The sequence below is a fragment of the Cryptomeria japonica genome, chromosome 4 (genome assembly GCF_030272615.1).
Source record: "Cryptomeria japonica chromosome 4, Sugi_1.0, whole genome shotgun sequence".
Taxonomy (NCBI): Eukaryota; Viridiplantae; Streptophyta; class Pinopsida; order Cupressales; family Cupressaceae; genus Cryptomeria; species Cryptomeria japonica.
This window is the reverse complement of record NC_081408.1, coordinates 60,668,758-60,957,115: the sequence shown is the minus strand read 5'-3', so window position 1 is coordinate 60,957,115 and position 288,358 is coordinate 60,668,758. Positions and strand designations below refer to the sequence as shown.

General features: G+C 36.9%; 1 protein-coding gene across 2 annotated transcripts; it reads right to left on the bottom strand.

Annotated features, from left to right (window-relative positions):
• Nucleotides 1–87,325: 87,325 nt before the first annotated feature.
• LOC131040565 (pheophytinase, chloroplastic) lies at nucleotides 87,326–189,931 on the bottom strand. Of its 2 annotated transcripts, none has more exons than XM_057973509.2 (7): nucleotides 189,779–189,931; nucleotides 189,181–189,291; nucleotides 161,394–161,532; nucleotides 147,586–147,756; nucleotides 89,035–89,278; nucleotides 88,786–88,877; nucleotides 87,326–87,821 (listed from the first exon to the last, which is right to left on the bottom strand). In XM_057973509.2, the coding sequence occupies exons 3-7, from the start codon at nucleotides 161,528–161,530 to the stop codon at nucleotides 87,548–87,550; spliced, it is 918 nt and encodes a 305-aa protein (XP_057829492.2). In that variant the 5' UTR covers nucleotides 161,531–161,532; nucleotides 189,181–189,291; nucleotides 189,779–189,931; the 3' UTR covers nucleotides 87,326–87,547. The 2 variants fall into 2 exon arrangements, with proteins under 2 accessions (XP_057829492.2, XP_057829491.2); XM_057973508.2 differs by having other exon boundaries at nucleotides 189,601–189,890.
• Nucleotides 189,932–288,358: the final 98,427 nt, after the last annotated feature.

Genomic DNA, 288,358 nt, shown 5'->3' with positions numbered 1-288,358 from the left:
ATCAATGTTCTAAATGCAACAAAGTTGGTCATAACTCTGAAAATTGTAGAATGAATGTAAGATGTTATATTTGTGGAAGATTTGGACACTTATCTAATCAATACAGAACACATACCGGCATAGGATATGGGAAAGCTATTCAAAAAAATAATGTGACTTGTTATGCTTGTAACAAAATTGGACATATTGCAAAATTTTGTAGAAGCAAGTCCCCACCGGCAAATAACAAAGGTCCTAGTTTGAAAGGTAAAGAAAAGGTTGAAGAGGTAAAGAAAGAATTCTCAAAACAATGAATCAGAAATTCAGATCAGAATGTTGAAGGGAATACCCCTCCACTGGTATAACAGAGTATCACTCCACCGGCAGGAGACTCTTCATCTAACTAAAGCAGTTAATCAAAGCATTCTTCCTAAATGCAGATTGAGGTATTTATAATCATGGCATCTTCATCCACTCCTGAATTTATTGAAAACCCTACTGTTGTTGAAGTAATTAAGCGCCCTAGACCCGTTTTCAAACTAGTTCTTGAAATAGTGAAGAAAGATGATAGCATAGGTGCATTTTCTCAAATTCCTAAGGGAGTAGTATATGTTGAAGACCCTAGGATGTATATACATTGTCATATAGAGGAATTAGGTGATGATGAGATCAAAAACATGTATAGCACTATGATTTGTGATGAATTTGGAAATATCAAGTCGGAACATAAGATAGTGAAAACCCTAGGTTTTACTGAAATCCTTAGTGTCTCAGATTTTCCCAAGGATATTATAAGGATTGTGCTAAGCAAAGTTCATGGTGAATTCTTCTGGTTGGATACAATTCATAAAATCACAAAGGAAGTCGTTAAGGCAGTAACAGGGTTACCTTCCACCGGTAGCAGACCTGACAAAGTCTCAAATGACACAGTGATGGATTTAACCAGTGCAACATTCGAGAAAAGGTCTCTAAGGGTAAACGATGTAAAGGACATAAATGTGAGATTTATCAGTATGATCTTAGGTTATAAAGGTACACATGCAAATAGGTTGAACTATGTTTCTAGCCTATGTATTAAGAGTGTTTATGACATGGTTAATGATAATGCAAGAATAGATGTATGTGAATGGCTCAATGATGAATTGATAGACAATCTGGGGAAAATTAAAGGAGATAAGAAAGGAACATTCAGATTTGGAAATTTACTTGTTTGTCTAATGTTGTACATAACTAAACAAGTACACGGTATTGGTGCAAGAAATTTTCATTTTGACATTCCGATAGGAAAACAACTATTGGATCTATTGAACAACATGGGAGAAAACTGAGAGAAAAACTTAAATGAATAATTTCAAGCATTAAAGGCTTGAATGAAAACTAGAATAAGACTGTCACAAGCTATTGTGGATAATTATCAGAAAGAATTAAAAAGGATGAAATCTGGATGGAGGCAGTTGTCCCTAGAACTATCTAGGTAACTGAAATGGGCTATGAGATAGATGACAATATTATTGAAACTTATGCAAAAGCCCTCCTTGAAGCACCAAAGGAACCTACTAAGAAAGTTTTTGGAAATGCTGAAACAATCGAAAGTGGAATTCAGTCCAGGAAAAGGGTTAAGAAATTTGAAGCAACAGTAAGGGAAGGAACCCGACAGGCTAAATCAATTAAAGAAGATGTTTTGAAGTAAACTAGTATAAGTGAAAGTGAGTTAGAAACACTTCAACCTGAAACTCATCTTTCACTAGTTGGAACTTCTTCTGAGAGTGATATGCCAGCAGTATTTAAAAGGGTAGAAAGGAAAAGAAAACCATCAACAATACCCTCACCTACACCCAAGAGAACCAGACAAAAACAATAGGCAGTTAGGCCTCCGGTAAAGAAAATGACTCCAAAGAAAAAGAAGCCAAAATAGAATATTGCTCCACTGGATAAACTCTTGAGCGAAATCACTAAGGATGGTAAGTTGAAGAACATCAGCAAAATATACAACACACTATCTACAGATGACAAGGAAAGCATAGAGAACAGTGTAATTTTACACTTAGATGTTTATAAGAAATTTTTGATGAAAGTTGTTGATGAAATACCAAATGATCTATATAGGAGATTAGAAGCTAGAAGGTTAGTAATCATTGAGATGGACAAGAAAATTAAAACTAAAAAATTACTTGCAGTACATCCAGTCAACTCACCTGATGAAATAGATAAACTAACTAGTGAAGCAAACCAGACAGTATTCTCCACTGCTCACCGACATGTAGCACTAATGGCAGGTAGAGTAAACGAAGTCTCTAAGGAAACAACAGATGCATGGGATATATTCTTTGTGGAAAAGGTAAAACAGGAAGAATTACTTAGACCAAAGACTATTAAAGTATATCAAAAGGACAGGGATAAGGGGAATGGTAAGGTAGGTGGTCCTCCAAGCCTTAAAATAATTGATAATGTACCCCCACCTCCTTTAGATACTCCACTGGTAGATACTACTGATAGTCAACCAGCTATTGAGAGTATAGAGACTCCATTAGAGGATACAAATCATGAGTCTAAAGTTTTGTACATTGTAAATATTGCTACTCAAGAAGTAAATGTTGTGGTTGATAGAGAAACCTCTGAGGACAAGAGGACAGATGTGACTACTGAGTCACCAGCTACAGAAGTTGAGATAAGCATTAAAAAACCTACACAGACAGAGAAACTGACAAAGGATAACATTGAGAAATTGGTAGATACAATTGAAAAACCATCAAGAGAACCGGCAAAGGAAAGTACAAAGGTACAAACTAAGAATACATTTGAAAAACCGGCAGTTGAAATCTCAGAGAAACCTTCTGAGACACAAATAGAGAAACCGGAATAGGTACAGGTTGAGACACAGGTTCTAATAGAAACAGTGCCACCAGCCAAAACTGAAAAGCCTAAACCTTTGTTTATAGAAATGCAAACACATACTGACCTACCAAAGGTCAAATCAAGTAAGGTAATTACCACAACCGGTATCATGGCTATTGTGAAGGCAGTTGGACAAACACCTGGTACTTCTATGGCAGAATTCAAACCTACAAATGTAATAGAGGTAGTGCAATGCACAAGCCTATAAGGCTATTGATGATACAATTCCCATTCTTAAATTGATAGCACCAAAGTGTATTGTAGATAACAAAGATTCTTTAGGTCAACTAGACACATTGTCTAAGTTCATTACCAGCAACATATTGATTATTGATCAAATAAATGAGGATACATTTAAGGAAAGAATGATTAAATAAAAAGAGAAATTCTTTGAGGAAATTGTGAAGAAGAATAAGGAGAAAATGGAAACATTATTACCGGAACTTGGAGAAATAATTTTTGACTTCAAGAAACTGTATAGAGATTCCTGTAAAACAAATATTTTAACAAAAGATCTAGACAAGGAAATCAATAAAGCACAAGATAAGATTAACAATATTGCTGACAATCTGATAGGTACATCGGATTCATTTTTGGAGATAGAGAAGAAGAATGCAGAGCAAGAAGAGAAAATCAAGTAGTTAGAGAAGGACAAAGAAAGAATAAAGGATAAAGCAAAGGACTTGAAATGTAGACTTGGTCCCAAACTAGATTACCTCATTTCTTTGAGAAAAGAAATTTCTGAGGCTCTGGTTCCTGGACTTAAGACACCAGAAGAGAAAATGCACATACTCACCAGTACAGTGCAGAGAACTCAAGAGGCACTAAAAGATAGCAAATCATTCAACAATGGTTTAAATTTGATTTCGATAGATATAATTCAGATTGTAACCCACCGGTTACAAGAATCCAGGAAGGACTCCACTAATAGTGAATGGCAACCTTTGTCATTGATGTCAAAGGGGGAGTAGTGTGATGAGAAAAATGGTTAGAAGGAAGTAGAGATTATCTGCTCAAGGGGAGCATGCATCTGGTACAATTTCTGGTACAGTTTTTGGCAAGATTTTTGGACTTCAATTTTTGGATACATTCTTGAATTTTTCTCATGAGTGTTGCCATCAATGCCAAAGGGGGAGATTGTTGGCAAATGCACACTCCAATGAGATATTGTAGGTAATTGAAGGTATTGTCATTGATGGCAACCTTACAATCATGTGATACCAGCAGGCAGACACTGGCACTGGCACCGATAGACTACACCGGCATACCAAACACCGACACTGAAAAGGAAGATTACCGGCACCCTGGCCGACAATAATTTTGTATTAATGTATTTTGTAATTAATTGTAAAATATTTTGTAAGTCGACATGGCGGATTGTAATATGACTCATATATGTATGAGATCATTGTAGATCACTTTATATATGTTAGGGTATGATGCGAAAGATAGAAGGTAGGAGACCTATTATGCGAATTATTGGATAAGGGTTTATGTATGTAGCAGAGCTTAAACTGGTACTAAATCTGGCATAGCAGATGCTAATCTAAAGTAGTACAAGACATTAGATTAGTATAATCCATTTTTGTAAGTCAGTATGACTTCTTTTGTAATTGAGCAGTGAGCTCTAGGCACTTGACCTTCCTGCATGTGTAGGCCCCTATTGTAGTAGTAATATTCTCTTATTGGTCGGTAAGTGAATATTGTGGGTCACAAATCCCACCGAGGTTTTTCCCACATCGGGTTTCTTCATTAAAACATTATGTTATGGTGTGTTTTTCATGTTGTGGTTGTTATTCTTATTTGCTGCATTATTTGTGGTTTACCGGTACACAGTTTTAATATGCTTTTCATGTTATAAGTTAAGAAAATATTATTATCGGTCAGATACTGATTCACCCCCCTCTCAGTATCTTTGGGAATCCTAACACTACTATTGTAAAAAAAACATAGCTTAGAAGGTATCCTATGAAGAAATTAGATGTTTGGTTGTTCGAGGACTTCAACATGCCCGGGCATATTCTTAATTACTCTAACCTTGTTGTTGTAGCAAAATATTCAGTTGATTGAATATCGTGGTAGATTGCTCAATAAGAATTTATGAAAAGTTCATTAATTTGACCATGAGGTAATATTTAGCACAGTAAGGATTATAGTTGATCCACAAGGTTCATTAGATTGATTCTACAAAAGGGTAGAGTGATTTTGGAAATATTGTATATATCCTTGGTAGAATTTTGTATATAGATGGCCATGAGTTGATTTGTACCTATTTAGAGGCCAAATTTTGTATATAGATGGCCATGAGATAATTTGCATGTATATAGAGGCCAAATTTTGTGTATAGATGGCCATGGGTTGCTTTGTATGTATTGAGAGGCCATAGTTTGTATATAGACGATGGCCATGAGCTGATTTGTATGTAATTAGAGGCAAAATTTTGTGTATAGATGGTCATGAATTGATTTGTATACATATTAAGAGGCCAAATTTTATATATAGATGAAAACTGTGAGCCGATTTGAATGTACATAAGGCCAAATTTTGTGTCTAGATGACCATGTGTTGATTTGTATATATTCAAAGGCCAAATTTTGCATATAGACAACCATGAGCTGATTTGTACCTATTTAAGGGCCAAATTTTGTATATAGATAGTCATGAGCTTATTTGTACCTATTTAGGGACCAAATTTTGTATATAAACAACCAAATGATTACAAATGCATAAATGAAATTTTGTGATAAATTTTGTATATATGATTCTACTTGAAATTCGTGCATTATACTTTTGTTAATATGTAATGCATGATTTGTTATTTTCTCAATGTGTAATTCATGCATTGTTATTTTGCAAATGTGTAAATCATGCATTATTCTTTTGTCGGTGTGCAAAGAGGGTGTGTCGCGATGGTAGGGTGTTGAACGTTCAAACAACATGAGGACTCAACCGAGACCATTCCTAGCATAAAAACCCCACCTAGACATGCTTGCATTTATGATTCATGGATACAACAAATGGAACAAGATTTACACTATCTTGCAACTTGGCATTGTCTATGACTGATGATATTTGCAACAATATAAAAATTGATGCCCTAGGAAAATGGCTTTGTCTCTTCAAAATTTGAGAGGTTATTGTAGAGGGTCCTAACCTAACCTTATGGGTTTAAATGGATCATTCGTATGTGCTCTAGATTATAATAAACAACCCATCAAAGTTTGACAATTTTTTGAACTTAGGGAACTCAAGAGATGGCATTGTGGTGGTAGGGCGTTGAATGTTCATGCAATGTGAGGACTCAATCAGGACCATTCCTAGAATAAAAAAATCCCACCCAGACATGCTTGCATCTATGGTTCATGGATACAACAAACAAAACAAGATTTACCTTATCTTGCAACTTTGCATTGTGCATGACTGACGATATTTGCAACAACATAAAAATCGATGCCCCTAATAAAATGGCATTGTCTCTCCAAAATATGAGATAGGTTATTATAAAGGGTCCTAGCATGACCTTGTGTGTTCAAATGGATCATTTGTGCATGCCCTGGATGCTAAGAAATAGGTCATCAAAGTTAAATAATATATTGAACTTAGGGCACTCAAGAGATGGTGTTGCGACGATAGGGCATTGAATGTTTGGGCAACATGGGGACTCGACCAGGACCATACATAACATAAAAATGCCCACCCAAACATGCTCACATTGATAGTTAGTGGATATGAAAAATAGAATGAGATTTACACCATCTTGCAACTTTTCATTGCACACGACTGACGACATTTGCAACAATAGAAAAATTGCTTCCCTAAGAAAATGGTTGTCTCTTCAAAATTTGAGATAGGTTATTGTAGAGGGTCCTAACGTGACCCTTTTTTTCAAACAAATCACTCATACATGCCTCTAGTTTTGAGAAACAACCCATCAAAGTTCGACAATTTTTTGAACTTAAGGCACTCAAGAGATGGTGTCACGACGGTAGGCTGTTGAACGTCCGGGTGATGTGGGGATTCAACTAGGATCATGCCTAGCATAAAAATGCCCACTCAGACAAACTTGTGCTGACGATTCATGGATACGAAAAATAGAACAAGATTTACACTATCTTCCAACTTTGCATTGCCACTATTGACAACTTTTGTCAACTATTGACAATTTTTCACAACTATTCACAAATATTGATAGCTTTTGACAACTATTGACACTATCAATTGTTAGACAGTTTAGATAACCAGAAGACAACTAAGAGGGGGAGGTGAAATAGTTGTCTCAAATTACAAGAACCATTAGCAATTTAAACTTTAATATTAGAACCCAAAACATTAATACCGGAATAGCACATAAACCAATTAAGCATAAACAATAATCACAAAATAAAATCCATCCACACAACACCAAGATTTGTACATGGAAAACTCGATAAAGGGAAAAACCATGGTTGGAAGCCTACCCACAGTCAGATAACACTTTTTTAGTAACTATATGAATTACAATTGAGGGGCATGCACTTGCAGGAAGTCCGATAGCCTAGAGCACACTACTCATCACAAAAAGGAGCCTCACTGACTACATATAAGTCCAAACTACAATCCGGAGAAGTGTTGAACTGCAAAAGATAACATCTCCTATGCCTGAGTACAATTTCAATTAAGCTCAATACCGGAGGGCTAAATCCTCTTACATAAACCCAATTCGATCTCCAATGATCGATCAACTCCTCTGCCTGAATGATATTACATGATTCGCACATTACATTCCTTGACCATGACGTCTTACATATAACCATGATGATCTACAATGAGATCTTACATCTATATATACAAACCCTCGACTATGAACAATCAAGTCGGCCACCCGTTAATAAGCCAATTACATAATTACAAACTATGTTGGCCTTAGACCAAACAAGTAATATTTGTGTGTGTGAAAACTAGACCTATATCTGTATTTGGAATACACAACACTTCAATTAAGTCATTAGATGCATGGTTAGTACATCAATAATCAATGAATAATAAACCATTACAAAGTGACTCATTGCCTTCTAGTAGATGCGAGTTTAGATTGCTCTCAGATTGCTAAGCTATCCAGTGAATAGACAAAACCTAAACGAAGGATTTTTAATCTATATGAGAATGAATTCAAGCTAGATGAATGCAAGATTTATCTAGATATGCATGATTTAAGCTAGATATGTATGATTTAAGCTAGATATGCATGATTAATCTAACATGATTTAAGCAATATTAAGCTAGATGATTTAAACAATATGAAATAACTAATATGCAATATCTCAATGCAAATTCTCAATGAACCTAGAGCAAAAACAACATAATAACAATATATTCTCAAGGATCTTTGAATGAGAGATGAGAGCTTGAATTTAAAGAAAATTTAGAAAGAAACCAAAGGCTGAGATCAAATGATGATAAGCAGTCAAGATCTTCCAAGAGGAAGCACAATCCAAGTGAATTGATGTGATTGGATGCTTTTCTCAGTTTTAAAGGAAATTGAACTAAAATTGAGATAAAATCAGAAAAAACTAATTTATTCTCCATTTCATTCAATTTTGATATTTAATTGTTTTAATTGCTTTCTTTGAGATTATCTATCAATTTTTAATTTGTTTTTCAAGATTGTCTCCAATTGATTTATTTTCTCAATTTTTAATTCTCTTTTTTGTCAATTAATTCCTCTTTTGATTTGTTTCCTTTTTTTGAAGATTTGTGCTCATAATTTCCAATTCCTCTTTTTTGATGATTTAATGGCAAATTGATTTATTTAATTAAATGTGCTAGGATATTTAATAAAATAAATAAGATAATTGTTTAAAATGATTTACTTGGAATGATCAATTAATTAAATAAATATTTCATTAATATTGAGTTATTGATTTGCCATGTGACATTCGATGATTAAAGAATTAATTAATGTGCTCAAGATTGATTTAATTGTCTTTGCTTAGGACCTTGGTGACGTTGTTGAGATTAGGGGCTCATGGTTTAGATGACCATTTTTAGGGTATTGCATTTGCCCCTCTTTGAATTAATGTGCGAGCAACGCATTGGTTCAAAGAAAATTTGATGTCTAGGAGATACCAGTTCTGAACTTGATTGATCACGAACCTGATGAAAAGTGAGGTGTTAAGCTTGATTCGAACTTGGAACAAGGAACTTGATAGAGAGAAAAGATACCGAACTTGAACTTGATTGATCAAGAAGCGGATCTTATTGATCTAGAACTTGATTGAACTAGACACAGTGAGTGAAGATAAAAAACAATCTTGAACTTGATTGATCAAGATACGATGAGCAAAGATAAACTGTCCAGCTTGATTCGATGCGATGAAACTGAACACTTGTTTAGATTGAGTGTGATCGAAGATACTCTTTAAACCCTTGATTGAGTTTAAACGAATAATCAGCTTGATGAAAAGTGATGAAACTGATTAACATTAAGAGATTGATTCAGATAAAAGACAAATATCAGCTTGATTTGAAGTGATGAAACTGATATGCCCCAAGAGATTGATTTTATTTAGATGATCGAGAAATCTCAACTTGATATAAAGTGATGAAGTTAAGATGCCCCTAGTGATACGAATTTGATTGATTTTCTTTAGTTAAAAAAAATTTTTGCTCGACTTTCGATGAAGATTTGAAATTTTTCTTGACTTTGAAGATGTGAGGTCATAAGGTCATGAGTATGCCCCCTCGAGAGCGAAATCGAAAGATAGCGAGGGTACATTATTATAGGCAATTTTAAGCGATGATAAGTTGTTTTGAGCACAAATTGATTCAGAGGAATTTTTGAAAATTTTGCTTTGACTGATAAGAAATTGAGCGCAAAGCTGGTTTGTAGAAATTAAATTGAGATTCAGAATTAATTCATGAGAAATTGAGTGCAAAGTTGAAGAAAGAATGAGCTTTTGATGAAAAAGGCGCTAAGTGGTCCAAATTGTGAAATTGACTAGCAAAATGATCTCGAATTTTGATTTCAATCCTGAAATGGAGTCAGAACGGGTGAATTAGCTAAGGGTACAATTCTCACATCCATCGAAGCAAGTTGAAAAATTAGGGTTTTGGCTATATAAGGGGTAAAAGTGTCATTTTCAATTCATTTTAACCCTCCAAGTTTGAAAATTCAAAAAGCCTTCTGCGAAGAAAATGGTGGTCCCTACTCGTGAGCATTGATGAGAGCACCAGAGATGACATAATCAACCTCGACACTATGAGCCAACGGTAAGTGATCAATCTTAAGCCTCTTTATGTTCTCAATTTTGAATTTTTTTGTTCATTTTTCAAGTTTTAGCATGTTTGTAGTCGACTCTTCTCATTTTGTCGTGCGAGACAGGATCCTGTCTCATTCGACAAACTGTGGAAGTTTGTTTTGTCATTTGAGTTCATTAGTATTGTCATTCTGATCCCACCCTTATTTCATATGACAACCTTCATAAAAGACCATTTTGTTGTCCTAAGTTGAATCTTTTGTTGTATAAAAGTCTTTTGTCTTACGAAGCCTAATCCTGACTCATACGAGTTGTTTCCCTTCTGTGTTTTGTTGTTTGGAAAACAGTGAGCATTTTTTAATGTCTAAACTTGAAATTTTGATTTTGCAATTGGCGTAGTTGAATTTGCATGATGTTTTGCTTCTCTTGTAGGCTTATTCGGAATGTTTTCTGATGCTTTGTTGATTGATTTTTCGCAGGTTCGATTGCCTCATATGCTCTTCAGATGTGTTTATCTGCCTACCATGACATTAGTGTTGTAGCTATTAGAGGTTGATCAGGCTCATATTGATTTGTGCAGCTTGACACATCTTCTTGGGTTACCAGACATCCATGTGAATCACGGAATGCTCATAGCATTGGTTGAGCGATTCCATTCAGAGCATAATACCTTCCATTTTCCAGTTGGGGAGATGACTATCACTCCCGAGGATGTATATAAGATCATTTGTATCCCTTTTGCTAGGGATAAGGTGGATTACGATGTAGCACAGCTACCTGGATTACAGGCAGTCAGGCATGTCTTCAGGGATCCTGATATTTTGACACGTTCCATCAATTGGGACATCATGATGAGCAGATACAATGAGGAGTTTCCTCTAGCTTGTGTTCTAGCAGGGTTTATCAATTGTTTTCTGATGTTGGATAGAGGACAATAGGGATTCCAGTGTAGATGGGGTAGGATGCTGGAGAGATTGATGGAGACCCCTTAGAGGCTTGGTTGGGGTTCTTTCTTATTAGCCCACATGTATCATGAGATAGTTTATAGGGAGGGCAAGAGTATGGCTGCTGGTGTGTTGATCTTACAGGTTTGGGCTTGGGAGAACCTTCCCATTTGTTGGCCTATTGTAGATGATAGTAGAGAGCCTGGGCAGTCAATTATATATAGGTATGCTGGTTATGTTACACAGCCCCATCTGAGCAAGACTGATATTTTTGGTAGCAGTAGTTAGATGACCTTATAGTCGTGATATGGACACCTTACAAGGGCCTAGAGCCATGGGATGATTGGCGGCTGGTATGCAGGGATCTTTTTGTTACACACCCACTTATTGGCAAATCGCAGACTGTAGTGGAGCGATTTGTAGTATCATGGGTCATGAGGTAATATGGCAGGCCTCAGGGGGTGTCACAGGAGTTCACAGCGTATGCCCGATATGCTGATGAGAAGAGGCAGGTATGGTCACCAAGGTTATCCTATGCCTTGAGTATGCAGGAGGTGACAGGTTTACAGTGGCTGAGATGGGACTACCTAGATGATGTTGTGGATGTGGGGGTATTTCCCCCATACAGGGATTGGTTCTAGCACCATCCATTCCCTAGATTCATAGATCCAGCTGAGGAGGTTCCTCGTATTGAGGAGATTGAGGATGATGCCCCCACATAGGGACAAGGACAGAGACAGGGACAGGGATAGGGATAGAGAGTCGAGGCTCTAACGTGGGCAGGTGGCGATCCTAGTGCTAGTAGCAGTAGGGTTCTAGCTGGGGTTGGACAACAGAAGGGTGAGGGCAGATCCCTCAGGAGTATAGGCATAAGATTGGGCAGAGCTAAGGAGGAGAGAGTAGCACCAAGATAGGTTCGGCCGTGAAGGGAGGAGTAGGGTGGATTTGGAGGTGGAGGTGGGAGTGGAGAGCCTGTGAGAGAGCAAGGGACTAACGCGGGGTGGTCGATGAGAGTACGTCTTGTGGAGCTGCAGTCACAGTTGATAGTGGCTCAGACTCAGCTGGCGGAGTGAGACCAAAGGTTAGCAGAGCTTAGGGCTGAGCGCAATCGTCAGATTGCAGAGACGAGAGTAGAGAGGAGAGAAGAGATAGATGCTTTGCATCAGGAGGTCCTTCACCAGACAAGTAGGGCGGCTTATTATATTGCAGCATACAGTGTAGCAGTTCCAGTTGAACAATAGGTTGTCCCCTACTCACAATACATGGCATGGTCAGAAGGAGCTCGGGCACCTCATCAGGATCCCAGTCAGTAGCCTCCACCTCCTCCACCAGGTGATGAGGGAGAGGCTGAGAGCTAGAGATTATTTTTGTAGCTCTGATATTTTTTTATAGACATACCCATTTGTTGTAGCCTATACGATTCTTGCCCTGATGAGAGTTTGTATATGTCAGTTGACATCATTTTGTACTTTGAGATTTTATACGATATATACATATACGAGATAGATTTGAATTCATTGTACTTGTGTTGATTCAATTATGAGATATTTTCTATATGCTTTAATCTATATGTATACATTTCCAATTTAGCATGAATGTATGTAATGCAAATGATCATGGATATCTATTTTTCTTTCATTTATATGCAAATAAATGAATGTGAATGAGTAATGAGTAATGCAAATTTTTCATTTTTCTATGCAATAAGATGAATGCAAATAAGTGATAATGAAATGTATGAATCTATATAAGATGCTTATGTATGCAGCTAACATCTCAAAACACAAGTACTCGATCGGAGAAATGATGAAAAGAGACCACTTAGCTAAGAAATGATGATGCTTCCAACTCTCATGCAAAAGATAAAGAAATCATTGTTACCATACCGAAATCACTCTTAAATTTATAAAATGTAGAATGAAATGCAAAATGATATGCAAAATGAGATGCAATCCTAAACCTAGTCACTGGATTTTGAAAAGCTTAATTGTCATCATTGAGTGTTTTACAACCACAACAGGCAGATTAGAGTTCCTTGTTTTGTGCAATATTAATTATCTTGTCCGCAATGACATTTTTTTCATTCATATCCTTGGACAGATTATGCATGGACCCAAATTGCACAATAAAGAAATTCCCTCAAAACAGACAAAGAAATTATGGGAACCTCCCTGTAGCATTCAAATAAGCAGAGTCGAGGTATGTGTGGCGATTTCACCTGAATATGAAGGCACTTATCACAGACACCTAGCTAATTAGATGTTTTCAGATCATCAAAATCATTCCTACAAGTAGAAAACAATGAAGATATTATGCCCCCAATCCTTGCTCCTCTTAGTCAAGATAGACTTCCTCAAGTTACTCAGAGTGAATAATAAGCGAAAGCTAATATAAAACACGACACACAAATAAAATTTTCATGCATAGCTCAAACTGTTCAGTGATTGTTTTCGGTTATGTTGTTTTGCTTGTTTACTCAGTGATAAAACTCTTCAGTAGTTAGGAGACAGGTGACTGACTTGGAGTGGACAACTGGGTATCACTGACAAAATGATGACTTGGTTGATACTGCTTAGGACATGTAATGTTCTCTTGTCAATTACCTAAGACTAGGACATTGATTGGTTTCAAGCCATGAGGGTTCCAATGAACCAGGATGTCACAAAAGTGACTGAAATATATGTACAAGCGAAATTAGAGACGCATGAAAGTAAGAATGTCAACGTTATGTTGATAGATGGAGTGCTTGAGTACAAGAGGTGCCTGTTTACCAGGTTTTCACCTGCTTGGCAGAGATTCATTTTATTTATTTTTTACCGAGGTGCCTATTTACTAGGTTTTCACCAAGGCATTTTCTCTCCTTTTCCCTTTTTTTTCTTTTTGGATTTCTCCGGGACTTTTTCTAATTTTTAGGATTTTTTCATGACTTTTTTTTATTTTTAGGATTTCTTCAGGACTTTTTAGCTGTACAGGCTGTTGGAGTAGAGAATATTTAGATGAAGAATTTCTTCAGATGGATGGTGTTGATTGGTTCATGGAGTTGTTCTCCTTCCGATGTTGAAAGTTGATAGGCACCAGAGCCAAAAGCTGTAGTAACGATATAGGGACCCAGCCAAATGGGTTCAAACTTCCCTTTGTTGTCTCAAAACTGTTGATTTTTAGGATTTTCTCTTAGAACTAGGTCACCAACCTGAAATTCTCTTTTTTGAACCTTCTTGTTATATCCTCTCGACATTCTCTTTTGATACACTCTAAGATGATCAAACACCACTTGCTGACACTCATCCAACAATTCGAGCTCTTGCAATCTAGATATTCTATAGTCTTCATCAATAACAAGACCTTGCAAAGAAACTCTTAGAGATGGTATTTCCACCTCAATAGGTAATATTGTTTCAGACCCATACACCAAAGAAAAAGGTGTAGCCCCAGTAGGTGTTCTGATACTTGTTCTATAAGCCCACAAGTAGGATTGAGCTGCAGATGCCAATCCTTCCCAGATTTGTTCACTATTCTGTGCAAGATAGTCAATAGGTTTTTGTTAGATGCCTCGGCTTGTCCATTACCTTAAGGGTAATATAATAATGACTAGTGTTGTTTTATTTTGAATTTCTCACAGAGTTCGTTTAGATCTTTGTTCTTGAACTGTCATCCATTGTCAGTTATAATGGGTGAAGGTATACCATACCTGCAGATGATATAATTAAGAATAAATAGAGCTACTTGTTTGTCGGTTGCTTTGATGAGAGGAACTGCTTCACCCACTTAGTGAAGTACTCTATGGTAGTGATAATAAATTTGTGTATGTTAGATGATGCAGGATATATTTAACCAATTAGATCAAACGCCCATTGTTGAAAGGGCCAGTGTGTTACAAAGGGTATGAGATCCCTTGCTGGAGCATGGATAAGGTGCCCATGCAGTTGGCACTTTTCACAGGTTTTAGCAAATTTTATAGCTTCTTTCTCCATGTCTAGCCAGTAGTAGCCAGCCCTTAGTAGTTTTCGTGCTAAAGTTAGACCATTCGAATGGGATCCATAAATACCTTCATGAACCTTGGATAATGCACATTGGGACTCCTCAATTTCTAGACATCTAAGCAAAGTATTATCTAAACCTCACCTAAATAGGTCGTTAGCAATGATGACATAATGTGACACATTTCGGATTAGATTCCTTTTTTTCATTTCAAGAAAGATTAGCAAGGACAGCTTGGTCACACAGGTAAGAGTAAATGTGGCTATAACGAGATGAGTCATGTCCAATAATAGAATAGACCATCTGGGACTTGGGAGAATCATAGGAAGGATAATGTAACTCTCCCACCAGGAATTCAAAGAAAAAATTAGATTCCTGTAGTTGTGATATAGATGCCAAAGTGGCCATTGCATCCGCTGCTCTATTTGTTGTTTTGGGGATCTATTGAAATGATACAAAGGTAAATTATTTCTTGAGATCATCCACCATTCTCTTATAAGGAATCAGTTTCTCATCTCTTGTCTGATATAGATCATTGATTTGGTTGATGATGAGTTGAGAATCTCCATAGATGTGTAATTCAACAATCTTCTACTCGATGACCAGCTTGAACCCATTTACCAAAGCTTCATATTCGGCAATGTTGTTTGTGCAAGGGAAGAGAATCTTGTAAGCTTTTGGAATTGAATATTTTTGAGGAGTAATAAAAAGTATTTTGACACCAGAACCATGTTGAGTGAAAGACCCATCAAAGAACATCTTCCATGATTGTTCAGTAAGGTGCATGATTGATTCATCTGGGAATTCTATATACAGAGGTTGATTGTCTTCAAGTGGAGCATCAGCAAGTTGGTCTGCAATAACCTATCCTTTGATGGCTTTACGTTCCACATATTCAATATCAAATTCTGTAAGAACCATGACCCATTTGGCCAATCTCCCTGTAAGAATTTCTTTACTGAGAAGATATTTGAGCAGATAAATCTTGGCTACCAGCTTAATAGAGTGTGCTAACATATAGTGCCTTAATTTTTGTGATGCAAAGACCAATGCCAAGCATGCTTTCTCTATTATAGTGTAGTTTATTTCATACGACACCAATATTATGTTGATGTAATAGATAGCTCGTTCCTTTTTATTGTCATCATATTGTGCCAGAAGTTCCCCCAGTGAAGTATATGTAGTTGATATGTATAGAATCAATGGCTTACCTTGAATGGGTGGCATTAATATGGGTGGATTAGAAATATATTCTTTGATTTGTTGTAAATGTTGTTCACAATCTTTATCCCAATTGTATTGAATTCTTTTCCTTAATACCTTTGTGAATGGTTGAGCTTTATCTGCTAGCTGAGATATAAAACACCTTATCGATTCCAGATGGCCCTGTAAACTTCACATTTGACTGATATTCTTGGGTGGGCACATTTCCATTATAGCTTGGACCTTTTTAGGGTCAACCTCAATTCCTTTTTTTGAAATTATGTTACCAAGCAACTTTCCTGATGTTACTCCAAATGCACACTTTTTAGGATTTAACCAGAGCTTGAATCTTTCTATTCTATCTAGTATGAGGCCTAGTTCTTGAATATGCATAGATCTCTTCATGGTTTTTACTAGGGTGTCATCAACATAATCTTCCATGTTTTTATGCATCATATCATGGAAGATAGTGGTTACCGCTCTTTGGTAAGTTGCTCCTATGTTCTTTAACCCAAACGACATAACATTCCAGCAGAAGGTTCCCCATGCACATGTGAAAGCTGTCTTTTCTTGATCTTCAGGTGCTATCTTGATCTGATTGTAACCAAAAAATCCATCCATTAATGAATACATCTCATATCCAATAGTCATATCTACTATCATGTTAATGTTGGGTAATGGAAAATCATCTTTTGGACATGCTTTGTTAAGATCCCTGAAGTTTGTGCAAACTCTAATAGATTTTTCTGCCTTTGATATAGGTACTATGTTTGATATCCATTCGGCATAGTCTATAGCTCTGATAAATCCAGCTTTTAGCAATTTATCTAGTTTAGCTTTGACTAGCAGTGCCACATGAGGATGCATCTTATGGAGTTTTTGCTTGACTAGTTTAACTCCTGGTGTAATAGAGAGATGATGCATGATGAGATCAGGATCTAGTCCTGGCATATCTGAGTATGTCCAAGCAAAGTTGATCTTCTTTTTCTAAAAAAAGGTTGATGAAATGAATGATGTGTGGTGTCTCTTGACTCCCAATGTTCACTGGTTGAGTTGGCTCTATCAATATGGAAGATCTCTCCTAGAAGTGACTTGGCATTATATCAATTATCTCACCTTCAGGTGCCTCAGAGAGGTTTTCACCTTTAGGTACGTCCTTTATTTTCTCTTTTTTAGATTTTGATACCACCACAATGTGGTTTTCGCCATCAGGTCTTTTATTTTTATTTTTCTTATTTTTGTGACTAAGATACTTGATATTTGTTTCATTCTTGTTTTCACTTTGTTCACTGGTGGAAGAGTTCATGGGTTCAACTGCATTGAGATAATAGGCTAATGTATAGTCATTGGCAAAAGTAGGTACATTTAAGGGTTGGTTATAAAGAGTACAATCAATCAGTTCAGGATGTATTAAGGATAAGGTTGGAACAGGCTTAAGGGAGTTCACGGTACTATCATCATGGCTTTGGACCAACTAGTCGAGTTCCAGAAGACTACCTTGCGTATGTGTCTCAAGACCAGGAAGAGTTACAACATGGTTATCGAAATTCATGTTAGTATTTATTGGACCTAACCCAACCAACCTACTTCTAGCATCATCACATACTTCAGACTAGACTACATACCATGGTGTGAAAGCAACAGGGTCAGCGGACAACATCTCAACATTCATGACAAAGTAGTCATAATGCGTTGTTGAATAATTGTTGTTATAAATAGAGCTCATGTCTGAGTTATCTGAGTCATAAGATGAAGTTTCTAACTTGTCTTCAAGTGGCTTAGTAAAAGTATATATAGTATCAATACCCACATCTTTGATGCTGCAAGTTCCTTCGTGATTTGGTTCATTGAGTACTTGTATTTGACACACTTGTGGACATAACCTTGATGGTTCTATTAATCCATGTCGTCTGTTCCATTCAAATTCTTCTGGACTGATGACTGGTTCTATTTTTGTAGCTTCTAATTCTTCTTTTGTAGTTTTGTACCTAATTTGTCTTATCTCATTAGAAGGAGAGTTGGTAGGTGAAGAAATTGCTTGTGTCCATTCTTCCTCCAACTGTTGTTCATAGTCTTCTTGTCTTTTTAGTCTGATTTCTTCCATTTCCCTTTGCATTCTTAGGCATATCAACTCTTGTGTGTCATCTGTGATATCACTGGATTCTTCAAGGGTTTCTATAGTAGATGTGTCTAAGAGATGGTTAGGACCCCATTCATACTCATTTGAATCAGTTTCTAGATCATCTACTTGTTGTCTACCAGTATATGTGACCAGAATGTTCAATGGTGTAAATAATTCTCTGATTCTATATACTTCATCTCTCATATCCTTTGGGACTTCTACTTCCTGTGGTATTATAGCTGATATAATTGGAACTTGATTACCATCTGTTTCCTCTCTCTGGGTGGGAAATTCCTTTTGTTCATCATCACACTCATCTTGAGTTTGTTGAGTATTAATTTCTTATGTTGTTAATGGTACTACCTTTTTATTCCACTTAAGTTGATGATGGGACATGTGCTTCTGATCTAATGTCTTTCTTGGATCATATCCCAGTCTAGCTTTATCATTGGCAGACTTGGTTTGTAACTGAATAGGTTCAACAATATCTTCTTGATGTTTGCCTAGAGGACTGATACCTAAATATCCCATGCATTGAAGCATCTTATAGCCTAGACCATATTATGTTGGGGAAATCTCACAATGTCGTATTTCTTTGTTTGCACCATCTTCTTTGAAAAGAAATTTGAGAACATCATCCTCTTCTATTTCACCTGCAAGAGAAGCAGAGGACTGTATAAAGATACCATCATAAATGACTTTTGGAGTTGAAGTTTGTGGCTTCATAACCTTTGATGGTTTTCCCGACTGTCTTGGTGATGGAGGAAGAGACATTAGTGAGAGTATAGGCTCTATTTTGTAGCCATCTATGCCATTGCTTATGATTTTCAATTTCTTTTCTAAATCTTTCAGCAAAGATTTTGAACTTTCAGTTGTAGAGGCTGATCTATTATGAGGAACAAAAGCATCAACACTCTGCATTAATGCATTGCAGGTATAGCTTGTATCGGTAGGAATACTGACTTCAACTCCATTATAAAGAAATTTTAGGCATTGATGATACGTAGATGGTATTTCTTTCATTTCATGAATCCATGGCCTGCCTAGTAAGATGTTGTATGAAAGATGAAGATCCAGGACTTGAAAAATGACATCTCTTTCTATAGGTCCTACCCTGATCAGTAATCGTACCAGACCCTTAGAGGTTGTTTCTTCTTCATCATAAGCCTTGATTGTTATTTTCTTTGTTGGATCAATAACGTTTGCAGAAAATCCCAGCTATGTCAGTAGATTGTAGGTACAAATATTCAACCTAGCACCTCCATCTATCAAAACACATTTAACTTGGTGTTTATGGATCATGGCTTCAATGTGTAATGGCTGGTTATGTGGGTGACTCAGTGAGTTATCATCTTCTTCAGAGAAAGTGAGATAATAAGGTGAAGTCAGGTGACCCACCATAGATTGAAACCGATCTATGTATAAATCTTTAGGGACACTAGTGGTAAGTAGAGCCTTGTCCAGGACCTCTCTATGAGTAGAAGAGATCTTAAGCAGTTCCAAAATGGAGATTTGAGCATTGGTTCTCTTCAATTGTTTGACAATACGATAATCAAGAGAAGATGATAAAGCCAGTTGTTTTGATTTGGTCGTGATTGTATCTGTTTGTCTATTTGGTAGATTTGATGTTGTTTGATCAAAAGTTGAGGAACTAGCTCCTTGGAGAGTAATCTTCCTTTGAGCGCGAGTCACAACATTAGCAGTTTGTGCTTGATTTTGTTTATCCTAGATTATGATCACATTACAATATTTAGGTTGAGAAGATTCAATCATGTTGATCACATTATCATTGTTAGTGTAGGTATAATTGACTCTAGCTCCTCCCTTGGGTTTTGAGGAATCTCCTTGTTCATAAGTTGGTAAGGGATCTTTAAAGCCTTATGATCAGCATTAGTCATGTGATTTCCAACAATGATCTTGTCTATGTCAATGAGATCTTGGATTTCATGTCAGAGTTTCATGCAGTTGTTTATGTTATGTCCCTTGTTCCGATGGTAGTCACAGTATTCATTTTCTCTCCACCATTTGGGTCTAATTTCTAGGTCATATGGTCTAGAATTATCTGGCAATGTTATCAGATTATTTTCCAATAAAGTTTTAAAAGTTGATTCATATGATTCATCTAGAGGAGTAAAATCACGCTTAGGTTTTGAGAGCCAAGGCTTTTCTTTAAACCATTCTCTTTCTTTCTTTGGAGGATTTTCTGCCATAGTTTCAGCTGCCTTGACTGCTTGCATGCCACTGGCTAGGTTAAATATTGTATTGTGGATTTTCTTTTTTCTTGGACAGTATCTACCCCTCCATCACTAACAACGTTCTTCTTGTTATCTTTGCCGTATTTCTAGTATTTTCTCTTTTCTTTAGAACTAGAACCTTGCGATGTTTCTTTCCAAAGCGATATATCTCCTTTTTTATAAGCACATCTTCCATTCTGAGGGCGTTATCAACCATTTTGTTGAATGAAGGGTGTACTTGCATCTAGACACTGTATTTTAATTCAGGGATTAGGTTGTTGGCTAAGATATCCATTTTCTCAAGATCTGGGATAGTCCATGAATATCTAGAGAACATCTTTCTCCATCGTTGGAGAAAAGTGAGAAAGGGTTCTCTTGTCTTTTGTTTGGTATTGCAAAGCTCTATCATGGTGACTGGGTGACAAATGTTGTAGGAATATTTGTATTAATTCTTCAAAAAAAATTATTCCCATGGGTAGACTTGAGAACCATTCCATAGCTTGCCCCCCTAAACTTCTTAGGAAAAGGCGCATGAGATACGTTTGGTCGTGCATGAACTCCATACATAAAGCACAAAATTCTCTAATATGATCTTCGGGGTCTGTATTCCCATCATATTTGTCAAACTTAGGCATTTCTACTCTTGAGGGAAATGTAGGTATGTAGAGGTTTTTGTCAAATGGGAATGGGCATATTGTGTCCAAAGAATATTGTTTTGGTGTTTTATCTTTGTTTTTCAGTTTTGTGACCTCAGTTTGTAATACTTGCATTTGTTTGTTTATCCTTCCCAATGGTGTATCTTCCTCTTTAGTGACAAGGGCCTCCACATTATAACCAATAGAAAGTTTTGCGCCTTGCTTTGCTAATTATAGGAAATAGTCTTCTTTTCCCCTAGCCATGATGACCTTCATCATTTTTTGGAACTCTTTATCATTCTGACATTTATATATTTCAAACTCAGGAGGCACAGGGAGTTCAAACTCATTTGATGAGGACTCATTGTCAATGGCATGATTTCTGAAGTTGTCATGAGTGTCTCATTTACTAGCTTGTCTTTCTTGCCTTTCTCCAGACATGGTGGGAGATAGGGGTTGACCAAAGATTGGTAGATCGTAAATTGGTATTTGTGACAAGGACGGTTTATTTGGAAAGAGGTTTTCTACAAAGAATGGATTATCATTTGATGAAAAGGGTGTTTCTTTTTCTCTGTCTGTTTTACTGTGAGGGTTTCTAGTTTGAACAAGCATTTGCAACCGACAGGACCGAGAGCTAGATGTGTTGCAGAAGTCAAGATCAAATTGTAGCTTGTAGTTTGTTTAATGTAGTGATTGAGAGAAGTTACTAAGATTTGGCCTGGTTTCAGGAATGATCTATCCTATGTAAGACTTTATCTAAGTTAACTTAGGTTTGATAAGATGTTGTTTGAACTAGTTGAGAGATGAACGACAAAATCGTGCAACGCAATAGCAGGGGTACACTATCAAGGTTGTTTATGCTCAAGAGGATGATAACCAATTTTAGGCTCGCTATAGATTGTTTTAGGCAGGTTTGACTATTCTGGACTAGCAAAATCAGAGACTCATCTGATAGGATTTCTAAGACCATACAACAATATAACAGCTTTAGGAAAATAACAATTTTGTTTTGTATGAGTTGTTGCCTAGTATCGTATGACAAATGGGCATGTCCCGAACTACAAAGGATTCAGTGCAACTCTGTTTCGTACGACACAAGATTTAACTGAGGAAGAAAGACTTCTGGTTTCGTATGACAGAGGATTGAGCTCAGATGACAAATTAGAAGACTCATACAACACAGGATATGGTGCAGGAGGATAAATGATCAGGTTCGTATGACTGTTAACAGGATAGAGACAAAAATTCTGAGTTTTTCAATAGCTGAGTATGAAGACTAAGTATGACCAATTCTGAGATGGACTAATTTTTGACCAGGATAGACTAGTTTTGGACAAAATTTTGACATAGGGTAGACTAGTTCTGACACGAACAAAGTTTATCACTGAGTTGTTTGATTTGTTTTCTCCAGTTTTAGTATTCTAGTTTTAGTTTGAGGGATGAAAACACAGAAAACATGCAATATGAATAGTAATTCCAATCACAGCATGCAAAACCTATGGAAGTTGGCTTAGATAAGAAAACCTTTGCTTGTTGAATTAGGTACACACCCGATAGTTAATCAGAATACGGCCGTTGAGTCTCATGCAATAGATTCTCAACACTGTATTAGCCGACTCCAAACGCTAATGGGGGCACGATATGGCAAGTGTCTTGGGAGAGTTCTATCTCTCTTGCACAAAGATTATCAACCTTTTGGAGGTGAATCAGGTAGCTTCTAATTTTAATTGGATCTAGTAAGGGGTCCATTCTCCATTCGAGGTATAAACTCAATTAAGAGGTCTCCCAACCTTGAAAACCAAGGTTCAATATACCCAAAGGTACTAGGGAGAGTTATTTTCGAGCACTACTATTGACTTGATTTTCATCAAATCATGTTTATTTTATAGTGGGTTAGAGTACTTGGTGTTTAGCCGTCCCCACTTAGGTCGTTCCCCTCACATCGACGGTAACAGCTTTAAGAGTTTTTAAGCTCCTCGGGAGGGCAGGCCTACTAAAGATGTACAAATCTCAAACAAAGAAAATGCCTCAAGGGTCTAGATTTCTGATTGTCTAAAAAGATAAGAGCATACTCTCCTACCTCTCGGAATTTACTTAAAACACAAAATACAGATTTGTTCTTTAACCAAATAGCAAGTTAGGTGCCTAAAAATTAATTTAAAGAATACATGATGTTTGGTTGATTCTTCTTAGGCAACCTACAAAAACAACGTATCAGTAGTCATGTTGTTTTTATTCTTTGATAGGCGTATGTGTGATTGATAAAGTCTTTGACAAGCGTTCTGCAAGAAATTGTTAGGTTGTGAAAATATCAGGCAGACAGAAGATGATTCGGGGTTAGCGTCAATATCATCAAAATTTAATTCAAGAAAAACCCTAAAAAGTGAACCTTGCTTTAACCCAATAGAATACAGAATCGTACAACAATTATCATAGAATGAAATGACAAAAGGATTTTATCGTACGAGTCAAAACTGAGCATAGGACAATAGAAGATAAAATCAGATAATCAAAACAGTATGTTGTACGACACCATTTTCTGATTTGTACAACAAATAATAGGCTTCAATATAATGGCGTACGACAAATAACAAGCTTCAATATAATTTTCTACGATGCAGTGATACTACTTGTACAATATTTCGCAAAGATTGTACGGACGAAACCTGCAGGATAAAAAAATCATTTTGAGGCCGAAAAATTAGTTTTATGCCCCACAGTGGGCGCCAAAAATGTGTGTGAAAAGTGGACCTATATCTGTATTTGGAATACACAACACTTCAATTAAGTCATTAGATGCATGGTTAGTACATCAACAATCAATGAATAATAAACCATTACAAAGCGACCCATTGCCTTCTAGTAGATGAGAGATTAGATTGCTCTCAGATTGCTAAGCTATCCAGTGACTAGACGACACCTAAACGAAGGATTTTTAATCTATATGAACATGAATTCAGGCTAGATGAATGCAAGATTTATCTAGAGATGCATGATTTAAGATAGACATGCATGATTAATCTAACATGATTTAAGCAATATTAAGCTAGATGATTTAAACAATATGAAATAACTAATATGCAATATCTCAATGCAAATTCTCAATGAACCTAGAGCAAAAACAACATAATAACAATATATTCTCTAGGATCTTTGAATGAGAGATGAGAGCCTGAATTTATAGAAAATTCAGAAAGAAACCAAAGGCTGAGATCAAGTGATGATGAGCGGTCAAGATTTTCCAAGAGGAAGCGCAATCCAAGTGAATTGATGTGATTGGATGCTTTTCTCAGTTTTAAAGGAAGTTGAACTAAAATTAAGATAAAATTAGAAAAAATTGATTTATTCTCCATTTCATTCAATTTTGATATTTAATTGTTTTAATTGCTTTCTTTGAGATTATCTATCAATTTTTAATTTGTTTTTCAAGATTATCTCCAATTGATTTCTTTTCTCAATTTTTAATTCTCTTTTTTATCAATTAATTCCTCTTTTGATTTGTTTCCTTTTTTGAATATTTGTGCTCATAATTTCCAATTCCTCTTTTTTGATGATTTAATGGCAAATTGATTTATTTAATTAAATATGCTAGGATATTTAATAAAGTAAATAAGATAATTGTTTAAAATGATTTACTTGGAATGATCAATTAATTAAATCAATATTTAATTAATATCGAGTTATTGATTTGTCATGTGACATTTGATGATTAAATAATTAATTAATGTGCTGAAGATTCACTAGTACATTCGAAGCTGATTTTCGACGGTCGATTCTTGGATTTGCGACTAATTTTCATCAGAGTGCCAACAAAATTAGTTGTTGAAAACTTAGCGTCGGATTGGTCGACAATGCCATGCCCATCAGTAATACGACAATCCCATGGAGTCTGCCGACAGTCAAAAAAGTCATCGGAATCAGTAGATTTCATCGCAAAGCTGACAACGATTTGGAACTTTGCATCAACGGTGATGTTGTTTGTCCGACGCTTGTGTCGTCAGTCCATTCAGAGACATCGATGACCATCTGACTACGAAGTGTCATCACACATACAACATCCTCGTTGGATTTTTGTGTGGTTTGAGTCGGAAGTGCGACGACTCCAGACCATTTCACTGACGAGAACGTTGTATGTCTGATGATTACATCATCAGTCGAAAGCTTGGTATTTGTCGTAATTCCGACGATGATAATTTTTATCAAAAAAAATTATTATTATGCAATCATTGATATGTACAGCGAATGATATTCTATCCCCACCACCTACCAGTAGGGGTATAGGTTTGAGGCTAATATGAGGCACATGGTTTCAAGCTAATATGATCAGGTGCACCATGGTTGAGATGGTCCAAATCCCTAGTCTCACTCTATGACTAAGCTCATGCCATATCTAAATCAAAGACATCTCAAATACATCGTCGGTGAAAAGCTGCAAAATGCCATTTTCATACATAAGCAAGACATACACAATTGGGCACAATCACCAAGAGAATGGTAAAAAGTGTGTTTGAGATCATTGTCCTAATTGTGGTGTGGTCACGAAGAGATCACCATAAATTTTTCAACCTCTTCATGACCACACCACAATTAGGACAATGATCTCAAACACACTTTATTCTCTTGGTGATTGTGCCCAATTGTGTATGTCTTGCTTATGTATGAAAATGGCATTTTGTAGCTTTCCACTGATGATATATTTGAGATGTGTTTGATTAAGATATGGCATGAGCTTAGTCGTAGAGTGAGACTACGGTGTTGGACCATCTCAACCATGGTGTGCCTGCATATGTATATAGTTTTGTGTATTCATTAAAGATTTTCATTTAATTTTGAGCATTTTGGTTAACAAATCAGGGGTGCACTTTACATTCTTGTTGTTATCCAATTCACTTACTTTAGCTTTCTTTCTTTCTTCAGATTTGGGGTCTAGAACTCCTCCCTAAGCAGAGATTGTTGGTTTTGTCTCCCCTACTTTGGTTGGAGAGTTTCTTGCTATCTCTGGTAGTTTTCCCTCAAAGTTCAGCTTCTCTATTGGTCGGATTGCTATTTTCCCTACATTCTTCTCCAATTGCTCTTTCTCTTGTTTCCAAGATTTTTCCTTTGCCTTCTACTCAATGGCCCTTAGTTGTGCCTTCATGCCCTCTTAATGTCTTCACTGGGTTCATGTTTCCACAAAGACATTTCATCCCCCAAAATTGTTTGTTTTTTAAATGGGGACACCTTCAGAATACAGGGGCTTGTATGGGACGTCCCCCTACCGCCCCAGTGCAATCCAATGCCATCATCTTTGAGACATCTCTAGGACATCCTTGAGATGTTTGAGGGACTCCGAAGAGCCTCCTGACCATCCCAACAGCTTATAAGTGATTTAAAAAAAATAAGAACTTTTTTTTAAACTCCATGCCCAAGGTCAAACTGTCACAGCCTATGGGCCCCACCCAAACCCAACCAACTTTATAAAACTGCTTCCTAATTTTGTTTCAACTCACAAAAACAATGAGCAAGAAGCTGACAACTATGAATGTGAGAGTGAGAGTTGCAGGTGCTAGGTGAAAAAGTGAGAGTGTAGAGCAAGAGGGTTAAGGAGAAGTAAGAAGAGAAGTGATGCCAAGTTGCCAATTTGTAATGGTCTACCCTTGTTTTGAAACCAATTTATTTTGCACCTTTTCAACTATGCTTCTTGACAAACAGTTTACTTGAATGCTCTACTGCTAATTTTCAGTTTGTCTTTCTTGATTTTGTGAATGCCAATGTTTGTTTGCTAATACTTTTGAGATGGAATTTTGGCAAACAACATGCATGCACTGAAAGGGTTTCAATTTGGAATTGATAGTGCAGATATCACTTTATAATAATCAAGATTTGCATTCACTGAAATGATTTTAATCAACTAAAGAGAAATATTCATGACTTACAAGTAATAAAAAAACTTAGAAGGATGAGGCATATTCATCACTTACAAGTAATAAAAAAACTTACAAGGATGAGGCATATTCATAACTTTTGCAGTCCCACCTTGGATATCAACACTAGAAGCAACTCATATTGTTCGTGTACAGACAAGAAAATATGGGAGTTCATTATACCCAACAACTTATGGTGTTGTTATTCGTGTTGGCCCTGTTGAACCCTGCAATTAAGATTCAATATACATTATTCAATAAGATTAACTGTGCAACATAATGAAATATTGAAAAGTGTGTTATCTTGTTGAGCTTCGCTTGGTTTCGAGAATAGTTTAATATTCTCTACTTAACAGGGCCAACCACGTGAAGGTGGAATCTCATTTGGCTCCTCCCCCCCCCCCCCCCCGCAACATCACTCTAAATTCCTCGTTAACATCTTATAACATTCATTCATTCTTTCTTTCTACCATTAATAAAATATAGCATTCATTCATTAATATCACATAACATTCATTAACATTAATTAACACGCAACATTTATCAATATTAATTAACACATATCATCCATAACCATTAATTAGCACATAATTACATTCACTAACACATAAAAATCAGTCATTATCAAATAAGTTAGATTACAATCATTTCTTTCTTTGTTTTTTCTTTGAAGCTATGAAAAGACTAAGTGGAACATCGGTTTCTTCATCATTTCCCCCCTCTACAGATGTTCCGCCAACTGCTCGTAATCTCAAGGTATGCCTAGTCCTATACTAAGGATGAGGACATTGAAGCAAAGGGGGGTCCTCTGCAATAACAAAGAAATGGGTTAAATTCAAAAAAAAATTATTATTGTTGCAAGTATTTCATTAATTTAGAGAACATAATTGTTGTGCTCTTTACCTGATGGGGCCACATCATTTTGTGTAGCCTCAACCTCAACATACTGAACACCCTCTAGATCATCTGGAGTTGAAATACTAAAGGTTACATTAATGTTGAACACCAATTGCAATTATATTTATTTAAAGCAATAACAGTGGTCCTCTTTACCTGAGTGGGGAACATCACGTTCTTGATGTTGTGTACCCAGATCATGCTCCACTTGCTCACCACTGACTACATGCTCTAAAATATTAACAAAAAAGGTTACATTAATTACTACTCTAATTACAAATTAAGATGTTTAATTGTATTAATAGCTAAATAAATAAATTTTAATAGCAAATGAATACCTCCACTACTGGGATGCACATCCGGACCTTCATATGCAAGTGGTGTTTCATGATTAGTAGGCTGCATTCCAATGACATGCACATTGTTATCATTGCTTGCTTATTTAAAACAAATATAGTCACTTTATGTTGGAACTCAACATCAATTAGATTATTGGTAAAGTATTCAATTTGAAACAACTTCCATTTAGCATATTTACCTATGTGACGGATGCACTCGAATGTTGTGTATGCCCACTCAATTCTCATAGCCGATCAGCCATGGTTGAATAGCCTTGCTGGTAGGTAATTCTCTTGTCATCTTCTATGGGTGCTCTATTGAATTCAGAGCCCTGTATTTTTGCTTGGTACCATGAATTTTGCTTGCATTGTTTGATAAAAAAAAAAATGTTTGCAATTTATTAATATTTTGATGCAATATTTCATTTACATGAGATACTTACAATTCGTGCAACAAGTTTCATGTAGCCACCAAAGTCGAGTTTGTGTTGCCCATGCTTTTCTTGCCTTGCCTTGGTTGCCTTTAACGTGTCACTCAGTCTATAAAAAGTTTGAAATATGTTAGATTATATAAATATAAAGAGTAATTAATTAGTACATAATTACATTCTTAATAGTATCCCGTACCTTCTTCTAGCGTCTAGTGGTGTATTTCCTTTTTTCCTTTCAATTCTCTCCTTGGCATCCAAAATCAAGTCCTTCCACTCCCTCTCTGGAATCATGAGGGGACACTCATACTTTAGGTTCCTCTCCAAATGGGTCCTGTATTGGTCCATCGCATACTTTAGATATGTGCCATCTTTTTCAAGGAGCTTGGTTTTGTCAAAGGTGTCATTTCCAAACCACTCAACCATTTGGTTTGTCAATTCATCTTTTAACCTTTTTTCTTGGTCATTCCACCTTTTAAAGCAAAAACAAACCTGTTAGATTCAGAAATGAATTGAAGCTACATTTAATACACTTCAAGAAATGGATCAAAGAAAAACTATTCTAGCAATGATATGAAATCAAAAGTGGATTAGGGTTAGTTCACATATGATGTACCACCTTTTATGTATGGTGGCCCCAAATATCTGCAATGCAATGTCACTAAGATGTTTATAGAAAATATCATTGCCTGCAAAAAATTCATGGGATCATTAGTCCAAAACGAGTGATCATAAAGTAAATTACAATTAGAGTATGTATAATAATAATTTTAAAGTACCTGGAACCTTTTGTATCTTTAAGGGAATCATTTCTTCGACGCTCACCACCAATAAGGCCTGCAACGTTCCCATACTAGCAATACGAGAAGATCCAGGAAATGATGGTATGTTATCAATAGTAGTCGCCTCTGGCACATCCTCATGTGCATCTCCTCCTGCAAAAAATGAATCCACTATGAAATGGCATTAGAATTCAAGAAAGAATGCTTGAAGGGAAATAAACACATGACAGAAGATAGAGCAAAAGAGGGATCTACCAACAGTGGGTGGGCCAATATGATGTGCACTAGAGGATGTCTGCATGCTACATGTTTTTGACATTGCAGTCGGTAATACAGGTGAGGGTAACCTCTGATGAGGCAGTAGCGACATTTGTACAGTAACATTGACAGCACCTAAAGAATAATACATTAAATATATCAAACATTAAATATATGAAAAGTGCAAGAATTGTAAACAAGGATGAACCTTTATTTTGAAAATTGATAGTATCAAGTATGATGTGTTTTGGGTACTTGGAGTGATAAGCCAAGCAAGTGATAATACAAGAAAATTGTCATCACCTGAAGATCCTGCAACACCCTGATCGTGGGAACGAATTTGATGAGGGTGGATAAATTGTTGTAAAAACAATACGTACATATTTTAGTTAATGACATAAAAGAGAATAAAATATAAACCATTATTGAACTTTTGTTATAATTAAAGCTTTCATTACTTCTTACTTGCAAGTTTTCTACTATCCAAAGCAATAATTCTACCCTCTCTCATATCTCATCAGTGATAGGATGCACGACTTCCAAAGCAACAATCTCTTTTCTAATTTTTATAAGAGGCATTTTAAAGAATTTCATAAGGTGTGTGGGATCTTTAGGGTCATCATCGCTTAACCCTAATGATTCCACATCCCTAGAAAGGTGCTCAGGTACTACAACTCCCTTTCCCTTTCCCTGAACATCTGTTTGTGTCAAGAATATCATTAACAATTACAAAATTAGTATAAATCACTAAAAAAAGAACATAATAATGTAACAGTTTGCTTCTATCTAATTTGTATAATTACAATGAGGTTTGCCTGCTCGGTAGAAGTGTTGCAAGCTACATCCCTGTCTGTGACATGTGATGGATCCATGTCAGCCTGTGACAAAGAAAAAATATAAAAAATGTTAGCGAAATTAAACCAATAGACTTAGCAAAAAAACTTCATAATAAAATGGTATATTGGATTCATTAATTGGAGGTTGGTTAATTTAAATGGCATATAGTACGTACCACCCCCATGATATTAACTGTGTTTTTATCTATATGATTCAAACTGTAATCGATTAGAAGCTCTTCGCCTGCACTTATTGATTTTATCACACATAAAAATACATGATTTTCCTCGCGCACCTCAAATATGCAATTGGGTTGTTTATTACTTGACCCAGGTCACATACTATTTATAAAACCTACAATATTCCCTATTGCTTTTGGCTGACCATCAATGTATATAACCACTCATTTACTTTGGTCATTATCTTTATGTTGTATATAATTTGCTGACAGTGCATACCTACACATACTTTTTTTATATTTAACAATCTGCATCAAATGATTGTAATTGTAAAAAGGTCCAACAAACTCCATCAATTCAGAAACTCTATTATAACAGATCTTTATGTCGTCCAAGGAAAATAAGCCTAAACCATATAACGATGAAGGTGTTATGTGATATATCCTATTGTTAACACAAAAATCGGTGTTTATTGGAGGAAATTCCTTGGGCACCCATTTTTCCTGTAGATGTCTATACCTCAGTGGCACCTCAATGTCGCCTTTGGTCTCATCATCATAAGAACATGACCCCCTTTGAGCAAGGAAAAATTTCATGTGTTTATTGAATTTTCTTCTAATCTTTTGACCTCTTGTTGATCTCCCTATTGTAGACCTACTACACGTGTCACTTTCATATTCTATTACTGCATTTTCCTCACTCAACGAAGACAGATCTGACAAATACCTATTTAGGGGTACCTTTACTCCATGAAATGAGAGAGTTAATTGGTAATGAGAGAGAAATTTTGCAAATGAGGGTAATGTTGATGAAGAAGTCAGCCCTAAAGTTGATTTTGGGATGAAAATTGGAATAAGTCCAACCGAGATCTCAAGTGTTGATAACTGTATTAGACTTGCTGCTAATGTTGAGGTTTGAAAAACTGAGGAAGTTTGTTTTCCAAGTAATTTTAAAAAAATAAACTGTTTCTATAGGGTGTATTGATTAGTTATACTTGTCCATCCATGAGACTGTGCAGGATCCTCATCGAAGGGGTTCAAGGTCCTGTACAATGTAATTCAATTATCTTATGTTAGCTAAAAATTGCATAGTACACAACATGAACAACATGAACTTTGTAGACAAAAAGAGTATCAAATAATAAAAAGATGTTGTCATCAAAATCATTGTAAATTTTTTAATTCCTTACCTTTACTTTATGTAGACTATGCAGGATCCTCAACTAAATGGTTGATGATGTCTGTAGTCAACGACCTGTTCCCACCAAGGGTGACAACATCACACAGGGACTATACCTGAAATCAACACCATCAATTAAGAATCATAAGCATTACTACATTTGTAAGTTGATAAACAATAAATACATATGTATCATAAGCATCAGAAGCATCACATGATGTGTCATCATATATATAATTGAGCATCACAATTAGCATCACATATCATGTGTCACCATAAACATGTAATCCAACACATATGTATCATAAATCACCATCCATCACATAGGTAATAAACAATGCACATTCTATAAATAAACACAAAGTTCAAAAAATGTCACATGCATCATCATACACATGTGATCCATCACATATGTATTTTAAATCAACATCCATCACATAGCTAATAAACAATCCAATTTCCATAAATAAACATAGTTTAAAAAATGTCACATAAATAGTCACTCTCCCTATCTCCATCTCCATATTAAAAGGTGCATCATGCATTAATTATGTAATGGCATTAGAATTCAAAACATAATGAATTAATTATGTAAAAAAAATTCTATCAAGAATTCAATATTAAATAGATAATATACTAATCGCATACCTCATACATTTCATTCTTCATCATCGTGAACATCAAGGTCATCATCGCCAACATCATCATCATCATCATCATCATCATCATCAACAACAACAACAACAACAACAACATCTTTGCCATCATCATCACCATCATCACCATCACCATCACCATCATCACCATCACCATCACCACCATCACCATCACCATCACCATCACCATCACCATCATCACCATCATCATCTTCTTCTTCTTCTTCTTGTTCTTCTTCATCATCATTTAGAAACTGTCGATCGTGATCATCATCCACTTCATCTTCTACTTCTTTGGTATCTTCTTCTTCGATATCTTCTTCTTCCATCACATTATACTTTATTGGCCTTCCTCTTGGATCATGTCTAACAACAAATGACCAACCCGGTTTATGTGGAACCTCTGAGTAAAATACTTACTCACATTGGCTTGGAAGAACATAGGGCTCAACCCCAAATGGTTCAAATGACCTTGTATTTAGCATTATAAAACCATAATCATGTTCAATAACAATTCTATCAAGATCATTTTTATTCAATTGTAGCCTGTACCATTTGACGATGAACAAAACTAATTTGAAGGAATTAAAGTCACACTCAAGTATATCATCCAAAATGCCATAGTATTGATTTTGAGACTGTTGAGGATGTATGTCATTTCTCGATGAAATATTTGTCACCTCAAAGACTGCAGTGATGCCAGAATCACAAGTTTTCTTCGTGCCATCCAACTTTTTATGCAAAATTTATGACCATTGCAACACATAGCGTTCTGGTGTTTGACCTATGATATGTCAAACATGTAAAATTTATTGCATTGTGAGTTGATAAACATATGGGTGATTAATAAATTTATACGTACCTGTTTATCTCTTAAACCATATACTAAATCAATTTCCCTTTGCGTAACATTGGAAACTCCATTACGATGTGCTTCTTTAACCAATGAAGCCACACCTTCCCATGTTAACGTGCGTCCAGATTGTTGACAACGTTCAATCCATACCATCATCCAATCAAGATTTTTTGCAATATACAAATGTAGTGCTTCCCACTCTCGCCCAACTGTACAAAAAATAAATAGATATTTTACAATCAATTTATTTTGAAGATTAAGAATTAATTAACTACAATAACATCTTATAATTACCTCTCACTTTCCTCAATCTACCTTTCCCCATCAAGTACTCCCCTTCAAATTTGTTAATGGTGTTGGGATCCCAAATGCGATCCACGTGGATCTTTGCTGCAAACTTAGGAAGATATTCAGAAATGTACACCATAGTCTGGTATACCATATATCCCTCCACCATAGAACCCTCAGGATGTGCTCTTTGTCGAACCAAAGCCTTCAAAAATTTCAAGTCTCTCTCAACCATCCACATTGACCTAGTGTGTATGGGTCCACACAATTCAATCTCCTCAACTTGGTGTATGAGGTAGTGTTCTTGTGCATTGAAAAAAGTTGGAGGTAGACACTTTTGCATTTCACATATTAAATGAGGAATTTTTCTCTTCCAATAATTTATATCATCTTTATGGATTTCTTTACATGACAACCACCTACAAGGTATTCAAGACGCAAAAAAATATATTACATAACAAGTAAAATAAATCGCAAATATAATATATATACAATGAACTGAACAAATATCACTACTTACCTCATATATTTTCCAAGATCATATATGACTTGCAAGACATTATTGTCGAAGACGTCTGGGAGAGAGAGGTAGAACGCATTGCAACAATTATAAAATTATCTTTTCATTTTTTTGTAACATAATGAAAAGTGCACGTATGTGCAGTACTTAAATACATACTAAAAACACAAGAACATGAATTACCTTAATGAAGGTATGCCAATCATGTGTTTTCATCCCTAGCCCAAATTCACTTTTCTTTGATATGAGATTGTTTATGTTCACAGCAAATCCTATGGGAAATCAAATTTTTCATATGACTTCTTTTATAGCATTGCTTTCTTGGTCTGTTAATAACCAAGGAAGCTCACTTATATTAATTTGGTCTCCATGGCTATTTGATTGAATGACATTTATCATTGCATGATTGGAATCCTGAATGTCACTACATATTTTCACATTTTTTTCTTTGTCACGCCTTCCATCCAATATTTTCCATACTGTCTTTGTTATATTTTTTCCAATATGCATACTATCAAACAAATGAACAATTTGTAACTGTTCGTAGTAGGGCAACCTCCTAAATTGTCGGGGATAACTTTTTAGTCCCTTAGGAAGGTGGTCATTTATGCCTTCACAACCTTCATGATCATCAATCATATCATCAGTAAACAAAACAAAATAGAAAAGATGTTTTATGACAAACCAATACATGGAATGGCATTACCTTGATGATTAATTCTATTATATTCCAACTTCCATAGGTGAGGTTTCATTCTTCATGGCTTTGATGTATTCTCTTCTTTCCCATTGAAAATATGTTTTTCAGTATTTCGATACTTATGATTTTTGTGGAGAAAGTGCCTATACTCATCAAACACCTGCTTTCCTAAACTTTTTGCATGACGAGATTTCATCTTTGGACCACAAACAGGACATGCAAATTTTCCCTTTGTTTGAAGACCTACAAGATAATGTATAATTGGATTAAATATGATAATTTTTTGAATTATAATGTTCATGCACAACTTAAACACTATAACATACCACAAAAATGTGTTAGCCCCGGGGCATCGTGTATTGTCCATAGAAGCATCGCACGGAATTGAAATTGTCTTTTTCCTGTTGGTCTAGAGACGTCACACATAGTGACACCATTCCATAACTCCAACAACTCATTGATAAGAGGCTCGATATATACATTCATATCTTTAACTTGGTACTTACCTAATCGAATGAACAAAAACATTACATAATTATTATGACCATTTTACTGCAATATTTATAATTAAATTTAGACAACTATATTTAAATGATAAAATACCTGGAACAATCATTGCCAACATTATATGCTCCCTCTTTATTGACATCCATGGAGGAATGTTATTGTTGATAACAAAAATAGGCCACATTGAGTAAACAGATCTCATCTCTCCAAATGGATTGACACTATCCGCTGCCAATGAAAGCCTGAGATTACGAGGTTCTTCTTTAAAGTGTGGCCACTTTTCCTCTATGTCCATAAATGTTGAACCATCCGTAGGCATTCGAATAATGTCATCTCGACTTCTATTGTGTGCATGGTAATCCATAAATTGTGCCAAGCTAGTGCACTTGAATAATCGTTGCATACATGGAATAATGGGAATATAGCGAAGAACCTTGCGAGGAACCCTTTTTGTTATTTGATCTATTCGATATCTACTTGTAGACACCTAAAAATGGTCAACGCTTGCAAGGTCATACTTTAACATTTGCGCATTGCCTCATTTTAGGTTTTTGTGTCATGTTAACATTTTCTCCTATGTCACGCACTTGGTCTTTATCATTTGCGAGCATTGAGTCCTTCTTCTACATTCTTCATCTGTCTCGCTTTCGAATTTGGTCTTGTCGACAACAATATTTAGTCATGATTTTGGTCGATCTTTGTCCTTGTCAATCTTGTCATATTGCGATCGATTCGTCATTGATCCTTGTCCTTTTTAATCATGTCAATTTGGTCAATTTGTCATTGATTTTTGTCAACCAATCTCAATCAAATCATTTATCAACACTAGTCATTTATCAATTCAAAATCATGATCGAATCGATATCAACTATCCTTTGTCAAGACCTAATTGTCATCCTTGCATTTCTAATTCATCTTCCAAGGTTTTATGATTTGTTCATTTAATCTTGTTTGGCATTTTCCCTCTAGGTTAAATAATTTATTTATTTATCCTAAGTCTTCTTGTCACAATTAAATATTTATTTAATTGGCTAACTTATTCCTCTTTTTGTGAATTAATTAATAAATGACAAATTATTAATTAATTTACCTAATTTTCTAATTTCCATTATTTCTAATTTTCTAAATTTCTAATTTCCTATTTTCATTATTTTCTAATTCTTAATTTCCACCTATTTTTAATTTCCACCTAATTAACTTGTCTCTAGTTCTCCCTATTTTTGTGCTTCATGTGTCATACTCTTGACATAGCAAGATGTCATAAGGTTCTAGTTCTCTAAGCTTTGCATTGGTAATATGTCATAATTTATGACATAGAAGGTGTCATAACCTTCTTATTTTCACTCATTTTTCCCATTTTGAAATCAATTGCCAAAATATCAATTTCATGCTAAATTTGATCCTATCTCCAATTTATCTATAAATTGGATGATCTTCATCAATCAAGGCTAATAATTAATAATTAATAATTAAGAATTTGCTAATCAGATTATCGAATTTATGCTTCTAGTAATCTTGATCAATAATCAATATCCATCTTGCTTTCAATTGTGTGTGTGCACTTGTAGGTGAGATCCACAATCCAACCATTTGAAGAGGAAAGAAGAACAATGGAGCCGCATGAAGGAGTGTTCAAGTCATGTTTATGGTTTGCATAATCTATTGTTTTTTAATGTTTTTATTTCATGTCTCTATTGAATGTTGTTTAGGATAGATTCATTGCATTCTAGCCTTTCGTGATTAGACAATGATTGATGAATATGTTTCTCTTGTTTGTGATGATTTCCTATTTCCTATGCTACACTACTAATATGACATTCAGGGAATTCAGTTCAAAATTCATGTTGTTTGTGATATATAATATGATCATTGGGACAAGCATCTATTGCTTGATACTCCATTCCAATAGCTTTAATAACGGCAAATAATTCTCGGTATGAGCGAGGTAGAATATTTGATGGTGGTAACAAAAACTCACCTATCAATCTACAACAAAAAAATATAATTTGTTATAATAAAGAATATTAATGGTACAACATGATTCATAGTTTATTATGACATATATGACATACCTTAACATATGTGACATTGTTATGTTGGATAAACCATTCATAATCTTCAAGTTCACCAACAACAATACAGCGGAGAGAAGAGTTGCCTGCGAGCCTTCATAAAGGGCCTCAGATGCCTTCTCAAGTAGAGGGACATCATGAAAAACATCAAGGTCATCTTCATCATCATGATCAATTGTGCGAGTACTAAATGAGTCATGGATCAATGTATTTGTACCATCATCTTCAATTGTGTTTTCTGAATCATGATCATCATCTTCCATGGGATCATTATCTTCAGCTTCAATATTCACACCTCCATGTTCGTCCACTTCAAAAACCATATTCTCAAGGTTGTGTTGATCCATACCATGTGCTCTGGGGTGCTCGACTTGTATAAAATTGATAAACATAAATAAACCGTGATCATGATATCATCATCACGTGATTTATTATGTACATAAACTGTCAAAATGATATAATGAAAAACTTACCAATGGATGATAATCATGTCCACCTTCAATGTGACCATGCAACCTACAATGTTTCTTTGTTGTTTTGATTAGAATTCTTCGAGTCTTTAACCCCTTACAAATTTTGCATGGACAATAACATTTTCCATCACCTTTTCTTTACAAGTTAGACCATAATCTAGCAATTGTCTCCTTATTTTGTTGTTCATTGATATTGTCTGACATGGTCTTTCTTCACAGGCAAAAAAATTGGGCTATAGAACTAGTTATATAGAAGTTGAAATGTTAGTTATGAAATCACGTTTCAGTATAATATACCAAATCAAATTACTTGAAAATAGAAATTATCATTGAACAAAGCATCTTATTGAATTTAGATTTCTAGTTTGCTTATGGTACATCACACAACATGGAAAACAAGAAATACTCAATAAATAACAAGATTCATTGATCTAGTATTATCACAATCTACACTTGGCCTTCAATATTTTCTCCTCCTAACATTGTTTATCCATTACCTGTCAAGTACAGAACTCTAAAACCCGTGGCTATTAAAATGCATAAGACAACATTATAGCATCTTATAATCATCTGTTATAAAACCAAAGCACTTGGGAGTGATTCTTTTGTTTGTCACAGTCTAGGAAAATGGTGTCTACTGGAGCCTTGAATAACTGACTAGAAAGATTTTTAATTCCTTTTCTTTTTCCTTCTGATTTTTGCACTGTCACTTCCATCCTCCGAGTCAGATGCCCTCGCCCTTTTCTTTCTTCTTGTTTTTTCATACTCATTGTCATGCTTTGAATTATTTTTCTTTCTTGGTGACTCCTTACTGCTCTCACTGTCAGTTTCACTCTCAGAATCTGAGTCTGATGTATCAGAATCTGATGAACCTACTGAACTAGAAGAATCGTCATTAGAGGTAGATTCATCTGACTTGGGAATAGACTTTTGCTTCTGCCTTACAAGCCTTGGAATATTCTTCAAATACTCACGTAAACTCTCAGTGATACCACCAAGACCAATAGAAGTAAAGAAATTGATAGGAAACCATGAATTTTTTGGATTGTCCTTTGGAAAAATTGAATCAAAAGACTCCTACATTGTTGGATCGTTCAACCTTTCATTAAGCAACAATATACCAAGCTGCTCTGCCAGCTCCTGGAAGAGAATCTTTATGAAAATACGGGAAGAGGAAGTAGTATCTTCCTTTGTTAGACATATATAAGCAAGATAATGCCATGGAAGAGCATCTGTGCCAAGTAAGTGGGCAAAAAACTTTGCAACATTATGTAGTTTATTTGTTTCCAGTCTGTGTATCATAGAATATTGTTGTACAAAACACTCATCAAAAAATTCCTCATAAATTTTATTGATCATACAGAATCTTTACCCAAGAAGACCATAATAACAAAGGTATGTTCTCTCTTGACTGCAGCATTCTAACAGCATGATGCACAATTCCATCTCTTGACCAGGTTCAAGATTGATCTTTAGTAGCTTATGATCAGCTTCCTCAAAATCAACACTTGGCATGATTGTCAAATAAATTATATGTCTTAAATTGACTAAGTTTGTCTCTATCTCATCCTGTATTCTCAGTGCTTCCTCACCTTCCTCTTCATCATCATCATCATCACCTGAATCATTCTCCCCTTCCACTTCATCTGAAGAAGCATCTCCAAGGATATCTTTCTTCAGTTTTTCATAGGTTGCCTCATGCTCTAAGAAATCAAGAGCTAGCTTGAAAACATCCAAACCAACTTCTTGATCAAGTTCATCTTCTAGGAAAACTTCATGTGTTAACTAATCTTCTTGCTCTACAAGGTCCAATTCTGGACGCATAGCTAGATGACCCTCAAAATAGCTTTGCGAATTGCAAAAAGGCCTTTAATTAAAAATTGTACTCGTTTGTCAATTTCCCCCTCATGGACAATACCTCTAAATCTTTCAAAAATCCCATATAGACCTTTGGGTGAAAGGTCTTGCAACAAAGAACCACATTCTTTTACGAACCCAATAGCAACCTCTACACTGTCATCTGTGGGGTTCTCTAGTAAAAGGGTGAGAAGTTCCAAGGCAATGATCTCATGTGCAACTTGTTGATTCACTAAATGAGCTATGAATTTGGTTGTTGCTATCAACATGTTCTTGACATTGCGTTTGTATGCCCTCTTAAGCTACAAAATAATTCTTCGCAAAAGCAGATTACCAACTTCAGGAAATTTTGTATTTACCACAGCAACCAACGCAGAAAAAATATATGTAAATCCAGGGGATGCCATTTGGGATTTCATACAAGACCTACAAAATAGACCCCTCCCATGGATGAGATTCTCCACAAATAACTCTGGAATGATGTTCTTGATGTTAGATGCATTTACCTTGTTTACTAACCCATTGATACTCTTCCGAAGGGCATCCCATGTCATGCGCTGGTATTCCGCACTGCTCTTGTCTTCCACATCTTTCATCATTTGAGCCACCTTAAATGGGGGAATGTAAACACCCCCACTTCTTCCAACACCCTTCTCAGCTCCTCTTACAGCACCTTCACCATTCCCATTCTGAGATGGAGTAGACAACAACACCAAAAGTTTTCACTTCCATTGCCTCTCTATCCCTCTTGTTTCCAAAAGCCCCTTTACCACTTAATTCATGCTTATTTATGTACATAAACCCATCAAGAAGCATAAGTTTTTACATATAAGCTCGCCCAAATATTTTACAGTTATTTTTTATCAAGATTCCCTCAGGAGCTGGCAGATCCTACTTCCATACTTTAATTTTGTTTTCTCAAAGGACAATCCTAAAAATCCATGCATTACAAACAACTTTTTACACCTTTGTTGGTTGTGGTGGCGTCACAGAGAGTTTACATCAATAAATGAATAACATGCCAATGCTTTTAATGTAGCAGTAGAAGTCTATCTCTTATTCAATATCTCTAGTGAAACCCCCATGGTCTTTTGTTGGAGTAGAATTTGTTATATTCTAGAAAGGGTCTTGTCCTTTGTTGATGGGATATTCATCTACCTCAAGAAATAACTATTCTTTTCTCCAACAAGAAGTGGAACTAAATGAAGATCTAGCACCATGAAATGAATCCTCAAAAGGATTACTATAGTTAGTTTTGGTAGATAATGATCTGGGTAAAATAGTAATGTGGCTTTAGGAAACATTATGTACAAGCTTAGCATACTCTAACAACTTTGGTGTGACATGCTACATCCAATTAAGTCTTCATCAGTATCTCTATTGTGTTTATGGATTGGGATTCAATGTACTCTTTTTATACATAGATTTTACTTTCAACTGAGGAGTTTTGTATGTACTTACTTGTCTTTCGATTATATCCCTATTTCAAGAATTTCTTCTATCAACAAATCATTTGTTGTAAGTTGTACAAGTGGAAGTTTGAACATGCCTTCCATACTAGCCTTGTTGATACGTTCAACACCATCTTGTGCAACAAATCTTTAGAACTCCACTATTTCATTGAAGAGTGAGTAGTAGGGACAATCTAGGACACTTACAGAGGTTTTGCAAGAGAGATAAATAGACCTAAATATTATGGCTTAATAATGATCAATGGTAAACAGATAAGATACTCTCAATATCAAAATGACTTTCTCAATTGTCTTTACTAGAAATGGATAGATCTGCTAATAATTGCTTTATGATTTTATGTCAACTTTAGACTCAATCCAAGAAGAGCTAGAACTAATATGCGATATCTAGATTTATGATCTCTATAATATAACAATCCCATAATTATGTTTCCACGCATCTATACCACAACACAAACATCATGCTAGTGTTCAGCCATAGCAATTGATATCCTAATTATAAAATGTGAAATATGTACATAACTATGAATAAAGATTAAGAAAAACAAAGAAAGATGCTTATTGCAAACATAAATGACTAATGGACAAGAATTGAATTCATTGTAGATAGTTTTGAATATCAAATTCACTTATTTGTGTGCATTTAGTAACTCATGTACTTGTGGCCAACAATTTATCTCTTTCATAAAGTAAACACTTATCAATAACATTAAATGGCTGAGTAATTATGTTTTAGTTGAAATTGAAAATAAAATATTTTATTTCAGGATAGCTCACACTATTCACTATCATGTTTTAGACTCTCGATTTTGTTAGTAGTGGTTTGATGTCTTTGGAGCTGATCATTGCATTTCTTTAGTTATGTTTGCTAGTGTACTCCCAGCCTATGCCAAAATGGGAGCTTTGGAACAGGGTATGGACATCCATCAAAGCATAATGGATAGAGGAATTTTGTTAGGTGTTGTACTTGCAAATGCCCTGCTTTACATGAATGCAAAATGTGGAAACATGGAAAAGGTTCGTGAATTGTTTGATACAATGTCTCAAAGAGATGTGATCTCATGTGAACAATCAACACGCATGTATATGCGAGGAAGGGATTGCTACTACAAAATTGAACGCTCACTCCTCAATCACAGTTCTATGGTCTTACAAGATTGACCAATTTGCATTAAAAACTAGGACAATTAACCACCACATGTATATTTTTTGCAACATGAAATTAAAATCTAGGGCAATTTGAATCTACCTCCTACGCGAGATTGCAAGCAATGCCACAAATGCCTTCAATGCAAGTTTGATGTTCTTGGGGGTTGAAGTCGCCACGAACGCCTACATGGGATTGCAATGCACAAATGAATTCCCATCTTCTTCTATTTTAAGTAATGGTCGTTGTCGTCGGAATTACGATGAACTCGAGCACTTTTTTGAAAAAAAGAAAATTCTCATTGCTAATGCCTTATTTGTTGAAACCAAATGGCAAATTTTTGTCGAAATTACGATGAATTTGGGCATTTTTTCAAAAAAAAATCAAATTTGGCCACAATATACCTTCTCCGTCGGAAACCTTAGTCAGAAATCTAGTCCAAATGTATTAGTGATTGATTTAATTGCCTTTGGTTAGGACCTTGGTGACGTTGTCGAGATTAGGGGCTCATGGTTTAGATGACCATTTTTAGGGTATTACAATATTAACACATAAGACATCCTAGAAATACATCAATAGGTCCTATCCACACGTTACATTAAAGTAGGTCCATAACCTAGATCAACTGGGACCAAGTATAGTGTAGACACCTAAAAATGTCTCATTGATCATGTACTAATTATTCCTCTAATTGATTAAATAACCTTTATTATTTAATTAATTTAATTAATCTATTTCTTCTAATTTCATATTTCCTCATCATCTTATTAATTATTATATTTTCCTATTCTTTAATCATTTTAATCATTTTCTAATATTAATTAAATAATTATTATTTAATTAATTCTGATTAATTCCCCAATTTAAATAATCTTTATTATTTAAATAAATTGCTAATTATTCAATTTCTATCTCTGATCATCTAATCATTCAACCCTCTTCTAAATATTAATTGAATATTTATTATTTAATTAATTATGATTTAATCCTTTAATTTAAATAATCTTTATTATTTAATTAAAATCCATTTCTAAATAATTAAATAGTTTCTTTAAATTATTTCATTAGTTAATTAATTCTTCAATTCCAAATCCCCAAATTCTAATTTCATTTAATTTCATATTCTTCTAATTTCTTCCAAATTCAATTACATGTGCATGATTTCAAAAACCAAATTGAAAATCAAAGTCAAGTTCTAAATATATTCAAATACTAAATTCAATTAATAAATTCAATTATTTGAATAATATCTGATGCAAAGATTAAATTAATAATCTAAATCTAAATGCAAGCACATGCTAAATCAATTAATTAATTAAATCATTTATCTCTTCAACTTCTATTTCTATCTTTCAGTTAGCTTTTTCTAAATTAAGCTCTCTATGTCATCCTCTTTATTTCCTCCAAGCATTCTTTTTCTTCCCTCAATCATCTTTTTCTCAATCATTTAACTCAATTAATCTATTCAATCTATTGAGTTTCACTCCTATAATCAGCAGTTCAACTATCAATTTTTATTTGAGCTCACCTGAGTTTGTTAGGATTCCCACAGATACTGAGAGGGGGGGTGAATCAGTATCTAATCGGTGAATAGTATTTCTTAAGTTAAAACATGCAGAACATAAAATAGCAGTATACCGGTATGCAAGAATTAGTGCAATAAACAAAATCAGAAACATCCACATGAAAAGAACACCATAACACAAGATGTTTAACGAGGAAACCCGGTGTGGGAAAAACCTCAATGGGATTTGTGACCCACAATATTCACTTACTGGCCAATAAGAGAATATTACTTACAATAAGGGCCTGCACATGCAAGAAGGCCAACTGCCTAGAGCTCACTGCTCTACAATAGCATCTCCAATGCCAAATTCAGTACCGGTTCTAACTCTGTTCTTTACATATACCCTTGACCTATAATTCGCACATTAGGTTTGCCTAATAATTTTCTTTATGCTCTCTTACTTACACACTTAAATGTCTACAATGATCTCCTTTATATACAAGAGTCATTTTACAATTTGCCAAGTCGGCTTACAATAATAATCAAAATATTACATATCAAAAATCCTGTCGGCCTCTATGCCAGTATACATCTTTTCTTCTATGTCAGTGTCGGTGTAGAGTGATCTTGTTGATGCTAGTGCACTGTCTTGCTTGTGTAATGCTTTGTCGGTATGATGTCTTGCCAGTGCCATAGGATTGCAAGGTTGCCATCAATGACAAAACCTTCAATCATACACAATGTTTCATTGGAGTGTCCATATGCCAACAGAGTTCACACCTCTTGATCAATCTATTCCACCTTTCAATCAATCTCATCCAATTTTCTATAAATTGAGCATCCAATCTCCATTTTCAACAATCACGAACTTTGAATCTTTGTGTCACTTGTAGGTTACCAGCGCAATATTTGAGAGCCATCATACCATGAAGAGGAGAAGAGCAATGGAAGCTCTACACAGTCACGGAATAGGGAGTTTTTATTGATTTCATTTATAATTCCTATTTTGCTTGGTTGTGTTATTTCATTGTATTCTTTGTTAAATTCTGATTAGGATAGGGATTCATGATTTCCCTTGTTTCTAATTGATTACTTTGTTAATAGAAGATGAATTTTGCATCCCACATTTTGGTGAACCCGATGTGAACTAACAGTAATTTAACCTTTTCTGTGTTCTGTGTTATTTTTGCAAATTGTGCAGATTTTTCATTTTTTTCAGGTTGCATGAATTTCGAGAAAAGATTTTCCATCATGCAATCGAGCTTACATCATCACACAATTGCATAGATAGGATCGCGCATTCAAGCCTTCAGGGTCACGCATTCGTTCAGACAGGGTCACGCAATCACCCTGTCTAGATCACGCAATCGCCCTTTTGGGATCATGCATTCGCAGGAAGCTTTGCTATTTAATTTTTTCTTTCATCTATTATCTGTTCTATTTAATTCTGTCTTAAAATTGGTCAATCTAGGATCAAATTGCTTTTTATTTCATAATTTGATTAACACTATTTATGGCAAGAAAAGTTCAGTTCAAGATTTTAGGTGCAAGAAGGATGAAATAGCAAAGGGGAGAAGCCAAATGATATCAAAAAGTTCTTCAGTGCTACGCAATCGGCTAGATACCATCACGCATTCAATCTGTTAGATTTACGCATTCAGTTTGTAAGTATCATGCAATCGCTCAGGTAGTATTATGCAATCACAGCTGTCAAGTTTTGAGTTTCTATTTTTTGTTGGTTTAATTTTACTACTAATCTTTTGTTTGCAGCTTGTGGTGGATTCGTAGAGAGGATTAGATTAGTAATTTTCCATGCACACTTCACACTTCAATTTTTAGTGCTTAAAATCAACAACAGTTAAAATTGACATGCATGGATAATCTCACACTTTGTTGTAGGTGCTTAAAATGAACATGGGCTAAAATTTACATGCATGCATCTTACACTTGGTTTTTGGTGCTAAAAAATCAACAAATGGCTCAAATGGACATGTATGCCTTCATACTTGGATTTGGTGTTTAAAATTGACATGCACATGTGTATCTAACACCTAAATTTGGGCTATAAAATGAACATGAATCAAGCTACATTAGATTAAATCATTTTTTTCATTTTCTTAAGGGAAAAGAACTTTTCATTGTCTCTGGGGTGGACCTACTGTTGCACTAACTGACTTTCTACCTGCCATCGAGCTCTTGGAAGAAAGAAGGAAGGTGACAATGACATCCAAATTTTCTTTTGTTCTACGTAGTGAGGGATATCTTTGACTGGGGATTTCATCACCCCACATAGGTACTTTGAATTGGGATGTGTTGGGGATATCATCTCTCCCAACGTACTCTTGAGCGGGTTTTTCGAGCCACTATATAAATATATTGGTCAGGCAGCTAGAGTGTTGAGTGAATTTGACGTATGTGGGGGCCTTCCCTACACTGATAAGCTCAACTAAAGCCTTAAGTGGCTTGCTCTGAGAATCCATCGTTGGATCGGGACCCCTCAAAACCTAATACTAAGAACCAATTTAGTTGCCAAAAATCCTACATTCAATGGTTCTGGGAGTGTGGATCATACCCCATAGATACCCTTCATGTACCTTACACTATGATACAGGAATCCCTTGGCTAAAAGATCCTCAGATCTTTAGGGTAAGAGAGACTGGCATGCCTGAGAAGTGTGTGTCGTGGAGTGGAGCCAATGCTGCCAAACTTTCTATCTGTTCATTTTGTCTCGGTATTTCGTAAGGGCCTCACTGAATGGTGTCCACTATCTAGCCTAAGATTGTATTTCGTGATTTTTTATGTATCATTGTGCTAGACCAGTATTGAGTCAATCCCTTGCGCTATTTCAGGCCCTATCCCACATATCTTCAAATTTTCCAAGATTGTATGAAAATTAAGTCAGTCAGCTATACATACCTACCAGCAATTGTTCTCAAATTTGGAAAACTATAAAACATTGTCCTACACATGAAGTTACAAAAAACAAAGTCCATTTTGAAACCAATTCTCAAAATTCCTTACATACTTGTGACCCTAGGTAGTCTTTTACATAATATTTTGCATAGTCCTAAATTACATCCTCATTATCGTCCTACATCTTTGGCATTGTCCCACTTACGTCCTCATTATCATCCTACATCTTTTGCATAGTCCCACTTACGTCCTTATTATCATCCTACATCATTATCGTCCTAAGTCTTTTTTGCATTATCATCCATATTAGTTACATTATCATATACGTCTTCATCTAGACCTCATATATGCCTAAGTCCATTGTCAGTTATAGGTTCATAGCATGTGCATTCATCGGTCTCCCAGGTGATGGTTTTCTCCCCTTTGAGCAACCTAATCTAGTTCCAAATGGCGGTCAACGAGAAATAATTAATAGTCTAGCTAACTTAGCTTGGGATTTAAGAAGAAGTGCACCTCAATATATAGGAGTCATACACGAGATAAACATTGAGTCTAGGATTTCCTGTATAATTGATAGAGAGATTGGGGCTGAATAACTTCATCAACAAATGGAAAGACTTGCATTAGAGAAATCTAGAAATGCTAAAAAGGTCTCACATCAAAATCCTTAATAGAGTCTAGTATAGTCTTGCATACCTCATATTTACATCTACAGTCTAGTGTTAGGCCATCATCTTGCATAGAACCACCTTCATATAGGCAATTTTAGATGCTCGTCACAAGGTCGCAGAAAGCGAAAGGAATAATGGACCTAAACAACACATAGTCTATAAACCCTACTTGGAACATGGACATGTCAACAGGTCAACACTCAAGTACATAGGCAATGTCCACCATAAATGAATTACAACGGCATTTGACAAAGGAAGAAATTAAGTCTGCACAGCAATACCCACATGTCCTCTTGATCCTAGATGCACTTATACATAGTGATAGGGACAAGTATCTTTCATTGTTAATACAAAATGGGGAAAAACTACCTAAGGATTTTGATGTCACAAAGATTTTACCACCAGGAAAAACTTTAGGTCAAGATAATAGCCAAACACCACCTTTGACACAAATACAAGCAATGACCTCCAGTTTTCCTCAAAACATACCTATCTAAACAAATGTCAACAGAATTGCAAACTTTCAAACAAGTATGTCATCCCCAGCGATTAATGCTAGTATACCATCACAGAGCATACCGATAATATCAAGTGTCTCCACACCTATTCAAACACAAGCAACAAGTGCAACCCAACCTCCAGTTTCCTATTCTATGGGATCCACATATAGTCAACAAAATACAAATCTAGGTATTGCCAATACAACAAATACAACTCAACCAAACATGGGTTCGCATATCAGCTATTTCACAGTACCTAGTGGAACGCACAACACACAAGGTTATAATCTTGGTACCTTCCAACTATTGGTATTTTGGTATGGTTTTGTCATTGATGTCAACACCTACTAAATACACCTACATTGGAGATCCAGCAACATTCATCGGCAATCAGTAAACTGTTCAAATAGTCACCGGTATATGGTTAACCGATAGGATATAATGTTCACCGGTACCTGCATTGACATGGAAGACACCTGGTAATGTCGAAGACATCATGTGGACACCTTTCTTTGAAGTAATAATCATTCACATATTCTTATTTGCATATTTGCTTTTACCGGCAAATAGGTCCAGGTTATCTAGGGTTACACCGGCAGGTTTATCTTTTCCAGATCAGCATGGCATGCTATGGAGATGATTTATTATTGTTGTAAATGCATTAAGCCGACATGTTCAATCAGCTATTGCATCGGATATTATATTATTTGTAAATGTTTTATTGTAATATCTTGTAGAGCCGACCTACTAAAATTGGTCTTAGGGTATGGTATAAATGTAAGATCTTATTTGTAAGATCAAGTGTGGAATGCAAAAAAGGATTTAAGGAAGGATATATACGAAATCAAGCAGAGATACACATGAAGACATCATTTGAAGGTGAAGTTAGTTTTTTGTAGAAGCATATCAGCATTACATCGGTACTGAATCTAGCATATGAAGATGCTATTTTGTGCAGTACATTCTCATTGGATTTAACCATCCAACTGTAGTCAGTGTGACTCCCATTTGTGTTTGAGCAGTGAGCTCTAGGCTGTTGGCCTTTCTACATGTGCAGACCCCTTTTTGTACACTTACTATCTATAGTAGTAACATTTGATTGTGGGTAAGGTTTCCCACCGTGGTTTTTCCCCTTACTGGGTTTCCACGTACAAATATTTGTGTCATGTGTTGTGGATGACTTTATGTTTATGTTCCATGCATTAATTCTTACCGGTATAGCAATTTTCTGTTAACACTGTCTACCAGCATACTTAACTGTCTTACCGGTGCTAAGCATTGAGTTGGTTAATAAGATTTTGGTTTGAATTTATTAGACAACTGATTCACCCCCCCCCCCTCTCAGTTGTCCCTGAGACCTACAATTGGTATCAGAGCCTCGTCCTCCTTTTGCAGAAGTTTAACAACTTGAGGAGATCCAATGTCTACTAATTATTTTAGAAAGGATAGTCCTAAACTTGATGGAACCAACTATGGAATATGGAAAGTCAGAATGGAGACACATCTGAATTGCATTGGTAAAGACATCTAGGAGGTTACTAAGAATGGTTATACTGCTGTTGTAGCTGGTCAGCCTGCTCCTATTACTTTAGCTAAAGATGAAGAAAATGATTGCAAAGCAAGAGAAGAACTTTTGAGCACATTATCAGATCAACAAATCATGGGGTTATCAGATAGATCTACTGCAAAAGCTATTTGGGTTCATTTGGAAACATTGAATGAAGGGGATTCCACAATCAAAATTATAAAACTTGAAAGCTTCTGAGTCAGGTATGAACATCTAAAAATGGAAGAAGATGAAAGAATTTCTGCTTTTATGGAAAGAGTAAATGAAATTGTTTTAGGTATCAAATGTTGTGGAGGAACCTTGAGTGAAGATGAGATTGTTTCAAAAATCTTAAGAGGTTTACCACCGGCATATAAAATGAAGGTTACTGCTATTAATGAGTTGAGAACAATGCCTAATACATCAATAACTAGGGATACATTGATTGGAAAAATTTCATCTTTTGAAATTGAGGAATTTGGTCCTATTGCTACTATAAAAACTGATCTGGCCTTCAAAGTATCAACATCATCTGCTCCATCTTTTGATAAATCAGACTGGAGAGCCTTTTATGCAAGAGAACTTGAAGAAACCAGGAAGGAGAATGAAGAGCTTGAAGAACTTGAAGCACTATTTGCAAGAAAAATGCCAAAAGGTCCAATTGGAAGTAAGTATGAAGGTAAAGCACCCTTTAAATGTTTTAACTACAATAAGATTGGTCATATGGCTTCAAGCTGCCTTGATAGACATGCTAGACTAAGAGAAGAAGCTAGAAGGACATACAAACCTAATCCTGAATATCAGAGATACAGATTTAAGATAAATAAAGATAAATCTTGTTACATTGCTAATGAAGGTGTGACTGATGATTCTGATGAAGATTCAGCAGACAACGGATGGGTCTTTGTTGCTATAACAGAAGATCAACCAGTATCTATTGCTCAACCGGTAGAACAAGCCCTAGAAGCTAAAGTGGAATCAAAGGATGAATGGATTATTGACTCAGGATGCTCACATCACATGACTAGAGACAAAGGTAAATTCTTGAACTTTCAAGAATACAATGGAGGTTTAGTAAGATTCAGAGATGACAAAGCCTGTTCAATCAAAGGTAAGGGTTCAATATCTCTTGATGGTAAACATAACACTGACAATGTTTACTATGTTGAAGGATTAAAACATAATCTTTTAAGTGTTGGTCAATTAGTTGAGAAAGGTTTTCAGTTACAATTTAAAAATGGAAAATGCAAAATCATGAATAGAACTGGTTTGGAAATTGCAACCGGTAATCAGACTAGAGGTAATATCTTTCATTTGAATAGTAGTGAAAAGGCATGCTTAATTGCTCATATAGATGAAAGTTGGTTATGGCATAAAAGACTATGTCATGTAAATTTTGATTGCATGGTAAAAATCAGTACTTCTAAGGCAGTGAGAGATCTACCTAAAATTGTGAAACCTCAAAATACAATTTGCAAGGAATGTCAATTTGGAAAACAAGTTAGAGCTAGTTTCAAAAGTATTCCAGAAAAATCCAATAATGCTCTTGATTTAACTCACACTGATTTATGTGGTCCGGGTAGAACTAAAAGCTTACAAGGTGATAGATATTTTATGCTAATTATTGATGATTATTCTAGAATGTGTTGGGTTACTTTTCTCAGAGAAAAATCAGAAGCACTTGGGAAGTTCAAACTATTCTAAGCAATGGTTGAAAATGGAACCAATAAGAAAATTAAATGTTTAAGATCAGATCAAGGAGGAGAATTCACATCTAGAGATTTTAATACCTTCTGTGAAGTAAATGGAATCAAAAGACAATTATCAGCACCTCGAACACCACACCAGAATGGAGTTGTTGAAAGGAAAAATAGAACTATTTTGGATGCAGCAAGAAGTATGTTATCAGAAGCAAATCTACCACATGTGTACTGGAGAGAGGCAGTAAGCACTGCTGTCTATACATTCAACAAAGTTCACATCAAAGGTGAAACTGGTAAGACCCCTCATGAACTATGGTTTGGTAATACTCCTACTCTTAAGTATTTCAGAATTTTTGGAAGTAAATGTTATATTAGAAGAGATGAGTATATTGGCAAGTTTGATCCTAGAAGTGATGAAGGAATATTTCTTGGTTATTCATCTAAGAGTAAAGCTTATAGATGTTTTAATAAAAGACTACAAAAAATTGTTGAGAGTACAAATGTAAAGATTGATGAACAATTCAGAGGAACTTCAAGGTATATAGACTCTAAATCAGTAACATAAATTGTGACAAATGAACCAACAGCAAATCCACCGATACAGAATGATGATCTAGTTACTCTGGTATTATCAGAGGATACCACAGTAATTGAACAACAACAACATACTAAGACACCCCGGTATGTAAGACTGAATCATTCTGAAGATCAGATAATTGGAAGCAAATTTAAAGGAGTCATGACAAGAGGAAGATTGGCAAATGAAGAGGTATGTCTTATTTCTCAAATTGAACCATTATCTATCAATGAGGCATGTGAAGATAAATTCTGGATTAAAGTTATGGAAGAAGAATTAGGACAAATTGAGAAAAATAATACTTGGACATTAGTCCCCCGGCCTGAAAATAAAAATGTAATTGGAACCAAATGGGTATTTAGAAACAAACTCAATGAAGATGGTAAGGTTGTCAGGAATAAAGCAAGACTAGTGTGTAAGGGATATTCTCAGAAAGAGGGAGTTGATTACAATGAAACCTTTGCACCAGTAGCCAAAATTGAGGCAATTAGATTATTCTTGGCCTTTGCAGCTCACAAGGATTACAAAGTTTATCAAATGGATATTAAATGTGCATTTTTGAATGGAGATCTTGAAGAAGAAGTTTATATTGAACAACCTGATGGATTTTCTTTAACAGATAACAATGATATGGTTTGCAGTTTAAGAAAACCTCTGTATGGACTAAAACAAGCTCCAAGAGCCTGGTATGCAAGATTGGATAAGTATCTTTTAAAAATTGGTTTTACTAAAGGAAATGCAGATAGCAATTTATACTACAAAGTAACTAATGATGACATCTTGATTATGGAAGTATTTGTTGATGATATAATCTTTGGAGGAGAAGATGGTTTATGCAAAGAATTTTCTCTTAAAATGCAGCATGAATTTGAAATGTCTATGATTGGAGAAATAAAATTCTTTTTAGGATTGTAGATTTTACAGACTAATAAAGGCATTTTTTGAGTCAATCTAAGTACTTGAAAGAACTACTTAAGAAATTTGGGATGGAAAACTCTAAACCGGTAAGCACACCTATGACTACAAATGACAAATTATCTCAAAGGGATGAATCTACACCTGTCAATCCAACTAGATACAAATCTATGATAGGAGGTTTACTATATTTGACACAAACCAGACCTGATATTATGAATGCAGTATGTATAGTTTCTAGATTTCAGAGTAATCCTAGGGAAAATCATGAATCGGCAATAAAAAGGATTTTCTGATACTTACAAGGCACAACAAATCTTGGATTATGGTATCCTAAAAATGAAAATTTTGATCTATATGCATACACAGATGCAAATTGGGCAGAAGATGTGGATGATAGAAAAAGCACCACTGGAGGAGCATTCTTTCTTGGAAAGATATTAGTCTCTTAGTTAAGTAAGAAACAGAGTTGTCCATCTTTATCAACGGCAGAATCAGAATATGTTGCAGCAACAACAAACTGTACACAGGTACTTTGGCTTAAGCAAATGTTGAAAGACATAAAGGTAAAATGCAAGGAACCTATTACTATATATTGTGATAACACTGCAGCAATTGATATATCTAAGAATCCAGTATTACATTCTAAAACAAAACATGTTTCTATCAAACTAAATTTTCTAAGGGAAAAAGTTGAAGAAAAGGAAATAAAACTGGTTTATGTGAATACTAAAGAATAGCTTGCAGATATTTTTACAAAACCTTTGCCTAAGGAAACCTTTGAGTATCTCAGAGATCAGCTTGGAGTCTTACCTCCACCGGTAGAGACTTAGACAATTAATGATTGTCATCAACCGGCAGAATTAAATGGACAAATCTTTTATTCCGGTATTTGATGAGGAAGCTACTTCTCAGGGGGAGTAGTTGGTATTTTGTATGAATTTGACTTTTTGTGACTTTGGCATTTGATGTCAAAGGGGGAGAGATATATGGAAAAACAATAAGGAAAGATATATTGAAAAATGCATTATCTTTTTGAGGAAAGATTGGTATGAGAGTTTGGTATAATTACTCCTAGGGGAAGAATTGGTTTCTGTACTTGGCATTTTTGTTTTGGCACTTTGATGGTTTTTCCATCTTATGTTGCCATCAATGACAAAGGGGGAGATTGTTGGTATTTTGGTATGGTTTTGTCATTGATGTCAACACCTACTAAATACACCTACTTTGGAGATCCAGCAACATTCATCGGCAATCAGTAAACTGTTCAAACAGTCATCGGTATATGGTTAACTGGCAGGATATAATGTTCACCGGTACCTGCATTGACATGGAAGACACCTGGTAATGTCGAAGACATCATGTGTGCACCTTTCTTTGAAGTAATAATCATTCACATATTCTTATTTGTATATTTGCTTTTACCGACAAATAGGTCCAGGTTATCTAGGGTTACACCGGTAGGTTTATCTTTTCCAGATCAGCATGGCACACTATGGAGATGATTTATTAATGTTGTAAATGCATTAAGCCGACATGTTCAATCGATTATTGCATCAGATATTATATTATTTGTAAACGTTTTATTGTAATATCTTGTAGAGTCGACCTACTAAAATTGGTCTTAGGGTATGGTATAAATGTAAGAACTTATTTGTAAGATCAAGTGTGGAATGAGAAAAAGGATTTAAGGAAGGATATATGCAAAATCAAGCAGAGATACACACGAAGACATTATTTGAAGGTGAAGTTAGGTTTTTGTAGAAGCATATTAGCATTACACCGATACTAAATCCAGCATATGAAGATGCTATTTTGTGCAGTACATTCTCATTGGATTTAACCATCCAACTGTAGTCAGTGTGACTCCCATTTGTGTTTGAGCAGTGAGCTCTAGGCTGTTGGCCTTTTTGCATGTGCAGACCCCTTTTTGTACACTTACTATCTACAGTAGTAACATCTGATTGTGGGTAAGGTTTCCCACCGTGGTTTTTCCCCTTACAGGGTTTCCACATACAAATATTTGTGTCATGTGTTGTGGATGAATTTATGTTTATGTTTCATGCATTAATTCTTACCAGTATAGCAATTTTCTATTAACACTATCTACCGGCATACTTAACTGTCTTACCGGTGCTAAGCATTGAGTTGGTTAATAAGATTTTGGTTTGAATTTATTAGACAACTGATTCACCCCCCCAACTCTCAGTTGTCCCCGAGACCTACACCAACAACCTCCTAGTTATGCAACCACGAATCCTTTTGTGGGACATACACAAACACAAGGTATACCTTTGACACAAACAGATATTCTGACACAACAAATATAGAATTTGCAACAGCAAATGATGACAATGCAAACTAGTAATGATAAAAAAAGATACACAATGTAGGACCTACGTCCTTATCCATTCGATCACACTTTATACATGCCACCTTTCCCACAACATTTTGAAACGCCCAAATTTGATAGATATCGAGGGAAGGGTGATCCTAGAGATCATATTAGATAATTTTTTATGGCATGTATAGAAGTTGCCTCAGAAGATACTTATCTAATGAGACTATTTCCTAAAAGTCTGGGAGGTCCGGCTTTAGAGTGGTTTTCACATTTACCACCAGCCATCACATCATGGGGAGAATTAGTTGAACAATTTATAGCAAATTTCTCGCACAACATTGACACCCCGATTACTTTGATGGACTTATGTGCCGCTAAACAATATGAGAATGAAACATTTGCATCCTCCATACAATGATGGAGGGCTCTCTATAGGAGGTGCAAGACAGTTATCCCAGAAATAGAGAAAGTGGATATATTTACAGAAAATTTGATTCCTAAGATTAAATATCCAATACAAATGCAATGTCTAACCAGATTCAAACAAATCATAGAAAAGGCTCTCAATTATGAGAAGGGATTAGTAGAACAAGGTCTTATTAAGTATGGCAACACCAACAACAATGACAAATCTAAGTTTTGGTCGAAAAACAAAAATGTGACCAATGATGGTATTGTAGACGTCAGAACGATAAACAGAACTCAACCTGTTTTATCTTTGGGAACGAGTCAGTCAACAAATCAACATACATGGAATAACACAACATCAGTAAATGTAAATGCTATGCAAAACACGAACACAAGATACCCCAGGGTAAACGCTCCAAGAAGAAATTACACACCTTTACGAGAACCAATTGAGTCAGCACTTAAAACGTTAATACAAACAAACATGATCACTTTACCTGAAGTAAGAGTGTATGAACTAGGTCCTTTCAAACCCACATGGTGGAATGATAATGATTTCTGCAATTATCATAGGACTAAAGGTCACAAAATGGCAAGTTGCTACAAATTGAAAAACTTGGTCCAAGATATGATAGACCAAGGGGACATCACAATTGATACCGATAAGACCTCAGTAAACACAAATCATACAATTTTTAAGGATCCTTTTGTTAAGCATGACAAGGGAAAAGCTACCACATTAGGTACCCAAGACAATACGGCTAACTACACAAAGGTCTCATACGACTACACTATTCATGCAATTAGCTCAGGAGATACAACAGACAATGATTCACAAGAAACACCTAATCAAGAGGACTTATATCAAGATACTCATAAAGATGATAACCAAATTTGCATGATATCTGAAGCACCAAAGTATTATGATGATACAAATCTTTGTCTCAGAGACTGGGGACATGATCAACCATCTCACTCAGGTTGGTTTGAAGATGAACTCATTGGACATATTATGGATGTCAAACATACACATCAAGACTATGAAGAGGGATTTAACATAAATCTTGATAAAACAACCTACGATACAAATGATACAATTGCTACAATCACAATTACTCCCAGAGACAGAGACTATGCAGTGGTTACTTGCAGGTCAAAAGTAACTTTACAAGGGATACCACAAAATCAACCACCACCAGTAGGCACTTACAATGTAGTTGAGCAACTTAAGAAAACTCTGGCATTGATATCATTATTCTAACTATTGCATATTTCACCCAATCATAGAGCTATACTAGACAAAGCACTTCAAGATTCAGTAGTGGATAGAGATATAGATGAAAATGCCTTCTAGTCTATGGTAGGAAATCTGACACAAGGCACACATATTGCATTCATAGAACAAGATATTCCTAGTGATAAATTGCTTCATAATGACCCACTACATCTGGAAGCTTATATTCATAAGAAAAGAATTAGAAGAGTACTCATAGATGGGGGAGCCGGTCTCAACATTTGTACTTTAAAGTAGGTCAAAGCATTGGGATATTCTGAACTTCACATTGATTCTTCCAAAAGGATAAATATCAAGGCTTACGATGACAAAGAACGTTCATCTAAAGGCACTGTAACATTACCTGTACAAGTAGGACCAATAAACAACAAAGGTCACTTTTCAAGTCTTGGATAGAGAATTGGGATATAACATGTTATTGGGCTGCCCATGGATCCACACCATGCAAGTAGTATCATTAACATTTCATCAATGTGTCAAATTCCCATACAATGGTATTGAAATCGCTATAAAGGGTGATCCAAATCTGTTCCAACATTGCAATTATATGAAAGACAGTGTGGATAATCAGATACCTATCAATCAGGCCGCACCTCTCACTACATAGCTGGAAGCATTAAAGATCACATAAACAAAAAAAGATATTGTTGGCATTTTTGTTGTTTATGTTGTGATTGTCATTGATGGACACACACTTGTATTGAGATCCCCTTTATATGTATGAGCTTGTACTCAACCGGTATTTGTTCCAACCGGTATGTTGTATACTAATCTTTAGACTAGTGGTGATTTTGCAGAATGTGTTTCCCGGTCCGAAGCAGCATGTCGACCCCAAGCGGTTCGTAGATCACAAGCGATGCGAGGGAGCAAAGCAGCACAACACATTCTTACCAGTCTTCATTTTTGACAAATCGGCAACCAGTATTTTGTATGAACCGGTAATACTCTGTAATGAGTTACCAACTGGCATTTGTGATGAGTTACCAATCCACCGATTATTTGACGGTGCCGACACATTGACAGTGCTTTTTGTGTCGTGTTACTGAGTATGTCTAGATTCATTTAACCTAGGAAATTGTAATGTAATCCTATTGGACCGACATGAAATCAGATTCCTTTAAAAGGACATCATGTCTAGGGTTTTAAGTTGTTGAAAGGGTTAATGTTAAGCTAGGGTTTAAGGTAGGAGTCAAGAACGATCTTATCTGAGAAGATCAAGTTGTAACTGTGAGAGAGAGAGAGAAGACTGAAGTAATGCTAGAATGCATTAGCTGTGAGCAATACTGGATTTAACCAAGCAGTTTGTGCTATTAGATAGATCAAACACTTGTTGATTACTCACATCTTTGACAAGTCTATAGCCCTTAACCAGGTAGGCCTCAAAGCCTTTGTAAAATCCTCTAACAAGGTGGTTCACACATGTGAATCTAAAATCCTCTAACAAGGTAGTCTTCAATCGGACTTATCTGCTAACAGAGATTGAGATTCCTAACAGGATCTGTTCTAGTGAAGAACATTGTAAGACCTTAACCGGTCTAACCTTAACCAGTCTGGTTTCTATTCTACAAATAGTGACTTGTGAGTTCCATCTCACTGTGGTTTTTCCCAGTTGGGTTTCCACGTCAAATATCTTGTGTTATGGTTGTATTTCTTTTGTGGGTAAATTATTTATTCGCATTTTGGTTTGCATGTGTGGTAACCAGTTTGACTGTTAGACTGCTTTATTGGTTTATCTTTAGACTGTGTAAGTGTTTTAGTGCAGAGATTTTTGGCATACTAATTCACCCCCCCCCCTCTTAGTATTCATCAATTGGTATCAGAGCCTACCTTTCTATAAGTTTAACCACTTGGAAAGAGATATGGGGGAATACACCCTGAGGGAACTTACTCAATGGCTCACTAAGTCTGAGCAAGCCTATGATGATCTTATGGTCAAATACAAGGCAACTCAAGAAAAAAGGAGAGAACATGCAGAGAGGCTAATGGAACTATCTGAAAGTAGTTCTGAAGATGAAGCTAACATGGAAGCCATGATTGCTGAAGTGAATAAGCTGAATGATTCAAACTCCAATCTGAGAAAGGAGTTGGAAGGACTGACTATTCGATTTAGTCAAGAGCTTGAGAATTGGAGAAAAGCTGAAGATCTGGTAAAGGAAAGAGATCATGAGATCTCCAAGTTGAAACAAGAGATTAGTGCACTGACTGCTCACCTTCATGAGAGCAGTATGGAAAAAGAAGACATGCAAGGAGAACTGAACATTGCCATCTCTGAAAATGCAAGTCTAATGGAGACAAACACTGCTATTTCCAAAGAACTCTTTGAGTCGAAGGAAATACTTGCTAAGTTTGGCAAAAGTACTATCAAGCTAGAGAAAAAGCTTGAGTCATATAGACTAGCAAAGAATACCAATGGTCTTGATTTTTCTAGACATGAGGAAGGAGAATCCTCAGGAACAAATGCTGAAGCATCAAAGAAGCAACCGACACTCAAAGGAAAAGGTAAGAAAAAATTCAAACCTGTTTGCTTTAACTATCTTAAAGAAGGACACATTGCCAATGTATGTAGGAGCAAAGCCTACAATAATTTTCCTTATTTTATCAACAATGTACCTAGATCAAAAAAGTTCAATGGTCATTGTTATGCATGCAACAAGTTTGGGCATAGAGCATTTGAATGTAGGTTTGTAATGAATAACACTGGAAGATATCCTCAGAGGACCCAAGGAACTAGTCCTAAATCTTTTATGAACTGAAACCACAACCGGTTTAATATCTTCAATCATCAGTTAAGAAGCGGAGGCTATCAAGCGACAACCGGATGGAGAGAAAGTTGTATCATCTGTCATGGTCATGGTCACACTGCTACAACATGTAGAAGGAAGAATGGAAACATGTACAATGGACCTTGGAGAGCACCTGGACTTGTTTGCTATCACTGCAACAAACCGGGTCACATTGCAAGATTCTGCAGAAGCAGAAAAAGTATATCTAATGATATACCGGACACTCAGGAAGGAGAAATCAATGTTGAAAAAGTTCAAGGGGACATGAAGAAAACATGGAGGAAGAAACCAATAATGTCAGAAGAGGAACCGGTTTCTGCACCTAGTGTGGAAATATCAAAATCGGCAAACTAAGCCTTAAAGGCTTAGGGGGAGCAAACGGCGAAATGCTTAAGAACCCGAGGTTGACATCGGTAAAAGACCTTAATCGGTATGCAATACCTGTTGCTTGGTAGAAGACCGGAAATGGTCAAAAGGCAAATTAGGGTTTACGCCCTAATAGAGGAGCATTAATGATGGTAGGTGAGAGACATGTATAAATGCATTTTTCAAATCATTTCTCACTATCTGTTTTCGAGCAAAGAAAATTTTTCAAGTGCAGAGCCAAGAAAAGTTTTCAAGTGCAGAGCGAAGAAAAGCCGATTTGAGCTTAGATTTCAAGAAATTGGATAACCTTGAAAGAGATTCAAATCTAGTTTGCAAGTGGTAGTGGAGAACACAAAGTGGTGATTTGGCATCCAACGGAGAGTGAAGTGAAGTAGAATCAGGAAGCCCTAAATTTGCATCTAAAAGGTATTTTTCGTGTTCTTGAAATACTCTTCAATGGCTTCTACATCACATACCAATTCAAGTACATCAATTGAGTCGGAAAGTTTTATTCAAAGGAAGTCTAAATATAATGCTTTCTCACAAGTTCCGGCTAGAGTCATAGTCAAAGAAGGAATTTCTGATTATATTGATTGCAAAATAGAAGACCTAGGGTCCTTAGCCATTCACACTTAGTTAGGTCTATTTTGCGGCAAGGACAAAAAGATCAAATCAGAATTTAGTGTCATAGAGAAGAAGAAATTCCACAACGCAGTATATTTTCTAGAAGATTTCACGGAGGATCATATCAGAATTATTTTGAGAAGAGTCCACGATGACAAGATGTACCTGGAGAGGATGCATGATATCACGCCTCAGGCAATTCATGCAGTCACCAGTTTTTGCAACACAGGGGAAGTGCCAGCCCTGAGAAAAGTGAGAAAAACATAAATGACCAAGCTCACCAGTTCAACAAGTGATTCACGGGGTATGACAGTCAATCCTATCAAGGATGATCTAGTGAAATACGCCTGCACAGTGATAGGATACAAAATGTTTTTAGCTAGCAAAATTAATTATGTATCTGTTGTAGCAGTAAATGCCGCTTACCGAATGATAAAAGAGGATGCATCTTTCGACTTATGCACCGGTATGTAGAGGCAACTCTTGTTAAATCTTAAGGCAATCAAACAAGACAACTCACTGAGATTTAAGTTTGGACAACTACTGGTAGGATTGTTCTTTTATTTCCAAGGCTACTTTCTGGGTGTAGGAGATGTCCAGTGGTCCCCTGACCAACCAGTAACCAAGCAGATAAAGGAAAGTGTACAAGCCATTGGAACCGGCTACCCTTAGGTATTGAACAAATATTTTGATGAGTTCAGAAGAAAGATGAGTCAGAGGGTAAGAATCTCAGGTGACATAGTGAAGAAATACAGAGATGACATCTGTTTCACTATTCAGGTGGACAAATGTTTAATGGAGGCTGTTGAGCCTAGAATGGAGGAAGTGGATCCTATGGGCTATGAAGTTATGTTTGACATGCTGGAAGGGTATGCCTCAACCCTTATTGCCTCACCTCTTGATCCAAAGGCTAAGAGGACCGGAACCTACTTGGAGAGGATTGCACTCATTGAAGAACCATCGGTGAAGAAGGGAAAAGAACTGGCAGCTAAGAAAGCTAAGGCAGTGCCTGCAGCATTGGCACCGGTTACCACTGCAACTCTAAGAGTGACCAAGCGGTCACCGGCAAAGAAGAAACCGGAGGTAACACCGGCAAAAGTCTTCGAAAGAAAGAGGAAGACTTAGGCAAATGAACTGGACTCCAAAGAAACTGAGTCTGATGAATAGCCAAAGAAGGCAAGATAGACAAAGAAGATGAAGAAGAATGAACCGGCAACATCCACACCGGTAATATAGACATCTCCTCATACAAACCTTTGACACATTGTCAAAGAACAGTAAAAAATATTAGGAGAAAGTTACTTCATGATTTAATGGATTATTATGATGAATTTAATAGTGAGGAAAAAGATGAAGTACTACAGGAAATCATTCTTTATTTATGTAAAAATGATCGATCACCATCAGAGATTAAATCTGAGACACTGGATTCATTATTTAAAGCATTAGATAATAAATGGCGCATTGCCATTGAAAAGGAATAGGAGATTAGGGAGAAAGTCTTTGCACAGTACTTCCCCGAACTCTCAGATTTAGAATTATTTGATGCCCTAGATCAAAATAAAGGTCTCTTCTTCACAAGGAGAAGAAGACTCTGGTTGTTGGAGGGGAGAGTTGATGATGTTGAAAAAGATACACATCAGCATATGGCTCATGCTATCAGCTCTCACAAAGCATGAATGGCTAACCTCCAAGTGGAAAAGGAACCGGTTATTTCCAAACCGGATGAGGTTTTTGATGAGGAAGGTAACCTGGTGGAAGAACCAATCGACACTATCGATGTCGATGCCCTAGATATAGAAGATGTCACTCAGGACATACCTTCTGAGGGAACTAGACAGGGGCAACAAGACGATCAGGGTGGTGAACAAGCTGAGGATACATAGCAAGTGGAAAAGGAACAGGAAGAGAAAAAGAAGAGGGATGAAGATGAGAAACAGAAGAAAGAAAAAGAGAGAAGAGAAAGAGAAGGAAGAGAAGGAGAGGAAAAAGAAGGAAGAAGTAGACAAGACAATCGAAGCAATGAAGAGCACACAAATGGAGACTCCTAAGGCAACCGGTAGCCAAGCCAAACCGGCTGCTATCTCGAGTCCTATTGACCTCTAATCTGAAAGTGGGTCTGAGCTTATGTAGAGCATCAAGGTTGCCCAAGAGTGCCTTGAAGGCATTCGCAAGAAAAGGGAACAAGATATTATTCAGGCGGTTGTAGACACACTTACCGGTTTAATCCCCGGTACCAATCTTCCTGACACTGAATCATCACTAGCACAACTCAAACTTCTGTGTACTGTAGTGGATGATCAAGTATAGAGTCTAGAAGAAGAAGCAGAGGCCAATGTAAAGAAAGAGCACCAAAAGGCTCTTAATGTTGCTCTAGTGAAGAAGTTGAATGAGCTTAGGACTGAACTGCTGAAAGATCAGAAGAACATAAGGAATGCCTTGGATGAGGGAAACTTGCTACTCAGCAAAATCTATCAACCACATCTGTTTTGTGATGATGTACTTTCCAAGAAGCAATAGCTTCAAACGGACTTACAGTCCTACTTGGGCACATTCAAGACTCCTTATAATTCCTTTGCATCATATGGGCAAACCGTTCACCGGTTCCAGATCCAGTCAGCCAAGATGGAGCAAGAGATCAGCACATGGTCTAGGGATATGCAGGAGCTTCAACTGGTATTACTTCCATGATTGCAAATTCTTCATAAGTGTTATCTGAACCTGGATGCCTTGACAGTCACACAGGAACTAAGCACAATAGATGCCATGGAGGAATAGGTATCCCAGATGCAGACAGAGAAGGAAGTGGCAACCTCCCTACTTGAGTCCTGGTCCCTATCCATGAAACAATTTTTGCATGACTATAAATCAGTTTTTGACAAGTATTATTTATTATTGTTATAAACTTTATATATATATATATGGAAACAGGGTTCTTCAACGGTACTTTGTCATTGTTGGCAAAGGGGGAGAAGTATATCTAGTTTTTGGTTTTAAAATTTTGGTCTTCTGACACAGGGGGAGAAGTATCTATTTTGAAATTTTGATATATGCTATATGCTCTGTTGAATATGCTCTATATGCAAAATTTCTATACACTATGTTGATTAAGGGATAGTGTATATGCTTAGGGGGACCAATTTTGTTAATGGTAGGTTTTTGTTGTAAAACACTTAGATGTCAAAATTTTACTTTCCTAAGTGTTGCCATCAATGCCAAAGGGGGAGATTGTTGGCATTTTTTGTTGTTTATGTTATGATTGTCATTGATGGACACACACTTGTATTGAGATCCCTTTTATATGTATGAGCTTGTGCTCAACCGGTATTTGTTCCAACCGGTATGTTGTATACTAGTCTTTAGACTAGTGGTGATTTTGCAGAATGTGTTTCCCGGTCTGAAGCGGCATGTCGACCCCAAGCGGTTCGTAGATCACAAGCGATGCAAGGGAGCAAAGCAGCACAACACATTCTTACCAGTCTTCATTTTTGACAAACCAGCAACCAGTATTTTGTATGAACCAGTACTACTCTGTAATGAGTTACCAACCGACATTTGTGATGAGTTACCAATCCACCGATTATTTGACGGTGCCGACACATTGACAGTGCTTTTTGTGTCGTGTTATTGAGTATGTCTAGATTCATTGAACCTAGGAAATTGTAATGTAATCCTATTGGACCGACATGAAATTAGATTCCTTTAAAAGGACATCATGTCTAGGGTTTTAAGTTGTTGAAAGGGTTAATGTTGAGCTAGGGTTTAAGGTGGGAGTCGAGAATGATCTTATCTGAGAAGATCAAGTTGTAACTGTGAGAGAGAGAGAGAGAGAAGACTGAAGTAATGCTGGAATGCATTAGCTATGAGCAATACTGGATTTAACCAAGCAGTTTGTGCTATTAGATAGATCAAACACTTATTGATTACTCACATCTTTGACAAGTTTGTAGCCCTTAATCGGGTAGGCCTCAAAGCCTTTGTAAAATCCTCTAACAAGGTGGTTCACACATGTGAATCTAAAATCCTCTAACAAGATAGTCTTTAATTAGACTTATCCTAATAGAGATTGAGATTCCTAATAGGATCTATTCTGGTGAAGAACATTGTAAGACCTTAACCGGTCTGACCTTAACTAGTCTAGTTTCTATTCTGCAGATAGTGACTTGTGAGTTCCATCTCACCGTGGTTTTTTCCAGTTGGGTTTCCATGTCAAATATCTTGTGTTATGGTTGTATTTCTTTTGTGGGTGAATGCTTTATTCACATTTTGGTTTGCATGTGTGGTAACTAGTTTGACTGTTAGACTGCTTTATCGATTTATCTTTAGACTATGTAAGTGTTTTAGTGTAAGTGTTTTAGATATGGGTTGTGGAGGATACTCTATTGCAAATACTTTAAGTGGGAAACATTTGTCTCTTTCTCCTAAGTCCTTTGGGAAACCTCACACTATAGTGCAAAAGTGAGACAAAGGAAAAGAAATTGTCAAATACATGGATTCATGCTCTTTCATTAGATGGGGTGACTTACAAGAAGAATCCCTGAACGAAGATGTTAACCATTGGATACATAGAGAAGAAGATCATATCATAATACCTAGAATACACACAGATAAGTATGGCAATGGATTCAAAATACTCCAAAGATATCGATATGATGGTACCACAAGCCTGGGGTTACAAAAACAAGGAAGACTAGAACCTGTTGTTCCTAATGATAATCCAGGGAATCAAGGATTGGGATACGAGCATGTACAACATATTACTAAAGCAAGACAGCGTACTCTTGATATACTAAATCAACCAAGAAAAACAACAGATTACATATCACACAGGAATTTGTCCACACAAGCACTTCCATCTTCATCTCAAATGAGTAATCAGGTACCTACATCACCAAGTGCAGAATTAGATGGGGAAGACATGAGACAACTCTTGCAAGAACCTACCACTGAGTTACAAAATGATGTAGTTATTGACACAATAGTATAGGCTAATGTGGCAACAGATGTAGGATTACCCCCACCACCTGAATCCCACCCATGGTTATTGTCACTACTTCTACCACAAGAAGCAACTTAGGGTCAACCTAATGAAACAGATGAAGAAAGATTGCAAAGGCTTATACCAGGCTTAAGAAGGGTCACTAATGTGCAAAGAAGACCAGTCAATCTATAACAGAATCAGGGATAAGAACAAGAAGAAATAAGTGATGATAACTCATATGATGAAACATATATTGAAAGTGAGATAGACTCTCATGATTACGAATTCTTATCACTCCATGATTCTAGCCCACCAGAAAGTGTAATATTAAGGAATAAAATAAGGCTTATACAGGATGAAGATACACAAAGCCAGTCAAACAATCAAGTCTTCATGTTATCCGAGTCTACTAAAGAAGGGAGTAATGAATTATGCCTAGTACATTCACACTTGATTGATTGGGGGCAAGAAGGAAAACCAACACTGGATTGGTTTGAAAATGACGAAGCAATTTCAAAATTTCTAGGAGTCAAAGAGGGATTTCCGCAAGGTGATCATAAAGCAGGGTTTGCTATAGACCTAAATAGAATGGCATACTTTGGAGAAGAAAGTACTTCTCCAACAGAAGATAAGGATCAAACTACCCATAATGACAAAAGTGACTTGGGTAATCTTCCTATGGAAAGAGAAAGTTTAGCATTACTTACAGAGGAAACAGAAGAAGTAAACATAGCATAAGGGGAGGTTGTACATAACATCCATCTAGCAAAATCACTAAGCAAAGAAGAAAAAGATAGATTCATTCATTTTTTCAAGCAACGACCTATCAACTTTTCTTGGTCCTATTCAGACATGTCGAGCTTAGACTCTGAATTAGTGTTGCATCACTTACCATTGATACTAGGAGTTAAACCTTACAAGCAAAAATTGAGAAAAATGCATCCAAGTATCACATTACTGGTTAAAATAGAACTACAAAAGTTGCTAGATGTAGGTTTTATTAGACCTATTGACTACGTGGAATGGATATCCAATTTGGTACCTGTGACTAAGCCCACGGGAGGCATAAGAATCTATACTGATTTTTGAGATCTAAATAAAGCTTGTCCTAAGGATGACTTCCCGCTACCCAATATTGACATGATAGTTCACCTAACAGCTGGAAATAAGATGCTATCCTTAATGGATGGTTTTTCAGGATACAACCAGATTAAATTTGCACTAGAAGATCAAGATAAAATGGCCTTTACATGCCCATGGGGAACGTACTGCTGGAATGTGATGCCATTTGGTCTTAAATATGCCGGAGCAACATACCAAAGAGCCATGACAACGTTGTTTCATGACATGATCCATAACATAATGGAAGATTACGTGGATGACATATTGGCTAAATCACAAACCAGAGAAAGTCACCTTGTAGTTCTTACATAGATATTTGATCGGTTGGAATAGTATAATGTCATATTAAACCCGAAGAAATGTGTGTTTGGTGTAACAATAGGTAAATTGTTAGGGTTTATAGTATCAAATAGAGGAATTGAAATAGACCCTGCCAAGGTCAAGGCAATCATTGATATGAAACCTCCGTCAACACTTAAACAGCTCAGAGGGTTACAAGAAAGATTGCAATCCATAAGGAGATTCATAGCACAGTTGGCAGATAAGTGTCATCCATTCCAGCATTTACTCCTAAATGGACAGAACAATGTCAGGAAGCTTTCTAAGCTCTGAAAGATTATCTTTTGAACACACGAGTGTTAATATCTCCTACTTTAGGACAACCTCTATTGTTATACATATCAGCAACAAACTCAGCTCTAGGAGCTCTATTGGCACAGCATGACAAAAATGGAAAAGAAAGAGCCATTTACTATATAAGTAGGACTCTAGATGGCTATGAGCTTAATTATACCCCCATAGAGTGAGCATGCTTAGCACTAATCTTTGCATCACAAAAGCTCAAACATTACATGTTGAGTCATAAGGTACAGCTCATTGCATGCTTTGACCCACTCAAGTATCTATTGAGTAGAGCAACATTGACCGGGCGATTGGCTAAGTGGGTTATGATCTTGAGCGAGTTTGATATAGAATACATAGACATAAAATCCATCAAAGGAAAAATCATAGCAGATCAATTAGCAAAGGCTCCTATACAAGACAGTCATCTGTTGCTGATAGACTTTCTAGATGAATCTGTGTTTACATTAACTACCTCTGTAATGTGGAAATTATACTTTGATGGGTCATATACAAATCATGGATCTAGAGCAGGCATTCTCTTCATTACTCCTCAAGGGGATGTTATACCTAAGTCATTTAGGATCAATTTCCCATGCACCAACAATATGGCTGAATATGAAGCTCTCCTCATAGGGCTTTGTACAGCTGTACAATGGAAAATACAAGAGTTACAGGTCTATGGTGATTCATAGTTGATTGTAAACCAGGTCAATGATGATTACAACATGAAGGATGACAAACTCATGCCTTATAAGAAGTTGGTCAAAGATTACAAGGAGCACTTCAGCAAAATTACCTTTGAACAAATCCCAAGAATACAAAACAGGGAAGCAGATGCAATGTCAACCATAGGATCTCTTCTAAATATGCCTGCTAATGAAACTCAAATTGAGTTTATCATAGAACAGTTAATGCTACCTGCACATGAGACTCCCTTATCAGACTATGTATGTGCAATTGTGGGTCCAGAATCACCTTGGTACAATGAAATATATACATATTTACACACCCAATACATGTCACCGGATCTGTCTAGAAATCAAAAGAAGACCTTTATTCGTCAGGCATCTAGATACACCATTATAGCTAATACTTTGTATAGAAAGGGTTTCGATGGAACTCTTCTCCGATGTCTGGATGAGAATGAAGAACACCTTTCTTTAAAAGAAGTCCATGATGGAATCTGTGGGGCTCACCAAAGTGGTCCACCATTGTCAAAGAAATTGCTGAGAATGGGGTATTACTGGCCAACAATGGAAAAAGATGCTTACAAGTATGTACAGAAGTGTAAACAATGCCAAATGCATGGAGACCTTATTCATACACTAGCATAAGATCTTCAACCCATCGCATCATTGTGGCCATTTTCACAATGGGGATTAGATCTAGTGGGTAAAATCAACCCTACTTCTTCTAATAGGAACAAGTTTATCTTGACAGCCACTGAATACTTTACTAAGTGGGTTGAGGCGATTCCTTTAACATACACCACTAGAAAACAGCTAGCAAAATTCATGCTCAACTACATTATATGTAGATATAGAATTCCAATGTGCTTTGTTATAGATAATGAGTGTCCACTTAAAAACCAGGAAGTGAAAAAGTTGTGTGACAAATTCCACATACAACAGAGATTTGCCACGCCATATTATCCACAAAGTAATGGGAAAGCAGAGGCTACAAATAAAACAATATTGAAAATTCTTAAGAAAGTAGTCTCTGACACAGGACAGGACTGGCATCTCCAATTAAATCTCGCTCTTTAGGCTTACATAATAAGAGTACACACACCTACAAGAGCAACACCACATTCCTTGGTCTATGGGACAAAAGTGATACTCCCTTTTAAAATAGAAATACCATCTCTAAGAGTCTCCTTACAGAACATCATATCAGAGGAAGACTACAGGGTAGCAAGGTTACAAGAACTCGAAACCCTTGATGAAAAAAGACAAACAACATTTAACCATCTACAAGGATATCAAAATAGACTGAGATGAAGTTATAATAAATGGGTCCACCCACGAAATTTTCAAGTGGGAGATCTAGTACTTAAAGAGAATAAAAGGAACCTAGCAAAATGAGAAAGGCCAGGGAAATTCGAACCTAACTGGCTAGGTCCTTTCATTATAACAAGGGTCATAGGAAATGAAGCCTATAATTTGGCTACCATGGAGGGAGATCCAATCTCTGACCCTATGAACAACATGCACCTTAAGCGATATTATACCTAAGTGTTGTTTAGTTTAGGTTTTATTTTCCGCATTGCATATCATATCATTTAAAACACAGCATTACATGTAGTTTCTTTTTTAGATGCATCGCATTCTTAAACTTCCCACATTTTCATATAGAAGCATCAATCAAACAAGGCAAATGTTCAAGTTTATCATCTGTTTGCATCTAAGGAAAACAAGGGTCATCTTCTTTCTTAGATATTCATACATGAAGTCTTTGAGGTTATAAGGTCATTCATTCTCAACATTACCCTGTGACGATGCTTTACTTATGGGTGGGTAGCAATTTCCCTATTTGAGACTTTTTAGCCCACAATATATCAATTGCTATATCTCACACATTAAGAAGATCTCTAATTCATTCTAGACACCTAGTTGATCATATGACTAGTGAAAAATCTAAAATTCTACTTTAGCGCCACAGTAATTGTCACACCCAAGTAGGTTTCATTACTTACAAGTCAAGGCAAGAAAAGAAAAGAAAAAAGAGAAAAAGAGCTATGCCAAATATCCATCTAAAGGCAAATAGAGTAATGATATATAACTGAAATATCATGTATACAAATGCAATAAAAATCTTGACTATGGCAACATGCAAGTAACTCCATCAGGGCTATGAATGCCTACTGGCAATGCAGCAATATTTGAGAAATTATAGTCTATAACCTCGTCAAAGCTTTCAAGGCTTACTGGCAGCGAGGCTCTATTTAGGATGCTTTTGAAGTTAGAAAATTCATGTAGCTAGTCATATAGGATGCTAAGGATCTTTAGTAAACATAAGAGCGGGAATTAATGCATTTGCACACACATGGGCAAAAGAAGATCAAAGTTTCAAGAACCAATGGGGAAGTTTTCCGCGTCTCCATTTGTAAATCCTAGTCACTAAGTGTGTTGAGATGAATGTTCTGAAGGACCTTAGAGATTGATTGACCACTTATCTATGAAATGTTTTGCACCTCCATTTCAATTGGTGTATTCAAATGCAAAAACAAACATAGTCAACCTTGTTCGAATAGGAAATGCATCTTCATCCTACACATTGTATTCACATAGGTCATGTCAAATATTCATTTGTCTCCACATACATTCTACAGATCATCATATCATACAGGTCTGCACACTAGGGGCATAACTGAAAAAATCCTAAAAATCAGATAAAGTCCTGAAAAAATCCAAAAAATTGTATAAAGTCCTGAAAAAATCCAAAAAATCATATAAAGTCCTGAAAAAATGTCCAAAAACATTGAAAAACTCAAAATCCAAAAAACATTGAAAAACTCAAAATCCACAAAAATCGAAAACCACAAAATCCAAAAACATGGAAAAATATAAAATACCAAAAACATTCAAATACAATCCTGAAAAGATCAACCAAAAACATTCAAATATGATCCTGAAAAAAAAAATATCAACCAAAAACATCCAAATATCGATCTACAAAATCCTGAAAAATCTCTTGGAAAAGACCTAAAAATTGAAAATCGATCAATCAAAAAAACTTGAAATAAAATGTCTTGTGAGAAACAAATACCCTAGCAGATATCCAGCAAATACTTCACACGAAGTTAACAAAGGATATGACTATCCAGTCAAACATCTGCAATCAACTTATCAAACTATCTTATCAATCGTATCATATCCATATCAATGTGATCATTATCTTGTCTTAAATAGAAGAGGATACACTCGAAATTAGACAGGTCAGTCTTAAATGGGGTCCGCAACTTTCTGAGATCAGACATTATCAACCATCACATCAAATAACTGAGAACGAAGGCACAAGGTTAGTATAGCTGTTGAATTTTATCTAGGTCAGTCTTTATCTTTTTATCATTTGGCGACAGATATTTTTCTTATGCTACTCAAGGATGTCCACAAGTGACTAGAGGATCTATGATGGGCATTATCTTTTTCTTTGTTTGTTGTTTGTGGTGTAAACCGATGAAATTCTAGGGAAATTGCTCTAGTGGGTGTCTGTGATAAGAGCCTTCACATCAAGGTGAAATCGCCACACATACCTCAACCCCTAACGCAATTCCCGGAATGGAGGGTTCACTCCTTGTCTACTATGTGTTTGTTTCTTTAATGAGATATCTTTACATCTTGATTCCTTATACCCTGATGTGCTAAAACTTCATTGTTCAATAATAAGGCTCAGTGTTGAATATATATTGACACAATAAAATATGTGACACAGGTTCGTGATTCATTCAAATTCATTCTTATTCTCATCTCAATTGCTTATTGATAGTTTGTTTATTTCTCATCTTCTGTCTAAATCGCATTCTTTCTAACATTCATTCTATCATCAATTTTTCTCTCTATCAATCTGACTAACATTTCATTATAGAGTTCATTTGCATTTCATCATTATAGAGTTCATTTGCATTTCATCATTATAGAGTTCATTTGAATTCATCATTATAGAGTTCATTAACATTCATTATAGCATTCATTATAGAGTCATTTGCATTCATTTACATCATTACTACATACATGTACTACCATTGCATTTAGAATCATATAGAATTAAAATGGATATGCATCATAAAACTCATAACATCATATAAAACATACATAGATCATTACCAAAACCCGCATGGCATATATATATATATATATATATATATATATATATATAATAATGTGTGTGAATACAATAAATAAGCCCGAAGGTTCAGATAACATGATCAACCAACACTGCCTCTGTCAGTAGGTGGATCCTGTCCACTAGATCCTACCCCAGGATGTCGAGGTGGTCCCATAACACCACCACTGCTAGTCCATTGTGAAGTAGATCTACTCGATCTCCTCCCCATGTATGCACTAAAGCTAGGCTCTCTCTGACCCTCAGGGACGGCTCTCTCATATGCCTGCCGATAATAAATAGACTCATGCGTAGCAATGAAATACCTATTTGCCTGGTCATGTGCATCTGTACCTTCTCTAAAAACATGATCGAAGGCATCCATAGTAATCTGGCATCTTTGCACTGCCTCATCTCTCTCCCTCTGGAGATGATCTCTCTCAGCCTCAAGTGCACCATAATCTGCATAATACATCTCTCGCTCGATATCTTGTCTGGTGACCTCGTCCTCCAAACTCTGAACCCGCGCTCTAAGAGTCTCCATCTCATCATCAACTTGTCCTCTCCCATCCTCAACACCAGGCACATCCTCCAGCTCTTTCATATCCTCATCATCATCTCCATCCTCGTTGCTCGATGAATCAGAAGAATCATCGCCGTCCTCACTACTAATAGACTCGGTGTCCCCACCAATGTCTACATCCTCATCTCCATCATCTCCCCCATCTCCTCCCTCATCTCCACCACCTCCTCCCTCATCTCCACCATCTCCTCCCTCAGCTCCACCCTCTCCTCCTCCTCCGGCTCTCTCCCCTTCGTCTATCCTCAATCGCTATCTAGGATGGCGAATCTGTTGTGTTGTAATCAGAATAGCAGGATCAGTCAAAGGCACTGGCCCGTGCCTAGCAAACCACGCATCGTACTCCACTATCATCCCAGGATCCACTCCACCTCTACCCCAACCCCAGAGTAATGGCTGCAGAGAATTGAACTCAGCAGAAGCAACATGTGGCTATATGCACACACCCCAATCAAATACCTCTCGTGATACACGAGCAAAATAGGCAATAACCACAGGTGTCACATGTACCTCACCAAACTGTTTGAGAACCTACCCTCGAAGATACATCTCAATAATCCATTGGGTCTCAAAGGTCCTCCCAATAAGATATCTCTATTGTCGGCAGAAAGACAAATGCACTACATCAGGCCAACCGGGGCAATCTAAGTAAGGTCTCCAAATAAAATGCCGCAATATGTCAAACTGATGTCTCCAGTACAAGGTGTTCCCCGAACCCCTGTGTCTGATACCTGTTGTATACCTGAAGGCCTAAGGCTCACCAGGCTGCAAGTCTACATGAATGATAGGCCTAGAAATAGAAATGTGCTCCCATGCCCATGTCTGAAGCAAAGTAACACTACAACTGATAGAACGGTATCCCAGATAGACTATACCACGCATCTGATAGTATAATATGGCTAGAAGACAAGGACCCCAGGCATATAGTCGACAATGCACAATCATATCATGGAGCACTCTGCCCCATCCAACTGGAAACCCATGACCTCTTCTGTCAGGTATCAGTAAACCACGGACAACACTGCATAATACAATAGTCAAGTCATCATAGTCTAATCGGGCCCAAGGGATGTCATAACGGCCACTGATCTGAAAATCCTAAATCTCACAATTGAAAAGTGCACATAGTCTAGCAATGCCATCATCATGGTCATATATAACTCTCTCACCATGAATGGGAATATGTAGTATATGTCATACATCCTCTAGCGTAATGGATGCCTCACCAGTCGGAAGATGAAAAGAACAGGTCTCGAAATGCCACCGCTCTATCAAAGTTGTAATCATGGCCCTGTTGGTCGTAACCTCTGGCAAATGTAAAACATGGTATAGACCAAGTTGTCGGATATGCTCAATCTCCTCATCCGGTAAGTCAGCTCGAAGATCAAGTCCACTAGGTCTGCTCTATCAGCAGTATAACACTTCAATGTTCTCTTGCAACGAGAAAATGATCCAAATATCAGATATCGAATCCCAAAAAACTTAAATATTTTCAAACGCATGACAAAAAATTACATATATAACGAATGCATGATAGTTATGACTTATGCAGTACAAATAAGACTCTTGTGTAATGATTTAAGCTAATGTGTAATGAAATGGGCGCATGTGTAATGATTAACACTTATGTGTAATGATATACATGAATGTGGCATGATAACACTAATGTGTAACACTTAGGACGCATGCGTAGCATTTAAAGCATTTGCGATACACTTAACACTAATGCGTGAAATTCGACAAGCGATTGCGTAACAGATAGCAAAAATTGATCATGGAAATTTGTTTGAAAAACAGACGTAAAACAGGCATATATCGGGAAAAATTTGGAAAAATACCATGCCGCCAGTCCCAGGAGGTCTCTGATATGAACGTACTCGACCAGATAGGTGCAATTGAGCTCTATAACCAGCCATGATGATCAAATACTTAGAAAAAAGCACACAAATTGCAGAGAAAACCAAGGAATTACTAAAGTGCAAATGAGCAAATGAAAACCTAAAAATCTCTATTTATAGCTCAAAATTAGGGTTTTCTGACACCTTGACGCCCGTGGTCCCCGCTAGCTTCAAACACCTCATAGCCTACTCAAACGATCTCGAAATCACACAAAATTTTACGCCCTTGCTCATTTGACTGATATCGAAAACATGGTCTCAATTTTGGAATTTTCTGACCACCTTCTCCAAGAGGGCATATTTACACTATACAACAATACCAAGGCATACTGGGGCAAAAATTTTCTTTTTCTTTGAAACATTGTCGTTTCAACTTTGTCTCAAAGAGGGGCAAATGTAGACACCTAAAAATGTCTCATTGATCATGTACTAATTATTCATCTAATTGATTAAATAATCTTTATTATTTAATTAATTTAATTAATCTATTTCTTCTAATTTCATATTTCCTCATCATCTTATTAATTATTCTATTTTCCTATTCTTTAATCATTTTAATCATTTTCTAATATTAATTAAATAATTATTATTTAATTAATTCTGATTAATTCCCCAATTTAAATAATCTTTATTATTTAAATAAATTGCTAATTATTTAATTTTTATCTCTGATCACCTAGTCATTCAACCCTCTTCTAAATATTAATTAAATATTTATTATTTAATTAATTGTGATTTAATCCTTTAATTTAAATAATCTTTATTATTTAATTAAATTCCATTTCTAAATAATTAAATAGTTTCTTTAAATTATTTAATTAGTTAATTAATTCTTCAATTCCAAATCCCCAAATTCTAATTTCATATTCTTCTAATTTCTTCCAAATTCAATTACATGTGCATGATTTCAAAAACCAAATTGAAAATCAAAGTCAAGTTCTAAATATATTCAAATACTAAATTGAATTAATAAATTCAATTATTTGAATAATATCTCATGCAAAGATTAAATTAATAATCTAAATCTAAATGCAAGCACATGCTAAATTAATTAATTAAATCATTTATCTCTTCAACTTCTATTTCCATCTTTCAATTAGCTTTTTCTAAATTAAGTTCTCTGTCATCCTCTTTATTTCCTCCAATCATTATTTTTCTTCCCTCAGTCAGCTTTTTCTCAATCAGTTAATTCAATTAATCCATTCAATCTATTGAGTTTCACTCCTACAATTAGCAGTTCAACTATCAATTTTCATTTGAGCTCACCTGAGTTCACACCTCTTGACCAATCTATTCCACCTTTCAATCAATCTCATCCAATTTTCTATAAATTGAGCATCCAATCTCCATTTTCAACAATCACGAACTTTGAATCTTTGTGTCACTTGCAGGTTACCAGCGCAATATCTGAGAGCCATCATACCACGAAGAGGAGAAGAGCAATGCAAGTTCTATGCAGTCACAGAATAGGGAGTTTTTATTATTTCATTTATAATTCCTATTTTGCTTGGTTGTGTTATTTCATTGTATTGTTTGTTAAATTTTGATTAGGATAGGGATTCATGATTTCTCTTGTTTCTAATTGATTACTTTGTTAATAGAAGATGAATTTTGCATCCCACATATAGTTCCACATGCTTCAACAATGATCTCCAACCACCAAGTCTTGAACATGATCATCGACAACATCCTGAAACTCCATCAAAAGCTCTTTTGGTGAAACCCTCGCCAGAACCAGAAACCAATCTTCTAAGCAAGAAAGATAGTATCCAATCTCCAGACCAAAACCAACTTATCAAATATGAGTATAAGTATCATGAACAAGCCAATTCCATCACCAGATTATACCGAAGCCTACCAGATCATGTCGGATCCAAGTTGACCAAAAACTGCTCATCCTACCGAGACTAGAAGGGTGTCGGTAAAGCATCCAAACAGCTAGTGTTGCCATCAATGACAAAACATCAATGCAACACATAATCAATTCCACAAAATGGCCAACAATCTCCCCCTTTGGCATTGATGGGAACACCAGATGTGAAAAACATCTAAGTACCAAGAAATGTCAAACAAGTCTCCCCCTGTGGAAGACAATCAACAAACTCCCACATATAGCTCTGAGTATCACTCTCCATTTCTTTCACTTCTTTTTCCTTTTTCTTTTTCACATCAGTACCACTCCCCCTTTGACATCAATGCTAGAAATCTATCAAAAATATCAAAGCAAAAAGATAAACCTCTGAATCTCAAAGCTGACTACACCCCCTGAGCAGTAGCATCCCACATCAATGTCGGAATGAATAGTATCTTTGATAGTGCATGTCAGACTGATGCCAAACTGCATCAATCAAGTCTCTACCAGAGGGGCAAAAACTCCCAATCTATCTCTCAGGTATTCAAATGATTTCTTGGACAAAGGTTTAGTGAAAATATCTGCAATCTTCTCTTTAGTGTTCACATAAACTAGTCTAACTTTATTTGCTTCCACCTTCTCCTTCAAAAATTTGTACTTGATAGATATGTGCTTTGTTTTACAATGAAATACCGGAATCTTTGATATATCAATAACAACAGAGTTATCACAGTGAATAACTACCAGTGCATCACAATCCACTTTTATATCCTTCAACATTTGTTTCATCCATAAAACTTGTGTACAGTTAGCAGCAGCAGCAACATACTCAGATTCAACAAGTAGATAGAGAAGTACATGATTGTTTCTTAATGATCCATGAAACCAACTTCTTTCCAAGAAAGAAAGCTCCACCGGAAGTACTTTTTCGATCATCAACATCTCCAACCCAATAAGCATCTGTATATGCACATAAAGTAAAGTTATCATCCTTAGGGTACCACAAGCCATATTCTGATGTACCTTGCAAATATCTAAAATCCTTTTTCACCACCATCTCATGATTTTCTCTAAGATCACTCTAAAATCTTTAAACAATACAAATAGAATTCATAATGTCAAGCCTTGTCTGAGTCAAATAAAGCAAACCTCCAATCATAGATTTGTATCTTGTAGGATTTATTGGTGCAGAAATATCTTTTCTTATCAATTTCTCACTTGTAACCATAGGAGTACTTATCGGTTTAGAATCTCCCATACCAAATTTCTTCAACAATTCCTTAGCATATTTAGTTTGACAGATAAAAATGTCTTTGTCAGTCTAAGTAATCTGCAAACCTAAGAAAAAATTCATCTTACCAATCATAGATATCTCAAATTCTTTCTCCATATTCTTAGAAAATTCTATGCATAAATTATCTTCATCTCCAAAGATAATGTCATCAACAAATACTTCAACAATCGGTATATCATCATCAGTGGTTTTATAATATAAATTACTATCAACACTACCCTTAGTAAAACCAAGCTTCAAAAGATATTTATCCAACCTTGCATACCAAGATCTAGGTGCTTGTTTCAATCCATATAAAGCTTTCCTTAACCTACAAACCATATCTATATCATCTGATAGTAAAAAACCATTAGGTTGCTCAATATAAACTTCCTCATCAAGATCCCCATTCAAAAATGCACATTTAATATCCATCTGATAAACCTTATAGTTTTTATAAGCAACATAGGCAAGAAATAATCTTACAGCTTCAATCCTAGCTACGGGTGCAAAAGTCTCTCCATAATCAATTCCTTCCTTCTAAGAATATCCTTTACAAACCAATCTAGCCTTATCCCTTATAACTTGACCATCTTCATTCAATTTATTTCTAAGAACCCATTTAGTTCCAATAACATTTTTATTTTTAGGCAGGGACCAAAGTCCATGTGTTATTTTTCTCAATCTGATCTAACTCTTCTTCCATAGCTTTCAACCAATGTTCATCTTTACATGTCTCAATTACTGATACCAGTTCAACTTGTGAAATTAAACATACCTCATTAGTTGTCAGTCTCCTTTTTGTCATCACTCCATTTCTCTTATCCCCAATGATTTGATCTTCAGAATGATTCAATCCCACATACCTAGGAGTCTTCTGACTTTTTGTTCCTCTTCCCTGTTCTTCAGTTACTGTAGAATTCTCTGATGTTGCCAGAGTAACTGGTTCAACTCTCTGTTCTGGTAAAGGTGCTACCGGTTCAGATATAATCATTTCCACTGTTGGTTCCTTCTCATAAACTCTGATTTGACTTTTGTTCAGCTCATCTACTTTGACATTAGAACTCTCCACAATTATCTGCAATCTCTTGTTATAACATCTATATGCTTTGCTTTCATTAGAGTAACCAATAAATATGCCTTCATCACATCTAGAATCAATTTTCCCAATAATATCATCTCTCCTGATATAAAATTTACTATCAAGAATTCGGAAATACTTAACTGTAGGTGTATTGCCAAACCATAATTCATAAGGTGTCTTACCGGTTTCTCCTTTAATATGTACTCTATTGAATGTATAAACCATCGTACTCACTGCTTCTCTCTAGTAGATATGAGGTAGATTATCTTCCATCATCATTGTTTTAGCAGCATCCAAGATAGTTATATTCTTCCTTTCCACAACTCCATTCTGCTGAGGTGTCTGGGGAGTAGAAAATTGTCTTCTTATACCATGCTTGTCACAAAAGTTATTAAACTCACTGGATGTGAATTCTCCACCATGATCTGATCTCAAATATTCAATCTTCAATCCTATCTTAGTTTCCACTTTAGCCTTAAAGATTTTAAACTTTTCAAATGCTTCAAATTTTTCTCTCAAAAAAGTAACCCACATCATTCTAGAATAATCATCAATGATTAGCATGAAATATTTATCACCATAAAAACTTTTAACTCTAGCAGGGCCACACAAATCAGTATGAATAAGATCAAGAACGTCATTTGATTTATCTTGTATACTCATAAAAAAGGTTCTGACATGTTTACCCATTTGATATTCTTTACATACTGGATTATAGGGCTTCATAATCTTAGATCCCTAATAGTCTTAGTTGAACTGATCTTCACAATGCAATCAAAATTCACATGACACAACCTTTTATGCCATAGCCAACTCTCATTAATCTGTGTAATCAAACATGTCTTCTCACTAGAATTTAAATGAAATATATTACTTTTTGTCTGTGTACCTGTTGTAATCTCCAAGCCAGATCTATTAATGATTTTGCATTTTCCATCCTTGAACTGTAATTGAAAACCCTTATCTACCAATTGTCCTAAACCTTCAACATAATAAAAATTGTCAGTATTGTTCTTACCATCCAATGATATAGTTCCTTTTCCTTTGATCAGACATGCCTTGTCATCTCCAAATCTAACTAGACCACCATCAAATTCTTGCAAAGACAAAAAATTTCCTTTATCTCCAGTTATATGATGTGAACAACCTTTGTCGATTACCCATTCATCTTTGTCTTCAATTTTAGCAAAAAGTGCCTTCTCCTCAACTACATTCTCTTCCAGTGTCGGATCATCTTCCTTGATAGCCAGGAACACCCATTCCTTCCCATTGCCAAATCCAATAGCAGAGTCTTCTGCCGGTTCATCATTTGAATCAGTGATACCTTCCTCATCCGCTATGTAGTATGATTTGTCTATGTTTTTCTTGTATTTATACTTGTTCTGATATCCAAGGTTAGGCCTAAGTGATCTTTTAACTCTTTCTTTAAATCTTGAATTCCTTTCAGGACATCTAGATGCAAAGTGACCAATCTTATTACATGCAAAACATGTAAAAGGTGTCTTTCCTTCATACTCACTTCCTACCAGTCCTTTAGGTACTCTTCTAGCAAATAGTGCTTCAAGTTGCTCAAACTCATCATCTGATCTTTTTATATCTTCTAACTCCTTTGCATATAAAGCTTTCCATTCTTGCTTACTAGTTGTAGATGTAGATGCATGAAAAGTAGGTTCAGTCTTCATAGCTCCAGAAGGTCTAAATGCATCAAGCTCAAAAGAAGATAGTTTCCCAACCAAAGTATCTCTATTGAAAGATGTGTTAGCCATTGTTCTCAACTCATTAATAGGAGCAGCCTTCATTTTATAAGCCGGTGGTAGGGCTCTCAGGACTTTAGAAACAATTTCATATTCACTCAGAGTTCCACCACAACATTGAATTCCCATAACAATCTCATTTACCCTTTCCATGAATGCAATAATCCTTTCATCTTCTTCCATCTTTAGGTTTTCATAGCTCACCTGGTAACCATCAAGTTTAGCAATCTTCACTGTAGGGTCACCTTCATTAAGAGTCTCCAACTTATCTCATATAGCTTTTCCAGATGAATTGTCAATTAATCCCATTATTTGTTGATCAGAAAGTGCACACAAAAGGGCTTCTCTTTCTCTACAATCATTCTCAAGCTCCTTGTCCAGGTTTGCCAGAGGAGGATTGCCAGATCCTGAATTATAGGGTGTGACACCATTTTGTGTGATCTCCCAAATTTCCTTGCCATCTAAATCTTCATACTGTGTAATTTGTTCCATCAAACCTCAGAATATACCTTCAAAAGATAGCTCCACAAGAAATGGATGAACTTGAATTGTTAGTTGCCATAGGATCTTCCTCGAGTAGTTAAGCTTTCTGCAGAGAGGACCAAAGCTCTAATACCAATTGTTAGACAGTTCAGATAACCAGAAGACAACTGAGAGGGGGGGTGAATCAGTTGTTTCAGATTACAGGAACCATTAGCAATTCAAACTTTAATACTGGAACCCAAAACATTAATACCAGAATAGCAGATAAACCAATTAAGCATAAACAATAATCACAGAATAAAAGTCATCCACACAACACCAAGATTTGTACGTGGAAAACCCGGTAAAGGGAAAAACCACAGCGGGAAGCCTACCCATAGTCAGATAATACTTTTGCAGTAAGTATGTGAATTACAATTGAGGGGCCTGCACTTGCAGGAAGGCCCACAACCTATAACACACTGCTCATCACAAAAAAGGAGCCTCAGTGGCTACATATAAGTCTAGACTACAATCCAAAGAAGTGTTGAACTGCAAAAGATAGCATCTCTTCTGCCTGAGTACAACTCTGGTTAAGCTCAATACCGGAGGACTAAATCCTCTTACATAAACCCAATTCGATCTCTAATGATCGATCAACTCCTCTACCTGAATGATATTACATTATTCGCACATTACATTCCTTGACCATGACCTCTTATATATAACCATGATGATATACAATGAGATCTTACATCTATATATACAAACCCTCGACTATAAACAATCAGGTCGGCCACCCGACAATAAACCAATTACATAATTACAAACCATGTTGTCCTTAGACCAAACAAGTAATATCAACACATAAGACATCCCAGAAATACATCAATAGGTCCTATCCACACGTTACATTAAAGTCGGTCCATAACCTAGATCAATCGGAACCAAGTATAGGTCCACACGATTCAACAATGATCTCCAACCTCCAAGTCTCGAACCTGATCATCAACAACATCCTGAAACTCCATCAGAAGCTACTCCAACACCACTTATGCAATTCATCAAAGATCTCCATCAAAAGCTCTGTCGGTGAAACCCTCGCCGGAACCAAAAACCAATCTTCTAACCAAGCAGGATAGTATCCAATGTCCAGACCAAAACCAACTAATCAAATATGATTATAAGTGTCATGAACAAGCCAATTTCATCACCAGATTATATCGGAGCCTACCGGATCATGTCGGATCCAAGTTGACTAGAAATTGCTCATCCTACCAGGACCAAAAGAGTGCTAGTAAAGCATCCAAATAGCTAGTGTTGGCATCAATGACAAAACATCAATGCAACACATAATCAATTCCACCAAATGGCCAACATTGACAACTGTTTTTGATAGCTATTGACATCTTTTGATTTTAATAATCATAAAATTTGGTGAAGTTGCCCAAGGCAACTAAATTTAACTCTTGAAATTTAGATAATACCAATTGTCATTTATAAGTTCCATTGAATTTCAATATCATTAATTCATAACATGCTAAATTGTTCATAACTCAACCATTCATTATTGAATGTACATTGTTCATAAGTTGTTCAAAACATAACCATTCTTATTGAAATTAATATACATTGTTCATAAATTAACAATTCTTAAAATGTTAATAAATTGTTCAAAGTATGAAGATATGCTCACAACGAACAAATTAGATCGATATCATATTTTATATATATATATACAATAAAAGTTTTACCAAATTGTGGCATATGTGCCAAATCAACAAAATATACAAAAATGGCATACGTGCCAACTCAATAAAATGTACAAAAAATGGCATATGTGCCAAATCAATACAAGTTTTACAAAACTATGACATACATGTCATCTCAAGATCGATATACAATGGCCACAACTAATAGTATAAATCCTATAGCTGTAGTGAATCATCAAAATCGAGCCTCTTTAAAGTACTGCATGACTCTATAGATGCCTGTAAAACAACAATTCAAAAAAGTTAGATTACTTATGTCAATAATAATTTATAGTTGTCAAATTAACATCAAAATAACTATAGTGTACTATTATTTCTCTGCAATTGAATTGTTGATTACCTCATGTTATGGTTTTTTTGCTAAAACTCGTTCTACAAAATGATGGTCCCCTTTGACCCCTTAGATGAACATAGTCCTACCAAATCAATGAGGTAGAGGATCCATGTTATGCTCATATCATGAAGGGGGCTACACCAGTTAAAATACAATTGATACAAATAAATATAAACTATAAATATATCTACTTCTATTTAAACGAATATTTATAATATAGAATAAATGTGTACCAGAGGCTCTGATGGTTTTCTTGTTGTCCTAGGAGGGGTCAACATTGATGAAATAGGCATCAATGTTCCCTGTATGTAAAATGATAAGATTGCAATACAATGAATGCACATGTGCATATAATCATGAAATTTAAAAACTTACATCTCTTCTTCCAATGCATCATTAGGTGCATCCATCATTGTTGTAAACGATCCTAGCCATCATTGTACATGTATAAGACAAAAGATGTTAGACTCGATCAATCTAGATGAATGTGTATAATCATAATAATTTGAAAAAAAAAAATCTAAATCATGCTACAATAACTTGTATAAACACTTAAAACAATTGTCTCTTGACTAAAGTTGTGCTCAATTGCCTTTATTCGATTAGGTGTCCTTGGAAATGACCTTTGCAAAGGAGAAATCTCAGCCACATGTGACGTACCCTAAAAGAGTAACATAATTAATATACACAAGACCATATAATGTTAGCACAAAGTTAACTAATTAAAATTTGAATGAGATGCATATTCAATCAAAACTATAAACAAGATGTGTGCAAAGGAGAATATCGTATAGCTCTTTAGGCCAAAAGAAATGACCATAGCAGTGGCATCATGAACCTGTGAAAGCTAGTCCATTGTCAACACCTATCAAACCTGACATAAAGATACATTAGAAAGTTAATATACATTATAAAACATGAATTTGAGTTCAAGGTATTATTCTATTTTGACATGAATTGTAAAGATTTTACCTCTAATGAAGATACAGATGCAAGAGTTCTGGTAGTTCAGGTGGATGACGTACCCAAAGTTGCTACATCCTAAAATGTTTAATGCTTGCATTAGTTTAATTTGAACTATAATTAAAAATCTATTTACATTTTGAAATTTAAAGTATTTAATAAACAAAACATTATAAATTCAAATCAACATACCTGCCTAACAAAGACCTACTGCATTGGGTCATATGTGAGGACCACATCATCTAATCCACCAACCTCACAACTAGCCCCTGAACATGTGCACCGATGGTAACTCGAACCATATGCACATGCAATGTCATCTACCCTGTAGCATACCTCGTAGTAGGTGATGCACTGGTGATTGTTGGGCATGCTATCAGTAGGTGGTATAGCTGCAACACCATCGCGTGCTACTACACCATCATTTGGGCCAAGATGGTGTGATAATTGTGTCCCATGTTGGATGATGGTGTCAGTCAGTGAGGCAACTGCTTAAAGAATCTTCATCTCCATAGACTCCTTCAGGGCTACATGACGATCGCGTGCACCAAGGGTTTCGAAGCATGTGGAACCCGATTTTAGGCATTTTGTACCCATCAAGCCCTTGGTCTATCTTGGGCAAAGCCTCCACCTCTACCCTTGTACTCTCTTATGTCAAAATAATTAGGGATCTGATTTAGGCTGAACTCGCATTATAATTTCCTCAAAAAATGTAAAGGCACCTCAAAGTTATTTCAAGGAGGTTGGTCAAAGACCATCCACCACTTATCCCAAAATTGTGTTTTCATGGCATTGTGATTGCACTAATGTATAGGAAATTTCTTTGAATTAAGAGGTAGGAGGACTCGGAGATCAATGAAAAGAGCACATATTTGTGATTTGCTTATTTGTTTATTTTGTACAACATCATATGAGAGACCTTGTGCATAAAAGTTTTGACATGAGTTTCTATATGCATCCCATTTGGTGACTTGTTTTGAAACTTTGTCAACTCTATCCATCATTGTTTCTAGGGCTTGGGTAGAGTCTACATGGTGTTGGTATTCTAATACTTTCAATCTAGCCACTAGGTTGAAAATGGTTACCCTATTTTGTGCTAGTCGGCCTAGTAAATCCTCTTGTGTGATTTGGGAAGGGGTTATTGGGGGATTAGAAGGATTACAGGGCATATTTTATTGACTGGGAATGTTTCCTTGAGGGGGGTTGTTTCATTGAGCATCTGATATCAAATTTACAAAATAAAATAAAATAAATCAAAAACTAAAAAACTATAGCGAAATTCAAGATAGAGAACAATAAAAATGCATAAACTATAAACTAACATCTCCGATGGCGTGGCAAAATTTTTGTCTTATGGGGCAAAAATCACAATTGTGTTCTTTGCACTATACTTGGTCGTCGTCAGTTTTTTGTGTAGGCCGCAAGTAAAGTGGACGTAATCAAGTCTTAAAAAAAATTACAATAAAAAAACGCATACATGTTTTTTATACTAAAAACACTACATGCACATTACTAATCTTATTAGTAACACCTACGTGGTATTTTTCATATTAAAAACCCATACGCATTATGACTTGAATTTTCCTAAACATAATATTTATTTTTTTTCAAATAGCCTATATGCATTACGTCCATGTTTTTAATTTTTTTATGGTCCCTGATTTTTTGTTCACCACCTTGATGCACTTACCCTCATCTCTTATTAAAGGATTATAGCTTCTAAACAATGAAGACCACCTAATGATGTGAAGAGGTAAATGAAGACCAAAACAACTTTTGTTTCAATAGACCAAATGGATGGTTGGTAACGAGGCAATTAAACAGGTTGTTATGGATTGGTAACTCAAATAGCTTGATTGTTCTACAATTGTAAAGTCAAAGACCTATTAGAAACTTTCTAGATTTTATTCGCAAGAACGAGTATCAAAAGAACAGTAAAAGGTCACAAATGCATAGAAATGAAGCTTAAATGTGTAGCATCGGAAGTCAAATGTGCGGACAGAAAGCTCAAATGAATACAGTGCAAATTCGTAGTAAGACTCAAGTTGCTAAAATCTGGATGTTTTCGTCAAAATCTAAATTTGTTTGTGATAAATATGGCAAGAAAACACATCAAACAATAGAAAACAAATGTCTAGCTGTTTTTGACTCTTTAAACTCTAAAATGGTAATATCAAAGGGGCCCAAACTATTGGATAAACCGGTTTCACATAACATAGAAAAACACTCGTAAGACAAGAACAGCCTAGTACTCAGGTAGGTTGTTATTTAACCACACCCAAGCAATGAAAATACAACCAAGAAGTGGATAGATAGAGATCTGGGCCTACAAAAGATTCCACTTCTCTCTCCTAGGGAGGCGTTCAAGCCAAAGCCCCAAGATTCCTATCTCACCAATAACTTGTGAGTATGCAAGAAAATTTCGCGGGCATTAAAAAATATTAATTTGTAATCATTTGTAGGCACATTTGTGCAAGTTGGAGTGAACATTAATCAAATTTAAAGTTTTTCTGTTGAATTTAGAAGTTGGTATGCACCATCAATGTTTGTATGATCTTGAAAGTTAATTTGGGTTTAGCAGCACAAGCTCTGCCCCTTGACCCCCCAAATGAATCACAATAGGTTATGTGCAAGAGGCACCACATTTAGAGTCTACGAGGGGCACCACTCTAGGGCTCTGCCCCCAAACCCTGTGAGGGTGCTGCTCCTCCACCTCAATGGATGCACTGCCCCATGAGCCTGTTGCTACCCTCAAACCCCTACTTTGGTTTTAAACTTTTAAAAAACAAAAAACAAAATTTGTATTGTGCCCATAATTTTTGCAGATGAAAGCTGTAAACTATTAATACACATGTAATTTATAATTATATAATACCATCTCATGAAGTGAACTTTTTTTTTTGTCTATGAATAGAGGAAAAACTAGTTCTGAAATTAATAAATTCAGCTTTACTTTTATACGTGTTAAGATTATTTTACTACTTTGTGTGTTCGTTAATGTTCAGAAATTTTGCCAAATTTGAGTTCTTGAACTGTGGGTGTTACAATTGTCACCAACCAGCCTTCATAAGGGTTGGCAATTCTACAAGTAGAAGAGATCTTTAATTTAGCACGGTACTCCAACACATAATGAGGCCAACCTAAATGAGTCATAAAATATCAGTTAAATATGTTAAAGCAGAAGGAATGTCAACAAAAAAACTGCCACTAAAATGGAAAACATTATAAAATATTTCAAAAAAGCTGGTTGATTTACGGCTAAACACAATAGGTGGTATGCTCTAATATGACAACAAGAAAAACTATATTGTTTTAGTTGAAGCTTGAGAGCTCAACGGCAATGCCCAATTTAGCAAGGCTTCATTTACAAGTTCTGGAACCTCATCATGTGGGCAATGTCCTGCCTGCAAATGTATGATTGAAGAATTGGGATATATCTCCTTGATCTTGTTGGCTTTACTTGGACCCACCCAAGGATCCAAATCTCCCCAAAGCAAAAGAAGTGGGCAAGAAAGTTTCTCAAAAATACTGTTCAGTGTAACTCTTGATGGATTAAACATAAATTGTGTCATCAACCTGCAAAACAAAGTAAAACTAAATACTGTCAGGTGGAATACTATGAAAAAAAATAAAGAGAACGATAGGATATCAAAGAAATTCAATGTTTTGTTTCATTATTTTTATCACTCAACATTCTGCATCCAATTCCAGAAATGTGGTGGTATTTTGTCTTGAGAAATAATGATTGACAAATAAAATTATTTAAAGTACTAGTGGCTGACATAAAGAAATTTAGAGAAATGGTCCATGGATTTAAGAGAGTTAATTGTCGACTAGTATCTATAATTAAAAAGAAAGCGTTGATTGGACATATCTATAATCTGAATGGCCTGCTTAAATGGAGTCCTTGTGAGCATTGGCATTGCTTGTTCAGGACTCTGTAGTATGAAAAATTTAATGATTATTTCAATTTGGAACTATGTTAATTTTAGAGATTTCGAAATAATATTTAGGAATCATACACTACACTAGTCTAAGTTGTCCCATAGATGGAACTTGTTAGGCCAATGTTGGATGATTCCTAGACAGGTTATATTTTTCAACTTCTAAAGACCCAAGTCTATTCAGATAGAATATCAGTTCTTAAGAAATGCAAAGCACAACACTTTAAGAAGGAAAATAGATAATCAAGAACTGATTTACTTCAAACTATTCTAGAATTGAATGGGGATGAAAAAGATATAATGAAACAACAAATAACAAGTTCATTTGGTTTCACATTAGATGAAACCCCATCTAGGTAAAATACAATTGGAACTTTGATATCCATTCCTATGGAGCACATTAGTCACTGACCAAACAGAGTGCAGCAATTGACAAGAAAATCCAAATCACAATATCAAAAAGAGTAGACCTAACAAAAGGAAAGATCAAAAGTGAAACTGTAACTATCAATTCTGTGTAATTGGTATGGATCTGTTAATTCTAAATATCATTTCAACAGATAAAAAGGGTGCACGAAAGGAACTCTAGTTCAAACCTGTAATAAACTTCTCCTGCATTGGGATCATCCGCAGGTCTTATAATAGATTCAACAAGATAATCATCTACATTGGTTGAATTTGGATATACCTGCAAAGTAAAAGCAATATCCTTTTAGTTTATTGCAACTGAAAGTTATCTTCATGCAATCTCTGAATCACCCCAAGAGCAAATTGATTTGGGAGAAAAGTGACAAGGAAAATGAATCAAACATAACAAAAGATACCTTCCAAAATGAAATGCTTACACTTTTCAAGATAGACATAATACGAGATGGTTGTTTTGCTTGCCAAAATGCAAAGCTAAGTACAGCACGCTGAAACAAATTTTTCAAAGGATTAATTATAATTCTTTGGATAGCTGTTTCTTCCTTATCATTCTTAGCCTGATCTTCAGGATTGCCAAACTGGCCTGCACTATTTAAAATTGCAACTGCAGAAACATATTCTGAGCAATCTGCTGCTGTTATCAATGCAGTAAATCCCCCTAGACTGCATCCAATATGTTATACAACAATTTAATATCATATGCAAAATTTCAAGGAACGAAGGGTAATGCCAAGCATATGCCAGGACTAGTTTTGTATTTTTGTAATTCCATTTGAAAAATCATAAAATATATATACTAGTCCATGAACTGACACGACCGAAGAAATAACAGTTCAGTTAAACTCAAAACTACCTTTCCTGTCTAATAAAAAAAATAGAGACGAATAATAGCAATCCAGTCAAAGATTCAAATATTCTTATCTGCAAATTAAGATATACTAGAATAGGAAACAATTCCAAAAGCATAACCACAAAGCTTTGACAAAACATCTTAAAAGTAGAAAAGAAAGAATCAAGAGCAAAGCCCATGTTTTCAATCATTCTAATACCCGTGCTTTGTCACATTAGTAAGATCACTCTTTTTCCAAGTCTTCACCGCTTTGCACCTTATATGCTATGCTCAGGTGCAAAATTGATTGCTTCAGAAAAATTCAATTAAGACTTCCAAGATGATAAAATTTTAAATAATAATATCGCAATAGCTGAAAACAATTTATAGCTCAATTGGGAATTCGAGGATATTATCCAACAACACTCCAAACATCATGTACAAATCAATTGAAAACAAAGAAACTAGACTGTTCAGACATATTGCCCCAAAAGAAAAATTGGAAAACAAATATATTAAGAAAGCTATAACCAGATCATCATGATTACTCAAGGAAGATGGCATCTGAAGACAGCATTGTTGTTTTCTAGTTTTAACTTTTCCATATATCTAGTAGAAATACACCTTGACATTACCTCATTCTATGGATGTGTTCAACTTCAAATAGTGGAGTGATGCATATTGCCAGGGATTGAGGTCTGTCTGATGAATATATTACTCTTCATAATTTTCTATAAAGGTACTAAGAGGGCAAGATGCATTCATATTTATAAACCATAAAGAACTTGTCTTCCAGATATTTGGAAAACAAAACATTGGTATACAGAGTTATACAGAAGTTCTCATTATGCCATGATAATTTTTATAAATATAGCAGGAAGAGGATGCTTACATGACACACAAGACTTTTGGCAGGTTTTGGAAGGGACACAAAAGCCAGAAAGAATGTTAACAGTTTCTTCCAGCAACTATCTTCATCCTTAATGGATACCTACTAACTTAGCAGTATCTTCACCTCCAGTGAAACCAATGTCAAACTACCTACTGCCTATAAAAAGATATCTTCTGTCAACAAAGAAATGACCTTGATTCTTTTAGTGACCTTCATTTGCATGAATATAATAAACAGGTCAGTACTTGAGCAGTTTTCTTCTAATTTTGTGAAACCAAATTTGGAAGACACAAATGAAACAAGACCAATGACTGAAAACATCTCTAAGAAGGCTGCTAAGAATCCGAACTAATTCAGATCTACATAGTGTTGGAGTTGAGAAAATACAACACCACAGGAGCCCAAATGATCTCTGCAAGCTGAAAAACCTATTACAAGGAGAAGCAAGGAAGCAAATCACAAAAGAAAGAAATACACAGAAAATATGCTCAAAAAGAGAGAGCTCAATATTCACAAAATGTAATGTAATAATCCTCCTTCTTGTTACAAAGAAACGAAAGAACTTAACCTTTAATAGGTCAAGAAACCCTAAAAGGGAAAACCTAGGTTTGCACATAATAATTAATAAAAGAATTAATTATTATGCACATAAAGTTAGCTTAAATGTAAAAGAGATAAAGGGAACTTAAATAATTAAACAAATATTGTTTAATTAATCAAGTAAATACCCGAATACTCTTAACACCCCCCCTTAAGCTAGACTTAGGGAGAAGCTAAAACCTAGAACAGCTACTGAAAGCAGGAAAGATGGGTCCCGGCAACAAGACCTAAACAGGTACCCAAATACAATGAAATCTCTATGAACTGGAGAAATAGAGAAAACCACATGGGAACAAAACTCTACTCTAAAAAGAGATGTAAAAGAACACCACTGAAGCATGAAGAACCTGCAAACTTTGTCAAAGAATAACTGCTAAGCTAAAGAACCTCCATTGAAATAGAACATGACCAGGTAGAGAAGACTATGATCTGTATGAGTGCCCTCAAATGACACTACTCGAATCAGAAGGCAAACAAGGCAAACAGCTGAAATCGAAGATACAGATGGCATGAAAACACCAAAGCCTGAAGAGCTGATCAATCGAACCACGGAAGCATTAGAACCATCAAGACAAATCTCCCCATAATGCTGAAGAGGGACAGGAACACTGAAAAGAACTACCAAGAAGAACTGCATGACGAAAAACCAGGAACATCAAAGGCGTAGAGACAGTACATGGTGTCGTGGAAGGAACACTCACTTGACACACAGCATGAGGCGAATGTCGTGGAAGGAACACTCACTGGACAAAGGCAGATGGCAAACAAGGCAAACATCAACCCCCTCATGGCACTTTATAAGTAGTGCATGTACAACAAGGCACAAGATATGCAAGAGCTAAGCGGCGGCCGACGGGGCGGTTGGTTTCAGCTGCGAGTTCCGGCGGCGATTCCGTGGAGGGTGCTGCAATGCGGAGGAGGCCGTAGGGAGGCGGAGCCGGCGGCCGGGGTTTGCAACGGCGGTGGGCCGGGGGCCGCAGGGAGGCTGCGGTGCGGAGGAGGCCGCAGGGAGGCGGAGCCGGCAGGTGGGGTTTGCAACGGCGGAGGGCGACGGGCCGGGGGCCGCAAGGGGCTGGAAGGGCGCCAGCGGTAGAAGGACAGCGGGGCCCGTGCCGGTGCTGACAACAGCAGCTGTACAGGGCCTGCAGCATGGCAGGGGCCCCACGGTACCCTGCGTACCGTGGGGAGCCCCCAAAAAATAACCTTGCCAAAACAATTTTTTTTTGTAAAAAACCCTTGTTTTTTTTCGCCTTTTTTTCTTTTTAATTTTTTTTGAAGATTTTTTTTTAAAAAAAATCAAAATCCGGCCTGCATGTCGTAAAAAGGCAAAAATATTTTTTTTTTTGAAATTCTTTTCTCGAACTGCATGTCAGGGTTGTACGGCTTGGATCTGGAGAAAAAATACTCCCAAAGGCTCATGAACCAAAACAGGTCAAATTTTATATGACCATAGGGGTTTTCAGGCCTTCTGAGCACGATGGTGAGGTCCTTTTAGGCCCAAAGTGCTCAGAAAAAATGTCAATCCCTAAGTACATAAAAAAAATTTTGAAACCCCAAATCTGCTTCTAATGCAAAAATTCTCAAAACAAGAACAGGTAGCTGCAAATCTGAAGCTCTGATACCATGTTGGAGTTGAGAAAATACAACACCACGGGAGCCCAAATGATCTTTGCAAGCTGAAAAACCTGTTATAAGGAGAAGCAAGGAAGCAAATCACAGAAGAAAGAAATACACAGAAAATATGCTCAAAAAAAGAGAGCTCAATATTCACAAAATGTAATGTAATTATCCTCTTTCTTGTTACAAAGAAAAGAAAGAACTTAACCTTTAATAGGTCAAGAAACCCTAAAAGGGAAAACCTAGGTATGCACATAATAATTAATAAAAGAATTAATTATTATGCACTTAAAGTTAGCTTAAGTGTAAAAGAGATAAAGGGAACTTAAATAATTAAACAAATATTGTTTAATTAATCAAGTAAATACCCGAATACTCTAACACATAGATCTGTCTTGTTGTTATCTTGGTTTAACTTTACAATGAGGGAGATGATCTCCATATATCATTATATAGATATGGAGAGTTGTTAACAAATAGTATTTGGACTCTATGTCCACGTATTATAACTACAACAATGGTGGCTCTCCATTGTATCTATGACAACTGTTCTATTGGAATACTGGCTAGCTACCAAGAAACCACTAGGTTAATAAACATTAAATATTCCAACATCCCCCTTTAATATTTACTTGAGCTAGGATAATCACTCTTAAAATTCTCTCACATAGGTCTTGGTAACTAAGCTTGGTCGGGAACTACCCATTTACAAAAATTTACATTTGCCACTATGGATCTTACAACCACATTATTTATGCTTGTAATTTTGGGCCTTAAAGCCACATATATCTACCACGTTAGGTCTCATGATAACCCATTCAAGATAACCATATACAAGTGTCCCTATGGTGGCCACCCTATCTAAGCAATTTGCATGAATAACTAGCCTCCACAACCACTGATTACATTAGATAATGGTACTTGTTACTGGTCCACTCTGTTTTCTTCAATAAGACTAAGGATCATGTGTTTCCGGCTTGTTAGACAACTATTTACATCATTACACCTGCTTTTGTGACTTGCTTCCAAGAGCTCTTCTTTGATAGCTTCCATCCATTTGGAAAAAACATTCTATTACCATTTACATCACTAAACCTGCCTTTGCAACAATCTTTCCTACAGGTCCAGCATGCATTATAAAAACCACGTTTTAATCTTTAATAAATATGTCCTAGCCACACTTATAAACAAGGCGTCTATGAAGTTAAAAACAAATAGGACCATACATTTATGATTGTGACTGAACATTAAAGATGAACTACGGATATGATCCATAGCACATCTTTCCTTCGATTTTCCTGTCTTTCTCATGCTTTGACTTCATGATTTCACTCAAAATTCAAACCAAATATTACTTTCCAACCCTATGCACAATACAAGAAGGTGGTATAAATTTTTTAACATGACTACAATCAATAAAACGTTTTTCTACTATGACAAACAACTTATCTAAAAGTCATCTTCCTGATCCAATATTGGTTTCTTCATCCGTCACTTTTAACTTTTAAGTGCACAAAGATGAAATCCATTGAAATATAACTTCCCTATTCTTATTTCAATGCTGCATTCTGAGCTTGCACATTCTGCTGAAATTATTCACATACTAAGGCAGAATCTTTCCAACTTACAACAGTCATCCCCTCAACAGAAAACTTAGGCAATAGCAAGCACCTCACTGAAGGATAATTGAAAAAATGCAGCGGTGGCCTTGGATTTGAATTTGAATTCTTTTGCAGTGATTATTCCCAAACTTCCCTGCAGATGCTGCTCTGCAACTCTCTTTCAGAATCTCACCTTCAGGTTGTGGGTCAATGCTCTGATTACAAATCACTAGAACCTTGTACCTTACCTAAAGGGCAGTCGACCTTGAAAGACCCCTTCTTTTTCAGGAGAGACTGATGATTCTTTTTCTCACTGCCATCACCAACACCATCAACCTTGTGCTTTGCAATCAAGCATCTGACACACACAGTCTTTCACAAGCTCTGGAACCATGTAACTTTTTTGTAAAACCAAGTTTTGGAAGACACAAATGAACAAAACTAAAAGTAGAAAACACCACCTTGACGTAAAAGTTAAATGCACGGCTGATATCTAATTTTAAAATTTCCTAACTTTGGTATGGAGTCTGGACTAGTGCAGCACAACGGGGCATTAGATTTAAGTATAACAGTTAACAGATATTCAAAATTTATAAGGGGTACTATACTTCACATAAATTTAGAGATAACACCAGAATTCCTACTCTAAAATTCTTTTTTTATATAATCAATAGTAACTATAATAGTCAAGAGAAAGGGCAAGTCTTGGCCAACACCTCAAAAGGGGAGATATGGGCTATGCAAGCAGAACTCTGCAAGCTGACGGTGGATTTCCAAAAAGTTTGTTTATTTTTTACACAGTCAGCCGCCCTCCCTTATGACTGATCCTATAATTCTGTGGCCATGCCTTGAATGCCCCCTCATTCCAAATACTGTAAGATTTTTGTCAAGATCAGTGTATGGGAATGAGGAATATGATAGTGTCCATACATTAGGGAACGCTTGAAGTCACCAATGGCTACATGATGCTCTTGCCAGAGAATGGGCTCCTCATGAGGGCTACATAAAGGATGGAGGTTTTAAAAGGAATAAATTTTAATGGTCTGATGAGTCAATAAGGCCCAATGTTGCCGATACCTTACCCCTATGTTTGGAAATTGTATCTATTATGACTGATCCTATAATTCTGTGGCCGTGCCTTGAATGCCCCCTCATTCCAAATACTGTAAGATTTTTGTCAAGATCAGTGTATGGGAATGAGGAATATGATAGTGTCCATACATTAGGGAACACTTGAAATCACCAATGGCTACATGATGCTCTTGCTAGAGAATGGGCTCCTCATGAGGGCTACATAAAGGATGGAGGTTTTAAAAGGAATAAATTTTAATGGTCTGATGAGTCAATAATGCCCACTGTTGCCAATACCTTACCCCTATGTTTGGAAATTGTATCTATAATTGTGCATGTGACCATTGGCAGACTGCTCCCCCAGGAAGTGTAATAGCATGTTCAGTTGTGTTGGCTTTTCCATAATACTCTAGTGTTCTATGTTTTTTTAATCTCTTGGCCATCTGGTGTCTTTTGGATATATATGGGTTTCTGATGTTCTAGCTCTACAGTTGTTCTTCTGGTGTATAGACAGTTTGTTCTTTGTTTCACTGCTGCACCCATGTTTTGGGTTGTGTTGTGACCATTTCACACATCGCCCCATTAGAATGGGGACCCCCTCTTTTTTGCTTTTGTTTTGCTTGTTCTTCTCTCTGCTTTTAGGGTTTTGAGTGAGTGAGTGGTTTGTCTGGGCTAGGGCTAAGCCTTAGGGGTTTCTTTTGATGTTATTCAAGATGAGTCCAGTCAAATTTTGAAAGTTGTTAAGCGTCCTCCCGAGAATTGAGATTGTTGAAATAAGGTAAGCCTATCAGGGGAGTCAAATAGGTCTCAGGTTAAGTCTAGATTGAAGGTCTTTACGGTAAGGTCCAGTTGTTTCCTGGTCTAAGTCAGTTAAACACAGTTAGTGAAGAAAGTGAGTCTAGTGGGCTAAGTTGAATAAGCGAGGAAATAGATCAAGACCCTGATCATGCCAATTTCGCTCCTGACCTTCTCTGAGGACTCAGGGCGAAAAATCCTTGTAGACTGGACTTCCTTCACAATTTTGGCTAAGTGTTGGGATGTTTTAAGAGGATTTTGGTGTGTTCTTGCTTGGGGAAGTTTTGATGAAATTTTTTGAAAGCAAAATGATGCCTGAAATAGAGAAATCGCTCCTGACCTGTGCTGAAGGTCCAGGGCGAACTTCATCCTAAAACACAAATTTTTGTTTTGAGAAGGCTTGCTAACTGGTTCCTGGCCTTGAGAATGACCTAACTTTGCTTTGTGAAGTGATTGGAGACTTAAATTTTGAATAGTTTAGCCAGAAAGGGTGAAATCGCTCCTGACCCTTGCTAAGGGTCCAGGGCGAAAATGTTATTTAAGGCATATTTGTCACTGACTTTTCTAATTTGTTTTGTGCAGGGTCTCCAGGAGGGATGATTGGACGTGACTTGATGCTTTTGAAGATTTGAAGGCATGGAAAATGATGAATTTTGAAGGCTAAGGGAAAATTCGCTCCTGACCCTTGCTAAGGGCCTAGGGTGAAATTTTGATTTCCCTCATCTTATAGTGAAAAAGGACCAAGTGTTGGACATGAGTGGAAAATCAATGACTTTCTCCATCCACCTGAAGGAGTTTTAACTTGAGATGATGAAGGATCTTGTTGGAATCATCAAAATCGCTCCTGACCCTCTCTGAAGGTCCAGGGCGAAAAAACTTATTAGAGTCATTCCTGACCTTGTTTGGTCAAATTGAGATATCAAAGGCAGGGTGGAGGATGAAATGAGTGTGATAAAGTGTCCAGACTTGATTGAAGATGACGAATTGAAGGAGTTCTGCCCAAGGGGAGTAAAGTCGCTCCTGACCCTCTCTGAAGGACCAGAGCGAAATTCTTTATATGCACATTTTTAGACCTTTCTTGGACAGGAACTTTTATTCATAGCGTGAAACAAGATGAAATCTTCCCTAGCAAAGACATTTCATGGTGAAAAGTGAAGCATTTTGGTCTAGAGGGCAAAATTCACTCCTGACCCTCTCTGAAGGTCTAGGGCGAAATTTCCAAGAATGCCCATTTTCCTTGCATTTCGAGATGATATTTTTGTTCTCAAGACTCAGTAGGGAGTGAAGTATGATGTTCTACGCCTTAAGAGTAATTTGAAGTTGGAATGATCAAGAATTTGTGCAAAAAGACTCAAAATCGCCCCTGACCCTTACTGAAGGTCTAGGGCAAAATTTGCAAAACCAACAACTTCCCTTCAAGATCGCGCTAAGGCAAGGTTGTGCTAAGGTGGAAAGGTCCTCCAAAACGTGATGAACAAGGATTTACCTCCAAAACTTGATGATCCTAGCCTAAATTGCAAAAGTCGCTCCTGACCTTCACTGGAGGCCCAAAGTGAAAATCTTTGAAGCCCCTATTTTGCATTGCAAAAGCAAATCAAACATGCATGGAATGGATGAAGGAGATCATTGCTTACCCTTATAAGGATGATTGACATTAGAAAGATGAAGGATTAAGAGCAAAAGAGAAAATCTCTCCTGACCCTCTCTGAGGGTCCAGGGCAAAAAAGTCCTAATAGCACTTTCCTCCTAGAGATCAAATGAAATCAAACTCAAAACCACAGTTAAAAATGCCATATAAATGCCTAGATGAAGTTTTGGACGAAAAAGGGAGGTATGCAAGGACTAGATTGAAAAATCGCTCCTGACCTTCACTGAAGGTCCAGGGCGAAGTTGGTGATATCTTTCATTTTTACATTATTGAGCGTTGATATTCCTTAAAATGATCGCCAAAATTACTAATTTTGAGGCATTTGGAAAATTAAACTTAAATTTGCATTAAATTAAAAGCATTTTGGCATTTAATAAATTAATTTTAAGCCTTAAAAAATCAAACTTCTATCTTGGAGGCATTTAAAATTAATTTTTTATTAAATTAAAATTAAATATGGAGCGCTTAAGGTCTTGTTTTTATTTATTTTACCAAGTCGGCCCCTCCTTTTTGGAATTTTATTTATTTTTTTAACCTCTTTTTGCCAAGTCGGCCTAGAGGGAGCAAAGGGGTGAGCGCTCTATATATTGGAGGTGTTTTTTTTTATCATTCAAATCATTCAATCATTGCTTCAAGTGCGAATTTGGAAGACTAATTGAAGGTGCGAAATCTGGTTTTCTTGGAGCGATTTTCTTTCAAGTGTTGAAGGCTAGAGGGGAGTGGAATTGATTCTTTTGAAGGCTAAAGGAGGCGCATTTTATTCAAGGGAGAACTTTGATCTACATTTTGCCTAGCGAAATTCACCTATTTTTGCATCATTTCTTAGAGTTTAATACTCAAAAGGGAGGTATGGCGAAATCATTTTGACACCATTGTTGAAGATTTGAATTTTGAACTTTTGTTTTGAAAATTCTAAGTTTGGCATAGTTAATTAGGAAATGATAACTCAAAGATTTATCATGAAGTTTCCTAATTAAAATCTTAAATCTTGTTTTCTACTCTATATTTCTACACTTCAAGATATATTACTAATTGTGAAATGTTATGTAGGTGTCAAGATGGCGACTCCAAAGGCAGGAGCATCTACTAGTCGCCCGGCTCTCATGAAGGAAGATCAGAAGAATGAAGAATTGGAGACCAGAATCGTGTCCAAATGGAGCAATATCGGGGATACCAACTTGGGAAACTTCAATATGAAGAAGTTTCGAGAGGTCCCCTACATTGGTAAGCCATCACCTGTCGCAAAGAGAATAATTGAAAGTGGCATCATCAAGGCGGCTGGTTTCCCTCCAGCAGTCCAGTGTCATGAACTGATGATCGAGTGTGCCCGCCATTATGACTCACAATCGAGATCGATCGTATCCAAGGAAGGAAACACTTTGGCTTACCTTTTAGAGGAGGCTATAAGTGAGGCTCTCCATCTTCTAGAGCATAAAGATATGATTTACAAAAGTTTAGAAAGAGCCAAGTCAATGTATGAAGATGATCCCGACACTTGCTTGAATCTCATCAGTAAGAATTGGTTGCTCAAAAGTCATCCTCGCCTGAGCAAGATTCCCAACACACCACATAGGATCGACTTCTAGGAGGAGTACAGAGATTTGATAACTTTTCTTAATCGAGTTACATGGGCTCCTCAAGCCTTCTACTTCGAAAAGTGGATGTTCTTCTTCATCCAAGTGGTAGTCCAAGGAAAAGGAACAATTCATTGGGCTAGAATTATTAGCCATTGTCTGGATGTGCAGTTGAGAAGACTAAGACCTACTAAATCATTCCACATGAGCTCATATGTCATATATGCCGTGATCAGGAGTTTCGAATATGCAGGGCTACCTCACAGAGGAGTGATTGGAAGAGGACCCGGAGAAGTGAGAGTTTGTGACTCTTATGTTCATTTGCATCATCCTCCTAGAGGTGACTACAAGTTAGTCAATGACACCTTCACGATGAACATCACTAGGATATTGCAGGGTGGGATTCATAATCGACTATCTCTGGATGCACAAGAGCTTGTGAAGAAGTATGGTGCATGGTTTATCCAGTTTCAAAAGTTTACATATATTAGAATTCATGGGTGTCCTTCACCTCCCTACATGTTGCCGAGGCATCCGACAGATAGGATAGTGCTACTTGAGGTGACCAGACAGTTGGCAGCTTATGCAAAGGCATTCAGACACAAGCATGGAAATGGAGTTCCCATGCCCATCATATTGGAGAATTCAGTTGAGGTATGTCCTAATACTCAAACCTCGGAGGATGCAGAGAAGGAACTGGCTTTATATTCATTCACGTTCTTTGCCTCGAGGGAGAATTTCGATCCTCATGGTTATATGGAGGAGACAGTTGGCAAGAAGTACAAACACGAGTTTCAGGTAGAGGACTTTTGGATGAATCTCTCAAGTGATTTAGAAACGAAAAGAAAGATGCATTCTAGATTACCTTTAGATTTCATCAGGAAATGCAAAGTTTACAGAGTAACCGATCAAGCTCAAGACAGTGGCAAACATCTCCAGTCATCCTATGACAAAGAAGATAAGAGAGTGAAGATAGATTGGAGCGAGCCTGAGATTTCGGACTTGAGAGCTTTGATGGCTCCAGTTTTGTCATGTACTCGCAGATGGGTGGATGTACAACATCAGAAGTTAAGAGAACAGAACATACCAATGACTTTTACTTTGGAGGAAAGACCAGAAGAAGGAGGAGCGAGCGCAAGTGAAGGCAATTCTCATCCTAGAGGCACAAAGAGGAAAGAAAGACCTGAGAAAAGAGAACCTTCCAAGAAGAAGCAAGAGGCCAATCAAGATCGCCCATCAGGCACATCTTCTCGACATGGAAAGAGGGTGAGTCAAGCTGAAGGTCAAGAGAAGATGGTACCTGAGATTGACGAATCTATGGAATCCATGGTACAGAATGATAAACTAGAGAAGGGACAAGCACCTCAGCATTCATCAAGTCAACCGCTACAAGTTGATGAGCTACAGGAGGATCAGGAAAATGATGATGAGGCGACATCCCCTCTCCGAGAAGATGAACCATTGCCTAAGGAAATACAAGTTAGAGAGACAAGATCCGCCATTCCGGATTGTTTAAAAGAGAAATTGACAAAGGTGATTGTGATTGAGGATGAAGAGGATGTGATTGACTTAGAGAGTCTTATAGGAAATTCTCAAGAGGTAACGGAGAAGAAGAAGGCCACCAAGATGTCTAAGGTGATCACAGATGAGATAGGATCTAGGAAATTGCAGATAGCTACACCAGTAGTGGACAAGTATGAAGGTGAAATCCTTGCAGATGAGTATGATGTAGAAACATTTGAGCTTGGTCCCCTCACTACTGAACAGGCACTGGATGAGGCAACCGATTCATTTGAAGCACTTAAAGACAAGCTTAAAGAAGAAATGGAAAAGAATAGAAAGCTTGAGAAAGAAGTCGGTACTTGGAGAGGCTACTTTAGTCATCTCAATCAGCCCTTGGGATGTCAGGATCCGGCAGTATCTCCTGTGCAAGCACTTCCCCTCGAATCAGTTGGCGAGGTAGAAAGAGTCAAGAGCTTGGTTCAGCTTATGAGCTCTTGGATTGACAAATCCCACACAGTAGCTGTCGAATTTTCAACAAGAATGATGAAGACAATCCACCGAGCTATCGAGGTCCTTGAGATCGTCCACAACCTAATGATAACTGTAGCCACTTTCACTCACACTAGAGATGTTATCATTCCTGTTCTGCAAGTAATCAGGCAAACACCAAGGAAGATCCTAGCACAAGAAAAGATAATGGATGGAGGAGCTCATAATTTACTTCAGTGGTCAACTCTACTCCAGATGAAAGAGGTTCTTTTCGAGGACATCAGCACCAAATGCAATCAAGTTGAAGGTGTCATCCATCCAATTCAGGATAAGGTGTTTGAAGTGTTATGTACCATTCTTGGCAGGAGGATCGAAGTTGAGACGGATGTGGACCTCCAAGAGTTGGAAGAGAGAGTCAAGGTCATCTTTTGCAAAGATGAGAATGTCATCACAGATGAGCAACGGGATCTAATGTTCACTACTATGCTCCTGATTGAGAGATTCAAAGAACTCGAACCTGGATGGGAAACGGCTCTTCTCAATGCCTTTGATCAGGTTATCCACTTGGAGGAGCGAATGAGGAATCTTCCCGAGATACCTATTGCTGAGATTGAAGGAATTGTGTCCAGATTCGTTGCATATGCTAGGAAAGAGCATTGTAAAGGAAACAAGGTTCTAGAAGAACGGTTGTTATAGAATGATGTGGCATCTTAATTATCATTGGTCTATGTTTCCTCAATTTTTGTGCCAATTAAATATTTGGCTATGCATTTAATAATGTTCATCTAAAAGGGGAACTTTTTGTAACAAACCTTAATTAGGGTTTAGGTGTCAGAATCTCAGCCGATGATCTTCTTTTGATCTGGGCCGTTCATTGTAATTGAGGATGCTATATATACCTGTTGTGACCATTTCACACATCACCCCATTGCAAATGGGGACCCTTGCTTTTTTGCTTTTTAGGGTTTCTTTTTTTTTGGTTTTTTAGGGTTTTGTTAGTTAGCCTTTGCATTTTGAGTGTCGCCCAGGGGATCACATGGATAAGCAAGTCCGGCCTGAGTGATGTCTTGATCCTGAAATTTTGGCTAAGTCTGAATGTCCTGATCCTGAAATTTGACTAAGTCTGGAAACTGAAAAACCTCCAAAAATTAGATTTTGCTATATAACTCCTGGAGGTCTGAAACCACTCTCAAACATCCTGAAAGTATATATGGAATATAACTTAAAGTATAAGTGATAGAGAGTTATATTCCATAAAAATTATCCTGATAGAGAGTTCAAAAAGTCAAAAAGCGCTCCTGTCCTTCACTGAGTGTCCAGAGCGAAAAGCGCTCCTGTCCCTCTCCAGGGGTCCAAGGCGAAGCGCTCCTGTCCCTCACCAAGGGACCAGGGCGAAAGGGCTTATTTGAGTCATTCCTGGCCTTGTTTGGTCAAATTGAAACATCAAAGGCATGGTGAAGGACAAAATGAGCATGATAGAGCATCCAGACTTGATCAAAGACAATGAAATGATGGAGTTTTTGTCTAGAAAGGTAAAAGTGCTCCTGTCCCTCACCAAGGGACCAGAGCGATTTTCTTTATATACACATTTTTAGACCTTTCTTAGACTTGAACTCTTATTCATGGCGTGTAACAAGATGATATCTTCTTTAGCCAAGACATTTCATGGTCAAAAGTGAAGCATTTTGGCCTAGAAGACAATTCGCTCTTGTTCCTCACTGAAGGACCGGAGCTTGAATTTCAAATTTGCACTGTTCTTGTAGGATCAAGACAATTTTATGATTTGAAGAGACCAAGGAAAACATGATTTATCCATTGAATATAATTTGGAAGGTTAACAAAGGACGGATAAGCTTGGATTTGCAAAATCGCTCCTGTCCCTCTCCAAGGGACCAGGGCGAAAAACCTAATATCCAGTCCTTCTCGCCAAGTTTGGACAAATCTAAGCCAAGGCACAAGTTTGGAATGATACTTAAAATGCTTCGGGGTCGAATGGAGTTGCAAGGACCACAAATTTCGATGACAATTGGCAAAAGCGCTCCTATCCCTCTCCAAGGGACCAGGGCGATTTTTACAAAATCTACAAATCTCCTTCCAAGATCACGCCAAGGCAAGGTTGTGCAAGATGAGAAATGTCTTTTAAAAAATGGTGAACAAGGAATTGCCTCCAAAAAAATTGACAATCCTAGGCTCAAATGAAAAAGGCGCTCCTGTCCTTCAGAAAAAAATTGACAATCCTAGGCTCAAATGAAAAAGGCGCTCCTGTCCTTCAGTGGAGGACCAGGGCGAAAATCTTGGGAGAGCCTATTTTGCCTCGCAAAAACGAGTTGAACATGCACTGAAGGGACAAAAGGGATCATTGCTAGCCCCACAACGTGAATTGGCAATTAAAAAATGAAGGATTGAGGACAAAAGTGAAAAGGCGCTCCCGTCCCTCTCCAAGGGACCAGAGCGAAGTTAATGGCATTCATTATTTTTTACCTTATTTCAGCGTTAATATCCTCCAAATCGCATTAGAGGCCAAATTGCTAACTTTGGAATATTTGAAAAAATTAATTAAATTGGCATTTAATAAATTAATTTTGGGCCTCAAAAAATTGAATTTCTATTATAAAGGCATTTAAAATTAATTTATTTTTTTGTGAAATTAAAAATTAAAGGTGGAGCGCACAAGGCATTATTTTGTCTTTATTTATCAAGTCGGCCTTCTTCTTAGTATTTTTTTTATATTTTATTTTAAGGCTTATTTGCCAAGTCGGCCTATGGCGAGGTGAAGTGGTGAGTGCCCTATATAATAAGGGTGTTTTGAGCAATTTTAATCATCATTCATTCATTACTTCAAGTGCGATTTGAGGAGCAAGGAAGGAGGTGCAAAATCTAGCTGGAGTGGAGCGAATTTCTACTAAGTGTGGAGACTAAGGAGGGCGAAATTCATATTGAAGGCTATTGGAGAGGCGAATTTCTTGCTAGATTGGAGGATAATTTCCAGATTTTTGAAGACATTTGAAGGCGAATTTCCAGATCTTGAAGAAGCTAGTGGAAGGTGGAGTTCTTTTCCAAGCTAGAGGAGGCGTAATTCATCCAAGGGAGGACTATAATCTAAGCTTGTCCATCAAAATCCGGTTTTCTTCCTTCTTTTGCCAAGGTTTTGTAAGTTAAACAATCAAAGAGGAGGTATGAAGAATCATTTTTGAAGTTCTTATTCAAGACTTATTGTGATCCCATTGCAAATTTGTAAAATCTAAGTCTTGAAGATCCAAATCCCATTCATTATTAATTTGAAAATGTGTAATTCTTGATTTATCATGACTTTTTTTCAAATTAGTATCTTATGTTTTACCTTTGAAAGGTCTTAAATTTCATGCTTTAAGGTTTGATGCTCAAAAGTCTAACTTTAATATTTTGTGTAGGCATCAAATGGAGATCACGGAGTTGGAAAATCAAGCCAGATCAAGGACGGTCTCCTCTAAGAAGATCAAGCAAGGACAAGGGCGACCTCCTCCAGTCAAGCATCGACAAGGACGACCTTCTTTGGACTAACGTCATCAAGGACGACTTCTCCAATCCAGCATTCCAAGGCGAGGTACATCAATCGTCCTGCACATCAAAGAAAAGGAGTTAGAGCAAGGGTTCGTTGAAGAAGCATATAATTTCAAAAGAGTTAATTAAAGCTAGCTTCTCAGCAACATCAAATTAGCATCAACCAAGTGTCAGGCAAGGTGGCATCCTAGTCATCACTTCTCCAATTAGATTGGTCCACCTCAGCATGTCCAGATTCAATGTACCTAACTCATGGGAGGTGGCACAAACTTCTATGTACCTACCCCGGCTATTCATTGGTGGAATTTTCCAGAGAGGACATGTGTCCAAGCAATACAATTTTATCATTGGTCAAGCATTAAATGTTATGTAATGGTTGTAACAAACCCTAATTAGGGTTTTCATTGTTGAATCTTGGCCATTGATCTCAAATCGATCTAAGCCATCGAATTGTATTGAGGGCACTATATAAGCCCTGGCATTTCATTTGTAAAGGTAATAGAATAGGAAGGAGTTGAAAGCAGTTAGAAGACAGATAGAGAGTAGTTAGAAGGTGATTAGCTAGTTGATAGAATAGCAATTAGAGTAGAGTAGAGAGAGAAGGCAAAGATTGTTGCCAAGATGTTGTTGTAAAAGACTTGTAACTTCATTGAAGAAATGGTGAAATTTATGGGTCGATTCGACAATTTGCATGGTCTCTATACTTCTCATATTTGATTTCATGTTATTAGATGAGTGGAAGAAATGTGCTTGATTGATGGTGAAATTCGTATATCCATACTACTAGCAGTTCGTTGATTGCAGACTTGCCTTGCGTAGTCAACTGGAATCGTTCAGCCTAAGCTTAACTTCAATTGTCGCTTCTTCATTGATATGCATCAGCTTGATGGTGTCTATGCCTGCAGTGATGATTTGAACATCATAAAGCTTTCCTTCGAAGATCGCACTAGCCTTGTGGAGATGGTCTTGCGATGTCAAAACAAGACTTAGTTAGAATTTCATCAAAGATCATTCATTGCTCCTACATTCTTAGTATTAGAATTAGATCCTTTCCTCGCCCTCGACTTTTTCCTTTTTTTCAAGTCAAAGCTAGTAAGAGCCTATGGTCCAGCAATATTCAAAGTAGATCAAACGTTCAATCATCAAATGTAAGTCCCCTTGTGATTCCAGCAAATCACATCATACCACAGAGAGCTTATCCACACGTAGAGATCCTACAACGAAGAACCTTGGAGTCATCCTGATTGATCCTTTTTCACGATATCTTCAGCAATCAGAGACTTTATTCAAGAGAGGATAAGGTACCCTTGGGTATTTTATTCTGTGTTTGATAGTGTACACAATACACGTCAACAATACCCTCACTCATTTTCATTTTGTCATTAGAAATTAGATATTAAGGAGATACATAATAGTTAGAGCTTTGGAGAGAAGAAAGTTATTTTGTAGCAAGATTGAGTAGTGAAGAAAGAATTTCGAACAATTGTTGTCTATTTTGGCTTTAAGATCAATAAAATATTGAAGTTATGGTGTTTTATTGCAATTCTTGTGGCTATCTTCATGGTTGTTTACTTTCTTGAATCATTCTCAGTCAAAGTAGTATTTAAGTTTGAAGGACTGAGTGTTGTGCTTGATCTTTGGTGAGATTCACGTTCCAAACCACTAGCTTCTTGCTGATTGTAAGGATGCCTTGCGTGGTCAACTGGAGATATTTAGATTGCTTGAACCTTCAGTCATTATTGAACTATTGACATGTATCTTTATGGTAGTATCTATAATTCTTGATGATTTGAAAATCACTAATCACCTTAGAAGATCGCATCAATTCCAGTAGAGTTGTAATTCCTTGGCAATACTGAAATTGGTAGAATCTTACCAAGTCTAGCCTACATTGAGTCATTCTTAGGATTAGATTAGAATTCATCTCTTGAAAACCCTACCTTTTGATCTTTTTTGAGAATTTGTTAGTGTTAGGAAATTCCTGTTCCTACAGTTAAGTAAAGAGTAATGCGGACCAACTTTTAAAGTGCGTAAGACCCCTTGAAGAAACAGCATTCACAACGACCACTAGTGCTTATCCACACGTAGAGACCCTACAGCAAAGAACCTTGAAGTCACCCTGATTGATCCTTTTTGCGATATCTTCAGCATTCAGAGGCTTTACTCAAGAGAGGATAAGGTACCCTTGGGTATTTTATTCTGTGTTTGATAGTGTACAAAATACACATCAACAAAATTGGCGCTAGAAGAAGGGCTACATACTTGAACCACACAAAAGTTGGATCATCAAGAGGAACAGAAACTGTCCAAAAAATGTTCTTTAACATGGTCATGTATCACAATGGTGTTGCCACATGAAGGATTGAATGAGGTAGTGCAACCTAATTTGGAGATAGGCAACACTCAAGAAGATATTGTTTCCGGATTGAATCACCTAGCGTGGAACATAAAGAGAAGCGAAGCTGAGTATAACAGAGTGAGAATCATCTTGGAGCAAGAAGAAGATAGAGCTAAAGAACACCAAAGAGCCGCCGCTAGAGAACTTCGCAATCAAAGGAACCTGCAGTAATCTCCGCAAGACAGATCTTCACACTGGATCGTATTGGTTCTTTCTCGCCCGAGAAACATCAAAGAATATTGAGATCGACACCAGGCGCCAAAAATCTAAATGAACTTCAGTTCACTTCAAGGTCGAAGCAAGTCAAAAGAGAAGATACTCCAAAGGAATTTGGACCAAGATTAGGAGACGTTCCTGAGTCATCACAAGCTCCATCTCTTCAAGAACAAGTACAAGCGGCAATTCAAGCAAGTATCGAGGCGATTTCCCAACCAGCAAGCTAGGCTAGTTCATCATGTCTCTTGTCAAGCTTTCAAACTTCGGGAAGCACGATGGCTCACAATGCTCCTCCTCCTCCTCCTCCTGCTCATGTGCTTAACGACGCTACTTGGATGATCAACAACCCATCACCATTGGAATTTGCAATCTATCACGACATGCCAAAGAATCCAAAGAATTTCTATCCCAAGTTCAATGTCAGTGATTTCAATCGTACAGCAGAGGATCATATCAAGATGTTCGAAGATCTTCGTAACAGGCGAGTCAAATATGGAGATGTAGCATGTAGGCTTTTTCCCTACTCATTGGGAGAAGAGGCATACTTCTGGTTCATTCACTTACCTACTGGGTCGATCAGGACCTGGGATGCAATGAAGGATGCATTTATTGCAAAGTTTGGTATACCAACCATGCCAGCCGAGTTGTATAGACAATTTGTTGAAATCCGAAGGAGAGAACATGATCCAATCACCTCTTCCAACAACAGGTTCCACCGCGCATACACGATGTTATGACATCCCTACCTCATCGCTGACCCAAGGGAAATCTATTATGGAGCCCTAGATCATCTTACCGTCATGTTCGTGAGGACACATCCTATCCCGAATGATCTAAACGCAGCATATGCAAAGGCTATTGAGGTCAGTAAGCACATGGGACAGAATATTACTGGGCCGCTACTACATATGGGACCTGCTGCAGCACCGAATCAAATACAAGTAGTTAGTATGGCATTAACCAACCAGACTCCAGTTATGAATCCTATTCCACAAGCAACATATCCTAGCGTATAGCCGACAAACCAGTTGGTGCTTTATCCTGGAGTTGCACTTTCACAAGCCCCACCAGCACAACCTATGTACCTGCAAAACGCAACAAACTCCTCAAGAACACAGGAAGAAAAGGATGAAATGAAAGAGTTGATTGAACAAGTCAAGAAACTGTCAACCGAAGTAACTCATCTAAGGAATCAGAATAATCAACTTCAAAGCATGCAAAGGGTCAACCATGGCCAACATACAAACAATCAAAATTTCCAAGGAAATAATAATCAAGGTTTCAGGAACAATTATTAGGGAAATAACAACCAGGGCTTTCAAAGGAGACCATGGAATACTGCTCCTAATAATGGAAACGTGGTGACGCCGTTAGACAACCCATCAAGTTCACAGAATCAAGAGAATCATCCTACCAGTAAAGTGTTTCTAGCAAAGGCGGCCTTGTCCAGCTGGTTTAGACTCCACAATATGAACTAGCATTCTGAGTTGCAGTGTCCTGAATTCAAAATTGCAGCCGACATATTCCAGCAGGAGATGCACAGCAACGATCCACCTGACAATCCGCCCACGACAGGATATGAAATGGTCCCAACTACGCGGTATGATCAAGCCATGATTGTGGAGAGCTATAAACACTCAACAGAGGGAGAAAGTAACCAAACTCAAAATAGGAAATTTCCACCAGAATCTGCTAATGGACCAATGGTACCTTCGGGTTCTCAGTTTCCACCTGCATCAGCAAATGAACCTATTGAAGACTCGGAGTATTATTTCCCGCCTTTGAATAATAGAGTCCTAGTTGAGGGGATAAAAGAGGTATTTCACCAGTCCTCAGGAGGTGTGAACCAGAGAGTCTATCATAGAAATCAGAGAAATCAGGAAACCCTGACTACATCGATTCCTCCAAACAATTTCTCTACTCCTCCAGATCCACAGGCTAGTAATAATCCAGAGTATCCACAGCGTACGCAAGAATATAGGCAAAAGAATGTTGCACCTCCCATGGGCAATGAAATGAAGAGATTGGCCATGTTGGTGTTGGAAGAACTCAAGAAGGTCAAAATTAGCCTATCGCTCTACGAGCTACTAAAGGTCTCAGAGATTAAAGATGCAGTGATTAATAGTCTAAATGAGTCAAACACAGTAAGGTCGAATGTTCAGAATCCGTCCAAAGAAGCGGCCAACAAAGCTCAAGCTACTATCAATGTAATTCAAGAGGAAGCTGATAACAAAGAGCAATCTAAACAAGACGAATGTATGGTCCAGACCATAGCCTTCCCAACCAAAAAGGAAGATATGTTAGAAGGCAAGGTATTACTCAAAAGAGGCGAGGCTAAGAAAACTCAGCCCGCCATCAAAGAAAGCCTCACCACTAGTCAGATTCTTCCAGAGAAGGGAGTTGCCATTAAGAAAGATGTGGTCAAGAAAGGAAAGTCTCTGAACAAGACGGACGATTCAAAAGAGGAAACATCAGTAAAGAATAACAATCTGAAGGTCAACAAAGTGAAGAATCAAGAACATAATGGGGATTCCTCGGTCCTTTCCCAAGGAAAAGATGAACCGGCCCCGTTCCTGCTGTCAGTCAGAATTTTTGGGAAATTACTACACAATTGCCTCTATGATTCAGGAGCTTCTAGTAATGTGATGCCCCTGGCTGTCTGTCAGAGACTAGGTATAATTCCCGCTCCTACCAGAAGAAAAGTCACTCAGTTAGACAAGACAGAAGTTCTAGTCATGGGAGAATTGAACAATATCCACATGCAATTGGCTGCGGACCCAAGGGTTCAAAATTTTATAGACATATCGGTCGTAGATATCCCTGACTCATATGGGATGCTTCTAAGTAGAGATTGGTCACGAAAGTTGAATGGGTATGTGTCAACAGACTTCGCACATATTTGGTTACCCTGGAGGAGTCCCAAACCAAATCAAAATTGACAGCACTCCAAGATTGAGACTTATGATAACTGAGTATGGGGAAGATAATGAAGTCCTGTTCTTAGAATCGGATTTAGGGACATACAAACCTAAAGTGGAAGAGGTCTTGATGATACAAAACCTGCAAGACAAGGACGGTCAACAAGAAGTGATGGGATCTACAGAAATTGTCGTGGAAAGTGATCAAGGATCCGACCAAGAAGATGATGGAATGTTTGAGAATTTCAGAAAATTCGTCCATAGAAACGTACAACAAAGTATGCAACTTGGTAACTTGGCATCCGTCCAAGATCTACTCCTCCCCAACTGGTGTAGGATACATAATGCCGTCCATTCAGAACTATCCTGTGCTTTGTGCCAGACTGCGTTAGAACAAGTATACAAGAGGGTCCCACAGACATTGATTGTAGAAGAAATGGAGCACTCAGAAGTTGAAAGCTCCACAGAAGATGAAACTCTATCCGACACATCAACCGAAAGCCAGGAGGACCAAGAGACGGAACACCAAGGAAATGCAATATGGACATTAAGGTAAGAGAAGCTAATTTGCTCGAATAGTATGAAAAATGGATTTATCCTGTCTGGATAAATTTCATATTCTTGACGATTTCGCAGTATAGTAATCGAGACATTTTCATTCTCCAAAACGTCCTATAATCTTTAACCGATTTTGTGCTTCGATATAATTGCTTGGAGCAAGCGCTATAGCTTGTTTCCAATACTCAGCAGCTTGATCAAACCAAGCTTCCGCAATTTCAGGATCTCCCTGTTGAATGGCCTGTTCTCCTCGGTCGGGATAGATCAACTTCTAAAAGTTTTCTTCCCTTAGAACCGTACTTGAGAGTTTCCTACCTCATACGGCTCAATCAACTATTCTTTAGTCCTTTACCCAAACTTCCAAAATAGAAGAAATACGTTCAAGTTAACCGAAAGAACAGAATGGGTCAATGACATGAGTTCTAAGTCCAAACAAGGATCTGGAGCAGGCTACGAATTAATTAGCCTGACAGGAGAAACTTACCTTGCCGCTCATAGGTTACAATTTCCTTGCACCAACAATGTAGCCGAATATGAATCCTTGATTCATGGGTTATTGCTGGCTATCAGAAAGAAAGCAAAAATATTGCAAGTATATGGAGATTCAGAAATAGCTATAAGGCAAATTAGAAGGCAGTATGTCTGCCATGACAAAAGACTGACCAGATACCGAAATCGAGTTTGGGACCTTATTGAGAGTTTTGAGGCCTTCAACATCAAATCTATATACAGGCATCAGAATCAAGTGGCTAATTCCCTTGCACAGGCCGCTAGCTCTTTGATACCATTAGCGATGGAAGGATTGAAGAAGTTCACAGTAGACCTAACCTCAGTACCTTCAGTCCCGGATAACATCACCAATTTTCAAGTTTTTGAAGATGACAAGCACATACTAGATTTCTTAACCAACACAGATGTCTTCTTAGCTCAAATCATTGATGAAGAAGAAGTGGAGGGAGCAGAATTGGATGCTGAAGGAGTTTTGAATTTGAAGACAAACACTATTCCAAAAGGTATGGTGGAGTTAGAAAGAATATTTGATCCCGACAAATTGAAAGAGATGAAAAACCACAGTATGGAAGGAAACATGTGCGACACAATCAACGTAGGTGATGACATACAAGTTAAGAATGTGTTCATTGGAAAGGCCTGCACCGCACCGGAAAGAAACGGAATCTTGAAAAATATAAGAGATTTCCCAGAAGTTATCGCTTGGAGCTATGAAGATCTCAAAACTTATGACACTGCAATTATCACTCACACAATCCCTTTGAAGCCAGGAAGCAAACCGTTTAGGCAAAGACAAAGGCCGGTCAACCCTTTGCTGGAACCCCTAATATATCAAGAAGTTAAGAAGCTGCTCTCGGCCAAAATCATCTTTCCAGTAAGACATTCGACTTGGGTCGCCAACTTGGTTCCTGTCAGGAAAAAGAATGGAGAGATCAGATTGTGTGTTGATTTCAGAAATCTTAACCGAGCTTCAGAAAAGGACAATTATCCACTACCATCGCTGGATGAAGTATTGCAGATTGTCAACGGGTCGTAGATGATGTCTTTTCTGGATGGATACTCAGGTTACAATCAAGTATTGGTTGAGCCTGAAGATCGACTCAAGACGGCTTTCACTACCAAGTGGGGTACGTTTGCATACAAAAGAATGCCTTTTGGACTTATCAATGTTGGGGCCACATTCCAGAGAGCCATGGATATTGCCTTCAGGGACTTAATTGGAAAATGCATCATCATATACATGGACGATATCACAGTTTTCTCCAGAAAAAGAGAAGATCATGTGGATGACTTAAGAAGAGTCTTCCAAAGGTGCAAAAGATATGGTGTTTCTCTCAACCCAAAGAAATGCATATTTGGGGTAACAGAAGGAAAGCTTTTAGGACATGTCATTTCAGAAAGAGGATAAGGTACCCTTGGGTATTTTATTCTATGTTTGATAGTGTACAAAATACACGTCAACAGGTTGTTAATGCAATTTTAGTAATATGTATATATATATGTGGTTGGGTTGAGGTCTTGTATATAGAACTCCAAAACTTTTAATTTTTAAATCAATGGTAATTACAATATTCGAAATTCATAACACCCTTCTTCCATATTGCTCTTTTGGTGCTAAATTTTAATTTTCTCTCACTTGTTTTCTATTGCACTTTATAAGTTTATTCTGTTACATTATCTTCTATTCTATTCTCTTTGCTTTTATCCACTCTATATTATATTATCTATTATGTATATATTACATTTTATCCTCATCTCATACTTTTCATACTCATCTACTCATATTTATCTGCCATCTTACAGTTCCACAGCATACCAATGTTAGAACTAGGTGTTGTACACCTTGCAAGTTCTAATGTTTTGTATTAATTTAATTATTTGCAATGTCGGGCCCTCATGGAATAGAGTGCCACACATGGGGTGAATCTCAAGATTCACTATTCTTTGCCACTTAGCATTTGTTATTTGTCATTTGCAAGAGTATCTATGTCATATAAGATGTGTAAAATAAACTACGAGGCATCTAAGAGCATGTAAGGGAATCGTAAGAGGTTGGTTACATAGTGGGCATGGAAAGCATCCTTGACTAGCTAGTAATAGTCCTATGTAAGAGGGTTGGAAGAGGTAATTAGTACTCTTATGGGAGCACTTGGGAGTTATATATGCCTCCCTTGGCCATAGGGCTCAAATATGACATGGGAGGAGTTACTTATTATTTCTAGAGGCTTCACACATGTGGATGGAATACATGGGTCCAATTTGGATAAATTGAACAAAGGTTTGGCTCATGGTTTGAGCCCATGATTTTAAAAAACAATTTGTTGTTTCCATGAGCTCCTTGGCCTATATATTGTGAGCTTAGGATGGAGACTATATGGTAATTTTGATTGTACGTTTATGTTGATGGATTGACTCCAAAGATTGAAGATCTCCATTAAAGTATAGAGACTCTGTGAATTTATTCTAACCATCTTATGGAAGATTAATACATTGAGTGTGCTCTTTTGGTGCTAAATTTTTCCCTTTCGAGGGTTTTCTTTGGGTAAATATTGGCTCTTATCTTTTTTGTTGAAATTTCTCTAAATTTGTTTCTGGTTGCATAGTTTTAACTTTTTATCTTTTATTTAATGTGGATCTATTTTAGTTTCTTCTCTTGTAGACATTTTTGTTCCCCATCCTCACTTCCTTTTATGCCATAAGCCATAGGAGGTACTGTTGTGACCTAATCACACATCACCCCATCCCAGATAGGGACCCCCTACCTTTTAGGCCATTTTTGGTTGTTTGGTCTTTGTTTTTGTGGGTTTTGGTGGCGGTCTCGTTAGTCTCTCTGCTTTGCAAGTGTTCGAGGGTCATTTTGATTCAGTCTACTTTTTGTTTGAGCGAATTTGGTAAAGTCTAGGGCCTGTTTTGTTTTTTTTAGGGTTTTTGTCGTTTGTCCTAGATTTTAGGGGTTTTTGTTAGGGTTTTGAAGAAACTAAACATACAACTGGAATCAGGACCCTTCAAGGAACCTCCCAGTAAAATTTAAGCCAAAAAAGAGCAACTTTCTATTTTTAGAAAGTTCCTATTTTTATGGATTTTACTGAGTCCTGGAATGTCGTCATTTTGCCAAAAATCAAACTTACTATTTTTAGTAAGTTTCTATTTATAGTAAGTCATTCCTATGTCCTGTCTAGAGATCTAATGCTGACATTTTAAAGGTTTCTATTTTTTGAAAGTTTGTTCTGACAAGACCATTCGGGAAAGGTGACAAAGGTCAGGCATTCGCGACTACTTCTAATTCCATAAATTTAAAAAGAAGATAGGGAAGGTCAAAAAATGGTTAAGTGTTGGAAGCCCATTCCTGAAATGGAAAGCTCGAGAAATTTGTCTTTGTCCGGGAAATCACCCCAAATTCATATATGGTGGCTTCATCCGGAAGAAACTCAAAAGATCCATCCAAGTTCGGAAGAAGCATGAAATTGTGAATTCCTTGCCTTCGGTGAAAATCCTCCCCAAGCCAAGATCAGGCGCCAAAATGAAGCATGCAGGGAAAGATTGAAAAATGAAAGAATCCATGCCAAGGGTGAAATAGTGCCATGAAATGGAGTTGGACGCTGAAATCAAGTTGCCTTGGAATTCACAAAAACTCTTGAATTCCTCCTCTAAGGAAAATTTACACCCTAGATCAAGGATACGCGCCAAAATGGCATGAGCATGGAAAATAGGACAAGTGATGAAATCCTTGACCAAGGCAAAATCCCACCCAAATCCTCACGAGGGCGCCAAAATGTAAGTCTCATGGAGGATGCAACATTCAATGAAATTCCTCCTTCAGTGCAAGTTAGCACCCAAGATGAAAGGAAGGCGCTAGGAGTGAAGTGTCATGGAAAATGGACAAAATTGTGAATTCCTCCCCCTAGGTGATATGGCGCTTGGACACTACGAAGGGCGCCAGATTGAGGAGTTCTTGGAATGCGTAGGGAAGTTAGTGAATCCTTGACCAAGTCCAAATACTGCCTGGAAGCAAAGGACGGGGCCAAACCCAGGGAGCCAAGGAAGAACTCCAAAATGAGAAATTCCTCTTGTAGTGCAAGTTAGCGCCTGTTGACGTGTATTTTGTACACAATCATACACAGAATAAAATACCCAAAGGCATCTTATCCTCTCTTGAATAAAGTCTCTAACTGCTGAAGATATCGCAAGAAGGATCAGTTAGGATGACTCCAATGTTCTTTTTAGTAGGGTCTCTACGTGTGGATAAGCACCAGTGGTCGTTGTGATTGCTATGTCATCAAGGGGCCTTACGTTTCCGAAGAATTTCCTAAACTAAACAAGTTCTCAAAAAATATCAAAAGAGTAGGGTTTGCAAGAGATCTAGTCTAGTCTAACCCTAAGAATGACTCAATGTGGACGAGACTTGGTGAGATTCTACCAACTTCAATATTGCCATAAATTAACAACTTAATTGAAATTGATGCGATCTTCTAAGGTAACAAATGATTTTTCAATTCACCAAAGATCAAAGACACTACCACAAAGGCACATATCCAAGATACAACAACGATTGAAGGTTTAAGCGATTCAAGTTTATCCAGTTGACCACGCAAGGCGTTCCTACAATCAGCAAGAAGCTAGTGGTTTGGAAAGTGAATCCTACCAAAGATCAAGTCCAACACTTTGTCCTTCAAACTAAAACACTACTTTGATTGAGAATGATTCAAGAAAATGAACAACCATGAAGATAACCACAAGAATTGCAATAAAATACCATAACTTCAATATTTTATTGATCTCAAAGCCATCATGTACAACAATTGTTTGAAATTCCTTCCTCAAAGCTCAATCTTGCTACAAAAATAACTTGCTTCTAATCTCTTATCTCTCTAATTCTCTAATACATCATTCATACAAAATGAAAGAAGTGAGGGTATAAATAGCATCCTCAATTACAATGAACGGTCCAGATCGGAAGAAGATCAATGGCCAAGATTATGACACCTAAACCCTAATTAGGGTTTATTACAAATAGCCCCCTTTTTACTGAACAATATTAAATGCATAGCTAAATATTAAATTTGGCACAAAAATCTAGGAGACATAGACCAATGACAATTAAGGTGCCATGTCATCTATAACAACCTCTCATCTAGAATCTTATTCCCTTTCCAATGCTCCTTTTTAGCATATGCAATGAATCTGGAGACGATTCCTTCGATCTCAACAATTGGAATCTCGGGAAGATTCCTCATTCTTTCTTCCAAGTGGATGACTTGATCAAATGCCTTGAGAAGAGCAGCGTCCCATTCAGGTTCAAGTTCTTTGGTCCTCTCAATCAGGAGCATGGTAGCAAACATCTGGTCCCGTTGCTCATCTGTGATAACATTCGAATCTTTGCAAAAGATGACCTTAACTCTTTCCTCCAATTCCTGCAAATCCACATCTGTCTCAACTTCGATCCTCCTGCCAAGAATGGTACGTAGTACCTCAAACACTCTGTCCTGGATCGGGTGGATAACCTCCTCAACATGATTGCATCTAGTACTGATGTCCTCGAAGAGAACTTCCTTCATCTGGAGTAAGGTTGACCACTGAAGTAAACTATGAGGTCATCCATCCATTATCCTTTCCTGCACTAGGACCTTCCTTGACGTTTGTCTGATTACTTGCAAGACAGGAATGATAACATTTTTAGTATGAGCAAAGGCAGCTACCGTTATCATCAAGTTGTGGATGATCTCAAGAACCTGGATAGCCCTGTGAATAGTCTGCATCATCCTTGTTGCAAATTCCATGGCAACTGTATGAGATTTGTCAATCCAAGAGCTCATAAGCTGGACCAAACTCCTGACTCTCTCTGCCTCACCAATTGATTGAAGGGGAAGTGCCTGTACAGGTGATCTTGCTGGATCCTGACGTCCCAAAGGTTGATTGAGATGGCTGAAATATGCCCTCCATGCACCAACCTCTCTCTCAAGCTTTCTATTTTTCTCCATTTCTTCCCTAAGCTTGTCTTTCAATGCCTCAAATGAATCAGTGGCATCATCTAGTGTCTGCTCGGCTGTAAGTGGACCAAGTTCAAATGTCTCTACATCATATTCTTCTGCAAGGATCTCACCTTCATACTTGTCCACGGCCGGTGTAGCTATCTGCAATTTTCTGGATCCAGTCTCATCTCTGATCATCTTGGACATCTTAGTAGCCTTCCTCTTCTCTGTCACTTCCTGAGAATGTCCAACAAGGCTCTCCAAATCAATCACATTGTCCTCGTCCTCGATCACAATTACCTTCGTTAGTCTTTCCTTTAACCAATCTAGGATGGCAGATCTTGTTTCTTTAACCTGTATCTCCTTAGGCAATTCTTCTTCTCTGGGAGGAGATGTTACTTCGTTATCTTCTTTATCTTCATGCAACTCATTATCTTGGAGAGATCCACCTGGTGACCTTCGAGGTGCCTGTCCTTCTTTATCGTTCTGTACCATTGATTCCATAGACTCCTCTATCTCAAATGTCCTTTTCTCCTATCGAGAAGATGTGCCGGATGAACGATCTCAATTGGCCTCTTGCTTCTTCTTGGAGGATTCTCTTTTCTCAGGTCTCTCTTTCCTCTTCGAGCCTCTCGGATGGAGATTGCCTTCACTTGCGCTTCGAAGGTTGCCTTCGCTTGCATTTCTAGGATTAGGATTACCCTCACTTACACTTGCCCCACCTTCAGCTGGTCTCTCCTCCAAGGTGAAAGTCATAGCTATGCCTTGCTCTCTCAACTTCTGATGCTGCACATCAACCCATCTGCGAGTACAAGACAAGACTGGAGCCATCAAAGCATTTAGATCCACAACCTCGGGCTCATTCCAATCTAACCTCACTGATTTGCTTTCTCAATCATAGGATGATTGGAGATGTCTGCCACTGTCCTGAGCTTGGTCGGCCACTCTGTAAATCTTGCATTTCCTGATGAAATCCAAAGGCAATCTAGAATGCATCTTTCTTTTCACTTCAAGATCATCTAAGAGATTCATCATAAAATCTTCTATCTGAAACTCATGCTTATATTTTCTACCGACTGTCTCCTCTATATATCCATGTGGATCAAAGCTCTCTCTCAAGGCAAAGAATGAAAATGAATACAAAGCTAACTCCTTCTCGCGTCATCCATGGCTAGAGCATTAGGACATACCTCAACTGAATTGCCTAATATGATAGGTACAGGAACTCCATTCCCATGTCTGTGTCTGAATGCCTTCGCATAAGCTGCCAACTGTCTAGTTAACTCAAGTAACACAATTCTGTCTATCGGATATCTCGGCAACATGTATGGAGGTGAAGGACATCCATGGACTCTGATATAAGTAAATTTCGCAAATTGGATGAACCAAGCACCGTACCTCTTTACTAGCTCTTGTGCATCCTGTGATAGCCTATTGTGAATCCCGCCTTGCAACGTCCTTGTGATGTTCATCGTGAAGGTATCATTAACTAACTTGTAGTTACTTCCTGGCGGATGATGCAAGTGAACGTAGGAATCACAAACTCTTACCTCGCCGGGTCCTCTTCCAATCACTCCTCTGTGAGGTAGTCCTGCGTACTCAAAACTCCTGATCAAGGCATCTATGACGTATGAACTCATGTAGAAGGACTTGGTAGCCTTCAGTCTCCTTAACTGTACATCCAAGCAATGGCTAATCATTCTAGCCCAATGAATTGTTCCTTTTCCCTGAACTATCACTTGGATGAAGTAGAACATCCATTTCTCGAAATAGAAGGCTTGAGGAGCTCCTGTGACTCGGTTGAGCATTGTTATCAAATCTCTGTACTCCTCCTGGAAATCGATCCTATGTGGTGTGTTCGGGATCTTGCTCAGGCGAGGACGACTCTTGAGTAACCAGTTCTTGTTGATGATGCTTAAGCAAGCATCTGGATCATCTTCGTACATGGACCTGGCTCCTTCTATGCTTTTGTAGACCATATCTCTGTGCTCTGGAAGATGGAAAGCCTCACTTATAGCTTCCTCTGAAAGGTAAGCCAAAGTGTTTCCCTCCTTGGACACGATCGTTCTGGACTGCAGATCATAATGACGAGCACACTCGATCATCAACTCATGGCACTGGACTGCTGGAGGGAAGTCGGCCGCCTTAATGATGCCACTTTCAATTATCCTCCTGGCGACAGGTGATGGCTTGCTAATGTAAGGGACCTCTCGAAACTTCTTCGTACTGAAGTTGCCCAAGTTGGTATCTCCAATGTTGCTCCACTTAGACACGATCTTGGTCTCCAGTTCTTTGTTCTTTTGATCTTCCTTCATAAGAGCTGGACGACTGGTGGATGCTCCCGCCTTCGGGGTCGCCATTGTAACACCTACACAACATTTCATAATAAGTAATAGATTTTGCAATGTATAACTATAGATTAAAGATTAAATTTAGGAAACTTCATGATAAGTCTTTGAGTTATCATTTCCTAAATACGATCGAGCTACTGAAATTTCAAAATTTCAAAATTCAAAATTCAAGGCTATGACGATCAAAATTCAAAATTCAAGACAAAGGAAGACTTCGCCATACCTTACTTGAGAACTAACTCTAAAATGCAAAATTAGGAAATTCGCCTAGGCAAAAATCGAAGTTTGATGTATCAATGTGATCCTCCTCTAGCAAAGGCGCCTCCCTTGTCAACTCCACCACCCTTGGGGTCTTCAACGGGTTGATGGCAAATTCGCTCCACCACAAACCAAGTTCGCACTACCTTTGATGAAATTTCGCACCTTCTTGATGAAATTCGCACTTCTTCCTTGTCTTCTCCAAATCGCATGCAAAGGAATGTTTAAATGATGATTTGAAAATGCAATAATTCACCTCCTTATATAAGCGCTTACCCTCTTAATCTCCCCTAGGCCGACTTTGGAAAATAAAGCAATTAAAAACAAATTTTAATAAAAATAGGGGCCGACTTTATAAAATATAAAAAATAAAATCCAAGCGCTCACCCTTTTTATTTAATTAATTAATTAATTAATTTAAATGCCTTCGTAAATAATTATTTCGATTTTTTAAAAGGCAAAATTAATTATTTAAATGTTTCATGCGCAATTTTTAAATGCTAACTTAATTGAATATTTCAAATTTTATCGATTTTTAGCATTTAATATAATTTGAAAATTATGTTAGCACCAAAATTTGGGAGATGTAAAGAGGTACAAACCACATCGCCCTGGTCCCTGGGAGAGGGACAGGAGCGATTTAGCATTTTGCTCTTGAATTTCTCGTTTTTGACGTTCAAAATCACTTCCTCTACGTTGAAACTGGCATCTTCATTGGGAATCCTGAACTTGATTGATTCAATGTTGTAAATGAATGCCCTTTAGATCATTTTCGCCCTGGTCCCTGGCTGAGGGATAGAAGCGAACTTTGCATTTACCCCTTGGCCTTTATCTTCTAAGTTGCCAAATTGATTCGTGAGGTAGGCAATGATCTCCTTGTTTGTTTCACACACGCCAAACTTCTTCTTTGTAAAGCAAATTTGTCCTTCAAGTGGTTTTCGCCCTGGTCCTTGACTGGAGGACAGGAGCGAACTTTAGTTTCTAGCTCAAATTTGTGATCTTTTAACATTCACTTCTTGTTTATCACCTTTCAAATGACATTTTCAACTTTGTATAACTTTGCTTTGATGTGATCTAGGAAAGAAAATGATTGATTTTATGAATATCACCCTGGTCCTTGACTAAAGGACAGGAGCGAATTTGCCTCTTTGCTCAAGTTGATCACTTTTTGACGTTTGGTTCCTTGCATATCATCTTCTCAAAGACATTTTCGACCCTGTGCGACCTTGTGCGACCTTGCCTTGACGTGGTTTTTGAAAGAAATGACCAATTTAGTGAATATCGCCCTGGTCCTTGACTGAAGGACAGGGGCGAACTTTGGTCTATAGTGCAAATCCTCCATCATATTGATATCAATTTGTCTTCAAGGCGTAAAATGACGTCCTTTATTCCTTCTTGAACACTTGAAACGAACGTGGCCTTCAAAATTTAAGCATACTTAAAGATTTCGCTCTGGTCCCTAGGAGAGGGACAGGAGCGAACTTAGGTAATTTCATCACATTTGGCAGTCTTTGCAACTTCATTCTTCGTCGAGGCGTTCCAAACATCATTGCCTCCTTGTACCTTGACTTGGAGTGACTTAAACTTGGAGGGAAATGTTAGATAACCTTGATTTCGCCCTGGTCCCTGGCTGAGGGACAGGAGCGCCTAGGACAACATGGGCTTCACTTGGCGTTTTTGTAATCTTCAAATTATCTTCAATGGGTTCGTTACGCCTCCTTTGCTTGCCTCAAACTTAAAACTTACTTGATCTTTGCCCAAAACTTGCCTTATAAGAAAAATCGCTCTGGTCCCTGGGAGAGGGACGGGAGCTATCACTAAAATTCGCCCTGGTCCCTGGGAGAGGGACAGGAGCGATTTTGCTTCTATGGTCAATTTCCCTTATGATGGCAGTTTCAAGTTATATTCAACTGATAAACTGTATTTCCTTTGTTCTTCTCAAATCGCGAAATCATTCAAATCTTGCAAGGGCAAGGCAATTTTGGATTTTAAGCTCCGGTCCTTCAGTGAGGGACAGGAGCGATTTTTGTTCCTGGCACATTTCCTTGTTTGCGAATTTCTTCAAATTATATTCAATGGAAAGAACATGCCTCCCTTTATCTCTTCCAATCCAAAATTCGTCTTGATCCTGCAAGGACAGTAAAATTTTGAGAAACAAGCTCCGGTCCTTCAGTGAGGGACAGGAGCGATTTTTGTCCTTGAGGGCAAATGTTCATCTTTTCTTCGCAAACGACTAAGTCTGGACACTCCGTCATGTTGATTTCACCTTCCATCACGTCCTTGATGCTTTAGTTTGATCAAAATGAGGTCAAAATGGCCTAGGCAAGACATTTCGCCCTGGTCCCTGACTGAGGGACAGGAGCGATTTGGCCTCAAACTCCAAAAATTTGCCATTTTCAAATCTCAAAATCTTCAAAGCTTCCAATTTACGTTCAACTGCATCTCCGGGCGACCCTGCACAAGACAAATGAAACAAATTAACAACCAAGATGCAGAAAATATCATTTTCGCCCTGGTCCCTGGCTAAGGGACAGGAGCGAACTTGCTTCCCTAGGCCAAAATATCATGATTTTAAGGCTTTAACCACTTGACAAGGCAAAAATAAGACTTTTCCAATGCCCGGAATCGATTATTAAAATTTTCAAAATTTGGTCAAAATTCACTCGGACAAAATTTCTTAATTCCCTCATTAACACTTAGGCAAAATTTGGACTTGCCTTCAAAATTTCCGACTGAACCTAGACAGACTCACTTGACCTCCTGACAAATTCACCTTATTCAAAATTGCAACACACGCGAGGATGCTAAAAAATCATTCAAAATGGACTGGACTCTGCCCTGAAAACACTAAAATGGAAACCCTAAGGCTTGACACTAGTCCAGACGACTAACTCACTAACCCAAAACCCTAAAAAAGCAGAGAGAAGGACGAGCAAAACGAGCAAAAAGAGGGGGTCCCCATTTTAATGGGGCGATGTGTGAAATGGTCACAACGGCGCCCAAGATGAAAGTAGGGCGCTAAAAGTGAAGTATCATGGAGAAGGGAGAAAGTTGTGAATTCCCTCTCCTAGGTATCAGGGCGCCAAAACCACCCTGCCATGGAATTCATGAAAAGTCAATTTATCCTTGCCTTGGTCAAAATAGCGCCTAAGGCATGAAGAAGGCGCCAAGCTTAGGTAGTTATGGAAAATCAAAAATGTGAAAAGCATGAAATTTCCTTCCCAACTAGAATGCACACCTATGCACAAAGATGTGCTCCTAAATGATTAAGGCATGGAAAATGATCAAATTCCAAGACATGGTGAATTCCATGCTTAAGCTTGAAATTTGAAAAATTTGTCTAAGGCATGAAAGTCAAAAGGTCAAGGATGAATGAAGAGTAAAAATCCCCTCGGGAAAATTTCCCTAAAAAATAGGGGATGTTGAAAAGGGCATGAAATTTCCTTCAGAAGCATAAAGCAACAAGTTAGAATGAAAATCAAACGAATCTTAAAGAATCTTTCAATTTCCTTCCGAAATTTGAAAGAGTGGGAGTTAATGAGTTGGCGAAGGGAATCTTCCAAGTATGATGCATAACTTAGTGCATTAAATGAAACTTCTAAATTTGAACTCACTCACAAGGGAAGTTTCTTTTGCATGGCGTAGTGATTGGGAAAGTATGACGCAATCATAAATTCAATTGCTAAATTGATGCCTCCTAACTTAGCAATATGATTTGAAGGTTTCTATATAAGCATGGAGAGCCATTTCATTTCTCACGTGTAGGATTCAAGAAAGAAGAATTGGAGAAGTGAAGAGAGGTCATGCTTAGTCTTTGTTTTCATCATTTCCAAGGTGCTTTTCAGTATGGCGGAATCAAGCAAGGCAGCTACCCTCTCTAGGCAGGCATTGATCAAGGCAGAGACGAAAGGTTTCCTTCCTCGTTCCCAGATGAATTCCAAATGGGAAGAAATCAGCGATACAAATTTGGGCACATTCAATCTGGCTGCATTCAAGATCAGAATGTTCGGGACAGCAAGGCATAGTCCATCACCAACAGCTATCAAAATGGTCAAGAGCGGAATTGTTGCAGCAGCTGGTTTTCCTTCCGCTATTCAATCTCCAGACTTGATTCTGGAGTGTGCAAAACATTATAATTTGGAGCGGAAGACAATTTCAACGTCAAATGGCAAGTTGCTGGCAACATTGACTCCGAAGTCAATTGGTGAGGCTTTCAGAATTCCTTCATACTATTCCATGACATATAGGACCAACAGCAGAGCTAAGGCAGTATATAACACAGGTCCTGCCAGGTGTACTGACTTGATTAATAAACAGTGGTTGCTGAAGCCTAGAATGCATGCCTCTAAGATGCCAAAGACTCTCACTATCTTTGAGTTCAAGCAGGAGTAAGTGGAGTCGTGGACCTAATAAAGATGCTAAGTAGAGTAATGGGGTGTTCACATTCTATGAACTTTGAAACATGGATGTTCTTCTACAAAGGTGAGATCATGAATGCAAATGGGCTAGTTGACTAGGCCAGATTGATTAGTCATTACTTGCACGAACAGCTAAAAAACTTAAAAGAAAAAAGGTCTTAGTCCTTCTTCATGAGCTCCCATCTAATCTATATGCTTGCGCGAAAGGGAGGATTTGATCGTCTGCCAGCAAGTGGAATCATGGATTGCGGACCAGCACAGCTGAAAGTACACGAGTGTTATCCCCAACTGCATCTTCACAATGTTAGTTCTTACAGGTTGGCAAATGACACCTTCACTGTGTACTTGACACGGCTTATGCAGAAGAAGTTGCACGTAAGGGTGTCGCCACGAGCAAGTGCCTTGGTCCAGGAGTATGGTGCTACATTCTTACAATTCCCTAAATTCACCTACATATGGTGCTACATTCTTACAATTCCCTAAATTCACCTACATCAGGACACAGGGATTTTCATTTCAGTCATACAAGCTGTCGAGGTATCCATCAGACAAGCTCATATTGCTAGAGCTCATGAGGCAATTAACAGACTATGATCAACTACAGAAGAAGAAGAAGAAGAAGAAGAAGCAATCAATTGAATTCCCAGCTGTCCTAGGTGACTTTATGGAAATATGCCTAGGTTTGGAAGCCGCTGAGAGTGCAACAGGGGAGTTGGCATTCTATCGCCTGCCATTTTATACCTCCAGGGCCAAGTATGATCCTAACCGTCAAATCAAGAAGGTTGCTGGCGTGAAATTCATACACAAATTTCACTTAGAAGATTATTGGGTAGGTGTCAAGGATGACCTTGAGGTCCGAAAGAAGATGCATTCCAGACTGCCCCTTGACACCATCAAGATAAGTGAAATTTATCAGGTACCACATCAAGTGAAGGAGGATTCAGATTTAGTGCAACCTGAATTTGAGAAAGTAAAAGATCAGCCCATTCAGTTGCCAGATTGGTCAAAGCCTGAAATTGATGATTTGAATGTCCTGGCCAGACCAGTGCTGAAATTCACTAGGCACTGGGTTGACCAGCAGATAAGGAGGTTGGTGGAAGGAAATGTTCATTTCACATATCAGCTAATGGGAAATCTATATTCCCACACTGAGGCGACTGAAGGCTCTTTACAGACCCAGGTAGGAGGGGAAGTCCGGATTGATAAAGGGAAAAATGCCCCAAAGAGACCAAGGATAGCAAGGAAGAAGGATATTCAGCAAGAAGTTCCACAAGAGGTTCAACAAGAATTCCAACAGGAAGAACCTCCACAAAAGAGAGCGAGGATAGAGAGCGAGCATTCACCGGAGAGTTCCTCGAGTGTACAGGAAGTAGAGATGTTTCCACATCCAGCAGGTCCACCTCCAGAAAACATTCTAGCACCAGATATACTTAGCATTAACACTTCACAAGGACACAATCAACCAAGAAGTCAAAGATCAGAATTTCCCCCACACCAAGAAGAGACTCGTCAGAATAGCTTCGTGGAAGTTATTCTTGGCGAAATGGAAGAAGAGTCACATGAGCGGGAGCACGTAGAGGTTCATATCACTCCATCCCCGCTCTAGATTGGTTGATAGGAAGGATGAGAAAGGAACCAGAAAAAGAAACCAATCCAGCCTAGGAGTTAGAAGAATTGTTGAAAAAGATGGATTGGCCAGTAGAAAGGAAGGCTCCCCAGAAATTCTCTAAGGTTGTAAGGGATGAGTCTGGATCCCGGACCCTGCACATTGCTGAACTTGCAGTAGATAAAGACAGGAACGAAATCAAGTAGGAAGATTATGTTATCAGACAAATTGATCTTGGCCATGCTTCCACAGGTCAAGTAATGGGAGACTTTGAAGAATCTTCCTTAGCCATGAAGGAAAAGATGTTGAAATCAAAGGCAAAGTGTAAGAGGCTGAAGGAAGAAAATAGAGCCCTATGCGAGTACATCAGAAGTTTCAAAAGACCACTCAGGGAGGCGGGTCCTTCATTCATTCCTCCTTCCCTTCCCAAGGAAGTTGCTGATGATGCGGAAGTTATTAGAGCAATGGCACAGAATTCCAGGGAATGGATAGAAGATGTTTACACTGAAGCGGGAAAATTCATCGAAGACCTGGCTCAACTTCATTCAAAGTTCGTGGCCCTCCTGAGCAGATTGGAAACAACGGAAGGATTTGTGGGAAGATGTACACGTATACCAGGACTTAACCATTCCACGGCTTAGGGGCTCTGACAAAGATTCCAAGGCAAATTCTAATTGATGGGAAAGTAATTCAGGAGAATAAAGCTTATGGCTTTCCTCGATGGTTCTACACCATTTGCTCAAGAAAGAACACCTTCGATAAATTCAGCGTAGAGTCCTTAACTTTGAAAGATTCCATCAAAGGGTTATAGAAGAAAATCATCAGTACAATTGAGGCATTGTTCGTAAGGAAACTCAATGACGGTGGGATAACAGTGAACTCCCTAAAATCTCAGTTGCACGAGTTCTTCGTAGGTTCATTCCCTAAGGAACATTTTGCAAATGTTTCTTCATTATCCAGTATAATCAAGAAGACACGGGAAATCATGATGGAATGGGAAAGCTTCTTTTTCAAGAGCGACGAAGAAATTGCCTTGATGGAATTCAATATTGAAAATGTGCCAAGTGTCTCCATCGGAGAGCTGGAAGCGATCGTCAACAAATTCATTGCCTAGGCCATAAATGAACGGGATAATGGTCTTCCATTCTTGGACGAGAATCTTTTAGTTGAATAGGGGTGGCGTATTTACTGCTAGGGGAATTTTTGACTAAGTGGTGGTCTAGTCAATGCATGCCGCCGTTGCATGAGGAATCTTCTTGCATGCAGCCGCCTTATTTATGATTATATGACAGATTCTTCGTGCATGTCGTCGTTGCATGAAGAATGATGGGCACTTATTTCTTGCATGGGGATGTTTATTGTATTTTAGGCATGATCGGTATAGTGGGGTGCATTTAATGCACTAGTGGATGCCATTTTGGGTTCATGAAATAATTGTATATGGGCTTTAAGGGGTATTTATTGCTGATTCCCACCTTGTTGCATCTTGAGTGGGGAATCTTCTAGGGTGAAACCCTAATTAGGGTTTGCATGGCCTGAGGCCTATATAAAGGGGTGACCCCCCTCATTTGTAAGGGAAGAGAGATTATTATCTGAGATTGTTGCATCAGGATTGTTGAAGTAGCCAACTTAATACATTGTTCGATTTTGATGGTGTATTCTTGTTCTATTTTAGCAATCTGCATGTTCTTGCTCTCTTCAATTAGATTAGATTTGCTTACATGTTGTTAGGAGAACCGGATTTGATAGGATTACTTGTTGCAGAGTCTGAGCTCATACTTTTGGTGTGCAGCTGATTGTTGCATACCGTGCAAAGTTAGCCTAAGCCCTTTTGTTATGTGTGTACGCTTAACTTCGATCACCAGTGAAGATTGTTCGATTCGATGGTCCACATTGGTGATCTGAAAAACCTCTACACACCCTTTGAAGATTGCACCACCTTCGCGTAGTTGTGCTCTGTTGCCGAAGCGAAGCGTGGTTTGATTCTACATGAGTGATCCCGTCTCCTGTTCTTAGGATTAGATTATCTTTAGCATAGTTCTCTCTACCCTACTCTCATTTACTTTCTGCATAATTTGAAAATAAAAAATTAGGGCTTTCATTGCAAATCATCCATATAGAAATCCTTGAGCTTGCATGAGTTTATTATCTTCTTCAATTGAACACACGTAAGGCCCCTTGGGTTAATAGAAAACCCGTCAATCAACTGAGTCACGTCCACGCACTGGAGGAACCTTGGAATTAGCCGTTTGAACTTTTGTGCAATCTTAGCATACAGACTAATTTTGATCAAGAGAGGGTAAGGTGACTGTTGGTAACTTTATTCTGTGTTCGACGCTATAAAAAAAAACACGTCAACAAGTACCACATCATTTCTATATTTTATTCTAGCCCTGTCTACTTTGTGTCTTGTTTTGGCTTTTGCAATACCAACCATGTGTTTGTAGGATGAAACACAACTCCAAAATTATGAAAAAACTTGCTAAAATTATCCCTAGATTTGGCTTTTGTCTTTTCCTTGAGACAAGTCTAATGAAGAACCCTTCCAACACACAGTCAAGAAGTATGCTAAGTTGTAATGTCCCCATTTTCAAGTTCTCTAGCAATGCAATTGTCACTAACTTTCCGGGTTTGTATCAGCATGTTCAAAGGGGTAATTTGATGTTACCAATGAGCTCAAATGGTTTAGAGGAGTCATATAACACTTTAAAATATTATTTTCAGCTTCCACTTTCGATTCCAAGATTCTTGGAGGGAGCATCTATTTTTAGTAAGTCACCCAGTCAAGTCCATTTATCATCTTTTATCTTGAGATCACTCCTACATAATCCTGATGCTTTTCGGCCATTTCTGCTAATTGGGTGTAGTATTGAGCAATAATGCAATATTTAATTATTTTCACTAAGGTTGTCTTTTTAGTTAAATATATTTACTAGGTTACCGGGTTCGCCCCTGGGCCCCCCTGGTACGGGTCCTGGTTCGACCGAGTCCGTGGTTCGGGTCCGGTTCAAACTGGGTTCAAAAAACCCAAAGGTGGTTCGACCTTGGTCAAACCTAGTCGAACCTGAGTGGACCCCGGTCAAACCCGAGCGGCTAGGTAACCCGTAAAGTCAAAAAATATGGCAAATTTAATTTTTTTTTGAATTCCGCCTTCTAAAAAGTGAAAGTTATAACCTAAAAGTGACTTCTAAAACATTTTATTCACTCATTTCACCTCATTTGTGTTGCAAACAAAAGTTTTATGAGAGCAGGTTGAAGAAAGGGTGAACAAAATTTGGCTTCCAAGATCAAAGAGGAGTTGAAGACTGATTTTTGAAGCTTCAACAAGTGTTGCAGCATCATTTCCATACATTTTCAAGCTTCCATTGGCTGCAAGAGTTAGGTTTTTAAAAAAAAATTCCAACTATTTTTGTTTCACAAATTGTCAAACATGAAACTTGAATTTTTTTTAATTATTTAGTTTTTGTTTTTAAATATGTTTATATTATTTCTTGCCATAGGAACTAGAATGGCATCTACATCTTCCTCCATTGGCAATGAACAAAGAAATGATCCAAATTCTCCCTTATGGAAATATGTGGACATTATAAAACAACTTCCGGGAGGTGGGGGATTCCATTGGAGATGCCATGGATGTGATATTGAACGTAATAGTTCATATTATCGGGTGGTAGGCCATTTGTGTGGAATAAAAGGAAGAGGCATCAAAAAATGCCCTGGAAAAAATGGTAAACCTATACCAGATGAGACAGTGATAAAATATATTAGGGAGCATGAGGCAGTAGAAGAGAGGGAAGCCCGTAGATTGAACCAAACTGCATCAAAGAAAACAAAGGGAATGCAAGGCCCTTCTAATCCTAGTATTGTAGTAGAAGACCACCCCTTCTTTGTCACAAATGAACCTCAAAGTGAACCCCCCTTGACACGTAAAAGAACAAAGGGGCCTTTAGAAACCGCATTCCAATATGAGAGTAGAGACAATGCTGACGAAGATATAGTAAGGTGCATTTATGCAAATGGGTTGTCTTTTAATGTTGTTCGCTCCCCATATTGGAAGCAAATGATAAAAAGTGTTAGTGAGGCTCCAAGAGGGTATAAGGGCCCCGATTATGAGAAGGTATGTGGAACATTATTGGAGAAAGAGGTGAAGAGGGTTGAAGATGCATTGAAACCCATAAGGGATTCATGGGTTGAGACAGGTGTAACAATCGTTTCATATGGGTGGAAAGATGCCAAAAACCGTCCCTTGATCAATGTCATAGTGGTGTCCCCTAAAGGGGCAATGTTTTTGAGTGCTGTGGATTGTGAGGGCCAAATAAAAGATGGCCAATTTATTGCAGAAATTCTCATCTCTGCCATTGAGTCTATGGGGACCCCGCAATGTTGTCCAAGTCATAACGGACAATGCAAAAAATTGTAGAGCTGCTGATTTGTTGGTTGAGCAACGCTATGATCACATCTTTTGGACACCTTGTGTGGTACATTCATTCAATCTCATGCTACAAAGGATTGGGCAAAAAATAAAATGGATCAGAGATGTGTATGCAGAGGCTGAGGACATCTAGATGTTCATCACAAACCACCACATGTCTCAAGGGATTTTTAGAACCTATTCGAATTTGGAGCTGTAGCGTCCTAAAATTGCGACACTTGCAATTTCGACTGCATTTCGGTCTTCACGATGGCGACGCAACACGCAACCTGAATGGAGACCCCAAAACTTGCTCACGACACTGAAAACTGCATTTTTCAAGCACCATTGGCCTGAACCCCCTTGCACCCCGCTGTCCTGGAGGTGGGACCAGAGCGCCCTGGTCCCTCAGGACCAGGGAGCCCAGCGCCCTGGTCCCTGGGTCCTATTTTGGGCCCGGTTTCCTAAGTGATATCGGGTCTTTTTGATTGCAATTTGGAAAATATACTTCCCTGGTCGGCCTAAGGTCGGAAAAATCAGTCTATCAGCCCTAAATGACAAGTATATAAACTACATTTTCCTCTCTCATTCGATATGATGGAAAAGGCGTGGAAACTATACTCAAGCATTCAAGCATTCAAGCATTCCTTCAAGCAATTGATCATTCCAAGTCTCCATTCAAGGCTAAGTGTTGCATTCAAGTCAAGGATTCAACCATTGAAGAGGAGATCATTTACTACATGCTACTACAACATACAACATACAACATCTAAACCTTTGCACATAAGGATACCAACATCCTTAGAACAAGGTATTAGTACTTGTTTTACAGTCATTTACATTTACAGCTCTTGCTCATTTCTTGGTTAATTCCAAAACCGGGGTTTGACCTAAAGGCAAACCCCTAATCCCTAACCCCCCAATCGTCTTCGCTTTTCTGTGTGTAGGTTGCAGGTACGCGGCTGAGATTGAAGATCTGGAATCCTTGTGCAGAGACGAACAGATCCCCCTTCGTTTCGCGGATTTTTTGGAGGACCGTGGCGCCGGGCGCCATCGTCCCGACAACTTTTTCTCAAATTTGCAGGACAGCGCCGTATCGACATTCTACTGCTAATTCCAGGTCCGCAGCTTCATCCTATAACCTAAACTCAGTTTATAAGCGAATCTTTATGACTTTCTATGCATTCTTAGCTTAATTTCCTTAATCAACATTCTTTACAAAAGAGGGTAGCTTTGCTTTCCAAACCCTTGAAATTCATCTAGCATCCAATCTTACCTTGTGTGGGATTGGATCTTATGAGTTTCAACCCCTCTTTTGAATGTAAAGTCTCCCCCCTAAGTGAAAACCCATCGAATCCTAGCGAACCTCCCTTCTCTCTCCTCGGAGTTGGAAGAGGGGAGACCAACTAGGGTTCGACCGCGATTTTCCGCTTTACATTTTGGTGAACCCGACGTGAACATCCTTTTTGATTTTTCATGCTTAGATCTGAAAATTGATTCCTTGATTACGTTTCCATGTTTGATCTTTTGCAAAATTTTAGAGGTGATTGCATAAAAACCCTAAATTTTCTTTTTGAACATTGAACTTGCGAAATGTTTAATTATTAATGCTTGCTTCAGATCTGCTTTTCTATTATAAATTATCAATTCATATCTGTACTTTAATTTTGAAAATTAAGTGGTTAAATGTCAAAACCCTAATTTTTGAAACCCTCTTAATTCAACCTTTGTCCGACAATTTGACCGATCAAAACATCTCCAAATCAGCTGTAACTTTGGATTCTGTAATAAAATCACAATATCTTTCATCCCTGAAAATTTGGAAAAAAGTTGCGAGGACCGTGTTGCACTCCGAGCGCCATCGTCCCCGACATTTTTTCCAAAATTTCGGGAGCGAGATCTTGCTGTATTTTCCTGCTAAAATCCAGAATTTTGGCTGATTTTGTCAATTATAACACCTTCAAAATTACAGTCAAAGTTGGTCTTGTGATTGTTTGGTTTAAGGCTCCTAATCATTCAAAAATTGTTGAAATTGAAATTTTGTGTCAAAATTGTGTTCTTACTGTCCTAAATCTGAAAATTGTGTTTGCATTCATTCAAAATTTCAGTGCTTTATTCAAATTCTTACAATTTGTGACTTTCGAAATTAAGTGCTTAATTACAACAACCTTGATTTCCGCTTTCAAAATTGAATTTTGCGTGAAATTGAGTCAATTTTTAAAATTCAAAACTTGCACTGCTTTTGACATTCCCTCTAAAATCATAAAATTCAAAATTTCAGTTTCCCTCTCTTTTTCAAAATTCAAATTTTGCATTTTTCGACAATCTTGATAGGGTTCAATTTTGAGATTGCAACTTTAATTTGGCCTATCTACAAATCGTAAAATCATTCAATTTTTTCAGATTAGCTCTAAAATCATCATACCTTTCATCCCTGCAAATTTCGAAAAAAGTTGCAAGGACCGTGTTGCACTCCGAGCGCCACGGTCCCGAACATTTTTTCCGAAATTTCGGGAGACTGTCGTGATTGCATTTAACAGCTCAAATCTGGAAGATTGGCTGTTTTTACTGAAAATTGCTACCTCTAAATTCAAAATTTTATCTTTCTCTCTAGTGCATGAGTTTTACAACAATAAGCCCTACTTACACTATTCCCGTTAGACGAAGCCGTAGAATTAAGTCTTTCCGAGGTTTAACTACCGAGGAGATGGAACCTAATTTGAGTAGCCTTTTTAACGAGGACATGGGTAATTCCTCTAATCCTCCTAATGATGAAGAAGCTCTCCATGAAGTTTCCGTTGAACAACTTTCGAAATTGGATAACCAATTTGACGATTTTCACCAATGGATGTCTCATGAGTATCCCGATAGTCAAGCTCTTCCTTTAATTGAGGGTCTAAAACGCATGCTTCAAAGTGATAAGAATGGAATTGATGTTTTGCGTGGTATTGCACACATTGTGGATTCGAATGTGATGCCTATGAAGAGTTGTGCTGAATCTTTAGGTTATACACAACCTCCTACACAAGTCAATCATTCTATTCCTTTGACCACTCCTATTGCTAGTATACCTACCTTTACATCAAACATAATGGCTACCTCTATACAAGACATTCCTCCTGTGATTACTAGTCATGGGGGCAATCCTCCTTCTTCAATTAATCCTCTTCCTTCATTCAATCCAACTTCTTCGTACATTCCTTCAATGAGTGTTCCTATTACATCTTCACAAATGAACATGACGCAAGGGGGCAATCCATTTAACCATTCCATTCCTCCTTGTAGTGTTCCTCCTATCCAATCATCCCCTATGGTTGACTATCATAGGGTCCCACCACCTTACTCTTTACCTTCTTTCAATAACATAACACCTCCATCTCAATCTAACACATCCAATATGAATTCTTCAACTGAAGCGACCATTAACAATCTAGCACAAACTGTCTCTTCTTTACAGCAACAAATTGCCTCTATGAATCAATCTAAGTTTAGTGTGCCCACATTTGATGTTGCGAGCCCACTCTCTCTTGACATTGTTCGAGCTATCCCTCCTAAACATGTTGAAATCCCGCATCTGGAGCTTTATAATGGTAAAGGAGATCCTCTAACACATGTTAAGACTTTTCAAACAATTTGTACTGATTTTGCTTACGACCCAAGGTTGCTTGCGAAACTATTCACTAGAACATTAAGAGACAAAGCCCTACAATGGTATTGCTCGTTGCCTTCTTATTCTATTACTTCTTTTGAACAACTTGCAAATGCTTTCATTCAACAATTTCAAAACAATATAAGTCCTAAAGTTACTTTGATTGATTTAATGCATTGTAAACAAGGTGTTAAAGAAAAAGTGACTGATTTCATTGGTAGATATAAGCATTTGTATGCTCAAATTTCTTTTCCAGTGCCTGATAATGATATTCAAAGAATCTTTATTTCTAATTTGCAAAAAGATATTCGAGACAAACTTCTGTTTTCTGAGTTTACTTCTTTCCAACAGTTGTGTGCCACTCTTCACAATTATCAACTGACTGTGAGTCAAATGGAACAATCACATCCTATGGCTCCGAGTGATAAGGGTGATAGCAGTCAACAACCATTTGGGAAGTTTAAACCGAACAGAGATTCCATCAAATTCAATGAAAACATCATCAACAACAATGTGAATGCAGCATCAAGTGTGCCTCCTATTTCTAAATTTTTCAGGAAAGAAAGAAAGTATACTCCTTTGAATGAATCATTGCATGATATTATGAATAAGTTATTGGGACAAAATGTGCTTACTCTTCCTCCTGTACGACAAATTGATCCTGCAAAGATTACTTCACCTTATTTTGATCACAAAGCCTTTTGTCATTTTCATCGTCCGCCTGGGCATGATACTGAAAAATGTTTTTCTTTAAAGGGTAAAATTCAAGATTTGATTGATAATAATACTATTTCTGTTTCTGGAGTGAATGATAAAGGCAACACATCTGTAGCTCCTCCTAACCAAAATCTTCAAATTTTTACTGATCCATTACCTTCTCATACCTCTCATACCTCTAATGCGATTGAGGCTAATGATTCCTCTTTCTCATCTGATGGTCTTGTGTCTATGACTCCGAATGTGATTAACTTTGTAGAGCAGCAAGAAATCCCTAAAGAACCTTCCATCACATTTGATTCTAGTGAAACCATTAGAGCACCTGCTGGTCCTTTATACATAGTTGCAAAAGTCAAGAATACACCTTGCCGTGGAGTGCTTATTGATCCTTCGTGCATGGTTAATGTTATTACTGAAGAATTTCTTTTTACTTTGCAATTGAATCAAGTGATCTATGACAAAACAGATGTGATTGTGAAATTATTTGATGCATTTTCTTCTCCTGCAATTGGTTCTATTACATTGCCTATTAAGGTCCATAACAAATCCCTTGATGTGAACTTTGCTATTATTCCTTCTTCCGAACAATTTCGTGTGAAGCTTGGCTATCCTTGGCTATCTTCCATGAAGGCTATTGCTTCTCCTATTCACAAGTGTTTAAAATTTCCCCATAATGGTGAAGTTGTTACTGTCACTCATAGTCTTTTTAAACCAGCTGAAAGAACCTCTAGTGTTCCTATTGATTACTTTTGGCCTAAACAATTCCAATCTCTTCCTCCGCGAAGTGATCATCTTTTCAAATCTTATCAAAAGTGGAAAACAGATATGATCCTATCTCTAAGTGAACCTAGAACACCTAAACTTGACATTCCTATCATTCTTGAGAAGGAAATTCTTCCTTTGAAAGACAAAACTAATGTCTTTCCCCAAGAAGATTCCCAACCCGTCTCCATGGATGTGACTATGTCTATGCCTAATAAACTTCCTAAGAGTAGATCTATACCTCCTCGTCATGATGGACTTGGTCTTCTCCCTAAACCAAAAATTCCTCCTTTATATGGAGCAGTTCCTCCTCCTTCCTCTTATGGAGAGAAGAGACCCTCCTCTTCTCCTATTATCCAGCCTAAGAGACCACAACCTAAACACCCAAGTGATAAGGATGAGAACATTCCTCCTCCTCTATCTTCTACACTTCCTACTAAGACTAGACGTAATCGTTCTGCACGGGAACGCCGACGAAAGCGTCGTCTTAGGGCTCAAGCAGCTGCTTCTCAAACTTTGCAATCTCCAAAAACACCTTCAACAAGCATTATTCCATTTTCTCCTCAGCCGGATATTGAGCCTAAATCTCCTAAACATAAGATGCATGATGGTCTTGATCCTGTGCGAGTTAAAGATCCTATTTTTATAAATCTTGATGATGATATAGATGAAAATGTTATTCATGATGAAAATGTTACTCCTCTTGCTTCTGACAGTGAATATGAACTTGTTGATGTTGATAACCATTTATCTAATGAATTTTCTAAAGCACTTATCCTAGCTCCTAGACAAGAACAATGTGGCTTGGAACATGAACATAGCCCTTGTTTGGATCTTGTGATAGCTCCATCTGCTGTGTTGGATGTTCCTCCTCTAGCGTGTTCCCTGCCTTCCCGAAACATTGATCAGCAAGATCGGGGGGTAGATGACATGCTAGACTAGTTACATTAGCATAGCAGATTCTCTCCCCCTCCCTTTTGTTACTTCTTCTATATGTTATTCTCATTCTTCTATTTGTCGTCCTTAGTGTTGTCTACTTGAGGACGATGCAAAGCATTGAGATCTCTTTGGTCTCTCTCATGTTGACTCAAAAGACACATGTGTTCCCTTCTTCTAGGTGACCTTCCTTGATTGGGGAATGAAGAACAATTATAAATACATACATATGATATATACATGACTTATCATACAGCATACTGACCCCGAGGAAAGCGAAGTCACCTCGTGCTTTGTGTTTGTGTTCATTATCCTTGGGTTTATCTCATACTTGGGGGCTAAATCTTTGCGATAACGTGCTCCTTTTTCCTTTCTCATTTTTTATGTGTATCACTACGTTAAAACAATCACCCCCGTTGAGGCGTGTGCGATCGCTTTAACGTAGGGGGGCATACACCCTGTCTATCCCTTCACGATACTTGAAAATTTCTGGGCAAACTTAGCTTTGCCTTGAAAATTTTTGATATCTTTCTTGCATGACTCATAGTGAGGGAACCTTACTACTGACAGTCATGGTTCTCCCTCGTGATCTTCCCTTTTACTTTGTCAATCGAAGTCGTAAGATCCTTAGTCCACTGGGGGCTTGGTGTATCTTGCCTCCTTGACGTGGTGAAAGTCTTTCAACATTGTTTCCTTGTACTTTACCGGAAGTATGAGTATACATACTCCCGCTAAAGTGGGGGCTAAATGTAGCGTCCTAAAATTGCGACATTTGCAATTTCGACTGCATTTCGGTCTTCACGATGGCGACGCAACACGCAACCTGAATGGAGACCCCAAAACTTGCTCACGACACTGAAAACTGCATTTTTCAAGCACCATTGGCCTGAACCCCCTTGCACCCCGCTGTCCTGGAGGTGGGACCAGAGCGCCCTACGCCCTGGTCCCTGGGTCCTATTTTGGGCCCGGTTTCCTAAGTGATATCGGGTCTTTTTGATTGCAATTTGGGAAATATACTTCCCTGGTCGGCCTAAGGTCGGAAAAATCAGTCTATCAGCCCTAAATGACAAGTATATAAACTACATTTTCCTCTCTCATTCGATATGATGGAAAAGGCGTGGAAACTATACTCAAGCATTCAAGCATTCAAGCATTCCTTCAAGCAATTGATCATTCCAAGTCTCCATTCAAGGCTAAGTGTTGCATTCAAGTCAAGGATTCAACCATTGAAGAGGAGATCATTTACTACATGCTACTACAACATACAACATACAACATCTAAACCTTTGCACATAAGGATACCAACATCCTTAGAACAAGGTATTAGTACTTGTTTTACAGTCATTTACATTTACAGCTCTTGCTCATTTCTTGGTTAATTCCAAAACCGGGGTTTGACCTAAAGGCAAACCCCTAATCCCTAACCCCCCAATCGTCTTCGCTTTTCTGTGTGTAGGTTGCAGGTACGCGGCTGAGATTGAAGATCTGGAATCCTTGTGCAGAGACGAACAGATCCCCCTTCGTTTCGCGGATTTTTCGGAGGACCGTGGCGCCGGCCGCCATCATCCCGACAACTTTTTCTCAAATTTGCAGGACAGCGCCGTATCGACATTCTACTGCTAATTCCAGGTCCGCAGCTTCATCCTATAACCTAAACTCAGTTTATAAGCGAATCTTTATGACTTTCTATGCATTCTTAGCTTAATTTCCTTAATCAACATTCTTTACAAAAGAGGGTAGCTTTGCTTTCCAAACCCTTGAAATTCATCTAGCATCCAATCTTACCTTGTGTGGGATTGGATCTTATGAGTTTCAACCCCTCTTTTGAATGTAAAGTCTCCCCCCTAAGTGAAAACCCATCGAATCCTAGCGAACCTCCCTTCTCTCTCCTCGGAGTTGGAAGAGGGGAGACCAACTAGGGTTCGACCGCGATTTTCCGCTTTACAGGAGCTATTAAAGGTAAGTGAAATAGTAATTTAATTTTACATTTTCTGATTTTTTTTAATTTTCAATGTTCATAATATCATTGTGTAAGCTATATTGTGTATTCTTTTGTGTAGGGAAAAAAGCGAGACTAGGTTAACATGCCCTAATCCTACCTTTTGACACACATTACGGAATACGAAAGAGCCTAGAGGTATCACACAATTGGCTACTTCTTCTTGTAAAAGAGAGAGCCACGGGCTACCTATTAGGATTTCTATTCCTTTGTTGAAATTGGAAGATCAAATGATGCAAGTTCAAGCCCTAATCCCAAGATACAAGTATGAACTAATAACAAGATTGCAGAATTGAGATTAAACGATGAACAGCTGTAAACACAAGGACAAAATAAGAATGCAGATGCGTACCCGGAGTCAAAATCTGATTGAAAATGTTCGGGACGGGGGCGCCCGATTCTGTCCCGAAAACTGCACCTGAAACTGCTGTTTTGCACTCTGGAAAACTGTCGGAAATGTCGAAAAATGCTGTCTGTCAGGAGGACCAGGGCGCCCAGCGCCCCTGTCCTGGCAGGACCAGGGTGCCCAACGCCCCTGTCCAGGTCTTTTGCTCTGCAGTTTGATGTGGAGTGCTGTCTCGACCTGCTCTTCCCGGATCTGTCACCTGCGGCGTCGTCCGAGTCCCGAAACCTGCACTTATATCTGAAAATGGTATGGGCGGCTATATAGGGTTTTGCCTTAGTCAAACCCCCGCTTCGGTGATTTCCACCTCCACGAATAGCCAAGTTGTTTTGTAAAATGTATCGTGTGTGCAGACCTAGTGTGTGTGCAAGGTCCTAAAATGCAAGAAAGCAAACTAGAGCAACCTAGAAAGTAAACCCTAATTGTTTGTAAATGATAATGTAAATGCTCTAAATCAAGATGCAAAGTGATCTAAAGCATGAATAAAGGATATATTGAAGCTTATGCAAAGACATGAAAACAACATGAAATCATACCCAACCCTCAAGGGAGGAGTACAAGCCAATCTTCAGTCGGTAATCTCCTATTGTTCTTCAATGTCTTCCAAGCCCTAAATGGATGAATGAAATTGATAAATGCTTGATAGAGGGATGTTGAATATTGTTGAAGTCTTCAAAGATCTGCTCTTTCGCTGCCTATTAGGTTCCTGAAAACAAAAATCCCAATCCCTTCAAATGAAGAAAGAGAGCTCTTATGTAGGAAACCCTAGATCGTGATTTCGTCTTTTGGCCGACCTAGAGATTGAATTTCCCGCCAATTTCTTGGGGTTAAGCTTTATTTTGTGATTGGATTGTGCTCCTAAAATTTTGGGAAAAATGTCCGGGACCATGTGCACTCCGGGCGCCACGGTCCCGACAACTTTTTACCAAATTTTCAGGGCCGTCGGATATGATGATTTTAGAGAGAATCCCGAAGTTACGGGTGATTTTGAGATGTTTTGACCCCCGAAACCAAGCCCCCAAGTTCAAAATAGGACTTAATTAGGGTTTTTGATTGAATGATGTATTGGAGGAATAAAATGAAAAGGGCACGCTTTAACGAAAGGGCCCAACTTTATGATGTAGAGGATGATGAAATAGGACCTTAGACCTAATTAATTTGATTAATTAAGTGCTAAAGGAGCAATGCAATGCAAAATGTAAAATGCACTAAGGCGGGTGCTAAACTAGGTGTGAAATTGTACCACCCTAGTAAGTGCGTACAATTTACGACGCTACATTTTCTTTAAAGTTTGGCTTTATTTTTTAATCATTTAGCATTAATTTGTGTTATATGTTGCTGAGACCCGTTTTGCATCAAACACAATCGTCTTAAGACGACTTGTGAAAGTTAGAGTGGCACTATGCAATATGGTGATTAGCACCAATTGGACTGTATGGAAGCAGAGTAGCACTGAGAGGGCAGAAAAAATTAGGGATAGAATATTGAATGAGAAATGGTGGGATCTTGTTACATATCTCCTAAGTATCATTGTACCCATCATGAGCATGATTCGCTATACAGACATGGATAGGCCTTGCGTAGGTGAGATTTATGATGGCATTGACTCAATGCTTGAAAAAATAAAGGTCACTATAAATGAAAAAGAGAATGATCCCCAGGAGAAATTCTTCAAAGAACTAGAAGTAATTATTGTAGAAAGGTGGAATAAGATGACCACTCCTTTGCACCTTCTTGCCTATGCCTTGACACGTAAGTACTATAGCAATCAGTTTCTTGATAAACCAGGAAGGATTCCACCATGGAGAGATCTAGAAGTATCTGATGGGTACAAGGCAGTATTTCTTAGACTATATCCGGATGATGATTTGCGAGATGTTGTTACAAATGAGTTCATAGAATTCGCAAATGGGAATGGTCTAAGTGTTGATGCACTTCGTCATAGATCCAAGAAGGATGCTCATAGCTGGTGGTACTTCCATAGCACATGCTTCCAACACCTACAACCCCTCGCTATAAATTTTTTATCAAAAGTAAGTTTAATTAATTAAAATTTTAAATTTACAAGTTTTAGTTTATTTATAGTTTACTTTGTCTTCATAGGTTGCTAGTAATTTTATTTCATTAATGTATAACTTTAATTGTTTACTTTGTCTTCATAGGTTGCTAGTTCATCTGCTTCAGAAAGAAATTGGACCACATACTCTTTCATCCACTCAGTAAAGCGCAATAGGCTGCTATCAAAAAGAGCGAAGAATTTAGTATATGTGCATTCCAACCTACGTCTTCTTTCACACAAACAACGTGACTACACACAAGGGGAAACGAAGATGTGGGATATAGAGCTAGAGCATACTGATTTGGATGCTCCTGCTTCTCAGCTTCTTGCATTGACACTTGATGACTCGGAAATTGAGCCAACTTATAGTGCAAGTGCAAGTGGCATTGGCTCATCTAATATCAATGTCAATGAGGAGGAGGAGGATGAATTAGATGATCCATTTGATGATTAAACTTTAAGTTTATATTGTTGAAAGTTGAAACAATGATACTTGAATATTTTGTCATTTTGATATTAAACTTGATATATATTGATGCTATTATGGTATGATCATGATGCTATGATTACAAGTTTATGTTTGTTTTGTTGTTTATATGATGCTATGTGACATGCAAATTTTAATTCATGCTTATAGGCTTCACAAATATCAAAATATATATATATATATATATATAAAATTTACATGTTTTTGTACTAACGAACCCAAACGAACCCAAACCCCTTTTCAAAATTTTGCCATACCGGTGCCTGAACCCGAACCGGTAACTTAGTATATTTATGAAGCATCTCAATGTTATAGCTCATTAGAAAGAAAATAAAAAAATTTTAAATTATGAGATTGACTTTAAGTTCCAGAAATGTTTTAAAAGTAAACTAAATCACTTTTTGGAGTTAAAAAGATTAATAAATTAATAAAGTGATTTTAAAAAGAAGTTTCTAGAAAGTTCCCTAAAAAGCTTATAAAAAAGGAATTGAGAGGTCATTTGGTATGTTGAGTTTATTATCTAATATTTCTCTCTCAGAAAACCCTACGTGGTTTTTCAGATTTGGACTTGGTCCATCTCAGCCTTCCTACAGACAAAATCCCTCTTGAAGAAGACTAGCTACAGTAGTGAAAGATCTACTCTAGTTGGTATTTGTTGGAGATATCTTAAGATATTCACAATGCATTTCTAGTTTGGTTTTTTTGAGTGCTATTCAAGTTTCAAGAACTTTTGGAGACATTTTCTAGTGTTGGCCGTACCATTCCAGCTACCTTGCGATTCACATTTTTGCACATATCTCTCAAAATAAGACATATCATTTTGGGTATTGTCTCAAATGTTTTCTTATGGCTAGGTGATAAGCATGCATATATAATATGTGGGTTTTGATTTGGCGTTTATTTTTCTAGCTCAAGTTGCCCCTTAGAGGCACCGCCCAATTTGGGCATTGGCATGTGGGAATTTGTGAGCTATTTTCCTGTGTTTGAAGGCTGCAAGATCATCTTTTGGAGGCCTCTAAGGGTTCCTAACAGATCTGGATCAGTTAGGAGGGTAAAAGAAGTGATTGAAATTTCCAATGTGAATTGCCCCTGTGCTTTTCCTTGCATTTAGTTGCTGGAGCAGACTTTTGAGTTACATTTTCTAAGTATTAAAGGCTTGGTTTGTTGGTTTGTGGATTGTGATATGCTGAATATATCATGGAAGACTTGTAGTAATCTTTGTATGAGCATTTGATGGTTAATTTGAGGACAATTCACACCTTTAGCAGCAAGAAGACACATATTTCTGAAGGTACTCATGCTTAGTCTATTTGCTAAGTGCATACTTGATTGTAATATCCACGTTGAATGTCAAAACATCCCAATTTTGTGAACAGCAATTTATATGGTTCATGTATTTCAGTTTTAGATGATGTTAATGTTGCTTTTCTAAAGACATGTATTTTCTTTGAATAAATGAGACAAATCAGATCAGTATTGCAAGTAATTATTTGTATTGGCAGTTTCATGAATCAGCAAGTTAATGTACTTTGTCAATAATTGTATGCAAACTGTTTGACAAAATTACTCTTAAGGTAAAAGTGCAAAAATAATTAAGCAAACAAGACAGCATACTACAATGGTATTAGAGCTTGTAATAACAACCATGTGTTTGTGGTATGAGACACAACTCTAAAATGATGAAAAACCCTGCCTACATTATCCCTAGCTTTGTCTTTGCAATATCCACAACAATTTTTATTTTTATTTTTAAACACAACACTTCAAAGCACCCGTTAAGGTTAGGAAAGATAATCTCGATGCTGCTGAAAGTAACCCTTTCCACCTTTTGATCATCGAGAGCCCAGTGTGGGAGGGTGAGAGCATACGATGTTGAGGGGATCGTTAGATGCTTAAAAACTGAAACTGATTACAAATTTGGGTGGCAAGCCAGCCCCTTCCACTTATTCAGCGGGAGATGGAAATTCAGAAACTTCCCGGCAAAAACTTGCTAGAAACAAACCAAACACTAAAAATAACAATCACTCTACCGCTTATGCAGCAGGAGGACTAGAAATGAGAATTATTATCAACTCCATTGCTTATTCAGTGGGAGGACAACATTACCATCGACTCTACCGCTTATTCAGCGGGAGGACAATTACAAACCAAAATTACAATCACTGAAGGCGGCTAGGCCAGCCTCTTCCACTTGTGCAATGGGAATTACAAAGAGGAAAGCAAATAGAAACGACTAATGGTACTACCATTTAGCTTTACAATAAACATCACATAAGATGAAAGAGAATAAGAAGATACAAACTAATACAAATACTGAACTGTGAGATAAGAACAACAAAAAATAGAAAAAACCACTGTACCAATCTGCTGTTACAGAAAACAGCCTGCTGCAACTCCACCAATCAGCCACCACGAACCACAACAAACTATGGAAAGCCACACCAACGAAGCACAAACAACACTGGAGACTTGCACACACCCAAAAACTAGAATCGCTGAACACGGAACTACCGAAATCTCCCACACAAAGCACGCCAAACACATCTAGCAACAAACACCAAAAGGTACGGTCAGCAAAGGAAGGTACGACCAGCAAGGAAAGCCACGCTCTTCACCAAAAATAGCACCCTCCAGAGGAAGGAAACACCACACACTCAACTCTCCAACAAAACGCTATCCACAGGAATCAAACCAAGCAATCCAAGATTGAACTACAGCTAGGAGTGATGTCTCACACTCGAATCTGCAAAAAGCCCTAGGACATTTTCACCCTTGAAGAAGTTTGGAGTCAATCCGATAGCATATCAGTATAAGTTTCAAAGATGTCCCAAATGAGAGCCCAAAGCTCTTATTTATAACATTTGCTCACCGAAATTCAAATTCAACACCTCCAAATTCGCCCACATTACATGACATTTCATTTCACCCAAATGAGCGCTGCATTTCATTTCATTACACCAGCATATGGCCGCCCAAGATGTATTTTTCCCCCTCCTAGACAACTTTGAACTTGTCTAAGGTCCACAAGTAATATTTCAAAATACTTTTCCCTTTTTCGACCCTTGCCTTAGGAGAAATAATAAAATCTTATGAATAGAGTATTTTTCCCTCTTTCCTAAGTCGTCCAATTTAATAATTGAATATTAAACTTGGGACAAAGTATTAATATTTAATAAACCATTTTGCAGACCAAATGTCATAAAAATATTAACTCAAGTCATGTTAATGATAAATGACCAAGTCCATTAAACTGCATTCTGAACTCAACTATGGCTGCCATAAATAGAATTGAGTCACTGAATCACATAACTACCAAAAATAGCCAGTGCTGCCAGACTTGACTGAAACCCTAAAAAATTCCACACTTACTAAAACTAGTATGTGACTCCCAACTCCGTTAGGGCACAAACTGGAATCAACTGTTACTTACTAAAAATAGTAAGTCCACTAAAGAGTAGTCAAATGAAGTTGCATGTCATATTGTCGGAAAACACTTGAAAAACCCAGAAAAATGTGCTATTCAGACCCTACTTACTAGAAATAGTAAGTATGCAAACCTCAATTGAACGCAATGCAAGTACCATCACTGCGAAGCTCTTTGAAAACCTAGAAAAAATCCACAATCAGAAATCCTAGACTCCAACTGCTTCCCACTCAAAATCCTCCCGGAAGATGGAAACCCTAACTCTACCAAAAATAGCCTACGGGCCTCCTGAATAGGCTATTTTCCACCAAGAGTGATCACTAGCTGGAAGGGGACATTACAGTCTTGTCCTTGAGACGAGTCTGATGAAGAATCCTTCCAACACACCATCAAGAAGTATGCTAAGCACCCTCTACATCTTAGATCTATCTACTTCAACTTCTACATACACTTCATGACAATCTTGAGGTTTCCTGTGGCACATTATCTACAACCAAATATCAATTTTCCTCTTACTTTTATATCCCACATAGAAGCCTAGACCTTTCATGGCCTTTTGTATTGAGCTCTATGGCTCTTCACACAAATAAGACTAAAATACCTCAGGGAAATAAAAGTTTCTCCAATCAATAGGGCATCTTTTGCAACCACAACTTCTAGATTAACATATTCATTAGCATGATCCTCTCCAACCTTGATCTTCTATAGATCACTATAACTTTTAACAAATCTCACATTGTATCTACAACACTCTTATCCTTCTAACATGGAGCTTTTCATTTCTTAATACATGTCTTCTCAAGAATCTAATTCTTATACAATGTTTATTATTTTGTGAAATTAGGATCTGGTAGACACAAATGAACAATGCCAAAGATGCAAAACACCTTAAAGAAGGATGCTAATCATCCAAATTACATTCAGCTGTACATCTTAGATATGTCTTGTTGGCTTACAATGAGGGAGATGATCTCCTTATGTGGATATTTACTAAATTCAAATTTTTATTCATACTCTATTGTCACGTGTTATATTTGTAAAAATGGTGCCTCTCCATTGTTATTATGACGACTCTACTACTGAAATACTTCATAGCCCCCTACAAATTAGTAGGTCAATGAACGTTAAATATTCCAATTAGCTTCATTACTATCAATTCTTTCCTTACCTATTAGTTTAGGATAGAATTTTATTCAATTGTAATTTGTAAGGCATAATTGAACCTAGGACTACTTTTGGAAAATCACCTTCCAAGGAAAGGTGAGATCGCAATGCTTCTCAGCTTGATTATATGAGGATGCCAACTAGGTTCACATTCTTTAAATAATTGTTTCACTAAAATGTATCATTCACCACCCATATGGAGACATTGTAAAATCAAAATAACAAAATGTAAAGCAATCACTTAAAGACAATCACAGGTCAATGGCTTCTATTCATCTAAGTAAAAATACAGATTGTCATTGTTGTATGGGAAGGCTCCTTGCAAGAAAAAATTGGAAGCATTCCTTTGCTTCAAGTATATTCATTTAATTTTTGTCTTCTTCTGGCACTTAATATTGTGGGTGGAATTGATTTAGCATTAGCTCAATTCTTTTGATAACCTGTCTACGGAGTGAAAAATAATCTGCCACAATTTTTTTGCATGTGATGATTCCCTCTGTTATTAATATCAGATATAATTCATTTTGGTTGTGTCATAGTATTATTCTTTGTATTAACTTAATAATAAGTATTTCACAAGAATCCATTTCACACGAGCTTTAATGGATTACCTAGCACCCATTGCATCAATTTTACAAGGTTGAAGGGAGGATAGGAACTAGAAAAATGGACCTTCACATAGCATCAAATTAATCTTCTACTGTTCTGATAAGTAATCTGAATCATCTAAAATGTATGTTTCTTGGGAGAAGTCAAACTATTCCGTCCATTTATATTAGTTTTAGCTTGTACTCTATCTCAAAACAAACCTAGCAAGTTCAATATCTGCACGAAAACATAACTAGCTGAGTATTCGCCTTTCTCATCTCATTTTCATTATCCAGCTCATTCAAAGAACAAATGAATTTGTGCTGAGATGATTAAACAATATGAATTCAGCCTCACAAAACTATGTTCCTAACTAGGTTAGTGCTAGACCTATGATAGAAGAACCTATTTCACTCATGCAACTCCCATTGAAGCATTAATAATATGATAGTGATGCTGATTTAGACACTAAAATTGAATGAGGCTGCTTCAGAGAACCAACAATAAAATAAGATACTGCAGCAGAAGATGAAAAACCAAAGAAAATGCTATATTTGCTTCAAGGATGCCTAAATTATTCCTCCCCAAACATAAAAATATATTTGATGACCATGGTTTAATAAAACAAACTGAACATTTGACACCATCACTAGTGGTGTTTAAAGAGGGAAGACAACAAAATTCAACAAGGCTGCTTCAGAGAACCAACAATAAAATAAGATACTGCAGTAAAAGATGAAAAACTAAAGAAAATGCTATCTTCGCTTCAAGAATTATTTAATTTTTCCTCCCCAAACATAAAAATATAGTTGATACTCAAGGTTTCATAAACAAGAGTTTATGTCTGCCATTGTCATTATTGGTATGAATACTACACACACACACATATATATGTCTATGTATATATACATATACATATATGTGTGTGTGTGTGTATTTGTTTTATTCTCTGTTATTCAATGCAAAAGAGATCGGGTCTCACAAGAAATTAGTTACCAGTGATCATATACCTATTTCCCACTAATATTGCTGGTTCTTTGACTATTTCCTTCAAGAAATCAGCAACCTGATTGCTCCACACTAAAGCATTGTAGTCAATAATAGCTTTTTCACTCCATCCAAACCCCAACAAGTCTACTGCATAAACCTTAAACTTCTTTGCCAACTGTGGAATGTTATACCTGCTCAATGGAAAAGGTTTGCAAAAAAAATTAAAATATCTAAGAAGATGATTGAAAACTTCCTATACATGCAAATTATTCCCATCTGTTTGGAAAGTTTAGGAAAGACTAAACTCACTGCACAAATAAATTATTATTTTATTGCCAGTGTTCAGAAAACCCTTCAAAATTATCTATTTACAAAATGTGTTTATCAAGTGATGCATTTCAGGGTCACGAAAATGGTCAATAACAGTAAATAAAGAATTCAAAATACATTTGATCCATTACAACTTTGACAAGACGTCTCAAAGGAGACTAGAACTGTTGGAAAAGGAAAATTTCTTGAATCAGTTATATCCAGATATACTTATCAAAAGTTTGCTTGTGGTCCTGTGGAAGCCTGTTGTGACCATTTCACACATCGCCCCATCCCAAATGGGGACCCCCTCTTTTTGCTTGTTTTTCGCTCGTTTTCGCTTTCGTTTTTAGGGTTTTGTTAGTTAGTTAGTAGTCTGGATTTAGGGCCAAGCCTTAGGGTTTTAAATTTTGCCTTTTCAAGCTAAAATCCAGTCATTTTTGAGAGCTTTTGAGCTTCTTTTCTAGAATGCAAATTTTGAATGCAATGAATTCGCCAAATTGGTCTAATTTTCAATTGGAATGTTCATGCAGAGCTTAAACTTGTCTAAGTGTTGACCATCAATATGAATTTTTGTCTGATTGAATATTTTGACCAAATTTTGACTTTTTTGAAGTTCGATCCTGGGCATTGGAATTGATTCATTTTCACCTCGTGAAGTGTTAAAATGTGAAAAATCTTGTTATTTTGGCCTGTAGGAGCAAAATCGCTCCTGTCCCTCAATGAAGGACGGGAGCTCAATTTCAAATATCTCATCATCCTTGCAGAGTCCAGACAAATTTTACGTTTGAAGTAATGGAGAACGACAAGATCTTTCCATTGAATATAAATTGAAGATTTTCATGAGCACAGAAAGGCCTCCAGAAGGAAAATCGCTCCTGTCCCTCAGTGAAGGACCGGAGCTACGATTCAAATTTCGCCTCGTCCTTGCAAGATTTTAATGACTTAGCAATTTGAGGACGTCCAAGGGAAGATGCTTTGCCAAATGAATATAATTTGAGATGCAAAAACGAAGGAGAATGACCTATATTGACGAGATCACTCCTATCCCTCTCCAAGGGACCAGGGCGAGGTACCTTATAGCTCTCGTCCCTCTCCTAGGGACCAGAGCGATTTCCTCCATTTTGCAAAATCCAGACAAGGGTCAAGGCAAGTTTACGTTCAAAAACGAAGGAGAACATGAGATGAATGCATTGAATATAATTTGAAGATTTTTTGGACGTCCATACCAGTGCTAAATGCCTAGTTCGCTCCTGTCCCTCAGGAAGGGACCAGAGCGATTTTTGATATAATTGCCTTTTTTTGCAAAGTTACAAATGATGTCAACGCATGAACGAATGGAGGGAAGAAGGACGAGTCCGTTGAATATAAACTTGGAACCAGGCAAAGTAAGATAGTGGCCACAAGGGAAGGATCGCTCCTGTCCCTCTCCAAGGGACCAGGGCGATACAATGGTGATGATACGTCCCTCCGAAGTTCAAGGTCGTTCCTCCAAGGTTCAAGACCGATCCAAGTCAAGACGAAGGGTGGCGAAGACGTTTCAAGGCATTTCCATCAAGCGCAAGGTTGTAAAGGTCATCACATGGAAGGATTTGCGCTCTAAAGACCCAGATCGCTCCTGTCCCTTGGGAAGGGACCAGAGCGATATCTACATAATGGCGTAGATTTCAAAAGGCAAACAAGTTTCGAGCAACCAAGAAGGTCGAAAGGACGTCATTCCACGCAATGAAGTTGATTGCAAGTTGGTACAAACAAGAACAAGCACATAATGATGAACTTCGCTCCTGTCCCTCAGGGAGGGACCAGAGCGATATTAGATGTATTGATCAATTCATGCAAAATTCGCGTAAGGACAATATATTGCAATGTTCTGGAGGGTCCATGGTATGACAACAAGGTGATAAACAAGAGTTTTGAACGTCCAAACATCGCCAAATGGTGTAAAGGCCCCACATCGCTCCTGTCCTTTGGACAAGGACTAGGGCGATCCTATCAAAAGCGCTCATATTCCTCCAAAATCGAAGCAAGGCGAGGTTAAGCAAGACAAGGGACGGCGTTTGGAAAACATCACAATGAAGGATCGAAGGTCAAAAATGCATATTGAACGTGAAAAAATCAAGATCGCTCCTGTCCTTTGGACAAGGACCAGGGCGATCCTATCAAAACACTCACGTTCCTTCAAAGATCAAGGCGAAATGAGGATAGGAAATGCGAAGGACATCGTCAGGAAGACGTTGCAAAGGAGATCGAAGTTTAAAAATCGCCAAGATCAAGGAGAAATGTGGATCGCTCCTGTCCCTCTCCAAGGGACAAGGGCGATGATCCTTATAACATCGAAGGTACCTTGCAAAAGCGAGTGGGACGTGCGCAAAGGACACAAGCATTGATATTTCGAAGATCAAAGATACAAGATGAACATGAAGACATGGAGATCGCTCCTGTCCCTCTTCAAGGGACAAAGGCGATGTTAGATAAAACACATGACATTCTTTGAAAGTCACGTTAAGACAAGGACGCACGAGGTTCTAAATGACGTTTGGAAGATGATACAAGGAAAGGATCGTACCAAAATGGAAAATTTCAAGCAAAAAACTTAGGATCGCTCCTGTCCCTCTCCAAGGGACCAGGGCGATAATGATCATGAGATGCATTTGCTCGCACAAATGAGGCATTCAAATTCGAAGGACCACCAGATGATCGATTTGGGACGTGGAAGTAAAGGAGTTAAACGTTGAAAACGCAAGAATCTAGACCAAAATCATGGATCGCTCCTGTCCCTCTCCAAGGGACCAGAGCGATGAGGTACGTCCCTTTATTTTCATATTTTTGGCGCCAAATTAAACAATTCAAATTTCCTTAAATGCTAAATCGATTTAAAAATTGAAAATCCTATTTAAATTGGCATTTAATATGGCGTTAGACATTTATTAATTATTTTGCCTTTATTTAAAATCGAAATTCTCAATAAAAAACGCAAGGTATTAAATAATTAATTAATTAAAATCGATTTGAGCGCTCATATATGGAAGTCGGCCTTGTCATGTTATTGCAAATCATTTAAAAAATCGTTTGAAATGGTTTTATTTTTATTAAGTCGGCCTTAGTAAATGAAGGATGAATGCGCTATATAAGGGGGGTAGAATTATCATTTTCTACATCATTATTTTACCTTCCTTCATGCGAATTGAGAAGAGGCGAATGTAGTGCGAGTTTCATTCATCCAAAGGTGGTGCGATTTCAAACCAAAGGTGGCGCTAGTATCATCTTGCGTGGAGTGCGAAGTGTGTTTGAAGAGGTGTGAATTCCATCCAAGGTGGCGTAAGCAATCAAAAGGTGATGCGAATTTGAAGATCCATCTAAGACCACACTAAGGCAAATTTGCTAAGGACTTGGAGATTTGTTAGTGCGAATTTGAAGATCCATTTGAGACCACGTCCAAGGCGATAAGTGAAGATCACATTCTGTCCAGAGGTGGCGAAGTCAATTTTGAGGAGATCATATTGAAGATTACTTTATACCTCAAATTTCGCCTAGGCAAATTTTGTTTTTGCATTCTAGAGTTAGCTCTCTATCGAGGTATGGCGATTTAATTGTTATTGCTTTATTCATTTATCGTCATATTTCAAATTTTGAAATTTTGATCCTTGAGTTTCTCTTGGCTCAATCGTTGTATTTTAGGAAATGATAACTCTAGAGACTTATCATAAGATTTCCTAAAATTTATCTCTCTTATCTACGTTATTTATTGCAAAATCTATTTCTTATAATGAAATGTTGTGTAGGTATGTGTTGTGACGTTTTCACACATCGCCCCATTGCAAATGGGGACCCATTTTTTTTTGCTCGTTTTGCTCGTTTTCGCTTTGCTTTTTTAGGGTTTTGTTAGTTTGTTAGTTGTCTGGATTTAGGGTCAAGCCTTAGGGTTCTAATTACCGTCTTTTCGGACCAAAATCCAGTCGTTTTTGAGGGCTTTTGAGTTTCCTTTTCTAGAATGCAAATTTTGAATGAAATGAATTCGCCAGAATGGTCTAATTTTCAATTGGAATGTTGAGGCAGAGCTTAAATTTGTCTAAGTGTTGAAGATGAAATGTGAATTTTTGTCCAATTGAATATTTTTGACCAAATTTTGACTTTTTTGAATTTTGATCCTAGGCATTTCAAATGATTTGTTTTCGCCTTGTGAAGTGATAAAATGTGTAAAATCATGATATTTTGGCCTGTAGGAGCAAAATCGCTCCTGTCCCTCAGTGAAGGACGGGAGCTCGTTTTCAAATATCTTACTATTCTTGCAGGGTCAAGATGAATTACGAATTGGAAGTGATGGAGAACGGCGAGATCTTTCCATTGAATATAAATTGAAGATTTTCATGAGCACAGAAATGCCTCCAGGAGGAAAATCGCTCCTGTCCCTCAGTGAAGGACCGGAGCTACAATTCAAATTTCGTCTTGTCCTTGCAAGATTTTGAAAGTTTAATGATTTGAGGACGTCCGAAGGAAGATACTTTGCCAAATGAATATAATTTGATATGCAAAAACGAAGGAGAATGACCTATATTGACCATATCGCTCCTGTCCCTCTCCAAGGGACCAGGGCGAGGTACCTTGTAGCTCTCGTCCCTCTCCCAGGGACCAGAGCGATTTCCTTCATTATGCAAAATCCAGACAAAGGTCAAGGCAAGTTTACGTTCAAAAACAAGGAAAAACATGAGATAAATGCGTTGAATATAAATTGAAGATTTTTGGGACGTCCATAACAGTGCTAATTGCCTAAATCGCTCCTGTCCCTCAGTGAAGGACCGGAGCTACAAATCCAATTTTGCTTTGTCCACGTCTTGACGATGTGAGAAGGTCCAAAGAGGTACATTTTATCAAATGAATATAACTTGAAGTGCTGTCGGGGAGATCAACAGGGTAGCAAGTCCGGCTTGAGTGAGGCCCTGATCCTGAATTTGACTAAGTCTGGAAACTGAAAAAACCTCCAAAAACTAGATTTTGCAATATAACTCCTGGAGGTCTGAAACCACTCTCAAACATCCTGAAAGTTATATGGAATATAACTTAAAGTATAAGAAAGAAGAAACATAGAAGGAAATGTCACTTATACTTAAATGTTATATTCCATTAAAATTGTCCTGATTGAGAGTGCGAAAAGTCAAATTTCGCTCATGTCCCTCTCCAAGGGACCAAGGCGAATCGCTCGTGTCCCTCACCAAGGGACCAGAGCGAAAATGCTTAGTTGAGCCATTCCTGACCTTGTTTGGACGAATCGAGACATCAAAGGCATGGTGAAGGACGAAATGAGCATGATAGAACATCCAGACTTGATCAAAAACAATGAAATGATGAAGTTTTGCCTAGAGGGTCAATTTCGCTCCTGTCCCTCACTGAAGGACCAGAGCGAAGTTCTTCATAAGGTACGTCCTGAACAAAGACCAAGCAAATTTTATGTTCGAAGGCAAGAAAGGAGGTCAATCGAACCCGTTGAAGACAAATTGAAGATTATCAAACGTCAACAAAGGACCAAAATGCTTAAGTTCGCTCCTGTCCCTCAGGAAGGGACCAGAGCGATTTTTGTTGTAGATGATTTTCTCGCCAAATTTCAACCGATCTCAAGGCATGAATGAATGGAAGGACGCATTACGAACCCGTTGAATATAAATTTGGAAGCTAGAAAAGTGAAATGAAGACCACAAGAGCAAAATCGCTCCTGTCCCTCTCCAAGGGACCAGGGCGATACAATAAGTATGTTGCCTTTTCTTCAAGTTCAAAACCACTCCAAGCCGAAGAACAAGGTGGCAAGGACGTCTCAAGGCATTTCCATCAAGCAACAAGTTACAAAGGTCGTCACATTGAAAGATTTGCACTAAGACTCCCAGTTCGCTCTTGTCCCTCAGGAAGGGACCAGAGCGAAATTTGTATAAAGGTTCTAAATTTTGAAAGTTTATCACGCATCAAGTGATTGAGGAGGATCAAGGGACCACGTTTTACCCAATGAAGGCAATGGCAAGTTGAAAAAGGCAAAGACAAGCTCAAAATCTTGAAATTCGCTCCTGTCCCTCAGGAAGGGACCAGAGCGATGTTGAATATATTTGCTAATTCATGCAAAAATCACGTGAGGTCAAGGTTTTCCAAGGTCGCAAGAGGTCCAAGGCGTCTTTTGAAAGTGATATATCAAAGTTTGGAACGTCCAAATGCTATCAATTAAGCTAAGGAACCCATATCGCTCCTGTCCTTTGGACAAGGACCAAGGCGATTTCATTAAAACACTCATGTTCCTTTAAATGCATGTCAAGGCAAGTTCACGCAAGATCAAGGGCATCCTTTGGAAGGCAATGAACGAAGAACGAAGATCAAAAGTTTGCAAATTTGAGCCAGGACACTAGGATCGCTCCTGTCCCTCAGGAAGGGACCAGGGCGATGAGGTACGTATCTTCTCACTTTTTCATTTTGGCGCTTAAAACACATTTTTTAATTTATTTAAATGCTAACAAAATCGATATTTTATTACAAATAGCATTTAAGTATTGCGTTTAATGTTAATTAATTATTTTGCCTTGTAAAAATCGAATTTGTCAATTTAAATGATAAAGGCATTTAATTAATTATTTATTAATTAATAAAAATCAAGAGGAGCGCTTAGATAGGGAGGTCGGCCTTTATTATTTAATTAAAAATCGTTTAAAATTGCTTTATTTCACAAAAGTCGGCCTTAGGGTGAATGATGAGAGGCGCTTATATAAGGGAGGTGAAAGATTTTTATTTTCACATTATCATTTTTATCATCTCAAGTGCGATTTAAGGAAGACAAAGGGAGAAGTGCGAAGTTGTGTTCAAGGAGGTACGAATTTATATCCAAAGGAAGGCGTTAGTACTATCCAAGGAAGTACGAACTTGTCCAAGGCATTGGAGATCACGTCAAGGACATATCAAAGATGGCGAAATTGCTAACTTGAAGAGGATATCACGTCCAAGGCTTGAAGGGTGGCGAAGTTGATAAGAGGAACGTTCTTTTGAAGATCACATCAAGACTATCGAATTTCAAATTTTGCCTGGGCGAATTCCTTTATTTTGCATTTTAGAGTTAAGCTCTCAAGTAAGGTATGGCAAGATCTCTTGTTTTAATTTCGAATTTTGATTGTCATTGCCTTAATTTTGAAATTTTGTTTTTCCTTAGCTCAGTCTTTTTTAGGAAATGATTAATAAAGGACTTATCATTAAGTTTCCTAAAAAATTGCTCTCTAATTTATGTTATGTATTGCAAAATCATGTTACTAATTTTGAAATGTTGTGTAGGCGTCAAATGGAGGTCTCTTCAAGGAAAATCAAGCCGGATCAAGGACGGTCTTCGCCAGGACGATCAAGCCGAGACATGGGCGACCTCTTTCAATCCAGCATTCCAAGGCGAGGTACATCGTCATCCTGCACATCAAGGACAAAAGGAGTTAGAACAAGAGTTAATTAAAGACAGCCTCTCAACGACATCAAATTGAATATCTAGCAAGCTTCAAGTGTCAGATGAGGTGGCGTCCTGGTCATCATTTCTCCAATCAGTGAAGTCCATCTCAGCATGGCCAGATTCAATGTACTTAACTCATGGAAGGTGGCACAAACTCCGATGTACCTACCCCGGCTATCCATTGGTCGATTTTTCTAAAAGGGACATGTGTCCAAGCAATACAATTTCATCATTGGTCAAACATTAAATGTTATGTAATGGTTGTAACAAACCCTAATTAGGGTTTTCATTGTTGAATCTTGGCCATTGATCTTGAATTGATCTAAGCCATCAAATTGTATTGTGGGCACTATATAAGCCCAGGCATTTCATTTTGTAAGGGTGAATTTTTAGATAGAATTAGAGAGAGTTGTAAATAGTTGAAAGTAGTTAGAGAGTAGAATAGGAGGATAAGGCAAGAAATTGTTGCCATTGATTGTAAACAAACTCCATTTTCATTGAAGTAATGGTGAAATATGTCGTTTTTCTTGCAATTTGCATGGTTTCTTGTTGAGTCTTCAATCTTAGATGGTAGATGATTAAATGAATGGAGGGAATGTGATTGATTGATGGTGGAATTCGTACATCCATACTACTAGCAGTTTGTTGATTGCAGACTTGCCTTGCGTAGTCGACTGGAATCGTTCAGCTTAAGCTCAATTTCAATTTGTCGCCTCTTCATTGATATGCATCAACTTGGATGGTATCTATGCCTGCGGTGATGATTTGAACATCATAAAGCTTCCCATAGAAGATCGCACTAGTCTTGTGTAGATGTTCCATTGATGTCAAAACAAGACCTAGTTAGAGTTTCATCAAAAATCAAGTCATTACTCCCACATTTCTAGTATTAGGATTAGATCCTCTTTTCGCCCTTATCCTTTTTCCATTTTTTTCAAATCTAAGTTAGTAAGAGCCTGTGTCCAGCAAAGCAGATCGGAAGTTCAATGTAAGTCCCCTTGTGATTCCAGCAAATCACATCATACCACTGGAGCTTGTCCACATGTAGAGACCCTACCAAAAGGAACCTTGGAGTCATCCTAACTGATCCTTCATGCGAATCTTCAGCAGTTAGAGGCTTTATTCAAGAGAGGATAAGATACCCTTAGGTATTTTATTCTGTGTTAGGCTGTGTATAAAACACACGTCAACAGTATGGCGACCCCAAAGGCGGGAGCATCCACCAGTCGCTCGGCTCTCATGAAAGAAGATCAGAAGACCGAAGAAATGGAGACCAAGATCGTGTCCAAGTGGAGCAACATTGGAGATACCAACTTGGGGAACTTTAGCACAAAGAAGTTCCGAGAGGTCCCTTACATCGGCAAGCCATCACCTGTCGCCCGGAGAATAATAGAGAGTGGCATCATTAAGGCGGCCGGTTTTCCTCCAGCCATTCAGTGCCATGAGTTGATGATCGAGTGTGCCCGTCATTACAATCCACAGTCCAGGACAATTGTGTCCAACGAAGGAAACACTTTGGCGTACCTTTCAGAGGAAGCCATAAGTGAAGCCTTCCATCTTCCAGAGCACAGGGACATGATATACAAGAGCATTGAAGGAGCCAGATCAGTGTACGATGATGATCCAGATGCTTGCCTAAGCATAATCAACAAGAACTGGCTACTTAAGAGTCGTCCCCGTCTGAGCAAAGTACCGAACACACCACACAGGATTGATTTCCAAGAGGAGTACAGAGATTTGATCACCATGCTCAACAGAGTTACAGGAGCACCTCATGCCTTCTATTTTGAGAAATGGATGTTTTACTTCATCCAGGTGATTGTTCAAGGAAAGGGTACAATACATTGGGCTAGGATAATTAGCCATTGCTTAGACGTACAGTTGAGAAGACTCAGGGCTACTAAGTCCTTCCACATGAGTTCATACGTCATCTATGCCTTAATCAGGAGCGTTGAGTACGCAGGACTACCTCACAGAGGAGTGATTGGAAGAGGACCCGGCGAGGTCAGAGTTTGTGAATCCTATACCTACTTGCATCATCCACCAGGGAAGAACTACAAGTTAATCAATGATACTTTCACGATGAACATCACAAGGACGTTGCAAGGAGGGATTCACAACAGATTATCTCAGGATGCCCAGGAATTCATCAAGAGGTACGGTGCTTGGTTCATTCAGTTTCCCAAGTTCACTTACATTAGAGTGTATGGATGTCCTTTACCTCCATACATGTTGCCGAGGTACCCGACAGACAGAATTGTGTTACTTGAAGTAACAAGGCAGTTGGCAGCATATGTGAAGGCATTCAGACACAGACATCAGAATGGAGTTCAGGTACCTATTATTTTGGGTAATTCAGTTGAGGTATGTCCTAATGTCTTAGCCATGGATGACGCAGAGAAGGAGTTAGCCTTGTATCCTTTTTCATCTTTTGCTTGGAGGAATAGTTTTGATCCACATGGACATTTAGAGGAGACGGTCGGTAGAAGATTTAGACATGAGTACCAGATTGAAGATTTTATGATGAATCTCCTAGATGATCTCGAAGTGAAACGAAAGATACATTCTAGATTGCCTTTGGATTTCATCAGGAAATGTAAGATTTACAGAGTAGCCGACCAAGCTCAGGACAACGGCAGGCACATCCAATCTTCATATGATAGAGAAAGCAAAACAATAAGTTTGAATTGGAATGAGCCCGAGGCCGTGGATTTAGATGATTTGATGGCACCAGTCTTGTCTTGTACTCGCAGATGGGTAGACGTTCAGCATCAGAAGTTGAGAGAACAAGGCATAGCCATGTCTTTTACTTTGGAAGAAAAGCCAGCCGAAGGTGGAGCCAGTGTTAGTGAAGGCAATCCTAATCCTAGGAATTCAGGTGAAGGTAACCTTCGATGTGCCAGTGAGGGCAATCTCCATTCGAGAGGTTCGAAGAGAAAGGAAAGATCAGAGAAGAAAGAGCCTTCCAAGAAAAAGCAAGGTGCCAACAAAGATCAAACACCAGGTATTTCTTCCAGGCCAGAGGATAGAACAGTTCGAGTGGAAGAATCCATGGAATCGATGGTACAGAATGACAGACAGGAAGAAGAACAGGCACAGCATGTTTCATCCGATGGATCTCTCCAAGACTATGATTTAGATAATGATAATGAAGTAACATCTCCTCCCAGACAAGAAGAAGTAGTACACAAAGAAATTCAAGTTCAAGAGACAAGATCAAATATCCCAGATTGGTTGAAGGAAAGATTGACTAAGGTGATCGTAATAGAGGACGAGGACAGTGCAATTGATTTAGAGAGCCTCGTGGGACGTTCACATATGACAACAGAGAAGAAGAAGGCTACAAAGATGTCCAAGATGATTCGAGATGAGACTGGATCTAGAAAACTGCAGATAGCTACACCGGCAGCAGACAAATATGAAGGTGAGATCCTAGCAGAGGACTATCATATACAGACTATTGAGTTAGGACCATCCACAGCAGAGCAAACTTTAGATGATGCCACCGACACATTTGAGGCATTGAAGGACAAGTTTAGAGAAGAAGTAGAAAAGAATAGAAAGCTTGAGAGAGAGGTCGGTGCATGGAGGACTTATTTCAGTCACATCAATGAACCTTTGGGACATCAGGATCCAGTTAGATCACCATTGCAGGCATTGCCCCTTCAATCAATCAATGAAGCAGAAAGATTCAGGAATATGGTCCAGCGTACATGTAGTTGGATGGATAGATCTCATACGGTGGCCATAGAGTTTGTTACAAGGATGTCGAAGATCACCCATCAGGCTATCCAAGTTCTTGAGATTATTCACAGATTGATGGCAACAGTAGCTGCATTTGCCCATACCAAGGACGTTGTCATCCCTGTCTTGAAAGTTAAAAGACATACATCCAGAAGAATTTTAGCACAAGAGAGGATCTTAGAAGGTGATTCTCACAGTTTGTTTCAGTGGTCAACCTTACTCCATATAAAGAGTGTTCTCTTTGAGGACATCAGTGTTAGATGTGGTCAAGTTGAGGAGGTGATCAATCCGATCCAGGACAGAGTATTTGAGGTACTTCGTACCATTCTTGGCAGAAGGATCGAGGTCGAGACAGATGTGGATATACAAGAATTTGAGGATAGAATCAAGATCATCTTTCGCAAGGACGCAGATGTTACAGATGAGCAGTATGATCAGATGTATGCCACCATGCTCCTGATTGATAGAACGAAGGAACTTGAACCTACTTGGGACACAGCTCTTCTAGATGCATTTGATCAGGTTATCCACTTAGAAGAGAGTATCAAGAATCTTCCCGAGATTCCAAGCACAGAAATCGAAGGAATCGTGACAAAATTCATTGCATATGCTAAAAAAGAGAATTGGAAAGGGAATAAGATTCTAGATGAAAGGTTGTTACAGATGACATGACATCTTATTTCTCATTGGTTGATACCTCCTAGATTTTTGTGCCAAATTTAATATTTGGCTATGTATTTAATATTGTTCAGTAAAAAGGAGGTCATTTGTAACAAACCCTAATTAGGGTTTAGGTGTCATGATCTTGTCCATTGATTTGCTTTCAATCTGGACCTTTCATTGTAACTGGGGATGCTATTTATACCCCCATTTTTCATTTCATTTGATATAGAATAGAAAAATAGAGAATAGAGTTAAGAGTGAAATAGAAAGATTAGAGTTGTAAGCAATTTTTATTTTGTAGCAAGATTGAGTCTTGAAGAGAGAAATTCAAGCAATTGTTGTATATGATGACTTGGAAATCAATAAAATATTGAAGTTATGGTGTTTTGTTGCAAGTTTCATAAGTTATCTTCATGGTTGTTGGATGTACTTGAATCACGCTCAATCGAAGTAGTTTGTTAATTTGAAAGGCTAAGTGTGAGACTTGATATTTGGTAGGATTCGCAATCCAAACCACTAGCTTCCTGCTGATTGTAGGAACGCCTTGCGTGGTCGACTGGAAAACATTTTGAGTCCTTAATCTTCAAGCATTTTCGCATCTAGGATATGTACCTTCGTAGTAGTGTCCTTGGTCTTTGATGCATTGAATACCATTATTACCCTAGAAGATCGCACTAATTTCAATTGAGTTGTTATCTTATGGCAAAATTGAAGTTGGTTGAGTCTTGCCAAATCTCATTCATGCTAAGTCATTCATAGGGTTAGGCTAGATTAGACTTTCTTAAACCCTGTCCTTTTTCCATTTTTTTTTGAAAGTTCCTTTAGTTTAGTAAAATCTTCGAGCTTTGAATCCGTAAGACGCCTTGGAGGAAACAGCAAATCACATCATACCACTAAAAAAGCTTGTCCACACGTGGAGACCCCACTAAAAGAACCTTGGAGTCCATCTAACTGATCCTTTTTGCAGATCTTCAGCAGTTAGAGACTATTTTCTCAAGAGAGGATAAGATGCCTGTCGGTATTTTATTCTGTGTATGATTGTGTACAAAACACACGTCAACAAAGCCTCAATTCACTAAATCAGAATTAGGCAAGAAATGTATTTCTTCTAAACTTGAAAGCAAAAATTCTGTGAAATTAAAACTTCAGGAAAGAATGAATCCAAATTGCAATGATATTCATCTGTTCCATATACAAGCATGATAATGTGAACAGCACAAGTTCCTTATTTCTTTGATTGTCAAGCTCTTTTCTCCCTAACTAATTTTTAATTTTGTTATACTTTGTTCCTTTCCTGAAAATCCTTTGCTACAAAGTGCCCTACCTGAAAACCATCATTGCATAATCAGAAACTAAATAAAATTTATATCTTTTTACTATGAACTATTAAGTAATATTAGTTCAGCCAAGTCACTTGTGTAAATGAAAGCCTAGCGAACCCACTCTTTTCAAAGAGAATTTAACTGAATGACTAACAAAATATTTGAATACAAGGAGAAAAATAGAGGCTGCATTTCATTTTTCAGCTTTAAATAGAGCTTTAATAAGAAATTGAGTTTGCTGTTTTTAGAGGATCCAATGCCCTTCATATTTGAGAACATATAAAAGAAAAAGCAAATACATTTAGTATTCACTTTTTTAGGTCTTTCAACAGACCTCCAATGGAAAACTGAGGCTCCAAATCCATGAATCAGAACAATGGGAGGACCTTCTCCTTGAACCACATAATGTATTTGGTGATCACGCCATGTCCAGAAGTTATAACCTTCTGGCTTAAATGGAAGCCTTTCCATACCTACAAGAATAAGTAAATTTGGTAATGGTTCCGTCTAACAATGATGTGAATTTATCTTATGTTTATGACTGCAAGAGGGTAAGCATTTATTACAAAGAAACCAATCGAGAACACAAAGAAAGCACAGAATCCATGCAACTAAATAAAAAATAAAGATCTGCATAACTGGAGCATGAATCCAAGCATAATGGAATACAATGAATTATGGAAAAAAAAAAGAAAATAAGACTTCAGAAAAGAATACAAGCATATATGCACTAATGACCAAAAGTTGTGAATGGAAGAAAAACAGCAAGAACATGTACATCATATCTCTAATACGAGTCCAGAAAGAAACAAAAAAAATAGTAATTACATGCACACTGTAGTATTCTTGCTTTTTTTGCTGATTATTTGTTGTTGAACATTGAAACACCTTGCTATGAAATATGGATCACTATTTAGGGAAATTATCTCTTTTGTGAGATACCCACCACTATTTAGGGTGTTCTCAGGAGTACGATAATTAGGAAAATTGCCCCAATTTGGATTGTTATCTATGCAGCTATCATACAAAACTGTTAAGAAAAATAGTTTGTTCCTAAGAAGTAGAAGTAGCCTCCTTATGTAGGCGATTGGGTTCCTAGTAGGATATCCTGTGGACAACTCTAAATTGCTTAAATTCAGATGTCTGGCATACAAAATCAAATTACAGATAAGAAATTAAATATAGAAACAACATTAACAATTATCTTTGAATCGAGAGAAAGATCTAGAACTGAAACAGAGTTTTATTAATCTGAACATTCTGTGCATAACATGTTTGTAATAAAGCTACAGATCTTAATAGTGGTTTATGGATAAACAACATCAATAAGTAACTACTAGTACTGGCATGTGGAGTATTTCCATGCGGCCACTATTAGCACAAACCATCAACCTTGCCTAAGGATCCATCAAGATATTGACAAAGCAGAGTTCTACATGCTGTGCCAAGGAACGGGGGCAAGGTTCATACTGGCATGGAATTTGTATTACTTTATGGATCAGTAGATTTAGAATACATTGTATGACATAAAGATAAATATATGCAAATAAATCCCAGAATATGCAGATAGAGTTTGATAGGTTCATGGGGCCAGCATTGTGGTTGTAGGCTTCCTAGTTGTTAATGATGGAGCAAACCTTTGCATATATACAAATATAAGGAGGTTTGATGTTTGACTGCTTTTGTATAAATACATTGGTAGATTATTGTAATTGATACATGTTTAATCTGGGTCTTTCCCTGTGCAAAAAGATGTACACATTTGATATTTTCAGCTTCTTTGGATAAACATATAGACAAGTATGTTGGTTGTAAAAATTCCAAATTAGGAGACCTTTGTTGACCATACACAAAAGAGATATGTGAAACTTTCTATGATCATACCTCTACAAATAAGCACACACAATTAAACAAGATATTTAATGTTCAGATAAAATATTTAGTTGTTTAACAATATAATTTCACAAGTTGAGAATACATGCTTCAAATTTTTTGTTTCTCAAAGGCTCAAAGCACCTTAATACACAAGAGAACTTCTAGCAAAACAAAGAATGTGGGATCCCTTTTTGTTTCAAATGTTGCTTGTACTCTTACACACATGCACATAACACAGGCAAACCCACCTGTATGTTTTTCATCAGATAAAGCAGTTATAAAAAAACCCAACCTGAAGACTGCCATAAAAATGATCAATTGCCCCATCATTTAGAATACAAAATTGATAGCTTGCCAAATACTCAATGGGTGGCTTGCTCAAAAAAATTAAATAGGTTTTCTGTTCTTATGTTCACTCATAACAACTTGAAATAGTTGCAAGAAATGTTGCAAATAAAACAATCATTTTCAAGCAAACACTTTCAGAATTTCATGTTCAATAATTTGTGAAATGTGACTATTCAAGTCAGCCTTCTGGCAGATAACATTCAGCGCCTAGCTAAAGCCTCCAATTCATGCTCACGTGCGATTCACACTGGCCCTCACAAGTACATAAACTTTGGGAGAGACAAAACAACTGTGTGCACCAATTGGCTTGCAGTGGGTTAGCCATGCTATCAATTTTAATAACCACAAAGATTTCCCTATACCTTGTGTTTAAATGATTGGTCTAATAACTACACTGTCTGCAATGAGCTAAGTATTTTTGTCTGCCACGAGCTAAGATAGAGAAAACTGAAAACAATAAAAGCATCCAGTGTTGGCCCTAGGTAATAGAGTTGGTTATGCTGACAGCTCAATGTCAGGACTTTTTCAGTACACATCAGACACAACCAAGGCATCCTTCTTTTTCCCATGTTCCCCTGGCATGCACAAGGGACAGTTTTGTATCAAGGTAGAGAATCGTCAGAAATGTTGCTTTCTGTTGTTTACTGTTGTCAGTATTTGACACTGTACTTTTGGAATTGAAGATTAGCAAATCTGCCCTGTTCTTGAGCCAAGTTCCAATGTTAATTCTTATAAAATTGCCCTGTTTTGATTTGGAGATCAAGAACAATCTGAGGGGCAACACACTAAAGGAGTGTCCCCTCAAGGCTCAAAAGTAGTAAGAAATAAATGATATCTAGATGATTCCATATCAATTTGAAGTCGGCAGTTGGATGTATGCAATGTGTGTACAAGGCCATAGGATGCCAATGTTGTGAGTGTTCTAAGTCTTAAATTAATCCCACACCACAACACTGGAAAGCAATCAATCAACTAACTAGAAACTTTGGCATCCCATTTTTTAATGGCCAAAAAGGTGCATTGCAATTTGTGGGTTATTTAATGTGGAATCAGCAGGTGATGTTGATAAGCATAGATTAACATCAGAATATTGTATGATGGGAGAGAGAGGTTTCCATGGCCCAATATGTACAGTGGTAGAGAATATTGAGAGTCTGAGACTTGCCAAACCACAAATGAATTGGTTGTAATGTACCCTTTTAATTAATTAGCATATGTGAGCCCTATCTTTATTTTTGTAATAGGGATTTAAAAATATTTTAATAAAGGGGCCATGGTTCAGTAACTACAAATAAAATAATAATAAATAATATGGGGAATTGGGTTTCCATAAAAGGTTGTGGTAACCCTCAGCGCACTTGGCAACTTCTTCACAACAAATTCTGTGACAAGAAAATAATGAGTTGCAAGGTTATTCATGACAAGTGAGGGTTATTTTTAGGAAAAGACCTCATTGAAATTTTAATATCTATTTATGAGAGGAAAAGTTGGGTGTCGAAAATTTGTGCTCTTTTGGTACTATGTATTGAGGAGCTTGGTTGCCTTTAAGGCATCTACCAATTTATTTTGTATTTTATATCACAGATTGAGGCTTACATTCAATAATATGATTCAGGGATAATTTTGGAAATCAAAGGATAAAACCCTTAGGTTTCCTAGAGATTGGAGGATAAAAACCCTTGGATCTTCCTAAGACCAATCTCACACAAAGGTTAGATTGTTACTTCAAAGATTTGTTTGAATTTCAACATATATTTTGGAGCAAGTTTTGTATTCTCAGGATCTAGCATATTGTTGAAGCATATTTTTGTAATCATTGAAGTGGCCTTTTATTGTAGAGGAAGGTTTACTTATATTTGTGTGTTATTCTTTGAACCTTCAACATAACTATATTATATTTTGCAATCCATTCTTACAAAAGTGTTGATGCTACCCAATGAAAGAGAAATAAGATATTTGAGATGAGAAAAAAAGAAGTTGCAACAAACCCTTGTCTAGCACAAGATTCAAATAAAGAAGAAATGGTAGAAGGGGGGAGAGGAAAGAAGAAATTGATAGACAAAGAAAAGGAGGATTTCTTCCAAAAAAAAATTCATAGGAATTCATCAACCAAAAAAAAATTCATAGGAATTCATCAAGGACAAGAAAGAATGGCTAAACTAAAGGCACAGAACAATTTCAAAGCAACTAGAACATGCAAAAACATCTCAAACAGAGGAGTACATCCACAGATAACCAATCCACGGTTAGCTCCATAACAAAGCTAGCTAAGCCCATCCTTTTACAAAAGGAGGACAAGGAAGAAAAAAACCAAAGACTATTCCCACAAATATTAAAAATCTTTGAGTATCAAGGGAAATCTGAAGCATTCAGAACCAAAACATCCTTTGTCAACTACTTGGAAATCTTCCCAAAAAAAAGGATTCATGGTGGCAAACTAGGTGAAAAAGTGATGAGAAGAAAGGCTTGCAACAAAAGGTAGGTAAATTAGATGTGCCTACCTTTGATGGTAGCAACAAGATATCTATTTGATCTTGATTACAAAAAATGCATATTTTACATTATGCCCTACGGATGAGGAAGATGCCATCCAAGGGGTGTTTCATATAATTGGTGGCACCATGGTTTGGTCAAACAAGAGGATAGCCTTGTGCAAACCCTTGGTGATTTCATCTAGAAGATCTTGGGCCATTTTAAGAAAAAAGATGAGGATGAGTATTTCAAGGAGCTTGTGAGAATCATGCAACTAAATTCAGTAGAATCATAGCTACTAATTTCAAAAAATTACATTTATGGTACTGAATGTATCCAAAAGGGTAATCACTTTTATTTTTATCGAAGGTTTGTTTGTGTTAGAGTGAATCATGTCTTGTACCTAGAGGTATTGTACCTTGTAATTTCCTAGTAAGGCGATATATTCACATGTTCAGTTAACTTAATTCCTAGGTGGCATTTCTAAAAGCTAGTTATAATAGGGTCATGTAACCTTCATTTACTTTTAGTTACCTAGGAATTAATGCTTGTATCAAGGTAATTGGTCATAATACATCACACCTTGCCTATATAAGCAAGGCTCTTGTACATTTGTAACATAATCCCATATCTCATAACTCAATGTTCAAGAAATCTCATTATCTTGCATACTCTCTTGGGGAAGGCATCTTTGTTTTTGTAGGTGATCCTAGGTTTTGCAACTCCTACATGGTATCAGATCTATGGCCATGCAAAACCCTTCTCAAATCTGACGGTAGAGCTATTGCCAAATGAGAGATCCTTTGTGGGTTTTCATTGCAGGTTATTTTTGGCACGTCTTGGAGGATACATAAGCTCACCATGATTCCAAGATGGCTGAGAAAGTCAAAATTAGCTTTTGTTTCATCTGAATATGATACTTTTTTCTAAAATTACAAGGGTTTCAAGTTGGAGGAGGTTACTAGATCCAAGAGGTAGCTGAATTTTTAGAGCATATTGAGCCAAAATGAACCTTGCCATTGTGTTTGAAAGGCCCAAGAACCCTAGGAATATCTGTCAAATTGTCTAAATCCAAATTGTCACCCACGGCATCAAGGATTTTTTCGCTATTTTTCTAGTTGCACGAATTTGTACTTAGTTGTACGATACAGACGTGTCCCTCCATCAGTTTCTATAGTTGAATCAACACATTCTTTTAAGATTCCAAACATATTCTATACCCCATGTCACCTTTGTGCATGTACGGTACCTTCTTCTACAAGCTCTATATTATTGATAACGTCATCGTACGATTAATCCATAAGTTTTATTAATTTATTTTTTTGTTAGTTCATAAAAGGTTAAGCACTTTATACAAGCATGCGGTCATATAAAGACCAAGGGTTAACGCTTGTAGCGGGGCGTGGGAGCCCGCCACCCACCATCACTTTATTTTGCCATTGCTACCAGGGCTAGGCCACCACCCATCGCCTGCACCTTTTTTCTAACTGATTAGTGTGTGGTCACATGGCGTGACCAAGTCTTTATGCCCATGAGCCTAATTTTTGACCCCAAGTACCCAAATTGGGCCTTTATTTCAAATGGCTAACTTTTTGTTAAAGTATTATTTTTTGCAAACGAGATATCGTCGACGAGAAAGCTAGTTCTACATGGTGTGGGTGATTTTTGTAGATTTTGTTGTAGGTGAATTTTATTGTTCACTAAATTTGATTTTTTTCATTTTGGACCTTCGAGATCATAACATTTTAGCTACAATCTCCATTTTTTGCAATTCTTGTGGCATAGGAAAGGTATCGAGGAGCTCTATCATTGTTCCCATGCAATTTTTTAAGATTCAGCCTCGGGTTTTATTTATTCAGTTTTTTTATTATACGGCATTGTGACTGTTTACTTGTACATCCTAACTCTTGGAGAGGTTATGTCTTTTTGTAAAAACTTCATTTGCAGTATTGATCACATTTGAGAGTTCCTATTTCATGTTGAGGGTTTCTATCTTTGTAATTTTGGAGAAATATCATAGTTTGTAAAGGGTTTTCATTTCGTCCTTCTTTAATCATCTTAAAAAAGGAAAACTATAAACAATGGAGAGATGGCATCATAAAACATCTTTGATGGCTTCATTTGTTGCCATATTCATATAATCTTGTTCCTTTTCTTGGTACATCTAGTAAGAAATTTTCTTGTAATTGTGAAAAGGATCAAATCTTAGGAGTTATAGCTATGCATGCAAATGATGACATATTGCAGCATTTGCAGTCTATTGTTGATTTTGAGTGTCATCATGCTCTTTAGACTAAAATTTAGGAGCTATATGGAGATTGTGATACTCTACCATTCCCAGATGATCCTATTTCAGATTGTAATGTGCCTCTACATTTTTCAAGAAAGGATACCCTATGATTGATACTATTCAGAAGTTTGATTCTTTGGAGTACTTTGAAACTTCAAAAGATGAGGGCAAGGTTTTTGCAAAGGTTCCTGATTATTCTTCATAGATAGTTGATGTGCCTTCACCTTCATTGATTCCTTGTGCAGAGTCATTGATTGAGACTTCCATCATTCTTGTTCATCAGGACATTCATTGTGTTTCAGATTTGGAGGACACATTTGAGGGGTTAACTTTCCTCTTTGATGACAGCCATTGCACTCCTATCATTAAACCATCATTGCATTTGGAGAATGTTCAACATAGTTTTCCACAAAATCTTGCTTTGTCACCTTCTTCTTTGATTGGGCATGTACTTGATTGGATTGTGGGATCTTCATCTTTCATGGACAAGGAGACACTTGAGTAGTTTTTAGAGACACTACCATACTTGTTCATGGTTCTTCACTTCAATTCCTATCCTGAATAGGAAGCATTCCTACATTTGTACTTGGTATTGTTTCTTCCTAAGGGGAGACAAGTTGTTTGTAGACATTGGATCATGTTATATCCTCAAACACTTACCATTTTTGCAAGATATTATTCATTGTGGGGGGTTATCTAGTCTCTCTCTTTTCCTCTTATTAGGGGGGTATCGATTATATCTTCATGATGAATGTAGTTCTTTGAGGGTATTGATGAGACCTCCATACATCACTCATGTCACTTGTATATGATCTTCATTTGCATTCTCTCTTTTCGAGAGGGGTTTTTTCCCAAGTGGTCTTTCTCCTTTTCTCCATTTGTGAGAGATCATTTGTACATGGGTACATAACATGGCCTAGTAGCTAGGACCCATTATCATAGTCTTGCATCATTTTCATAATAATTGCTTCTCCCTAAGTTGCACTTAAGGGGGGCTATTAGAGTGAATCATGTCTTGTACCCGGTAAAGCTCTTGTACCTTGTAATTTCCTAGTAAGGGGACATATTCACATATTAATTAAGTCCTAGGTGTCATTTATAGAGGTTAGTTAAGATGGGGTTATGTAACCTTCATTTACTTTTAGTTACCCAGGCATTTAATGTTTGTATCAAGGTAATTGGTAATACTACATCACACCTTGCCTATATAAGCAAGGCTCTTGTATATCTGTAACATAATCCCACATCTCATATGTCAATATTCAAGAAAGCTCATTATCTTGCATACTCTCTTGTGGAAGGCATCTTTGTTTTTGCAGGTGATCTTGGAGTCTACAACTCCTACAATTTGAACCCCTCGAGGATCTTCGTAAGGCTTTTGCACCCTTCACTCTAAGAAGCTATCAAGAGGTCTCTAACACTTAGCCATTTGTGTTAAAGAAAAAATCTTCAACTCAACCCAAGGTACCCACCTTTGGATAGCACAAGGGAAATTTTTAGAAGGAGAATTTCATTCATATTTCCAAAAAGCCACACCACAAGTATCTATAGAAAAAAAGATGGATAATTACACCAAAAATAAACTAAAGAGAAAGAAATGTGCTTCTCTAACAAAGAGCCATGGGAACTAAGTCATGGATGCCTTAGTAAGGGTCAATTCCATTATATTGAGGTAGGATTTGATGATGATACAAATTATGAAGAACTTGAATCACAATAAATCACAAAGGAGCATGAACTAGAAAAGTTGGAGGATGGAGATTCAAGCACTAGTGGCATACTTGCAGCTCTTTCAAGAGTGCCTCAATATCATCCATTTAGATTTCAAAGATAGCTATCCAGAAAGAAAATCATAATCCTTATTGATATTGAGGCTACCCACAACTTCATTGATGAAGGCCTAGTGGTTAAAAGAGGACCAAAAGTTGAAGTCTTTTCTTGATTCAATGTCATTGTCACCACAAGATTCACTATTTCATGTATCAAGATAATCTAACAACTAAAGTTATCCATTGTTGATAGGTACGTAATGATTTCTATGTTGTGGAGTTGGGAGAAACTAACATGGTCTTAGGTGTGCACTTGCTACATTTCCTTGGAGAGTTTTCACAAATTCATGGAACTAAAGTTCAAATCTAAAGGGAAAGATGTGGTGCTTAAAGGCATTTTTGATGGGTCAATACAAGTGGTTATAGCTAAAAGCATGGATAGGACCTTCCACAAGGGACAAGTTGCTTGGTCATTGAGTTTTTTGGTGATGTCTACAAATTCATCCATGGTTAAACACTAAACTTATCATATCAATATTCAAAATACTTTGGATAAGCATACTGTGATTTTTACTATTTAATGATTTGCCTCCAAGGTTAATGCCAAATAGAGAATCTAACACATCATAGAGTTGGAACAAATATAACACATCATAGAGTTGAAATTGTTAAATTCATGCCCTAGTTTATTAATCAGATTTGTAACATTTGATTATGCCCTAGTTTATTAATCAGATTTGTAATTTAGTAAACTATAATCAAGTAAATTCAAGAATGAAACAAGGAACCAAGAGACAAACACAAATACCCTGGGAAAACCTCCAAGGAGGAAAAACCCAGCATTAAAGACCCACAGGTCAGATTATGTATTCACTCTTGTTGCACAAATACAATACTTAGCTTGCTTTTCTGAATCTGATCTTTATACATCAGATCTGCCCCTTTTGCATGCTTCAAGGCTGCACCAAAATGCCATATATCCTCTTGAATAAGTTCGCCCAATCCTTGGACAAGTTTGCACAATCCTTGGATAAATTCACACAACCTTCTTTAGTAATTTCGCACCTCTTATTTGCAGAGCTAATTCGCTGATTTCATGACAGACTAAATTGTATTTGCAAGATGACTTTATATATATGAGTCCTTAGCCTTTATTAAATCCAAGTCGGCCTCCCTCTTTTGGCGCCAATTTATTTATTGTGGCGTGGAGTATTTAGGGTGGCGTGGAGGTATAGGGTTGGGCTCAACTTGGAGGCACGTTACCCCTTTAGGATAGGACCCAGTCCTATATGGGTTCGGATGTTACCTTAAGGCAATCCGAACCCATCTTTACTTAGTTAAAAACAACAGGAACTAGGTTCTAAACCTATCATGACCACCCCTTACCACAATTTGAGGATGCACAAAGAAGACATAAAATAGGCCGTAAATAAACTATGGAGATGAATCACTGTTGTGACGTATTCACACATCGCCCCATTGCAAATGGGGACCCCTGCTTTTTGCTTTCTAGGGTTTGTTTTCTAGGTCTTTTAGGGTTTTGTCTGTTAGCCTTTGCAGGATGAATGCTGTCGAGGGGATTGTTGGATTACAAGCTTTGCTTGAGCCAGGGTGAGTCCACAGGGCCCCAGAATTAGGATTTCTTTGAGAGTCTTCCTTAGGGCCTGGTTTTGCTCTCATTGCTAATTGTGTCTTTCTTTGTGAGTGGGTATCATTCTTGAAGGTCCGAGCTAGGTCGAGTTGGTGAGTGATGAAGTCTGAAATGTCATCCTGATCTTCAAATGCCCTGAAATTTGGCTAAGTCTGAAATGTCTTGATCCTGAAATTTGGCTGTCTGGAATGTCCTGATCCTGAAATTTGACTAAGTCTGGAAAACTGAAGAATCCTCCAAAAACTAGATTTTGCAATATAACTCCTGGAGGTCCGAAACCACTCTCAAACATCCTGAAAGTATATATAGAATATAACTTAAAGTATAAGAAGTCACTTATACTTAAATGTTATATTCCATAAAATGATCCTGACGGAGAGTTCAAATTTCGCTCCTGACCCTTCCAAAGGGTCCAGAGCGAAATTCTCCATAAGACATTCTACTTTGACCAAAACCTAGAACTAACGCATTCCCAGGCTTGAATGAAGGCAAAAGCACTTGTTTGAATGAAGAAATGCGAAAAAATGAAGTCAGGATCATGGCCTAAGGTGAATTTTGTTCCTGACCCTTCCAAAGGGTCCAGAGCGAAATTCATATTTCCTCTATTTTTCTCCTTAGCTTGACCAAGTTTGTAGACTTTTGAGGCATAATTGAGAAGGTTTGATGCAACTTTGCCTTGGAGAGGAGATTTTAGACCTCGGGATGATGGATTCTAGCCTGGGAGAGGAATTTCGCCCCTGACCCTTCCAAAGGGTCCAGAGTGAAAATCCTTATAACCCTCATTTTCCTTCCTTGTTTTGGATGGGCGTTGGTTTATTAGGCATTGTGTGTGATTCTTGATGTGTTCTTGCCGTGAGAAGTGTTTTGAAAAGTGAGGATCTTGTCCAAAAATAGGAATTTCGCTCCTGACCTTTCTAAAAGGTCCAGAGCGAAATTCTTCATAAGCCTCATTTGCTCCCTTGTTTTGGATACTAACCTTGTTCCATCGGCGAATTTGGGAAGGAAATAACATGTCTCTACCTTTTGAGGTGATGGAACGTAGAAATGTGAAGGATTTTGGCCAAGATTAGGAATTTCGCTCTGGTGCAGCAGCACCCATGGCATAAGGAAAATATATGGTCAAATTCATCATTTGAAATATAATTTATATTTGAAGGTCATTTATAATGTATTTGAATCCATTTGGAATGATTTGTAAGACTTGGAAGCCTAAAAATGTAAGCAAGTCCTGATTATGTCCTAGTTGTCCATATAGGCCCTTATAGGTCAAGATGGTCAAAATTGTATAAAAGGCCATGAGAAGGCTATCAAGTATGTAAAAGGTATTAAATAGATTATTTGGACATGTTTATGAGGTTTTTACAGTTTGGAGAGTCATTAGGAAAAAGTGTCAAAGTTGCAAGAAAATTGCAAAAGTGCAACATTTGCAAAAATGTAAAAGTGCAAAAATTGCACATAAAGTTGTAAAAGGGAAGATGAAGGGTCATAAAGGTAGTTGGATGGTTTATAACTACCAAAGAGTCTATAAATATGTTGTATTGGTCGAACCAAATCATTATTGGAAGAATAGAGAAGAAAGGAGAACATTTTGAATACATTTTGGTGCATTCTACTATTGTTATTTTGGTTGGCTTTCCAGTTTTTGTGTTGGTTCCAGGCCTTGTACGACCATGTATGGCCTGGAAACCTTTGTATATGTATAATGTATAGTTAGATATGTCAATTACCTTTCTTTTCCTTTTTGTTTGGAGTTATTATGTTTAGAAATGAAGAAGATATGGAAGTTTTGGTGAAAGTTGTTAATTGCAGATTTGATACTTCCTGATAACAGTCACATTGCAACGTATGGTATGAACTCATATGATATTATTAAGACCTCTAAATAGACTTATTGGAAAGATATGTGAATCATCTTTCTTTTCCCTTTGGTTTGAGGCATTTTTGTTTATATTTGTGGAAGTTATGAAGATTTTGGTGAAAACTGGTTTTAAACTGTCTTAAATGGAGTTGCTGGAAAGGGTTTGTACTTATCTTGTGATTTCACCATTGGAAAAATTAATGACTTGAATATTATGAAAGTAGACTCAGAGAGCTTTCATTTGAGTATGGTATTGTTTTAGTTTGGTTAAGTATTTGTTGTGAAATATGATGCCCTAGCAGGCAGCAAGCATACATTTTCCAGATTTATGACAGTCAAAATTGGTCTCGGTGCAGAGATGATAACTTTTTATTGCACCGTTGGATCGTTCTCACTTTTGGATATGGTTTTAGAAGCCTAGTTTTCTACAGGCTCACCGAAGCGATCTTCTAAATATGCTCAGGTTTTAAAGTTATTGGTAACTAAGTACGGGTATATCAAACTGTCATTAACCGGGACAGCATAATGCATTGTTTTGGTCTTGATTAATGTTCAAAGGGTTGTAAAATGATATGATGGATTTGATATTGTATTGGTTGGTTGATATTAATATTGTTTTGGACTGTAGAATAATGATTATGATCAGATTATGCCTCTAATACAAGTGAAGATGTTGTGTTGAGATTGAAACTCCATGTTGATTTGGGGTTCTTGAAGGGTTTTTCATGTTGCTCCACATCACGCTCCTGACCCTTCCAAAGGGTCCAGAGCGAAAATCCTTATGCACCTCAATTTATCACTTGTCAAGACCAATTTCATAGTTCCTTAGGCATGGTTGGGGGATTTTTGACATGTTCTGACCTTAGGAGGTGAGTAAAAGTGGATGAGATGAAGATTTTAGCAAAGAATAGGAATTTCGCTCCTAACCCTTCCAAAGGGTCCAGAGCGAAATTCACTATAATCCTAATTTGCTACCTTGAATGGGCTTAAAACCTGGTTCCTCAAGTGGAAAACAATCTATATTTGCCTCTAGGAGAAGATTGAAGTTTGAAAAATGAGCAATTAAAGCCTAAATCAAGATTTTCACTCCTGACCCTTCCAAAGGGTCCAGAGCAAAAATCAACCTAAAACTCATTTCTTGCCTTATTTGACCAAATTTTGATTTGCAAGGCATTTTGAAGGGAAGAGTAGACATGTTTGGACATTGGAAATGTTTGAAAGCTTTGAAAAAATGAAGGATTCTAGCCAAGAAGGTGAATTTTTCTCCTGACGCTTCCAAAGGGTCCAGAGCGAAATTCCTTGCAAGCCTTTTTTTTTTGACCTTTCTTAGACCACAAACCTTGTCTCCTGGGTGACAAATGATGTTTTGTTACCTTCTAGAGAAGATTGGAGTTGAAAAGATGAAGGATCAAGTCAAGAATGAGATTTTCGCTCCTGACCCTTCCAAAGGGTCCAGAGCGAAAATCCTCCTAGACCTCATTTCTTTCCTTATTTGGCCAAGTTTTGATGTCCAAGGCATGTTGAAAGAGAGAATGGGCATATTGAAACCCTTAAGGACGTTTGAAGGAGTTAAGGAATGAGTGTTTTGGCCAAGGAAGGAAATTTCACTCCTGACCTTTCCAAAGGGTCCAGAGCGAAATTCCTTACAAGCATATATTTTAACCTTGCTTGAGCCTAAAACTTTGTTCCTAAGGTGAAAAGAGATGAAATTTCACCTTGCAAAGAAGATTGGGATTGAAAAAATGATGATTTTGGGCTAGAAAAGGAAAATCGCTCCTGACCCTTCCAAAGGGTCCAGGGTGAAATTGTGTAAAACCTATCTTTTCCCTTAGTTTCATGCCAAATCTAGTGTGGATCATGATTAAAGAAGTCCTTAGGCATGTCCTTGAATGGTCAATAATTATCAAGTTTGAAGGAATTGAGCCAAAATGAGAATTTCGCTCCTAACCCTTCCAAAGGGTCCAGAGCGAAAATCTTAAAACCACTTATTTTCCTTGCAAGTCTAGTCAAACGTTAGGTTTTCATGGCTTGGATGGGTGCGAGGAGACATGTTCTTGCCTTTTGAAGTTAGTTGGTTTTAAAAAAATGATGGAAATTGGCCCAATCCAAGGATTTCGCTCCTGACCCTTCCAAAGGGTCAAGAGCGAAAATCCTAGGATCACCTACTTTCTTTGCAAGACAAGTTAACATTTTGATTTTTATGGCCTAGATAGGAGTGAGGCAATGTGTCCTTAGTCTTGGAGGTGAGTTCAAGTTGAAATGATGGAGGAATGAGCTATAAACAAGAAATTCGCTCCTGACCCTTCCAAAGGGTCCAGAGCGAAAAACACTAAAACCATCCTTTTCTCCAAATTTTGTGCTAAGTCAGGCCTAGACTAGGATGAGAGAAGCTATTTGGAATGCCTTGAAAAGATGTTTATCCACCAAAGATGCAAATTTTGAGCTAAAATTGGAATTTTGCTCCTGACCTTTCCAAAGGGTCCATAGCGAAATTCTGGATAGGTCCTGTCCTTGGCTAGTTTTTTGAGCGAATTCTCCTTTTTGGGCCTTGTGAAGATCGAACCAATGTTGCCAAGTTGAGAAGTGGGTTCAATATGGGGGATTCCAGATGAAGTGAAGTAAAGAAAGTGAAATTTAGTGTGAATAGGCAAGCAAAAAGTGAATTTCGCTCCTGACCCTTCCAAAGGGTCCAGAGTGAAATTCATCAAAGTCACTATTTCCTCTTTGTGTCAAGACAAGATTTTGATTCCTAAGGCATGAAAAGACTGGAGAGAGGTTGTTTAAGCCTTGCAAGATGAGTCGAAGTGAAGGAAAACAAGCAAAGTGAGAAATTCGCTCCTGACCCTTCCAAAGGGTCTAGGGCGAAATTCTCCAAATCAACCATTTTTCTCTTGAGTGAAGCTAAAATGTTGATACCTATGGCATGGTTGAGGCTGGAGTGAGATATTCTTGCCTTGTAGGGTGAATCGAAGTAAAGCAAGTGTAAAATAAAGCCTAAAGAAGGAATTTCGCTTCTGACCCTTCCAAAGGGTCCAGAGCGAAATTCTCATTATCACCTAATTTGCACATGTGAGAAGCTAAAAGGATGGATCCCTAGACTTTGTTGAACTAAAACAAGCATATGCTCACCTTCCAGAGGATTTTGGAGTGAAAAAATGGGGTAATTGAGGCCTAATCAAGAAAATCGCTCCTGACCCTTCCAAAGGGTCCAGGGCGAAATCCTTAGGGAGGCCTGTTCTTCACCTTGTTTGGGCCAGGCAAAGTGTTGGTTGTGAGGTAATGTTGAAAAAAGGTCTAAATTGGCCAAGAATGCAAATTTTGCTCCTGACCCTTCCAGAGGGTCCAGGGCGAAATTCTTATAGGGCCTGTCCCTGGAAAATCTTGAGCAAGCTCCATTTAATATCTTTTGTTGATGACTTAAGGTGTAAAATACTATGTTGAAATGAATTTATTATGTCCTTAATCATCTTTTGATTTGTTTTTGCAGATGAAAGAAGATCAAGCCAAGACAAGGACGGCCTTCTCCAATCCAACATCAACAAGGACGGCCTTCTCCAGTCCAACATCATCAGGGAGGACCTTCTCTAGACTAGCATCATCAAGGATGACATCTTTCAGTCCAGCGTTCCAAGGAAAGGTACACCATCCATCCTGCACATTGAAGACAAAGGAGGTTAAAGCAAGGGTTCGTTGAAGAGGCAGACAGTTTCAGAAGAGTTAATTAAAGTTAGCTTCTCAGCATCATCAAATTGAATATCTACCAAGTTGCAAGTGTCAAACAAGGTGGCATCCCAGTCATCACTCCTCCAGTCGGATTGGTCCACCTCAGTGTGTCCAGATTCAATGTACCTGACTCATCAAAGATGGAAAAAAACTTCAATGTACCTACCCCAGTTATCCATTGGTCGAATATTCCAGAGAAGACATGTGTCCAAATAATGCAATTATTTCATTGGCCAGAATTGAGTTGTTGTAACAAACCCTAATTAGGGTTTTCATTGTAAAATCTCGACCATTGATCTTAAGTTGATCTGAGTCATTGAATTGTATTGAGGGCACTATATAAGCCCTGGCTCCTCATTTGTAAAGGCTAATAGTTAGTCAGAAGTTAGAAGGTGAATAGTTAGAAATAGTGAATAAGTCAGTTAATAGTATAGCAATTAGAGTAGAATAGCAAGAGAAGGCAAAGATTGTTGCCAAGATGTTGTAAAAGATTTGTAAAACTTCATTGAAGAAATGGTGAAATCTATGAGTCGATTCAACAATTTGCATGGTCTTTATACTTCTCAGATTTGATTTCCTATTATTAGATGAGTGGAAGAAATGTGTTTGATTGATGGTGAAATTTGTATATCCATACTACTAGCAGTTTGTTGATTGCAGACTTGCCTTGTGTAGTCAACTGGAATCATTTAGCTTAAGCTTAACTTCAATTGTCGCTTCTTCAATGATATGCATCAGCCTGATGGTGTCTATGCCTGTAGCGATGATCTGAACATCATAAAGCTTTCCTTTGAAGATCGCACTATCCTTGTGGAGATGGTCCTGGGATGTCAAGACAAGACTTAGTTAGAATTTCATCAAAGGTCATTCATTGCTCCTACATTCTTAGTATCAGAATTAGATCCTTCCCTCGCCCTCATCCTTTTTCCTTTTTTTTCAAAATCTAGGCCAGTGAAATCTTGTGATTCCAGCAAATCAGGCGTTCAGGTCATCGAGTGTAAGTCCCCTTGTGATTCCAGCAAAATCACATCATACCACAAAGAGCTTATCTACGAGTAGAGATCCTACATAACAGGAACCTTGAAGCTTCTCCAATTGATCCTTCTGCAATATCTTCAGCATTCGGGAGCTTTATTCAAGAGAGGATAAGGTACCTTTAGGTATTTTATTCTGTGTTCGCATGTGCATAAAAAACACATCAACAATCACTCAAGCCTAGTTCTAGCCCTTTGAATCATCTATAGTGAATGGTTTACTTTTCAAAAATTCATATCAGATTGAGATACCACTAGATATGCGTGCAAGATGAGAACTTGTACAAGACAACTTTTAGATCTCATTTTAGGTATTTGGGATTCTTGGACATGCCTTTTGGCTTGACCAATGCTCTAGCATCTTTCTAGTCATATATAAATCAAATATTGAATAAAAATTAAGGGAAAAAAATTACTTCTTTGATGCCATATTAATTTACAGGGAAATTTGGGAAGAACATTTGTTTTGGTTTTCTTTGATGACATTAATTTACAACAAAGCTTGGGAAGAGCATTTGAAGCATTTAAATACAATCCTTAGAGTATTAAATCAATAGGCTCTCTTTGCAAAGGAATCCAAGTGTGAACTTGGGATTACAAAGATTTTGTTCTTGGGCCATGCTATTAGTGCTCAAGGTGTCCAAACCTCACAGAGTTGAACTTGGGATTACAAAGATTTTGTTCTATGGACCTTACAAAGTTGTTATAAGGGTTGACATGGGGCTGAAAATTTCAAACCTCACTTGTATGGACCTTATAGAGTTGTTATAAAGGTTGATGAACATCCTTATAAGTTGAAATTGTCAAAAGACAATTTGATTCACAATGTTTTCCATATGTCCTGCCTCAAAAGGACATTTGAACAATATATTACACCATTAGATTTGCCGCCATTGGATGATGAAGGGAAGCTCCTTTTGGTGCCAAGAGCTATCATTGATACATGGGAGAAGTTGAGAAACATAACAGTCACAAATACTTGGTTTGTAGGAAGAACCTATCTATAGCAAATGCTACATGAGAGGGACCAAGTATTCTTGAGCACCCAACTCTATAGTGCTGGTAAGCAAGAAATTATGAGGAGAGTGGACTTGTAATACCTGTAGTGACCACTTCACACATCGCCCCATTGCAAATGGGGACCCCGCACTTTTTTTTGCTTTCTAGGTTAGTTGTTGTGTCTTTAGCTATTAACCTTGTGCTTGAGAAAGTGTAGTATCTTAGGTGGCCAAGAGGTAATCATGTCAAGTCTCTCTCTTTGAGTTGGATTGAGTCAGTATTGTTGTGACGTTTTCACACATCGCCCCATTGCAAATGGGGACCCCCTTCTTTTTGGGTCCTCCCGGTCTTTTGGCTTGCGTTTTTGGGATCTTTTCACAGCAGTCTTGTCAATCTCTTTGCTTTGCAAGTGTTTGGGGGTCATATTGATTAAATCTGCTTTTTGTTTGAGCGAATTCGGCTAAGTCTAGGGCTCATTTTGTGAATTTTAGGGTTTTTGCCTTCTGTCCTAGATTTTGGGGGTTTCTGTTCGGGTTTTGGAAAAACTGAACATACAAATGGAATTAGGACCCTTCAAGGAACCTCCCAGTAAAATTTGAGCCAAAACACAGCAACTTTCTATTTTTAGAAAGTTCCTATTTTTAGGGATTTTACAGAGTCCCGAATTGGTCTAATTTTGCCAAAAATTAAACTTACTATTTTTAGTAAGTTCTATTTTTAGTAAGTTTCTATTTTTAGTAAGTGCTTTTCTGACCTATTTTGCCCAAACCTTGACATTTTGAAACACTTACTATTTGGAAAAAATCAATTTTTGGCAGGTTCTTCACAGGAAAACACTAAAAGCTGAATATCTCCGAAGACGCTGAAGACTAAACGTTCTTGAAGACCATTTCTAAATCCGAAAAAGCCAGAAGGTAGACAAGTTGGATCAAAAATGGTTAAGTTTGGAACTCCTATTCCAGAAGGGGAAAGCATGCAAAATCATCCAAGTCCAGAAATTCACATCAATCCACCAATGTCATCCTAATCCGAAAATGGCCTGAAATTTGACTAAGTCTGGAAATTTGGAAGATCTTCCAAAATCCAGAATTTGCATTATGATTCCTATGGACCTGAAACCACTCTCAAACATCCTGACAATATATATGAAATATAACTTAAAGTATAAGAAAGGAAAAAGACATATTGAAGATGCCACTTATACTTTAATGTTATATCTCATATCTATATCCTGACGAAGAGCTTGAAATGATAGAAAAATCCATGAATCCATGAACGTGGTGAAAATGCGCCCAAGACTGGGCTGGGGCGCTGAATTGAAGATGCCATTCACAAGTGCAATAATCCACCTCTCCATGGACAGAGCCAAAATGCGCCCAGGTCTAGGCTGGGGCGCTGAATTGAAGATGCCATTCACAAGTGGAAAAATCCACTAGTCCATGGACAGGGCCAAAATGCGCCCAAGACTGGGCTAGGGCGCTAATTTAAAAAATGCATTCACAAGTGGAAAAATCCACTAGTCCATAGACAAGGCCAAAATGCACCCAAGACTAGGCTGGGGCGCTGAAACCAAGAATGCATTCACAGGAGGAAAATTCCATGTATCCATGGACAGGGCTAAAATGCACCCAAGACTGGGCTGGGGCGCTGAATTCAAGAAGGCATTCACAGGAGGGAAATCCATGAATCCTTGGCATGGTGAAAATTTCACCCAAGCTAAAAATTGAAATTTTGCCTATGGCACGGAATCCAAGGAGTCAAGGAGGAATAAAAAGCAGAATTCCCCTCGGGCGAATTTTCGATTATCCTATTTTTAGACACCAAATCCCGACCAAATGTGGAAAATTTTATAGATTCAGAATCGGGGTTAAATTCTTCATCCAATGAACTTGGCTCCTAAATTTTAGGAGGATCCCTAAAAAATAGGGATTTTGAAAAAGAGACATGGACAATTCACAAAGTAATGGAAATTCCTTCCTTCAGGGCATAATTCCAGGAAAGGTGAAAAATTGACTAAGTGTTGGAAATTCCTTCCTTCATGACAGAGTTCCTGAAAAACGTGAAAATTTGGCTAAGTGTTGGAAATTCCTTCCTTCACGACGGAATTCTTGGAAATGTGAAAATTTGGCTAAGTGTTGGAAATTCCTTCCTTCAGGATAGAATTCCAGGAAAGATGAAAATTTGGCTAAGTATTGGAAATTCCTTCCTTCGGGACAAAATTCCAAGCAAGGAAGAAATACACCCAAGGATGAACTGAACAAGAAATTTCCCCCCAGGAAAAAAATTGAAAAATCCATTCTCGGGCATCAAATCACATCCAAATTTCAAAATTTCTACAGATTTGGATTCGTAGAAGAATTTTCTCTCTCCTGGACCATGACCCTAATTTGGAAATTTTCCTAAAAAATAGGAAATGTGCAGAATTGATAAAAAACCTTCTCTGAGCAAGGAAGGTTGAAGAGACTTCAAGAAAATTCTTCCTGAATCGAATTTTCCCTCTCCAACAATTCCAGATGTGCAGGAGCCGATATACGACAGCGGGGTCCACTTGCATGGCGAGGATCTATTGAACACGTGGCAGTGGAGTGGCACATTCATTACCAGAATATTTGACCAAATGGCAACCTAGTCATTGCATGTTGAATTTATGGCAGATGCCTTTTGCATGCAGTCGCCGCATGTGGAAATGATGGATCATTTATGACATAATGGGGTGATTTTTGCATGGATGAATATTCAACGCATGTTGGGCGAATTTGAAGGAGGTGTGCATTTAATGCGCAATGGATGCTATTTTGGGTACTTTTGAATTAATTGTATATGGGCATGATGGGTTATTAATTGGAGATTCCCACCTTGTTGCATCTTGAGTGGAGAATCTTTTAGGGAAACCCTAATTAGGGTTTGCATGTAATCATGGCCTGAGGCCTATATAAAGGGGTGACCCCCTCATTTGTAAAAGGGGGGAGCTTTGTATGAAATTGTTGCGATAAGTTTTTGAGAAAATAATAGTGAAACATTGTTCTCTGATGGTGTCCACTTAAATTATTTTTTCAAAACTTGCATGGTTTCACCTTCCTCACTTAGATTAGAAATAGTAAAGTGCTTTGATTTCAATGGAGAATGTAATGGTGTCTGATGAATTTCCATGGTTCATGCTTTTTGCATCTTGCTGATTGTAAGTTGCAGTGTAAAGTTAGTCTAAGCCCCCTAAATTTGTGCTGAGTTCAATTGTGGATAGTCGTTTGGATTGCGCCGTTTTTGGGTATTCAAATGTACTTTCTCGATTTGAAAATCCTCTAGCATCCCCAGAAGATTGCACCGGTTCTTGCGGAGTTGTAGTTGATCTTGGCGAAGCAGAGCTTGGTTTATTTGGAATTTGTCCACCAAAGCACTATTCATTGTTATCACTGCTCTTAGGAGTAGATTTAGATCCTTCTGAACCCTTTCCCTTTTACTTTTAGTTCATTTTAGTCCGTTCGAAGCAGCAGCATCGCAAAATTGCCATATCCGATGATGGAGTTCCAGCCACAGCAAAGAGGTGAAAGAACGATGCAAACGTAAGGCGCCTTGGATTACCAGCAATCACATCAGCCAACTGAGTCACGTCCACACATTGAAGGAACCTTGGAGTCGACTGTTTGAACTTCTTGCAATCTTAGCATACAATCGCACTTTGATCAAGAGAGAGTGAAGTGACCATTAGGCAACTTTATTCTGTGTGAGACGCTGTCCTAAAAAACACGTCAACAAGTATGGCTTTTCATCGCTTTGGAAATGAACGATTCATGATGATCATTCCATTTGATCATCATCATTGGCTTGCAAAATCAGAGATGAAGTGTTGAGTTTGATCAAGGTGAATTGTCAATAGAAAGCGAATGCTTGGAATGAGGATAGGCTAAGGTCTGAACAATCATGAAGCAGCATAGGGTAAGGTGAGTAAGTGAGCAAAATTGGACATTTAAGGTCATTTCCTTTGCCCCCTTGAAATCCCAATCAGCTTATGGGAGCACTTCCTTTGCCCCCTCAAAAGTCCAATCAGCCTATGATGCATTTGCTTTGACCTCCTAGAAACCCAATCAAGGTAAGGGACCTTCGAAATTTTGATTAAGGATGATTGCTTGATGCTTTTGCATCGATTTGGAAGATATTGAACTTGAGTGAACAAGATTGACACATTTGATGGCACTGCCTTCGACCCCCAAAATCTCTGATCAGCATGATGGCATTTCCTTTGGGGTGTCAAAAACGCGACCTTCCTTTGAGGCATTTCCTTTTCCCTTCCAAAACTGTGACCTTCCTTTGAAGTATTTCCTTTGCCCTCCCAAAACCACGACCTTCCACCTAGCATTGTCGCAACCCATCACTTCCTTTGCACAACCAAGGCATTGACATCACTTCCTTTGCCCAACCAAGGCATTGACATCATTTCCTTTGCCCTATGAGATCCATGAACTTCCTTTGCCACCTAAAACCAATGCAGATAAGGTATGTCTCGGACCTGAAACCTATCCAATCAGACTCAAATTGATGAGAATTAAGTCAAAAGAAGGGAAATCAGACTTAAAATAAGATATTTCCATGATCTGAAAATTCATTTCCAGATTTAGGAAGGATAGTGGGAAGCTTGATTTAGTATTTTCTACGATGTTTTGATTTAAATTATGTTTGTTTCTAGGTTTGAAGCAAGGGGATGAACATGCAAAGGAATGCAAAGAAGGTCAAGACTTCAAGGCGTGGAAAGAGGATCACACTCACATGCAAGAGGGCGAATCAAGGCATATATGACAAGCAAGTAGCAAGGGCAACACAAGGATAGGGTCATCAAACACAAAGCACTGCACTGCAAGGAGAAGAGATCAAGAAGAGCACAAGAAAACTCCAAGCTTCATATGAAGGATTTCCACCGCACGAAGAGGATAATATTATAAATGAAGATCAAGCACTCAAGAAGAAATTTTGTACAATCTTGAATTTCCTCCGGAAATCCAAGATTCATTGCTAGTATAGCAAGATGAAAGCTCCAAGGTGAAGGTGATCAAGACAGGAGATAGTTTCAGAAGAGTTAATCAAAGTTAGAAGATGATGCAATTTGAGAATATCTCCTACCTTCGTCTCAATCATGATTGAGCTTGGAAATGTTGAGTATCAAGAGATATGCCTCCATCACCTCCAATTTGTGATGAGTTACAAGAAGCAGCTAGTTGAGGTGGCACCCCAGTCATCACTTATCCAATCGGATCATTCTAAGTTGAGGCATCCAAGTTCAATGCACCTGACTCATCCAGTGAGGCAGATAACTACCACATGTGTGGGCACAAAGTCCAATGCACCTCCCTCATCATTCATTGGTCGAAAATTCAAAGGAGGACATGTGTCCTATAAAATGTAATTTTGTCATTGATCAAACATTAAATGCTTTGTAATGGGTGTAACAAATCCTAATTAGGATTTTCATCTTTCGATCTTGGCCATTGATTGTGAATCAATCTGAGCCATTCATTGTAATGAGAACACTATATAAGACTCTACTTCTTCATTTGTAAAGGTTAATAGTTCAGCAATAGTGAATAGTTCAGTAGTAAACAATAATTAGATAGCTAGAGTAGAGTAGGAGGAGAAGGCAAAGATTGTTGCCAAAACTTTGTTGTAAACAACATACTAATTTCATTGAAGATATGGTGAACTTTATGTGTTGATTCAACAATTTGCATGGTCTTCACTTCTCATTTAATTTTCATGTTGTTTAGATCAATGGAAGAACTTTGTGCATGATTAATGGTGAAATTTGTACATCCATACTACTAACACCTTGTTGATTGTAAAGTGTCTTGCGTAGTCAACTAGATCCATCTTAGCCAAGCTTAACTTCAATGCTACTTCTTCATTGATATGCATCATCTTGATGGTGTCTATGTCCGTGGTAGGTGATTTGAACATCATATGCTTACCTTAGGAGATTGCACTAAACTTTGTGAAGTTGTTCCTTTGCATGGCAAAGCAAAGTCTAGTTGAGTTTTATCAAAAATTGCCCATCACTCTTACATTCCTAGGATTAGATTAGCTTCCTAAACCCTATCCTTTTTTTCTTTTTCTCAATTAAGTAAAATCTCACATTCCAACAGCATTCAAGCGTTCAATATTCAATGTAAGTCCCCTTGTAATTCCAACAATATCACATCATAAGACTAAGTCTATCCAAAGCACGTCAAGCCCAGACATTCGGAACCTTGAAGTCATCCTATTTGATCACATAGTTTAGCATTTGGGAGGATTTTGTTCAAGAGAGGATAGAATACTTAGGTTTTTATTCTGTGTTGTATAGTGCATGAAAAACACATCAACAATACCCTTTTTATTTAGTTTTCTATATTTGGAAAAGAAAGTGAGGTGTTAAAAATTTGTGCTCAACTAGTGTTGCCTTTGAGACATTTACCAATTGATTTATTCTATTTTGTCACAGATTGAACTTTGTGTTCAGCCATAGGATTTGAGGATGAAAGCTCTAAAATTCTGAAGATTAGAGGATGAATATCTTTTGGTTTCCTAAAGACTAGAAGACGAAAACTATTTGATTTCTTAAGGACAATATCACTAAGGTTGTATTTGTACTTCAAAGATTTATTTGGATTTCAACATATATTTTGGCATTTGGTATTTAGAGAAATTATTGAATTCTATAGATCTAGCATATTGTGGAAGTATATATCTTATAATCTCTAAATTAACATTTTATTGCAAAGGAAGCCATACCCATATTGTGTGTAAGAATTTGGTATCTTATTGAACAAAGCACAAGTAGAATTCTCTACAAAAAAGATGAGACGACCTAATAATAAAAGTATTACCAAAGAACAAGCACAAATGTATCAAGAAGCGGTTCAATTTTATGAAAATCAAGCCAACTAATTGATTATGGGCATCAAACTTCATTGGAATGTTAGAATGAGTTATCTAACACCCAAAATACTTGGTATTCAAATATTTGTTTTGCACTATGGCAATCCGTTCAAAACTTAAATTGTTTGATGCCCATTGATCAACTAAAGTTCTAGGTACTATTTGATAGAGATTATTATTAAATTACTTTATAGTATAACTTGCAGCTAAGTATTGGAACCAGCTACTATTGTCTAGCATCAAGGCATTGCAATAACTTCAAACCCTACCAGGCATGCTCCTTTGTAGTAAAAAGACAACAAGTTCTAACAAAAGATAAATCAGATTTCCAAGGGTAAAGTGTTCTAAGCTTCATGGTGAATTCCTCCATGTTGAGTAAGGAAAGCATCTTCCTATCAGAAGAAAGGTGTCCTAAGCTTGATCAATTGATCAATCAATAGATACAAATAAGCCCTAAAATCAATCTTGGTTTCTTTATGACAAATTTTAGTAAGACATCTTCAAGTTGCTCCCCAATTGCAGGTATAGTCACATAGCTATCATCCAAAATCCCAACATCATTGGACACCTTTTGCAGATGAAGTGTCTCATCATCCTCATAATGGTATAATGTTGAACTTCCAAATTTCGGATCCTCGTCTAAACTATTGGACACCAATCTTCACATGTATGTCTCATGACCCCAATGAGATAGTGTCTTTGATCCACAAGAAACTTGAACTATTGAACATCTAACTATTCTCTACCACATCCATCTCTATCTTCAAAGTGTCCGCCTCTTGAAAATAGGAAAAGTGCTTCATCTTCAATGAAATCACCTTCACTATCTAAATCCCGTGCTTCTTCAACAACAATTATAGCCATGCCAAAAAGATTTGACTTGGTAGGAGTCTTCTTCTCAAACTTAGTAGATTGGGACTTCTTCACCTTTACTAGCTTCACCACAGAAAATCTTTTTGCTAACATTAGCATGTAGTTTGAGTTTCTCTTCAACTAAGAACACACAAGGCATCTTCTCGAATTCCCTTGACTCCCCACTTTGGTGGTGGCTTCCAACAAAGTGCACTCTCACCACACCACAACCCACCAAAACACCAACAGTTAACAAGCAATACTCAGCAAACCAACAAATATTAATCGCAACAACTCAATTTAATCAGAGTTTGAAACTACTGAATGGCTTTATCTCACACTGTTGAAACATAGAAACAGAGGTTCAAAAACACAATTGTTCAATAAAAAAATGCAATGGACTCAAACTCCTAATATGCCTTAACTATAATCACATATGCTGCTAGCCAAAGTCGCTTACATGTAGCCTACACACATGAATATGAATTTGGTTTCTTTCATTGTGCCAAGGCTGGTTGCCTGCGTGGCTCAAACTCATGATGTTGCACACTATTTCCTCTAAACTATATATTTATATATATATATAGAATTATATATATAGATAGATTTATCAACTCAAGCTCATGACATACTGGTCTTCATATGCTTTATGAAGAAGTATTATCTTTATAGGAAAGGATAGGGCAGCTAGGATATCAAAATAGAAATATGACAACAAACTATGAAAACAGAGAAAATGGAAGGTGCAGAAAAACTTGTTCGATTTATTCACCACCAAGTTACATATTTATGTGCGCAGGGTAACTCAACAAACTTCCTATTAAAGTGCTAAGAGTTTGACAACTAATTTTTTATGGACTGGTAACATATCTCTACATAGTACAAACTAATTAATAACATAAAACAAAACAATACATTATGTAGAAGCTATCCTTTGAAAACAGTTCTTGGTCCAATAAGACTTCTTCAAACTGCCCCCATTTACAGATAGTTACCTAGCTATCGTCTAAGGTCCCAACATCATTGGACACCATTTGCACATAAAGTGTCTCATCACCCTCGAAGAGGTATAATGTTGAACTTCTAGATTTTGGATTTGAACTATTGGACACCAATATCCCCACAAGCAACTCAGACTACTGAACATCTAACCATTCTCTACTACATCCCTTTTTGTCTTTCAAATGTTGGCCTCTTCAAAATAGGACAAGTGTTTCATCTTAAATGAAATCATCATCACTATCTATACCCGGTGGTTCTTCAACAACAACTATAGCCATGCCAACAAGATTTGACTTGGTAGGAGTCTTCTAGTAATTCTCTTTGCTAACATCAGCGTGTAGTTTCAGCTGTTCTTCAACTAAGAAGATGCAGTGCTGCTTCTCAGATTCCCTTGATTCCCCCCTTTGATGGTGGCTTCCAACAAAGTGCACTCTCACCACACCACAACTCACCATAGCAACAGCAGTTAATGAGAAATAACTGCAGCAAACCAACAAATATTAATTGCAACAACTCCATTTACTCGGAATTTTGAAACTACTGAATGGCTTTATCTCACACTATTTAAACATAGAAACAGAGACACAAAAACACAACTGTTCAAACAAAAGAAAATGCAATGGACTCGAACTCCTAATCTGCCTAGACTTCAATCACCTATGCTGCTAGCTGCAGCCGCTTATATGTAGACTACACACATATTAATATGGATTCGGTTTCTTTCACTGTGCCAAGGCTGGTCACCTACGGGGCTCAAACTCATGATGCTGCACAGTATTTCCTCATATATATATATATATATATATATATATATATATATATATATATATATATATATATATATATATATATATATATATCTTCTCAGGCTTATGGCATACTGATCTTCATATGCTTTACAAAGAAATACTAGAACTTCACAGAAGAAGCCTACGGCTTTAACAGGGAAGGATAGGACGGCTGTGATACCAAAATAGAAATATGACAGCAAAATAAGAAAACACATAAAAAGTAAGTGCAGAAAAACTTGCTCGACTTATTCACCACCAGGTTGTATTTTATATTTGCAAGATAGCTCAACAAACTCCCTATTAAACTGCTACAAGTTTGACAACTAACTGTAGCTGAGACGGCTAACTGGTAGATTGACAGACACGTTCACAAGCCTTTATTGACACCTATTCAATACTTGATGACTAATATCCATCGTGAGTTATGAGTTAACTTCAAACACTCCATCCACTGCTAATGCCAAAACTCATAGTAAAGTTTAAAACATATTCCCTGCAAGCATGCAAAACATAAGCTGGCATTTTTTAATTTTCTGAAAGAAAGTGGAACCAACCTTTCACCGGTTCTTCAGTCAGCACAGAAGCACACAATACAATACCAATTGCTCCAACTCTCTTCAGCAAGCCTCTTCTCAACAACTTCAAATCATCCCCATGAGAACAGCCTACATATTTCAAATTGAACGTTTTTTTAAAAAGAGGGATTAAAAAGAAAGAGAATTGGTATTCGTATAACCAGAAACTAAAGGGCTCTTCTAGGATTACAAAAAGATAATCGTTATTGACAAGACCCAGACACTTATATTTGTATTACCAGAACCTAAAGGGCTTTTAAGAAATTACAGAAAGACAATTGTTATTTAATATTTACAGACCTATAAACTTATGTTGGTATTGTCAAATACTAGAGGCTTTCAAGGGAGTAAATAAAGAGAATTGCTATTGATAGACCCAAAAACTTATTTTGATATTACCAGAAACTAAAGGCCTTTTAGCTAATTTGTCCTTTGATGGCCTGCCTACTGTAGAACATAAATTAAAGTGAGGAACCAGGCACTTTCTGGGTGAAAAATAATGGAAGGAGGATGAGGAAGAGGTTAATGGAAGGGTACAGGCATGTTCCATTATCAGCTTGATAGCTGTTAAACCCACCTCAACAATTCGACTGGAGCTGTTTTGAATTATAGTTCATATCATGCTTGACCAGGTGTGCTTGCATCCGGTCCAGATGTTTGGGTGGTCTTACCCATTTGGAATGGTGCTACGTAGCAAGCATCGACACCAATGGAAGATAAAATAATGATTTATGGATCTATTACAAAAGGCAAGATAATAATCATAAAGACACCATAAAAAGGCAATTTTGCTGTCTTTCAAATTTCAATGGTCCAACTTACATGGGGCAAATGACTAAAAATTAAGGACTAAAGGAACAAAATCTATTTTACAATTAAAGATATATATATATATATATTTATACATCTTTAATTGTAAAATAGATTTTGTTCCTTTAGGCGAACTGCTATTTAGGGGTAGCTATCATTTTATTCATATGAGAAAGGAACATATCATTTACAAAGAGAGTGCGGCAGGATCCTGATGGCCTTAGTGACCTCATGTGCTCTACCAACGAGAACAGGCCACCCCTTACCGTCTTGTCTCATCACCTGCTATTAGCAACGATATCAGCAAGGCCTGCCCAATTATCTATGCACTCCTATATGATGGCTTGGTCACGCTGGTTAATGGCATGGCTCAAAAGGAAGTCTACTTCCTTGTTAATTTCCCTAAAAACATGCTTGATAGAGAAGTCCATCCCATCCAAGATTTCTAAAATACCTTTGACCCACACTTGTGATTTCCAGCTTGGAGCCGATCCCGAGGCAATAGATCTAACAATGTTGAGTCTCCCTCGATATCAATCATACACATTTTTTTCTCTTTGCAAAGTCTGATGCCTTCAAGTAAAGCTACATACTTGGCATCGTTGTTAGTTCCATCTTGAAGTTTGTTTGATCCCCCCCATACAAATTCTCCTCCATAATTTCGAAGGATAAATCCTACTCCAAATGGACCCGGGTTGCCTCTAGAGGCGCCATTGAAGTTGAGCTTCAGTTGCCCTCTAGGTGGGAGGACCCATTGTGCTTCCTCTCTGACTTGATGATTGGAGGCCAATTCCTTTGGAGGAATAAGATGGGGCCACAATCTACAGATCATTCTGTCCCAGCTTGAGTACACAATATATTTCCTCTCCCCAATTTTACAATTAATGTGTTCACAAATACCGATTTCTATACCATTGATAACTGTGAATATAGAGGATCGTTTATTAGTGGTATATATATATATGTATGTATGTATGTATGCATGTATGTACATACATACATACATATATAGATACATACATACATATGTGTGTGTGTGACATACATATACATATACATATATATATATATATGTGTGTGTGTGTGTGTATATATATATATGTATATGTATATGTATATATATATATGTGCATATGTATATATATATATATGTATATATATATATATATGTATATATATATATATATGTATATATATATGTGCATATGTATATATATATGTATATACATACATACATACATACATATACATACATATACATATTATGTATGTATGTATGTATACATATATACATATATATATACATATATACATACATACATATATACATACATACATATACATATACATGTGTGTGTGTATACATACATATATGTATATATGTATATGTATGTACATATATATACATATATGTATGTATATATATATATATATGTGTGTGTGTGTGTGTGTATATATATGTATATATATATACACACACACACATATATATATATACATATATATATGTACATATATATATGTGTGTGTGTGTGTATATATGTGTGTGTGTGTGTGTGTGTGTGTGTACATATATGTACATATATATATATATATTGTTAGGATAACCGGTGAACAACTGAGACGAGGGGGTGAATCAGTTGTTAATAAAATATATCAATTAATCCACTTTACCACCTTAAACCGGAGCACATAAACATTAAATACCGGCATAGCAGAAACAGATACCGGTAAATAATGCAACTCAACAATGAAACAAATAATCAACACAATGCAACCATACAACATCATAACACCATGATTTGTACGTGGAAAACCCGGTAAAGGGAAAACCCACGGTGGGAAGCCTACCCATAGTCAGATGATACTTCTGCAGAAAGTATGTGATACAATGAGGGGCCTACATATGCAGGAAGGCACACTACCTAGAGTGCACGGCTCATTATAAAAGAGTCTCACTGACTATAGAGAGGTTAAAACCACCTCAAGATAATTGGATAACAATTCAATAGAATGAACTACCAAAGATAGCATCTACCATGCTTGATCATAGTCCTGGTTCAACTCAATACCGGAGGCCTTTGACCTCTTACATAAACCCAATTCGATCTTCAATGATCAACCAAATCTTTTGCCTGAATGATATTACAATATTCGCACATTACATTCTTTTTCTTGTCCACACCACTACCATGATCTGCAATGAGATCTTACATCAATTTATACAAACCCTAAGGTCTAAACCAATCAGGTCGACCACCTAAAAGATATTACAATAAGATCATTATATATATCCATATTACAATGATATGCCATGTCAGCTTTAGACCAAAACAATATTTACCAATCCATAAATCATCCGGGTAATGTGTAGAGAACACGTTAACATGATACCAGTCCATAACCTAGATAGGCACCAGACCTATTCTGGATCCACCACGCCAAAGTAATGTCTTCCAACTGATTGAAGCATGATCAGGAATCATCTTCTGCATCCTAGAAACCACACTAACACTACTTATGCATCCTGCCAAAGATTCTCAATAAAAGCTCTATTGGTAAAACCTTAAACCTATGCCGATAAGGGTTTACTGGAGTGTTGATAGCATCCAATCACCAAGTCAATACCAACTGACTAAGGCATGCTCCATAAGCATGTATCACATAGAACCAAACATATTCCATTGACCCAAACATGTCGGAAGGGTCCAACAGATAGTCTCTTTTGCCAGTAACACTAGATCTTCTATTGGTAACCAAAACATGTCTACTAGTAACCAACCATAACATCTAGTGTTGACATCAATGACAAAACATCAATGCAACACATAATCAATCCTTCCATATTGCCAACAATATCCCCCTTTGGCATTGATGTCAACACTAGATGTGAAAAACATCTAAGTACCAAGAGATGTCAAACAATTCTTCCCAATGGAAGACAATCAACAAACTCCCCCTTTGATTAATATCTTTGTATCTCTGAAAAACAACTCCTTAAGTTTTCTTTTTCACATCAATATCTCTCCCCCTTTGACATCAATGTTAAAGATATGGCATAGATATCAAAATTATGTGAATCTCAAAGCTGACTACTCCCCCTGAGTAGTAGCACCACTACATCAATCTGGAGCAAAAGATAGAGCTGTTGATTCATACTCGAATGATGCATTGCACAATGAGCTAAGTTTTTGTTGGAGGGGTAGATACCCCTAACCCATCTCTCAAATAATCAAATGATTCTTTAGACAACGGTTTAGTGAATATATTTGCAATTTGTTCTTTAGTGTTCACATAAACCAATTTGACTTCCTTTTCTTCTACCTTGTCCTTCAGAAAGTTATACTTTATTGATATGTGTTTAGTCTTAGAGTGAAATATCAGATTCTTAGACATGCAAATAGTTGTAGAGTTATCATAGTAGATAACTACCGGTTCACTATAATTTACCTTGATATCCTTCAACATTTGCTTCATCCACAGGACTTGTGTACAATTAGTTGTTGTTGCAACATATTCAGCTTCTGCAGTAGATAAAGAAATGCATGACTGTTTTTTGCTCATCCATGAAACCTGTTTCTTTCCAAGAAATAAACCTCCACCAGAAGTGTTATTCATGTCATCAATATCTCCTGCCCAATCTGAATCTGTATATGCACATAAAGTGAAGTTATCATCTCTAGAATACCATAAGCCATATTCAGTTGTGCCTTGCAAATACTGAAATATCCTCTTTACTGCACATTCATGATTTTCTTTAGGATTACTTTGATATCTTGAAGCAATACTCATTGCATTCATAATGTGGTCTAGTCTGAGTTGATATAACAAGCCACCAATCATAGACCTATACCTTGTTGAATTTAGCGATGCAGATGTGTCTTTGATAGATAATTTCTCATTTGTCACCATAGGAGTACTTACCGGTTTGGAATTATCCATACCAAACTTCTTCAACAATTCCCTTAGATACTTTGTTTGATAGATAAAGATGCCTTTGTCAGTTTGAGTAATCTGCAAACCTAAAAAAAAATCATTTCACCAATCATGGACATTTCAAATTCATTCTTCATATTGTTAGCAAATTCCATGCATAATTTATCTTCTCCTCCAAAAATGATATCATCAACAAATACTTCAATAATCAGAATATCATCATTAGTGATCTTATAATATAAATTACTGTCAACATTGTCTTTAGTAAAACCAAGCTTTAAAAGATATTTATCCAACCTTGCATACCAAGCTCTAGGAGCTTGTTTTAATCCATATAATGTTTTCCTTAACCTACAAACCATATCCTTATCATCTGTCAGTGAAAAACCATCAGGCTACTCAATATATACCTCTTCTTCAAGTTCACCATTCAAAAATGCATATTTAACATCCATTTGATAGACCTTGTAGTTCTTATATGCTGCATAGGCAAGAAATAGTCTAACAGCTTCAATTCTAGCTATAGGTGTAAATGTCTCACCATAATCAATTCCTTCCTTTTGAGAATATCCTTTACAAATCAGTCTAGCCTTGTTTCTTATAACTTGACCATCATCATTCAGTTTATTTCTAAAAACCCATTTAGTTTCAATAACATTCTTATTTTTAGGCTAGGGAACTAAAGTCCAAGTCTCATTCTTCTCTATCTGATCTAATTCATCTTCCATAGCCTCTAGCCAATGTTTATCTTTACAAGCTTCAATAATAGATGCTGGTTCAACTTGAGAAATAAGACATACCTCTTCATTTGTCAGTCTTCTTCTTGTCATAACTCCCTTGTTCCTATCTCCAATGATTTGATCTTTAGACTGATTTAATCTTACATACCTTGCAGTCTTCTGAAATTCAGGTTCACTAATATGATCATCAGTCACAGTTGAATTTCCTGACTGTGCCAATGTGACTGTCTCAGTTTCCTGTACCGATTAAGGTATTGCTAGTTCAGTTATGATCATTTCTACTGCCGGTTCCCTATCATTTGATATAGATTGATTTCTGTAGTTCTCATCCACTTTTACATTTGCGCTCTCCATAATTTTCTGCAATATTTTGTTATAACATCTATATGCTTTGCTTTGATTAGAATATCCAAGAAATATTCCTTCATCACTTCTAAGATCAAACTTCCCAATTGAATCATCCCTTTTGATATAACATTTACTTCCAAAAATTTTGAAATATTTAACAATAGGTGTATGTCCAAACCATAATTCATAAGGAGTCTTACCAGTTTCACCTTTGATATGAACTCTGTTGAATGTGTAGGCTATTGTACTCACTGCTTCTTTCCAGTAGATGTGAGGAAATTTTGCTTCCATCATCATGGTTCTTACTACATCCAAAATTGTGTTGTTCTTCCTTTCCACTACTCCATTCTGCTAAGTAGTCCTAGGTGCAGATAACTCTCCTAATTCTATTTGTCTCATAGTAACTGTTAAATTCATGAGAAGTGAACTCACCGCCTTGATCTGATCTTAGACATTTGATTTTCAGTCCAGTTTCAATTCCTACTTTTTCTTTAAAGATCTTGAATTTCTCAAAAGCTCCAGACTTCTCCCTAAGAAAAATCACCCACGTCATTCTAGAATAATCATCAATTATTAGCACGAAGTACCTATCACCTTGAAAGCTTCTAGTCCTTGCTGGACCACATAAGTCAGTATGAATCAAATCAAGAACTTCATTAGATTTATCTTGTATGCTTTTAAAAGTAGTTCTAACTTGCTTTCCCAATTGACATTCCTTACATACCGGATTATGAGGCTTCATAATCTTAGGTATATCTCTAACTGCCTTTGTTGAACTGATCTTGACAATGCAATCAAAATTAACATGGCACAACCTCTTGTGCCATAACCAACTCTCATCAATATGAGCAATCAAACATGTCTTATTACTAGTGTTCAGGTGAAAGATATTACCTCCAGTCTGAGTACCGGTAGCAATCTCCAAACCAATCTTGTTAATGATTTTGCATTTTCTATCCTTGAATTGAAGTTGGAATCCCTTGTCCACCAATTGACCAACACTCAATGGATTATGCTTTAAACCTTCTACATAATAGACATTGTCAGTATTATGCTTACCCTCCAGAGAAATAGTATCTCTACCTTTGATCACGCATGCTTTGTCATCTCCAAACTTTACTTGACTGCCATTGTATTCATGCAGGGACAAAAATTTTCTTTTATCTCCAATCATATGATGTGACCATCCACTAAAAATTACGCATTCATCCTTGTCTTCAACTTTTGCTACCAGGGCCTTTTCTTCATTCTTGATAGCCGGTTCTGGTTCATCTTTCTTTAAGGCATATAACACCCATTCCTTTCCATTTCCGGATCCACTAGCAAAGTCTTATGTCGGTTCATCCTTAGAGTCATCAATTACTCCTTCCTCATTCGATATGTAGCATTTTTTGTTTCTCTTGAATCTATATCTATTTTGATTAGGCTTGAATGATTTCTTAACTCTTTCTTCAATTCTTGCATTCCTTTCAGGACATCTAGATGCAAAATGACCAATCTTATTACATGCAAAACATTTAAAAGGTGTTTTTCCTTCATACTTACTTCCTGTCAGTCCTTTAGGTACTCTTCTAGCAAATAAGGCTTCAAGTTGCTCAAATTCTTCATCCTCTTTCCTCATATCTTCCAGTTCTTTTGCATATAGGTCTTTCCAATCATTCTTGCCGGTGGATGATGATGATGCATGAAAAGAAGGTTCAGATTTTGCAACTCCAGAAGGTCCAAATTCTTCAAGCTCAAAAGCAGATAACTTCCCAATCAGAATGTCTCTTTTAGCTATGGTGTTTGCCATTGTTATCAATTCATTAATTGCAGTTGCCTTCATCTTGTAAGTCGGTGGAAGGGCTCTCAAGACTTTGGAAACTATTTCATCTTCACTCACAGATCCTCCACAACATTGAATTCCCATGACAATCTCATTTACTCTTTCCATAAATGTAGCAATTCTTTCATTGTCATCCATCTTCAGGTTCTCATATCTCACCCGGTAACCATCAAGTTTAGCAATTTTGATAGTAGGGTCACCTTCATTTAGAGTTTGCAATTTATCCTGCATAACCTTTGCAGATGATTTATCAGTCAATCCCATAATCTATTGATCAGTAAGTGCACATAGGAGGGCTTTTCTAGCTTTGCAATCATTCTCAATATTTTTATCCAAGTCTGCAGGAGTACGATTGTCAGATGCCAGATCATAAGGTGTGTATCCTTTCTTAGTGATCTCCCAAATATCCTTGCCAAGACATCTAAGATGAGTCTCCATTTGGATTTTCCACATCTCATAATTTGTTCCATCAAGCTTAGGGATTTCTCTTCTGAAAATAGTTGCCAGTGGATTAGTTGCCATAGGATCTACCTCAAGCAGTTAAGTTTCTACAAAGAAGACCAAGGCTCTGATACCAATTGTTAGGATAACCTGTGAACAACTGAGAGGGGGGGTGGGGTGAATCAATTGTTAACAGATTATATCAATTAATCAACTTTACTACCTTAATCTAGAGCACGTAAACATTAAATAACAAAACAATAGAAACATACACCGGTAAACAATACAACTCAACAATGAAATAGATAATAAACACAATGCAACCATACCACATAACACCATGATTTGTATGTGGAAAAATCAGTAAAGGGAAAAACCACGGTAGAAAGCCTACCCACAGTCAAACGATACTTCTGCAGAAAGTATGTGATACAATGAGAGGCCTGCACATGCAGGAAGGCACAATGCCTAGAGTGCACTCCTCATTACAAAAGAGTCTCATTGACTACAAAGAGGTTAAAACCACCTCAAGATAATTTAACAACAATCTAGTAGAATGAACTGCCAAAGATAGCATCTACCATACCTAATCACAATCCCGGTTAAGCTCAATACCAGAGGCCTTTGACCTCTTACATAAACCCAATTCGTTCTTCAATGGTCAACCAAATCCTCTTCCCGAATGATATTACAATATTCGCACATTACATTCATTTTCTTGTCCACACCACTACCACGATCTGCAATGAGATCTTACATCAATTTATACAAACCCTAAGGCCTAAACCAATTAGGTCAGCCACCTAAAATATATTACAATAAGATCATTATAAATATCCATATTACAATGATATGTCATGTCGGCTTTAGACCAAAACAATATTAACCAATCCATAAATTATCTTGGTAATGTGTAGAGAATACGTTAACATGATACCGGTCCATAACCTAGATAGGCACCAGACCTATTCTGGATCCACCACGCCAAAGCGATTTCTTCCAACTGATTGAAGCACGATCGAGAATCATCTTCAACATCCTAGAAACCACACCAACACTACTTATGCATCATGCCAAAGATTCTCAATAAAAGCTCTATTGGTAAAACCTTAAACCTATGTCGGTAAGGGTTTACTAGAGTGTATGATAACACTCAATCACCAAGCCAATACCAACTGACTAAGACATGCTCCAGAAGCATGTAACACATAGAACTAAACATATTCCATTGACCCAAACATGTCGGAAGTGTCCAACAAATAGTCTCTTCTACCGATAACACTAAATCTTCTATCGGTAACCAACCATAACAGCTAGTGTTGACATCAATGACAAAACATCAATGCAACACATAATCAATCCTTCCATACTGCCAACATATATACATATATATAATACATATATACATATATATACATATATACATATATATATATATATGTATATGTGTATGTATATGTATATATGTATGTATATACATATATATACATAAATATACATATACATATATATCTATACATACATATATATGTATATATGTGTAGATATATACACATATACATATATGTATATACACATATATATATGTGTGTGTATATATGTATATACACATATATACATATGTGTATATATATGTATATACACATATATATGTGTATGTATATATGTGTGTGTATATATATGTGTGTGTGTGTAATCACTACTAAAGAAAAATGCGGTGTCCATTCATACATCTCATCACCCTAGAGATGATCAAGTTTGTCCCATTGCATCCTCACTAACTATCTAGTTTCGCTTGGCCATTGCATCATAGTTGTATAGGGTTTTTGTGTGTTGTTTGTAGACTCAAGATGGTCAAAAATAACTCTCCAATGCAACAAGTCACCTCTTTGCCATGGTCTCCAACATCGGTATGCATGCACTCATAGTTCGTAAGGTGTGATATTAACAAGAAATCCACTAGCCTACTACATGCTATGTGCTCAAACACTAATACTTGGAGAAGTGTGTATTTCATCAAACTCTTTCTAAAGGAGTTGAGAAAATACAACACCACAGGAGCCCAAATATTATCTGCAAGTTGAAAAACCTGTTACAAGGAGAAGCAAGGAAGTAAATACAAAAAAAAATACACAAAGAATATGCTCAAAAAGAGATAGCTTAATATTCACAAAAATATGTAATGTGATTCTTCTTTATACAATGAAAAAGAAAGAACTCAACCTTTAATAGGTCAAGAAACCCTAAAAGGGAAAACCTAGGTTTGCACATAATAATTAATTAAAATAATTAATTATATGCACCTAAAGTTAGCTTAAGTGTAAAAGAGATAAAGGGAACTTAAATAATTAAACAAATAATGTTTAATTAATCAAGTAAATACCTGAATACTCTAACACCCCCCCTTAAGCTAGACTTAGGGAGAAGCTAAAACCTAGAACTGCTAATGAAAGCAATAAAGATGGGTCCCGGCAACAAGGCCTGATCAGGTACCCAAATACAATGAAATCTCTATGAACTGGAAAAATAGAGAAAACCACATGGGAACAAAACTCTACTCCAAAAAGAGATGAAAAAGAATATCACTAAAGCATGAAGAACCTGCAAACACTGTCAAAAAATAACTGCTGATCTGGAGAACCTCCACTGAAATAGAACATGACCAGATAGAGAAGACTATACTCTACATGAGTGCCCTCAAATGACACTACTCAAATCAGATGGCAAACAAGGCAAACACTGAACTCGAAGATACAAATGGCATGAGAAACTAAAGCCTGAAGAGCCGATCAATCGAACTACGGAAGCATTAGAACCAACAGGATAAACCTCCCCATAATGCGGAAGAGGGAGAGGGAGAGGTACACTGAAAAGAACAACCAACAAGAACTACATGACGAAGAACCAAGAACATCAAAGGTGCTGAGAAACATACACTCACTTGACACACAACATGAGGTAAATGTCGTGGAAGGAACACTCACTGGAAAAAGGAAGATGGCAAACAACAGGCAAACATCAACCCCCTCATGGCACTTTATCAATAGTGCATGTACAACAAGGCACAAGATGTGCATGATCTCAAGTAAACAATGCATGATGGCACTTTATCTCAGTGCGTTTGCATAAATACAAGCTACAATGATAAGAAGACTAGAAATAGAAACGTGAACCAAAATAGAGACATCCTACTCAGAGAAGAGATCCCAGGGCCTGAAACAACCACGATATGCACCAGAGTACTGAAAAGAAAAAAATTGAATAAAATATGCATGGAGCATAATTTGGAAATAAAACTTAGATGGCTGGAAAGTACACAGCACACGCTTTCCAAAAATATAAATTTTTTGAAAAACGGAGTTCGGATGCTCATTCTATGGCTCCCGGAGTGCAAAACAAAGACCCCACTTTGACTGGAAAAAAACATAGTCAAACAGAAAAGTTGGAAAAAATTACCAATATGATGAGGTCCGTCTCGGAACTAGCTTTCCAACGCCTATTCGTTTTAAAAAAAACGACTCCGTATGCCCTAGATATGGCCAAAAGAAAAAAAAAAACCCTTCTTTTTGGGCATAAAAAACGTTAAAAAAAATAAATTATTATTTTTTTTTAATTTTTGACGAAAATTTTCTGACGCATTTGCAGGTACAGCTGTACGGATTTTTGTGCCTTGTAAAGTGTGCCAATGAAAAAATCATGGCCCAGATGCACTTATCATTGAAATAGGTTGAATTATATATCAAAATGAATGGAAACGCCCTTCGGAAGCCAACGGTGAGATCTGTTTTGGCCCAAACTGCTCTGATTTTTTTTAATGATTTTTTTTGACGAATCTCTTGAAATTCATGCCAAAAAAGGCAAAACCAAAGAAAAAATTTCAAAACCCAAATTTGTCAAAAAATTGACAAATTTTATATGGAAATGGGGGTTTTGGGGTGTTCTGAGCTCAACGGTGAGGTCCGTTTGAGCCCAAAATGATAAAAAAAAAACAAAACAAATACTCCAGATCTAATAAAAATTCTAAAAAAACTTGAAACCCTCCTCCAAAAAATCTTCGGAAAAATCAGGAACAAGCAGCAACATATGTAGGCTTAAGCTAGACTTAGGGAGAAGTTAAAATCTAGAACAGCTACCAAAAGCATGAAAGATGGGTCCTGGCAAGTGGTGGGAGCAGGGCCGACGGAGGGGGCTGGGCCGGCGGCGGGTGCAGAGCCAACGATGATGATGCAGAAGGCGGCGGGCCGGGGGCGGAGCGCAGGCGATCGCAGAGAGTTCCAGTGGGTGGAGCCAGGTGGCTGTCGGTGGTTGCAGGGAGGCCGACAAGGGGTCGGAGAAAGCTGCCGGGGGCTCGAGGTCCAGACGTGCGACAGCGACTTGTAGGGCTTGCATGAAGGCAGGGGGTCCCACGGTACCCTGCGTACCGTGGGGATCACCCCCCAAAATTTTGCCAAAACAAAATTGTTTTTTTTTTTTTAAACCTTATTCACCCCCTTTTTTTTTTGAAGATTTTTTGATAAAAATCAAAATCCGGCCTGCATGTCGTAAAAAGGCAAAATATTTTTTTTTTTGAAATTTTTTCTTGAACTGCGTGCTAGGGTCATATGACCTGGATTTGAGAAAAAAAAAACTCCCAGAGGCTCAGGAACCAAAATAGGTCGAATTTTATATGACCATAGGGGTTTTCGGGCCTTCTGAGCACGATGGTGAAGTCCGTTTAGGCCCAAAGTAATTAGAAAAAAGGTCAAACCCTAGGTACATAAAAAATTCTTGAAACCTCAGATCTGCTTCCAAAGCAAAAATTCTCAAAACAAGAACAAGTAGTTGCAGATCTGAAGCTCTGATACCATAAAGGAGTTGAGAAAATACAACACCACAGGAGCCCAAATAATCTTTGCAAGCTAAAAAACTTGTTACAAGGAGAAGCAAGGAAGCAAATATAGAAAAACAAATACACAGAGAATATGCTCAAAAAGAGAGAGCTCAATATTCACAAAAATATGTAATATGATTCTTCTTCATACAATGAAAAAGAAAGAACTCAACCTTTAATAGGTCAAGAAACCCTAAAAGGGAAAACCTAGGTTTTCACATAATAATTAATTATATGCACCTAAAGTTAGCTTAAGTGTAAAAGAGATAAAGGGAACTTAAATAATTAAATAAATAATGTTTAATTAATCAAGTAAATACCTGAATACTTTAACACTTTCCCTCATAATGGACATATTACCAAGGTTGTGATAGAGGTGTGTTAAAATACTCTGTCTCCATGTGTAGATAGTCTAGCTCTCCTTCATCACCCGTATAGTATGGACAAGGGCCCGAGGAAGGTAAGTGCCTCATGCATCTGGTGCAACAACTAGAGTAGTGGTTGCGATGAGTATCTTTCGGAGAAGAGGAATGTTTTAGGTTGTATGCAACAACCACTATACAAAGATACTACCCTTGGTGTCTCTAGGTGTGGCCTCACCTATATAGTATATTTGATCCCCAACTATAATGGTGGGAGTCCATGGTCCCACTTGTTTCATAGTCTTACCTCATACTAGGAGCCATATAATGTGAGACACATGTGCTCCAAAGAGATTGTCATCCCTCTTATCAGTAGATTGAATATAGAAGTGTTTGTATGCCAGCACTCTATCAAAACCATCAACATCACATCATTGTATTGCATAGTAGGCATGTGATACACCCAATAAAATCCTATATATTGAAGCGACATTTGTGTATCGGGAGGGAGATCCCTCTACTAATCTTAGAGGTATGTGTAAATATGGTCACTTGTATGCTCTTGCAACTAGAGAAAAGCTTGCAAACACAAAATCAAGATTTCATCAACATCTTTGTCATCAAATTCTACCTCTTCTTCATCAACTTTATGTTGTATCCCTTGTGAGTCTCATGATGCCCATCTAGGACGTTTATGCCTAGATGGGTCCATGGTGCCTAGGTCCGTCCATGGTGCTTAGTTTTGGGGGCCCACAAGGCAACCTAGGATGTAATATTCCCCTTAATTATGTTTTTTTAATTTTTTCAATGAGATTTACAAACAAACACAATAACCCGTTAAGGTTAGAGAAATACAATCACAACACTGTTGAAAGTAACCCTTCCACTTTCTGATCACTGAGAGCCCAATCTGGGAGGGTGAGAGCATACGGTGTTCCAGGGATTGTTAGCACCAAAATCCAATTGAAAGATTACAATGCATGGGCAACAAGCCAACCCCTTCTTCTTATACAACATGATAGAATCTAAACTTCTTGGGGGTAAACCTGCCAGGGATAACAATGAGAAACTGAATGCAATCACTCTACCGCTTATGCAGTGGAAGGACTTATACATTAAACAATCACTCTACCTTCAGCGGGAGGACAATATCACTCAACCACTTACTCAGTGGGAGGATTATATTAGTTTGATCAAATGCAACAAATATGGTGATGAACATATATTTCTAAGCTAATGCAAATGTGATTACATAGACAACCAATTCAAATTGCTTAATCAATGCTACAATGATTAGATTGATACATGTGTAATTTAATGCAACAACTTGATAAATGTTTAAGTAAAAGCAACAATTGATGATTTAATGTACTCATGTTAAACTAAATATCACTATGATCTAGCTAAAATATTTTCTAACTAAACATAACATGATCTAACTAACATGACACATGGAATACTTAACTATATGCTATCATAAAATGTAATCTCATAAGAATAATAAATTACATAATGAATCCAAGACAACCAAAAAAGAAGTTTGTCATGAACAAAGCAATGTACACTAAATAGCAAGATAACATAACATACTTTAAAGATAAAAATGCTAGCATACTATCTAGTAAAGAAGAGAGAAGGGAGATTAAAGACTAAGTATAGGATCTACATAGGTGCATAGCATTGATGGGATCTTTGAGAAGCATACCTTCCAAGTCTACTAATTTGTAAGCACCTAAGCCATAAACTTAAGTGATGATGTATGGTCCAAGCCAATTCAGATTGAACTTTCCTTTTTCACTTGGTAGAGCATTCACGTTGCATTGATTCTCATAAAGGACCAAGTCACGAACTTAGAAAGACCATTTAATAATTTTATTGTTATAGCTTCGTTGAATGGTTTTTTGATAAGCTTGAATGTGTTTTAAAATAATTTATGCATTATTCAAATCGAGCATTTCAAGTTGTTGAAGACATTTTTCTTTATAAGAATTGTTGTCCAAGACTCTCTTGGGATAAATTTGCAAGGAAGGAATCTCTAACTCTAAAGGCATAATTGCATCACACCATAAACAAGGTTATAAGTAGTAGTACCCATAGCTAGATGAATGATACTTTGATAAGCCCTGGGAAGCCCATAAAGCAAAAGATAATTGAGTATGCCAGTCCTTACCATGCTTATTGACAATTAGAAGCTTTAGAATGACCATTTGATTGGGGATATTAAGGAGTAGAAAAATGATGTTGAATGTGATATTTCTCAAGATATTTCTTCATGTCTTTGTTCTTAAATGAAGTACCATTGCTAGAAACCAAAGTTGAAGGTATATCCTACTGAGAAATGATATTATCTAAGATGAATTAACAAATTATTTCAGTTGTCCTGGATCAAAAATGAATAGCTCCAACCCATTTCTTAAAGTAATTTGTAGTTATGATGATGAAAGTATTTCCTTCAAAAGAAAGGGGGGGGGGGTTTATTAATAAGATCCAAACACTGTAAAGAAAATGACCAACTAAAAACTTGGGCTCTAAGTTCATAGGTAAGAGCATGAATTAAATTATTATGTTGCTAACATTAATGACACTTTTTGACAAAGGCAAAGGAATCTTTCTCCATGGTTTTCCAGTAGTAACCCATTTGAAGCAAATTTTGAACCAGAGATTTAGCATTAAAATGTCCCCCACAAGCGCCTAAATGTGCTTCCTTAAGGGTAATGGGTATCTCTGATTTGTTAAGAAAACAAAGAAGAAGATCATTACAACCTCTTTAACAAAGAACATTAGAGAGAATGATGTAATGTGCAACATGTTTGCAGATTCAAGTTATAGTGTTCTTACTTGTAGGATCAAGAAAGGTACCATCACCCAAATAATAGATAATATGAGAGTACCACTCACTGAAATTCATGTTATAACAATAATTTTTTTTACTATAACTATTAGAAACAATAGGAGAATTAATATTATGAATGATAAGTTGGTAGTCCACAAAGGGTTCCTCGAGGGATATAAGGGAAACAACACTTGCAATTGTAGAGTCTTTCCATGGGATAGGATCTATGGTGTGAGAAGAAAATTTCTTTAACAATGATAAGAATAAGTCATAATATTAAGAGAGTTTAGTTATTTTTCTTGATATGTGAAACGTTAAGGAGTGTCAGCTAAATGATCATTAAAGATTGACCTTTAATTGCTTTTTTAGAAAGAAATTTAAGGTCAAATTCTATTAACAACATAACCCATTTTTCTAAGCATCCTAAAAGATCTATTTTGGAGAAAAAATGCTTCAATGAATCAAATTTATTGATAACATGTTTTAGCATTAAGAAGGTAATGTCTTAAATTTTGAGTTGTTTTTTATTAGGATAAATAGGTGGTACAATCACCAGTTAGGAGGGACCTCAAAGAGATCAGTCTGGACCTGTCATCAAGAGTAAACACAATGGAAGCACAAGGATATGATTGAGGCATTGCAGAACAATGAATTAAATCATGAAAACTTATTACAACCAACTGATAACATTTGAGATACAAGATTAGGCTCACCGGCTTGGTACAAACATGCTCTATTACAGAATAGGTCACAACTGGGACCTCAAAACTTTTGATATAGCTTATATGCTCTATATTTCCTTTGATCTCTATTCTAATTCTTAATTACAATTATTTATATGATCCAAGGGAATCTGGTCAGCCCAAAAAGGATCAAATGCTAAAGAACAAGACCAAACGTGTAAAACCAACAAGGTCGACCTCCACCAAAGAGATTCCTTCAAAAAATCCAAAGGATGAAGTACGGATCAAGGGAAGGTCAGCCACACGCCAAGGAACATTGGAATGAATGGTCAAGGCTCCACAAACTATGAAAGGGATCCAATAGATTCACCAAAGCAAATAGGTCCAACTGGTTCCGGTGCCAGAAAATTGTCTCAAAAATCAGAATCGATAACTTGCCGAAAAATGATCCAATTGCTCTGTGGTTTAGGAATAAGGAAGATAATCATGTTGGGATCCAAAAACACTAAGAGGGGGGGGTGAATTGGTGTTCTGCCGGTATGAACATATTTTATCTTTTTATACCACACACATATAAACCGACAAACAAATAAACATATAACAAGAAGCAAATACACCATCCACATAAATGAACACCATAACACACATAATTTATACATGGAAAACCTCAAAAAGGAAAAACCATGGTGGGCTTTGTGACCCACAATATCAGTTTACTAGCCATATGAAAATATATTACATATAATGGGGGCCTGCACTTGCAGGAAGGCACACTGCCTAGAGCATACTGCTCATCACTAAAGAGCCTCATTGACTACAAGCTTTCTGCTAAATAAAATATTGAAAATAAACTCAAGAATGCATCTGCTATGCCAAATAGAGTTCTGGTTCTAGCTTTGATCTATACCAGTTCATAAACCCTGAACTACTACCAGTATCTCTTCTCCTCCAAGAATGCTTTCCAAGCTATCTACAGATCATTGCATGATATAACATTCGCATAGAAAATTATCTTCATACATATACTTTGTATTATACAGTTCTGTTATATTCTCCTATGTCCATATCATGTCACTCTCTCCTAGCATATATAAAAATGACCTCGCAGACTGACCTACATATACCCATTACAAATAATATGCCTTATGTCGACTTACAATACATTTACAAAAGATATTCAATGTCGGCCTCGACAATGATTACAAAATGATTTATTAAATAAATCCTCCTTGATGTCGGCTTCCAATGAAGTATCAATGTCAGTGTCGGTGCCAATGTAGCTCTAAATGCTCCAAAGCTGGTATCTGTCGATATATGCCTCCTAGTGCCGGTATATGACTTCCATATGATCTTGTTGTCATCAATGACAATAAAATGAATCCAATGAGTGTCAATTGCCAACAATATCCCCCTTTAGCATTGATGGCAACACTCATGTGAAAAATGGATTCCATGTCGGTATGCTCCTCTTGAGCAACACATTCCTTCTGATATCCTGATATCCTTTCCATGTGTTTTTATCTGGTATTCTCTGGTATTTTTCACATATATACATACTCCCCCTTTGACATTAATGCCAAAGACCGGTGAAAGAATTGAAAGAATTTAAAACAAATGAATGAATACAATCAATTTTCATTGTAGCTTGACCATCCTCAAAATTTTAGGGTATGCCTTATCCAAAAATTGAAGATATATATCCTAGCCGGTTTTGAAAGTTTCAGAGATGGATGCTAGTCCACTTAGTAAGTGGGCAAGTGTTTCCATCTCTTTGACATCTTCCAGTGTGGGTTTAGCTATCATGTCCATGCACTCTTTCTTATGAACACCTAAAGAATCTAATCTAGGATTTACCAGTCCTCTAAGACTTCTTGCCCTGCAAATGATCTTATCATTTTCTTTCTCCAAAGAAAAAATTTGGTTCTCCAAGGACAAAATTTGTCCATCAACAGATGTGGTTAGTGCAGTTAATCCATCAAAAGAATTAGCACTATTAACTCTTTTATCATATAACTCCTTTAACTTTCCATCTACATTAGTCATAAGAATTTATATGTTACAACACACTCTGTAGATATTTGTACTTTGTTTTAAACAAACCTCAATAGGAATAAGTTTGTCCTCAATTTTCTTCTCCTCTGTATCTATAATCTAATCAAAAGCTATTCTCTTAGCTGTTGTGAATTTTTACAAAGCCCGTCGGTCTACAATCTGCTTCAGATATTGAAAATTGTTAGAGATATGTTTTGTTAGAGTCTTGAGCTTTCTGGAAGGGCTTGCTCCATCTTCAATCTAACAGTCAGGTATTAATTTGTGCAACACTGTGACTGATTGATCAATTATTCCTTTATCTATAGTACCTTCCTTCAGTAATTTTCTGAGTAGTCATCATCATAAATTCAGTTGGACTCAACTCAGAGATTGATTTATTCTTAACCTAAGAAGTGTCAATTGCCAAAAACTTTGTCGGGGAATCAATTTTAACTGCTGGTATGGAATCAATTGCTTTTAGCTTGTCCATCTCAACCTCTTTTGCATCAGTGACTTTTCCATTTGGTGCAATGTCAATTACTATCAGTGGAGTATTATCCACAATATTTAGTGCCCTGTAAATTGCCTTGCTAAAAAATGGTTGTGTTGGTACAGTCTGTACACTCTCCTTAACTGTCACTTGTGTCAAAATTGGAGTTGAACTGCCCAAAATATCTTTCCCATTTGATTTGTTCGGAATGGTGGAAGTTGTTTCCCTTGCATATTCTTCTTGAGATGTAAGAAAATTTGGGTTTTTTTGAAATAATTTGGTCCAACCCTTACTAGTCTCATTTATTACCTCATTTACTCTCCCCATCATAAGGCTTATCTATCGGGGTTTTCTACTAAAAACTATCCTATTTGCAGTATCTATGCATCTTTTCATTTCCTCATTATTTACAACACCACGCATTTCCAAAAGTGCTACTTCTTTAATCTCCCTATCTCTCTTGACAACATCAAGTCTTCTAGCCTCAAGTGTATCATACAAGGATAGAGGTATCTCCTTCAAAATTTCAACTAAGGCTTTCTTATAAATGTCTATATACAACAAAATAGCCTCTTCTATTTCATTTTGCTCATTTTCTACTAAATCTTCATAATATTTTAATACATTTTTCAATATTCCATCTTTTGTGATTTCATCAATAAGCTCAACACAGGTCATTGTGGTCTTACTAGTTTTAGTATCATTACCCTTCTTCTTTTTGCTTGTGGTTGCCAGTGTGATTGGTTTCCTCTTTTGCATAGGCTTCCTTGCTGGTGGTGGAGGTGTAGTAGGCTTAGTTGCCTTTCTAACAAGTATCCTCCTAGGCTACGCCTTCTTCTGCTCTACTGGTGGTTGTACCACTTTCTTCCTTTGTACCCTTCTAAAAGCCAAAGGCTCATTATCCTCAGGGTCAGAATCATAAGTGATAGGGGAAATGAGAACTTGTGGCTTCTTCACTTCTGCAGTACCAACCTTTGTCTGTTTAGCTACTTGTTTGGATCCAGAACCCAGTTGAGTGTCTATCTTATGAATTACATCATGTACATATGCAAACATATTTTATATTTTCTTCTCTCTTATCTTCCTGTTAAAACTGGTTTTTACTTCAAGAGTCTTCTCTCCCGCTGTACCAAAATGCTCTGTTTTGTCATCTAATGGGGCATCTAACAAGATTTTTGCACAGAGTTAAAAAATGTTGTCATCTACCTCATATCCAAGCTCTATAACCCATATTGTCCTTGGTTCAATTGCTTCCATAGGAGTTTCATCAATTTTTACCATAAAGCAGATATTAGTGGAATACTTCTCCATAATATTCTTTGATATTCTCTCTCTTTTCCTCATGTTTTTTTTGAATGTTTTGAAATAACCCCAAAGTTTATCATCTCTATTGGTACCAAGACAGGTGATTTATTCCTTGATTTGTAGACCTACCAGTATGTCATGAGCCCAACGCTTCTTCCCTAGATTGGGTAGCTCATTCAGGAAGTAAAGCATTAAACAAACAATCAAATTTCCATATCTAAAAGTGTCTTTCTTGATTCCTTTGATCTTACCAAGGTTCAACATTAATTCACTCCTCATCCATTCACATAAATCATACTTAACATTATTTCTCAGCATCTGATATGCATGAACTAGAAACATAATTCAATCAGTTGGATTGAGTTACCTTGTAACCTATTATCAAGCTTACAAATTTTACACCAGTGTCGGTGATTGTGCTTATCCTCATTGATCTCCTATCAGAAGTTGCACCGGTGAGTTTTTTGACCTCATTGTTGGAAATTTTCTTGCCAAGTTCTTGTTCGACCTTGGGTAAGCTGATGACTGCTTGAATATCCTCCTTCGTGATCATGTAAGGCCTATCCAGCCAGATAAAACTCATTGTGAACTCTTCTCAAAACGTATCTGATAACCTCATCTATGAATTCTGGTATGTATAGAATACCGGTTAACCCTAGATCCTCAATTGCTTTGTATTCTAGTTTGATGGTTCTGGAGTCTCCTAGTATCACAGATTGATACATGCTTTTTATGTCCTCTGTGCCCAAATCCTCCAGGGTGTAGTGAATGTATGCCCTCACATCTTCAACATACACCACACTTTCAGGAACCCTAGAAAATGCTCCCGTAGAGTCTTCCTTTTTAGCAATTTTGGGAACCTCCTTAAATACTGGCCTTAACCTATCCTTGACTTCGACAATGGTGGGATTTGCAATGAAAGTAGGAGCTGAAGATCCAGATGCCATTTTGAAGAATACCTGAAAGTGAATATTGATGGAAGATTGAGTGCTTCAGATAACTGCTTGAAATATTTTCACAATACTTTTGCTCACTCTTAACTCACCTTTTCTTTTCTCTGAATACTTGAATGCTCAGTGAGTGAAAATGAATTCACTTACCCCCTTTTATCAGCAAATAAAACCCTAATTTCTTGTAATAAATGCTTTGCCAACAACCCTATGGATGTCAGTTTCACAGTCTTGTGTCCGGTGAACCTTCATCGATGATGAACACAACTCTCCAGATCTCTTCCACATCTCCTCAGATCTCTTTCGGGGTAATATGCAAGATTTTGCAATGACTTTGCCAACCCCTAAGGCTTATGCTGCAGTTACCAGTGGAATTTCTTATCGGTGGAGGAATACCCCGTTCTACCGGTGGAGTTACCGGTGTAGATCCATCTCCACTTGGTTCTTCAGATTTCCTAACCCATCTCTTGGTGTGATCTTGTTGTATTTCATCTACCTTCTACTTTCCTTTCTCATTAACTTTATCATTGCTATCTGGTTGAGTCTTGCTTCTGCAATACTTAGCAATATGACCTATTTTGTTGCATGCATAACATGTAACATTGTTCTTCTAAATTGCTTTGAGAAATCTGATATCATTTCTTGACCTACAATGATTAGCAAAATTTCCAAACTTTCCACATGCTTGACATTTAACATTCATTCTGCAATCTTCTAATCTATGACCATATTTCTTGCAATTTGTGCATTGACCAGGAACAAAATTGTAGTTTTGATTTGCTTTATTTCTACATTGTTTAGCCATATGCCCAAATTTGTTGCAAACAAATCATCTACCATTAAATTTATAAGCATTAGATTGCCTTACCGATTTCCTCTATTTTGATGAGTTCTGCATACCGGTTGTCTGATCTTCATTTGCAGTACTAGAGCTTTCACCTTGTACAAATCCAAGTCCTCTAGAATCATCAATCTGTCTTTATCTTTTCAATAAGTCATCCAAGTGTGCAACACTGATCCTAAACTTTTCTTTATAGTCACTTGCAGTAGTCAGATCATCTCTCAGAGTAGTTATTTGTCTTTCAAGTTCATGTTCATTGTTCCGGGAGTGTTCCAAATCAGTTCTCAACAGATTATTCTCATGAGTCAATCTGCCACATTCATCAAATTTGTTCTTCAAAGATGTAACAAGATTATCTTCCTTCTTTCTGTCCTCAATATCTTTTGATAACCTCATAGTCAGATATTGCATTTCAATCTTCATGAGCATGTTTGCTTGACTTAGTTTCTTACATTGTTCCTTAATTGCATTCTTCTCCTCATCACCCAGTTTTTGCAAAAGTTCCTTTCTCTTGGCTTGAGTAGATGATAACATTTCATGTAGGATAAGAATGAATTCATTTGTAGAATTGAATTCTTCTTGCAATTTCAAGTTCTTCATCCTTTTTGCATCATAATCCTCAAGAGCCATCTCAAGTTGCTTCTCCATAGCCATGTTCAAAAATTCCGGTTTTAGGATCTTCCTCAAGTTGTTAAACTTCTTCCGAGGTACTAGGCTCTAATACCAATTGTTGGGATTCAGGAACACTAAGAGGGGGGGTGAATTAGTGTTCTACTGGTATTTTATCTTTTTATACCACACACATATTAATTGGTAAACAAATAAACATATAACAAGAAGCAAATACACCATCGACATAAATGAACACCATAGCACACATAATTTATATGTGGAAAACCTCATAGAGGAAAAACCACGGTGGGATTTGTAACCCACAATATCAGTTCATTGGCCATATGAAAAGATATTACATATAATTGGGGTTTGCACTTGTAGGAAGGCACACTGCCTAGAGCATACTTCTCATCACTAAAGATCCTCACTGAATACAAGATTTCTGCTAAATAAAATATTGAAAATGAACTCAAGAATGCATCTGCTATGCCAAATAGAGTTCCGGTTCTAGCTCTGCTCTGTACCGGTTCATAACCCCTGAACTATTGTCGGTATCTCTTCTCCTCCAAGAATGCTTTCCAAGCTATCTACAGATCATTGCATGGTATAAAATTCACATACAAAATGATCTTCATACATATACATCGCATTATATAGTTCTGCTATATTCTCTTATGTCTATATCATGTCACTCTTTCCTATCATATATAAAAATGACATAGCAAACTGACCTATATACCCATTACAAATAATATATGTCAGCTTACAATACATTTACAAAAGATATTCAATGTCAGCCTCGACAATGATTGCAAAATGATTTATTAAATAAATCCTCCTTGATGTCGGCTTCCAATGAAGTATTGATGCCGGTGTTGGTGCCCGTGTAGCCCTGAATGCTCCAAATCCGGTATCTGTCGGTATATGCCTCCTAGTGCCAGTATATGACTTCCATTTGATCTTGTTGCCATCAATGAAAACTAAATGAATCCAGCGAGTGTCAATTGCCAACAGATCAAGTCCTCAAGAAAAATCCAATTCCTTAAGATCCGATGAGCCAATGCCAAAAAATGCATAATGAAATGTTGAAACTGCAAAACAGAAAGGAAATATTTTTGGTTGATGTAAGATTGCCAAGAACCGGGGATGTTCCTACATCAACAGGTTTTGAGGGGACCAAAAACCTCATACAATAGGTTTTGAAGGGACCTGAAACCCTCAAATTTGTCAGGGATCCGAAACCACCAACAAGACACTGCAAATAGATACAACAATGACACACATCAGTATAGCCACCAACAAGCAAGAAGGATTAAACATTAGAGAATTAATGGCATAATAACTTGCAGACAATAACCTCACTCAAACCAATGCCAATCAAACCACAAAATAAAACCAATACAAACCCTGCTGGCTTAAACAACAAATCTAAACCAATTTATAGATATGAGACACAAAGATCGAGGATTTAACTCGCACCCTCAGCCAAACAAAAGGGTTTTCCCAGGCATCCTTAAACTGTAATGGAATCTTCAAACCACCAACAACAAGGCTTGCACCTATTTAAAAACAAGAACTGGCCAAACTAGGCCCTTGAAAACTTCCAGTATCTAGATTGTCCCTAAAAAAAGCAAAAAACCTAGGGTTTTTCCAAGCTCCCTCAACCTTGAGAGTGGATTTTAGGATGCTCCCACAATCTGATAAGGTTTTACCAAGGCACCCAGAACAAGAAACATAAGCACTCATGAGAGAAATAAGATTCCAAGCATCATAACCAGCATCCGACTCCACCTAAATAGGAGATAGGTCTCCTCCAGCCTCATCCATCTCCACCTCCATAGAAGACAAGATCACCTCAATAGTAACTATGTGAGGGAAAAGTGGGTCTATGAAACTCAAAATGTGAAAAAGTGGTCTCAAAGAGGCTTGCTCACACACCCACAGGACTTCTTGGTGCAAGTTATGGAGTCATGAAGAATGACTCAACTTCCCAAGGTTGGTTCCATGGTTCTCTATCTCACAAGGTCCCTCAAGCCAATGCCTTTGCTCTCAAATCATTGAGCAAAGTGACTTAGGGATGGCTAATGCAAGAACGAGGGATGCTTTAGATTGATTTAGTTATGGAAATGCATCCTAAGATATGCATGATTCTACAAATGCAATGAACTAGATTATAAGATGACAAGATTAGTAGAAACACTATCCTAACATGATATACTAGTTGATGTTCTAAGATAATGATAAAGAAAATACTCTAAAAATGCTTATTTAGACTATTTCCTAATACAAAAGAGGCTAAATGTGTTGATAAAATTGAGCATAAATGAGATACTAAAGCTTGCATGGATCCTTAAAATGGAGGAAGGAGAGCTCTATTTATAGTGAAAATAGGGCAATGGATAGCCAAGATTGAAAGAGTTAATCAAGGGTCAAGTTTGAAAGTTGGCAATCCATGTTTACAATTTTCACCAATGAAATGGTGACAATTGTCAACATAAGACCAGTTGAGAGGAGAGGTAGGAAGCATTAAATGCTTGAGAAGACCTCATGGTTACCCTAGGGGGTAAGGGTTAAGGTTAGGTTAAGATTATCCATTGGATAAAGCTTTTACCCAAAGGATAAACTCTTGTGCAAAGGTTAAAGGGATAACCATGGTCAAAGCAATGAATGCTTGAAGAGACCCCTAGGTTAGATGTGGGTTGAGTTTAGATAAAGTCTCTAATCATGTTGGAGGGTTGAGTTAACCATTAATGGTTTGGAAGACTTTCAAAGTTAAGTTGTTGAAGCCTTTAATGGTTTTCAAAGACTTTGAGCGTTTGAGAAGTGACTTCCCCTTGCTTAGGGATGTGACAATATTTAGGAGATGGGTTAGGCTAATTTATAAGCGATTAGAAGAGTCTAGAAGGGGGTTTAGGAGGCAAGTGGGAGATGTAGGATTTTGCAAGTGGATGAGGAATAAAAGGATTTAATTAAAATAAAATGTTTTATTTCAATTTAGTTGCAATTTGGGAAATTGAATAAATTAGATTTATTCAATTTGGGGTAAACTATTAATTAAATATACATTTAATTAAAAGTAGAGAGAAGGGGTTTAATTAAATAAATGATTTATTCAATTAAATGACTTAAGTGAATTTAACTAAGTAAATTGAATAATTTACTTAATAAAATAGAAGAATGTAGGTAATTTAATTAAATTAGATTTAACTAAATAGAGGAATGAACATAAAATATTCATTTTAGGAATATGGTCATTTTTATACGTCTACATTTTGCCCCTCTTTGAAGTGATGAGTGTGCACATGTTAATTCAAAGAAAATGATGTGTCATCAAAATTTGATTATGATAAGTGTGATGTCATTTTAAGATTTTCATGTTGTGCCCCAGATTTAATAAGTGATATTTGATAATGCCCCCTCGGGAGATGAATCAAAATTTGGAAAATTTGATTTAATTTGATAATTTTGTTTCCATTTTAAAATTTTGTCAATGTGGAATGTGAAAAGTTGATTCATCTCCTGATAATAATGTTTGTTAGGGTTAGACGGAGACCGCGAACAAGATACATGCCCCATCTCCAAACCCTAATTTCAATTCACCCTATAAAAGGGGAAAAGTGCATTGTTTTGTCTCATTTGTGCTTGTTGACCTTAGAGAGAGAGACTTTTGGAGATAAAGACAAAATGTTGGTTCCCTTCTCTTCTCATCGATTCGAGCGCATATAGAGGTATCAGAGGCCTGATGCGTATGGACCACCGGTAGTGCATACGATAAATTTTGTAGCGCGTAGGGTTTGTCAAGTTAGGTAGCGTTCGAAAGATATAGGGTAGCGCATAGGTCAACTAGATTAGCGCATAGTAGTAGTTTAGTGCATTAGGTGCACAGGGTAGTGCATTGAATAAAACGGGTAGCGCATCGGATAGACCTAGCGCATAGGGGGATGAGGGGGTTGCATGGGTAGGGCCAGATAGCGCGTAGGTGTACCCTAGCGCATAGGGTTAGATAGGAAATGCAAAAGTGGGATAGGGTAGCGCATGGGGTAGATTTAGCACATAGGGTAGATTGGATGGCGCATTTGAAGAAAATGGGAGCGCGTAGGGTTTGTCTAGCGCATAGGGTAGGCTGGGTAGTGCATGAAGAGTACAGGTTAGAGCATGAGTATATTTTTAGCACGTAGACAAGTTTGTTTAGCGCATAGGGAAAATTTTTGTGGTAAAGTGTGATTCTTTGGATGAAGAAAATTGGTAAGTGGAGGTTAGTTCTGCCAGGATAGGTGCAAATTGTCTGTCTATGTGTCTGTTGTCATAAGTTGTCCATTATGAGTTCCGACATAACTTGATTGGATTTGTGATGTTTCAAGTTATTATAGATATGATGCCAATTTAGATATGATGTGAAACTTGATTTAGATTTGTTCAAAGTTTTCAAGTTTTGAATATGAATGTGTTGGATATGAATTATGGAGCTTGAGTTGTGTTACAAGCTGATATGATTTGAAAACTTGAGTTGTATTACAAGTTGATGTGATTTGAAACTTGAGTTGTATTACAAGTTGATATGATATGAAACTTGAGTTGTATTACAAGTTGATATGATTTGATGGATTGATATGATGTGAAACTTGATTTAGATTTGTTCAAAGTTTTCAAGTTTTGGATATGAATGTGATTTTGATATCTATGTTTTGATGAGGAACTTATATTGGACTTGTTTTTCTTTTTGATAGGAGCATCTTGGAGTGGTGCAGTCACGTGAGTGTTTTCCTAGACCGTGGGCATTGATACCATGATTGACACAGGCTAACGGAGACATTATTGATATGTGTGGCCTGACCTCCTTATTAGATATGCCTCGATTTATTGTGAACTAGGGGTTATTGATAGTGCTAGCTGAGAGGTGGAAGAGTGACATGAATACCCTTCATTTGGCTACATATGAGATTACAGTGACGCCAGAGGATTGCTAACGGATTATTTGGATTCCTGTGGTAGGTTCATTTCTACCCTATGAGCAGTCGGAGGAGGGTGGGATAGAGGCACTGCGCCGGATCTTTCAGGATGACAGTGTGCGGATACGAGATCCCTTGGCAGGAGTTTTTGGATTTGGATTATGCTCCTCTTCCATCAGTACTAGCAGGTTTCATAGGTGGGTTCTTATGTCCCGATCGGAGGTTGAAGGGACTGTCCATAGGATGGGGATTGGTTCTGGAGGAGATGGTGACACATGGCCGCCGATTTGCATGGGGGTCGGCTATGCTGGCCCACTTATACAAGGATTTGCATGAGGTGGTATATTTGGGGTATGGTAGTTTATCAACGGGAGTGACACTATTATAGGTATGGTATTGGGAGCATATTCCCATAGCCAGGCCACTGGTGGACAGATATAGGCCTATCGGGTGCACGTATGCGTATGAATATCGAGGGATAGTTGTCTAGAGTAAGCTAAGCAAGCTAGAGCACTGAAGGAGGGTTCTAGATGATATTGATACGATCATTTGGCGACCCTATATAGGTTGTGGGGTATGGGTAGAGGATGGGATGGAGATGCCTTATGTCTTCATGACCCGATATCTAATAGGGTGGGCGCCCTTTGTTATAGAGAGATTTCTAGTCACTCGAGTTTTGCAATAGTATGGATGACAGCAAGGGATACCACAAGGGACCTGCTTATATGCTCGACGGAGGCAGGATATATCAGATTGGGGACCCACTCTTGATAGTGCGGTAGTGGTAAAGGAGTTCGTTCAACTAGCTGGCTAGATATGGGACTACGTCCCTAAGATATTAGATGCGGGCATGATGAAGGAGTTTTCCAGATTGTTTGCAGCTCGTGCAGTGGCCAGGATATCAGATCCAGTGGAGATACGTCCCGCTTTTGATGATGATGAGGAGGAGGGAGGTGGTGACAGAGGATTTGATGATGGGGGAGATGATGGAGGAGAGGGTCGAGGTCGACAAGGGAGAGGATAGGAGACAGAGGTAGAGGTGGAGGGGATAGAGGGATTCAAGTGAAGAGAGTGGTACGACGAGCTATGATGGATAGAGGGAGAGGAGGATTGGTGATTATGGAGGGGGGTGAGGAGAGAGTAGGAGAGGTGATAGCAGTGGTGGGAGGGACTGATGAGTTGAGATGGCTGACTCAGAGGAGGAGGACTGATGTGCTACCCCCACCAGTACCGAGGTCAGGGGGAAGGATGGGGAGTACCTCTTCCTAGGTGCCCCTTCAGATTCAGATCCTGACTCTTTGGGAGGATGTGCAGATTAGGGCCCTATAGCTATCAGTATAGCACTTGCAGGCACAAATATTGGCACAGCAATGACAAATCACACAACTAACTATAGAGCGGGATACAGTTTTGGAGGGGTTAGGCCGAGTTGAGGAGCTTGCAGGGAATTTGCAGAGAGCGACAACAGGTGGCCCAATGAGAGACACTTTGAGAGAGCTGGCTTTGAGAGACAAGGAGGTGGAGTACTATAGGAAGCACTATGAGGACGCGGTGCCTAGGGAGCACCGAGTTTCGAGTTATACAGCCTCAAGATTGAGTCGATCTCGAGAGACGGGGTCAAGGACAGAGAGCAGGGGCGTGACAGGGCCTATTCGGCAGGATCCACCTGGAGATCTAGGTGCTGGGACATCTGCTGCGAAACCATCACCATCTAGAGATAGTCACACCTGAGAGATGTTGTCTCTATTATATTTTGATCATTTTTTTGTGTTGGGCACAAACATGATATATTTTGTACATTTGATCATTTTGATATATATATATATATATATATATATATATATATATATGACACCATTTTCTTTGATCCTCATGTGATGTGTTATGGATGATGCTTTTTATATGATGATGAACTGCTTATGCGATTTTATATGTGATGAATATGATGTGATAATGTAGGATGTATGAGATGTATCTTGAAAATGAGACGTAGGATATGATATGATGTGAGATGTATCTTGAAAATGAGATGCATGATATGCAATTAATTGTAACATGATATGCAACTAATTGTAAAATGATATGCAACTAACTATAACATGATATGCAACTAACTGTAAAATGATATGCAACTAATTGTAACATGATATGCAACTAACTGTAACATGATATGCAACTAATTCAACATCCTCATTCTGCATTGGTCATCTCGACATAGTCACATGTTTTGCTTTCTTTTGGAGATGTCATCATTGAGCATTGGTTTGTTGGGATATGCTGAAAATTTATACAAGCATAATGGTATAATTGAACCATAATGACTTGAGAAAAATTTACATGATTTGTGATATTGCAAGATAGCATAAGCGTCAAGGTATAAGTGAACCAGGATGACCTGAATGTTGTTTGCGGATAAACAGACAAGATTAAACCATTTGTATGTGCAAAGTGGAATCATGTCTGCAGTGATGTGCTTTGAATCATGTCTCGAGACAAGTCTTTGTACAGTACAAGTGATCACCTCCTAGACAAAAGACTAAAAAGATATTGGAGTCCTCATTACTTTCTCTAGCTCGATGCATCATTGAGAAAATGTAGAGGATCCAATAGTTAAAAAAGAGTTCAAATGCAAAAATAGTCAAAGCTTCATGCAAGATGCAAACATTTGTTACTTCAGAAAATCATCCATCATGTGTTGTGAATCCATTAAATGTATCCGTGTTTGATTCTCCTCATGTTTTGTTGAATTTTTGTTTTTGATATTATTTGCCTAGTTTGCTGCAATACGTGATATCTTGACAAGACAGGATGTAGATCGATGTTGCCCCTAGCTAAAGGTATTACCCAACATGGATATGTATAGTGATTACCAAGCCATGGTGGGATATGATGAAATGATTTGTGATAAACAAGGACAATGACTACACTAAGTATGTCCTGGATAATGCTTAGTTTGATAAAGGTGTTGGTTAATGGCCGATAGGACTTGGATGCATGGATACAAAAGTTTGATATGAATAGATGGAGGAGCTGTCCTCTCACAATAGCACCTATTTTCTAGGTTTTCACCATTTGTTTTTATTGCATCTTTTTCTTTTCTTTTTCTAATTTTTCAAGTTTTTTGTATTTTTACTTTTTCCATGCATTTAGACTGCTCAAGTGTAGTATTTCTTCAAATGGATGCTGTTGGTGGGTTCGTCGAGCACATCTCCTTCTGAGGTAGTTAGTTGATAGGTGCCTGATCCATAGGCTGAGATGATGACATATGGACCCAACTAGTTAGGTTCAAACTTCCCTTTCTTTTCCTAATCTTGTTGATTTCTAGGATTTTCTTTGAGTACTAGATCACCTATTTTGAAGTTTCTAGGGATGACCTTGTGGTTGTAGCTTCTGCACATGCGTTCCTGATATGCTTTGAGATGAGTGTAGGCACGTTAGCATCTTTCATCTAGAAGTTCAAGTTCTTGCAGTCAGTTAACTCGATATTCTTCATCTAGGATTAAGCCTTTCAAAGAGACTCCGAGAGATGGAATTTCTACCTCCAGGGGTAAAATTGCTTTTGATCCATACACCAATGAATATGGCATAGCTCCTATTAGTGTGTGGATGCTAGTTCTATATGCCCAAAGTGTTGGATTGATCTATACATGCCAATCTTTGCCTGCATTATTGATTGTCTTCTTTAAAATTTTCGATATCATTTTGTTGGATGCTTCTGCCTGACCATTTCCCTATGGGTAGTATAGTGTAGAGAAACGATGTTGGATTTTGAATCATTCACATAGTTCTCTCATATCCTGATTTTTGAAAGGTCGCCCATTGTCTGTGATGATGGAACTTGGAATGCCATATCTGCAGATTAGATAATTAAGGATAAAAGAGGCCATTTATTTCCCAGTCACTGTGGTCATGGGGACTGCTTCAATCCACTTGGTAAAGTACTTTGTTGCAGTGATAATGAACTTGTGCCCATTTGACAATGAATTTTGCAGACTAAGTCTAGTCCCCACTAACAAAAGGGCCAAGATGTTATGAATGGTTGTAGTTCCTATGCTGGAGCATGTATAAGATTGCCATGGATTTGGCATTTAGGATACTTCTTTGCAAAGTGATAAGAATCTTTTGCCATTGTCATCGAGTAATATCCCATTCTTAGAAGCTTTTCAGCAAGAGTAGTAAAGTGAAGCTCGTGTAAAGCGGAGTCAGATTCATTATGATCAAGGCAACGAAGAAGAGTACCATCTAGATCTCGATGGTACAAAGTATCAACAGTAAGGGTATAATGGGTAGCTTGTCAGATAAAGTTATGTTTTTGGTTTCGAGACAAGTCAATGGGTAGGATATTGGTCTTAAGATACTCATATATTATTCCATATAAGGGGGAGTTTGAACTAGTTAAGGCATAGATGTCCTGGGATGCGGAATTGTCATAGGCTGGGGAAAACAATTGCTCTACCAGGAATTCATAATGAGATTGTTGCTCTGGAATTTGCAGTAGTGAAGCGATAGTAGCCATTGCATCGGCTGCTTTGTTGTCCAACCTTGGTATTTATGTGAAGCTGATGTGTACAAAGTACTGTTTGAAGTCATCCACCATTCTTTTGTAGGGTAGCAACTTGTCATCTTTTGCCTGATAGTCATCATTGATTTGATTGATAACCAGTTGTGAATCTCTGTAGACCTTTAGTTCTGTGATTTTCCATTCTATAGCTATCTTGATTCCTATGACTAGTGCTTCATACTCAACAACGTTATTTGTGCATGAAAACATAAGTCTGTAGGATCTTGGTATGGTGTGTCCTTCTGGAGTGATGAATAAAATGCTGGCACCTGAGCCGTGTTGGGTAAATGATCCATCAAAGTATAGGGTCCATTGTTTTGTAGAGATAGAAAGAACGTCCCTGTCTAGAAATTCGATCTCCATTGGTTGTTTATCATGTGTGGTGCTTCTGCTAGTTGATCTGCTATTACTTGTCCCTTGATAGCTCTTCGCTCTGTGTAGTGGATATCAAATTCACTGAGAATCATGACCCATTTAGCAATCGACCTGTAAGAGCTACTTTGCTGAGTAAATATTTGAGAGGATCAATTTTTGTGACTAGCTTAATTGTGTGAGCTAGCATGTAGTGGCAGAATTTTTGAGAGGCGAAGACCACAGCTAAACATGCTTTCTCAATAAATGTGTAATTAAGCTCATAGCCGTTCAATGTCCTGCTGATGTAGTGTACTGCTCGTTCCTTGCCTTGTTGATCTTCTTGTGCTAACAGTGCCCCCAGAGATTTATCTGTTGTCAAAATATAGAGAATAAGTGGCTTTCCTACTATTGGTGGTACCAAAACTGGTGGGTTCATCATATATTGTTTGATTTGATAGAAGGATTCTGCACACTTGGCTTCCCATTAATGGTACATTTTTATGTAGCAGATGATTGAATGGTAGACTTTTATCAGCTAGTTGAGCGATGAATCACCTGATTGATTGGAGTCGTCCTTGTAGAGATCTGAGTTGGCTGATATTCTTTAGTGGTGGCATTTCCATGATGGTTTGTACCTTTGCTGGATCCACTTCAATTCCCTTTTCTAAGACTATGTAGCCTAACAATTTGCCTGATGTAACCCCAAAGACACACTTCTTAGGGTTGAGCCTGACTTGAAATTTTTCCAATTGTTCAAAAATCTTTTCTAAGATGCTTAAATGTTCTGCTCTGGTGAAGGATTTAGCTAGTAAATCATCCACATAGTCTTCCATGAAAGTATGCATCATATCATGAAAAATTGTTGTCATTGCTCGTTGATAAGTTGCCCTAGCATTCTTTAAGCCAAAAGGCATGACATTCCAACGGTATGTTCCCCAAGGACAGGTGAATGTTGTTTTATCTTGATCCTTTGGAGCAATCTTGATTTGGTTATATCCTGAAAAACCGTCCATTAGTGATAACATTGCATGGCCTGCTATGAGGTCTACAATTATGTCAATACTTGGTAAAGGAAAGTCATCCTTTGGACAGGCGTTGTTGACATCTCTAAAATTTGTGCATATTCTGATACTGCCATCTGGTTTTGAAACTGGCACAATGTTTGAAATCCATTCTGCATAGTCAATAGGTGGAATAAATCCGACGTCCAATAGTTTCTTTAGTTCAGCTTTGACCATGAGTGCCACATGTGGATTCATCTTTTGCAGTTTTTGCTTAACTAGCTTAGCTCCTGGAGACATAGACAAGTGATGCATGATTAATTGTGGATCAATCGCGGGCATATTAGCATATGCCCAAGCAAAGTTGATCTTCTTTTCTTTGAAGAATTTGATAAACTCTGGTTTTTCTTCTTCTGTTAGAGAATCTACCAGGTGTATGTTTTTGGCTGCTTCTATAGTACCAATGTTGATTGATTGAGTGGGCTCAATCAATATGGGTGATCGCTCATGATAATGTTCAGGAAGAGTGTCAAGTCTCCCATCTTTAGGTGCCTTAAAAAGGTTTTCACCCTCAGATGCATCCTTTATCTTTACTTTTTTGTGATCTAGAGTTGCCATTGATTGGTTTTCAGCATCAGATCCTTTATTTGGTTTATTTTTGCGACTAAGAGACTTGGCACCCTCCTGATTGAAAACATCACTATTTTGTTCACTGGTAGAGTCTGTTTCCAAGTTGACGGTACATAAGTAATGGATAATGGATTCATCATTCAGGAAAATTGGTATATCATGAATTTCGGGTTCGTCCCAGTCTATGAGGTCCGGAAAGACAAGTGGTAAGGAATCATTTGGTGGATCAAGTTCTGCTACTGTAAGTGTTAGGATAGAGGTTTCATTGTGATTGGTTTGGGTGTTAAAGAAGTCAAGGATTCCTTTGAGGTCTTTGATGGTATCATCTTCCATATAGACTTGTCCATAATGTTGTTGCTCGCTTTCCTTAACATCATAGATATTTTGTGGTCCGGATTCAAGTAGTCTAATTTCTATGCTATGTTCTTCTTGAGAAAGGGATATAGAACTAGTATTTTCAGCAGTATCTTCGGTAGCATTCAAGAAGCTACCCCATTCATATTCATTGGAATCCGTCTCAGAGGTATCATCCCAGATTCTATTAGTGTTGTGAACTGGTATGTTATATGGTGAGAATAGGTTTTTGATGATTGAGACAAGTTTGATAGTTTTCTTTGATTCTATGTCAGATCCTGCTTTGACCTTTTGTATTTGTTCATATACTGTCCCTCCTTGGGGAGGAATGATGTTATCAGGAGATAATACTGCTTTGTTGGATGTTTGCTCTTGAATATGATTGACTTCTGTAGATGTTGTCTTCTTGTGAATGATGGACTCCCCTTGATGTTTCTTCCTTTCTTGATGCTCACGTTCCTTACGGATTGTCTCCGCTAACTTAAATAGTGCTTCTTGCCAAGATTCTTCTTTGTACTTCTTCTTTTCTTTCCACTGAGGTTTTTGATATTTGTGTGGTACCTTCTTTGGTAGTAGAGTGAGTTCAAAGCCCAATCCCTTTTTGTCTTTACTAAATTGTAAAGGAGGATCCAATGGTTCTATGACACCTTCCTAACACTTACCAATAGGTCCTTTGCCATTGTATCCCATTTGCTGCATGATTAAGTAGCCTTTTCCATATAGGTGTGTGGGTATAGCTACTTCCACAGTAGCTACTTTGTCTTCTTCCTCATCTTTGTATAACCAAATGAGGATATCCTTTTCCTCAGATTCATGTGTTAAAGTGCCGAGTTGAATGAATGTGCCATCGAACTTGGTGATGGGCTGAGTTGTTTGATGTGTTGATACTGTAGGTAATCCATGAGATCTAGGTGATGTGGGTAAGTTAGTCAAACACATGGGTTCCAAAGAGTATTCCCCCATGCCTTGTTCTTTGATTTTCATTTTTTGTTTGAAATCTCTAGGTAATGATTTAGACTTCTCTTGTTGAAGATCTGGTGCTGAGGAATTCTGTTTCTCTCTATTATGTGGAACCAAACTGTCCTGGGCTACCCCCATTGCATTACAATATTGAAATGGATTGTGATCAATAGATATAGAAACCTCCTGCCCATTATAGGGGAATTTGACACACTGGTGATACGTAGAAGGCACTGCTTGCATTTCATGTATCCAGGGTCGACCTAATAAGATATTGTATGTGAGGTCTATGTCTAAGACCTGGCACATAGTATCTCTTTGTATCGGTCCGACTTGAATCGGCAACACCACTGTTCCTTTAGAGGATCTTTCTTCATCATCATATGCCTTTATAGTAATCTTTTTGCATGGATCAATAGACTCCTCTGAGAAGCCTAATGCATAGATAAGTTTTAAGGTGCATATATTAAGTCCAACTCCTCCATCTATTAATATGCATTTTACTTGGTGTTTATAGACTATGACTTCAATATGGAGAGGAGTATTATGTGTATGACTCAACGAGATATTATCGTGCTCAGAAAAAGTGAGATTATGAGGCCCTGTCATATGAGTGACCATGGCTTGGAATTTGTTAGCATCCAGATCTTGAGGTACATTTGTTTCTAATAGTGCTTGTTCCAATATGTCTTTGTGTTTTGGCGAAAGTTTCAACAACTCTAGTATAGATATTTGAGTAGGAGTTTTGCACAGTTGGCTGACTAGATCATATTGAATTTTGGATATGGTGCTTGTTGTCATTGTATGTCCCTTTAAGACATATTTTTGAGCTCTGGTTGTTACGTTGATAGATTCATGATCACGTTGATCTCGGATTGTGATGACATTGACTTGATTGTCCTCAACTGATATATGATTGATGGTGTTATTGTAGATGTGATTGATATGAGCTCCACGTGTATCGTTCAAGGTTGAAGCTCCATCCTTGTTGTAGTTTGGAAGAGGATTCTTAAAGGCTCCATGGTCACCATTTATCTTGAGACCATCCACCATTAAATCACCTCTATCAATCATGTCCTGAACAATGTTTTTTAGTCTCATGCAATCATTTATTGATGACCTTTGTTGTGATGAAAATCACAAAAGTGCGAGTCATTCCACCAAGGTGGTTTGATTTGTGGTTCATAGTTGCTGATTGCTGGTAAAGAGATAATTTTGTTTTCCAGGAGTTCTCTGAATGCTAACTCCAGTGATTGTCCCAGTGGTGTGTAAACACGTTTTTGAAAATTGTTGGTGTTACCTCATGAATTGTTATTAGGCCCTCTATTTGTGTGATTGTTTTGAGCATTGTTGGCGTTGTTGGTGTTGGGTTGACCTTGATTGGTATTTGGTGTGTAAGTATTAGTGTCTAGGTTAACACCTTTGGGATTCTTTATAGCCTAAGTATTACCCGATAATGCGAGCACGGGCTGCTTAGATTTTGGATCATTTGATTCATTGCCTCCTTCATTTCCCTTGTTTTTGTTTCTGGTCCAGAATCTAGATTTGTCCAAGTTTCTATTGTTTTGGTTATTGTAATGGGATGAACTTGTTCCTTCTTTGAAGAATTTTAACATTCCTTTCTTGACACATGCTTCTTCCACTTGAATTCCATTCTCAATCAATTTAGCAAAAGATGGTATGCATTGGAGCTTGAGTTTGTAACTCATCTCATCGTTTAAGTTGTCGATGAAAATTTCCATTTTCTCCTTTTTGGGGATATCTCGAGGATATCTTGAAACCATATGCCGCCATCGTTGAAGGAAAACCATGAATGTTTCATTGTTTTTCTGTTTGGTGTTATAGACGTCTAACATGGTGATAGCATGTTGAATGTTATAGGAATATTGAGTTATGAATTTGTTGACCAATTCATCAAATGATCTGACAGGAGGTGTGATATTGGATAACCATTCCATTGTTTTCCCTCCCAAGCTTCTTGGGGATAACCTCATCAAATAGGTGTCATCATGAGCGAATTCAAGACTCATTGTGCAGAATTCTCGAACATGATCACATGGATCACTTTTTCCATCATATTTGTCAAATTTGGGAACGTCTGAGTTTGGAGGAAAAGGTATCATGTTCAATCTTCTGTCAAACGAATAAGGACAAATTTCATTTAATGAATACCTTACTATTGTCCCTTGTTGTATGTCTTGCATTTGTCTTTGTAACATTTGCATTTGTTGAGTAAGGGTAATCAAAGGCGCATTATTTTGCCGAGGGAAGAGTTCTTCCCTTGCATTAGTTCTAGGTTGAAATGGTGTATGGAATGACATGTTTTGCTCAGGGATGTGTTTCTCAGGGATGTTTTATCCTGGTGTATTTTGTTCAGGTATGTTTTGTTTAGGGATATCTTGCTCATGGTCACATGTTTCTCCTTCTTGTTGTCGTTCTTGATATTTGTAATGTTGAGATTTCCTTCTAAACATGTCTGTGTCAAAGTCCTCAAGAAGTTTAACCCCTTTGCTTGTGAGCATGAGTAGGTATTTTTCCTTGTCATTTTCCATGAGTCTTTCCACAAGTTTTTGAAATGAAGCAGTTTCTTGATATTCTTGAAGAAGTTCTTCAAAAATTTCAGCATCCTCTAGATTCAGATGCTCGAAAGGATTTGATAATCTCTGATTCATGCTAGATTTTGATTTTATTTCACTTTGTTTGTTTTGTTGAGAGCAAGTAACAACAAACATCTAGTAGACGCTTTCTATGACAAAAGGAATGAACTCTTCTTCAATGTTTTGTTCAGGGGTTTGTGGTTCAAATTTGGGGATGTTGTAAGTGATGCACTCTGTCAGGAAAGAATGCCGGATTGATCTTTCCTCCATGATTTATTTGTTGACTGAATGCAGATTTTTGACAGAATGCTCTAGTCTTCAAAGGTTCCTTGTCAAATTCATTTGATTTGTTTTGAATATATAATTGCACATGATGAAGGAAATTTTGATGAGACTTGAAGAGTTGACAATTGATGTATAAAAATTTATTTCTTTTGGCAAGTTTTGATGGACTAGGTTGCCGTTTCTTTAACTTAATGTTACAATAAATATTCTTTCTTCTTAGAATATGAGGATTAGTCATGCACAAGCGATCAATGGTTTCCTTTGAGTTGTTTTGGATTTAGTTTATCTTGTTTTGGAAACTTAAGCTTTACTTTATCAAGTGAAGGTTTAGATGCCCCCTCACAACAAAGTGTGTCAAACGATATGGAATACGAGCTTTCCCGATATGGAAACTCAGTTTGACAACTTGGAGTTTTTAGAACAAGTGTGTTTTTGGGATGAAAATCCATTTGATTGATGGACCTATTTGATATCTGTGATGAGGTTTCCTGATTTTGATAGGATAGATATGCTTATCGTGCGACCAGTTTTAGATTTTGGACAACTTTTGTTTGATGAGAAACTTACTTTGGAAATAACTTTTGATACTCTATTTTTTGGTATTCTAAGTTGACGAAGCTCAAGCTGATGAAAGGAGGTTTCCGAAAATATTTTCACAATTTTCCAATTTGACCTCTGTTTTTCCCCTTGTTTTCCTGGTTTCTATCATGCTCTAAAATAGAGACACGATGCGCTATAGAAAGTTCTCAATGCGCTGATGAAAAGACCCTACACACTATGCTACCCCCTTCTACGCGCTAACTGATTTATATCGCTTAACTTTGTTTCAATTTCTGCTCAGAAGATCATGCGCTAATATGGGCCTTCTACGTGCTAACATTTAAACTTTATGTGCTAAAGGTTGACTTCAAAGCACTAAGTTGATGCTTCCATGCACTACACTATTTTCAGAACGCGCTAACTGCTACTGTTGATTTTAGATTTTTGATGAAGCATCACTTTTAAGACTTTACGCACTATAGATAGGATCTAATGTGCTAAAGTATGGTTCCAATGCGTTAAGATGTTGTTCTCATGCGCTAAACTGCCCTGACTTGATTGTTTTCTACAATTTTAGAGTTTTTGCCTTGATTTTTTTAGTGATAGATGATTTTTTGAAGTAACCAATGAAAGCACAACACCAAAGAGACAACAATTTTGCCTAATCTAAACAATAAGTGTATGTTTTGTGAGGATGTGTTCAAATCCCCAATGTTTTTAACAAGTTTTGGATACAAAGAATACACTTAAAAAAGACTCTTTATTCAAAGGTCATAAGCAATATCATAGCCCACTAGTCTCGATACTCTGTCAGCTCAAACAGTCGTGTCACCCCCTAGGGGGCGCCCATTTTTTTGCTTTTTGCCAGAAATTAACTCAAAGTGAATTGCTTCACAATTGAGTAGTTATCTTGGGAGATATATGGTGAGTGATCTTGGGGCCAGATTCTTCCCCACCCTTGCACTATGATATTACAAATGTTTGGTTACTGACTTGACTCAAAGTTTCTATGCTAAGGTTCATAATCAAGCTTCTTGTTCGGCCGTTAGTGATAAACTCCCTCAGGAGGATTCCCAACCTTTAGAACAATGACTTCACGTATCTCAAGGATACTGGAGGAAGGCTAATCACTACACGCAACCATTGAAAAGGAATTTCGTTGCTTTCCACATTTGATTATAGTGGGTTGGAACACTTGGCATCAAAGCTGTTTCCCAGTTAAGTTGTTCCCTTCACACCGGCCAAAAATGGCTGCAAGAGTTTTTCAACCCCTCTGGAAGGCAGGCCTGCTAAAGGATTTAAATGCTATATGACTGAAAGCATAAGAGTAGTCTGGCTTTTTGATCACCCAATTAAGGGGAGAGCATATACTTTCTACTTTCAAGACAAGGCAAACAAGGTTCTTTTTACCTTTCAAGTCAATGATTTTCTAAGATCTATATGGAGATTTTGCTCCATAAAAACATGGTGTTTATTTCAACCTTTCATGGCAATAATTTTCTGATCTATTTGAAAAGAAAGGGTCAACAAAGTAAATCTGACATTTTTTCAACAAAATAAATCGATTGTTGGTCAACAAAATAAATCGATCCAAAGGGGAAGATCTTCCCTCTTTGGTTGCAAATGAACTTGGGACTTTGTGTGATTCTTTACTTTGCTAAAACCTAAAATGGATCCTTTTATACACCAAAGGATAGTGAAATTATTGTTAAGCCCTTTGATTTTGCAAAAATGAAAATTTGTTTTGTTCATTTTAGAACCCAATTTGAGAATTTTTCTCCTAGAAAAGCAAGAAAAGATTGTTGTTGTGGTTCGTTTTACAGCCCAAAGTAAGGTGAGTTCAATTTTATCCAACAAAAAATTAAAATGACTCTAAATTTTAACTAACTTAACTAAGTTAGTAAAATTTAAAACTATTTTAATTTTACAAATAAAACCCAGCTCTACCTGCAAGAAATTGTCAGAGTCCTGCAAAAGTTCCAATCAAATAGTTAGAAAAATCTGGGTTTTGGTGGACTTCTACAAGTCTAAATTTAAGTTTGGTTACAATTTCATTTTTGTTTTCTATCTGTTATGTGCTATAGGATAGACTGTATGCACTACAGGATGAGTTGGATGCGCTATCAAACAGACCCGATGCGCGGCTCTGTTTTCTGAATGCCTTGCTCTATTTTTTGGATGTGCTGCTTTGTTTTCCTTTCGCACTGAGACCTATAGGAAAAGGTCAGTTGAGATGATGTGCTAAGCTAAGGACTTGACACGCTAGAGTATAAACCCCATGCGCTAAACAATGTATGGGATGTGCTATAATGTTAGCGAGATGTGCTAAATAATACTCCACACGCTGATTCTTGTTTCCCGCGTACCTGCAAAAGTGCTTATTTTTGAAAACTAATTTGATTAATGGGGTCATGGGTTCGAGCCCCATGGTGGGTACCAAAAATGTGTGTGGGAAAAGCGGGTCTATAAAACTCAAAATGTGAAAAAGTGGTCTCAAAGAGGCTTGCTCACACACCCACAGGACTTCTTGGTGCAAGTTATGGAGTCATAAAGAATGGCTCAACTTCCCAAGGTTGGTTCCATGGTTCTCTATCTCACAAGGTCCCTCAAGCCAATGCCTTTGCTCTCAGATCACTGAGCAAAGTGACTTAGGGATGGCTAATGCAAGAACGAGGGATGCTTTAGATTGATTTAGTTATGGAAATGAAACCTAAGCTATGCATGATTCTACAAATACAACAAACTAGATTATAAGATGACAAGATTAGTAGAAACACCATCCTAACATGATATACGAGTTGATGTTCTAAGATGATGATAAAGAAAATACTCTAAAAATGCTTATTTAGACTATTTCCTAATACAAAAGAGGCTACATGTGTTGATAAAATTGAGCATAAATGAGATACTAAAGCTTGCATGGATCCTTAAAATGGAGGAAGGAGAGCTCTATTTATAGTGAAAATAGGGAAATGGATGGCCAGGATTGAAAGAGTTAATCAAGGGTCAAATTTGAAAGTTGGCAATCCATGTTTACAATTTTCACCAATGAAATGGTGACAATTGTCAACATAAGACCAGTTGAGAGGAGAGGTAGGAAGCATTAAATGCTTTAGAAGACGTCATGGTTACCCTAGGGGGTAAGGGTTAAGGTTAGGTTAAGATTATCCATTGGATAAAGCTTTTACCCAAAGGATAAACTCTTGTGCAAGGGTTAAAGGGATAACCATGCTCAAAGCAATGAATGCTCGAAGAGACCCCTGGGTTAGAAGTGGGTTGAGTTTAGATAAAGTCTCTAATCATGCCGGAGGGTTGAGTTAACCATTAATGGTTTGGAAGACTTTCAAAGTTAAGTTGTTGAAGCCTTTAATGGTTTTCAAAGACTTTGAGGGTTTGAGAAGTGACTTCCCCTTGCTTAGGGATGTGACAATATTTAGGAGATGGGTTAGGCTAATTTAGAAGTGATTAGAAGAGTCTAGAAGGGGGTTTAGGAGGCAAGTGGGAGATGTAGGATTTTGTAAGTGGATGAGGAATAAAAGGATTTAATTAAAATAAAATGTTTTATTTCAATTTAGTTGCAATTTGGGAAATTGAATAAATTAGATTTATTCAATTTGGGGTAAACTATTAATTAAATATACATTTAATTAAAAGTAGAGAGAAGGGGTTTAATTGAATAAATGATTTATTCAATTAAATGACTTAAGTGAATTTAACTAAGTAAATTGAATAATTTACTTAATAAAATAGAAGAATGTAGGTAATTTAATTAAATTAGATTTAACTAAATAGAGGAATGAACATAAAATATTCATTTTAGGAATATGGTCATTTTTATACATCTACAGTAACAACCGGAGAAACTCCAAGATGTAAATAACCACACGTAACACACCACGCCATGGAACCATTAGAGACAAGGATAGGACAACCCTCCTCAAACAAGGATAACAAAATAAGGGTTTTAGAAAGGCTCCCTTGACCTTTAGTTGGAACAGAAAAATCTATAGGGGCTAGCCTAACGAGCTCAAATCCAAAATAATCCACCCCACGGGGTTTTAGCGGGCTCTCCAAACCTAGAAATATGGGTTTTAACATTGGACTTAGAACCATAAAAGAAAGAAACCACATGGACCTTCAAAGGAGAGAAACCACCCACAACTTCCCTTTGCAACTACTCATAGGAAGAAAAGCTAAAGACAACTCCACTTCAATAGGAGTTGGGCTCACCTCAATAGACTCAGCAAACCACCCATGAGAAGGAAAGAAAAAGGAACGACTAGGAAAGCAAACAAACCCTTGAAAAAACAAAGAGCTAGTGAAGAGACAAAAACTATGCAAAACACAGTCATCCATCACACCCGCAAACAACCACGATCCATGACAACCACTATCCATATCACCCACAAAACCAACCTTCTGAAGTAGGGCCTCATCAAAATAAGAACCAAACCCCAACCGTAGAAGCAATAACCACCACAACAACCACTTAGCTTAGCACCAAGGTCCAAATAAGGAAAAAGTCGCAGACCTACCAAAGCAATGGGCATCTAGACAATGATCAGCATTGCAAATGTTTCTCCTTCACCAATTTCCATTGAAACAAATATCTCCACACCACCAAAAATGAAGGTAGGGGAAACAAAAACAACATGGGTCACCACAGGGGTCTTCACTCCAATGTCCACGCAAGATTCTTCCACCCCAAAAATGTCCAACCACAGATCCGTCGAATCCTCAATAACCTTACCAAAACCGCCATCCAACAACTCTGCAAACAGTTTGAAACCCTGATCTACCACACACCAAGTAGAGAACAAAGCATGGACAAAGGGAAAATAAGGGAGATCGTCCCCATCTCCATCATCTTCCCCTTCCCCAGATTGGTCCTTCATCCTAGTTGAAACCCTAGCCACTCGCCTTCCTTTCCTACTTGTCATTGCCTTCATGTTGATGCAAATTTACTACCAATGAATTTGCTAACTTTTGAGTTGTTAAAGAAAGAGCAAGACGTTATTTTTATGTTACGGTATATTAGAATTTATGATTGAGTAAAGCATGACTTATGTAATACACAAGACATTATTTACCATCATTGTCATGTTGTTGAAGATTTTGTCATTGATGTCAAGGATCGATTGGAACATTCTCAAGTTTACTTTTGAATGAGTTTTTTTTTGAGCTGTTTGGACATGTGCTTGACTAGTTGTTAAGTTGAGTAGCTTGAGCTACTTGGTTCCTTGTTTGAGCTTCTTGGTTGCTTGCTTCAACTGCTTGGGTTCCTACTTGAGGTACTTGGTTACTAGCTTGAGTTGCTTTCTTGGTTGACTACTTGAGGTGCTTAAGTGTCTACTTGAGTTGTGTGTGTGTCTACTCCAGCTAGTTGTCAGCTTAAGCAATTTTTTTGTCCACATCATGTTTCTCTTGCCAAGTCCCCTGAATCATTGCAGTTTGAAAAGTTACAAGAAGTATCTGGATTCTTGTTTTGTTAGCACATTCATCTTCATGATTACTATGTATCATTGGGAATGTTATTTCTGGTTCCACCGGTATTTTTCATATTGATATCTACTTCTACGTGTTGATTCTTGAAGAGTGGCATTTTTAAATGTGCCTTATTTTTTTGTGGATCACTTTGCATTTTCTTCAAAACTAAAATGATCTATGTTTTGTATGGCCCCCATCTCTAGGCTTTTACACAATATGTAGTGTAGTTGAAGGAACAAGTGTTGAAAGGAGTTTGCAGTTTTTCTTTTTTATTAAAACATCACTGAACAAAATCATGGTGGTTGTCTAGGAGCACATAAAGTGTAATGAAATTTGTAGACAATAAAATATTTCTTTTGTTTGTGATTGATTGGACTCTTTAGAAAAAACATTTTCAGCTCATATTAAAAAATACGTAACTCTTTTCATTTGAGCAGACATATGTGTGTGAAACAAAAAAAATGTTCAATTAAAAACAATGATGACTATTGCATTACTTTGAGGAGAATCAACAAATACAATGTGTTACCTATGATAACATAAGTCAAGTAACGTAAGTTGTGTGGCATTAAAAGTAAAAAAACACATAAGAGTTTTGGTGTAGTTATTGAAAAAAAAAACACTAAAATTATTTCAATGTTTTTGCTTTAGATGATGTGGGGACTAGTTTCTTACATTGGAGTTAGTATTGCTAGTAGTATGGAGTTGAAGATGCTTAGTTTAATTTTTGTTACATGTTCTTTAGGAGAGGTGAGTTACACTTGAAAAGTGTGGGATTTTTTTTGTTAAAGGTGTCGATGTTATTCAATGCAGGAGTTATGAGTTCGGTAGAATGTTTTCATTTTACTTTTTCTCTAGCTAGGCACTTTGTTTTTCAATGAAGGTGGTGTTGTTATATAGTGTTGAAAGCACTACAACCATGAAGTGATATCATTGAGTTTCATTTAGTACAGTCAATAATGTATTTAGCGGGGCTATAAATAAAAACAAAAGATAATTTATTCTTTGGTTATGGGAGCTATGAGATTGAAGGCCTACTGATGCAAGAGCATCCCCTGTCTATGAGAAATCTTGCATCAACCAAAAATATTTCCTTTTAGTTATGTTCTTGTTCAATTCGGTGTTGCAGTTTATGTGTCCTTCTGGTATGTTTCAGTAGTTAGTTCTTTTTCAATGCAGATTAGATTTTCAGTTTCAAGGCCTATTCTTGATCAACATTCCAAATTTTCAGTCCATTTGGATTCTTTCCGGTGAGTCATTGCTTCTGAATTGGATGTTTCTAGGTTTCAAAGTAGTTTTTGAGCTTATCATTTAAGTTGGAGTGTTCTTCTATTCTGAAGCAATTTATTGGATTGCGAATCTATTTGGCATCGTGTTCGATGTTCTTAAGTCCTTGGCTGACCTTCCTTGGTGGTTTGCACTTCTCAGTGGTTCTTTTTCGAAGGATTTTCCTTTCATTCTTGGGCCAACCTATTTACATGTTTCATTTTCCACTCTTGGTAAATCTAATCTTTTGTGGCCGACTCAAATGCGTTTTAGAGGGTATATATATTGTTATTTGTGATCCTTAGGAAGTAGTTAGAAGATTATGAATTTTTAGTTTCAGGAATTATAATTTAGGAGCCTCTTGGAGGTCTAGATGGATTGTAATTTGGCTTGTTAGCCGGTATGTAACTAGTTGTTTACTGGATATTCTATGATGATAATACATTGGAGTAGATTCTGATTTTGTATTTATTCAATGTTTTGTTGTTGCTTGCATTGTGTTGCTCTTGCTGCATTATATGGTTTGTTCTCTTTGTAGACCCACCAGATTATGGTTGCATCACCTACAATCTTGTAAAAGGATGTATGAGAAAAATGATTTCAATGTGGTAAGAAAGAAGACAACAAGTAAAAGATTTTTGTAGTGCAATGAAAGAAGACCTTGAGAATCAGTAGATAGTGTTGCAAGTAAATTATTTTGTTGAGAGCTTTTCTTCAAATGGACTACTATATGTGGGTAGATTTGATTGTGTTTTTTATACTATATATGTCACTAAAAAATTGTACTTTTGAGTTGGTGCTCAATTTGAGGTTGGTGCCTCAACCGTTCAAAATTGATGCATTGAGAGAGTTGGTGCTCTTTGTGAGTTAGAGCTCACTTTTTAAAGATAGGTTGATGCCCATTCTTTATTTTTGAAAGCTGTAGTTGAATGGTGGTTTTTCACCCCAAAGGGTTTTCCACATGAAATCCTATGCTCATGTGTTCATGCTTATTTTTTGATGTCTCACTTGATAGTTCTAATACTTAATGATAAGTATAGATGCTAAGCTAATAATATGAGAGGGGACGGGTGAATCATACAAACTTAATCTTTCATAAAAACATTAGATTCAACCTCAGTAACATATACTTCAGTAATATAACCAAAACTGCTAAACATGCAAACTCAAAAGCATATAAACATCATAAACCTCATAACACCAGATTTAACGTGGAAACCCAAATAGGGAAAAGCCACTATGGGATTTCGGACCCACTAAGAAATATAATCTTCTAGAGTATGCTCGGTTAAAAGAAAATCCCGTTAAAGATTACAAACACATTGCTAGATGTGACCTGGTTAAGGGATTTCCCTCGGATCTGTTAGGATCTTCACCTTGTTAGAAGTGACCTTGTTAAAGGATTTCAAACACTCAATACGAATGTCACCTTGCTAGAGGGTTTTACAAATAAGACTATTAAGTCCACTCGGTTAAGAGATTTTCTGTCACTTTCACAAAATAACAGTAATAAAAATCTATCTGCAACCTCACATCTAAAATGCTAAAGAAAATTCTTATTTGCTCAATACAATCTAGACATAGAACTAATCTTGTCCATTTGCTGGGCTTCTATACTCTATTATTCAAATAGGTCTTCAAGCTTCTGTGCTCGGTAATCACTATGTAGCATCCCTGTGCATACATTTGCCCACTTGCATTGTTTATCAACAATTCCCTATTTATAAACAATTCGCCAACCGCTTAATCTCCTTGATCACACTTCCCATGATCAACCATAGCCATCAGATCTTCAAACTTGTCCAAGTTCAATGTATCCTTCGATCTAAAAAATGTTTTACCCTGCCTTGGAACTTGCATACATTTCTTGGAACTTGTGCTAGGGTAATGCGGTTGAATTTGCACTATAGAACTTCATACCGATTTTCCTTTGCCATAGATTCTTTAACAAACTTCATGCACGACATACTGATCATTTAATCAGTTCCAGTTCATCAACTTCCTTCATTAAATAATGCATGTAACCATTTAATGTATTCTATTACAGCTCGGTTACAACTCAGTAACAACTCGGTGAATACTAAACTTTACTCGGTAGACATTCTACCTTCATTAACCGATAGCGATAACCTTAGGGTTTATCGACTAGGTTCCTTAGGGTTAACCGACTAGGTTCTTTTTCGTGGTAACATAGTATAGTATTAACCTTACAATTTACAATATATGTATGATGTTAAAATAATCTAAACATCATGATCTCATCATTGTCTGACTCAGTAATAGTTGCCCATTGAATACCTTATTCATCCCCTTATTCATCATATTCTTTCTATGTCTTTTACCAACATCTTTATACTCATCAAATCATACTTCTCAAGATATGGCAACATCATATTGAATTAGAAAATCAATTTCTTGACATCAATGACAAAATAATAATATTAAGACAGTAAACATCCTTAATAAGTTATATCCATAATCATCAACAACCTTCTCAATATCCTTATTGAAATGCGAACAATCTCCCATTGTTTGCTATAATGCCAAATGCCAACAATCTCCCCCTTTGGCATTGATGGCAAAACCAATTGATTTTTCCTAGTTGATTCAGATTGCTATGAGTTGTTTGTGAGATTCTGAAATGCTCTCTTCCTGTCATCAGAATTCTCCCCCATACATTAGACTTCTCCTCTTTTCTCCAATCTTCTCCCCCTTTTTCTTCAATCTTCTTCAGTCTTCTCCCCCTTTGACAACAATGCCAAAGTAAAGAAATAAAACATAATTTCTTCATGTATGAAGTGAATTCCTACTGTAATGTGTCAACTTAGTCTCAGTCAGAGCATTTTGTCTTCAATTCCTGTTTCATGTATTCTATCCTGCACTATTTCCTGCACACCTTTAGAAAACATCCTAAAGTGTGTAAATCAGCATCAACTCCTAAAAGATATTATGTAGAGTTATCGAATTGATGCTTTCACCGAACTCGGTCAGTGAGTAGAACATAGGGGTAGGACCCCTAACTTACTTCTGAGATACTCAAAAGTGTCCCTTGGTAGTGGCTTGGTGAAGATATCTGCTATTTGTTCCTTTGTGCTAACATACTCCAACACCACTTTCTTCTCTTGAGCTTCTTCTCTAAGATAATGATATTTGATAGAGATGTGCTTTGTCTTAGAGTGCATAACAAGATTCTTCGAAATGTTAATGGCACTAGTATTGTCATAGAATATAGTTACTGGCTCAGTAACTTTCTCATTTATATCTTCCAATAGTTGTTTGATCGATGCTATGTTGGTACAATTCAATGTTGCAGCAACGTATTTAGCTTCTGCTGTTGACTGTGAAACACATCCTTGTTTCTTGCTAAGCCAACTCACTAGTCTTTCTCTTAAAATGAAAGCTCCCCCACTTGTGCTTTTTCTGTCATCAATGCTGCCTACCCAATCAACATTAGTATAAACTTTTAAATCAAAATCATTTCCTTTTTGATATACTAAGCCATAATCCTTGGTGCCTTTCAAGTATCTAAAAATTCTTTTGATTGCTGTCATGTGTGTTTCCTTAGGATCTACAAAGAATGTTGCAACTATACCTACTGCATGTGCTATGTTTGGTCTGCTATGAACAACATATTGTAGCTTTCCAATCATGGATCGGTAAAGAGTCTCATCAATAGATGCAGATTCATCATTCTTTGATAGTTTACAGTTGGTAGTCATAAGAGCACTTATTGGTTTTGAATCCTCCATTCCAAATTTCTTCAAGATTTCCTTTATGTACTTGGATTGAGTAATGAAAATCTCATTTTTCATTTGCAGTATCTGTAAACCTATAAAATACTTTATCTCACCGATTAATGACATCTCAAATTCTTTGCTCATTTCATTTCCAAAGTTCTTGCATAAAGAGTCATTTCCACAAAATATAATATCATCAACAAATATGGCTGAGATCAGTATTCCATTTTCACCATTCTTCATGTACATATTGTTGTTCTCACTTGTCCTTATAAAACCAATCTTAATCAAATAAGAGTGCAATCTTTCATACCATGCTCTAGGTGCTTGTTTCAGACCATATAATGCTTTGTTCAATTTACATACCTGATCTTTACTCTTGTCTTCAACAAATCCTTTAGGTTGTTCAATAAAAACTTCTTCTTCTAATATTCCATTCAGAAATGCAGATTTGACATCCATTTGATATACCTTGAAGTTTTTGAAAGAAACATATGCCAACAATATTCTTACTCCTTCAAGTCTAGCCACAGGTGCAAAAGTTTCACCATAATCAATTCCTTCTTCTTGAGCATAACCTTTGCATACTAGTCTTGCTTTATTTCGAATGACCTCACCTTTTTCATTTAGCTTGTTTTTGAAAATCCACTTTGCACCAATTACATTTTTGTCCTTCGGTCTTGGGATTAGTGTCCATGTGTCATTCTTCTTGATTTGATCAATCTCTTCTGTCATAGCATTTATCCAATCTTCACTGTTAAATGCCTCTTTCACTATTCTTGGTTCAAATTCAGATATCAGACATGTGTTCTATCTCAATTTGTTCCTTGTCATCACTGGATCATCCTTATCTCCTATAATCTGACTTGGTGCATGATGTCTTCTGACATACTTGGCTAATACAGGCTCAGTAGGCTCTGTATGACTTTCTTCATCACTCGGTAACTAGATATTCTCGTCATTTTCTTCAACAGTTTTCTTGGTAGGACTTGTCGATTGAACATAGACAAATTCATCATAATCTTCTGGTTATTTGGAATTTCCTTCATCATTTCTTTCTGCAAATTCATCAATTTTCACATTTGCACTTTCTACTATTTTGTTAGATGATTTGATCAGACATTTAAATGCTTTGCTTCTAGAAGAACAACCTAGAAATTTTCCTTCTTCACTTTTCTGATCAAACTTGCCATTTTTATCATCTTTGTGTACATAGCATCTACTTCCAAAGATTTTAAAATAAATTACATTAGGTTTCTTGTCATACTAGGTTTCATATGGTGTCTTCAAAGTACCTTTCTTCAATTGTACTCAGTTCAGGGTGTAAACTAATGTGCTTATTGCTTCCCTCCAAAATGTTTGTGTCACTTTCTTTTCATTCATTAGGGTTCTGGCACAATCCACAATAGATCTGTTTCTTCTCTGAGCAATTCCATTTTGTTGTGGAGTTCTCATTAGATGTGAACTCTCCTCCTCTATCTGATCTAAGATATTTCAGTTGTCTTCCTGTTTCATTTTCAACTCTTGCCTTGTACCATTTAAACATTTTAAAAGCTTCTGATTTTTCTTTTAAAAACATTACTGACATCATCCTTGAGTAATCGTCCACAAATAATATGAAATATTTGTCACCATAATAACTTTGAACTTTCATAGGACCACAAAGATCAATATGCACAAGATCTAAAATTCCCTTAGAGGTGTAAGACTTACTTGTAAAGCTTGATCTTGTCATTTTACCCATCTGGCATCCTTGGCACATAGCATTCTTAGGTTTTTCAAGACTTGATAGACCTCTTACTTGGTGCTTCTTACTTACTTCAATCAGATTATCAAAATTTACATGACAAAACCTTTTATGCCATAACCAGGTATCATCTATCTTTGCATACAGACACTTGTTGCGAGTTGAGTCAAGGTGAAATGTATTACCTTTTGTTTGTGTCCGGTAGCAGCTAACTTTCTATGCTTGTCATGAACTTTGACAATTCCTTTCCGAAATTCTATTCGAGAACCTGTATTGTCTAGCTGTGCTACACTCAACAAATTCTATTTCAAACCTTCAACCCAATAAACATCATTGCATCTTGCATTGTCAAGAAGTGTTATAGATCCTTTACCTCTTATTGGACATGGTGTATCATTACGAAATCTTACATAGCCTCCATCATAATCTTCTAACATAACAAACTTGAGTTTATCACCTGTCATATGATGTGAGCATTCACTATCTATGATCCAAGAATCATTAGTATTTATGTGAGATATTAGGGCTTTTTCTTCATACCTTTCTTCATCTGATCCATCTTTGATAGCCACATAAACTACTTCCTCTATATCAGTTTCATCTGATTTATCATCGTTGGATTCCTCATCGGCTATTAAGCATGTCTTTCTATCTCTTCTTCTGAAGTCTCGGTGTCCTCTGTAATGATTATCTTTCTATCTATCATCTCGGTAATCTCTCTTTTTAGTAGAATCTTTGTCAGGACAATTAGAAGCCATATGTTATATTTTATCACAGTTGAAACATTTCAAAGGTAGTTTTCCTTTATACTTACCTTTGCCTCTCGATAACCTTCTGGCTAATAGTGCTTCGAACTCTTCCTGCTTTCTGATTTCCTCATATAGTTTGTGTACTTCTTCCATGTTCTTACATAATCTTTCACTTGCTCCACTGTGATCTCCTTCAGATTACTTGTACTTTCTTTCATTGTAATCATAAGATTCATCAAGATGAAAAGAACTAAATGCAGAATCAACTTTATTTATCGAAGATCCACTGTTATCAAAGTTACTTAACTCAAATGCATGTAGCTTACCAATAGTAGTATCTAAAGAAACTGACATATTAGGTACAGACCTCAATTCATTGATTGTAGAGACTCTGATTGCATAAGCCGGTAGAAGGGTTCTTAACAACTTACTTGTTATATCCTTTTCTTCAATAGTTCCACCTACTCCTTTGATTTGATTGATAATCTCCTTTAGTCTTGTACTATACTGGGTTATGTTCTCATCTTCATTCATCCTTATAGATTCAAGTTGTCCTCTTAGACTATCTACTTTTGCTCTTTGAACATGTTCATCACCGCCATATACAGATATGAGCTTGTCCCACTTTGCCTTTGCATCATTGCAACCTTCTAGATCATTAAACTCTGAGTCGGTCAATGCAGATGTTATTTCAATCATTGCTTGGATATGTTCTTGCTTTTCCTTTATTTCTTCCATAGTCAATGGATAGGTGCTCAGTGTGATGAAATCATTCTCCAGATAATATACATCATATTCTCAAACTCCTAATAGGTGCAGCTTCATCCTTTTCTGCCATGTAGAGAAACTTGACTTGTTCAGCTTCGGTGCATCCCTCTTATACATCTTTGGATCTTTTCCTCAAGTACCTTTAAACTTTTTCTTCCAGAGTCCAAAGCTTTGATACCAATTGATAGTTCTGATACTTAATGATAAGTACAGATGTGAAGCTAATAACATGAGAGGGGAGGGTGAATCATACAAACTTAATCTTTCATAAAAACATCAGATTCAACCTCAGTAACATATACTTTAGTAATATAACCAAGACTGCTAAACATGCAAACTCAAAAGCATATAAACATCATAAACCTCATAACACCAGATTTAACATGGAAACCCAAATAGGGAGAAACCAGTGTGGGATTTTGGACCCACTAAAAAATATACTCTTCTAGAGTATGCATAGTTAAAAGCAAATCTTGTTAAAGATTACAAACACATTGCTAGATGTGACTCGGTTAAGGGATTTCCCTCAGATCTGTTAGGATCTTCACCTTGTTAGAAGTGACCTTGTTAAAGGATTTTAAACACTCAATTAGAATGTCACCTTGCTAAAGGGTTTTCCAAATAAGACTGTTAAGTCCACTCGGTTAATAGATTTTCTGTCACTTCACAAAATAACAGTAATAAAAATCTATCTGCAACTTCACATCTAAAATGCTAAAGAAGATTCTTATTTTCTCAATACAATCTAGACATAGAACTAATCTTGTCCATCTACTGGGCTTCTATACTCTATTATTCAAATAGGTATTCAAGCTTCTATGCTCGGTAATCACTATGTAGCATCCCTATACATACATTTGCCCGCTTGCATTGTTTATCAACAGTTCCCTATTTATAAACAATTCGCCAACCACTTAATCTCCTTGATCACACTTCCCATGATCAATCATAGCCATCAGATCTTCAAACTTGTCCAAGTTCAATGTATCCTTTGATCTGAAAAATGTTTTACCCTACCTTGGAACTTACAAACATTTCTTGGAACTTGTGCTAGGGTAATGCGGTTCAATCTATGCTATATATCTTCATGCTGATTTTCCTTTGCCATAGATTCTTTAACAAACTTTATGCAAGGCATACCAATCATTTAATCAGTTCCAACTCATCAGCTTCCTTCATTAAATAACACATGTAACCATTTAATGTATTCTGTTATAGCTCGGTTACAACTCGGTAACAACTCAGTGAATACTAAACTTTACTCGGTAGACATTCCGCCTTCATTAACTGATAGAGATAACCTTAGGGTTTACCGACTAGGTTCTTTGCTCGGTAACATAGTATAGTATTAACCTTACAATTTACAACAAATGTATGATGTTAAAATAATCTAAACATCATGATCTCATCATTGTTTGACTCGGTAATAGTTGCCCATTGAATACCTTATTCATCCCCTTATTCATAATATTCTTTCTGTGTCTTTTACCGACATCTTTATACTCATCAAATCATACTTCTCAAGATATGGCAACATCATACTGAATTAGAAAATCAATTTCTTGACATCAATGAAAAAATAATAATATTAAGACAATAAACATCCTTAATCAGTTATATCCATAATCATCAACAATCTTCTCAATATCCTTATTGAAATGCCAACAATCTCCCATTGTCTGTTATAATGCCAAATGCCAACATAACTTTGTGAATTTAAGTTATTAATTATTAAAATGTTGATTCACCCCCCCACCCTCTTAGTATTTTATGTGTTCTTTTCATTTGGTATCAAAACTAGATACCTTCGAAAATAGAGCTTGAAAGCTTGGAGGTTGATCTCGTTAGCACACTTGATGGATTTGCTACAAATAGTGCACCTTTGTTTGATGGTTCCAAATATGTGTTCTAGAGTGTACAAATGAAGACTTATCTAATGTCTCTTGGTTTTGATGTTTCAATGAGTATAGTAGATGGTTATTACTACTCCTTCAATTCCTCCAACAAATGTTGATGGAAATAGAGTTTTTGAAAGCAATTTAAAGGCCATGAATGCTATTTTATGTGTTATTTTAGAGAGTGAATTTGTGAAGGTTATGCATTGTGATACTACTAAGGACATGTGAGAAAAAAAATCAAAAGGCATATGAAGGATATGGAAAAGTTAGAAAGGCCAAACTTCATACTCATAGAATGCAATTTGAAAGTCTTTGAATGCAAGAAGAAGAGAATATTGTTGCTTACATTTTGAGAGTTGATGGAGTTGTAAACTCTTTAAAAAATTAGGATAGAAGATTGAGGATAGTAATACTGTCCAATTTTTTTTAAGATCTGTACCCTTGAGGTTTGATGTAAAAAATTTAGCAATAGAGGGCATGGTTGATCTTGATAAAATGACTATTCACAAGCTCCATGGTATTCTAATTACCAATGAGATGAGAACAAATATTGAGTCCTCATATAAAAAGGAGACAACTTTTAAAGCTCCAAAGAAAGGAAAAGAAAAAGAATATACGTCAAGTGTTGATATTGGTAGTGAATCCAATTTTGAAGAGGCTCATTTTGTGAGAAAATTAAAAAGGGGTTTCAGGAAATATAAAGGCAAGCTTTCTTTAAAGTGCTTTAACTATGGTAAGCTAGGACATTTTGCAACCAAATGTCCTGATGAGAAGGTTGAGGATAATAGTTAGGAAAAGAAGCCTAAGTCTAATAAAAATATAAACTTTGGTAAGAAAAAGAAGACTGATAACTTCAAAAGAAGTTTTTACTCTAAGGAGGAAATTTGTTCATCGGATGTGAGTGAATAAGTATACTTAAATGATGAGATTTAGTTCATGGCTCTAGAAGAAACTATGATTGAAAACCAAGATGAAGATGACTACTTTGATGAAGAAGTTGATCGTGAGAAAGAGCTAATAAGTTATCTAAATGAAATCAATAAGCTAAGAAAGAAAAATTATAATTTAAAGTTTCTATTACAAAAAGAGAGTAGAGAAAAATCTAAAAAATCTCAAGCTTTAGAGGTTGCAGAAAAGTTGATAGTTGATATGAAGCTTCAGATTGATGAATCAAAGAAAATAGAAGTTATCTCGAGGACAAAAAACAAAACTGTGAAAAGCTTGAATCTAAAGTTGTTTCTCTAAGGAAGTTGGATAAATCTTCACAATACTGAGTCATGCGAATATTAATTGTAAAGATTCTATGTCTTTGGATGATCTTTTAGGCTAGTCCATTGATTAAAGTGGAGTTGGCCATGAAGAAGGTCAATGCTCTAAATCCACTAAAGGATAATAGCAGAAGGCTAATGCTAATAATACAAGAGATACATCATCTAAAATCAGAAATAGTACCTTCAAAAGGTCTCCTATTTCGAGACAAGCCCATATGACATGGTTAAACAACAGTTACTTGTATGGATAGTGTTTTAGTTTTAATTATTTTGGTCATAGAGCCATAAATTGTAGAGTGTTTGCTAGAAGATATTTTAGTTTTGTGAATAGGAATTCATTTTCTCCTCTAATATATTATAACGTTATTTGTTATAAATGCAATAACTTTGGTCATACTATAAGAGTTTGTAAAAGTGGCATGGCATATTTTACCAAGAAGGTTGAGTCAAAAGACAAGGTAAAGGAAGGTACTAAAGTTTGGAGAAAGAAGGAGAAAAAAATAATTGAAGAGTTCTTGATTGTGCAAACAACCTTCTGTGCACAAATGAGAAGGACATTTTCTATGTAGATAATGGTTGCTCCAAACATATGACTGGAAATAAAAGTAAATATTTGAATCTCTAGAAGGTGAGTGGAGGCAAAGTAAGGTTCAGAGGTAACTCATCTACAAAGGTGACATGTGAAGGAACACTAAAGTTGAATGATGGTAAGACAAAAGTTGAAAATGTCTTGTTTGTAGAAGGACTAAAACACAATTTTCTGAGTGTTAGTCAATTATGTGATCAGGGACATAGCTTAATTTTTAGTTCAAAATGTTGTAAAATAGTAAGGATGTTGTTCATATCATTGATGCTAGTATAGTTTCTAACAACTTGTATATTCTTGATGATACTGAGAGTGAAATATGTTTTTTAAGTCAACTTGATGAAACATGTGTTACAAGTGTATGTTGTCATTGCACCAAAAGATTGACCTATTAATGCCCGATATAACCACTAGACTTATAGAATCCATAGGAGGCAATTAAGACATGTCACAAAACTGAGTGCTACATTGTACAACACAAGGAGACCAAGGGCAGACACCTTGCAACAATCCCCCAAGTGCAAGTGAGGGGTTTGAATCTGTGACCAAGTTCTGATACCACTTGTTACAAATTGGGTTGTCGTTGCACCAAAATATCGACATGTTAATGCCCGATATAACCACTAGATTTATAGAATCCACAGGAGGTGGTTAGGCCATGTCACAAACTTGAGTGCTGCTATGTATAACACAAGGAGACCAAGGGTGCACACCTTGCAACAATATGGTTATGACATAGAAGATTGGGACATATGAATTTTGACAGTCTCATTCAGATCAACAAAAAGGAAGCTATTAGATATATGCCATAGCTCACTAAACCTTCTAACACTATATGGAAGGAGTGTCAACTAGGTAAACAAACCAAGAGGAGCTTCAAATAATAGGAATATAAAAGCACAAAACCACTTGAGCTAATAGACACTAATTTGTGTGGTCCCACAAGAACAACAAGAATACAAGGTGAGAAATAGTGTATGCTCTTGATAGATGCTTATTCATGTATGAAAAGTTTTTTTAAGGAGAAATCAAAGGCTTTAGAGAAGTTCAAGGCTTTTAAACCTTTGGTTGAAAATGAGAAAGGTTTGAAAATCAAGTGCCTATGTTCAGACAATGGAGGAGAGTTTACATCCAGTGGTTTCATAAGTTTTTGTGAGAGCATAGAATCCAAAGATAGTATTCAACCCTCAACAAAATAGTGTTTTTGAGAGGAAAAATAGATCAGTCCAAGAGATGGCACGAACTATGATGAGTGAATCCAAAGTGAGTGATTGTTTTTGGAAGGAAGAATTCCATACAACTGTCTACATTCAGAACAAATGGCTAGTTAGAGAAAGACACAACAAGACACCTTATGAACTATGGAATGGTAAGACAACATCTATTAAGTAGTTTAAATTTTTTGGCAACCCTTCTAACATTAAAAGAGATGAAACCAATCTAGTTAATTTTAAACCTAGAATTGATGAGGGCATCTTTCTAGGATATTCTTCTAAGAGTAAAGCTTATAAATGTTTTTACAAGAGACTGTATAAAAATTGTTGAAAGTACTAATGTTAGAGTTTGCGATATTTCTAAATCCTCTAATAAGTTGTGAGCTTGTGATGATAATTTGCAAAATGGTGAAGCTAAACTTGTTTATCAACAACCTTCTTCTAGTATGCAAGCTGGTACATTAAGCAATAATGTTGGAAATACTACTGAAAAAGGTCAATATGAACCTGATGATACACATCTTGATAATGAAGCAGTAGATAATCAGTTTGGAACAACATATGTATCAATTGGATACACACCTTCTCTTGATCAAGATAAGATGGCATTTAGAACTTTTTTGATGACTCCTTCTAACTTCATTCAAAAGAATCATCATATTTATCAAATTTTGCAAGAGGAAAGACCTAGAGCTACGAGGAGAAATGAAAATTAGTACAAGGATGATGACATATCTATGTTGTCCATGATTGAAAACAAGAATTTTGAAGAAGCATCTGAAGACACAGGGTGGCAGCCATGAAAGAGGAACTTGATCAGATTCAGAAAAGTGAAACAGGGTAGCTTTTTCCTGGACCCAAAGACAAGAATGTGATAAGTACAAAATCAGTCTACATAAACAAATTAAATGAAGATGGCTTAGTGGTAAGAAACACAACAATTCTTATATGCAAGGGGTATGCTCATGTAGAAGGTATTGACTTTGATGAAACCTTTGCTCCTGTTGCACGTTTAGAAGCAATTAATTTTTTTTTAGCATTTGCTTCTTTTAGAGGTTTTAAGTTTTTCAAATGGATGTCAAATCTGTCTTTTTGAATGGTAATCTAAATGAAGAAGTTTATGTAGAATATCCTGATGGCTTTGTGTTATAAGAAAATCAAAACTATGTGTGCAAGCTGAAAAAGGTTCTTTATGGCCTTAAACAAGCACCACGTGCTTGGTATGATAGGCTAGATTGTTATCTACAACAACAAGGGTTCAAAAGAGGAATAGTAGAAAACAACCTATATGTAAAAGAAGAAGGTAACCACATGTTGATCACAGTTGTTTATGTTGATGACATGATATTTGGTAGTGACTATGAATAGAAGTGTAATTTTTTCTATCAACATGAATATGGAGTTTGAAATGTCTATGTTGGGAAAGTTATCCTTCTTTCTTGGGTTACAAATTCATCAATCTAAGGTATTTTTATTTCCCAAACTAAAAACATTAGAGAAATGCTTAAAAGGTTTAAGATGGAAGATTGTAATCCAATAAGAACTCCTATGGTGACAAGCTATAAACTTAGTAAGGATGATGAGTCTCCTGAAGCCAATCAAATTTTTCACAGATTAATGATAGGGTGTTTGTTGTATGCTACAACCACTAGATCTGACATAATGCAAGTTGTTGACTATGTTGCTAGATTTCAGGCTACTCCAAAAGAAACTCATTTTTATGTTGCTAAAAGAATTTTTCAAGTATCTTAAGGGTACTGTGAATTATGGACTTTGGCATCCTAAAGGTAATGATTTCATACTCACATATTATATAGATGTAGATTGGGATGGCTTAGTTGATGATAGGAAGAGTGCAAGTGGAGGTGATTTCTTTCTTGGTGGATGTCTTGTTTCATGGTTGAGTAAGAAACAGGCTTCTATTTCTTTATCTACAACTGAAACAGAGTTTAGTGTAGTAGTGTCATGTTGCACAAAATTTCTTTAGATGAAGAAGGCATTGAGGGATATTAAGGTAGAATTCAATCATCCTATTTCTATATTTTGTGATAATATGAGTGCTATTAACATATCTAAAAATCCTATTTTGCACTCTAGAAATAAGCATATTCCTATTAAGTATCATTTCTTAAGAGAACAGGTCAATAATCAAGAGGTCAAATTTGAATAGGTCTCTACTAAAGACCATATTTTTGATTTATTCACTAAGCCTTTGCCAAGAGATACATTTGAAAAGTTGAGACAAAAGCTAGTAGTGATTTCACTCCATCATTAAAGAGTTATTCTTCTCAGGGGGAGTGCCTTTTGCTTTATTTTATGCTTCATTTAAGTTTTTGCAGTTGAAAATCAATCATTGATATAAAAGGGGGAGTAATATCTCAAGGGGAGTGACATTGAACAACATTATTTTCTTGGTTTGAGGAGGTTGCAGATGAAGTTGCCATCAATGACAAAGGGGGACTTTGTTGTATATTTTGTCATTGATGCAAGGATCAGTTAGAACATTCTCAACTTGATTTTCACATCTTTTTGGTTGAGTTTCTTCATGTGCTGAGCTACTTGGTCATAAGGATGAGCTTCTTGAGCTACTTGATTATTTTTTTGAGTTGCTTAGTTGCTTACTTTAGCTGCTTGGTGATGGGGCTTGCCTAGCTTGCTCACACTTCACCTAGTTGGTGTTTCTTAATTCCACCAACCTCTCCAGGTCTAGCTTTGCTCCAAGACCTCCAAGTCCTTCTCAATCTCTTCTAGGGATTTTTATTTTCCAATCTCAAGGTGTTTTGCAAAAAGTGCTTAACTAGGAACCCAACCATTATCCAATGACTTCCATATGCTCAATTGTGCTATCTTGACAACAACTTGTCAAATTCACCCCCATACTATTGTGAGTCATTGCAGAGGTGTTGAGGTAGAAATTAACATGAAATTAATTCCAATTGGATCCATTTATGCTTTTCATTCATTATCTTTCCTATCGATTTCACCATTTTGCCTAGGAATAGGGCTACAAGGAATGAGCCCCTATTAGGCCTCTAAAATCTTGTTTTTGTGGGTTTTGAGGAAAAATGTCCAAAAGAGCCTACAACAAGGTTTTTTTTTCTTCAAACACTCACCCAACCCTAAGATATTCTGGTATTTTTGGTTTCCCAACTCGCCGTACAATGCCTTAACCCAAAAATGAGGGTTTGATAGGGTTTTTAGGCCTTCTAACTGGCGGTGATTGGTCAAGTTTGTGAAATAGGAATTTAAAGGTCTTGTCAAGGCTTCTCCCTATTATGGAAAGTCTATATGGACCTCATGAAACTATCCAAGTTATTTGGCTAAGGTTTTGTGTTCACCTCTGCACTATGCACTCAAATTTCACCCTGTCTTCTCTAGCCGGGTTGCTCCTGGACTCGCCTAGAACAAGGTGATAACCATGTCAACCTTCACTTCTAGAACTTATCCCTGCATATATAAACTATACAAGTGGTTTCCTTCCATGTCCCAATAGGCCGTGATGGTATCATGGAGGGATTTTATGGAACAACCATTTTACATGAAATTGCTATTTACAAGCCAAAACTGGCTGATTGGAAACAAAATAATGAAAACACTAACACACCCTGTCTACAGAGATTGAAATGAAACAAATGAAACTAAAACACAACAAATAACTTCAATCCATAACTGGATTAATGGATTGAATCCATTTGTATTCACATTTTAGGCAAAAGAAGACCAAAACAATGATAACAGTCCAAAAATGAGTAGTTTCAAATTGTTGATCATACAAAATAAAACTTCCAACCTCAGTAACCATGCAAGAGGAGGTTTAAATAGTCTTCCCCACATGTGGAGGAATTCTAGGGCATTGTTCTATCCCTAACTCCACCGCTAAGCACTTTTAGGACAAAAGTTGTCATGACAACTTTCCACTTTTTGCTTTGCCAACCTATGCAACCTATTTCAAGTCATTACTCATGACTTTTTAAGCATTCCTAAGACCATTCTAAACCTCTCTAATTATCATACCAAGTTATGCCACTTTTGACCATCAAGAAGGCCAATTTCCTACTCAAACTTCTACCTATTCACAAAGTGCAAACCTAGGAAGAAAACCAACTCAACTAGGCCTACACTTGACTCAAATCAAACATCACACTCAAATCTTGGACCCTCCTAGAGTCCTTATTAGGAACCTGACTTGGCTAACATCAGTACAAGCCAAAATTGTGAAAGGACTATGAGCCTAAGTCCTAGGTGCTCCTGCACCACTTGGGTGTCTACATGAGCTACCTGGTTACTAGCTTGAGCTACCTGGTTGGTTGGTTGAGGTGCCAAAGTCTCTACTTGAGTTTTGTCTATGTCTACTACAACTAGTTCTTAGTCTACTTCAATTACCTAACAATTAGCTTGAGCTATATTATTGTCAACTTATGAAAATTTGGTGTCCATATCACATTTTTGAATCATGGTAGTTTGAAAAGTTAGAAGAAGTTTTTAGATTTTTGTTCTGTCAACACTTTCATCTTCATGATTACTATGTATCATCGGAGTAATAACCCACTTCACTTAATCCAAAGGCTAATGGGGTTATCTAAAGTTCAACTGATCGGATGTAAATTAATTTAAAAATTAATCTTTTTAGATTATCGATCCAAGGGGGGATTATCCGCCCCTTGGATTTTAACTTCCAAATGACCGTTATTTCTCCCTGATGATTTAGAGGGAGGATGCCATAGACGTCGTTATTGTAGCTTTATTAGGCATTAAGTACAATAGTTCAACATGATGACATTACCCGTAAGTGTGACCCAGAGGCACCATAGATACCGAACGCCGCTAATTTTTGGTTTCAACTCCTCTTGTTTATTTATCTAACTAGGAATTTAACTTTGAATTCATGAATCTTAAATGAAGCAATATACCAATACAATTATGAAAAAGAAACTATTATATACAAGGAATTATAGCTTGAATTTAAAAACTAAAGTATAAATTTTACGTAATTGAAAGGAACATAAACAAATCGACTACTTGGAATAGTATTTCCTCCTAGGGAAAGTTATGATAATTAAAAATTCGAAAACTAGAACTAAATACATGAAATTACTAATTGCTTGGAAACCATGATACTTTCAAAGATAACTTATGAAAATGATTTGAATTACTTGCAAGTTATAATTGTTTTGGACAAACCATTACACAATAAGTATGAATCCTAGTACTGATTTGCTTGAAAGAAAATTAAATGATTGAATAGCAAGAATTTGGAAATGAATTTTAACACCTACTTGTTTGAAGTGAAAAGTACTTAATAATAATCCCAAATAATTCTTCCATATGAAGTAATACGAATTTCATCTACAAATGATAACACTACTTTACATGTGAATCCTAATACTTGAAAGGTACTAAATTGCTTGAAATAGAATTTAAATTATCAAATAATTATACTTTGGAAATGAATTTATTACTCACTTGTTGAAGGGAAAAGGAAACAACTATTCAACAATAAGCTTCAAATTAATCACATTATTCTTAGTTACTAATTGTTTGAAAAAGAGATTAGACAAGAGTGTAAACACTTGCTAGTTAATCAAGTAAATAATACTAAGTCTCCTAATAAACAATTCTAATAAATAAACTTCTAGTTGCTTTTGAACTAATACCTTGCAATATTATAAAGTGATATCTAATTACTCCTTCCACTTGAAGTAACGTTAACTTTATCGTTGGATAAATTCTACAAACAATAACTTTATCTATATCCTTTATTACGAAAGACAATGATACTAGATTTGGAAATTAATATTTGGATGACTCTTTGACAATATCTATGATTACATATTATATGAAATTTGATAAATTATAATGACTCCCAAATCTTAAATATATAAACTTAGGTACATAATCCACACCATATAAATGTATAATATTTTTTTTTTCTTTTACATATATCTTACCTCTAATATTTCTTTTCTATTATATTTATAAAGTCATTATATTTATTTAAATGATATATTCCCTTGCCCACAAAAAAAATATTCTTTTTTTTTTTTAAATTCTCTTTTTATATCTTTAATGAGGAAATAAAGTAATAATAATATTCAATTCTATATATAAATAAATCAATTTTAGAATCCCCACCCAATCATCATGATTTTTTATTTTTTTATTTTTATTTTTAATGCAACACTACATTACTTTTTCTTTATGAAAAGGGGAAACATTTTAAAAGAGGAAAGTTTAAAAGAAAAGGGAATTTATTAATTAAAAACACAACTTTATTCTAACATGCCACGTGAGAAAGGATGTTTTTTTTTAATCTTGAAATTTATTTTGAAATTATCCCTTCACTCCCCTTAAATTTTATAAGATGAAAATAAATAAAGCCTTTAATCATTTAGTAAAAAAATAAAATAAAATAAAATAAAATAAAAATAATGTCATTCACAGGAAAGTCCAAGGAAATATTTAAAAAAGAAGAATACCATTTCCTTAAAAGCCCTAAAAATCCTTAAGGATTTCCTTTACTTCCCACTTTATTTTTCTTGTGAGAATTAGACAAGAGGTGGTGGCCAGGGCTCTATTGGTATTGATCACCATGACAGGAATAATTTAGCTATGAAGAGGATGCTATTACCACAACAGGGGTGCAAGGAAAAAAAAAGTATTGTTGATTTTTTTATTTGTTTTCTATGTGAGATTTTTTTAATATATATAATTCCATTTGCCTTAACATTGTTTCTCTGTGTTTTTTTTTTTAAATTGGTTTATCATGATTTGCTCACTCAATATAGATCTATAGCTTGCAAATCCAAAGATTGCACATTTTAGAGGCATGAGGAAGGGCAACAGGAAGGAGGAGGGATGGTGCCGCTACAGGAATGACATCAATAGTAGGGCCAGAATAAAATAAAATAAAGACTTCAGCCAGAGGACCCTCTTGTAACCTCCAGGAAGGAAAAGAAAGAAAAAGGAATTGGGTTTACTCCCACATCTTCCTGTGGGTGACCAAAGAGGGGTGAGATTCGAAAGGCTTGGTTCCCAAAGCCTATTTTGTTTAATCAAACTATGCCCACTTATAGGGTAGTATGTAAATTTACTGAGCAAAATTCCTAAAAGTAAAAGTATGCTTTATTTTTCAAGTAATATACAAATACCCACTTCATTCTTTCACCATTTACTGTGTTCATACTTGTAACAGATACATTTTTTATTATTTAATGTCTGTACTATCAGATGATCAATGCACAATACATTTTATTTAGCATCTATAATGACAGAGTTTTCATTATTGAATGTCACTAAGAAATCTTATCCACTATGATATAAGCATATGTATGTAGGGAACTACTAATGAAAATGTAACTTATTTTATCCTTTTTATTAAAAAAAATCAGTAAACAACTTAAAAGACTTTTCTCTTCATTCAAATTCCTTTCTAATACATAAAAACAAGTGAAAGAGTTGTAGTTTAGAACATGAGATTTTCTCACACATAATAAGTTCATAACTATTACATTAAGAAGCAAGTTTTCAAACCCATCTCATTCTGTATTTTCTATCAGCAATTGTCCATCTTACTACGGTCTTACATCCCTTTCTGAGATACATGATAGATTACTCTAAATTTTTTTTTTTTTTTTTACAAACATAGTTACATAGCATAGTATTTCCGTTTGACAAGGATATAAACATAGCTTTCTATTTCCTTCCACATACAGGAGATCTTTGCCTTACTTTGTTTTCAACATGGCTTTCTTACAACATTTCATAAGGGCTTCTATTGAATTATAGTTTTAATGTAAGCTTTAATGTGTCACTCATATATATATATATATATATATAAAATTATTTTTACTCTAATATTTAACTATAATGACAATTAATATTTTGTGTTTTATTATTTTATTTTATTCTACTATATATGTTTTATTAATCTATATTTTGTTTTGGAAACATAAAATAATTGGATTACATCAAGGGATGGGTTTTCAATTGATATTCTCATTTGTATACATATATTTTTTTTGGAAGGAACCCTACTAACTTATTAATTCAACATGAAGGCAAAATATACATATTTATTTCATACGACATGTAGATTTACTCTATCAAAAGTTGTAACAGGGAAAGATACATGCATATGTGTTTTTTCTCTATAGAAATCTGAGAGCATGCAATGTATTTCCTTTATCAAAATTTGAAACCAATGAAAGGGATTTCTTGAAGAGAGATGAAAATGCAATTTCCTATATTAATTAACCCACCCTCTTTCTAATTTAAATAAAATATCAAAACCTACATAAAGTTATTTCAAATAATAAGCTTGCAAATAAAAAGTAATCCCCCAATTCATTTCTCTACTAAAAAAAAGAACATGCAAGTAAGTAGGGAAGGAGGAACCTGAATCTGTAATCAAATGAAGAGTTTGTTGTTGACCACCTTCTCTTTTCCCAGCTATCCTTCTTCAATCCTTTCCTTGTAGATTGGTAAGGATTCTCCAAAACCTCTAAAATCCTGCAATACTTCTACGGAATTTTCTCTTACAACTATCATGATATTGAAACTAATTTCTTAAGAAATCAAAGACTATTTTATCACAAAAAAAAAGAATGAACTTTTCCCTTTCGAAAATTTAGTAGTCAATATATAGAAAAAGAGAAGCATTTCCCACTACCAAAGAATTAATTGTTTTCCATATTCTTTTTCCCAAAATAATTCCATGCAAAAGTGGGGGTTACATGCATATTAAATTTAAATTTTCAATTCATTCATGCAAGACACATTCCTTAGAACTTGTCATAGTGGCGGTTACATTCGACCATGCATTTGAAATTTGAATTTCAAATTTGTTTCTAGAATCTTCTTAGTTCTCCTACACCATGTGCTCAATTAGAATATTGAGTAAATAAATAATTTCCAAATAATTTTATGACCTCATGTGTCACCAAATATTAATTCTTCTTTTTAAAATAAGTCCATCCTTATTCAATTTTTCATCTCTAACTAACATTACTCATAAGATTAATCATAACAATAATAATAATAATAATAATAATAATAATAATAATAATAATAATAATAATAATAATAATAATAATAGCTAGTCCTATCAAGAGGGTTATGACAATCAGGAATGTTATTTTTTATTCTACCTATTGACGATTTTTCTTGCTACCCTCAATCCTAAGGGAGATCATAAAACCTAAAATGTGGGATCAAGGAATTTGAGTTTATAATTTAAACCTATCCACAGATCAATGAAAAAAAAACACAACACAATAGGGCTCAAACAATCTCTCTTCACTACGAGTCCCACCAAACTCAGGATGGTATTCCTAGTTCACAAGTTCATACAACATCACTAATTTGTTCCTAGAAAACAACTACAAGTCGTTTGTGGTGGACAATCCTCAGGTTTATAAACAATTGGTGTTCATAATAAATCGTTACCTAGTATTAATCTCATTTCTTCCAACTAATCATTTAGAATAATTAAATAAGAATCTCCACCTTTATCATATAAAAGAACAAAAGATAACACTCTTATACTATGTTCCTTTATCCCTCAGTCATCTTGGAGATGCCAAACCCAAAATAACTTAAGAAAGAAAATAAAGAGTACAAAGGGAAAGTGATTTTGAATATTTCAAACTTTCCTAAGTTGGGTCTTGAGAATTTCATGGACCAGTGTCTAATCAAGGGTGTAGAGTCAAAAACCTACTTGGATGTGAATATCAATTGATAATTTATCTTAATTAGTGAGCTTTTTATTGGCATTGAAGTTGTCATTGATGTCAACATGTGTGTGCAGAGCTAATGAAGTTGTAGAAGAGTGTCATTGATGCCATTGATGTCAACCATGTAGGTCAATTAGCAGGTTGTAGATGTAGTAGAAGTGATCACAGTGATGCAAGATGATGAGGTCTCAAGGAAAGATCAGATTGGTTGATATTGTGTTGCACTTGGTTAGCAGAGCTATGTAGGTTAAATGCATATGCATGGAGGTTGCATGGAATTAATGGTCTCAAATAAGATTGGGAGGACAATGGGTTTTCTATTGGACCAATGACACCATAGAACACATTGTGTTATATGCCTTGATGATGCAGAGAAACAAGTATTGCAGGCTACTCAAATAAACAAACCTTCATAGTCAGGAATGCTCCCAAAAAGAAGATAGATTTGAATACTACTGCTGAAGACATGAAGATGAAGGCTGCTACTACAAGGAAGAATAATGTTGATTAGAAGGGTAAAAGCAAGCTGAATGAAGATGGCTACATTGTAGATATGAACACAAGTAGAAGGTATAGAAGACCTCCTGCTAGAAGATCAGAATATGTTGTTGCTTACAAGAACAAACAAGCATGGAAAAAGAAAGGATCAAATGAAAGAATTGTTACAAATGTACAACCCAAGGTTGGCCATAGAAGAAAAAGAAATGGAGCAAACCAATCAGCAAGATCTCCACATACATGGTAGAATAAATTAGTAAGTTACAAGTCTCATTTATCCGGTTATTGTCATTCATGCAATGGTTATGGTCATAGGGCAACTGAATATAGAAATAAGTCTAGGATAGGTCAAGTTGCTATTTCTAGAAATAAAAGAGTAGTTTGCCAAAAATGTGGTGCATATGGACATAGTGTGTCAAGTTGTAAATTCATGCATAGATCTGCCTCCATCCATGATAGGAAGAGCTCATTTGTTTCTTCAACAAATGTAAATGTCATTTGTTATATCTATAATAAGATTGGTCATATGAGTCATGCATGTAGAAAGAAAAATATTCAGTCATATGGAAGCCCTTCCCCTTTCTCTTCCAACAAAATTGCAAGATATAACACTTATGGTCAGTGTAGTTTCACATGGAACAAAATCAAAAGTGCTTCAAGAAGGTCAAGAAGTTCTTTTGTTCCATCTATAGTTCGTCACAATAACATGATTTGGAGAAGGAAAATAAATCAGATTGATAGATATTCCTCTACTCCTCTATTTGGTAAGAACATAGTTTGTTACAACTTCAACAAATTTGGTCACACTGCAAATCTTTGTAGATCAAGGGTAATCAATCAAAGGAAAATGATGAATGCTACTCCAAATGTTGCAAATGAAAGAGAAAGGGAGATCAAGCAAGTTTGGAGAAGAAAATAAGAGGATATGGCCATGGGTAGGCACTGTGCATTTAATGCACAAGTGATATCTTCTAAGGCTTAAAAGACATGTAGGATTTTAAGGGGAGCTACATATTGATCATACCGTTTTCCCCCAAATTTTGAAAAGCACAAGTGTAAGGACAAGATGCAATAGATGAGTGGAAATGGTGACAAGGAAAGCTACTTGGGATGATGATTATTTATGTTTATCTCAACTGATGTTGAGTTAGTAAAGATTTTGTATATCTGCTATAGTTGCTTCTATTAATGGGATTGTGTCATGGTAGCATCTCAAGCTTTGACATTGTTGGCATGCACTTAAAGTTTGCTGCAAAATGGCTCTAGAGTGTGGTGCGTAATTGCAAACATAAGGTTGAGTATTGTTGTAAGTGCTAATTTTTTTTTAAGAGACAATTTGTGTTCAACATGGAAGAATAAAAGAATGATGCAACACAAAAGAGAATGGAAAACAATGAGAAGAGGAGTTGAGAGTATGTATATAGTAGATGTAAGAGAATAGAGGACTGTGATAGTTTTGATACTTAATGTAAGTACAGATCCAATAGCCAACAAGATGAGAGGGGGGGGTGAATCATACAAACTTAATCTTCCATAAAAACATCAGATTCAACCTCGATAACATATACTTCAGTAATATAACCAAAACTGCTAAACATGCAAACTCAAAAGCATATAAACATCATATTACTCATAACACCAGATTTAACGTGGAAACCCAAATAAGGAAAAACTACTATGGGATTTCAGACCCACTAAGAAATACACTCTTCTAGAGTATGCTCGATTAAAAGCAAATCCTGTTAAAGATTACAAACACATTGCTAGATGTGACCCAGTTAAGGGATTTCCCTCAAATCTGTTAGGATCTTCACCTTGTTAGAAGTGACCTTGTAAAAAGATTTCAAACACTCAATCAGAATGTCACCTTGCTAGAGTGTTTTACAAATAAGACTGTTAAGTCCACTCGATTAAGAGATTTTCTGTCACTTTCACAAAATGACAGTAATAAAAATCTATCTGCAACTTCACATCTAAAATGCTAAAGCAGATTCTTATTTTCTCAATACAATCTAGACATAAAACTAATCTTGTCCATCTACTGGGCTTCTATACTTTGTTATTCAAATAGGTCTTCAAGCTTCTGTGCTCGGTAATCACTATGTAGCATCCCTATGCATACATTTGTCTGCATACATCATTTATCAATAGTTCCCTATTTATAAACAATTAGCTAACCGCTTAATCTCTTTGATCACATTTCCCATGATTAATCATAGCCATCAGATCTTCAATCTTGTCCAGGTTCAATGTATCCTTCGATTTGAAAAATGTTTTACCCTACCTAGGAACTTGCATACATTTCTTGGAACTTGTGCTAGGGTAATGCGGTTCAATCTGCACTGTAGAACTTCATGCCAATTTTCCTTTGCCATAGATTCTTTAACAAACTTCATGCATGACATACCAATCATTTAATCAGTTCCAGCTCATCAGCTTCCTTCATTAAATAACACATGTAACCATTTAATGTATTTTGTTACAACTTGGTTACAACTCAGTAACAACTTAGTGAATACTAAACTTCACTCGGTAGACATTCTGCCTTCATTAACCGATAGCAATAACCTTAGGGTTTACCAACTAGGTTCCTTAGGGTTTACCGACTAGGTTCTTTGCTCGGTAACATAGTATAGTATTAACCTTACAATTTACAACATATGTATGATGTTAAAACAATCTAAACATCATGATCTCATCATTGTCTGACTCGGTAATAGTTGCCCATTGAATACCTTATTCATCCCTTTATTCATCATATTCTTTCTATGTCTTTTACCAACATCTTTATACTCATCAAATCATACTTCTCAAGATATGGCAACATCATATTGAATTAGAAAATCAATTTCTTGACATCAATGACAAAATAATAATATTAAGATAGTAAACATCCTTAACCAGTTATATCCATAATCATCAACAACCTTCTCAATATCCTTATTGAAATGCCAACAATCTCCCATTGTCTGTTATAACGCCAAATGCCAACAATCTCCCCTTTTGGAATTGATGGAAAAACCAATTGATTTGACCTAATTGACGCGGATTGCTCTGAGTTGTTTGTGAGATTCTGAAATGCTCTCTTCTTGTCATCAGCATTCTCCCCCATACATTAGACTTCTCCTCTTTTTTTAGTCTTTCTTTTCTGCTTTTTTTCAGTCTTCTCACTCTTCTTCTCCAGTCTTCTCCCCCTGTCTTTTCTAGTCTTCTTCTCTAGTCTTCTCCTCCTTTGACAACAATGCCAAAGTAAAGAACTAAAACATAATTTCTTCCTATATGAAGTGAATTCCTGCTGTAATGTGTCAACTTAGTCTCGGTCAGAGGATATTGTCTTCAATTCCTATTTCCTGTATTGTATCCCGCACTGTTTCCTGCACACCTTTACAAAACATCCTAAAGTGTGTAAATCAGCATCAACTCTTAAAAGATATTCGATAGAGTCATCAAATTGATGCTTTCACCGAACTCCGTCAGTGAGTAGAAGATAGGGGTAGGACCCCTAACTTACTTCTGAGATACTCAAAAGTGTCCCTTGGTAGTGGCTTTGTGAAGATATCTGCTATTTGTTCCTTTGTACTAACATACTCCAACACCACTTTCTTCTCTTGAGCTTCTTCTCTAAGATAATGATATTTGATAGAGATGTGCTTTGTCTTAGAGTGCATAATAGGATTCTTCGAAATGTTAATGGCACTAGTATTGTCACAGAATATAGTTACTAGCTTGGTAACTTTCTCATTTATACCTTCCAACAGTTGTTTGATCCATGCTATGTTGGTACAATTCAATGCTGCAGCAACATATTTAGCTTCTGATGTTGACTGTGAAACACATCCTTGTTTCTTGCTAAGCCAACTCACTAGTCTTTCTCTTAAAAAGAAAGCTCCTCCACTTGTGCTTTTTCTTTTATCAATGTTGCCTGCCCAATCAGCATCGGTATACACCTTTAAATCAAAATCATTTCCTTTCTGATATACTAAGCCATAATCCTCGGTGCCTTTCTAGTATCTAAAAATTCTTTTGATTGCTGTCATGTGTGTTTCCTTAGGATCTGCAGAGAATCTTGCAACTATACCTACTGCATGTGCTATGTCTAGTGTGCTGTGAACAACATATTGTAGCTTTCCAATCATGGATCGGTAAAGTGTCTCATCAACAGATGTAGATTCATCATTCTTTGATATTTTACAGTTGGTAGTCATAGGAGTACTTATTGGTTTTGAATCCTCCATTCCAAATTTCTTCAAGATTTCCTTTATGTACTTGGATTGAGTAATGAAAATATCATTTTTCATTTGTAGTATCTGTAATTCTATAAAATACTTTATCTCACTGATTAATGATATCTCAAATTCTTTGCTCATTTCATTTCCAAAGTTCTTGCATAAAGAGTCATTTTCATAAAATATAATATCATCAACAAATATGGCTGAGATCAGTATTCCATTTTCATCATTCTTCATGTACATATTGTTGTTCTCACTTGTCCTTATAAAACTAATCTTAATCAAATAAGAGTGCAATCTTTCATACCATGCTCTAGGTGCTTGTTTTAGACCATATAATGCTTTGTTCAATTTACATACTTGATCTTTACTCTTTTCTTCAACAAATCCTTCAGGTTGTTCAATAAAAACTTCTTCTTCTAATATTCAATTCAGAAATGCAGATTTGACATCCATTTGATATACCTTGAAGTTTTTGAAAGCAGCATATGCCAACAATGTTCTTACTCCTTCAAGTCTAGCCACAACTGCAAAAGTTTCACCATAATCAATTCCTTCTTCTTGAGCACAACCTTTGCATACTAGTCTTGCTTTATTTTGAATGACCTCACCTTTTTCATTTAGCTTGTTTCTGAAAATCCACTTTGTACTGATTACATTTTTGTCCTTCGGTCTTGGGATTAGTGTCCATGTGTCATTCTTCTTGATTTGATCAATCTCTTTTGTCATTGTATTTATCCAATCTTCACTGTTAAATGCCTCTTTCATTATTCTCGGTTCAAATTCAGATATCAGACATGTGTTCTATCTTAGTTTGTTCCTTGTCATCATTGGATCATCCTTATCTCCTATAATCTGACATGGTGCAAGATGTCTTCTGACATACTTGGCTAATACAGGCTCGTTAGGCTCTATATGATCTTCTTCATCACTCGCTAACTGGATATTCTCTTCATTTTCTTCAACAGTTTTCTTGGTAGGACTTGTCGATTGAACATAGACAAATTCATCATAATCTTCTAGTTCTTTGGAATTTCCTTCATCATTTCTTTCTACAAATTCATCAATTTTCTTATTTGCACTTTCTACTATTTTGTTAGATGATTTGATTAGACATTTAAATGCTTTGCTTCTAGAAGAATTACCTAGAAATGTTCCTTCTTCACTTTTCTAATCAAACTTGCCATTTCTATCATCTTTGTGTACATAGCATCTACTTCCAAAGATTTTAAAATAACTTACATTAGGTTTCTTGTCATACTAGATTTCATATGGTGTCTTCAAAGTACCTTTCTTCAATTGTACTCGGTTCAGGGTGTAAACTGTTGTGCTTATTGCTTCTCTCTAGAATGTTTGTGGCACTTTCTTTTCAATCATCAGGGTTTTGACACAATCCACAATAGATCTGTTTCTTCTCTTGGCAATTCCATTTTGTTGTGGAGTTCTCGGTGCATAGACTTGTCTTTTAATACCATGATCATTGCCATATAAGTTGAACTCATCAGATGTGAACTCTCCTCCTCTATCTGATCTAAGACATTTCAGTTGTCTTCCTGTTTCATTTTCAACTCTTGCCTTGTACCATTTAAACATTTGAAAGGCTTCTGATTTTTCTTTTAGAAACATTACTGACATCATCCTTGAATAGTCATCCACAAATAATATGAAATATTTATCACCATAATAACTTTGAACTTTCATAGGACCACAAAGATCAATGTGCACAAGATCTAAAATTCCCTTAGAGGTGTAAGACTTACTTGTAAAGCTTGATCTTGTCATCTTACCCATCTGGCATCCTCGGCACATAGCATTCTTAGGTTTTTCAAAACTCGGTAGACCTCTTACTTGGTGCTGCTTTCTTATTTTGATCAGATTATGAAAATTTACATGACAAAACCTTTTATGCCATAACCAGGTAACATCTATCTTTGCATACAGACACTTGTTTCAAGTTGAGTCAAGGTGAAATGTATTACCTTTTGTTTGTGTCCTGATAGCAGCTAACTTTCCATGCTTGTCATGAAATTTGACAATTCCTTTCTGAAATTCTATTCGGTAACCTGTATTGTTTAGCTGTGCTACACTCAACAAATTGTATTTCAAACCTTCAACCCATTAAACATCATTGCATCTTGCATTGTCAAGAAGTGTTATAGATTCTTTACCTGTTATTGGACATGGTGCATCATTACCAAATCTTACATAGCCTCCATCATAATCTTCTAACATAACAAACTTGTGTTTATCACCTGTCATATGATGTGAGCATCCACTATCTATGATCCAAGAATCATTAGTATTTATGTGAGATATTAGGGATTTTTCTTCATACCTTTCTTCATCTGATCCATCTTTGATAGCCACATAAACTACTTCCTCTGTATCAGTTTCATCTGATTTATCATCGTTGGATTCCTTATCGGCTATTAAGCATGTCTTTCTATCTCTTCTTCTAAAGTCTTGGTGTCCTCTGTAATGATTATCTTTTTGTCTGTCATCTCGGTAATCTCTCTTTTTAGTAGAATCTTTGTCAGGACAGTTAGAAGCCATATGTGCTATTTTATCACAATTGAAACATTTCAAAGGTAGTTTTCCTTTATACTTACCTTTGCCTCTCTGTATCCTTCTGGCTAATAGTGATTCAAACTCTTCCTACTTTCTGATTTCCTCATACAATTTGTGTACTTCTTCCATGTTCTTACAAAATATTTCACTTGCTCCACTGTGATCTCCTTTAGAGTACTTGTACTTTATTTCATTGTAATCATTAGATTCATCAAGATGAAAAGAACTAAATATAGATTCAACTTTATTTACTGAAGATCCACTCTTATCAAAGTTACTTAACTCAAATGCATGTAGCTTACCAATAGTAGCATCTAAAGAAACTGGCATATTAGGTATAGACCTCAATTCGTTGATTGTAGAGACTCGGATTACATAAGACGATAGAAGGGTTCTTGACAACTTACTTGTTATATCCTTTTCTTCAATAGTTCCACTTGCTCCTTTGATTTGATTGAGAAACTCCTTTAGTCTTGTACTGTACTGGGTTATGTTCTCACCTTCATTCATCCTCATAGATTCAAGTTGTCCTCTTAGACTGTCTACTTTTTCTCTTTGAACATGTTCATCACTGCTATATTCAGATATGAGCTTGTCCCACATTGCCTTTGCATGATTGCAGCCTTCTAGATCATTAAACTTTGAGTCGGTGAATGTAGATGTTATTTCAATCATTGCTTGAATATGTTCTTGCTTTGCATTTATTTCTTCCATAGTCAATGGATAGGTGCTCAGTGTGATGAAATCATTCTCCAGATAATATACAACATATTCTCCAACTCCTAATAGGTGCAGCTTCATCCTTTTTTGCCATGTAGAGAAACCTGACTTGTTCAGCTTCGGTGCATCCCTCTTATACATCTTTGGATCTTTTCCTCAAGTACCTTAAAAATTTTTCTTCCACAGTCCAAAGCTCTGATACCAATTGATAGTTCTGATACTTAATGTAAGTACAGATCCAATAGCCAACAAGATGAGGGGGGGGGGGGGGTGAATCATACAAGCTTAATCTTCCATAAAAACATTAGATTCAACCTCGGTAACATATACTTCAGTGATATAAGCAAAACTGCTAAACATGCAAACTCAAAAGCATATAAACATCATATTACTCATAACACCAAATTTAATGTGGAAACCTAAATAGGGAAAATCCACTGTGGGATTTCGGACCCACTAAGAAATATACTCTTCTAGAGTATGCTCGGTTAAAAGCAAATCCTGTTAAATATTACAAACACATTGCTAGATGTGACCCAGTTAAGGGATTTACCTCAAATCTGTTAGGATCTTCACCTTGTTAGAAGTGACCTGGTTAAAGGATTTCAAACACTCAATCAGAATGTCACCTTGCTAGAGGGTTTTACAAATAAGACTGTTAAGTCCACTCGGTTAAGAGATTTTCTATTACTTTCACAAAATAACAGTAATAAAAATCTATCTGCAACTTCACATCTAAAATTCTAAAGTAGATTATTATTTGCTCAATACAATCTAGACATAGAACTAATCTTATCCATCTACTGGGCTTCTATACTCTGTTATTCAAACAGGTCTTCAAGCTTTTGTGCTTGGTAATCACTATGTAGCATCTTTGTGCATACATTTGCCCGCATACATTTTTTATCAATAGTTCCCTATTTATAAACAATTAGCTAACCGCTTAATCTCTTTGATCACATTTTCCATGATCAATCATAGCCATCAGATCTTCAATCTTATCCAGGTTCAATGTATCCTTTGATCTGAAAAACATTTTACCCTGCCTAGGAACTTGCATACATTTCTTGGAACTTGTGCTAGGGTAATGTGGTTCAATCTGTGTTGTAGATCTTCATGCTGATTTTCCTTTGCCATAGATTCTTTAACAAACTTCATGCATGACATACCAATCATTTAATCAGATCCAGCTCATTAGCTTCCTTCATTAAATAACACATGTAACCATTTAATATATTTTGTTACAACTCGGTAACAACTCGGTAACAACTCGGTGAATACTAAACTTCACTTGATAGACATTCTGCCTTCATTAACTGATAGCAATAACCTTAGGGTTTACTTACTAGGTTCCTTAGGGTTTACCGACTAGGTTCTTTGCTCGATAACATAGTATAATATTAACCTTACAATTTACAACATATGTATGATGTTAAAACAATCTAAACATCATGATCGCATCATTGTCTGACTCGGTAATAGTTGCCCATTGAATACCTTATTCATCCCCTTATTCATCATATTCTTTATGTGTCTTTTACCAACATCTTTATACTAATGAAATCATACTTCTCAAGATATGGCAACATCATACAGAATTAGAAAATCAATTTCTTGACATCAATGACAAAATAATAATATTAAGATAGTAAACATCCTTAACCGGTTATATCCATAATCATCAACAATGTTCTCAATATCCTTATTGAAATGCCAACAATCTCCCACTGTCTGTTATAATGCCAAATGCCAATAGAATGACCATCAATGGTGTTGATTGATTCAAGGCAATGGAAGAAGACTCACAACAGTAATTGTAAAATAAAAATAAAAAAACTAATCAAAACTTTGTAGCGAAGAAAATGAAGCGGATGCATGGAGAAAGATAATGCACATTGAAATAGAGGTAGCCTAGTCATAAGGATGACAAGACAATAGATGCAACTATGAGCCAGTAATTGACACAATATTAGCAGTGAAAAGATGGTGACAAATTCAACAATACGAAAATAATTTTGAAAGGTCACAAGGCTCCAAGAAGAAATGTTACATGTCTGCATGCAATTAGGATACATGCATTGGATGAGGGAAAAAAGGTATGTGGTTTAGGGGGAGCATACCATTTTCTATCCTTGAACCTCATGTGCAGTCTCAGGGGGAGATCTGAATTTTAGTAAGCAGTATTGGCACTGCTTTTTATATTGTAATAATGGTTCATCTGGTTATAGAAAGGAACATTCTCATGTGTCAAAAGGGAAAGAGTGAAAGGCAATAGTGGTGCACAAAAATAAATGATTCAAAGGGAGAGAAGTTATTTTTCAGAAGAACATATGGCCTGAGGGGGAGCATGTACATATCCATGGTCAATGGTCACATGTCAATTTAGATGAAATTCTATTGGCTGTTAGGGCCCCTTTTCCATTGTTGTCAAAGAGGGAGAGAATGTGCAATCTTGAAATCAATGACAAAGGGGGAGATTGTTGGCATTAAAGTTGTCATCGATGTCAACATGTGTTTGTGTGAAAAATTGATGAAGTTATAGAAGAGTGTCAATGATGCCATTGATGTCAACTAGGCAGGTCAATTAGCAGGCTACAAATGTAGTAGAAGAGATCACAGTGATGCAGGATGACGAGGTTTCAAAGGAAGATCAGATTGGCTGATATTGTGTTGCACTGGTTAGCATAGCTATGTAGGTTGAATGTATATTCATGGAGGTTGCATGAAATTAATGATCTCAAATAAGATTGAGAGGACAATGGGTCTTCTATTGGACCTACAACATCATAGAACACATTGTGTTATATGCCTTGAGTATGCAGCGAAACAAGTATTGCAGGCTGCCTAAGTGATCATGTCAAGATAACTCAGTCGATCAAGTGTAGCTATAGGTTGTAGAGGTGGTCGTATCAAAATAGATAGGCCAATACTGAGTCGCGTTGATAAAATTACAATCGATGTAAGTCAAGATGATGTCAGGTCATGTGCAGGTTATGTCATATCGGGATATATATGCCGACGAGGAGATCGAGGATGCATATCAGAACAACTGACAAAGGAAAAGTAACAATATATTGCATGATACTAATAGAACAAACTACTCCAATAATCATTGTATCAGAATAACTATCCCGGCCAGGAGATCGAGGATACCTATTGGAGTAGCTACTGAAGGTGGAATGACATAGTCTTACTATGCCGATAGTCAAACCTATTCCAACATCCTCTTATCGAGATACTCTATGCCGATGCGGACACCATAAGATCACATATAAGATCGTGACAACTATTTTGACAGAGGAGAATGAAGAGAAGACCCATTGGTAAGATCATCAGAATAACCTGTGCAGATGAAGCTTGTCACCGTGGAGATTGAGTTTTGGGATAGCTATGTTGATAAAGGTAGGATTCATAGTATGTCATTGGAATGACTTGTTCTTGTTGTCTTCTAAATATGATTCCCTTCAATGTCCTTAGAATAATGTGATTTAAGCTGGGTGCAAAGGAGACATCAAAGATAAGGAAATTCCAAAGACAACATATGACAAGGTTTGATTAGACCTTCTACACTTTGGGCTTCCTTGGAGCCCAGGTGGGTATACCTTTGTGAATTAACTTCACACTTTCAAACAATAAACCCACAACAAACTAGTCCAGAAAACCAGTGGATTTATTCACCTTGAAATCAACTGAAAACAAAGGATGGAAATTATACTTAACTTCAACATTTTGATCAACAAATCATGCAATAAACAACTTTGATTAATATCAGTGCCTTATCCAAGGTTACAGAGTCATCTAAACTCAAATAGAACTCCTCAAACAATACATCTTTATGCTTCCTGTCAGCTTGGTTTCCATTAATCCTTACATATGTCTGACACAAATAAGAATTCAAGCATCCTAAATTAAGCTATGGTCCTCAAAAATTCAAAATTCATTCCAAAGAATTTACTGGTATGAGTGATCCCACGTATTTAATTTCCCTCCTAAAGAGAAAAGCTAACAAACACTTATACTGAGATTGCTTTGCAATTCCATTCAAACAGAACAACCCTGGATTATTCAGAATGAAGACAGTAAATAAATTTGTGAACAAACTTGAAGACAACACAAAGCTTTACTCAAAACCGATGGCCTATATATTGATATTCATTTCAAGAAATATTACAATAAATTCTGATTCTCCATTAAACTTGGAAAAGCTCAGATAAATTTCTGCAGCGTTTTCTTACAAAATTTTTGTGATCCCCCTTCCTCTAGTCCTGGTATCCATTTATAACAAAATGGATGCACAAAGCTTTAGAATTCTTGAGGAGAGTTCATTACAATCATTTCATTCATAATAAAGAGGTTACAATCTTTTCGCAAAAACAGTTATAAACTTTTGTCAGCTTCTGCGGTTTCTTCAACTGCCTGTTTAGTTGCAACCTCTTCTATCCTTTCAGGGGTGCTCTCCAACTATTTCGGATCATGAGCGGCATATTTAGTTGTCCACTCACTATATACCTCTTCTATTGGCCATGAGAAATTAATCACATTATCTTTAGTTTTAGTCAACCTTTTCCAAGAATTTCTCATCTTGTTGACTTCTGAATTGAGAAAACCATAATGTGACTTAATTTTATCTATCTCTTGTATTGTTACAACAAAGAAAGAAGCATCATCAAGATCAATAATTCCTTTAACCCTTGCTGATAATTTAGCTTCTACTTCCTTTAACCATACTTGTTTATCTTTTAACTGATCCGGGTTAGCAAAAATTCCTGGGAGCAACTCAAAAACTTGATCAGTGTACTCCTTCTTGCACAAATTAACCTTCCTATCCACATTGTCCATCTCTGCGGCTAATTTCATTAACACTTTAGTGACATTAGAGGTGGATTTGATGATGGGATTAGCCCTTGCTTCATCATAGGATACACACATGAACTCTAAATCTTGCTCCCTAGGCCTCCATTTGTCAAAAATAGGTGTCAAAATGGCCTTGTCTCTCCTGAGCTCATACCATATGTCCATAATTTTACCTACATTTTTGTGAAGCAATGAGGCATTTATTGTATCTGCAAAACTAGAAATTGTAGCCCCTACTCTCTCCTCATACTTCTTTGCATATAAGGCCTGAGCCTGTTTCAAGTTCTCTAACTCTTGAGGAGTAATTTCAATCATTTGAGAGCTGGAGGGTGCTGGAGATGGTGGAAATTCAATGATGGGGCTAGTAGGTGGAGGTCTCGCAGGAGAAGAGGAAATCATCAGTGTTGAAGACTCACCTTGTTGGTATTGTCCCATCAACTGGCTCTGCAACTTAGCAATGATTCTATCTTTACCTCTCACCTCCTCCTTGGCACTGTTATAGGCCTTCAAAACTGCCTCCAACTTAATTTGGAGGGCCTCTTTTTCTTTGGCTTCCTTCTCTGCCACTGCAACACTGAATTTTGCAGTTTCTAACACAGTACTAGCAGCCTCTACTACCCTTGTACTCTGTACTCTTTTTACTATCATTCCACCAAGGTAACTTGACCCTGGGGTGTCTTTGCCTTTCTTGCCCTCATTTCTCTTGAGAGACCACATGAATAGTGCAACATTATCCTTATTGAAGGTAACCCCTTCCATGGGTTTGGTCTCTTTTCTTACTGCATCTAACACCAGGGCATCTGCAATATCCCACTCTGGCAAGATAAGCACTCCAGCTTGTGCTACCATATCCCTTCCTTGCTCAGGTGTGATGGTCTTGAATTCTCCCATCATCTCTTGTTTTATTTCTTCTTCCACTGAGGTTGGATCTTTATTGGGCTACTCAGCTTTTCTTGCCTCACATCTAGCATTATATTTATCAATATGCTGTTTCCAAATGAATTGCATAAATGCTTCTGATGTGACAAAGTTGTCATCAGCTAGAAAGGCACTACTTGCCTTTTTTATCTCAGGATCCCACTCCTGGCCTTTAAGTTCAGTGGAGGTGATATCCATTTTAGCATCAATGGGTTCTTCTGGCATCCCTTCCTCCACTTCATCATAGGTGTATGCAATTTCCCCTAAACTACCCAACTACAAGAGGTGTTCAGCTGCTGCTTGTTCATTTCCTATATGGATAGGGGATTGGGATGGGGAATACAAAGGTGTATTTGATTGCACTTCCTTCCCCACCCTTTGCTTCTTTGGGCTATCTTGGATGTCAATGACATCTTGTATTTTCCTCTTTCCTTTGGATGTAGAGGGCTCCCCTATTGTAGGCACCAGCACACTGTAACCTGATTTCTTATGCAAGGTGTAATCACCAGGAGGAATCGCTTTGCTGGAAGCTGACCTGCTTAGGATCATTCTGGCTTTTTCAGGATTTCTCTTGATCACAGCTTCCCTATTCTCCTTTAGTGTTTGCATCACATCCTCAAAGCAAACAATCAAAAACTTTATTTTTTCTTCTAGTGGGAAGAAGCTAGATAATGGGTCATAGCTAGAATCAAACTAATGCACGAAATCCAAGGCTTTCTTATAAGCCACCCACTTTTCTTTCCTTAGCTCCTGCTCATCTAGATCAAACTCATTTCTACTGAGGTCTTTAGGAAACTGGAACTGATGAGGCCTACCTCTGCATGCTACCTTCTTCCTAAACACACCATTGAAGAAGTCCTCTAGATCAGCACACCTGGACACTGCAGTGGACAAATGATAAGGCTTGAGGAAATCCTCAAAGCAGTTCCAGCCTCCCTTTGTTATCACAAATTGGTGGGCTATAGTAGCTACAGGGAAAATAGTCCCTTTACCTCTGCCTGTCAACTCTGCTTCTTGTAAGCCACCAAGTTGCCTAAGGATCTCCGCTATTCCCACTTTGAGAGGGACCTGGTAAGGTAACAAAAATGGAGTGCCCCTAAAACCAAAAACTCTGAAAACTATGGAGACTAGATATAAATAAATCTCGCCCCAGTTATGAACAATTTTTATATCTTCTGCGAATTCTTTTGGTCTTAGGAATTCCAGAAGAGCCTTAGGGATTCTTGGGTTATCAGAGCAGAGGAGAGTCCTTATTTTGGATGCAAAATATTTATCAAACTTCAAAAAACTAGCATCCTCTCTGTCCCATGACAACACAGTACTCCATAGTTGCACTGGCATTTTTTCTCCTCCTTTCTCCTTAGCCAAGTCTAGCCCACTGGCAAAATAATCACCACCTTTGAAAAGAAAAAGGTGCATCAGGAGTGAATACCATCCAAAAGGTCTATCCACCTTTCCATTCTTTATTCCTATCAACCCTCCATGGATAGCATCGGCAATGAAAGAGGCATAATCAAAAGTGATAGCAAGAGAAGGATTCAAAATCTGGGCAATCATTAGCAAGTAATGATTTGGCATATTTGCTTCAGCATCTTCTCCTAGAACTTGACAAAGTGCCCAATACATTCCTTTAGCCCTCAGGGTAAACATACTTAATGAAAAGGGCTCTTGTGTGTTGGGTCCTACAACTGCTAATCCTCCTATTTTCACAAAAAGTTCCTTAAGGGGCCCATTCCTGAGATGACTCCTCTGTGCACCATAAACATGGGCTACTGATGTGAAATTTATGGGTTCTAAGAAGTTTGTGAACTCATTAAGCCCAAATGCTATCCTAAACTCTTCAGCATTAATTTCTACAAGGGTTTTCCCATTCACATCCCGGATACATCTTGTGACTGGATCATAATTTAGCGCCATTTGGGTTAGCAAGTCTGTATCCATAAATACCCTTGGGACTACTAATTTCCCAACATCTTATTCCCAGATATTGTTTTGAGGGGCAGGAGAATTTCTCATTCCGAATCCAACTTTAAAAAACCCCAATCTGGACAGTCCAACCTGTGGGTCTCTCAACCAATTACCTTTATCATATAATCCTTCTCCTATCTTCAGACGGGGAGCCCTGGGCACTAATTCTTTAGCCTTGGATGCCTGATTGGTTGACAACGTCAACTGTTCTAGAAAATCATCACACACACTTCTTTCTAAATAGTTAACCTTGCCGGAAAATTCCCTTTTAGGAGCCATTTTGAAAATGCAAGAAAATGAATATCACTCTTAAACAATCCTGCACGAATGAATTATCTTATTTAGAACACTACACAAGAATTGCTACAAAATATGAGAGAACCTGCTCTTTGCTTGAAGGAAAATGCTCTGCAACTGAACCGACTTGCTCTGTATCTGATGAAAATAACTCCGCGTCTACTCTTCTACAAAATATTTTAAAAGATATCTTCACTTGGTTGTTAGGAAATCAAATACTTGTACTCAGGGCCTTAACTATAACATTGATTCTGCATGCTTCGGCCATCCCTTCAAAATTGAATTCATACGAGAATTCGTATTTTTCGCTCCAACGGGTCACAACATTCCTGCAAGTGTTTCACTTTTACTGTTTCGTTACTGGTGGCTTTGGCTTTGCTCTGAGTCCCACTTTTCTATTGGCTACATAATACCACGTGACACCCAACCATTGGCCTTGAAAATCCCTTCGCATTCCACTTGATCCTGGCCGCGTGTCTTTCTTTATACTGCAGTGGGCCCACACCTTCTTCTTAGACCACGTGTCATCATGACACGTGGACGGTTCTCATTCACTCTCGCTATTTCATGGGCATAAAGAGTGAGCATTTTACCCTTGTGAAATAGCGCAGTCCGTTGGATCATCTTTCAAGTTGATCGACATTTAATCTTTTGGAAAAGCTCTCAGGATGGGTGGGCCTGCCGACTCGTCATGAACACTTGGCATCCAATCACCTGCGGAGCTGACTTGTCACTCTGTCATTTGCCAGAAGGAAACCACGGGGACCCACACCTTCTTCTTAGACCGCGTGTCATCATGACATGTGGACAGTTCTCGTTCACTCTCGCTATTTCGCGGGCATAAAGAGTGAGCATTTTACCCTTGCGAAATAGCGCGGGCCGTTGGATCATCTCTCAAGTTGATCGACATTTAATCCTCTGAAAAGGCTCTCAAGAGAGGTGGGCCTGCTGACTCGTCATGAACACCTGGCACCTTATCACTTTCGGAGCTGACTTGTCACTCTGTCATTTGCCAGAAGGAAACCACGGGGCTTCAATAAATTGTTAACAACTGTACCTACCAGGTCATCTCCACCTGTGACCTGACTCATCTCTGGGGCCCACTTTGAACTTGTAATCCTGACCCGCTGACAGTGGTGACTTGTGCCACGTGCTACCTTTTAATACGCCAGAAGAAAGCCACGAGGCTCTAACCATTCTTGATAGCTACACCCTTTACTTCCTCCATCATGACACATGGACGACTCTCGTTCACTCTCGCTATTTTGTGGGCATAAAGAGTGAGCATTTTACCCTTGTGAAATAGCGCGGGCTGTTGGATCATTCGCGAGATATGCACTAGTTACTGGGCCCGACAACATTAGGAGAAAGACATATAAGGCATAAATTTTTTGATTAATTAACATAACCGCCTAGGCAAACAATAAGGGGGGACACTTCCTACGACCCCATGACCCATTACTTAAGTGAATAAAGTAACGGAAGATTAGAAAACAGAGGGCTTAAAACAAATACGATAGGATCTAAAATCAAAAAACCCTTAAACCCTTAAAGTCTAGAACAGAGCTAAAGCATTTGGAATTACACCCTATTCGGAAAATCAACATACCATAGCCAATTATGGGAAAAGAAAAACCCAATTTTAATCAGTGATATCTGACGACATAACATGTTTCTCTTATGCCGATAGTTATGTTTCTTCATTTATGATATGTGGTAGTTTGGCTTGTGGTTCTTCATTCGGGATAGCCTATGGTGATAAGTAAAATATAAGGTGAGGTTTTCATCAAAGTAACTCATGTCGATGAAAGGAACCAAAGGCATCACAAGGTCATTAGGATAGATCATGAAGGTGGAATAGATGTGAGATGTCTACCTGATAGTTGAAGTCATTCTGATAGCATGTGAACAATGCGACATTGGGATAACTATGGCGATCAACATGAGGAAAGAGAAATCCAAATGACATAATGGATCGACATAAGTGTGTTTTTTGTCAACCCAATGTGTTTGTAGAGCATGCCACCATACAACTTGATAGTCCACATAAGTTTTGACCAAGTCTAACCTGATAACGTGGCCTGTACGGAACAAATCATAGGACATCTATCAAAAAGATGAATGGTCATTTTGCCAACATATTTGAACTTTGTGATCAAATTTGCGTCCATATATGCAAGCCGATAGAATTAGAGATCCACGTGGATGTTTGACCAGGTTTTATCAAGTGACTTGGATGTAGATTGAGGATATTAAGAAGTCTTTGAGGACACATTTGCATGCCAACAGATGTAGAGATCTACATGGCATTTGACAATACCTAACTAAGTGGTTTGGATGTTGAATGTGATGACATGTGTGCTCTAGGTGGTCGAAGAGAAATGTTGAAAGGCTAAACAAGGTTTTTATGGTCAAATGAAGTTGTTGTTGATCCAAAAAAGGTAAGTAGTTAGAGATTTCATTAATGGCGATCCAGTAGAAGACAAGTGCATGACTCAAGATGATCAACTTGTAAGAAATCAGATCTTAAGGACATGCAATGAGATCGGATAGTGGTACGTGAAGCTGCTGAGCTTGCAGGGTTATGTGGATAGGTAGCAAAGAAGACAAAGAATGAAATCTTGTTGATACCGAGATGCCCATGCTAAGAATGGATATCTATGAGGTAGTTGAGTTGACAAGGTTGTGTGAACATGTGGAAAAAGTGGTTGATGGTGTGGCGTGTGAAACTGCCACAATACCAACTGTGACCTAATCGTTTATAGGTTGAATCTTGTAGACCAATGGTCCACATTAAAAGTCATAAAGGATTACAGTTTGGCATGTCTGGAAACTTCAATTGTTAACTAGGAGAATGCAAACCAACTGTATGAATGATTTATATGTTGTATAGAAACTTGTGCACATCTGGTAATATGATAATGAGGAAAACAAGTTTGTCTGATATGTGATGAGGTATGATCTGATTGACGAGGAGGAGGTTGGTGTTGTTAATGAATGTAGCTATAAAGAACAGATGCATGTGACCGAGAAGTGTAGGGCTCATGAACAAGAAAGGAAGTGTTATGGCTGAATGACTGTAGGGTGTAGATGTATGTACAAAACATAGAGGAGAGTAGAAAGAAGAGATTGAAGGAGGAGAGAATAGAGAGAAAGCACAATAGAGAGATGTAGTGACCAGAGGTTAAAAGAGCAGAGCTGGAGTAGATAGAAAAAAAAGAAGAAGGTAGAGAAGAGTAGTGGAGATTAGAAAAAGAGTGCAACAAAGATCAATGACCAAAAGAGAGAAGAGATTAAAGATCAGAGAGAGAGAAGACAAAGAGAAAATAACAGAGAAGAGATGTGAAAGCAAGCAAATCACTAGGGTGTTGCAAAACCTCATTTGCAACAAGGTATATAACTTGTTTTTGTAATCTACATTCATTGTAATCTCTGAGTGGGTGCTCAGAGTAGGGGTAGGTGCTCCTTTGAGTAGAAGATCATAAACTGTAGGGGTTGGTGCTCCTTGGGTTGGTTCCCTAAAGCTAGGGGTTGGTGCTCTATTGGGTTGGTGCCCATCAACTTTAGGGGTTGGTTCTTGTTTGGGTTGGTGCCCATAAAAGTTGTAACCAATGATTTAATTGTGAGGCTAGATTGGAGCAGTAGACTCCAACAACACTTCTCATCAAGGTTTTTCCCATTGTGGGTTTTCCTTATACATTCATGTGTTATGAGTTGCCTTTTATGTGTCTATATGTTGACCCATTTAATATCATTGCTCATGGTCTAGTGATTAAATTTATCATTTCTTAGATCTTTAGATGGTTAATTTTTTTTAATTGATCACCACTGATTCACCCCCCTCTTAGTGGTCCATTATGTTCCTTCACTCTTGTAGCACTAATGCATAATATCAATACAACCCTTATTTCCATTACAAAGATTATTCTTATGAATCCATGCCGTATTCATAAACTTCCTACAACACAAGTGAAGGAATTTAATTTTCTTCATTGAAGAAAACCTACAAACAAAATTACACATTCATAAATTTTTTTGTAAAGACAAATAACAAAACCCTTGATATTGTTATTCATGTAAGATAGGAAATACAATGTGGAGACAATTTCTGCAAAATTTCTATGATAAATCATGAACTAATTGATATTTCTCATTAGAATATCTACATCATTCATTTTTTTAGACTTACTCCATGACTTAGACACTAGTAATACCCTTTTCAGTACGACCCCCAAAAAATTATACACCAAACAAAATCCTCTTTTCACAACCTTGGAATTCCTTTTATAATAACAAGGAATGCAACAAGATCTAGGTTGTTTACAACTAGCCATGTTTTCATTTGACACATATTTAGATTATATGCATAAAAAAAATTCTTCCACTATAAATCCTGAAAAGGATAAAATATTAGGCTATGTGCATAAGAAAACATCTTGGTGGAGAATCAAACTTCATTGAAGTCCAACTTCTTGAGTCATGCCACCATCACATTGCTGATGACTTTGAGGATGCAAGATCTATACTATACAAACTAGCAGAGGTGCTCATGGGAACTAGAAGAAAAGCTAGTAACATTAGAAGAGGAGCTCGTAGAGAAATGTTGTAATCAAAATAGGTGGTCCAACTTTAACAATCAAATTTAATTTAACAAGATCTTTGATTGAGCTGGCTCTTCCCTATTCTCAGTGTTCTCCTCCCCACTCCCCTTGCCTCTTATTCATCAAATGATGAAGGGATGATGACAGGAAGCTTTTGAAACACCTTTTGCAACTAAATATACCTTTCAATATCCCTTTAGCTACAATGCAGTTCACTGAAGTATTCTCCACCTAGTGTCACATGGAATTTGCACCTTGCTAACACCTAGTCTGTTTCTACATATCCATCACTGAAATTATTCTCAAATAAGCACAGAGTGAAGTTTTTATCACATTTCTTGACTGATGCATTAGTCATCGATTTAATAAAAAGTTTAACACTTCTAAAATCAGAAGCTCTAAATATAGCCAAGCCCATAGTACCATGGATATAAAACATCTTTTCTTCTTTGTGTCCTTTCAAAGGATTAAAACTTATCCTCTACAATTACCTAACTACCAGTTCAATTCTTTCTTCTCAAATAATCTATCACCCATACCCATCCAACTCTTCATACCACCGATTTCCTTCCTCCAACTTAACACACATAATGCCTTTTGATTATCCCATCTAATGATGAGCTTGTGTAAGCAATTCACTGGATCTTCTTGTTTTTTTGGACACAAAACTCATGCTCCTAGATTATTTCTTTGTTGACTCTCCTACGTGTTATTCTTCTCAAATCCTTCCCATCAATCTCAATGGCATCAATGACTATCAAATAGGGCTTGATGAACATTCTCATCACATATAAATACTTCTAATTTCGGTCTCATTATATAATTAGACCTAATTTATTCACTATAAGATACATCCTCATGAAAAACCTCCAATACTAGCCTATACAAGTTTGAGAAGGTCTTGTCACACATACCCTTATGAATTTTCCTTTCCTCGTGGAGTCTTTTGTTGGCTTGATGATGATTGTAATGTATTCATCACTTGTTGTCATTGATGAAACACTCTCTCACACACATATGATTACATTGACTACTGGTGTAAATTCAATTGTTTTACACTGTTAACCAATATGTTTAAGGTCTATCTCTAATCAGTACTCTATGTCAACCAGTATATGCTTAAGAGATAACTCATGGTTACATTAAGTCGGAATCAAAATGAAGATGAAGATGAAGATGGAGATCAAGCGGAAGATTCCAGGACAACGGTTCACATGTTTTGTTCCAACCGGTATTGACTGTTCTAACCGGTATCTAATTTTGTGATGAGTTACCAACATCGTTTCCTTGGCGGTCATTTTTGTGATGAGTTATGTTTACTTGTCTAGATACACTGCACCTAGGAAATTGTGTTTTGATTTCCTATGAACGACATAAGATTTGAATGCCTATTTAAAGACATCTTAGTGAATCATTTGAAACTGATAACTGATATAGAAGAGGAGATTATGTGAATATTGATATGCATAAAGAGTGAAAGGTTTTGTTGAAGAGAGATAAGTGTTAAGATGAAGAGCAGTATTGAATGTACTTAGAATGATCTGATCAAGCAAGTATTGTGCTACTCAGAACAGATCAAACCATTCTTGTTGTTTTCTAATCATTACAACAAAATCAAATCCCCTAACCGGGTAAGCTCTAACAAGCTTCATTGTACAAATTCTCTAACAAGGTGATCCACTAGTTTGGATTCTCAAATCCTCCAATGAGGTTACTCTTAATAGGGTAGTACTCTTAACAGGGTATAAGATTCTAATCAAGCTTGGGATCTCTAACAAGATTTGCTGCTAGCAGAGAACTTTGTAAGACCTTAACCGGTCAGTTATCTATTATAGTAGATAGTTAACTTGTGAGTTCCATCTCACCATGGTTTTTAACTATTTGGGTTTTCCACGTATAAATACTTATGTTATGGTGGAGGTTCTACTTATTGTGGATGATGTTATTTCATTTTGGATAGCATGTATTTTGTTTAAATGTTTGGTTAAGTTCATCTATCGATCGGTGTTTGAAGTTGTGTTTATTTTGGTATCACTGATTCACCCCCCCTCTCAGTACTTTTCAAGTCCATCATATTTTTACTCTACTTCTTCATCACAAATGATTTTATCAAATGCATTGGTTTCCACACATTCACACAATATCCTCATGTCATTAGCAATATTATTCATGTCTTTAGATTCATTGCTATAATCCACCTCTGTAATGTTAATGTTAGAAAATAATCATTCTTCAAGATGTCAACTGACTCATCTTCATTCGAATTAATAGATTCAATGTCTAAAAATTCTTCTAGATTAAAACTTATCATGGAGATAGAGACAGACTCCTGATCAATATTATTTAAATGTACCTTTGAATCATTCATCAATAAATAGGCATTATCAATCATTCTAGTATTAATATCACTTTGGTGTTCAACAAATGATGATTCCATCTCCACTTCATACAAATCATTTTTAACAGAAGAATAATAGTGGTTAGAAACATTCTCAAAAACTAGAATAACATGAGAAAACCCAAAACTTTCATCCTCTTTATCGACAAGGGCATTAGTAGTATCATGCTCGATAGATTACAAATAATTCTAAATATGAATCATAAATAGAATTGTGAGAATTGGGACAACAGGTAATGCAATTCACCATATCTTCTAGAGTCACACAAAGTGAATCAATAATATCACAATGAATTCTCTCTTCTAGGGTACCTGTTGAATCGATATAATTCAACCCCTGGCTGCTTACCCCATGATGCATCATTTCACTTGTATTGATACTCATGCATGATAGTTTTGATACTTAATATAAGTAAAGATCCAATAGCCAACAAGATGAGAGGGGGGGGGGGGTGAATCATACAAACTTAATCATCCATAAAAACATCAGATTCAACCTCGGTAACATATATATCAGTGATATAATCAAAATTGTCAAACATGATAACTTAAAAGCATATGAACAATATAAACCTCATAACACCAGATTTAACGCGGAAACCCAAATAGGGAAAAAACACTGTGGGATTTCGGACCCACTAAGAAATATACTCTTCTAGAGTATGCTCAGTTAAAAGCAAATCCTGTTAAAGATTACAAACACATTGCTAGATGTGACCCGGTTAAGGGATTTCCCTCAGATCTATTAGGATCTTCCCTTTGTTAGAAGTGACCTTATCAAAGGATTTCAAACACTCAATCAGAATGTCACCTTGCTAGAGGATTTACATATAAGACTGTTAAGTCCACTTGGTTAAGAGATTTTCTGTCACTTCATAATATAACAGTAATAAAATCTATCTGCAACTTCACATCTAAAATGCTAAAGCAGATTCCTATTTGTTCAATACAATCTAGACATAGAACTAATCTTGTCTATCTGCTAGGCTTCTATACTCTATTATTCTAACAGGTCTTCAAGCTTCTGTGCTCGGTAATCACTATGTAGCATCCCTGTGCATACACTTGCCTGCATACCTTGTTTATCAATAGTTTCCTATTTATAAACAATTAGGTAACCGCTTAATCTCCTTGATCACATTTCCCATGATTAGTCATAGCCATCAGATCTTCAATCTTGTCTAGGTTCAATGCATCTTTCGATCTGAAAACATTTTACGCACCTTGAAACTTGCATAATAGTCTTGGAACTTGTGCCAAGGTATTGCGGTTCAATCTGAGCTATAGATCTTCATGCTGACTTTCCATTGCCTTAGATTCATTAACAAACTTCTTCCACGGCTTACCAATCATTGATCCGCTTTAGCTCATCAGCTTCTTTCATTAAATACCGCATGTAAACATTTAATGCATTATGTTATAGCTCGGTTACAACTTGGTAACAACTCGATGAATACTAAACTTCACTCGATAGACATTCTGCCTTCATTAACCAATAGCGATAACCTTAGGGTTTACCGACTAGGTTCTTTGCCTGATAACATAGTATAGTATTAACCTTTACATTTTACAACATATGTATGATGTTTAAAACAATCTAAAATATCATGATCTCATCATTGTCTGACTCGGTAGTAGTTGCCCATTGAATACCTTATTCATCCCTTTATTCATTATATTCTTTCCTGTATCTTTTACCGACTTCTATATAATCTTCATATCATACTTCTCAAGATATGGCAACATCACACTGAATTAGAAAATCAATTTCTTGACATCAATGACAAAATAATACTATCAAGATAGTAAAACATCTTTAATCAGTTATGTCCATAATCATCAACAACCTTCTCAATATCCTTATTGAAATGCCAACAATCTCCCATTGTCTGTTATAATGTAATATTGCCAACAATCTCCCCCTTTGGCATTGATGGCAAAACCAATTGATTTGACCTTTAAAAGATTCAGATTGCTGTGATTCTAAAATGCTGAAATACTCTCCCCCATACATTAGACTTCTCTTCCGTTTTCAGTCTTTATTTCAATCTGTAGTCTTCTCTCAGTCTTCTCCCCCTTTGGTAGGTCTTCTCCCCCTTTGACAACAATGCCAAAAAGAAAAAGAACCAAAACATAATTTCTTTCTGTAAGAACTTATTTCCTGCTGTTGTATATCAACTGAGTCTCGGTCAGAGCATTTGTCTTCAATTCTTGTTCTCTGTATAATTCTTGTATTAATTCTAGTATTAATTCTAGTACACTTTTAGAAAACATTCTAAAGTGTATAACTCCAGCATCAACTCCCAAAAGATATTCAATAGAGTCATCGGATTGATGCTTTCACCAAACTCGGTCAGTGAGTAGAAGATAGGGGTAGGACCCCTAACTTACTTCTAAGATATTCAAAAGTGTCCTTTGGTAGTGGCTTGGTGAAGATATCTACTATTTGCTCCTTTGTGCTAACATATTCCAACACCACTTTCTTCTCTTGAGCTTCTTCTCTAAGATAATGATACTTAATAGATATGTGCTTTGTCTTAGAGTGCATAACAGGATTCTTTGAAATATTAATGGCACTAGTACTGTCACAGAATATAGTTACAGGCTCGGTAACTTTCTCATTTATACCTTCCAATAGTTGTTTGATCCATTCAATTTTGGTACAATTCAGTGCTACAGCAATGTATTCAGCTTCTACTATTGACTATGAAACACATCCTTGTTTCTTGCTAAGCCAACTCACTAGTCTTTCTCCTAAAAAGAAAGCTCCACCACTTGTGTTTTTTCTATCATCAATGTTGCCTACCCAATCAGCATTAGTATAAACTTGTAAATCAAAATCATTTCCTTTCTGATATACTAAGCCATAATCTTCAGTGCCTTTTAAGTATCTAAAAATTCTTTTGATTGCTGTCATGTGTGTTTCCTTAGGATCTGCAGAGAATCTTGCAACTATACCTACTGCATGTGCTATGTTTGGTCTACTGTGAACAACATATTGTAGTTTTCCAATCATGGATTGGTAGAGTGTCTCATCAACAGATGTAGATTCATCATTCTTTGATAATTTACAATTGGTAGTCATACGAGTACTTACTGGTTTTGAATCCTCCATTCCAAATTTCTTCAAGATTTCCATTATGTACTTGGATTGAGTAATGAAAATCTCATTTTTTATTTGCAGTATCTGTAAACCTATAAAATACTTTATCTCACCGATTAATGACATCTCAAATTCTTTGCTCATTTCATTTCCAAAGTTCTTGCACAAAGAGTCATTTCCACAAAATATAATATCATCAACAAATATGGCTAAGATGAGTATTCCATTTTCATCATTCTTCATGTACATGTTGCTGTTCTCACTTGTCCTTATAAAACCAATCTTAATCAAATAAGAGTGCAATCTTTCATACCATGCTCTTGGTGCTTGTTTCAAACCATATAAAGCTTTGTTCAACTTACATACCTGATCTTTATTATTGTCTTCAACAAATCCTTCAGGTTGTTCAATGAAAACTTCTTCTTCTAATATTCCATTCAGAAATGCAGATTTGACATCCATTTGATATACCTTGAAGTTTTTGAAAGCAGCATAGGCCAACAATGTTCTTACTCCTTCAAGTCTAGCAACAGGTGCAAAAGTTTCACCATAATCAATTCCTTCTTCTTGTGCATAACCTTTGCAAAGTAATCTTGCTTTGTTTTGAATGACCTCCCCTTTTTCATTTAGCTTGTTTCTGAAAATCCACTTTGTACCGATTACATATTTGTCCTTCAGTCTTGGGATTAGTATCCATTTGTCATTCTTCTTGATTTGATCAATCTCTTCTGTCATAGCATTTACCCAATCTTTACTGTTAAATGCTTCTTTTACTATTCTTGGTTCAAATTCAGATATCAAACATGTGTCTATCTCAGTTTGTTCCTTGTCATCACTGGATCATCCTTATCTCCTATAATCTGACTTGGTGCATGATGTCTTCTGACATACTTGGCTAATACAGGCTTGGTAGGCTCTGTATGATCTTCTTCATCACTCGGTAACTAGATATTTTCTTCATTTTCTTCAATAGTTATCTCGGTAGAACTTCTTTGTTGCACATAGACAAATTCATCATAGTCTTCTGGTTCTTTGGAATTTCCTTCATCATTTCTTTTTGCAAATTCATCAATTTTCACATTTGTACTTTCTACTATTTTGTTAGATGATTTGATCAGACATTTAAATGCTTTGCTTCTAGAAGAATATCCTAGAAATGTTCCTTCTTCACTTTTCTGATCAAACTTGTCATTTCTATCATCTTTATGAACATAGCATCTACTTCCAAAGATTTTAAAATAACTAACATTAGGTTTCTTATCATACTAGATCTCATAAGGTGTCTTCAAAGTACCTTTCTTCAATTGAACTCGGTTCAAGGTGTAAACAACTGTGCTTATTGCTTCTCTCCAAAATGTTTGTGGCACCTTCTTCTCAATTATCAGTGTTCTAGTACAATCCACAATAGATCTGTTTCTTCTTTTAGCTATTCCATTATGCTATGGAGTTCTCGGTGCAGAGACTTGTCTTTTAATACCATGGTCATTGCAGAACAAGTTGAATTCATCAGATGTGAACTCTCCTCCTCTATCTGATCTAAGACATTTCAGTTGTCTTCCTGTTTCATTTTCAACTCTTTCCTTGTACCATTTAAACATTTGAAAAGCTTCTAATTTTTCTTTTAAAAACATTACTAACATCATCCTTGAATAGTCATCCACAAATAATATGAAATACTTATCACCATAATAACTTTGAACTTTCATAGGACCACAAAGATCAGTGTGTGCTAGATCTAAAATTCCTTTAGAAGTGTAAGACTTACTTGTAAAGCTTGATCTTGTCATTTTACCCATCTGGCTTCCTTGGCACATAGCATTCTCAAGTTTTTCAAGACTCCGTAGACCTCTTACTCTGTGCTTCTTACTTAACTTGATTAGGTTATCAAAATTTACATGACAAAACCTCTTATGCCATAGCCAAGTATCATCAATGTTTGCATGCAAACACTTATTCCGAGTTGAGTCAAGGTGAAAGGTATTACCTTTTCATTGTGTCCTGATAGTAGCTAACTTTCCATTCTTGTCATGAACTTTGACAATTCCTTTCTGAAATTCTATTTGGTAACCTGTGTTGTTTAATTATACTACACTCAACAAATTATATTTCAAACCTTCAACCCAATAAACATCATTGCATCTTGCATTATCAAGAAGTGTTATAGATCCTTTACCTCTTATCGGACATGGTGCATCATTACCAAATCTAACATAGCCTCCATCATAATCTTCTAACATAACAAACTTGTGTTTATCTCCTGTCATATGATGTGAGCATCCACTATCTATAATCCATGAATCATTGGTGTTTATGTGAGATATTACGGCTTTTTCTTCATACCTTTCTTCATCTGATCCATCCTTGGTAGCCACATAAACAACTTCCTCTGTATCAATCTCATCTGATTTATCATCGTTAGATTCCTCATCAACTATTAAGCATGTCTTTCTATCTCTTCTTCTGAAGTCTCAGTGTCCTCTATGATGGTTATCTTTCTGTTAGTCATCTCGATAATCTCTCTTTTCAGTAAAATCTTTGTCAGGACAGTTAGAAGCCATATGTCCAATCTTATCACAATTGAAACATTTCAAAGGTAGTTTTCCTTTATACTTACCTTTGCCTCTTGGTAACCTTTTGGCCAATAGTGCTTCAAACTCTTCTTGCTTTCTAATTTCTTCATACAGTTTGTGTACTTCTTCCATGTTCTTCCAAAATCTTTCACTTGCTCCACTATGATCTCCTTCAGAGTACTTATACTTTCTTTCATTGTAATCATTAGATTCATTAAGATGAAAAGAACTAAATGCAGATTCAACTTTATTTACTGAAGATCCATTGTTATCAAAATTACTTAACTCAAATGCATGTAGCTTACCAATAGTAGCATCCAAGGAAACTGGTATATTAGGTACAGACCTCAGTTCATTGATTGCTGAGACTCGGATTGCATAAGCCGGTAGAAGGGTTCTTAACAACTTATTATATCTTTTTCTTCAATAGTTCCACCTAGTCCTTTGATTTGATTGACAATCTCCTTTAGTCTTGTACTGTACTGAGTTATATTCTCACCTTCATTCATCCTCATAGATTCAAGTTGTCCTCTTAAACTATCTACTTTTTCTCTTTGAACATGTTCATCTCCTCCATATACTGATATGAGCTTATCCCACATTGCCTTTGCATCATTGCAGCCTTCTAGATCATTAAACTTTGAATCGGTCAATGCAAATGTTATTTCTATCATTGCTTGAATATGTTCTTGCTTTGCCTTTATCTCTTCCATAGTCAATGGATAGGTGCTCAGTGTGACAAAATCATTCTCCAGATAGTATACAACATATTCTTCAACTTCTGATAGATGTAGCTTCATCCTTTTCTGCCATGTAGAGAAACTTGACTTGTTCAGCTTTGGTGCATCCCTCTTATACATCTTTGGATCTTTAACTCAAGTACCTTTAAACTTTCCTTCCAGAGTCCAAATCTCTGATACCAATTGATAGTTCTGATACTTAATATAAGTACAGATCCAATAGCCAACAAGATGAGAGGGGGGGGGGTGAATCATACAAACTTAATCATCCATAAAAACATCAGATTCAACCTCGGTAACATATATATCAGTGATATAATCAAAACTATCAAACATGATAACTTAAAAGCATATGAACAATATAAACCTCATAACACTAGATTTAACATGGAAACCCAAATAGGGAAAAACCACTATGGGATTTTGGACCCACTAAGAAATATACTCTTCTAGAGTATGCTCGGTTAAAAGCAAATCCTGTTAAAGATTACAAACACATTGCTAGATGTGACCCGGTTAAGGGATTTCCCTCAAATCTGTTAGTGTCTTCGCTTTGTTAGAAGTGACCTTATCAAATGATTTCAAACACTCAATTAGAATGTCACCTTGCTAGAGGATTTACATATAAGACTGTTAAGTCCACTCGGTTAAGAGATTTTCTATCACTTTCACAATATAACAATAATAAAATCTATCTGCAACTTCACATCTAAAATGCTAAAGCAGATTCCTATTTGTTCAATACAATCTAGACATAGAACTAATCTTGTCTATCTGCTGGGCTTCTATACTCTGTTATTCTAACAGGTCTTCAAGCTTCTATGCTTGGTAATCACTATGTAGCATCCCTGTGCATACACTTGCCCGCATACCTTGTTTATCAATAGTTTCCTATTTATAAACAATTAGGTAACCGCTTAATCTCCTTGATCACATTTCCCATGATCAATCATAGCCATCAGATCTTCAATCTTGTCTAGGTTCAATGCATCTTTCGATCTGAAAATGTTTTACCCTACCTTGGAACTTGCATAATAGTCTTGGAACTTGTGCCAGGGTATTGTGGTTCAATCTGAGCTATAGATCTTCATGTCGACTTTCCATTGCCTTAGATTCGTTAACAAACTTCTTCCACAACTTACCAATCATTGATCCACTCCAGCTCATCAGCTTCTTTCATTAAATACCACATGTAAACATTTAATGCATTCTGTTATAGCTCGGTTACAACTTGGTAACAACTCGGTGAATACTAAACTTCAGTCGGTAGACATTCCGCCTTCATTAACCGATAGCGATAACCTTAGGGTTTACCAACTAGGTTCCTTAGGGTTTATCGACTAGGTTCTTTCCCTGATAACATAGTATAGTATTAACCTTTACATTTTACAACATATGTATGATGTTTAAAACAATCTAAAACATCATGATCTCATCATTGTCTGACTCGGTAGTAGTTGCCCATTGAATACCTTATTCATCCCTTTATTCATCATATTATTTCCCATGTCTTTTATCGACTTCTATATAATCTTCATATCATACTTCTCAAGATATGGCAACATCATACTGAATTAGAAAATTAATTTCTTGACATCAATGACAAAATAATAATATCAAGATAGTAAAACATCTTTAATCAGTTATGTCCATAATCATCAACAACCTTCTCAATATCCTTATTGAAATGCCAACAATCTTTTATTGTCTGTTATAATGTAATATTGCCAACAATGCATTCCCCTCTTGCATTATTATCATCATGAAGATGTCCATAACCATAAGAACCACAATATTTTCATTATGTAAAAACCTCATAGTCTTATGGTCAATCAAATCTTGTATATGCATTATGGAGTGTATCACCTCTATATATTGGACATGACATAGGCTTTGAGAACCAGTCTGATTTATATCAATGAAATCTA

Coding starts and splice junctions, on each gene's coding strand:
- LOC131040565 (XM_057973508.2), bottom strand. CDS start 189,751: ATGGAACATGCCTGTACCCTTCCATTAACCTCTTCCTCATCCTCCTTC. Junction 161,533..189,180: donor GACTGAAGAACCGGTGAAAG/GTTGGTTCCACT, acceptor TTATTCTTGTAG/GTATGGAAAGGCTTCCATTT. Junction 87,822..88,785: donor GCAGGAGAAGTTTATTACAG/GTTTGAACTAGA, acceptor TTTGTTTTGCAG/GTTGATGACACAATTTATGT.